Source organism: Pantherophis guttatus, chromosome 8, assembly GCF_059756535.1.
Source record: "Pantherophis guttatus breed Tessera chromosome 8, ASM5975653v1, whole genome shotgun sequence".
In the NCBI taxonomy this organism is placed as follows: Eukaryota; Metazoa; Chordata; class Lepidosauria; order Squamata; family Colubridae; genus Pantherophis; species Pantherophis guttatus.
This window is the reverse complement of record NC_142070.1, coordinates 3,325,001-3,533,198: the sequence shown is the minus strand read 5'-3', so window position 1 is coordinate 3,533,198 and position 208,198 is coordinate 3,325,001. Positions and strand designations below refer to the sequence as shown.

The window sequence follows — 208,198 nt, the reverse complement described above, 5'->3', positions numbered from 1 at the left end:
CACTTGTATTCTCTCATTTCTTGCTTTTGGGAACATCTTCAAACCATCATATGTTAGTTTGAGGCACTGTCAACATCATTTGTGTTCTCCAATTTCTCACATTGGGAAAACCATCAAACCACCATGTTGGTTAGTAGCAGCTCTTAGGAACAGATGTGGCTCCTTAGTTCCCGTTTTGGGAACATCTTCAAACCATGAGATGTTGGTTTGAGGCACCATCAGGATCACTTGTGTTCCCTCATTTCTCGCTTTGGGAACATCACCAAACCACGATGTTGGTTAGCAGCAGTCCCTAAGGACAAGTATGCCCCCCCCCAATTCTCGTTTTAGGGACATCTTCAAACCACGACATGTTGGTTTGGGGCACTGTCAAGATTATTTGCGCTCCCACATTTTTCATTTTAGGAACATCTTCAAATCATGATATGTTGGTTTGAGGCACCGTCAAGATCACTCGTGTTCCCCCATTTCTCGCTTTGGGAACACCACCAAACCGCCATGTTGGTTAGGAGCAGCCTTTAAAAATAGGCACGTTCCTTCATTTCTCGCTTTAGGAACATCTTCAAACCACGATATGTCGGTTTGGGGCAGCTCTTAAGATCATTTACATTTCGCTTTGGGGTTATGGCCCGAAATCAGAGGCCTTTTCAGATGCGTTTCCCTCAGGAATAAAGCAGGGCTGCCAAACAATCACAGACCCCGATTATGTCGGTCACTTAAACCTAAGCAAAAGCGTTTTGGGAAAAAAAACATCAGAAAAAAAAAAAACAACATGAAGGACCATCTCGACGATGCAGGAAATACAGCTTAGTATACCCCTACATCGCTTTTCCATGATTACTCGACAACAAATTTGGAAATATCCCACAAATATTACTGGGACCGTTATCACATTTTAAGGTGCCAGGCTAATGTGAATGCAACTTAAATATTTTTTTTTTTAAACCAGCTTTTGTAAAGCTAGCCAAGATGAAACAAGGATGTTTTCTTGCTGACAAATTAATTTTCAGAATGTAAAGAAGATCCCTGGGATTTTTTTCTGTACCGCAGGTGGATCCCGGCTTAGGTCTTCTGCTCGAAGAGATCGTGGTATTCTTGGTCGTCCAACTCTCTGTTGTACTTTTCAATCTCTCGGTTCGCCTCTTCCAAGTAATCGTTCATGAACTGGTCCATTACTGGGATGAAACCGTTAAGGAGAAGAAGAAGAAGAAGAAGAAGGAAAAAAAACAAAAACAAAAACAAAAACAGGATTTCCGGGAAGAACTTGAGAAACGACTCCTAAACTGAAACTCTCATAAATATGAATCAACTGTCAAGCATCCCGAATGTAAATCACGTGACCGCGGGGAGGCTGCAATGGTCATAAGTGTGAAAAACGGTCGTAAGTCACTATTTTCAGGGCCGTTGTAACTTCAAACGGTCAGTAAATGAACTGTTGTATGTGGAGGACTACCTGTAGTGTTCGGCTTACGACCACAATTGAGCCCCCAGTTTGGGCCAATCACCAGGAGATGGTGTGTTTTAGTTACCCCCTGGGTAACTTTGGGCCAATCACTAGGAGACGGTGAGTTCTAGTCCCGCCTCAGGCATGAAAGCTGGTTGGGTGACTTTGGGCCAATCACCAGGAGACGGTGAGTTCTAGTCCCGCCTCAGGCATGAAAGCTGGTTGGGTGACTTTCGGCCAATCACCAGGAGACGGTGAGTTCTAGTCCCGCCTCAGGCATGAAAGCTGGTTGGGTGACTTTGGGCCAATCACCAGGAGACGGTGTGTTCTAGTCCCGCCTCAGGCATGAAAGCTGGTTGGGTGACTTTCGGCCAATCACCAGGAGACGGTGAGTTTTAGTCTCGCCTTAGGCATGAAAGCCAGTTGAGTGACTTTGGGCCAATCACCAGGAGATGGTGAGTTCTAGTCCCGCCTAAGACATGAAAGCCAGTTGAGTGACTTTGGGCCAATCACCAGGAGACGGTGTGTTCTAGTCCCGCCTCAGGCATGAAAGCTGGTTGGGTGACTTTCGGCCAATCACCAGGAGACGGTGAGTTCTAGTCCCGCCTCAGGCATGAAAGCTGGTTGGGTGACTTTGGGCCAATCACCAGGAGACGGTGTGTTCTAGTCCCGCCTCAGGCATGAAAGCTGGTTGGGTGACTTTCGGCCAATCACCAGGAGACGGTGAGTTTTAGTCTCGCCTTAGGCATGAAAGCCAGTTGAGTGACTTTGGGCCAATCACCAGGAGATGGTGAGTTCTAGTCCCGCCTAAGACATGAAAGCCAGTTGAGTGACTTTGGGCCAATCACCAGGAGACGTTGAGTTCTAGTCCCGCCTTAGACATGAAAGCCAGTTGGGTGACTTTGGGCCAATCACCAGGAGACGGTGAATTCTAGTCCCACCTTAGGCATGAAAGCTGGCTGGGTGACTTTGGGCCAATCACCAGGAGACGGTGAATTCTAGTCCCACCTTAGGCATGAAAGCCAGTTGGGTGACTTTGGGCCAATCACCAGGAGACGGTGAATTCTAGTCCCACCTTAGGCATGAAAGCTGGCTGGGTGACTTTGGGCCAATCACCAGGAGACGGTGAATTCTAGTCCCACCTTAGGCATGAAAGCCAGTTGGGTGACTTTGGGCCAATCACCAGGAGACGGTGAATTCTAGTCCCACCTTAGGCATGAAAGCTGGCTGGGTGACTTTGGGCCAATCACCAGGAGACGGTGAGTTCTAGTCCTGCTTTAGGTGTGAAAGCTGACGGGATAATTTTGTGCCAATCCTTCTCTTTCAGCCCAACCCACCTCTCACAAGTGTTGTGGGGAAAACAGGAGGAGGAAAGAGTATTAGGTATGTTCATCAACTTAAGTTATTGATAAAAAATCAATTAAGGTGAGATATAAATAAAATAAAGGCATAAATGAATGAATGAAGGCTGCAAAACACACTACGTAGAACAAAAGATACGTGGGTGGTAATCCATCTTGTCGCCAAAGAAATTCACAAACTGAGTCCCGTTGTAGAAGTAGCCAGCTGGAAGTGGATCGAGGTGCCTTTTTACCTGGAATTCAGAGAGAGAAATATTGCTAAGGGTGGCACCCATAAAACACACTCCCACTGCAAGTCCCTAAATGTATATTTTAAAATTTTTAAATTTGCATAATTTTAATATCCTGTTTCCCCGAAAATAAGTCCCAACCGGAAAATAAGCTCTAGCATGATTTTTCAGGATGCTTGTAATATAAGCCCTATTCCCAAAAATAAGCCCCAGTTAAGATCATCAGCAGACGGAGGCGTTTAGTACTGTATTTCCCCAAAAAATAAGACCTAACTGGAAAATAAGCCCTAATGCATCTTTTAGAGCAAAAATTAATATAAGACTCGGTCTTATTTTGGGGGAAATATGGTATTTTAATATATTTTAATTATTTTTCTATTTGTTTTATAGCCAGTAAGCCGCCCAGAGTTGCCTTATAGGGAAGATAGCCAGCCATAAAAACTTTAATAAATAAAAATATAAATAAATTAGGATCACGGGTGAAGCAAGCTTGTCTAGAAACGGAATCTTGTGACTCCCAACAACACACACGAAAACAGTCCCTTAGTACTAGCCCCAGCAGAAGAGGCCAAGTAGAGATAGTCCTCGACTTATGGCCAAAATTGAGCCCAACATTTCTGTTGCTAAGTGTAAGCATTTGTTAAAGTGAGTTTTGCCCCATTTTACGACCTTTCCTGCCACAGTTGTTAAGTGAACACTGCAGTTGTTTGGTTAATAACTCCGTTGTTATGTGAATCTGGCTTCCACATTGATTTTGCTTGTCAGAAGGTCACAAAAAAATGGAATTAACGTGATCCCGGGACACTGGAACCGTCTTAAACATGAGAATGTTATTTTTTTTTTTAAGAAAATTGACATTTGAAATTAGAGAACAGGAAGATAAACAATATTATTTGATATGGGATTTGTTTTATCAATGGACAGATAATAAATCATGGAATTGAAGTATGAAATATGGGGTTGAGGTAAAGATAAAATATCTGATGTTTTTTTTTTCTATAAAAGATACACGTTTTTGTTATAAATTGGTATTTTAGAAATGGATTTATGCACAAGAGAATACGAACCGTTCGACTCACTGTCTGTAAATGTTTGGAATGATGATGGTTTTATGTTTTGTTTTTGTTTTAAAATAAACACGAGAATTTTGATCACAGGACCATGGGGGTGCTGCAATGGTCGTTAAGTGTGAGAAACGGTTGTAAGTCGCTTTTTTCAGTGCCGTTGTAACTTCAAACGGTCACTGAGTTGTAAGTCGAAGACTACCTGTACACGACTCTTAGAAACAGATTAACAGAGTTGGGAGGGACCTTGTAGGTCATCTACTCCAACCCCCCTTCCGAGGAGACCCTACTCGGAGGAAAAGCATGTGCAAACTGCAAATGTTCAGCAAAGGGAAGGGAGAGCATTCTGCCTTTTAGTTAAGCAGATTAAATTAAATAATAAACAAAGACGGAAGGGACGAGAGTAGACAAAACAACAGCCCATCCATGGAGTCGTGACTCCAGTCGAGATGCAGATGTGACTGTTTTTCTTATGTCTTTTATCCGCATTTATCTACTTTATTTTCCAAAGCACCAGAAGGCAGGACAAGGAACAACGGATGGAAACTAACCAAGGAGAGAAGCAACCTGGAATTCAGGAGAAACTTCCTAACAGGGAGGATAATTAACCAGTGGAACAGCTTGCCACCAGAAGTTGTGGGTGCTCCATCACTGGAAGTTTTCAAGAAGAGACTGGACGGCCACTTGTCTCAAATGGTCTAGGGCAGTTATGGCTAACCCTTTTGCCCTCGCGTGCCAAAAGTGGGGGGAGCGCAGGGGGCGGGGGGTTACACGTGCGTGTGTCCACACCCTAATTCAATGCCCCCCAGGTATGTGTGCGCGAACCCCCTGCGCTTCCCTGCACATGCGCGCATGAACCCCCGCGCCTCATTTTGGGCAGGAAATGGCCCATTTTCAGACTTCCGGTAGGCCCATTTTTCGTCCTCCCAAGACGCTTTCTTGGACCCTGGGGAGGGTAAAAGCGGCTTCCCCGCCCCCCCTAGAATCCCTCCGGAGGCCAGAAATGGCCTGTTTCCCGACTTCTGGTGGGCCCGGAAGGCCTGTTTTTCACCCTCCCGAAGCTCCAGAATCTTTCCTGGAGCCTGGGGAGGATGAAAACTGCCTCCCCCCCACCCCACAGAGGCCCTCTGGAGGCCGAAAACATCCTCCCAGAGCTTCCGCACGAACCCTGTCGTCACCTGGCATCCAAAACTGGCCACGCGGAGACTCTTAGGCGGGGAGGAGTGGTGTGGGCGGGGCCAGCCGAAAATCAGGGAGCTGAGCTAGGACAACGGCTTGCGTGCCCGGAAGCCATTTTAGTTTAGTTTAGTTTATTGGATTTAGTTTATTGGATTTCTATACCGCCATACTCCCGAAGGACTCAGGGCGGTGAACAGCCACAGAATAAAACACATAAATACAAAAATTTAAAATAGAATAAAAACGAATTAAATAATTTGGCGGAGACAAATTTAAAATAACCAATAATTTAAAAACCAAATTAAAATTTACACTTAAAAGGGGAAAAGATTTTGCTCACTTACGTGAATGTTCTTGATCTCCTGGGATGTCAACATGCCCCGAGTCTTCAGAGCTTTTCGTTGTGGTTTCTGTGTTTGGATGAGACAAAGGAAAAGCCAGTTTAGCTTATTTAAAATCCACATGAAGAACTAAAAAAAACCCACAAAAAAACAGGGTCGGATAAATGTAGGGTATAATCTGAGAACGATTGTTTGGTTTGAACAATTTAAACCATCGTCCACCAAACAAACCATCATCCATCAAACAAACCACCATCCACCAAACCACCATCCACCAAACAAACCATTATCCACCAGATGGATGCTCAGGGGTCCCAGCAGTTTCTGCTCTTAGAATAACGACCCATGATATGTGGATGGAAAGAGGAAGAATTTTTGGAAAGAAAAATTTAGAATGCTTACAAGGCACAAACATGAAATTCAACAAGGACATAGGTAGTCCTCAAGTTATAACCGTTCATTTAGTGATCGTTTCAAGTTACAATGGCATTGAAAGGCGGGACAAGAAGCAACAGATGGAAACCAACCTAGAACTAAGGAGAAATTTCTTGACTGTGAGAACAATTACAGATAGTCCTCGACTTACGGCAGCTCATTTAGTGACCGTTTGAAGTTACAACGGCACTGGAAAAAAGTGACTTATGAACGTTTTTCACTCTGACGATCGTTGGAACCATTTCCATGGTCACGTGATCAAAATTTGGACGCTTGGCAACGGACTCGTATTTATGATGGTCGCAATGTCCTTGTTGGGGGGGGGGGGTCATGTGATCCCCTTTTACGACATTCTGACAAGCAAAGTCATTGGGGAAGCCAGATTCACTTAACAACCAGGTTAGTGACTTAACAACTGCAGTGATTCATTTAATAAGTACACTTTAAAATGTATTTTATTCCAATTCCATTTTAAATCGTATTTTATTCCAATTTCATTTTAAATCGTATTTTATTCCAATTTCATTTTAAATCGTATTTTATTCCAGTTCCATTTTAAATTGTATTTTCTCAGATTTTAGTAATCATTTGTGTCTGGAACTCTGCACTTTGACATGGTCCAAGGGCTAATCAATAAAATAAAACTCAACCAAACTCAACTGCGACAAGAAAAGTTGTAAAATGGGGGCAAAACTCAACCAATGCCTCACTTAGCGACATAAATTTTGGGCACCTTTGTGGTTGTTAAAAGTCGAGAACTTTTCAGCGTTGTATGCTAGCTAAAGTAGCTTTGCAGCTTGAAGTCACCTGGCGTGTTGGCAGCCCACCGGATGTGACCCTGATATTCAAGGTCGACAACATTCCTACCACTATTTTACTGGGGGGGGACGTAACACGAGGACTGTGACCACCAAATATTCAGACTCAAATCTCGAAAGCCGCCGTGGAAACTTGGACGGCAATTATCTCAGAGAAGACTGTGAGACTGGGATAGCCTTGGCGCCAGGAGTGGTGGGCCGCTCCTAATCCAGATATGTTTAATTTAATATCTGACCTAGCACAAGGCTTTCGGCTTTGATCTCTTAAATCTGGAGGCCGCTCAACTGGATTTGACCCAATCACGGCAGGTGCCAATACTGGAAATATAAATGGGGGCCGGTGGATCCTCCTAACTGTAACGTCTTGCAAACCTGACATCGTATTGCGACGGAATGCCACCCCCCCACCACACTCTCAAAAATGTTCTCTGGATCCCTGCCTGAAATTCAGCATCTCGAGGACAGTGCTACCTAATGGTTAAACAGATCTAGATATCCGGCCAGAGGCTTAGCCACTCTAGTAACTGCTCGTATACGATTTAATTTTATTCACAATTTTTATGCCTCGCGAGGGCTGGTTTTTTTAAAAATGGTTCTTACTGCTGTTCGCCGTGTTTTATGCTGTTTTTTTGTGTGTGTGTAAGTTTTTATATTTCGATACACCTTTTCATATGCTCTGGTGTGCAATGGGTGGAAACTCATCAAGGAGAGAAGCAACTTCCACCTCTCTTGTTCTGTTCTGTTCTGTTCTGTTCTGTTCTGTTCTGTTCTGTTCTATTCTATTCTATTCTATTCTATTCTATTCTATTCTATTCCATTCCATATTTTCTATTCTATTCTATTCTATTCTATTCTATTCTATTCTATTCTATTCTATTCTATTCTATTCTATTCTATTCTATTCTATTCTATTCTATTCTATTCTATTCTATTCCATTCCATTCCATTCCATTCCATATTTTCTATTCTATTCTATTCTATTCTATTCTATTCTATTCTATTCTATTCTATTCTATTCTATTCTATTCTATTCTATTCTATTCTATTCTATTCTATTGATACACCTTTCATATGCTCTGGTGTGCAATGGGTGGAAACTAATCAAGGGGAGAAGCAACTTAGAACAAAGGAGAAATTTCCTGACGATCAGAACAATTAACCAGCGGAACAACTTGCCTCCAGAAGTTATGAATGCTCCAACACTGGAAGTTTTTAAGAAGAAATTGGACAACCATTTGTCTGAAATGGTGTAGGGTTTCCTGCCTGAGCAGGGGGTTGGACTAGAAGACCTCCAAGGTCCCTTCCAATTTGTTGTTCTGTTCTGTTCTATTTTATTCCAATGATACACATTTCATATGCTTGTTTTTTGTTAGGTTTTTATGCATTAGCGCTGTATTTTGTTATAGGGGTTTCATTGCCAACGGCGTCTCATCCAGGATTGTGGTTGGCTTAAACCAACTAACGTTTTTTTTCCTCCGTTGAAGAATTCATATTGTGAGAAGAGGAAGGAAAATGTTTTATAAATGACAACCGAGAGGCTGAGGCTTTACATTTGACAGTCTGATACATTTTTAAACGATTTGGCACATATATCAAAGAGCCAGAAATCAAGCGTTACATCTGATGAAATGTCCCGGAGATCGATTTCCATGCGATGTTCAGAACCGATACGCATTAATTAGGTGAATCACGGATGCGGATTGTGAGGCGGTTTATGAATTTTAAGATGCTTTTTAAATGTCAGGCTTCCGAAAAATCTCTTTAATGTGCGAAACATAGCTAGACTGTGTGGGTTTGAATTTTAAGATATGTGTGTGTATGCACGCACAGAAATTGCAGATAATGAACTTTCTGCTTTGCTCCTTTGCTTATAAGAACTATGCCCGTTTTCAATCCTTAATACAATCTAATATATGAAATATTTCTGCACTTCAACGTCTACTCTCCAAAGCAACAGAGGGCAGGAGAAGAAGCAACGGATGGAAACTAATCAAGGAGAGAAGCAACCTGGAATTAAGGAGAAATTTCCTGAAAGTTAGAACAATTAACCTGTGGAACTGCTTGCCTCCAGAAGTTGTGGGTGCTTCATCCCTGGAAGTTTTTAAGAAGAGGCTGGACAGCCATTAATACAGAATGGTAGAGAGTCTCCTGCCCGAGCATGCGGGTTGGACTAGAAGACCTCCGAGGTCCCTTCCAATTCTGTTATTCTATTAACACTAAGAGTTAAGAAGCACATGGTATGTGCTTCAGACACATGCACATACATGTCTGTGTATGTTTATGTCTATACGTATACACACAGAGATACAAATACACATACAGGCAGTCCTTGACTTACAACAGCTTGTTTAGTGACCGTTCAGAGTTACAATGGTACTGAAAAAAAGGAACTTATGACAATTTTTCACACTTATGAGGGCTTAGTGGGGTAGTGGTGGTAATATGACTGAGTGGGCGTGGCCAACTTTTTTTTTTTTTTTTACTTTTAAAACCATTTTTTTTACTACCTCTTCGGTTGTAAAAAAAATGCTTTTAAAAGCCTCTGACGATCCCAGCTGAGCCGCACGATCATCAGAGGCTTTTTTTTTTAACTTTTAAAAGCATTTTTTCGGCCGAAGAGGTTGTAGAAAAAATGCTTTTAAAAATTTTTTTAAAAAGCCTCTGATGATTGCAAGGCTCAGCTGTGCATGGGGAGGGGCAGGGATTTTTGCTACTGGTTCTCTGAACCACCCGCCGCCATAGCTACTGCATTGGATGATCCGGTCCGAACCGGGAGCATTTCACCCCTGCCCAGAACCAATCTCACTAACTAGTAATTATCCAAGCACTTCTACTTGGTTTTATATATATATATATATAAAAGAAAAGTCGGAAGGTCACAGTGAAAGAATTCCAGCTACTGCTGTGTTTGAAAAGAGCCTTGGTAGTACAATGGTCTAAGGCACCCTGTTATTAAGCTGGTTACTAAGAGCAGCTGCCTGCAATTACTGCAGGTTCGAATCTCGCCAAGGCTCAAGGTTGACTCAGCCTTCCATCCTTTCTAAGGTAGGTAAATTGAGGACCCAGTTTGTGGGGGCAATAAGATGACTTTGTATAAATATACAAAAGGATGAAGGCTATTGCTTAACTCATTGTAAGCCACCCTGAGTCTCCGGAGAAGGGCGGCATATAAATCAAATTAAAAAAAAAAAAAAAAAGCAAGCCCTATTTATTGAATTTTGTCTTCAGACCTTTTTCTGCCCCCCTTTTTTTCCCCTCCTCTGGTCCACCCTACGGAACTGGTTGCCCGGCCCTCCTTTCTGCGGAAAGCCTCTCTTGCCATCTGTCCCTTATCTCTGCAAAGGTCGGATCTGCTGTCTAGTTGGTGGTTTTGTGAGTTGGTGAGAACTTAACTCTCCGTGACTTTCGCCTGCCACCGGGCACCCGGTCGTCGGGAGAACCGAGATTAGCTCACCCCGACAGATGTCTCGAAGCCCACGAGAAAAGCAGAAGGGCGCCAGGGTTTGGTGACAGCGGGAAAAGTTGAAGCCGCCGTGGCTCTGTTGTTGCTGTTCTCGAGACGAGGAGCGCATGCAAATTATCTTTATGTAACAGATTTCTCTTGTGCCACATTTGCAAATAAAATTCAAGAATCCTTAATCCGGGTAAGATCGCTTCTCAAAGTCGGTTTGCAATGACAGCAGGGGTATCAAAGCAGATGTTCCAGTCAGGAGCTCCGACGGTGAAAATCAGTCTGCGCTGAAATTTCATAACCTAATGCAGGGATGGCTAACCCTTTTTGCCATCGTGTGCCAGGAGCGGGGTGGGGGGGTTCGCGCGCGTGCGTGCTCACACCCATAATTCTATGTGACCTGTCCCCGCGCACGTGCGTGCCACCCCCCTCCCTCTCCCCGCATGCGATGGCATGGTAGGCCCATTTTTTGCTCTCCCCTGCCTCCAGAGCCTTTCTAGGAGTCTGGGGAGGGCGAAAACGGCCTTCCCCACCCTCTGGAGGCCCTCCGGAGGCCGGAAACAGCCCATTTGCCAACTTCCGGTGGGACCAGAAGGCCTGTTTTTTGCTCTCCAGAGCCTTTCTAGGAGTCTGGGGAGGGCAAAAACGGCCTTCCCCACCCTCTGGAGGCCCTCCGGAGGCCGGAAACAGCCCGTTTGCCAACTTCCGGTGGGACCAAAAGGCCCGTTTTTTGCTCTCCAGAGCCTTTCTAGGAGTCTGGGGAGGGCGAAAACGGCCTTCCCCACCCTCTGGAGGCCCTCCAGAGGCCGGAAACAGCCCGTTTGCCAACTTCCGGTGGGACCAGAAGGCCCGTTTTTGCTCTCCAGAGCCTTTCTAGGAGTCTGGGGAGGGTGAAAACGGCTTTCCCCCCGCCCCCCGGAGGCCAAAAACAGCCCATTTGCCAACTTCCGGTCCCACTGGAAGTTGGCAAACGGGCTGTTTCTGGCCTCCGGAGGGCCTGGGGTGGGGGGAGACCATTTTCATCCTCCCCAGACTCCTAGAAAGGCTCTGGAGGCTGGGGAGAGAAAAAACTGGGTCTTCCCCCCCCCAAGGTCCTCCGGAGACAGGAAACAGCCTGTTTCTTTACTTCTGGTGGGCCCAGTAGGCCCAAAAATCAGCTGGCCAGCAGGCATGTGCGCGCCAGAGCTGAGCTCACATGCCCACTGATATGGCTACACGTGCCACCTGTGGCACCCGTGCCATAGGTTCGCCATCACAGGCCTAATGTATTTCTTCGCAATGTGGGCATCACAGGTGGCAGGTTCTCCAGCTTTCAGAGCCAAAACACCTCACTTAGATGCCCTTCAAGAGATAGACGTGAATCTGCCTTTGGAAGAGAGCTTGGAAACTTCAGCTGATGGCAAATATCTAGCAAGAGCACTGAGTTGGCATGTTCATCGTTGCGTAGTTCATACAGAATTTATGTTCTTTATGTTCCATACATACGTTCATACGTACATGCATGAATAAAGTTCATACATACTTTATGTTTATACACAGTTCATACATACGTCATGTTCATAGATAACTTTATAAAGCCTTAGTAAGGCCGTACTTGGAATAAAGGTAAAGGTAAAGGTTCCCCTCGCACTTATGTGCTAGTCGTTCCTGACTCTAGGGGGCGGTGCTCATCTCTGTTTCAAAGCCGAAGAGACTGTCCGAAGACGTCTCCGTGGTCATGTGGCCAGCATGACTCAACGCCAAAGGCGCACGGGACGCTGTTCCCTTCCCACCAAAGGTGGTCCCTATTTCTCTACTTGCATTTTTTATCTGCTTTCGAACTGCTAGGTTGGCAGAAGCTGGGACAAGACACGGGAGCTCACCCCGTTATGCAGCACTAGGGATTCGAACCGCTGAACTGCCGACCTTTCGATCGACAAACTCAGCGTCTTAGCCACTGAGCCACCACGTCCCTTTGAAATTCATAACAATGCATTTTTTTTGCAATGTGGTTCATCACATGTCAATTGTGGTTTTGAGATGAGGACTACATGTACAGTGAGTCCTCGACTTACAACAGTTCACTTAGGGACCAAAGTTACACCACTGAAAAAAATGACCATATTGATCCCCTTTCGCGACCTTCTGACAAGCAAATTCAAAGGGGGAAACCGGATTCCCTTAACAACCGGGTTACCCGTTTAACAACTTCGGATGATTCACTTCACAAACGTGGCAAGAAAAGTCGTAAAATGGGGCAAAACTCACTTAAACAAATTTCTCACTTAGCAAACAGAAATTTTGGGCTCAATTGTGGTCGTAAGTTGAGGACTACCTGTAGTTTCCCTTCCCTCCCCACAAGGAATCCGGCAGAGAGGCTCACCTGTTTGGCCGTTTGCCTCAGCCAGTCTTTGATGTCGTCTTCTTTGAGGGAGCATCCCACAAACACCAGGAAGCATTCCTGAGATCCAGGGTAGTCCCGGTTCTCGGTTCTGGAATCAGGAGGGGAGGGGAGGGGTCCCTCCTGGACAGGTACCAGGTTTAAGGTGTTGGAAGATGCGTGGTGACATACTTCAACCATCCGGTCAGAATCTATGTCAAAGAAACGGCAAAAGAGGAGAGGGAGGGTTATTAATGGAGTGAGGGATGGGTGGGCTCTGAGGTGCTCTCAGGTGTAAGACTGAGAGCACCTCAGGTTTTGCTCCCCAAAGACCCCAGACCCCAGAGACCCCAGACTCAGTAGCCATAAAGGTCCCTTCGGCCAAGGTTGAGTAGGGCTTCCATCTCTTCTTAATACTAGGAAAAATAAATACCAACCGTGTCCAACAATTATTACGGCTGGACAACTATTTCTCTGAAATGGTATATGGAAACGGTGCCCAACCTTACCATTTTGGTGGCCCAGTACGGAGAGGGGGGGGGGCTTGTGTGTGGCAGGCCTACATGCATGCTCCCAGCTCCATTGGTGTGAGCAGAGTGAGCCCTCCGCTCGAACAAATGGAGCTTTGCACGTGACATGAGGGCACTGGCTCCCGGTGGTCTTCCGGGTGCGCTTCAAGGTTTTGGTTACCACCTTTAGAGCGCTCCATGGCTTAGGACCTGGTTATTTACGGGACCGCCTACTACCACAAGCAGCCTCCCACCGGCCGGTACGCTCTCAGAGAGGGGCTCCTCCGGGTGCCGTTAGCTAAACAATGTCGACTGGCGGCCCCAGGGGGAGGGCCTTCTCTGTGGGGGCACCCACTATGTGGAACGAGCCCCCCCCAGAGATACGGAGGATCCCGGATCTGCGCACTTTCCGCCGTGCTCTTAAGACTCTCCTATTCCAGCAAGCCAGCCTGGCCTAATTTTCTCCCGTTTTAAAATTCTTTTACATCAAAATTTTAATCTGTTTTAAATTATTGGGATTTAAGATCTCCGACCTCTGGGTATTTCGTTGCGCACTAAAGACCCTGTTGTTCCGCCAGGCTGGGCTATCAACATAACAATTTTAAATTGGGTTTTAAATTTCTGGGGTTTTAAAATTTAGCCGAATTTATTTAATAATTTTAAACTATTTTAACTGATGTTGTTTTGTGTTTTTAATAGGCTGTACACCACCCTGAGTCCTTCGGGAGAAGGGCGGTATAGAAATAAAATTATTATTATTATTATTATTATTATTATTATTATTATTATTATTATTATTATTATTATTATTATTATTATTATTATTATTATTTATTGGTTAATCTTTAGTGAGATTCACAGCCTTTGAGGCTGGTTAATGGCTCAGCAGCTCGAGTCCTAACCAAGGACCTAGGAACTGTTAAGGTATCGTCGGAGGATGTAAGCTGTTCCGAGTAAGGTGGTTTTTTGTAGAGTCAAAATGTTCAAGTCCGGCAAATTTAGAATTTCTAAATAGCGGGGTATCCCTTTGGGTATTGCCCCAAGGGCTCCAGTTACAATCGGGACAACACACGATTTCTTTTTCCACAGTCGCTCGACTTCAATTTGCATGTCCCGGTACTTTGTGATTTTTTCTTGCTGCTTATCTTCAATCCGTGCATCACCAGGTATTGCAATGTCAATGAACCATACTTTTTTCTTTTCAACTATTGTTATGTCAGGTGTGTTGTGGACCAAGTGCCTGTCAGTCTGAATCCTAAAGTCCCACAAGATCTTGAGTTTCTCATGAAATTATTATTATTATTATTATTATTATTATTATTATTATTATTATTATTATTATTATTATTATTATTTAATTGTCTCAGGCTAAATTATTTAATCTGGTTTTAATTATGTTCTTAACTTTTGTATTTATGTATTTTATTTTATGCCTGTTCACCGCTCTGAGTCCTTTGGGAGTAGGGCGGTATATAAATCTAATAAAACAAACAAACGAACAAACAAACTTGTATGCTTGCCCATTGAGGTTGAGGCTAAACAGTTACCTGAAAACTTGACTTTCCCAAAAATGTGGTATATGTTTCCAGAGAACGGGCTCGATTTGTTAGATGACTTCAAAGCTGTTTGAAAAGACAATATGGTGGTTAGAGCAGCGTTTCTTAACCTTGGCAACTTTAAGAAGGGTGGACTTCAACTCCCAGAATTCCCAGGCAGCCATGTTGACTGGGGGATGCTGGGAGCTGAAGTCCACCCATTTTCGTGTATTTCTAATTACGGCTTAAACCCAGCTGAGCTGAATTATCAAACTGGATCACAATTAGAAGTTTAACTTCTAATGGCATCTTAAGAAAGGTGCGATTGCCATTTTTTTCCCCTCTCAAAGAAGGGTGTGAGGCAGAGTGTCCACCTGTGAGCAAAAAAAAATCAAGATGGTGTCTACAAGGATTTGATCAAGGAGCTGCCCCTTTGGATCTGCCTGGGTGGCTGAAGAAACATTTAGCATCGTTTTGGGTTTTTGCAAGATCTTATAAGGAGAATTTGATCTCCCTCTAATTCAGTGTTTCTCAACCTTGGTGACTTTAAGAAGGGTGTTGAAGTCCCTTCTTAAACTCACCAAGGTTGAGGAACACTGAATTAAGAGAAATACAGCTGAATATGCACATTTTACCCCCAAGTAAGCCTGGATAGCTCAACAGACAGAGCACTGTAATTTAACACCAGCTGTCTGCAATTAAAGTAAGATCGAATCTCGCCAGGCTCAAGGTTGACTCAGCCTTCCATCCTTTCTAAGGTAGGTAAAATGAGGACCCGGATTGTGGGGGCAATAAGCTGAGTTCGTATAAATATACAAAAAGAATGAAGGCAATTGCTTAGCGCATTGTAAGCCACCCTGAGTCTCCGGAGAAGGGCGGCATATAAATCAAATTAAAAAAAAAAAAGTACCTCTGCATAAGATAAAAAATTATACCCTAATGAAGACTTATGTATATTATATAAGGATTATAAGGATTTATAATGTTGAGGGAAAAATTTGTCGAGGGAAATTTGTCGAGGGAAAAATTTGCTTCAAGAAAAACCATTTTCTGTTTTTTTTAAAAGAAGCGTTCTAGGATCGGATACACCAATGTGAAAACAACGACATTACTTGGGGGTTTTTAAACCAGAAAAATTACAGTAAAATATACTTCATCTGAAGTTTACCGAGGCTGCCTCTTCTGATAAAAGAGTTTCAGCCATATATTCTTGTTAGCCATTCCAGAGGAAAACAAAATGCACACATGTTAAGACTCCACGTCGCTGGGGGGGTGGGGGGGAAGATAATTTACCTTTACATTTGGCTGCAAAGCGCATTTTCTCCAAAGGGCGGTTAAACCACACGCAAATTTGGACCATGGGCGGGAAGACAGAACCGGCTCTAAATTTCCCATCAAACCTGAAAGGGGGGAATAAAATTGAACTATTTAAAAGGAAAATATCCACACTTAATAACGAATTGCTTTTTGAAAATCAGGCAAATTGAATTAAAGGATGATTTTACATTTTTGAGCATGCTTCCCAAGGAGAGACACAGATGAAGAAGAGATAATGACTCTGTAGTCGCAGAAAATATATTTTGTCCGGAGCTGTCTGCTTTGAACTTGGCATGTATGTTAAAAAAAGCATTAAATAATAATCTACAATAGGTGATGATACAAGTAGTCCTCGATTTAGGACCACAACTGAGCCCAAAATTTCCATCGCTAAGCAAAACAGCAAAGTGAGCTTTGCCCCATTTTACAACCTTTCTAACCACGGTTGTTAAACAAACCGCTGAAGTTGTTAAGTGAATCATGCGGTCGTTAAGCAAATCTGGCTCCCCACACTGACACTCTGGGAAGGTTACAAATCTGGGAAGGTGATTACATGACCCCGGGACATTGCAACTGTCACAAGTACATGCCAGTTGCCATGTGCCTGAATTTCGATCACGTGACCGTGGGAATTCTCTGATGGCCGTAAGTGTGAGGATCGACAGGAAGGGACATTTCCAGTGTTGTTGTAATTATGAATGGGTCACTAAATGAATAATTCTAAGTCGAGACTACCTATACTTCTGTCTGGTTTGGTCACAACTTGAGAATAGCCCCTAATTTGGGCTGCCATAGCAAGTTGTTATTTTTCTTGAAATAAAAAATGGTTAAGGAACGTGTTAAACATATGTGCACCTCAAAACAGAACAGGTCCAAAAAATTGCAACTTCATGCGATCATATAAACAGTGTGAGAAAGGTTCCAGATGTGCTGGCCTGCAGCTGGAAGGGCTGGGCCGCGGGAGGGAGATTAAGTTTTGGAAATAGTGGAGAAGAAACCTTCCTAAAAATTCTTATCCAAAAGGGATAAGGCTCCGTTTACCTTAATAAAAGTGCATTCTGGGAAGTGACATACAATAAGATATCAGCACTAATTAAAGGGGGGGGAGAATTAATGGCAATTAAGTAGGGGATAGGAATCCTCTTAAATCAGGGCTTTCCAAAGTTGGCAACTTTTAAGACTTGTGGACTTCAACTCCCAAAATTCTTCGGCCAGGAGGAATTCTGGGAGTTGAAGTTCACAAGTTTTAAAGTTGCCAAGTTTGGAAAACCTTGTCCTAAATTGCCTTGGTTCTTATAAATCAGGGACCGCCAAACAGGGCTACTTTTAAGACTTGTGGACTTCAACTCCCAGAATTCCTCCTGGCTGAAGAATTCTGGGAGTTGAAGTCCACAAGTCTTAAAAGTTGCCAAAAAAAAAAATCTTTCCCAGCTCAAATCTTAAGCATGTATCTTCCTTTACAAGTAGTCCTTGACTTATGAAACGTTGGAAGTTGATATTTATGACCCAGATTTAAAATTCCGACCATCACTCCTCTGGTGATTACCGTATTTTTCAGAGTATAAGACGCACCTTTCCCCACCCCCCCCAAAAGAGGGTGAAAATCTGGGTGCGTCTACTCCGAATGTAGCCCCACCCAGCTTCTCAAACAGAGGTTTCAGAGACTGAAAAAAGCATCAGAAACGAAGCTTCAGAAAAAAAAGCCTCCAAACAGAGCTTCAGAAAAGAAGCCCCCAAACAGAGCTTCAGAAAAAAAGCCCCCAAACAGAGCTTCAGGAAAAAAGCCTCCAAACAGAGCTTCAGAAAAGAAGCCTCCAAACAGAGCTTCAGAAAAAAAAGCCTCCAAACAGAGCTTCAGAGGCTTTTTTTCTGAAGCTCTGTTTTGGAGGCTTTCAGAGGCAGGAAAAAAAGTTTTTTTCTGAAACAGTTTCAAAAGTTTCAGAGGCAGAAAAAAAAGCCCCCCCAAAAAAAGCAAGGCACAGAGCTTACAACCAAGGAACCTGTTGCTAAAATTCACCTCTGAAAACAGCTGATTGGGGGTATTCCGGGAAGCCGATCCACCTGCCAATCAGCTTTTTTCTTATTTTCCTCCCCAAAAACTAAGGTGTGTCTTATACTCCGAAAAATATGGTATATGACTGTACTTCAGGTAATTTGCAGCCACATTGCATTTACGGAGATGTGCAGCGTCCCACAGTCATATGACCTACATTTTATGGCTGTAAAAACCGTGACAAAGCAAAGCGTCAGTTTGCTTAACGACGGGGGCATTTGCTTAATGACTGCAGTGACACTTAACAAATGTGACCAAAATTTCTGTTGTTAAATGAGACATTTGTTAGGTGGGTTTTGCCCCACCCATTTTACGCCCTTTCTTGCCACAGTTGTTAAATGAATCACTGCAATTGTTTAAGTTATTAACCCAGTTGTTAAGTGAATTTGGCTTCCCCATGGACTTTGCTTGTCAGATGGACGCAAAAGGGGATCACGTGACCCTGGGACACTGCAACGGTCATAAATACGAACCAATTGCCAAGCATCTGAATTTTGATCATGTGATCATGAGGATGCTGCAAAGGTCATAACCCTGAGAAACAGTCGTAAGTCGCTTTTTTTCAGTGCTGTTGTAACTTTGAACGGTCATTAAATGAACTGTTCGTAAAAGTAGTGCGGTGGCCTAGAGGTGGAGCTCTCGCCTCACAATCAGGAGGCTGTGAGTTTGATCCTAGGTAGAGGCAGATATTTCTCTCTCTGGGCACGAATATATCTGCTGAACAAAACTCTGCATTGGCGACAAGGTCGTTAAATGATGATGATGATGATTAAATGAACTGTTCTTTAGTCAAGGACTCCCTGTACATGCATATTAAAAGACACTGTCTCAAACGTTTTGCCGAATGGAGATACTTGCCAGCCGGGGTACATTAAATAACGAGTTGCCAGCATCTGAGGGCCAGAGAAGCTGTTTTCTGAGAGAATTAGCTCGATGTCCTCATTCCTAGTGGGAGAGAATCAAAATGTTATTGACTTATTAATATTTAGTGAGGTGTTGTTTTCACAGGGCCTTAAAGAGGTCTTTCTTTTTTTTTTTTATTGTATTTTTATTGTTAAAGAATAACAGAAAAAAAAAACAATACAAAAATCAATAATAAAGAAAAAAAAATTTTTTTCCCAACATGCTATACAGATGGAAAGGAAGTTTTAGGAAATTAAAGTCTTCAATTCTTCCAGAAATCTCTTTGATAAGGTACTGGCGCCGATTCATGCAATCTCCCAAGTGCAAAATCCACAAATGGTTGCCAAGTGTTCCAAAAAACATTCTCTTTATATATACCACTTCTAATTTTAATATCACAAGTCAATTTATCATTTAATGCAAATTTCCATGTTTCATTATACCATTCTGAGGCCTTTCTGAAACTTGATCTCTCTAGATGTGTTCAGGGCTGAGGTTTCTAATTGTCCAATTGGCATCCCAGCTTCAAAGGCTGTATTGTGTTATGTGCCAAAACCCCAGAAGTAGAAGTGGGCTTTACATAATTTGTCAGAGTTTGTTGCAAAAAATCAAATCCAGAAAAGCACACACAGGCAGACTGATTCAGCTGGATTCATTAACTTCTTTATATACATAATAACAGATGAAGTATTTACAATACCAATAGTTGATTCTTCAACATGGTAAAAGTTACAGACAGAACACAAGGCAGGAGGGGACAGTTAGTTTCATTTCAGCAGAGCAGATCAGTAGACACGTTCACTCCCATACACACACACACGCACACACAAACACTGGTTTCAGTTTCAGTTCTCTGCACAGACTCAGAAGCTGCAGACTAAGACACGGCCTGGCTCCAGTCTGCCTCAGCTCCCAATTGGCTGACTTAGTTGCTATGCCTATTCATTGGCTGTCCTTGTAACCATGTCTCTGCCAGTTCATGAATAATCTGACAAATTTAACAACTGCTTCGCCTAGTGCAGAACCGAAAATGTGAGTGCGCATGTGCGCCTTTCACACTTGCGTGCGGCTTCAAACACACGCCAATTTCATGCATATGGCCTCCAGCACATCTTCTCAAGCAGCCGCAGTGAGTAGAGCGGGCAAGGCGTGGGAACTCAGCTGGGCTACGTGGGTGGGGCAAGCGAGAGCGATATATATAAGATGGGATAACACCAGGCGAGTTGGCAGCTGGTGGTCGGAACGACCGATTTGGGCGAACCGGCCTGAACCGGTAGCAGTCCACCTCTGCCCAGAAGTGACATCAGGTAAAGAAAAACCAATCCCAAACTCTAAAGCTTCATGGAAAAGTTCATTCTCTCTTTCTTTGAGTCCAGGCTACGAGACCTGTTTTATCTTGTCCTGGCTTACAATGCTATCTATCTATCTATCTATCTATCTATCTATCTATCTATCTATCTATCTATCTATCTATCTATCTATTTATGACATTTATATGCCGTCCTGCCTCACTGATAAGGTGGTTCTGGCTGGCTTTCACAATTAATAAAAAGATAACTATGAAAGTCATTAGATATGGCAGCATGTTCAAAACAATCGTAACAAGTAAACTACTTTTGACGTTGAGGATAAAAAGAGCCATTGATCAGGTTACGGCATCAGGCTAGAAAGCAGGAGACAAATACTGCCTTAGGCATGAAAGCCGGCTGGGTGACTTTGGGCCAATCACCAGGAGAGGGTGAGTTCTAGTCCTGCCTTAGGCATGAAAGCCGGCTGAGTGACTTTGGGCCAATCACCAGGAGACGGTGAGTTCTAGTCCTGCCTTAGGCATGAAAGCCGGCTGAGTGACTTTGGGCCAATCACCAGGAGACGGTGAGTTCTAGTCCTGCCTTAGGCATGAAAGCCGGCTGGGTGACTTTGGGCCAATCACCAGGAGACGGTGAGTTCTAGTCCTGCCTTAGGCATGAAAGCCGGCTGAGTGACTTTGGGCCAATCACCAGGAGACGGTGAGTTCTAGTCCTGCCTTAGGCATGAAAGCCGGCTGGGTGACTTTGGGCCAATCACCAGGAGACGGTGAGTTCTAGTCCTGCCTTAGGCATGAAAGCCGGCTGAGTGACTTTGGGCCAATCACCAGGAGACGGTGAGTTCTAGTCCTGCCTTAGGCATGAAAGCCGGCTGGGTGACTTTGGGCCAATCACCAGGAGACGGTGAGTTCTAGTCCTGCCTTAGGCATGAAAGCCGGCTGGGTGACTTTGGGCCAATCACCAGGAGACGGTGAGTTCTAGTCCTGCCTTAGGCATGAAAGCCGGCTGAGTGACTTTGGGCCAATCACCAGGAGACGGTGAGTTCTAGCCCTGCCTTAGGCATGAAAGGCAGCTGGGTGACTTTGGGCCAATCACCAGGAGACGGTGAGTTCTAGCCCTGCCTTAGGCATGAAAGCCAGCTGGCTGATCTTGGCCCAGTCCCTCCCTCTCAGCCCAACCAATCTAACAGAGTTGTTGTTGTGGGAAAAAGTAGGATGAGGAAACCGCTGGCTGTGTTTGCCACCTTGAGTTATTTATAAAAATAACGAAGGTGGGATACAAATAAAAATATATAGAGGTATATTTTTAACGGCTGGTCTTTTTCCAAGGAAAATGCAGCCAGGACTAAGCCACATGCTATTTCTCAAGCTTTTATCATTTGGGGACTTTTAAAATGCCTTATGGATTACCGTGTGACGATGCCGTTTTCTGCCAGGATAAAAGAAACGGAAGAGTTGGCAGCTCGGATGAGTTTCTGCAGCTGGACAAGGAGTGGGCTTCTCTGCTCGGTTGTATGGCTTGTGAACACCACGTTACTCACTAAACCTGCCGAGGAAAAAAAGACCCTCAACGCAAGGACAAGAATGCTCCGTTCTTTGGAGTTTCAGAATGCCATTTTGTAAAACAGAGGTGGGGAACGATGGCCCCTTTATGACTAGGGGACTTCAACTCCCAGAATTCATCAGGTAGCCATGCTGGGTGGGGAATTCTGGGAGTTGAAGTCCACAAGTCATAAAAGGGCCATCATTCCCGTGTTGGCTCAGGAATTCTGGGAGTTGAAGTCCACAGTTCATAAAAAGGGCCTCTGTTGCCCCCTCCCTTGCTGGCTCAGGAATTCTGGGAGTTGAAGTCCACAGTTCATAAAAAGGGCCTCTGTTGCCCCCTCCCTTGCTGGCTCAGGAATTCTGGGAGTTGAAGTCCACAGTTCATAAAAAGGGCCTCTGTTGCCCCCCCACTTGCTGACTTAGGAATTCTGGGAGTTGAAGTCCACAGTTCATAAAAAGGGCCTCTGTTGCCCCCTCCCTTGCTGGCTTAGGAATTCTGGGAGTTGAAGTCCAAAGGTCATAAAAAGGGCCACTGTTGCCCCTCCCACTTGCAGGCTCAGGAATTCTGGGAGTTGAAGTCCACAGTTCATAAAAAGAGCCTCTGTTGCCCCCTCCACTTGCTGACTTAGGAATTCTGGGAGTTGAAGTCCAAAGGTCATAGAAAGAGCCACTGTTGCCCCCCCCTTTTGCTGGCTCAGGAATTCTGGGACTTGAAGTCCAAAGGTCATAAAAAGGGCCACTGTTGCCTCTCTCTTGCTGGCTTAGGAATTCTGGGAGTTGAAGTCCAAAGGTCATAAAAAGGGCCTCTCTTGCCCCCTCCCCACTTGCTGGCTCAGGAATTCTGGGAGTTGAAGTCCACAGTTCATAAAAAGGGCCTCTGTTGCCCCCTCCCTTGCTGGCTTAGGAATTCTGGGAGTTGAAGTCCAAAGGTCATAAAAAGGGCCACTGTTGCCCCCCCCTTTGCTGGCTCAGGAATTCTGGGAGTTGAAGTCCACAAGTCTTAAAATTCAAAGGTGCTTTTTTTTCTATGAGGCAACCGGAAATTTCTTGTTTTTCTTTTGAAGACGTTTCGCTTCTCATCCAAGAAGCTTCTTCAGCTCTGACTGGGATGGTGGGGAGTGGAAAGATCCAGTCAGAGCTGAAGAAGCTTCTTGGATGAGAAGTGAAACGTCTTCAAGGAAAAAACAAGAAATTCCGGTTGCCTCTGGGGAAAAAAAAGGGGGAAAACCGTGATTTTGGGACAACTGTGACCTGAATGGCTGAGAATCTCCACAGACCCATAGTCTTAAAGTTGCCAAGTTTGGAAACCCTTGCTCTATCTGTTTGTGGCATGATGGCTAACTCCTTCAGACGGGCCTTCTAGAAGAAACGGCTGTGATCTCCAGACCATGTGGCTTTTGGTAACTGAGGATTATGGGCATCCCGCTGCAGGATCTTTGGGAAGAGGTTCATTTCTGCAAGACAATTTAGGAGAAATACTGACCTTGCGAACACTGGTCCAGAAACTTGGGGAAGAGAAACCTGAAAAAAAGACAAAGGGTGGATGTGGGAATCTTTTTTTTGTTTTTAATTTGATTTATATGCCGCCCTTCTCCGGAGACTCAGGGCGGCTTACAATGCGTTAAGCAAAAGCCTTCATACTTTTGTATATTTATACAAAGTCAGCTTATTGCCCCCACAAACTGGGTCCTCATTTAACCCACCTTAGAAAGGATGGAAGGCTGAGTCAACCTTGAGCCTGGTGAGATTCGAACTTACAGTAATTGCAGACAGCTGGTGTTAATCACAATGCTATCAGTCTGCTGAGCCACCAGGCCCTTTTAGAGAAAATTAATCCTTGACAAGCTGGTTCTTGGGATTCAGATTCGATTCTGCAGATTTTGACATTTTGTTAAGTGAACAGACTTCTCGACCGAAAGCTCAGGGAATATAATTTACGGGGCACGAGAGTTCCTGAATAAGACTTAAGCTTTTAAGTCTGTCTTCCTCAACCTTGGCCATTTGAAGATGTGTGGACTTCAAGTCCCAGAATTCCCCAGCCAGCCATGCATGCATGGCTGGCTGGGGAATTCTGGGACTTGAAGTCCAAACATCTTCAAATGGCCAAGGTTGAGGAACATTGCTTTAAACATTTTCCTCCTGCAGGTAGTTTGCTGTGCTCTTCAAGGGCCCGGAAGCCATCTGAGATCCAATCATTTTATCCGTTCTTGAGTAATCTCAGCCATTTTGACCTAATTTGAGGTCTCCAAATTGGCATCTTTAAAACTTGTGGACTGCAACTTTGCCTGGCTGGGGAATTCTGGGAGTTGAAGTCCACAGGTCTTAAAAAGTTGCCAAGTTTTGGAGACCTCTGGGTTTAAGGCCTCAGGCTAGAAGCCGGAGACAGGAGTTCAAATCCCCACCTTAAGCCATGAATGGGTGACTTTTGGGCCACCTCGTAGGGTTGTTGTGGGAAAAAATAGGAAGAGGAAGGTATGTTGAATATGTCTGCCGCCTGGAGTTATTTGTAAAAAAATAATAAAAGACGGGATACAAATAAATAAATTAAATGAATCAAGAGCCGCCTTCCACAACAGTCTCAGTTTTTTTTATGCGGGGAAAATTAATTGCCCACACCTTGACCTGCTAGAACAGGTACCTGGGCATGGAAATGGGGCGTGTACCTGTGTTCCATGTAAGAGCTGAGGGGCTCGACACACGTTGTGACTGCGCCGATCACAAAGGAGGCCTTCACGTCTGCATCCGGGTGAGTCTGAAGGGCCTGGACGACGTCAATCACGTCGGTGTATCTGTGGAGGAAATCGTGCAAATTTTTGCTTAACGACTGATTTTTGCTTAACAGCTGATTCGCTTAACAGCCATGGGGGGAAAAAAAGCTGTAAAATCAGACGTGACTCATTGTAGTCCTCACGTTACAACCATTCGTTTAGTGACCAAGGTTAAAACGGCTCTGAAAAAAGTGACTTATGACCGTCATTCACACTTACGACTGTTGCAGCATTCCTGTGGTCACGTGATCAAAATTTGGAAACTTGGCAAGTGACTCCTATTTATGACAGTTGCAGAGTCACCGTTTGCGACCGTCTGACCAGCAAAGTCAATGGGGAAGCCAGATTCATATAATATGTGTGTTACTAACAGCTGCAGTGTGTTGTGGCCTGTTGGCCACTGGACCCTCCAGCAGCCGAATCAGAGGAGGAGGAGGAGGAGGGGGAATCAGGGTCAGCATCAAGGCAACCTGAGAGCTCCGAGGGGAGGAGGGAATGGAGCTGGCAGAGAGAGAGAGACAGAGTAGGAGCCTGGACCATCCGTTAACCCTCAGATGGAGAGTTAACAGCCCCCAGGTCTGGAGGTGGCTGATGAGGAAGAGGAGGAACAGCTGGGTCCAGTGCCTGAATGCGCAGAAGACAGAGGAGAGGAGAGCAGTGGAAATCTATGGGCCGGTCCTTGGGATGGAAGAGCCACCGCTGCTAGTGAAGCCCCACCCTAGCTCTGGGGATAAAAGGCAGGGGGCTTTTCTGCCCCAGCTCTGGATTCCCGAGGATATAGACACACACCAATGGTCCTTATCAAATTTATTAAGTAGCAAGAATAAATCAAAGTCCGGCAAAGGTTGGCAACCAGCCCAGAAAACAAGATACGATAAGACTTTTCCAAAAATGCTCTGATGATAATTACAAGTTGTTTCTAGTAAGAAACTTACTAACGGCGTGTGACTTAAATAGGCTAAGGGAGTGGCCAATTATCCTAAAGCCTTACTCTCGAGGAGACCTCCTCCTCCTGAGCAGCCACTCCTGCCTTTTGGCAGCCCTGCGTGCTCGAGCATTGAGGAGAGGCTCCTCCACTTCGCTCTCTCCACTTGAAGGAGCCTCTGGAGGTTCTGAAGGCCCCGGCTGAGTCTCTGCCTCTGCCACCACATCCTCTTCAGCCTCCTCGCTGTCTGACGCGAGCGCCGGCTGCGCAGGCTGCTGGCGCGACACCACACCAGCCTCCTCGTCGTCGGGATCAGCCACGATCTGTGCAGGCCACTGGCGGGCCACAACAGGGGCAGAGATGAATAGACAACTATTCATCTCCCTGCCGGACAGACTTGTTAGCCTGCGATGAGGGAGAAAGTTTTTGCCGGGGCCGCAGGCGCTCCTAATAAAGGAATCATTGTGTTAACTTCAAAGGGTTGGTCGTATTTGGGGAGCTGGGTCAGAACACAGTGATTCGCTTAACGACCGAGGCAAGAAATGTCGTAAAATGGGGCAAAACATAAATATAGCCACATAAATTTTGGGCTCGGTTGTGGTGGTAAATCAAGGACTGTCTGTAGAAGAAAGAACACAAAACCCCGCCCCACAGGTGTAGCGATGGGAATTTGCTTCAATAAATGCATCTTGGGGGGGGGGGGCATCTAGAAAATGGCCGTCGAGCTGTGATTCGACTTCTGGGCAAAAGTCTCCGTCTTCTTCGTTGGATCACAGAGTCGGGATTGTGAAGCTTCTGAGCCCAACCTTCTGCTCAGGGCAAGGCTCCAAATCTCAGCATCCCCGACAGATGGTCGTCCAACCTCCATGTGAACCTGTGCAGGGAAGGTTAGCCCACCACGCTCAGGGTCACGGGCCCCCCTGTCAAATCGTTGTCACTGTAGGCATTTTTAAAACATGTATCCTCAGCCGGGCCGGGCCCCACATTGCTCTTAACCTCCACCCAATGATTCTGTATCATGGCTTGTAACACAACAGAAAGCAGGTCCTAACCTCCTCCTGCGTGGCGCCCTTTGAAAATGCCATCCTCTGCTCTCTTGGCCCTCGTGGCTAAATCTTGCCATCTTCTCCTTCGGTTGTTTTGAGGTAGGAGTTCATTTCTGCGTCGGATAGGAAAGGATGCTGGTGGCTCGGGGCTGAACTGTTGAGGTCCTCAGCGCTCCCTGAGCTTAGTGGCAGACGTTTTATGACCCAACTACGTAACCTCATCGATGTTAGAAGGCAGGTGGGAGGGTTGCAAAGAGGAGGAGGAGCAGGAGGACTGAGGGGTCCTTGGTGCTTTTAGAACTTGGTGGTTTGCTTGTAGATGTTTCATGACCAAACTAGATAACAATATCAGTGCTAGAAAGGAGTGGGATTTTCAGCGGGGAGGAGGAGGAGGACAACTGTGGGGCTCTTGGTGCTCTCAGAACTTGGTGGTTTTCTTGCAGACATCTCATGACCCAACTAGGTAATATCATCAACGCTAGAAGGGGGTTGCAGAGAGGAGGAAGAAGAGGAGGAGGAGGAGGAGGAGGAGGAGGAGGAGGAGGAGGAGGAGGAGGAGGAGGAGAACTGTAGGGCCCTTGGTGCTCCTGAGCTTGGTGGTTTTCTTGCAGACATCTCATGACCCAACTAGGTAATATCATCAATGCTAGAAGGGAGTGGGGGTTTGCAGAGTAGAAGGGAAGAGGAGGAGGGGGACAACGACCGTAGGATCTTTCGGTTCTTTCTGAGCTTGGTTGTTTCCTTGCAGACGTTTGGGGGCTCAACTGAGATTGTAAATCCAGGACGACTTGTTATTACTTTCTTACAGCTGGACAGCTCCGTTTGATGTGATCTGTTCCAGATGTGCTCGGCTGCAACTCAGATGCTGATGGAGGGGGGGAGAAGAGTGGGCACATCTGGAAGGCATCATATTTGGGACGGTCCATGCTCAGAGACCATCCGCATTCAAATGCTAGATGCCCCCCCTGCCTCCCCCAGGGAAAACAACGGCGTTGAGGGACTGTTTGCAAGTTTCCGCGAGGAATGCAAGTTGGCTCAGCCTTCAGATTCTGGATTATGGGCACAGAGACCCCTCCAAACGCAATAGGCAGCCTCTTGCCATTTTTATTTCTTTATTTATTGAGACACTCTTCCCAGTGAATCCAAAACGGGCCTAGGCCAGCAAGAGGAGAAGGATGTGGCCCCTTTTTCTTGGTTTCCCTAATCAAATCCATCTTTTTCGCAGATGGGATACAGCTGCTGGATTTTGGGAAGATCTCCCGAAAAGTCTGTTTGGATCGTCCCGATCGCACACGCATGGCTTTTTTGCGAGCTTTGTCGATCACGTGAAGGCATTTATCTGTGGTTGTTTGGCCACATCTGTCGAAGGCCCCCGTCTAATTCTTAATTTCACACTTTAAATTTCGCCGAAAAGGCTAATGGTTGTGCTGATCCGTTAAGTTCTAAAATTAGAAAGGCGTTTAGCTGAGGTAAAAACAGCCTTTCTGAAGACTTCCCAGGGTCTCTTTCGTGTTTTAACAAAACACAGAATAAACGCATACTCTGGAGTTCACCTCAACATTTTAAATAGAATTTACACAATACTCTGAAGATTTCCACACTTCATGCATAATTCCCTCGACTTAAACAGGACTTCCTTTGGGGGAAAGAGATTTAAGGCACTCCGCCCAAGATACAATGCTGGCCACATCCTTTTTTACTACTTATTTAGGGAATGTGATTTTAATCAAGAATAAGGCCACTTGCCCCTCCCCCGAGGAACTCCTGATCGCTTACTAAAAAAATCACAATATACTCGTTATGTATATTAAAAGCCAGTGGCTTATTATTAAACATCTTGTGTTTCGTAAAATCCGTTTTTTCCCTCCCTTTTCAAAACTGGCTTGGTTAACTTGAAAAAGGTAAAGGTTCCTCTCGCATGTATGTGCTAGTCGTTCCTGACTCTAGGGGGCGGTGCTCATCTCCGTTTCAAAGCCGAAGAGCCAGCGCTGTCCGAAGATGTCTCCGTGGTCATGTGGCCGGCATGACTCAATGCCAAAGGCGCACGGAACGCTGTTCCCTTCCCACCAAAGGTGGTCCCTATTTTTCTACTTGCATTTTCTTTTTTACGTGCTTTCGAACTGCTAGGTTGGCAGAAGCTGGGACAAGTCACGGGAGCTCACCCCGTTACGCGGCACTAGGGACTCGAACTGCTGAACTGCCGACCTTTCGATCGACAAGCTCAGCGTCTTCGCCACCGAGCCACCACGGCCCTGACTTGAAATAGAGGCTGTGTTTTTTTTCGAATGGATATATGTGTGGCAAAAAGTATACAATCACAGATGCGCCCAACATTTCTGCGGCTAAAGCGAGACATTTGTTCAGTGGGTTTTGCCCCATTTTACGACCTTCCTTGCCAAAGTTGTTAAGTGAACCGCTGCAGTTGTTAAGTTAGTCACACGGTTGTTAAGCGAATCTGGCTTCCCCCCGTGGGCTTTGCTCGTCAGAAGGTCGTGAAAGGGGATCACGTGACCCTGGGACACTGCGACCGTCATAAATATGAGACAGCTGCCAAGCGGCTGAATTTTGATCAAGTGACCACGGGGACGCTGCAACGGTCGTAAGTGTGAAAAATGGTCGTAAGTCACTTTTTCCAGTGCCGTTGTAACTTCAAATGGACACTAAAAGAACTGTTGTAAGCCGAGGACTATACAGTATGTACTGAGCCCAAGTAGGTTAAAGCAACAATAAAGTATCTCGTAAGATAAAAGAAATTTTTAAGCACTCCAAGGGGCTTGGTCTTCATTTCTCTTAACAGATTTGATTTTTTCCTCCACTTTAATTAACTTCTGCAGGCAGTTCTCGCCTGAAGACTGTTTCTTTAGCGACTGTTTGAAGTTACAACTGGCTCTCACATTTACAACTGTCACAGCATCTTCACCGTTAACATGACCAGAATTTGGGGGCTTGGAAACTGGCATGTATTTACAATGGTTGCAACGTCTGGGGTCATGGGGTGATCGCACATTTGCTGTAAGACCGCCCAGAGTCACTTTCGAAATGAGATGGTGGCAAATAAATTTGATAGCTAGATAGCTGGATAGATGTGTGTGAGAGAGAGAGAGAGAGAATAGATAGATGATACATGATTGAGAGATGATAGATAGATAGATAGATAGATAGATATAATAGAGAGATGATAGATATAGAGAGATAGAGAGATATAGAGAGAGATGTAAGAGAGAGAGAGATAATAGATAGATGATACATGATTGAGAAATAATATATAGATATAATAGAGAGAAATTATAGATACAGTATAGATGATAGATAGATATAATAGAGAGATGATAGAGATAGAGAGATGTAAAAGAGAGATAATAGATAGATTACATGATTGAGAGATGATATATAGACAGACAGATAGATATAATAGAAATGATATAGATGATAGATAGATATAATAGAGAGATGATAGATAGAGAGATAGAGAGATGTGTGTGTGAGAGAGAGAGAGAGAATAGATAGATGATACATGATTGAGAGATGATAGATAGATAGATAGATAGATATAATAGAGAGAAATGATAGATATAGATGATAGATAGATAGATATAATAGAGAGATGATATAGATAGAGAGATAGAGATATAGATAGATGTAAGAGAGAGAGAGATAATAGATAGATGATACATGATTGAGAAATAATATATAGATAGATATAGTAGAGAGAAATGATAGATACAGTATAGATGATAGATAGATAGATATAATAAAGAGATGATAGAGATATAGAGAGATGTAAGAGAGAGAGAGATAATAGATAGATTACATGATTGAGAGATGATATATAGACAGACAGACAGACAGATAGATATAATAGAAATGATATAGATGATAGATATAATAGAGAGATGATAGATATAGATAGAGAGATAGAGAGATAGATAGATGTAAGAGAGAGAGAGAGATAATAGAGAGATGCTACATGATTGAGAGATGATATAGATCAGAGGTGGGTTTCAGCAGGTGCTGACCAGTTCTGGAGAACCGGTAGCGGAACTTTTGAGTAGTTCGGAGAACCGGTAGTAAAAATTCTGACTGGCCCCGCCCCCATCTATTCTCTGTCTCCCGAGTCCCAGCTGATCGGGAGGAAATGGGGATTTTGCAGTATCCTTCCCCTGGAGTTGGGTGGGAATGGAGATTTTACAGTATCCTTCCCCTGACATGCCCATCAAGCCACGCCCACCAAGCCATGCCATGCCACGCCCACCAAGCCACACCCACAGAATCGGTAGTAAAAATTCTGACTGGCCCCGCCCCCATCTATTCTCTGTCCTTCAAGTCCCATCTGATCGGGAGGAAATGGGGATTTTGCAGTAACCTTCCCCTGGAGTGGGGTGGGAATGGAGATTTTACAATATCCTTCCCCTGCCACGCCTACCAAGCTACACCCAAAGAACCAGTAGTAAAAATTTCTGAAACCCACCACTGATATAGATGAGATAGATAGATAGATATAATAGAGAGATGATACTGTAGATATAGATAGATAGATAGATAGATAGATAGACAGACAGACAGACAGACAGACACACACACACACACAGAGAGAGAGAGAGAGGGGGGCAGGCAACTTTCCCAGCCCAGTTTGTTTATTTATTTATTTATTGGTTCGATTTATATGCCGCCCTTCTCCGGAGACTCAGGGTGGCTTCCAATGCGTTAAGCAATAGCCTTCATACTTTTGTATATACCTGCTTTTGGCCCCCCCTAAACGGTGTTCTTTTTTATACAAAGTCAGCTTATTGCCCCCACAAAACGGGTCCTCATTTTACCGACCTCGAAAGGATGGAAGGCTGAGTCAACCTTGAGCCTGGTGAAATTTGAACTTGCAGTAATTGCAGGCAGCTGGTGTTACTTAACAGTGCTTTAGTCTGCTGCGCCACCAAGGATTCCAAAAATCAAAGGGGAAGCTGGATTTGCTTAGTGACCGCACAATTCATTTAACACCTGCAGTGATCTGCTTAACAACCGTGGGCCAAAACTGCTGTAAAATTGGGCGGTTACTCATTTAACAACCCCTTTTGCTGAGCAATGGAGATCCTGGTTCCAATTGTTCCAAGTCAAGGACCGGCCGCATAAAGTCCAAGAGAGAAACCAAATCATCCTTCAACAAGGAAGTGAAAATGGGTACATTTCTTTAAAAAAAACGAACCCCACCACCCTGGTAAGTGGGTGAAACTTCTTACCCTTGAAGGACCACCAGCAGCCTCATCTTCTTCCGGTGATAAGCAGAGGGCCGGATGCTTCGGCTGTGCTGAGATTCAAGGACCCCTGAGAGGTACTTCTGGAAGTGGGCAGCACTGAAGCATTCAGGACTGTCCATGGTTTGGCGATAAACAAGCCACCTGAAGGAAAGGAAGATGGTTTATTTGCTGCGCTCACCGCAGCCTGCTCCGTTCCTCAACCCAACCTGGTTAAAACAGGAGCACGACAAACTTGGCTTCCATAGACAAGAATTATTTGTAGCTCGGAGTTGTGGGTCTTTGGTGCTCTCTGAGCTTGGGGGTGCAGATGTTTCATGGCCCAGCTGTTCTGTCCCCGTACCACACACTCACCCCCACAGATGGCCCGGAGTTAATAAGCCACACGACAAAACTCTTTGAAGATAAAGCTGGCAGCAACCCAGTGGCTAGCTGCAAATTCAGACTTTACTCACACAAAACAAAGATTAGACTGCAAGCATTCCGATAAACCAGGCAGAGTGTCAATAATACAAGGATTAATCCAAATGCAGTCCAATAAAGCAGGCAAAGTCCAGTAACACAGAGATCATGGAGTATTTCCAGTTTTTGCTTGTCACAAACTTATTCCCTGTGGGGTGTGGTCCAGTGACTCAGCTAATCTCTGGCACGCCTTCCCCTCTGCTGTGCACGCTTCTCCCTGCGCCTCTGTCGAGGGTCCAGCCAGCATTTATCTTCTTCATCGCTGTCCACCTGTGGCTGTGGGGACGTGCTTGGCTCTGAGCCTATCATTTGGCCTTCGGTGTCCTCCGGAGGCATTGCCAGAGAGGAGGGTCCTGGAGAGGGAGGCCTTGCCAACTGAAGCAATTTGCAGGGAACAACTTCGTTCACATATCTTTGTGTCTTGTTTTGCTTATCTTATCAGCTTCCTGCAAATTGCTTCTGGGCGTTCTGCCAACCACAGTAAGCTTTCAGTATTATTCTTTGAATTCTTGGCGGCTGTTAATGCAGTCAATTAACAGCCGTTGTTGTAAAAAACTGGTTTATTTAGTAAACTAAGGTTTGAACGGACTTTGTGTGTGCTGCTGGGTCCGTAGCTGGGGCAGAACAATAACTGGAGAAGTAAACATGCCTACATTTTGCACAATGATAGGGGGCAACTGTCCTTACAGGGAGATCTGTCAGACCACAAGGTGTTAGACTGCCCAGGATTTCACCTGAACGTAACTTTTAATCAACCATCAAGAAAGGACAAAAAAAAATCAGGTTCTACCAACCTTCCATATTCTTTGTTAAACGTAACCAAGAATGAGCATAATTCACTTGATTGACACCCAGGAAGACCTGTCAAGATGGTAATCACCACCTCAAAAAGAGAAAGGAGTGTTAAGATTATGAAACTGTCATGCTTTTTGGAAAAAATAATGATGGACTATCACTATTTAGGCTCAGGACTCAGGATTTTAAATCTGAAGAAGCTGAACCTGTGGAATATCGGTCTCGGGAGACACCAAGTCAAGAGCCACCAAGCCATGAGGCTGATCAAAAATAGTGGCCCTGGGACTGCTGAAAGAGTCAGATGAAGATGAGGTCCTAGTCCTGCACACAGGTAGAGAGGACCGCAGAGCGGAGATGTTCTAGGACGCTCCTTGCCAAGCAAGATAATAAATCTCTTGGTCTGCAGCCTGATTTAAGAGGCAACTCTGACTCATATTCCTTTTGCTGGAAACAACATCTGAACTCCAGCGCCTGTGTAATGTTCCTGTGAATCCCGTTAGCCAAAGAAACCTTGAACTTCTGACCTCTGGATTGGCCGATAATCCTGATCCGGCTCTTGGAACCCTGGACTGATTTTGGACTATTCTTCTGTGCGCTCCTATTTAAAAGCCAATCATTCAGACAAATGTCTGAGACGCTTTTCTGGATTGCATTCTTTTGTTATCTCTCGACCTTGAATAAACTGAATTACCACTGCGACCCTGTATGACTCAGTAGTTGAAACCAGGAAGATATAGAAATATTGTAAATTGTGTAAAGCAGACAACAACTTGGGAGATGAAAAGCAATGCATGATTTACGATGATCACCTTACCTTATCATTCTCTTTCTCATTATTAGGAATGTCCTCAGTCTGCTGCAAAAGCACCGGCAGATGGAACCTCATCACTGGTTCTTGGCTGACACTACTGATAGTAAAGTGCTGTAGAAAACTTTGAAGGAATAAGCGGAGTCAGAATTACTCCATTGTCCTCACATTTAGTCTATTTGCTTTTTTGGAGATGCACTGAAGGGAATCCTCTGAAGACCTTCTTTATGTCCATGTAGAGCAGCCAAGATGGAGCTGAACTATCTGAGAAGGCTTCATGTTCTAATGACTTTGTCCAACCAATGTTTCTCAACCTTGGCGACTTGGGTGGATTTCAACTCCCAGAATTTTCCACTCAGCTGAATTCTGGGAGTTGAGAATCCACCCATTTTCAAGTTGTTAAGGTTGTGAAACAGTGGTTCAACTGAAACATGGAGCACCTACTCAACCCTGACTGATCACAAGAAGCTCGCCTAGCATATCTCGTTAATATTTGAATGAGAGGCGATCTGGGAATCTCAATGTTGAAGATGGATGAAGAAGTTAGAAAGCACGTAGAAAGCAGATCGTTGCAAAACAACTCCAAGTTCTTTGCAAAAAATCTACCTGGGCCTTTGGAGTTAACTCAACTGAAGAAAACGTCACTTGTTACAATCCCAGAAAATTCCCACTCATTCAATGAAAGAGACCTTCACACAGCACAGAGAGACAGGTATCTTGCTCATAAGTACAGCTTCCAAATATTCCCAAAAGTAGGACCAATGACAAGAATGTCCCAAAGGTGCTTTCTTTCCTGGACTTTTAAAGTTTTTTTTTTTTCCTTTGAAAACATTTTACTTGTGATCCAAGAAGCTTCTTTAGTTCTTCAGATGAGAAGCAAAATGTTTTCAAAAGAAAAGCCAAGAAAACTCCAGGTGCCTTTTGGTGAAAGCACCTTTGGGACAAATATGACCTGGATGATTGAGAATCTCCGTAGATCAGTGTTTCTTAACCTTGGCAACTTTAAGAGGTGTGGACTTCAACTCCCAGAATTCCCTAGCCAGTACAGCTGGCTGGGGAATTCTGGGAGTTGAAGTCCACACCTCTTAAAGTTGCCAAGGTTGAGAAACATCATCATAGACGATGGCAAGGATGCTCGGAATTGCAGCTGAGCAATGGTGGGGGGGGGGGGGCGCATGTGACCTACACATCATGCAATTAAAAATGACACAATTGGACTTCTGTGGGATCATGCGGGTTTGGCTCAGAACAAAGGACTTGTGGGAAGCTCTCACCTGGCCAGATCTGGGAGGCTGCTAAGCAGTCTTACTTGGTTCCACCGTTCTCCAGCAGGATAGGATAAGACTTCAAAGAGCTTTTGCATGTTGGAATGTCTAAAAAAGAAGGACACTAATGAATTGTGTAGCCCTTACAACTCATGTCAACACAAAAGTGTAAAGACACAACTACAGTCGTGGCCCAAATTGTGGAAACCTTTTGGGAAAAGTGTATTTTCTAAACGTGGCTAATAACACAACTTTTTTTTTTCTGAGTAGTACCATAAAGTTACATATCAATGGAAAGATAATTTAATCAAGAATGTAATGCAATAACTTTTATGAAGGATTTGCTATTAGAAGAGCAGTTACAGTATAAAGAAGAAAAGTGAAACACGTAGAAAAAACGAGAAATACAAAAATGATCACCATAGAAAAAACGAGATATATAAAGATGATCCCCATGCCAGTTAATATTTAGTTGGGTAACCTTTAGCGACGTCTTCCCATGGAGTGAACCAAGTCTTTTAGTTCTGCAGCTGTTCTAATGTGAAACGAAGATGGAATGATGGCTTCTATTAACTGGGTTTTATTGCTGGGTCGCTTCTGACTAACAAGTTTCTTTAGTCGGCTCCATAGATTTTTCCATTGGGTGAAGGTCTGGGCTCTTCCCAGGCCATTCCAGCAGTGGAATAGGATTCTCTTGAAACTCCCCCCAAAGAGTGGTGTTATTAGCCATCAAGCCTCAAAAATACACTTTTCCCAAAAGGTTTCCACAATTTTGGCCACGACTGTAGGTCTTAATGTCTAGGGGTGTCCAACCTTGGCCATTTTAAAGACTTGTGGACCTCAACTCCCAGAATTCCCAAACCAGCACAGCTGTCTGGGGACTTCTGGGAAGTGAAGTCCATGGGTCTTAAAGTTGTCAGGCTGGGGAATTCTGAGATTGAAGTCTACGGATCTTAAAATTGACTGCCTGGGGATGCCTGGGAGTTGAAGTGCATAGGTCTTAAGTAGTCAAGGTTGGACACCCCGTCGTTAAACATGAATGTTCAACATGGGGTTAGTCTACAAGAACGACAAGTCTTTTATCTCAACTCCTTCCCCACAGATCCCCTCCCTGCCTTCTCTTCAATGCTGCTTGTGCAACACAAGAATTGGAATAAAAACAGCTTACAATCTCTCCTGTTCTGCAGACAGGCCATCGTCCTGGATCGTTTTTAACGTTACTCCCGAATTTCCCGGTTGTTGCCAGGCGGAAAAGACCTACAACGACAAAGCAGGTCTAACTTACAAAATGAGGCATATCACGGTTTAAATGAAGCTTGAAGGTGGGACCTGGTCAGGAGGGTGAGCCCCTCCGGTTGGTTACCGATAAAATGCTGGGTAAAGGTAAAGGTTCCCCTCGCACATATGTGCTAGTCGTTCCTGACTCTAGGGGGCGGTGCTCATCTCCGTTTCAAAGCCGAAGAGCCAGCGCTGTCTGAAGATGTCTCCGTGGTCATGTAGCCGGCATGACTCAACGGCAAAAGTGCACGGAACGCTGTTCCCTTCCCACCAAAGGTGGTCCCTATTTTTCTACTTGCATTTGTTTACCTGCTTTCGAACTGCTAGGTTAGCAGAAGCTGGGACAAGTCACGGGAGCTCACCCCGTTACACGGCACTAGGGATTCGAACCGCTGAACTGCCAACCTTTCGATCGACAAGCTCAGCCACCGAGCCACCGCGTCCCTTATAAAATGCTGGGCACCGAATGTAATTAAAAGTCCTCTCTATCGGTATCCTTTAATAATTATGAATTGAATTGTGCTTCCTGACATTGCCAAGGCTGGTCACTGCTCTGCTAATCAGTGCTACAAGACATCAATCAAACATGTTTGAATTTTTTTAAAAACTGCCTAATAATTAGGGGTTAGCAGTGGGTTAGAATAGAATAGAATAACAAGAGTTGGAAGGGACCTTGGAGGTCTTCTAGTCCAACCCCCCGCTTAGGCAGGAAACCCTACACCACTTCAGACAAATGGTTATCCAACATCTTCTTAAAAATGTCCAGTGTTGGAGCATTCACAACTTCTGGAGGCAAGTTGTTCCACTGATTAATTGTTCTAAGTGTCAGAAAATTTCTCCTTAGTTCTAAGTTGCTTCTCTCCTTGATGAGTTTCCACCCGTTGCTTCTTGTTCTACCCTCAGGTGCTTTGGAGAATAGTTTGACTCCCTCTTCTTTGGGGCAGCCCCTGAGATATCCTCCACCAGGCATGCTGCACCTTCTCTCCATTCTGCCAGAAGAGGAAGCAAGGTTACCTCCTCTCCCCTAAACAAAGGAGAGATGTTTGCACATAAACCGAACCCAGAGCACGGCTGACGTTACCTGGGAATAGAAAGCTTTATAAAGGGCTGACTTTGGGAAAACCGCAATCATCAGGAGGTTGTTTGGGGTGTGCAGCTGGACTGGCAAATGAGGAAGCAGGGAAGCCTTGTATTCTATAAAAAGCGCAGCAACCACACTGGTGGAATCCTGAAACAGAAAGAAGGAAGAAAAAAAAAAAAAAGGAAAAAACTTAACGGGGAGAGATTTTGATATAAATTAAGCAAGGAGGAAGTTTATAATCCCTCTTTTTGATCCTTGATCTTCAGCATCCCAGGGCCGTATCTCCCTTACTCTGAAAACAGTATTTTAATTGCTGATTTTACATGTGGCTCCCCTCCTGCGTGAGCTGCACTGGCTCCCGGTGGTCTTCCGGGTGCGCTTCAAGGTTTTGGTTACCACCTTTAGAGCGCTCCATGGCATTGGACCGGGGTATTTATGAGACCGCCTACTACCACCAATAGCCTCTCACCGACCAGTACGCTCCCATAGAGAGGGGCTTCTCAGGGTGCCGTCGGCCAAACAGTGTCGACTGGCGGCCCCCAGGGGGAGAGCCTTCTCTGTGGGGGCACCTACCATCTGGAACGAGCTCCCCCCGGAGATACGGAGGATCCCGGATCTGCGCACGTTTCGTTGTGCTCTCAAAACATTTTTATTTCAGCAGGCTGGCCTGGCCTAACTCTCCCTTTTAAATTTTTTAAATCGTTTAATCTGTTTTACAAATTGGGTGTTTTAAATTTGTTTTCGGCCAAATTATTTAATAATTTTAATGGACTTTTAATGTTTGTATTACCTGTATTTTATCTTGGCTGTTCACCACCCTGAGTCCCTCGGGAGTAGGGCGGTATAGAAATTTGATAATTAATAAATAAATAAATAAATAAATAAATAAATAAATAAATAAATAAATAAATAAATAAATAAATAAATAAATAAATAAATAAATAAATAAATAAATAAATGTAATTTAGATTGAAAATAGCCAAAACAGCTAGCATTGATCTTTCTGGAGGCACAAAAAGCGTTCGATAACATGAACTGGCAGTTTATGACGTCGCAGTTAAAAAAAACCATGAAATTCGGTGAAAACTTTGTGAAGGTGATCCAAGCAATATATCCTAATCAAACAGCGAAAGTGATAGTAAATAGAGAAATAACAGAAAAATTTGACATAAACAAGGGGACAAGACAAGGATGTCCACTATCTCCTCTTTTATTCATACTAACCCTAGTATGACAGACCAGACAAGACCCCAGAAATAAAAGGTTTGAAGATAAATAAAGAACAATACAAAGTACAAGCTTTTGCAGACGACCTAGTATTTATTTTGGAGGAACCCCTAGAAACAGGACCCAAATTAATAAAGAAAATAGAAGAGTTTGGTGCGGTGGCAGGATTTAAAATAAACAAGGAAAAGACCAAGATATTGACAAAGAACCTTACAAATAAACAGAAAATCGTACTGATGGAAAAGTTGGACATCCAGATAACTAAAAAAGTTAAATACCTGGGAATTTGGCTAACAATAAGATGTACATCTATTACAATTCGATCTCGTAACAAAAACATCCCTTAAGTCACTGTTTCTCAACCTTGGGAGCTTGAAGATGGGTGGACTTCAACTCCCAGAATCCCCCAGCCAGCGGCACTCAGACAACGGCCATCAACGGGCACATAGAGATGGACCACATTTACACACCATTCAAAAGAGACAATCCAAAAGATAAAAGATCACAGCACTTCCTGGCCAGAAATAAAATACCCACAAGAGCAGAGATTAACACAGTGTTTCTCAACCTTGGAAGCTTGAAGATGGGTGGACTTCAACTCCCAGAATCCCCCAGCCAGCGGCACTCAGACAAAACGGCCATCAACGGGCACATAGAGATGGACCACATTTACACACCATTCAAAAGAGACAATCCAAAAGATAAAAGATCACTGCACTTCCTGGCCAGAAATAAAATACCCATAAGAGCAGAGATTGACACAGTGTTTCTCAACCTTGGTAGCTTGAAGATGGGTGGACTTCAACTCCCAGAATCCCCCAGCCAGCCCACAGAAAAGAAAACACCGGGAGCCACAAAACCCTTCCCGTGCCTGACTATTTCTATTCCTGAGCGGCCACAAAACTAACATATATAGTTGATATATATATATAAACTATATATATATAAAATTAAAAATTAATTAATTAAAAATTAAAAATTCTGTTTTCTTCTGAAACTTTTCTTTTCTTGGATTTATCCATTGTTGGCTACCGGAGGTCAAAAAGCTTAATAAATTGTGCGTCGGTGGGGTGTCGCACACTGGCAGTTGTGATGCACATTTTGAGCGACAGGGAGCCGCAGCAGAGGGGTGAAAGAGCCACATGCGGCTCCAGAGCCGCAGGTTGCTGACCCCTGGACTATCTAATTGAAGAGAATACTTGTAGCTCTGTGTTGAACTATGGAGTCCTTGGTTCTCTCTGAGCTTCGTGGTTTTCTGGTAGACCTTCCATGACCCAACTAGGGAACATCATCAGTGCTAGAAGAGAGGTTTGTGGAGAGGAAGGGGAGGAGGAGATGGGGGATGGGGGAGGAGGAGCAGGAGGAGAACTGTGGGGTCCTTGGTTCTCTCTGAGCTTCGTGGTTTTCTGGTAGACCTTTCATGACCCAACTAGGGAACATCATCAGTGCTAGAAGGGAGTGGGGTATGGAGTGGGGAGGAGGGGGAAGAGGACTGTGGGGTCCTTGGTGCTCTCTGAACATGGTTGTTTTCTTGCACAAACACATCTCTTTCACTCACTCACTCACTCACTCACACACACACATACAAACACACACATCTCTCTCTCTCTCTCTCACACACACACACACACATCTCTCTCACACACACACACATAAATACACACATCTCTCTCTCACACACACACTCTCTCTCTTTCTCTCTCTCTCTCTCTCACACACACGCACACACACCTCTCTCTCTTTCTCTCTCTCTCTCTCACACACACACACACATACACACATCTCTCTCTCTCTCACACACACACACAAACACACACATCTCTCTCTCTCTCTCTCTCACACACACACACAAACACACACATCTCTCTCTCACCCACACACACACAAACACACACCTCTCTCTGTCTCTCACACACACACACACACAAACATCTCTCTCTCTCTCACACACACACACACAAACACACAAATCTCTCTCTCTCTCTCACACACACACACACAAACACACAAATCTCTCTCTCTCTCATATACACACACAAACACACACCTCTCTCTCTCTCTCACACACATCTCTCTCTCTCACACACACACACACACAATTGTCTCTCTCTTACACCCACCCACAAACACAGATATTTCATGACCCAACTAGGGAACATCGTCAGTGCTAGAAGGGAGTGGGGTTTGCAAGTGGGGGGGGGGTGGAGGAGGAGGAAGAGGAGGAGCCTTGATGTTGGATCCTTGATGTTCTCCATGCTGGATCATTTTCTTGCAGACATTTCATTACCCAACTAAGTAACGACATCAGCTCTAGAACATCTAACTTATTCCAAGGTGCTAGGAACAGGGGCCTTGAGCCCAGGCAAGAATTCATCTGAAATCTTGACGTATCCCAGAGCCTCGGTCCATAAACTAAGTTGCCTGGAGCCACACATTTTTTCCTGGATGCCTCTCTCGATGTTAAAAAAAAAAAAAAGCAAACAAATAAATAAAGGAGGCCACCGAAGAGAAAAAACACACCCTTGTGTACTCATTTCCATGGAAATCAAGCCCCTTATCTCTTTTTTTTTTTCCCCTTTTCCTTTTTTTTTAATCGAACTGCTGCCCCGTTCTTCGCCTGCTTTGTGTTATTTTTAGCCGCGCAGCCTCACCCCTGCCTTGCCGGCTGGAGAAAACAATACAAATTCCCTTTTGAGGGTTTTTGCTTTGGACCAAAAAATAATGATGATGAAGATAATAATAATAAATACCTGTCTACGTTTCAGGAGTGACAAGAGGGTCCCATAAATAGCCTGAAGGGTGGGGGTGGGGGTGGGGTTTGACAGAAAATGAAGATTTTGAAAGCTGAACAATAGCAAAAAAAACAAACAAACAAAAAACGAGGTCGAGACCCAGCTGGTTTTTTTTTTTTTTTTTTTTTTTGCAAGACTTACAAAGAGGGGAGTGAGAGCAGGAGAGGAACTGAAAGGAAAAAAAAAACCTACGAAAAGCTTTGGCTTCAGGGTTTTTGGGTTTTTTTTTGCAGATTTAATCAGAGCGAACAGGGTGGTGATGGAGAGAGGTGGGGAGAGAGAAGTGGGGAGAAAAAGAGAGGTGGGGAGAGAGGGTGGAGAGAGAAAGAGAGGGGGAGAGGGGGGGAGAGAAAGAGAGGTGGAGAGAGAGAGGGGGAGAGAGAAAGAGAGAGGGAGAGAGGGGGGAGAGAAAGAGAGGAGGAGGGGGAGGGGGGAGAGAGAGAGAGGGGGAGAGAGAGGGGGAGAGAGAAAGAGAGGGAGAGAGAGAGGGAGAGAGAGGGGGGAGAGAGGTGGAGAGAGAGAGGGGGGGAGAGAAAGAGAGGTGGAGAGAGAGAGGGGGAGAGAGAAAGAGAGAGGGAGAGAGGGGGGAGAGAAAGAGAGGAGGAGGGGGAGGGGGGAGAGAGAGAGAGGGGGAGAGAGAAAGAGAGGGAGAGAGAGAGGGAGAGAGAGGGGGGAGAGAGGTGGAGAGAGAGAGGGGGGGAGAGAAAGAGAGGTGGAGAGAGAGAGGGGGAGAGAGAGAGAGAGAGGGAGAGAGGGGGGAGAGAAAGAGAGGAGGAGGGGGAGGGGGGAGAGAGAGAGAGGGGGAGAGAGAGGGGGAGAGAGAAAGAGAGGGAGAGAGAGAGGGAGAGAGAGGGGGGAGAGAGGGGGAGAGAGAAAGAGAGAGGGAGAGAGAAGGGGAAAGAAAGAGAGGGGGAGAGAGGGGGAGAGAGAGGGGGAAAGAGGGGGGAGAGAGAAAGAGAGGGGGAGAGAGGGAGGGAAGAGAGAGGGGGAGAGAGAAAGAGAGAGGGAGAGAGAAGGGGAAAGAAAGAGAGGGGGAGAGGGGGGAGAGAGAAAGAGAGGGGGAGAGAGAGGGGGAGAGAGAAAGAGAGGGAGAGAGAGAGAGGGGGGAGAGAGGGGGAGAGAGAAAGAGAGAGGGAGAGAGAAGGGGAAAGAAAGAGAGGGGGAGAGGGGGGAGAGAGAAAGAGAGGGGGAGAGAGAGGGGGGAGAGAGAAAGAGCAACAGGAGAGAGGGAGGGAGAAAGAGGGATGGAGAGAGAAAGGGAGAGAGAGAGAGAGGGAGGGAGAGAGAGGGGGAGAGAAAGTGAGGGGCAGAGGGGGGAGAAAGGGGGGAGAGAGAAAGAGAGGAGGAGAGAGGGAGGGAGAAAGAGGGATGGAGAGAGAAAGGGAGAGAGAGAGAGAGGGAGGGAGAGAGAGAGACTGGCCCAAAATCACCCAGCTGGGTTTCATCCCTAAGGAGGGACTAGAACTCTGTGTCTCCTGGTTTCTAGCCCGGCGCTCTGACCACTAGACCACACGGTCTTCTCACTCCATATTTCATACAAACAGTCCGGCGTGCCCTTACCCCGTCATAGAACTGGATGGACGCCATGTGTGCCTTGGAGACGGTTATGCTCCCGTAGTGGGGGTGACAAAACAAAAGGCCCTCGGAAAAGAAAGAGAGCTTCCCTGCAGAGAAAAATAAACCACGTTACGAGATCTTGGGTTTAAAGTGATGTATACCACCAATTGCCGAAGAAGCTCCTTGGCGGGAAACCTCCAACGTCAAGCCGATATTAAGACCACAGATATTAAAACTGCAATTAAAAACTCTGAATAACGAAGGGTATTCCAGGCGTAATTGGGTAGGTAGTAGATTTTATCTTCTTCGATTCAAACATTCGCTGTAGCTGTGGAACAGAGAAACTTTAGAACGTAGAATAAGAAGGTGGGAAGGGACTTTGGAGGTCTTCTAGTCCATCCCCACAGGGGTCCCCAAACTTGGCAGCTTTAAGACTTGTGGACTTCAACTCTTAGAATTCTAGGAATTGAAGTCCACAAGTCTTAAAGCTGCCCAGTTTGAAGACCTCTGCGTCAGCACTCCAAACTACATTCGTTCCAGTGCTGACATAAGGAGGAGAAGAGGGGACACCTAGCAAGAGGACGCTTGACTTTTCACCTACTTATTTTCCCTGAAGATAATATCCCCTAGGAGATGAGATGGGAGGGGGAACATTCCTGGGAGCTGAAGTAGTAGATATGGGGAGAGTGATTTGGAAGATGGCCAATGAGACGCAGAGAATTGGGGAACAGAAAGGGAAGGTTTAGGGTCAGGAAGTCAGAGTTGGCTTCGACATAATCGGGGACAGGTTGTCGTGCTTAATAAATGAAAGATTTCATCAAAGATTATTTGTTTGGAAATGCAATTTATTTGAGACGACATCGAAACCTGACACTCTGTCCTATACCACTCCAGACAAATAGAAGAGCCTTGGTAGTACAGTGGTCTAAAGCATCCTGTTATTAAGACCAGCTGCCTGCAATTACTGCCGGTTCGAATCTCGCCAAGGCTCAAGGTTGACTCAGCCTTCCATCCTTTCTAAGGTAGGTAAATTGAGGACCCAGTTTGTGGGGGCAATAAGCTGACTTTGTATAAATATACAAAAATATGAAGGCTATTGCTTAGCGCATTGTAAGCTCCCTGAGTCTCCGGAGAAGGGCGGCATATAAATCAAATTAAAAAAAAAATTAAAAAAAAAAAAGCTGTCCAAACCTTTCTTGATTTACCTTTTTTATTCTATTTATTGTTCGCCCGGAGTTTCTCAATGGTGGGATGGGCAGGATACAAATGTAATAAATAGATAAATAAAAATACAACAACTGGGGTTACTAGGGAGATGATGACAACCAGAATATTAATAATGGGGAGACTTCACACTGAGAGCAAAGGTGTGTCCTGTCAAGGCTATGGCTTTCCAGCTGGCAACATCTGGCTTACAAACCTGGATCTCAGAAAGGTCCAATCCAAAAGGGAAAAAAAAAAAAAAACGTTGCCTTTGAATTGTGGTGCTGTAGAAAATTTTTTGCTTGCTTACCTTCCTCCGGTCTACAGAGGGAATTGCTAGCAACAATATACGCTCCATCGCCTCCGGTCAGGAGGGATCCCAGGAAAGATTCTTCTTTCTAAACAAAAGGGAAAAGGGAGTTTCACTATACAAGTTGTCCTCGACTTACGATGCCCCCAATTGAGCCCAAAATTTTCTGTCGTTAAGTGAGACATGTGTTAAGTCCTCATTTTACAGCCTTTCTTGCCACGGTTGTTAAGTGAATCACAAGTGGGTAACCTGGTAGTTAAGTGAATCTGGCTTCCAAACTGACTTTGCTTGTCAGGAGGTCTCAAAACGGGGATGCCGTGACCTTGGGACACAGCAACGGTCGTAAGTGTGAACCAGTCGCCAAGCGTCTGAATTTTGAATGATCCCGTGATCATGGGGAGGCTGCGAAGGTCGCAACTGTGAAGAAACAGGTCCGTTTTGTTCAGCCGTCGTAACGTTGAACGGTCACTAAATGAACGGTTGTAAGCCGAGGACTCCCTGTACTGCGCTTCGTGCCAAAAGCTGGGAACTGGTTTCCCTTCTTCTGTGCCTGTATGGATCTGTCAATGAAGTTTTACTCTTGGTAATAAAAATGCCCCAGGAGTTTCTTTTGCTGTCCATCCCAACGGGACGGTTGACATTGGCAGTTGATGTTCTCAGGACTTCAGAAATATTGCAGATTCTACATTAAATGGGGAGTTTTAAACTGCCTTCGTGTCTCGTTGTGGGACTTTGGCCAAGGATGCTGCTGTCCATGGTGCTGACCTGTATCTGTATCAAGGGGGCAGAGATGCAGAGAGTAGACTAGAATAGAGTAACAGAGTTGGAAGGGACCTTGGAGGTCTTCTAGTCCAGCCCTCCTCTGCTCAGGCAGGAAACCCTATACCAAGTGGTTGTCCAGCCTCTTTTTAAAAATCTCCAATGTTGGAGAATTCACAACTTCTGGTGGCAAGCTGTTCCACTGGTTAATTGTTCTCACTGTCAGGAAATTTCTCCTTAGTTCCAGGTTGCTTCTCTCCTCGATGAGTTTCCACCCGTTGCTTCTTGTTCTACCCTCGGGGGCTTTGGAGAATAGGTTGACCCCCTCTTCTTTGGGGCAGCTCCTTAGGCATTGGAACACTGCTATCATGTCACCCCTGGTCCTTCTTTTCATCAAACTAGACCTACCCAATTCCAGCAATCATTCTTGGTATGTTTTAGCCTCCAGCCCCCTAATCCTCTTTGTTGCTCTTCTCTAAACTCTTTCTAGAGTCTCCACGTCTTTTTTACATCGTGGCGACCAAAACTGAGGTCGAGGTGGCGCAGTGGTTAGAGTGCAGTACTGCAGCTACTTCAGCTGACTGCTAGTTCAGCAGATCAGCGGATCAAATCTCACCGGCTCAAGGTTGACTCAGCCGTCCATCCTTCCGAGGTGGGTAAAATGAGGACCCCGATTGTTGGGGGCAATATGCTATTTAGTATACTGTCTTTGGTGTAAGCCGCCCAGAGTCCTCGGAGAGTGGGCGGCATAGAAATATATATACATACATACATACATACATACATTACTGTTTTAGCCAGGGTTTTTCCTACGTAAATCAAGATGTTTGTATAGCCATAGTTAAGTGACATCCCAAATCACTATATTCTAGGCTTTATCAAACATTTAAGCAGCATTATGTTGTCTGCTGCAAGATCTATTCTAGTCTTCCTTAAGTCTTGCAGCAGACAACATAATGTTGCTTAAATGTCTGATAAAGCCTAGAAAATAGTGATTTGGGATGTCACTTAACTATGGCTATACAAACATCTTGATTTACGTAGGAAAAACCCTGGCTAAAACAGTAATGTACATATAGACCTAGGGAAAAAAAAGAACAAAATAAATAAATAAATATATATATATGTGTGTGTGTGTGTGTGTGTGTATATATATATATATATATATATATATATATATATATATATATATATATATGTATGTATGTATGTATGTATGCATGTATGTGTATGTGTATATGTATATGTATATGTATATGTATATGTATATATGTATGTATATATATATTTAACTAACTAACTAACTAACTAACTGGATGCAGGATTCCACTTATAAAGTGGTATTAACACTTCTCGTGATCTTGATTCTATCCCTCTGTTGATGCAGCCTAGAACTGTGTTCGCTCTTTTGCACACTGCGGGCTCATATTTAAATATCTACAGTCATAGTCTTCGACTTATGACTGTAATTGAGCCTGGAATTATAGTCGTAAATCATGCCGGTTGTTAAATGGATCATCACACTGACGGGACTCATTTTACAACATTACTTTGCAGAGGTCATTAAGCCAATCCACAATCATGAAGAGAACATGGCGGTTGTTAATTGAATTTGTCGTCAGCAATGGATGATTTTGTCGGAAATTGGAAGTCGATACTGGTTTACAGTGGCAAAACCGCTGTAAATTGTGCTCACGTGAAGGGGCCACAAATGGCCGTAATCAATCAATCATGTTGCAGCAGGGACGGAAAGCTGTCGAAACTTTGAATCTGGGTTATTAGTATGGGGTTTTTTGGGGGAGGGGGATGTCCTTCATAATTTCAAATGGCCACTAAGCAACCAGTTGTAAGTCAAGGACAATCTGTAATACAATTTTTCTCAACCTGGGGCAACTTTAAAATGTGTGGACTTCAATTCGCAGAATCCCCCAGCTGACCATGCTAGCTGGAGAATTCTGGGAGTTGAAGTCCACCCGTCCTAAAGTTGAGAAGCACTAGACCAGAGGTGAAATCCAGCAGGTTCTGACAGGTTCTGGAGAACCGGTAGCGGAAATTTTGAGTAGTTCGGAGAAACGGCAAATACCACCTCTGGCTGGCCCCAGAGTGGGGTGGGAATGGGGAATTTGCAATATCCTTCCCCCAGGAGTGGGGTGGAAATGGAGATTTTGCAATATCCAGGAGTGCGGTGGGAGTGGGGATTTTGCAGTATCCTTCCCCTAGATTGGGGAGGGAATGGAGATTTTGCAGTATCCTTCCCTTGGAATCGGGTGGGAACGGAGATTTTGCACTATTCTTCTCCAAGCCCACCAAGCCATGCCCACAGAACCGGTAGTAAAAAAATTTGGATTTCACCACTGCACTAGACTAATATAGGAGCAAAACTAACCAGCTCGCAACATTGAATGCTGGTTAGTGATCTAGTTAGCAATCCTCAGGGCCAAACTAGAAGAGAAAAAAAAAACACACAAAAATTTTATAAGACCAACCTTCAGGACTTGCTGCGCCCGTTCAGAGAGTTTCACTTCATTCTCTTCAACCTAGAGCCGAAACCAAGAACAGGTTCAATTCTGGCTTAGGGATTGAAAATCCTGCATTTATATTCTGGTCTTCTATTCTCCATACTCCAACTCCCACTCTGCAACCTTACAATTTAATCTCCCCGCAATGCTGCTTAAAAGAAAGTGATAAAGACTGGGAGGGCTTGAAATACTTCAGCAGTAAAGCAGAAATGCAAAAATATTAATAATAGGATTACGTTGTGCTTGAAGCTCTGGAGCCTCGGTGCGGGATGGGGGTCTGTTTCTCGGTTAGGATGAAGGTGGTTTCTGTCGTAATTTTTTTCTGGCGGCTATAGGTTTTACGCTTTACTGTTAGGTGTTTTAAAATTGCTTTTAATACTGTTAGCCGCTCAGAGTCCCGTCTCTGAGATAGGCAGCCATTTAAAACTAGTAAATAAATTATAATCCCAAGTATTAGTGCGTGGACAGGCCTTATTGCCTGGACTGTCAAGCGTTTGATGAGTTTTTTTTTTTTTAATAATAAAAGCCCCCTGGAATACTGATATTTTAATAAACGTGGGACGGATTTCCTCAGCCATGAAAACTGAAAACTTTCTACGTCTCATAGAATGATCTATGGGTAAAACCTACAAAGAGAGCTCGTTTTTTTCTGATATTATGGGAAGGATGTAACGTTTTTGCCAATCAGTATAAATAGAAAGTGCAGCCAGTTTGGGATAGCAGTTAAAGGCACCAGGCTAGAAACCAGGTGACGGTGAGTTCTAGTCCCGTTTTAGGCATGAAAGGCAGGTGGATAATTTTGGGCCAATCACCAGGTGACCGTGAGTTCTAGTCCCACCTTGGGTATGAAAGACATCTGGATAATTTTGGGCCAATCACCAGGAGACGGTGAGTTCTAGTCCCACCTTGGGTATGAAAGGCAGGTGGATAATTTTGGGTCAATCACCAGATGACGGTGAGTTCTAGTCCCACCTTAGGCATGAAAGGCAGGTGGATAATTTTGGGCCAATCACCAGGAGACGGTGAGTTCTAGTCCCACCTTGGGTATGAAAGGCAGGTGGATAATTTTGGGTCAATCATCAGGAGACGGTGAGTTCTAGTCCCACCTTGGGCATGAAAGACATATGGATAATTTTGGGCCAATCACCAGGAGACGGTGAGTTCTAGTCCCACTTTAGGCATGAAAGACATCTGGATAATTTTGGGCCAATCACCAGGAGACGGTGAGTTCTAGTCCCACCTTAGGCATGAAAGGCAGGTGGATAATTTTGGGCCAATCACCAGATGACGGTGAGTTCCAGTCCCACCTTAGGCATGAAAGGCATCTGGATAATTTTGGGCCAATCACCAGGTGACGGTGAGTTCCAGTCCCACCTTAGGCATGAAAGGCAGGTGGATAATTTTGGGCCAATCACCAGGTGACGGTGAGTTCCAGTCCCACCTTAGGCATGAAAGGCAGGTGGATATAATTTTGGGCCAATCACCAGGAGAAGGTGAGTTCTAGTGCCACCCTACGCATGAAAGGCAGATGGATAATTTTGGGCCAGTCCCTTTCCCTCAGCCCTAGGAAGGAGGCAATGGCAAACCATTGCAAAATCTCACCCCGAAAACTGCGGGGACTGCTCAAGGAATCAAGACTGACTCAGAGGCACCGAAATCAATCAATAAAATAAACATAAATTATGTTTATAATTTATTAAACATAAATTATAAATTATGGTTATGTATTTTCTTTGTATAAAGTTCACTTCTAAACCAATAAAGGCCCCTATTTGGGATAATGGCGCAGTGTTTTCTAGCGCCTGAACTCTCCACCTCAGCTGCCCGTAGCCACCTCAGCACTTCCTGTGGCTCCTGACTCTGATCTGACCCGCAGTTCCTGGGAAAAATATCAAAGGAACACACTCCCAAGAGAGAATTCACCCTCTTTTGTTTTCAACGACCTGCGAACCGTCACAAAAGAACAATCTTTCCTCCTTGCTTTCCACCGGCTTAGAATAAAAACAGCTTCGTAATCTGTTTTCTAGATTCGTTTTGCAAAGGAAGGTGGCGGGGAGGAGGGGAAGGAAAACCTCCAAGGTTTTGCAGAATCAAAGTCTACTTACCAGCCAAGACACCGATCTCGGGATCGCTGCAGTGAGGATGAGGTAACTGGTTTCTGTGCTGATGCTGCCATCTGCAGTGAAGTGAAAAGAGAAGGGGGCTGAGTTGCTGGATTCTCTCCGAAAGTGATTCTGAAAGGAGAAGTTACTGTGGGGCCCTTGGTGCTCTCCGAGCTTGGCTGTGTTCTTGCAGACATTCCATTACCCAGCTAGGTAACACTATCAGTACTATGGTAGAAGGGTGTGGGGTTTGCAAAGAGGAGGAGGAGGAGGAGGAGGAGGAGGAGGAGGAGGAGGAGGAGGAGGAGGAGGAGGAGAAAGGACTGTGGGGTCCTTGGAGCTCTCTGAACCTGATTGTGTTCTTGCAGACATTCCATTACCCAGCTAGGTAACACTATCAGTATTATGGTAGAAGGGTGTGGGGTTTGCAAAAAGGAGGAGGAGGAGGAGGAGGAGGAGGAGGAGGAAAAAGGGCTATGAGGTCCTTGCTGTTCTCTGAGCTTGGTAGTTTTCTTGCAGATGTTTCATGACCCAACTAGGTAACATCATCAGTGCTAGAAGGGAGTGTGGGTTGTTCTCTATTTATATACAAATCATTTCTCTGTCAGTATTAGTGGGAGTGATCTCAATGGATCTTTGATCAGTGTACTGTTTACCATTTGATTGCTGGTCCAGTATTAATCCAGCTGTTAATCTCTGCTTACATGGGGGGGGGGTTGGTTGCAGTTGAACTGGGAAACTGTGAGCATCCTAGACCAAGCTAAATCCATAAAGGCTAGAGAATTCCTGGAAGCCTGGCACTCAGACAAATCAGCCATCAACAGGCACACAGAGATAAATAACATCTACACACCATTCAAAAGAGACAGTCAGAAAGCTCAAAGACGACAACACTTTCTGGCTAGCAATCCACACCCACATAAACAGAGATTAACACCAATAGTAACCAACCCAGACAATCAAACAGTATACAACAGTCCAGTCAAAGAACTACAAAGACCACTCCCACCGAAACTGACAGGGCAACCCGCTAGAATGTAAAATGAGAGCAAACCTCGCCCCCTTCTAGCATTGATGTTGTTGCCTAGTTGGGTCATGAGACGTCTGCAAGAAAACCACTAAGCTCAGAGAGCACAGAGGGGCCCACACTCCTCTTCCTCCTCTTCTGTCTCTCCCTTCTAGCACTGAAGATATTACCTAGTTGGGTAATTAGATGTCTGCAAGAAAACCACCAAGCTCAGAGCGTGCCATGGACCCCACAACCGCCCTCTTCTTCCTCCTCCTCTCCACAAACCCCACTCCCTTCTAGCACTGATGACGCTACTTAATTGGGTAATGAGACGTCTGCAAGAAAACCACTAAGCTCAGAGAGTCCCAAGGACCCCACAGTTCAACCCTGAGCTACAAATATTCTCTTCTATTGGTAAACTTACTGTGCTTACATTGCTCTGTAAGTTAGGACTGCTTTTCTTGTTGTTCTAATTTTGTCACTCAGCCTTCCTCAGCACAAAGGCAAAACACAATTGCCCTCTGTGTCGCTCCATAGGAAGCGGTGTGTTTACAGAATTCTTTCATTTCCTTGTCTCTGAGCATTGCAAGAATGGCTTTCTTAGCACGGAAGTGAGAAGGCAGCCAGATATGCATGCAATACATATACAGGACTAGGGGAGACATGATAGCAGGGTTCCAGTATCTCAGGGGCTGCCCCAAAGAAGAGGGAGTCAAGCTATTCTCCAAAGCACCTTCTGAAAGCAGAACAAGAATCAATGGGTGGAAACTCATCAAGGAGAGAAGCAACTTAGAACTAAGGAGAAATTTCCTGACAGTGAGAACAATTCATCAGTGGAACAACTTGCCTCCAGAAGTTGTGAATGCTCCAATTTTTAAGAAGATGCTGGATAACCATTTGTCTGAAGTGATGTAGGGTTTCCTGCCTGAGCAGGGGGTTGGGCTAGAAGACCTCCAAGGTCCCTTCCAACTCTGCTATTCTATTCTGTTCTGTTCTGTTCTGTTCTATTCTAATTTTTTTTTTATTTGATTTAAATGCCGCCCTTCTCCGGAGACTCAGGGAGGCTTACAATGCGTTAAGCAATAGCCTTCATACTTTTGTATATTTATGCAAAGTCAGCTTATTGCCTCCACAAACTGGGTCCTCATTTAACCTACCTTAGAAAGGATGGAAGGCTGAGTCAACCTTGAGCCTGGTGAGATTCGAATTTACAGTAATTGCAGGCAGCTGGTGTTACTTAACAGTGCTTTAGTCTGCTGCACTACCAGGGCTCTTAATTCTATTCTATTCTATTCTATTCTATTCCATTCCATTCCATTCCATTCCATTCCATTCCATTCCATTCCATTCCATTCCATTCCATTCCATTCCATTCCATTCCATTCCATTCTATATTTCTATTTCTATTCTATTCCATTCCAAGGATGCCTCTCACATAGCGGCATGGGGACAGGGGTGCACATCTGCTCACCCCCAAAATTAGGAGCAGATGAGGAGAATCTTAAAAGATATATATACAGTAAATCCAAAGCTATATTCTGCCTTCAGAAATGCATCTCACCAGCTCTTCTTTGCAAGTTGGAGATGACTTTGCAACAGATATTTTTAACTTCCAAAGTGTTCGGAAAAACAGTCCTGCCTTCCTGACTACGGGATTCTTTTGAGCAGGGAGCTTAGTAACCACAAAATAAATGTTAGCAGCTCCGAGTGGGCCGTTTTAGGTTTCTGGCCAAGCTTTTGCAGGCCGTTTCACTTTCTACCAAAGCAACCTTTCGGAGGAGAGATCTGCAACCTGGGCAACTTTTTAAGAACTTTGTGGACTTCAACTCCCAGAATTCCACGGCTGCTCATGCTGGGGAATTCTGGGAGCTGGAAGTCCACAAGTTGCCAAGGTTGGACAGCTCTGATTTAGAAGATGATTTAGAAGAAGGTTGAGGTTGAGGTTGAGTTAAGGTTGAGGTTGAGGTTGAGGTTGAGGTTGAGTTAAGGTTAAGCTTAAGTTAAGGCTAAGGTTAAATTAAGGTTAAAGTTAAGATTGAGCCTCTGAGTTAAGGTAAGTTAAATAAAAGTAAAGTAGTAAGGTAAAGGTAAAAGTAAAGGTTCCCCTCGCACATACATGCTAGTCGTTCCTGACTCTAGGGGGCGGTGCTCATCTCCGTTTCAAAGCCGAAGAGCCAGCGCTGTCCGAAGACGTCTCCGTGGTCATGTGGCTGGCATGACTCAACGCCAAAGGCGCACGGAACACTGTTAGCTTCCCACCAAAGGTGGTCCCTATTTTTCTACTTGCATTTTTTACCTGCTTTCGAACTGCTAGGTTGGCAGAAGCTGGGACAAGTCATGGGAGCTCACCCCGTTACGCGGCACTGGGGATTTGAACCGCTGAACTACCGACCCTTTCAATCGACAAGCTCAGCGTCTTCGCCACTGAGCTACCGCGTCCCATTAAAGTAGTAAGGTAAAGTTAAAAAAAAACAAACAACTATGTAATTGCATATGTGAGTTAAATCGCAGAGGTGTCCTCCCCCCAGAGGGTTCTTTCTCCCCATAGAACCTTTTTCCTTGACAAGAATCTGCGAGGTCAGGAAGGACTCCGAGAAGACCACGGACCCCAGGCAGCCTCTTCCGGCAAGCAGGTCAGGGATGTCGTACACAGCCATGGTCACCTGTAGCAAAGCAGGAGGAAAGCGTTGTAAACCGGACGGGACTCCTAGGCCTACGACCACCACGGAGCCCAAACTTTCTGTGAGACAGTTGCTAAGTGAGTTTTGCCCCCGTTTATGACCTTATTGGCCACAGCTGTTAAGTGAACGACTGCAGTTCTTACAATTAGTCACACTGATTGTTAATTGAATCTGGCTTCCCCACTGACTTCGCTTGTCAGAAGGTCAGAGGTCGGTAAAATAAGGACCCAGATTGTTGGGGGCAAGATTCTGACACTGTACGCTTAGAGAAGGCTGTAAAGCACTGTAAAGTGGCATATAAGTCTAAGTGCTATTGCTATTTTCTTTCCTTCCTTCCTTCCTTCCTTCCTTCCTTCCTTCCTTCCTTCCTTCCTTCCTTCCTTCCTTCCTTCCCTCCCTCCCTCCCTCCCTCCCAGTCTTAGAATGCAGTATTGCAGGCAAACTCTGCCCACTGCCAGCAGTTCGATCCTGACCGGCTCAAGGTTGACTCAGCCTTCCATCCTTCTGAGGTGGGTAAAATGAGGACCCAGATTGTTGGGGGGCAAGAGGCTGACTCTTTAAACCACTTAGAGAGGGCTGTAAAAGCACTGTAAAGCGGTATATAAGTCTAAGTGCTATTGCTATCAAATGCATCTACCTTTCCACAAAATGAAAACACAAGACACACAGGAAAACCTCAGCTGGTTTTATATAGAGGTAATCCTCAACTTAAGGACAACAATTGAACACCAAAATTTTCGTTGCTAAGCTGAGCAAGGAAGTTGTTCAGTGAGTTTTGCCCCATTTTACGACCTTTCTTGTCACCGTTGCTAAGTGAATCACTGCAGCGGTTAACTTAGTAACAAGGCTGTTAAGTGAATTGGGCTTCTGCCATTGTCCAAGGTTCTAATGATGAGGTCTTCAAACTTGGCAGCTTTAAGACTCGTGGACTTCAACTCCCAGAATTCTCCAGCCAACTGGCTGGAGAATTCTGGGAGTTGAAGTCCACGAGTCTTAAAGCTGCCAAGTTTGGGGACCCCTGTTCTAATGCAAAGTGTCCTCTCTCGGCTTACTCCAATGTAAGTAATTCTGCAGCACGGAGAAAAATACTCACCGTTTTAACCAAGTACAGGCTGTCCTTGTTATCCACTGGAATAATTCTGTAGGGAGGAAAAATAAGATTTTAGGAGGCTTTTGTTGCAGCGCGTGGCCCGTCTCAAACATTCAACTCCGATAGCATCAGTTGGGAAGAAATAAAGGGAAAAAAAATCCTTCAGCATTGGAAAAGAGAATATTTTTCTTCAAATTTCCTTACAGAGAATGAATTCTTCATCACCCCAAAAGACTCGCTTTGTCTAAGAAGTGACAGTGAGTAGTTACAATAGCGGCCAAAATTGTGGAAACCTTTTGGGAAAAGTGTATTTTTGAGGTTTGATGGCTAATAACACCACTTTTTTTTTTCTTTTTTGGAGTTTCACGATAATCCTATTCCACTGCTGGAATGGCCTGAGAAGAGCCCAGACCTTCACCCAATGGAAAATCTATGGAGCCGACTAAAGAAATTTGTTAGTCAGAAGCAACCCAGCAATAAAACCCAGTTAACAGAAGCCATCCTTCAATCTTGGTTTCACATTAGAACAGCTGCAGAACTAAAAGACTTGGTTCACTCCATGGGAAGACGTTGTAAAGCTGTAATTCATGCTAAAGGTTACCCAACTAAGTATTCACTGACATGAGGATAATTTTTGTATACTTCATTTTTTCTATGGTGATCATTTTTGTGTATCTCGTTTTTTCTATATGTTTCACTTTTCTTCTTTATACTGTAACTGCTATTCTAATAGCAAATCCTTCATAAAAGTTATTGCATTACATTCTTGATTAAATTATCTTTCCATTGATATATAACTTTATGGTATTGCTCCAAAAAAAAAGTGGTTATTAAGCTAGTTTTAGAAAATACACTTTTCTCAAAAGGTTTCCACAATTTTCCCCACTACTGTATATTTTTGGCAAAAGCTACTTTAATAAAGACTCCTGCCAAATGGCGATCAAATCACCCTGGGATGTTGCAACTGTCGTTAAGTCCATGCCAGTTGCCAAGTGCCCAAATTTTGATAATGTGGATTTGTAGGATGCTGCGATAGTCCTAAGGGCAAGGAGAGGTCGTAAGTCATTTTTTCAGTGCTACTGTCTTTCTTTCTTTTTTAAAAAAAAAGTTTTTTATTTTTTAGACAAACAAACATTTCATAAATCAGTCATTCCTTCCATGCGACATCTCAGTGTTGTCTCCAAAATTTCTTTTTGTTGTTTCTTCGATCTTCATTCTCGCCAAGTCCATTACACAATTCTTCACAATATTCTAATTGTAGCATTTTTATACATAACTATTAATTTACTTATTTGTATCTCTTCTCTAACCAATGGTAAAATTGATTCCATATCTTAAAAAGTATTCTGAATCCTCTCTTTCTTTAAACATCAAAGTTAAATCTATTCATTTCTGCACAATCTAAATTTTTTTTAATTACTTCTCCTTCCAAAGCAGTATTTTCTCTGCTTTCCAGTTTTGTGCATAAACAATCCTTGCAGCTGTTATTACATGTATAATCAAATAGGTATTTTCTTTACTAATTTTCTCTGGGAGACTACGGTAACTTTCAACGGTCACTAAACGAATGGTTGTAAATTGAGAACTGCCTTTAAAATCTAATTTTGGTCTTCTTATGGATTTGCTATCGGTCCTTTGAGTTTGTCCAGGCAAGAAGCACCAAGTGTAAGTATTAACTCCACCTTTATTGTGAGGTTACGGTCACAAAATCTTGTTCAGTCTGAAAACATTGTTCTCCTTTATTTTTATTTATTGATTTGTATCCCATCATCGTCATTATTATTTTTACAAATAACTCAAGGCGGTGAACATATCCAACCCATCTTCCTACACATATTTTCCACACAACAACAACCCTGTGAGGTGTGTTGGGCTGAGAGGAAGAGACCGGTCTCAAATCACTCAATCAACTTTAATGACTAAGGTGGGACTAGAACTCACTGTCTCCTGGTGATTGTCCCAAAGTCACCCAGCTGTCTATGATGCCTAAAGCGGGACTAGAACTCATCGTCTCCTGATCATTGGCCCAAAGTCATCCAACTAGCTATCATGCCTATGGGGGAACTAGAACTCTCCATCTCCTGGTGATTGGTCTGAATTACCTAGTTTTCATGCCAAAGGCGGGACTAGGACTCACCATCCCCTGGTGATTGACCCAAAATCACCCAATTGGCTTTCACGCCTAAGGCGGGACTAGAACTCACCGTCTCCCGTTTTTTGCTTTCCAGAAAACTAGGAAGGGTCCTTTCTGATGCTTCCCCACTTCTCTTTTTCTTTCTGTGGGTTGGGAACCCTAACCCTTTTTCGTGGCATTCGCCTGGGTCTGCAGCTCTCCCTTCTGTCCCCCCCCAAGGTCATTCTCATTCCCACAGACCACAAGCAGGAATGGGATTCAGCTGGTTCAGGTAAACCGGATGTAAGTGCAGGGCCCACACGGAGGTGAAAAACGGGCCTACCGGAAGTCCCGGAAATCCGGAAATGGCGCCGCGTTTCTGGCCTCCGGAGCCCGGGGGAGGCCGTTTTCACCCTCCCGGAGGCTTGAGGAAAGCCTCCAGACTAGGCCACGCCCCCATGGCCACGCCCCCCCCCAGCAACCAGGCAGAGAACTGGTTGCTAAAATTTTTCAATCCCACCCCTGACCACGAGAGGTGCTTTCTGGATCTGCACTACCTTAAAGGGCTGTTGTGGGTTCTCAGCCCACAAGACAAGCTTCCAACTGACACAGCTTCCATCTCTTCATTCTGTGTGTCTTTCCCTCCCAGCTCTTTCTTTCCTGGGCTCTTTTGTCTTCCCTCATGCATTATGGAACGCAACAGGTGTTATTGGCAAGGTGCTCCGTTCAAATGAGAGGCGGCCAGGGTCAAAAATGCTGCCCCCCCTCCCCAAATCGGCACAAGCAGCCGAAAGAGATGGTACAACGTGGCCTCCAGCGATCTGGATCTTCGTGGAGAGAATATTAAATATTATCTTATACTGGAATGGGAGCCCAGCAAAACTCCGCCTGCCTCACTGGCTGTTGGCTTTTTGCCTCTCGAGGATCCGGGTTGGCAAACGGCCAGATTATGCAGGAAAATAAAATGTTATTTGTGATGCCTTCATTTTCGATTAAGCCATCCTTATTTTGAAATTTCTATAACGGTTCAGCATAATTACGCTGGAATTTAAACAGTGTATTATTCTCTTGTTTCTGCGAAAGCCGGTTTGGTCTAGTGGCTGAGATGCGGGCCTAGAAACCGGGAGATTATGAATTCTAGTTCTGCCTTGGGTATGAAAGCCAGTTGGGTGACTTTGGGCCAATTACCAGGAGATGGTGAATTCTAGTCCTGCCTTAGGCATGAAAGCCAGTTGGGTGACTATGAGCCAATCACCAGGAGACGGGGAGTTCTAGTCCTGCCTTGGGCATGAAAGCCAGCTGGGTGACAATGGGCCAATTACCAGGAGATGGTGAATTCTAGTCCTGCCTTAGGCATGAAAGCCAGTTGGGTGACTATGAGCCAATCACCAGGAGACGGGGAGTTCTAGTCCTGCCTTGGGCATGAAAGCCAGCTGGGTGACAATGGGCCAATTACCAGGAGATGGTGAGTTCTAGTCCTGCCTTAGGTACGAAAGCTATGCTGGTTCCTCTTTCTGAGCCCAACCCACCTCAGGGAGTTGTTGCCGTGGGGAAAAAGAGGAGGCAGGTAAGTTTAAGATATATAAAACCGGAGAGATAAAAATCTAATAATCATAACAGCAAGAAACACAGCCAGAGGCCATCACGTCAATCAAACGTCAAAGCAAAAGGATTGTCTTCTCAAGAGAAGGAAATTGCTCACCTCCCATGGTTGTTCACAGCTTGAATCCAGAAATCTATCTTGGTGCTGTACGAAAGAGTTTTTTTTTTTTTTAAAAAAAGAGGAAGATAAATTTATTCATTCATTCATTCATTCATTCATTTTCATTCATTCATTCATTCATTCATTCGATTTATATATGCCACCCTTCTCCGGAGACTCAGGGCGGCTTACAATGCGTTAAGCAAGAGCCTTCATACTTTTGTATATACCTGTTTAGTTGGGCTTTCGGCCCCCCCAAGCGGTGTTCTTTTTTTATACAAAGTCAGCTTATTGCCCCCACAATCCGGGTCCTCATTTTACCTACCTCGGAAGGATGGAAGGCTGAGTCAACCTTGAGCCTGGAGAGATTTGAACTTGCAGTAATTGCAGGCAGCTGGTGCTACTTAACAGCACTTTAGTCTGCTGCGCCACCAAGGCTCTTATTTTATTTACTATTTAAATGAAACGCTGAAGTTAACCAGATTCTCCGGTTACGCTAAACGTCATGTTGTACAGGCCAATCTGAGGAACAATTGAGGCCAAAATTTGTGTCGCTAAGTGGAGCAGCTACTCAGTGAGTTTTGCAACGTTCCTTGCCGCAATTTTTAAAGGAATCCTTGCAGTTAAGTTAGTCACATGGCCGTTAAAAGAATCAGGAATCACCCTATTGATCCTGCCCGTCATAAGGTCGTAAGACGGGATGGCGTGACCTCGAGAAACTGCAACCGTCACAAATACATGCCAGTTGCCAAGCGTTTAAATTTTGATCACATGATCACGGGAGAATGCTGCTAAGGTTGTAAGTGTGAAAAGCAATCCTAAATCACTGTTTTCGCTAACTTTGTAACGTCAAGTGGCCACTAAACAAACGGCCGTAAGCTGAGGACTACCTGGAGTGTAGAGAATGCAAATGGGGGTATATGCATAATTTTGTATTTATTTATTTATTTTGTCATGTTTACGTAGGGTACATTGAGAGCGGGACTTCCAACGAAATTTCATTTTAATGTATGCCGATTAGGGTGCATTCAAAGTGACAATAAAGTTTAATTTTAAATCTTCTAAGCCTCTAAGAACTAAGGGAGAGTCATTCCGTGTTTTCAAAAATCAGCCCCACGTGAAACGATCCGTTATACAATCCCAGTTTGAATAAAAATACGTAGAACAGGGGTGTCAAACTCAAGGACCGCAAGGTGCTTAGATCTGGTCCACGCGGCCACCCTGAGATCTATTTTTTGCTGGTGGAGGGTTGCAGGCAGAGGAGGGTCTCACCAGGTTCTGACCAGTTCTGGAGAACCAGTAGTGGAAATCTTGAGTAGTTCGGAGAACCGGTAGTAAAAATTATGACTGGCCCCGCCCCCATCTATTCTCTGCCTCCCGAGTCCCAGCGGATCGGGAGGAAATGGGGATTTTACAGTATCCTTCCCCTGGAGTGGGGTGGGAATGGAGATTTTGCAATATCCTTCCCCTGGAGTGGGGTGGGAATGGAGATTTTGCAATATCCTTCCCCTGGAGTGGGGTGGGAATGGAGATTTTGCAATATCCTTCCCCTGGAGTAGGGACGGAATGGGGATTTTGCAATATCCTTCCCCTGGAGTGGGGAGGAAATGGGGATTTTACAGTATCCTTCCCCTGGAGTGGGGAGGGAATGGGGATTTTACAGTATCCTTCCCCTGGAGTGGGGAGGGAATGGAGATTTTACAGTATCCTTTCCCTGGAGTGGGGAGGGAATGGAGATTTTGCAGTATCCTTTCCCTGGAGTGGGGTTGGAATGGAGATTTTACAGTATCCTTCTCCAGCCACGCCCACCAAGCCACGCCGACCAAGCCATGCCACACCCACAGAACCAGTCGTAAAAAAAATTTGAAACCCACCACTGGTTTCAGGAGGCCATCGTGGATAAAAACGGAATCCGGGAGGGCCACGCGCGGCCTCCCCGAGTTCTGTTTTTGCTGGCAGAGGGCTGCAAGGGGCCTTCGCGGCTCAAAACAGAGCCTCGATGAGTGACGTCGAGCTGGCCACACCCACCCTGGCCATGCCCCGCCCCCCCAGCCCCCGAGGTCAAACACAACCCTGATGCGGCCCACAATGAAATTGAGTTGGACACCCCTGGCTTAAAACAACGAAAGAGAGAGAGCGAGAGAGAGAGAGAGAGAGAGAGAGAGAGAGAGAGAGAGAGAGAGAGAGAGAGAGAGAGACGTACCGTAGCGGAGTTTTAAAGCATGACAGTTGAAAGGCCTCAAGCATATTGAAAAAGACTTTCTCCGCTACTTCTTTCGCCTGTCAAGAGAAAGGATGGGGTGGGGGAGAAACAATCAAATGCGATCAACCATATTCTTAATTTTTAAAACCAAGGATAAATAATGCTAGTCCTTGACTTATGACCGTTCCTTTATTGACCGTTCGAAGTTACAACGGCACTGAAAAAAAGTGACCATTTTTCACACAGATGATCGAAATTCAGACGTTTGGCCACCGACTCGTATTTATGACGGTTGCGGTGTCCCGGAGGTCACGCGATTCCCTTTGGCGACCTTCTGACACGCAAAGCAAGAAGCCTTGGTGGCGCAGCGGACTAAAAACTGCTGTTAAAGTAGCACTTAGCTGCCAGCTGCCTGCAATGACTGCGAGTTCGAATCTCACCAGGCTCAAGGTTGACTCAGTCTTCCGTCCTTTCGAGGTAGGAAAAATGAGGACCCGGATTGTGGGGGCAATAAGCTGACTTTGTATTAAAAAAAAAAAGAACACCGCTTGTGGGGGGGGCCGAAAGCCCTACTAAGCAGGTATATACAAAAGTATGAAGGCTATTGCTTAACGCATTGTAAGCCGCTCTGAGTCTCCGGAGAAGGGCGGCATATTAATCGAACCAATAAATAAATTATATATATATATAATATATCTCCATCCATCCTATCTATCTATCCATCCATCCATCCATCCATCCATCCATCCATCCATCCATCCATCTATCTCTATCCATCTATCTATCTGTCTGTCCGTCTGTCCATCCATCCATCCATCCTATTTATCTATCTACCTACCTACCTACCTATCTCATCTCTATCTATCTATCTATCCATCCATCCATCCATCCATCCATCCATCCATCCATCCGTCTAGCTATCTTTCATCTATTTATCTATCTCATCTATTTATCTATCTTTATCAATTTATCTATATCTATATCTATCTATCTATCTATTTATAGATAGCTGCCTGCAATTACTGCGAGTTCGAATCTCACCAGGCTCAAGGTTGACTCAGCCTTCCATCCTTTCGAGGTAGGTAAAATGAGGACCCGGATGGTGGGGGCAATAAGCTGACTTTCTATAAAAAAGAACACCGCTTGGAGGAGGGGGCCGAAAGCCCTACTAAGCAGGTATATACAAAAGTATGAAGGCTATTGCTTAACACATTGTAAGCTGCCCTGAGTCTCCGGAGAAGGGCGGCATATAAATCGAACCAATAAATAAATAAATAAATAAATAAATAAATAAATAAATAAATAAATAAATAAATAAATAAATAAATAAATAAATAAATAAATAAATAAATAAATAAATAAATAAATAAATAAATAAATAAATAAATAAATAAAGTGGGGGAGCCTGATCCGCTTAACAACCCTGTGACTGGGTTAAGAACGGCAGGGATTTACTGAACCACTGTGGCGAGAAAAGTCGCGAAACGGGGCAGCGCTTGCTGAGCAACTGTCTTTCCTCAGCAATGGAAATTTGGGGCTCAATTGTGGTCGTAAGTCGAGGACTAACTGTACACGCTGAAGAGAGAATAGGGCAACCTGTGGCCGTGGTTGGCAACACAGTGTAAAGCTGAACGAGGGAGATCCAGAGATCTTGGCTTCAATGAATAAACACTGTATTTTTCAGAATATAAAATGCACCTTAGTTTTTGGGGAGGAAAATAGAGGGGGGTGGGATTCTGCCTGTATTCATCTGGCTAGTCCAGGGGTCAGCAACCTGTGGCTCTTTCACCCCTCTGCTGCAGCTCCGTCACTCAAAATATGCGTCACAACCGCCAATGTGCGACACCCACCGACACGTGATTTGTTGAGTTTTTCAACCCCGGGTAGGCCAACCATGGATAAATCCAAGAAAAGAAAAGTTTCAGAAGAAAACAAGAATGTTTAATTCAACTACATACGCTAGCTCAAGAAATAGTCAGGCACCGGAAGGGTTTTGTGGCTCCCGGTGTTTTTTTTTCTGTAGGAAACGGGTCCAAATGGCTCTTTGAGTGTTTAAGGTTGCAGACCTCTGTGCTAGTCCTTAGCCTGGTCAGCTTCAGCACATTAGTTCGCTCGCTGGTTTTGAGGTTGGGGCTGGTTGAGGCTAAAAAACAGCTTCTAAAGCACAGGTGATCGTCAGAGGGAGCAGCAATTAGAAAAGCAGGCAAAGCACGGAAGATCGCTTCGCTCGTGTTGGGGCTGAAAAACAGCTTCTAAAGCACAGCTAATCGTCGGAGGGAGCAGAAATTAGAAAAACAGGCAAAGCACGGAAGATCGCTTCGCTCGTGTTGGGGCTGAAAAACAGCTTCTAAAGCACAGCTGATCGTCGGAGGGAGCAGAAATTAGAAAAGCAGGCAAAGCACGGAAGATCGCTTCGCTCGTGTTGGGGCTAAAAAACAGCTTCTAAAGCACAGCTGATCATCGGAGGGAGCAGAAATTAGAAAAGCAGGCAAAGCACGGAAGATCGCTTCGCTCGTGTTGGGGCTGAAAAACAGCTTCAAAAGCACAGCTGATCTTCAGAGGGAGCTCCAGTGACTAAAGCAGGCGAAGCGCGGAAGGGGTAAAAGAAGGCAGCAACTGTTCTGGGTAGCCAAACGTTCAGCAATTGGAGGCTGAAAACACAACGCACAAAGCCCAAAAACACAAGCCATTGTCGGTGGCAATCTCTGCAGCCAGGAAAAGGATGGGAGGAGGCCGAAGGGTAGGGGCCGGCGTGTGGGCGGGGCTACATTCGGAGTATAAGACGCACCCAAAGTTCCAGCCTCTTTTTAGAAGGGGAAAAAAGTGTGTCCGAAAAATATGGTAAGTTAGATCCAGAATTATAATTTCTTATACACAAGCACACCAGATAAGGGCATGAAGGAGGTTGTATAATTCAGGTAGTCCTTGACTTATGACCACATTTGGGAGAGGGAATTTCTTTTGTTAAGCTAGATGGTTGTTAAGTGAATCAGGCCTGATTTTACCACCTTTTTTTTGGCCACGATTGTTAAGTAAATCAGTGCCGTCTCTAAGTGAATCATGCCATTGTTAAGTGCAACTATACTTGCCAGAAGGTCGCAAAAGGGGATCACGTGACCCTGAGACACTGCATTGGTCATAAATACAAGCTAATTGCCAAGCATGTGAAATTTTGAATCACACGACCATGAGAACGCTGAAATGGTCGTTAAGAGTGAAAAACGGTCCTAAGTCACTTTTTTCAGGGGCCGTTGTAACTTTGAATGGTCACTAAGTGATTGGTTGTTAAGTTGAGGAAGGAAGTACGTACCTTTGTAACGTGCGACGTTTTGGAGAAAGTGTCTATACCAGCCAGGACAGCCTCCACCACAGCAAAATAGATCTGAGATAAGAGTTTGCTTAAAAAGAAAAAAAGAAATGCAATATGAATGATGAAGATTCATTAAGATTTTTAACTTCACACAATCCAAAATTCCTTTACAGGACAGAGTCACACAATGATAGTTTTTTGTTTTATTTTTTAAAGAAAAGACCTTGAAGGAAGAACAGATAATCGTTGTCATTTATGGATTTCAAGATTAGAAAGGTGAAGTTTGTAGAAAGAAGGAAATTGATGTAACTTTGGAGAGGTAAAGTAGATAAAATATAAATATAATTATAATTGCCATCAGAAAGTTTGGAAGCCTTCCCTTCCCTTTTTCCCCTACCCTTCCCTTCCCTTCCATTTCCTTTCTTCCCTTCCCATCCCTTTCTTCCTTTCCCTTCCCTTCCCTTCCCTTTCTTTTCTTCCTTTCCTTTCCCTTCCCTTTCTTCCCTTCCCATCCCTTTCTTCCTTTCCCATCTTTCTTTCCTTCCCATCCCTTTCTTCCTTTCCCTTCCCTTTCTTTTCTTCCCATCCCTTTCTTCCTTTCTTTTCTTCCCATCCTTTCTTCCTTTCCTTTCCTTTCTTCCCTTCCCATCCCTTTCTTCCTTTCCCATCTTTCTTTCCTTCACATCCCTTTCTTCCTTTCCCTTCCCTTTCTTTTCTTCCCATCCCTTTCTTCCTTTCTTTTCTTCCCATCCTTTCTTCCTTTCCTTTCCTTTCTTCCCTTCCCATCCCTTTCTTCCTTTCCCATCTTTCTTTCCTTCACATCCCTTTCTTCCCTTCCCATCCCTTTCTTCCCTTCCCATCCCGTTCTTCCTTTCCCATCTTTCTTTCCTTCACATCCCTTTCTTCCTTTCCCTTCCCTTTCTTTTCTTCCCATCCTTTTCTTCCTTTCTTTTCTTCCCATCCTTTCTTCCTTTCCTTTCCTTTCCTCCCTTTCTTCCCTTCCCATCCCTTTCTTCCTTTCCCATCTTTCTTTCCTTCACATCCCTTTCTTCCTTTCCCTTCCCTTTCTTTTCTTCCCATCCTTTTCTTCCTTTCTTTTCTTCCCATCCTTTCTTCCTTTCCTTTCCTTTCCTCCCTTTCTTCCCTTCCCTTCCCTTTCTTCCCTTCCCTTCTTTTCCTTTCCTTTCCCCCTTGTTCCTATTTCTATTTTCTTTCTTATTCACTATTCTTTATTCTCTTCATTTCAGTTTCTCATATTTGTAGTCCTTTTTATCTTCAATCAAATTTATATTTAAAAAAAGACCTTGAACACAAGGCAAATCTTGGTAAACTAGCTGCCATTAGTAAAGTAAAAAAAAAAAAAAAGCGAAGAAGCTGATATAAATCAACAAGCTCTATTGGGAAAACTCTGATTTTAGATGTAAATCAAAGCCTCTGGAGTGGGATATTTTTAAAAAAAGCGTTCAAATTGCAATTGTGTACAGTGTACAATCACAACTGGCATGCATTATCGGTTGTTCTGCTCAGGTGCTTAGAAAAGGACCATGGAATTATTATAAAAGGATATTTTGAAAAAACTTACACTTCTTCTGTTTTCTTTTCCAATCCATCGCCACTCCCTTTTTACGCAAATAGAGAAACACAAGTTATTTCGCTCTCTTCCACCCTTAAATTGTTATTTTGCATCTTTTTATATATAATCCTTGAAATGCACTTAAAATTTTTCCGATCCACTTTTAGCATTTTGAACGTGGGATGTAGAGGGTAGTTAGTCCTCGACTTACTTCATTTAGTGACTGTTCCAAAATTATAGCAGCACTGGAAAAAGTGACTTACGACTGTTTTTTCACACTTAACGACCGTGGCAGCATCCCAGGATCATGCGATTTACATTCGGATGCTTCGCAACTGACTCATATTTATGACAGTCGCAGTGTCCTAGGTTCACATGATCCCCTTTTGCGACCTCCTGACAAGCCAAGCCAATGGGAAAACCAGATCCACTTAAGGACCGTGTTACTACCTGAACAGCGGCAGTGATTCCCTTAACGGCTGTGGCAAGGAAGGTCGTAAAATGGGGCAAAGCTCAGGTAACATGTGTCTCACTTAGCGACATCAATGTTGGGCTCAATTGAGGTTGTAAGTCAAGGACTTCCTTTTTAGCATTTTGAAATTGGGATTTTTCACGCTGAGCTTTGAGGAGAGGTTTATTAGCTGCTTCTAGAGGCATCTGGAAGGAAGGGGACCGGGGGGGGGGGGGTCAGAGAAGACAAGAGGGGGTTGCTGTCAGTTCTCCTGGTTTGCATTTTGCCCGACAGTGCTGTGACAGGGTGGGCATTTTTGAAGGACTGCCTAGTATGGCGATCATTCAGGAAACAGGCAGGGGAGAAATCCTGGATCAGCGGCTGGACTTACCGAGGTAAGGAGTGTGAGTGGCGCCGAAGAAATAGGTCCTGGAACAAGCCAGGGGTCCCTTGGGGGAGACACACTGCACCACCTGTTGTTGGTAAACACAAAATGGACTGGTCAATTAGGGCCTCCACGTCCATCCATCCATCCATCCATCAACCCATCTATCGATCGATCGATCGATTATCCATCTAATCTTTATATATCATCTTGTCTATTATCTATCTATCTACTCATCCATCCATCCATCTACTCATCCATCCATCCATCTACTCATCCATCCATCCATCCACCCATCTACCTATGTACCTATCTACCTATCTACCTACCTATCTTCCATCTAATCTATATATCGTCTATCTTATCCATTTATCCACTAATCTGTCCATCTACTCATCCATCCATCCATCTACTCATCCATCCATCCATCCATCCATCCATCCATCTACTCATCCATCCATCCATCCATCCATCTTCCATCTAATTTATATATTGTTTATCTTATCTAACTACTCATCCACCCATCCATCTACTCATCCATCCATCCATCTACTCATCCATCCATCCATCCATCCATCTACTCATCCATCCATCTACTCATCCATCCATTCATCCATCCATCCATCCATTTTCCACATCTATCTATTTTCCACATTATTTTTACAAAGAACACAAGCTGGAAAACAGATATAACCCATCTTCCTGCTCCTAGTTTCCCCACGCAGGAATGACTCCTATTCCTCTGTTGGCGAAGCTTGACAGCTTGAAGATGAGTGAACTTCAACTCCCAGAATTCCCCAGGCAGCAAGGCGCAATGCCTTGACCCCAGCGCATCTGAAACTTCCATGCCAGGGGCTTACCATGTGTTTGGCGATGCTGCCAGCCAGGCCCGTATTGCGAAGCAGGTGCCCTTCCGAGGGGAAGCTGAAATTGCCCGAATTCAGGTTTTCTCTGGACGAGTGGGTGCCAAAAAGTGCAAACGGCTGCCTGGTGGGGCTGATCACAAAGAGCAAATGACACACTTCCCTTCTATTGGAAGTCAAAGCACTAAGAAACAGGCCACGTTTCAAAACGGGTAAAGAAAAAAGAGATTTAAAAGAGCAATACTGCAGCAGGAGAAATTGGGAGGAGTTGGATTACACCTTTTTCCGAGTAGCAATGTTTTAAATTTTTATTTTATTAAAAGTCCCACATTTTCTTGGGTTGCTGCTTATGTCAACAGAAGGGGACAGAGGCGATAAGAGAACTGAACTGCTTCTCCATCGCTCCATCCCCTCTGCCTTTCCGTTGGAATAAGCAGCAACCCAAGAAAATTTGGGACTTTTAATAAAAAATTGCTGTTCGGAAAAGGTGATCTCTGGTGAACATGGGGGAATTATGGGCTATACATCCATGGACAACATCTGCAGGCCTTGAAAAAGATGCAGCGGCTTTAATGATCTTAAGAGATGTGGCTGCTTTAATGATCAGCGAAACCAAACTTTGCTGGCTGCAATACAAGTAGTCCTCGATTTACAACCACAATTGAGTCCAAAATTTCCATTGGTATTAGTTAAGTGAGTTTTGCCCCATTTCACGACATTTCTTACCACCGCTGTTAAGTGAATCACTGCAGTTGATAAGTTAGTAACTCGGTTGTTAAGAGAACCTGGTTTCTCCCATGGGCTTTGGTCACCAGAAGGTAGCAAAAGGGAATCACATGACCCCCCTCGGGACACTGCAACCTGTTGTAGTCCGCCAGCAGCCCACGGAGCTAGTAGCGGAGTCGGAGAGTGAGGAAGCTGGGGAGGAACATAGGCCAGTCCTGGAGACAGGGAAATGCCCGGACGAGGGCTCTGCGTCAGAGGCAGAGATGGGGCCAGGGCCATCTGGGAGCAATGCGCGGACTCCGGAGCCTCCAGAGTCGGACATCAGAAAGGCAGAGGAATAGGAGGAGCCTGTTCCTAGTGCGCGCATGCTCAGAGCTGCCAGAAGACAAGGACAGTTAAAACAAAAGGGACGACTCGGGAGTAAGGCCAGGAGATGATTGGTCCCTCCCATAAGACTTAAAAGAAGAGCAAAGGCTCTTGGGCTCTTGGTAGGAAAGCAACGTTGCTAAATCTGTTTCCAGTCGGCATCTCTCATTTCTGAACTTCATGGGGCTTTGCCAAGAAAGGCCTTTGGCAGGGTGCCAAAGAAGATAAACTTTTGTGATAAGCCCGAAGGACTTTTTCTGAAGGACTTGTTTTGGAATTAATTTGGACTAAGCTGGGAATGAAATAATTCCCAGCTGTTATAATAAAATAGGTTTGTTTAAGACTAATTGTGTCTTGTAATGACTAAGTGAGCCTGGGTCACAACACAACCGTCATAAAGGTGAGTGAGTTGCCAACTGTCTGAATTTTGATCACGTGACCCTGGGGACGCTGCAGTGGGTCGTGAGTGTGCAAAAGGGTCATAAGTCACTTTTTTCACTGATGTGAAAGTTTAGAGGAGCGTTTTTCAACCTTGGTAGCGCTGGCTGGGGGATTCTGGGAGTTGAAGTCCACCCATCTTCAAGCTACCAAGGTTGAGAAACACTGGTTTAGTGACTTCAAACGGTCACTGAGTGAACTGTTGTTAAGTCGAGAACTACCTGTATTATGAGGTCACTATTCGGAGTGAATAAGCAGGAAGCCAACGGAAGCATTTTTAACACACAGCAAGCATATTCAGTGGTTTTTCTCAGGGAACAGAAATTCTGATTTAAGTACAGAAAAACACTCACCCCAGGTTTAATTCCCCAAGCCTTCCCATAAAAAGGATTGGCTAAGAAGTGACGCAAAGACCCCCCCACTTTTGTGCCAAAGACCCCCCCGAAAAGCTGCAATCAGACAAAATAATAACCAATCTCCCCTCCTGCTTATACATCAATTTCCAAGGTAACATCTGGATTGCCAATTCTGAAACGTTGCCGGATAGGAAGGTAGAAGTTTATCCTTGAGGATACATGATGAGATTTCGAAATGATGGCCATAAATCTGACATTTTATAGTATTTTTCCTTCAGCTATTTGATGGAGGAAGAAGAAGAAGGTTTTCAAAGGCTCGAGGTGCAAACATCCCCTCTGAAGTTATAGCTCTCTTTTTTATTATTATTATTATTAGAGGACAAAACAGAAATTTTATTTGTGTGTTGATGTGACCCCTGCACAGCAAGGAAGTTACAGAAAGAAGGAATTACCTGTTATCTGTTATATGGCTTGAAATCAGACCGTGGCTGAAGTAACTTCGGAATGGCTGCAGAGGAAAAAAAAAACATTATCATTAAAATAAATAGGGAAGTGAAATAATCTCTACGCTGCCGTTAAAAAACATCTTGCCGAAGATGGATGAGGATAGTGCTGCTCTATAAACTATTACGGATAATATGTTTAAATATATCAGGATAAAGAACGAATTATTAAATATTACAAGAGAATATATATGATTAAAAATGGAAAAAATAGAGTTTGAAGGCGAAAGAAGATACTGTTTCTAGAAATAAGAATAGAAATATTAAGAAATAAGAATAGAAATATTAAGAAATAAGAATAGAAATATTAAGATTTGATTAAAAAATATGGAAAAAGAACACTGGCAGAAATTGTAACTGAGTAAAATATATTTGGATATGATAAATTGTATATATGATATGATATGGTTTGTTTCATAAAATATGTGGATATGTGTTAGCGGGGGAAAAAACCAATAAAACTTGATTTAAAAAAATATAAACTATTACGGATTACGGACATACAGGTATAGTCCTCGAGTTACAACGGTTCATTTAGTGACCGTTTGAAGTTGCATCACTAAAAAAAGTTGACTTGTGACCGGTTTTCAGATTTAGGACTGCTGCAGCATCCTTATGATCCCGTGAGCAAAATCTGGGCGTTTCGCTACTGGTTCGTATTTATGACGGTCGCAGTGCCCCTTTTTGCGACGTTCTGACAAGCAAAGTCAAGGGGGGGGGAAGTCAGATTCGCTTAACAATTGTGTTAGTAACTTAACGGCTGCAGGGATTCACTTAGCAACGGTAACAAGAAGGGTCGTAAAGTGGGGGTATAACTCATTTCACTACTGTCTTGGTTAGAAACTCAAATTTGGGGCTCGATTGTGGTCGTAAGTCGAGGACTACCTATAGAGGGAGACCAGCTAATTCTGCAAATTGTGAGCCTGTAGCCAAGCCTAACATCTTGTTCTCAAGAGCTGTTTGGGGTCAGGCAGAAAGCTTTCTGGCGTCTTCACGACATTCGTGATGGCGCAGTGGTAAAAGTGAAGTTATTGGAGGCTGACTCACGGCTCAGTCCAGCGGTTCAAGTCTCATCGGCTCAAGGCTAACTCAGCCTTACGTCCTTCTGAGGTCAGTAAAATGAGGACCCAGATTGTTGGGGGCAGGAGGCCGACTCTGTAAACCACTTAAGAGAGGGCTGTGAAGCATTGTGAAGCGGTGTATAACTCTAAGTGCTTATTCTATTCTATTCCATTCCATTCCATTCCATTCCATTCCATTCCATTCCTTCTATTCTATTCTATTCTATTCTATTCTATTCTATTCTATTCTATTCTATTCTATTCTATTCTATTCTATTCTATTCTATTCTATTTATTCTATTCCATTCCATTCCATTCCATATTTTATATTCTATTCTATTCTATTCTATTCTATTCTATTCTATTCTATTCTATTCTATTCTATTCCATTCCATTCCATTCCATTCTATTCCATTCCATATTTTATATTCTATTCTATTCTATTCTATTCTACTCTATTCTATTCAGAATCCTATTCTATTCTATTCTACTATTTCTATTCAATTCCATATTTTCCATTCCATTCCATTCCATTCCATTCCATTCCAGTCTATTCTATTCTTCTATTCTATTCCATTCCATTCCATTCCTTCCATATTTTCTATTCTATTCTATTCTATTCAGAATCCTATTCTATTCTAGTCTACTCCTATTTCTATTCAATTCCATATTTTCTATTCTATTCTATTCCATTCCATTCCATATTCTATTCCATTCCATTCCATTCTACTCCTATTTCTGTTCCATTCCATATTTTCTATTCTATCCTATCCTATCCTATCCTATCCTATCCTATCCTATCCTATCCTATCCTATCCTATTCCATTCCATTCCATTCCTTCCATATTTTCTATTCTATTCTATTCTATTCTATTCTACTCTATTCTATTCAGAATCCTATTCTATTCTATTCTACTCCTTTTATTCCATTCCATTCCATTCCATTCCATTCCATTCCATTCCATATTCTATTCCATTCCATTCCATTCCATTCTACTCCTATTTCTGTTCCATTCCATATTTTCTATTCTATTCTATCCTATCCTATCCTATCCCATCCCATCCCATCCCATCCCATCCCATCCCATCCCATCCCATCCCATCCCATCCCATCCCATCCCATCCCATTCCATTCCATTCCATTCCTTCCATATTTTCTATTCTATTCTATTCTACTCTATTCTATTCTATTCAGAATCCTATTCTATTCTATTCTACTCCTATTTTTATTCCATTCCATTCCATTCCATTCCATTCCATTCCATATTCTATTCCATTCCATTCCATTCCATTCTACTCCTATTTCTGTTCCATTCCATATTTTCTATTCTATCCTATCCTATCCTATCCTATCCCATCCCATCCCATCCCATCCCATCCCATCCCATCCCATCCCATCCCATCCCATCCCATCCCATCCCATCCCATCCCATCCCATCCCATCCCATCCCATTCCATTCCATTCCATTCCTTCCATATTTTCTATTCTATTCTATTCTACTCTATTCTATTCTATTCAGAATCCTATTCTATTCTATTCTACTCCTATTTTTATTCCATTCCATTCCATTCCGGATTCTATTCCGGATTCTGTTCTGTTCTGTATTCTGTTCTATTCTATATTCTGTTCTGTGTCCTATCCTATCCCATCCATTCCTGTTCTGCATTGTGTTCTGTTCTCTTCTATTCTGCGTTCTGTTCTGTTTGGTTCGGTTGCCATGGTGGCACAGTGACTGGAATGCAGCATCGCAGGCTAATTCTGCCGACTGCTAGCAGTTCGATCCTGACTGACTCGAGGTGGGCTCGGCCTTCCATCCTTCTGAGGCTGGTAAACTGAGGACCCAGATTGTTGAGGACACATAGGCTGACTGTAGATGCCCGCTTAGAGAGGGCTGTAAAGCCCTGTGAAATGATATATAAGCCTTACAATAGCTATTGCTATTCATACTGTTGTCAAAACGCTGGAATTCCCCGCGCCTCCAGTCACGTGCCCTGCCTGTTTCCATTGGGTGCCATCCAAATCGCCTTCAGCCAGCAAGATCGATGCTTTTTTTGTTCTTGAAGAGAAAGGATGTTTACTATTTGGCAGGAAATTAGCCTGAAAAAGTCCCATTTCAAGGACTCAAAACGCACAACGGGCTTCACATTGCAAACGGAGGAGCTGTGTGGCAAAAAAAAAAATCACCGACAGTCCTCGACTTACGACTGCTATCGAGCCCCAAATTTCCGTTGTTAAGGGAGGGTTTTTTTCTCATTTTATGACCTTTCTGGCACAGAAAGTGTTAAATGAATGGCTGCAGTTGTTGTTAATAATGGGGTTGTTAAGCAAACCTGGCTTCCCTATAATGATTTAAGTGTTATATTTGCAAGAAGTAAAGAAGAAAAAACATATTGTTAAAAGCAAAGAAGAGAAAGGATTGGAAGATTGTTTGGGTAAAAATTTAAAGGGAAAAAAATGGAAAAATGGAATAAGATGAAATGTATTGTTTATAATTAAAAAGATAAGAGGAATTTTGTGAAATATACTTGATAAATGAAAAAAAAATACTAAGTTGAATATCTTTAATAAATGAGAAAGATCGGGGTTGCCTGGACAACGTAGTGGGAAATATTAAATTGAAAATGAATACAGCAATAGAGAGAGATGAAAGAGGAGTAGAGAGTAGAGAGATGGAAGAGAAGGGGAGAAGAGAGACAGATGGAAGCAGTGGTGGGTTCCTCCCGGTCCGGTCCGGTTCGGCCGAGCCGGTAGCGGTGACGATATGACATCACCGAACCGGTTCTCCCCCCTCCGCCTTCCCACCCCCCCCACGTTATTCTTACCTTTTATTTGGTCCCACCCCCAATCTATTGCTGCCTCCTGAGTCCCAGCTGATGACTAGAAGGAAGAAAACTGTTTAAACTCTTGTCGCGGGGCTTCAAAGGGCCGTCCTACAGCTGATCAGTGTTAAAAGCAAACAAATGAGTCGGGTCGTAAGTGCGAGGACTGGTCGTAAGTGCGAGGACCTTCCAGAAATGACTCTGACCAGCTAGCCACGCCCACCTAGTCACATGACCTCCAAGCCACACCCACAAAATAAGCCACGCCCACAGAACCGGTAGTAAAAAAAATTTAGAACCCACCCCTGGATGGAAGAGAGGAGAGGAAGGAAGAGAGGGGAAATTAGAGTAGAGAGTAGAGAGATGGAAGAGAAGGAGAGAAGAGAGAGGGATGGAAGAGAGGGGAGGAAGGAAGAGAGGGGAAATTAGAGTAGAGAGTAGAGAGATGGAAGAGAAGGAGAGAAGAGAGAGGGATGGAAGAGAGGAAAGGAAGGAAGAGAGGGGAAATTAGAGTAGAGAGTAGAGAGATGGAAGAGAAGGGGAGAAGAGAGAGGGATGGAAGAGAGGGGAGGAAGGAAGAGAGGGGAAATTAGAGTAGAGAGTAGAGAGATGGAAGAGAAGGGGAGAAGAGAGAGGGATGGAAGAGAGGAAAGGAAGGAAGAGAGGGGAAATTAGAGTAGAGAGTAGAGAGATGGAAGAGAAGGAGAGAAGAGAGAGGGATGGAAGAGAGGGGAGGAAGGAAGAGAGGGGAAATTAGAGTAGAGAGTAGAGAGATGGAAGAGAAGGAGAGAAGAGAGAGGGATGGAAGAGAGGAAAGGAAGGAAGAGAGGGGAAATTAGAGTAGAGAGTAGAGAGATGGAAGAGAAGGAGAGAAGAGAGAGGGATGGAAGAGAGGGGAGGAAGGAAGAGAGGGGAAATTAGAGTAGAGAGTAGAGAGATGGAAGAGAAGGAGAGAAGAGAGAGGGATGGAAGAGAGGAAAGGAAGGAAGAGAGGGGAAATTAGAGTAGAGAGTAGAGAGATGGAAGAGAAGGGGAGAAGAGAGAGGGATGGAAGAGAGGGGAGGAAGGAAGAGAGGGGAAATTAGAGTAGAGAGTAGAGAGATGGAAGAGAAGGGGAGAAGAGAGAGGGATGGAAGAGAGGGGAGGAAGGAAGAGAGGGGAAATTAGAGTAGAGAGTAGAGAGATGGAAGAGAAGGGGAGAAGAGAGAGGGATGGAAGAGAGGAAAGGAAGGAAGAGAGGGGAAATTAGAGTAGAGAGTAGAGAGATGGAAGAGAAGGGGAGAAGAGAGAGGGATGGAAGAGAGGGGAGGAAGGAAGAGAGGGGAAATTAGAGGAGGAGAGAGGGTTAGACAGGGAGGAAGAAAGGAGTAGAAGGAGAAAGGAAGGGGAAGTAGAGAGGAGTAGGAGAGGAGGGGAAAAAAAGTAAGAAGGAAAGAAGAGAGGGAAATGGCAGGATTGAGAAGAAAGATTGTTATTACTGGTTCTGTGGGCGTGGCTTGGTGGGGTGGGCGGTAATGTGACTGGATGGGCGTGGCCAACTTTTTTTTTTTTTAAACTTTTAAAAGCATTTTTTCTACAACCTCTTTGCCTGAAGAGGTTGTAGAAAAAATGCTTTTAAAAGTTTAAAAAAAAACAGCCTCTGATGATCGCGCGGCATGGGAGGGGGGGCAGGGATTTTTGCTACCGGTTCCCCGAACCACCTGCCACCATCGCTACCGGATCGGGCGATCCGGTCCAAACCGGGAGCATTTCACCCCTGGATCATATGACCCTGGGACACTGCAACCGTTATAAACTGCCATCTGATCACGTAACCATGAGGATGCTGTAACGGTCATAAGTGTGAAAAACGGTCATAAGTCACTTTTCTTTTAGTGCTGTTGTAATTTCAGACGGCCATTAAAAAAATGGTTGCAAGTCAAGGACTACCTGTAACCAGTTACGTAAAATTTAAGTTTCTCTATCCCCTCTGAAATTCGGTCCATATACCTCTCCTGTCTGAGATTCTGAGAGTTCCAGCATGAAAGGGATTTCAGTGTCAAAATTGGCAAAGAAGTTGGTCCATTGATGTTCAAAAGTCATCAACTCCTGGAAGAGAGAGAAAACAGGCTTGAATTCCGCGAGCCGACGCTACTGAAGCCTCCCGCCCCTCAAAAGATGGTGAGAAAAGAAGTCAAACATTTGCATTTACGGAGCTGGGAAGAGCGAGGATAACAGAGGTGGGTTTCAGCAGGTTCTGACCAGTTCTGGAGAACCGGTAGCGGAAATTTTGAGTAATTTGGAGAACCGGTAGTAAAAATTCTGACTGGTCCCGTCCCCATCTATTCTCTGCCTCCCGAGTCCCAGCTGATCGGGAGGAAATGGGGATTTTGCAGTATCCTTCCCCTGGACTTGGGAGGCAGAGAATAGATGGGGGCAGGGTCAGTCAGAGGTGGTATTTACCGGTTCTCTGAACAACTCAAAATTTCCGCTACCGGTTCTCCAGAACTGGTCAGAACCTGCTGAAACCCACCTCTGCTTCAGAGCAGAAATAACTACACTAAGGTCTACTTTTAAAATTACAAACAGCTGGTTGAAAGAAAAGAGTTGTCTGAATAATTCAAGCAACGGCCACTAGATGTCAGCAGAGGCCCACGTTTCGACTCTTCCCATTTCCTCGAAGAAAACCTTCCACAATATTAAAAGCTAGAATAAAAAAAGCTTAACAGCCTCTTGGAATCCAAACAAAAGCCCAGGTGAGCCCATAGCAAACCCAAAACCAAAAATGAAAGAAGACACAACATGGCACGTCATGGAGATCTGAGCACTGCTCACACACTGAACTTGTGCAGCGTATTTGGGGGGAAACCCCCCCCCCTTAATATGGGTAGTCTTTGACTTGCCAAAATTTGAGCCAAAAGTTCCATCGCAAAGCAAGACAGTTCAGTGAGCTTTGCCCCATTTTATGACCTTTCTTGCCACGGTTGTTAAGTGAGTTAACACAGTGGTTAAATGAATCTAGCTTCCCCCATTGGCTTTGCTAGTCAGAAGGTCCCAAAAGGGGGATCGCCATGACCCCGGGACGCAGCAACGGTCATAAATATGAGCCAGTGGCTCACATTTTGATCATGTGACCATGGAGATGCTGCAACGGTCGTAAGAGTGAAAAACAGTCATAAGTCACTTTTTTTCAGTGCTGTTATAACTTCGAAGGGTCACTAAATGAATGGTTTGTAAGTCAAGGACTATCTTTGTGCTTTTTATGTTATGCTTTTAAATCGGTTTGCATGAGCTAACGGTAAAGCTTAAAATCCCTTTATTTACTAGAGTGTTACTGGATCCAAAAGAACCAACTGCTGGGCACCTGATCACTGCCTCTGCCTCCTTGGCAGAACAACCCACAAACATCATCATCGTCTTCTTTTAACGACCCCATAATCCCTTGCGAGGTGGAGTCTGGGCAACCGAATGGAGCTGAGTGTTTACTGGCCAGATGCCTTTCCTGTCGCCAATGAGGAGTTTTGTTCATCAGATATATATTCTCAGTGTGCCCAGAGAGTGAAATATCTGCTTCTACCAAGGATCGAACTCACAGCCTCCTGATTGTGAGGCTAGAGCTCCACCTCTAGGCCACTGCACCATTCCAACCAGCCCTGAACATGCCCCAAACATTCTGGACACGAACGTGCGAATGACCCGCTCTCTGTGCTTCCCAAACAGGGTCCATCTCGGAAGCCATTTTAGAATGGAGAACCATCTCTCTGCAGCTTTTCCTCCTCCTCAGTCCACGGAACCACTCCGTGGATCTGTGGTTCTTTCTTTTTTTTAAATGACCCACAAGAAAAAGACTGTAGACACATTACCTCGTCAAGTAAGCTCTCCAAAGAAATGGGATCCACTTTACTGTAGGCCTTCCAGAGATCCAGACTGACGTCCATCAGCTGCGAAGAGAAAGAACGGGTCGGAGGTGGCCTCTAGAGCAGGGGTTTCAAACTCAAGGCCCGTGGGCCAGATCCGGCCTGCAGGGTAGCTTTGATCTGTCCGCGGGCCCGGACTGGAAATAGCAAAGGACCAGCCTGCAGTGCCCTCTGCCAGCAAAAATGGAGCTCAGGAGGACCGCGCACGACCACCCCGAGCTCCGTTTTCGCTGGCAGAGGGCTATCAAAACACACAAAAAACAAAAGGAGAAACGTTTCCCCTTCTGCATTTGAGCATGCAAGAAGGGGCAGGGAAGGAGAAAGGGAAAGAGGAAAGAGAAAGAAAAAGAAGGGAAGAGGGGAAGAGAGCAAGGAAGGAAAAAGAAGGGAAGAAGGAAGAAGAAAGGAGAATGGAGACGGAAGGAAAAAGAAGAAAAAGGAAGGAAGGAAGGAAAGAAGGAAGGAAGGAAGGAAGGAAGGAAGGAAGGAAGGAAGGAAGGAAGGAAGGAAAGAAGGAATGGGGAAGGAAGGAAGGCAGAAGGAAGGAAGGAAGGAAGGAAGGAAGGAAAGAAGGAATGGGGAAGGAAGGAAGGCAGAAGGAAGGAAGGAAGGAAAGAAGGAAAGAAGGAAGGAAGGAAAGAAGGAAGGAAGGGAAAGAAGGAAGGAATGGAGGAAGGAAAGAAGGAAAGAAGGAAGGAAGGAAAGAAGAAAGGAATGGAGGAAGGAAGGAATGGAGGGAGGAAGGAAGGAAGGAAGGAAGGAAAGAAGGAAGGAATGGAGGAAGGAAGGAAAGAAGGAAAGAAGGAAAGGAAGGAAGGAAGGAAGGAAAGAAGGAAGGAAGGAAGGAAAGAAGGAAGGAAGGAAAGAAGGAATGGAGGAAGGAAGGAAAGAAGGAAAGAAGGAAAGAAGGAAGGAAGGAAAGAAGGAAGGAAGGAAGGAAAGAAGGAAGGAACGGAGGAAGGAAGGAAAGAAGGAAGAAAGGAAAGAAGGAAGGAAGGAAGGAAGGAAGGTTATAATGAGAGTGAGGGAAAGTCTCAGGGAAGTCCTGCCTTAGCACTTGGCCACCACAGGTGCCCCCGATACGACAGATGTCGAGCTGGCCATGCCCACACCAGACATGCTCACCCACCCCGGCCACTAATTGTCAGGAAATAACAGAATCATGGTCTTGGAAGGGACCTTGGAGGTCTTCTAGTCCAACCCCCTGCTCAGGCAAGGAAGCCCTATAACAGTGATGGGTAGCCTTTCCCAAACCGAGTGCCCAAAGCGCACATGTGTGCCCAAACACCCAAAATGCAATGCGTGCGCAGCCCCCATCCATGCCTTACCCCTCATACATGTGCATGCAGCCCCCACACACGCGTGACCCCCGTACATGCATGTGCCCCCCCACACACACACACCTTGCCTCCCGCAAGAGACCCAAAGACCAGCTGGCTGGCAGGAGGCGAGCGCACATGCGCAGCAGAGCTAAACTCGGGCGAGGGCTCGCGTGCCACCAGAGAGGGCCCTGTGCGCCACCTCTGGCACGCGTCCATCACAGCCCTACACCATGTGAAACAAATGGCTGTCTAATCTCTTCTTCAAAACCTCCGGTGATGGGGCACCCACAACTTCTGGAGGGCAAGCCGTTCCACGGATTAATTGTGCTCAACGTCACAACCAGAAGTACCCTTTGCAGCTGTGGTGGGCTGAGCGAGGGGGCTCCGTCTAGCTTTAATTCCCTCCGCCCCAACGCATTTAAGCCACAGCTACGACTAACAAGCAGGCTATTATAGCTGGAGAACGGTACCGTGGGCACAGGGCCACCATTGTCCTGCCAGAAGGGCCATTCCCCCCCCCCACAGCTGGGCAGGCCAGTGAAAGACCCCACCCCACGGCTGTTCCCAGCTGAAACGATCCTATATAGAAGAATCCCTTGGGGTCATTTAGGGAAAAAAAAAATGAGGTTGCATCGCAATTCTCGTGCCAACCGGCCCTCTCGCCACGAGCACCCCCCCAGTGGCCAGGGGTGGGCGTGGCCAGGGTGGGCGTGGCCAGGGGTGGGCTGCTGACGGTTCGCAGGGGTTCGAGAGAACCTCTAGCTAAGATTCTGTGCGGTTCAGAGAACCCCCCAAATCCCAGTCCTGGCTGGCCCTGCCCCGCCCACACCGCCCCTCCCAGGAGTCCCCACGCGGCCTGTTTTGGATGCAGGTAAGTGCACAGCGCACGCGGAGGCTCAAGGACGGCGAAAAATGGGCCTACTGGAAGTTCAGTACGGCTGGAAAAGGCCAGTTTCCAGCCTCCAGAGGGCCTCTGGAGCCTGGGGAGGCGGTTTTCGCCCTCCCGGAGGCTCAAGAAAAGCCTTCCGAGTCCGGGGAGGGCAAAAAAGCCCCCCCACCACCGTGGTGCAGAATGCCGACTAGGCCACACCCACCATTGCCACGCCCACCGAGCAACTGGGCAGAGAACCCCTTGCTAACATTTTTGAAGCCCACTCTTGGGTGTGACAAGCAGCCCTCGGCCTCCTGCACCCTCTTCTGGGAGCAAAAACGGGCTGTGGAGGGCCCGTTTTCCACCTCCCCGGGCTCCGGAGGCTCTCTGGAGGCAGGAAATAGGCCCATTTTTGCCCTCCACGAGCCTCTGGGAGGCTTGTTTTCCACCTGCCTGGGCTCCACGCGCCCCCTGTACTTACCTGGGACCCAAAATGAGCTGCATGGGGACTCCTGGGAAGGGTGGGGCATGGCCAGCCAGTCATCAGAACTACCGGTTTGCCGAACCAGATGTAAAATTAACATCCGGTTTGCCTGAAGCACTCCGAACCGGCTGAATCCCACCTCTGGCGCCAACAAAGCAACCAGAGTAGCCATTTTGATTCCTCCCCCCCCCCAAAAAACACACAGAGGATGCCCATGAGATGAAAGCTTTCCCAATGCAAAGGGCGTTTGTTGGGGTGCTGAAAAGTGGGGTGCCTAATTCTCACCCCATCCTTTTGACCGGCTTCCTGGAAGCACCCTGGGGCGGGAAAAAGTGGTCTAAGCCCATCCGGCCCATCCCTTCTTACCTCGTATTTCATGGTGAAGAAGCCGTCCCCGCCGATGCCTTCCAGGGCAAAAGCTTGCACGATAGGCCATTTTTCCACCACAAACATGTCGAAGATCTGCAGGTGGCCTGCAAGACATAAAATGCAATTTTTTTGGGGGGGGGGCATTTTTGCAAGTGTTTCCTCCACTTACAACCATTCATTTAGTGACAGATCGAAGTTAAAATGGTTCCGATGAATCTTGACAGACTGGAACACTGGGCCCTTATCTAACAAAATGAAATTCAATGTAGAGAAAAGTAAAGTCTTACACTTAGGTAAGAAAACCCAAAAGCAGACATATAGACTGGGGGAAACCAGGCTTAATAGCAGGAACGGTGAGAGGGTTCTCGGAGTCTTAGTGGACAACCAGCTAAATAGGAGCCAAGAGTGTGCAGCGACAGCCAAAAGAGCCAATGCAATCCTAAATTGCATTAACAGAGGGATACAATCAAGATCAAGGGAGGTACTAATACCACCCTATAAAGCCTTAGTAAGGCCACACCTAGCATGCAGTTTTGGTCACCACACTATAAAAAAGATGTTGAGACTCTAGAAAAAGTGCAGAGAAGAGCAACAAAGATGATTAGGGGACTGGAGGCTAAAACATATGAAGAACGGTTGCAGGAACTGGGCCTGTCTAGTCTAGGGAAGAGAAGGACCAGGGGAGACAGGAGAGCATCTTCCCATATTTGAGGGGCTGCCACAGAGAGGAGGAAGGGGGTCGAGCTGTTTTCCAAAGAGAGAGAAAGAAAGAAAGAAAGAAAGAAAGAAAGAAGGAAGGAAGGAAGGAAGGAAGGAAGGAAAGAAAAAGAAAGAAAGAAAGAAAGAAAAAGAAAGAAAGAAAGAAAGAAAGAAAGAAAGAAAGAAAGAAAGAAAGAAAGAAAGAAAGAAATCTGAGTGAATCATAGTTGGACAGAAGACATGGCTAGTCTAGGGAAGAGAAGGACCAGGGGAGACAGGAGAGCATCTTCCCATATTTGAGGGGCTGCCACAGAGAGGAGGAAGGGGGTCGAGCTGTTTTCCAAAGAGAGAGAAAGAAAGAAAGAAAGAAAGAAAGAAAGAAGGAAGGAAGGAAGGAAGGAAGGAAGGAAAGAAAAAGAAAGAAAGAAAGAAAGAAAAAGAAAGAAAGAAAGAAAGAAAGAAAGAAAGAAAGAAAGAAAGAAAGAAAGAAAGAAAGAAAGAAAGAAAGAAAGAAAGAAATCTGAGTGAATCATAGTTGGACAGAAGACATGGCTAGTCTAGGGAAGAGAAGGACCAGGGGAGACAGGAGAGCATCTTCCCATATTTGAGGGGCTGCCACAGAGAGGAGGAAGGGGGTCGAGCTGTTTTTCAAAGCACCCGAAGGCCAGAGAAGGAACAATGGATGGAAACTGATCAAGGAGAGATTCAACCTAGAAATAAGGAGAATATTTTCTGACCGTGAGAACAATCAACCCATGGAACAGAAGTTGCCTTTGGAAGTTGTGGGAGCTTCATCACTGGAGAGTTTCAAGAAGAGATTGGACTATCACCTGTTAGATATGGTGCAGGTCTTCTGTCAAGACCAGTGAAAGCAGCAGAGAGAGTTGGGGGGGCGGGGGGGGGGTGTTTGACAAGGAAAAAATAAGTCACTTATTAAAAAATATTGTTTTCAATGTCTCTAGGACGTTGAAATAACAGAGTTGGAAGGGACCTTGGAGGTCTTCTAGTCCAACCCCCTGCTTAGGCAGGAAACTCTACACCACTTCAGACAAATGGTTATCTCATCTCTTCTTAAAAACTTCCAGTTTTGGAGCATTCACAACTTCTGGTGGCAAGTTGTTCCACTGATTAATTGTTCTCACTGTCAGGGAATTTCTCTTTATTTCTAAGTTGCTTCTCTTCTTGATTAGTTTCCACCCATTGCTTCTTGTCCTGCCCTCAGGGGCTTTAGAGAATAGGTTGACTCCCTCTTCTTTGGGGCCGCCCGTCAAATATTTGGAAGACTGCGATCATAACACCCCTGGTCCTTCTTGTCATTAAACTAGACATATCCAGTTCCTGCAACCGTTCTTCATATGTTTTAGCCTCCAGTCCCTTAATCATCTTTGTTGCTCTTCTCTGCACTCTTTCTAGAGTCTCCACATCTTTTTTACATTGTCACAACCAAAACTGAATGCAGTTGTGAAGTTTCCGAAAGATGCCCTAATTAATTCATGAGCCATGAGCCGAACCTCAAAAGAAATACAGTCGTTTATTAGGAGCACCATTTCGGCAACACTGGGATGCAGTTAGGACTGATCCCACGTAGATTTACGTTCCCCTATGACCCTGTCTCTCCCCTCCTCTCTGGCCATGTCATAAATCACATTCTCCAATTCACCACTTTGGCTGGCTGTGAAACCTAACACCCTCCTTCTGATTGCGGTCAGGAAGAATGTATGGAATGCACTTCAGTTCTCCCTCCCTCCTGCTCATGGCAACTTGAAAGCTTTGCAAGTTGACAGCAATATTCCAAGTGTGGCCTCACCAAGGCCTTATAAAGTGGTATTAACACTTCACGTGATCTTGATTCCATCCCTCTGTTGATGCAGCCTAGAACTGTGTTGGCTTTTTTGGCAGCTGATGCACACGGCTGGCTCATATCTAAATGGTTGTCTTGTTTTAAATGTTCATTAAAAAAGATAAATAGATGACAACGCAGAGTCTTGCAAGTTTCTTGCATCAGCTTTGGCTATTCTCAGTAACCCGTTTCTTCCCTCCTCTCCTCCCTGTTCACAGTCCCTGCGAAGGCTTTTCTGCTTAAAATCCTGGCATCCCATAATTAACGGAAATCAAGAGCCTTTTCTGTTCTAAAAAAAGAAAGCTACATTATCATCGCCATCATAATAAAAGAATCTGTTATTTCCTCCCATAAAAGAGGATTTAGACGCTTCTCATGTAAAGCACAAGGGACCTATTGTGTGTGTTTCAATTTTACCGGGTATGATTAACACAAATTAGGCAGGCGTTCAAATTACTCATTTTGGAGACAAAGCGGGTGTGATTTTCCTTCAAGGACCAGTAAAATGAACACCAAACTCCAGACGGGGACAAAAGTTAAGACAGGTAGTCCTCGAATTACGACTACAGTCGAGGCCCGTTGTTTTTGCTGCTAAGCGAGACAGTTGATATATATAAATAATAAATAATAAATAAATTTATAATAAATAATATTTATTTATTCATTCATTCATTTATAAGAATTTGGGCAATAATAATAAATAAATTTATATAAATTAATAATAAATAAATAATATTTATTTATTCATTCATTCATTCATTTATAAGAATTTGAGCAATAATAATAAATAAAATTATATAAATAAATAACAAATAATAAATTATTATTATTGTTTAGACTTCTATACCGCTTCATAGTGCTTTACAGCCCTCTCTAAGCGGTTTACAAAGTTAGCATATAGCTTATTGCATATTAGCATATTGCATTAGCATTAGCATATTGCCCCCAATATCTGGGTCCTCATTTTACCCACCTCGGAAGGATGGAAGGCTGAGTCAACCTTGAGCCGGTGAGATTTGATCTGCTGATCTGCTGAACTAGCAGTCAGCTGAAGTAGCTGCAGTACTGCACTCTAACCACTGCCCCACCTCGGCTCTTAATAAATAATAAATAATAAATAATAATATTTATTCATTCATTCATTCATTTATAAGAATTTGGGTTTTTTTCTAACCTACCTTGGGAGCTGAAGGGAATGCCAATCCGGCTGCAATCTCGAACCATATCCACAAAACTGGAAATTTTAAATTCTTCAGCCGACTCTTCATCTTCGTACTAATAAAACGAGAAGGAGGGAGAATCTTTTGAAAATAAAGACAATAAATCCCCAAAGGCACGATGGCTTTTAATTCCATCTCAAATCCAAAGTCCATTTATGCTTCCAGTGGATCTAAAAAAGGCTGCCGTTTAGGATCGCCAGTTCCTGCAAAGCAAAATAGAAATTCTGGTACAGGTAAGTCCTCAACTTAATGACCGCAATGGAGCCCAAAATTTATGTTGCTAAGTGAGACAGTTGTTAAGTGAGTTTTGCCCCATTATAACGGCCCTTCTAGTGAACAGTTTTTAATGATTCACTGCAGGTGTTAAATTAGTATCGCGTTGTTAAGCGAAATATGGCTTCCCCATTGATTTTGCGGGTCAAAAGGTCGCAGAACGGGATCACGTGACCTTGGGACATAGAAACGGTCGTAAGTATGAGCCAGTTGCTAAGGATATGAATTTTGATCACATGAGCAAGGGGGATGCTGCAAAGGTTTTTAAGTGTGAAAAATGGTCGTAAGTCACTTTTTCCAGGGCCGTCGTAACTTTGAACAGTCACTAAATGAACTGTTGTAAATCGAGGACTACCTGTAATCCAAGGAAATGCATGTAACTAATTTCTAGCAACTTGTTTTTTCACTTAGTGAGTCAAATTGGTGCCCATCAACCATTCAAACTAAAAAGCCAAAAATAATTCTGTGTTAAAAAACTTTACACAACGCTAAGCCCAACTTCTCCCACTGGCTGCTGTCTTTATTTTGTGTTTATTTCTTGACTTGTATCCCGCTTTTATTATTTCTACAAACAATTCAAGGCCGCAAACAGATCCTTCCTCCTCCTACTTTCCCAATAATAACCACCCTGTGAGGTAGGCTTGGGCTGAGAAAGTGGGACTGGCCCACAGTCATCCAGTCAGCTTTCGTGCCTAAGATGTGACTAGAACTCACCACCTCCTGGTGATTGAGCCAAAGTCACCTTGCCAGCTTTTATGTCTAAGTCGGAACTAGAATTCACCACCTCCTGGTGATTGGCCAAAACACAACCATTTGGCTTTCATGGCTAAGATGGGACTAGAACTCACCACTTCCTGGTGATTCGCTCAAAGTCACCCAGCTGGCTTTCATACCTATGGCAGAACTAGAACTTCCAGTCTCCTGGTGATTGGCCCAAAGTATGAAGAACATATAAAGAATGGTTGCAGGAACTGGACATGTCTAGTTTAATGAAAGGAAGGACTAGGGGAGATGTGATAGCAGACTTCCAATATCTCAGGGGCTGCCAGAAAGAAGAGGGAGTCAAGCTATTCTCCAAAGCACCAGAAGGCAGGATAAGAAGCAACGGGTGGAAACTAACCAAGGAGAGAAGCAACCTAGAATTAAGGAGAAATTTCCTAATAGTGAGGACAATTAACCAGTGGAACAGCTTGCCACCATAAGTTGTGGGTGCTCTATCACTGGAGGTTTTTAAGAAGAGACTGGACAGCCACTTGTCTCAAATGGCATAGGGTCTGCTGCTTGAGGAGGGGGTTGGACTAGAAGACCTCTAAGGTCCCTTCCAACTCTGTTATTCTATTCTATTCTATTCTATTCTATTCTATTCTATTCTATTCTATTCTATTCTATTCTATTCTAGTCACCCAGCTGGCTTTCATACCTAAGGCAGAACTAGAACTCCCAGTCTCCTATTGATTGGCCCAAAGTCACCCAGCTGGCTTTCATACCTAAGATGGAACTAGAACTCCCAGTCTCCTATTGATTGGCCCAAAGTCACTAAGCTGGCTTTCATACCTAAGGTGGAACTAGAACTCCCAGCCTCCTAGTGATTGGCCCAAAGTCACCCAGCTGGCTTTCATACCTAAGGCGGAACTAGAACTCCCAGTCTCCTATTGATTGGCCCAAAGTCACTAAGCTGGCTTTCATACCTAAGGTGGAACTAGAACTCCCAGCCTCCTAGTGATTGGCCCAAAGTCACCCAGCTGGCTTTCATACCTAAGGCGGAACTAGAACTCCCAGTCTCCTAGTGATTGGCCCAAAGTCACCCAGCTGGCTTTCATACCTAAGGCGGAACTAGAACTCCCAGCCTCCTTGTTTCTAGGCCAACACCTTAACTACTACACCAAACTCTCTCTCTCTCTTTCTTTCTACCTGGTGGAATATGGCAAGCAAGACATTTTCTGCCCCAAAGTAAAAAAATATATATATAGTTTTGCAAGCACTCGAAAGCTGGCCCACGTTGAATCGCGAAAAAGGACGCCTTCGTTTGCTGCCACTCTCCGATCGCGCCAACTCCCTGCTTTCAAACCGGCACGTTTATTTTCTGCCAGCCTTGAATCCTCAAATTCGGAGCAGAGCTCAACCTGAGCCTTTCCTTTTTGAAAAGAAAACCCAACCCATAATAAATAGAAAGGCACCTAAAATCCAGCTTCTGCGTATTTCCCCAAAAGCCCAAACGCTGGACGGCGAACCCTGCCAAACTCGGTTTAAAAAATAAAACAACACACAAAATAAACGGATTTTACAGAATTCGTTGAAAAGGATAACTGGCGATAACTGAACAGAGCCTTGGCACTCTTGAACAGGGTCCCTGCTGAAGAAGCTGCTTGTGATTTTCAAAGCCCCTTTGGAGGGTTTTTTCATAAGCCCTCTCCAATTTAAAAGTCTATTGTGCTCTATTTCATGGATGCCAACCACTCCATCGACAATTTCGTTTTATGGCATTCCTGGCGTTTCATTATCCAAGGCGGCTCCCACTCTGGGCTGGTGGCACGAGGTTGAGAAAGGAACGGAAGACAAAAGAACAGCAGAAACAAAAATTGGGCCAAAAATTGACGTTTTAAAAGCCCGGCGGGGACGCCAGCTCCCCTGCGAATGCGTCCAACCTCTCCAAAATGAAAGACGCAAATGGCAGACAGGAGGCCAGCTGGGAGAGGATTTTGGAAAGCAGCAACTGGGCCGGCCCGAGAGACGAGGCTGGATGGATATACGACACCGTGGAATGATAGAATATTGTAGGTGGTTTACAGGAAAATGGATTTTCGTGCGCGCTGAGGTTGCGCGAGAAACGGGAAAAAGGAAGGAATTGGAAAACTACGAAAGGCTGACTGTCGGATTTAAGGAAGTGCTCAAGTTGTGACCACAATTGAACCCAAGCTTGCCGTTGCTAAGCAGGACAGTTGTTCCGAGTAGCTTTATAGGATTTTATTGACGCCTTTTAAGGTTTTGTATAGTTTTTAAGATGGGGAGCTGCCCAGAGTTACCGCATGGTAAGAGGGGCGGCCGATAAATTTTACCGATAAATAAGGGAGGTTCGCCCCCTTTGGGGTCCTTTTTTGCCACCGCTGTTAAGGGAATCGTTGGGTTGTTAAGTAAAGCGGGCTTCCCTCGTGTGACTTTGCTTGTCGGAATTCGGCTGGGAAGGTCATAAACGGTGATCATGTGACCCCGGGATGCTAAAACTGTCATAAGTACATGCCAGTTGCCAAGCCTTTGAATTTTGATCACGGGGATGCTACAAAGGTCGTAACTGTGAAAAACGGCTGTCCCTTTTTGCAGTGCCGTTGTAACTTTGAACGGTCACTAAATGGATTGTTGTTAAATTGAGGACTATCTGTACTCCTCTTTCCCAAAAAAGTATTTCTTTAAATTTTAAAAATGCTCAAAAATTTCCCAGCAGTTGGGAAGATTTACATCCGGTCTAAAGCCCCCTTTTTGTCCTGGAATGGAAAGCACAGCGCACTCTAACCAATATGAGTGTAATACAGGTAATCCTCGACTTACGACCATTCATTTAGTGACCATTCACAGTTACAATGGCACTGAAAAAAGGGATTTACGGTACATCCATTTTTCCACACTTAACGACTGTTTGCGGCTGTCCTCACAGACACGTGGTCAAAAATTCAGACGCTCGGCAACGGACTCATATTTATGAAGGTCGCCATGTCCTGGGATCATGCGATTTCCCCCTTATGTGACCTTCTGACGAGCGACGGGAAAGCCAGATTCACTTAACAACTGCGGTTACTTAACTTAACAACCGCAGCAATTCACTGAACAAATGTGGCAAGAAATGTCGGTCTTGCTTAGCAAGAGAAACTTTGTTGTCGTAAGTCAAAGACTACGTGTTCAGCTAAAAGATTCTGGGCAACATGGCAGGAAATGTTGTATTTTTTTTGAGAGCTCTGGCTGGTCTCTACGACAGGGGTCCCCAAAGTTGGCAGCTTTAAGACTTGTGGATTTCAACTCCCAGAATTCTCCAGCCAGCTGGCTGGAGAATTCTGGGAGTTGAAGTCCACAAGTCTTAAAGCTGCCAAGTTTTTGAAGTCCACAAGTCTTAAAGCTGCCAAGTTTGGGGACCCCTGCTCTACAACGTTTCTCAACCTTGGCAATGATAAGGTATGTGGACTTCAACTCCCAGAATTCCACCAGAAAAGCTGAAATCCTGCACAGGAAGTCCAAACTTTCACACTCTGCGCCCCCACCCCCAACCCCCACCCCGAGTTCTTCCTCGGTTTGTGGCTCATTCACTCACCTCCGTTTCCGTCAAGCAGTGGAAATGCAGGTTTCTCCAAAACGCCACGTAGGGCAGCAGGTAGTTGTAATTGACAGGGTTGCAGTACAGATGGACGCTGTCCGGCTTCACCAGCAGGATCACATCTGCGAAACAAGGGGTCGTAAAAAGAGGACTCGTGAGAAGCGGGGAAGCGCCGGCATCATCGGCGACCAGGAACGGAGGTTCATACCAGCCCGCCGGGGAGTGAGTGGGGGGCAGCTCCCTCTTACCGTCGAGGACTTCTTCAGGGAATCCTGATCTCTCAAACTCATTGTTGTTCTGGCTATACAAGCCGAAGAGGAGATAGTTAGCCAGTTCCCGGCATCCTTCATTGTACCGACTATCAATTCCTGCACAAAAGAACAAAAACAAAACAAAACAGGACATTTGGAGAATAAGATATTGGGGGATGTTACTTTTTGTTTAGGGACGCAGTGGCTCAGTGGCTAAGATGCTGAGCTTGTCGATTGAAAGGTCGGCAGTTCAGCGGTTCGAGTCCCTAGTGCCGCGTAACGGGGTGAGCTCCCGTGACTTGTCCCAGCTTCTGCCAACCTAGCAGTTCGAAAGTACGTAAAAAAAAATGCAAGTAGAAAAATAGGGACCACTTTTGGTGGGAAGATAACAGTGTTCCGTGCGCCTTTGGCGTTGAGTCATGCCGGCCACGTGACCACGGAGACGTCTTCAGACAGCGCTGGCTCTTCGGCTTTGAAACGGAGATGAGCACTGCCCCCTAGAGTCGGGAACGACTAGCACGTATGTGCGAGGGGAACCTTTACCTTACTTGTTGTTTGGGTTCAGGGCAGTTCCTGACCACTCAGGAAGTATCAAGAAAAGAGAATATTTGCAGCTCGGAGTTGAGCTGTGGGGGTCCTTGATGCTCTCTGAGCTGGGTTTTCTTGCAGACGTTTCATGACCCAACTAGGGAACATCATCAGTGTTAGAAAAGGAGGAAACAGCCTAATCAAAATTGTAAACGGTCTAGCACTGATGATGTTCCCTAGTTGAGTCATGAAACGTCTACAAGAAAACTACCAAGCTCAGAGAGCATCAAGGACCCCACAGCTCAAATCTGAGATACAAGCATTCTCTTCTACTGGTTGCCAACCTTTCAGTAGCAGCTACTCAAATACATGCCAGTTGTCACTTGATCATAGGGATGCTGAAACAGCTGGAAGTGCAAGGATTGATTTTAAGTTTTTTTTTTTTTGTCAAAGCTATTAAAACTTTTTAAGATGTGTGGATTTCAAATCCCGGAATTCCCCAGCCAGGTATTTTAATTTTGGGGGTTTTAAATCGGCCAAATCTATTTAATTATTTTAATTTTTAATTATTGTTGTGTCTTGTGTTTTTAAATTGGCTGTACACCGCCCTGAGTCCTTCAGGAGAAGGGCGGTATAGAAATAAAATTATTATTATTATTATTATTATTATTATTATTATTATTATTATTATTATTATTATTATTATTATTATTATTATTATTAAATGACCCTTCATGTTGCCCATGTTTCCAACAGAAATCTGAAATGCCCTTACATGTTCTAGATAATTTTTCTGGAGCTACAGTATTGAAGAAATTCTCTTTTAAAATTTTTAACACGGCAACTTCATTCGACCGCATGCTTTTCCACTGCTCCAATCAGGAAAGTCCAAATTTCTTAGCAATATACAGGAGTGGCCAAAATTGTGGAAGCCTTTTGGGAAAAGTGTATTTTTGAGGTTTGATGGCTAATAACACCACTTTTTTTTTTTTTTTTGGAGTTTCAAGATAATCCTATTCCACTGCTGGAATGGCCTGGGAATAGCCCAGATCTTCACCCAATTGGAAATCTATGGTGCCGACTGAAACTTGTTCGTCAGAAGCGACCCAGCAATAAAACCCAGTTAATAGAAACAATCCTTCAATCTTGGTTTCACATTATAAACAGCTGCAGAACTAAAAGATTGATTCACTCCATGGGAAGACGTCGTAAGGCCGTAATTCATGCTAAAGGTGACCCAACTAAGGATTAACTGACACGGTGATAATTTTCGTATATCTTGTTTTTTTTTTCTAGGGTGATCATTTTTGTGTATCTCGTTTTTTTCGACGTGTTTCCCTTTTCTTCTTCATACTGTAACTGCTCTCCCAATAGCAAATCCTTCATAAAAGCTATTGCATTACATTCTTGATTAAATTATCTTTCCACTGATATATGATTTTATGGTACTGCTCAAAAAAAAAAAAAAGTGGTGTTATTAAGCTAGTTTTACAAATTACACTTTTCCCCAAAAGGTTCCCACAATTTGGGCCACTCCTGTAGGGTACATTTCTATTAGTCGCTCTGGATACGATGCAATTTAGAAAGTTGAAAGATGGTTCCGGGATATCCCTCGTTTTAGGAAAACCCGCAGCCAACATCGATTGGAGCAACCAGACAGTTTTTCCCATGAAGAGTGAATTAATTGCGGGTGCGGTTTTGCATGAAGTTTACACCTTAGAAAGGTAGCTGGTGCCAGCAGGATGTGTTTCAACCTCACCCATGATGCCAGGGTGTTAATTTGCTTCCGTGAGTTCAGAGTGACTTCCCACCCAAAAGTTGCATCACTGAGACGAGGAATATTTCGAGCCAACATGGTTCCATCGAGCAGCCAAACTAGAGAGGCCGAGCCAAATTTGACACCTGTTGCCGTAAGAGCTGGTGCTTCTGTTGGGACCAGGGGTGGGTTCTAAATTTTTTTACAACCGGTTCTATGGGCGTGGCTTATTTTGTGGGTGTGGCTTGGAGGTCATGTGACTAGGTGGGCGTGACTAGCTGGTCAGAGTCATTTCTGGAAGGTCCTTGCACTTATGACCAGTCCTCGCACTTACGACCCGACTCATTTGTTTGCTTTTAACACTGATCAGCTGTAGGGCGGCCCTTTGGAGCCCCACGGCAAGAGTTTAAACAGTTTTTTTCCGTCTAGTCATCAGCTGGGACTCAGGAGGCAGCAATAGATTGGGGGTGGGACCAAATAAAAGGTAAGAATAACGTGGGGGGGTCGGGGGGTGGGAGGGCAGGGGTGGGAGAACCAGTTCGGTGATGTCATATCTTCACTGCTACCGGCTCGGCCGAACCGGACCGAACCGGGAGGAACCCACCACTGATCTTCATGTAAAATCTCCATTCCCTCTCCAATCCAGGGGACAGATACTGCAAAATCCCCATTTCTTCCTGATCAGCTGGGACTCGGGAGGCAGCAATAGATTGGGGGTGGGACCAAATAAAAGGTAAGAATAACGTAGGGGGAGTGGGGGGGCGGGGTGGGAGAACCGGTTCGGTGACATCATATTGTCACCGCTACCGGCTCGGCCGAACTGGACCGAACCGGGAGGAACCCACCACTGGTTGGGACCATCAAATGTGACAGCTGGGGAAAATGGTGCCATTTGATCTCCGTGGTATTAAAGTGCCTAAATCTGCTGTCCAGAGCAGGGGTCTCCAACCTTGGCAACTTGAAGACTTGTGGACTTCAACTCCCAGAGTTCCCTCAGCCAGCTTTGAAATGGCAGAATAATTAAATCTATTAGACATCTGGAGATTTCGTAACCCGGACGAAACAAAATCTACCTTCTATTCCAACCCCCCTAGATCCTGATCGAGAATCGATATGGTCTGGATATATGGAGATCTAGTTAAAGATGTTGAAACTAATGTAGAGATTATGCCAAACACATGGGCCGATTATAATCCTCTCAAAATAATATGGAAAGGGCATAAAAGAAAGAGAGGTAGATGGCCGTTGAATCCACCAATTTTAAAAGAGAAAGAATATATTCAAGAGATTCTGAAAGAATTGGAATTATTTTTTAGAGACAATAAAAAACCCCACACCTCATTACAAAACCTTTGTGACACTACGAAAGCTTATTTAAGGGGGGATTACAATGCACAAAGAAATAAAGATAAGTGAAGAGAACATAACTTGTTGACAGAGGAAATTAAGAAATTAGAAAATCAACTACAAGCAGATCCGGAGGATGAACAAATTAAAAGGCAATAATTTCTAATCCCGAATCCCAGTGAAACCTAGAACCAAAACTGAACTCGCCTAAGAAATTTCATTTCAGGTCATTTATTTGGATCATGCCTTTCTTATTCTCACAAACAACCCAAGGCAGCAAACGTATTCCATACATCCTCTACTTTTTCCCGTAACAACCACCCTGCGAGGTGGACTGGGCCGAGAGTAGAGGGACTGATCCAAAGTCACCCGGCCGGCATTCTTGCTTAAGGCAGGGCTAGAACTCACCATCTCCTGGTGCTCGGCCCTAAGTCAACAGCTGGGTTTCATGCCTAAACACAGGGCTGGAACTCACCATCTCTTCATGCCAAGGCAGGACTAGAATTCACTGTCTCCTGGTGATTGGTCAAAGTCACCCGGTCGGATTTCATGCCCAAGGCAGGACTAGAACTCACCGTCTCCTGGTGATTGTCCCAAAGTCACCCAGTTGGATTTCATGCCCAAGGCAGGACTAGAACTCACCGTCTCCTGGTGATTGTCCCAAAGTCACCCAGTCGGATTTCATGCCCGAGGCAGGACTAGAATTCCCTGTCTCCTGGTGATTGTCCCAAAGTCACCCAGTTGGATTATATGCCCAAGGCAGGACTAGAACTCACCGTCTCCTGGTGATTGTCCCAAAGTCACCCAGTTGGATTATATGCCCAAGCCAGGACTAGAACTCACTGTCTCCTGGTGATTGGCCCAAAGTCACCCAGTCGGATTATATGCCTGAGGCAGGACTAGAACTCCCTGTCTCCTGGTGATTGGCCCAAAGTCACCCAGTCGGATTATATGCCTGAGGCAGGACTAGAACTCCCTGTCTCCTGGTGATTGGCCCAAAGTTACCCTGTCGGATTGTTTAGATTACTTTGTCGTTATATAAATAGCTAGCTTATATTATTATGGAAAAGTAAGAAAGTTGAGTTTCTTTGTGAATGCTTTACTCTGCTGCAACAGAGGGAGTTGGAAGTCAATGCTTTTTTTCCCTTTCCCCCTCCCTTTTCTTTTCCCTTCCCCTCGCCACCATGTCCTACTAGTTGCTTTTGTATTTTTCTATTTTACTCTATCATTTAATAAAAAGTTTTAAAAATTTTTACCCTCTGTCCTTCCCAAAAGGAAAAATTCCGGCTTGATTTCTATAATTATTTATAAAATTTCTTCAACCCAACTCTTTATTAAATTCCAATATTTTTTTGCCTTTGGGCATTCCCACCACATATGGTAGAAATCCCCCTAAGGCGTCTTACACTTCCAACAAGCCGAATAATTTCCCTTATTGAGGGTAAATATAAGAAAGAAAGAAATTATCTATTATTGTATATACTCACAGCGGCACGGATAGCCTTTGCTCATAAGTGGAAAGAGAAAGATACCCCAACTGAAGAGGAAATATTATTAAAAATTCTTAACTGTGCAGAAATGGACAGATTTACCTTGGAGCTCAAGGATAAATGTGAAACACAGTACTATATAATCTGGAAAATTTTTTACAAATGGCTAGACAAAAGGAGGATAGCCGAGACAAGGGTGTAGTGTTGGAGGAGAAATATATGACAGATAAATACATATGTAAATTGCATAAATAGGCACAGGTATAGATTAACAAGTATGTATAATTGTGTAGAAATATGATATAGATTGTTAGTATGATGTTATGTATAAATAATGTATAAGGTTAAAGAATTCTATTATAATATTAACTTTAACATTATTATTATTTTTTTTTTTAAAATTTGATTTATATGCCGCCCTTCTCCGGAGACTCAGGTTACAATGCGTTAAGCAATAGCCTTCATACTTTTGTATATTTTACAAATTTGTATATTTACAAATTTGTATTAGTTTAAAGTGTTGGAAGATATTTAGAACCAGTGATGTCATATCTATGTCCGATGTTTATGATTAATAAAAAACTTTAAAAAAATTTTTTAAAAAGTTTTTTGAAATATGCAAAATATGCAAAGCTCAACAAAAACGGTACATATCCAGAGCTGAAGGTCCTTTAGCGAAGGATTTTCCAATCTTGGCGACTTGAAGACTTGTGGACTTCAACTCCCAGAGTTCCTCGGCCAGCTTTGCTGGCTGAGGAACTCTGGGAGTTGAAGTCCACAAGTCTTCAAGTCGCCAAGGTTGGAAAATCCTGCTTTAGCGACAGGACAGAAGGAAGGCAGAGCTTAAAATCTTCCCAATGAGTTTCAGAGGGGCCCCCTCTGCAATCCAAGAACCGCAATGCCGTGTCCAATCACACAACCCTCAAGGCAAAGCCTCTTAAGACGGGGTCCAGGCTGGAAGGATTAGGCCTGGGGGGGGGAACATCTGGGAGGGATGGGGCTGGAAGGAAGGACGCAGGCAGGCGAGCATCCTTCTCCGTGGGGTTACGCAGGGATAAAGCCCCGGGGCTGCCAAGATATCCAAGCCAGGATCAGAATCACGTCTGTGGAAACTAGGGCAAGAAAATTAGTCCGTGCCCGGTCAGTTTCAAAGTTAAAGAGTTCGCAGATGGGGTTGGGGTTTTTTTGCACCCGATGCCTGGCTAATTTTTATACAAGGCGGAACAGCGTTAAACGCTGCCAGCGTTTAGTAATAAATCTTCCCACCTTCCATCTGGCAACCGTTCGGCATAGGTTCTGCCTTCATATTATTATTATTATTATTATTATTATTATTATTATTATTATTATTATTATTATTATTATTATTATTATTATTATTATTATTATTATTTCCATCAGCTGGAGAGAGAGTTTGGTCTAGTGGTTAAGGCATCAGGTTAGGAAGGAGGAGACGGTGAGTTCTAGTCCCGCCTTAGCCATGAAAGCCAATTGGGTGACTTTGGGCCAATCACCAGGAGACAGTGAGTTCTAGTCCCGCCTTAGCTATGAAAGCCAATTGGGTGACTTTGGGCCAATCACCAGGAGACAGTGAGTTCTAGTCCTGCCTTAGCTATGAAAGCCAATTGGGTGACTTTGGGCCAATCACCAGGAGACGGTGAGTTCTAGTCCCGCCTTAGCCATGAAAGCCAATTGGGTGACTTTGGGCCAATCACCAGGAGACAGTGAGTTCTAGTCCTGCCTTAGCTATGAAAGCCAATTGGGTGACTTTGGGCCAATCACCAGGAGACAGTGAGTTCTAGTCCTGCCTTAGTCCTCCAGATTTAGAGAGAAAGCTCCCAGGGAGGGCAAAGAAGAAGCAGCTGCACTACAGGTAGTCCTCAAATTACTACAGTTCATTTGTGACCGTTTGAAGTCACCAAAAAGCGACTTATGACCATTTTTCAAACTTACGACCATTGCACCACCCCCATGGCCAAGGGATCAAAATTCAGATGCTTGGCAACTGACTCATATTCATGACGGTTGCATGTGATTCTCATGGGCTCCTGTGATTCCCTTCTGCGCCCTTCTGACAAGTAAAGCCAATGGGGAAGCCAGGTTCTCAGGACCATCATGCTACTAACTTAACAAGAAAGAAAGAAAGAAAGAAAGAAAGAAAGAAAGAAAGAAAGAAAGAAAGAAAGAAAGAAAGAAAGAAAGAGAGAGAGAGAGAGAGAGAGAGAGAAGGGAGGGAGGGAGGAGAGGAAAAAGAAAGAGAGAGAGAGAGAGAAAGAGTGGAAGGAAGGAAGGAAGAAAGGAGGGAGGGAGGGAGGGAAAAAAGAAAGAAGAGAAGAGAAGAGAAGAGAAGAAAGAAAGAAAGAAAGAAAGAAAGAAAGAAAGAAAGAAAGAAAGAAAGAGAAACAAAGAGAGAGGGGAAGAGGAAGGAAGGGAGGGAAGGAGGGAGGGAGGAACAAAGGAAGGAAAGAAAGAAAGAAACAGAGAGAGAAAGAAAGAAAGAGAGGGAGAGGAGGAAGAAAGGAAGGGAAGGAGGGAGGAAGGAACAAAGGAAGGAAAGAAAAAGAAAGAAAGAAACAGAGAGAGAAAGAAAGAAAAGAAAAGAAAGAAACAAAGAGAGAGGAGAGGAGGAAGGAAGGAAGAGAAGGAGGGAGGGAGAAACAAAGGAAAGAAGAAACAAAGGAAGGAATGAAAAAGAAAGAAAGAAACAGAGAGAGAAAAGAAAGAAAGAAAAGAAAGAAAGGAAGGAAGGAAGGATGGAAAGAAAGAAAGACTAAAAGAGCTGCAGATTTCTCACTTAGCAACACTTGGGCTCACTTGTGGTTGCATCTCGGGGACTACCTGTGTTGTTCTGATGCTAAAAGGAAAAAAATTCTTTTTTTCCCCACCAGTGCAAGAAAAAGAAGCAGAAAGTCTCTTAGCAACAGAGAGGAGATGGATTTGGCGTCTGGCAAATGCGCCTGGTTTCGCTGCCAAGACCCAAAGCCTGAACCCCCATGACAAAACATCTGGGCGGGGGGGGGGGAAGGGGGGGAGGGTTCTGGGAAAGAGGCCTTGTGAAGTGACTGGGTTGCAGAAGGCTGGAAGGGGGCAAAGGAGGCGAAAGGAAAGTTTGAGGGGAGTGGGAGTGGGACGGGGGGTGAAAGAACAGGGTCTCTCTTTGCAGGACGGGAAAAAATCCACTTTTTGCAATCGACATCAGAGGTAGAAAAACTTAAAATCGGTCATGAAAACCGAGCAACAGCTCTTTTAGTTGAATTTTATTTATACTCCACTTTTTATTTTTTATTTGAAATAACTCAAAGTGGCAAACACAAACAATAATTCTTACCCCTCTTATTTTCCCCACAACAGCCCTGTGAGGTAAGTTGTGTTAAGAGGGAGGGACTGGTCCAAAGTCACCCAGCTGCCTTTCATGCCTAAAACGGGACTAGAACTCACTGTCTCCTGGTGATTGGCCCAAAGTCACCCAACTGATTTTCATGCCTAAAACGGGACTAGAACTCACCGTCTCCTAGTGATTGGCCCAAAGTCACCCAACTGATTTTCATGCCTAAAACGGGACTAGAACTCACCGTCTCCTAGTGATTGGCCCAAAGTCACCCAGCTGCCTTTCATGCCTAAAACGGGACTATAACTCACCGTCTCCTAGTGATTGGCCCAAAGTCACCCAGCTGCCTTTCATGCCTAAGGCAGAGCTACAACTCACCGTCTCCTGGTGATTGGCCCAAAGTCACCCAGCTGCCTTTCATGCCTAAAACGGGACTATAACTCACCACTCCTGGTGACTGGCCCAAAGTCATCCAACTGATTTTCATGCCTAAAACGGGACTAGAACTCACCGTCTCCTGGTGATTGGCCCAAAATCACCCAGGTTGGATTCGAACTCAGAGTCTCCCAGATTCTAGGCTGGTGTCTTAACCACTTGACCAAATCAGGGTTTGCCTCTTCTTTGCAAAAATGTCACCCTGATTCAAGGAAGACACCGGATCATGTCCATTTAAACATATTCCTGACTCCGTTCCCCGTTTCGGGCCAAAGCAGAGCTGCTTATCCTGCACCGACGGTCTTGTTCAGGAAAAAAAAAAGCTGGGGAGGGAAGCTGAAAGGGTCCAGGAGCTGCCCAGGGCGAGAAAATAAAGGCCTCTTTTCACTTACTTATCCTCCTCTTAGGAGAGGAAATTCTATAAATGGTATAATTCGTAGAATTATAAAGTCTATAAAAAGCAGCCTCCTTCTCTATTAAGAAGCAGCTTGGCACGGATCGAATGCTTCTCACGCAGGCCACGGAGTGCCACTTTCCCCCTTTCACTTACACACAAACACACACACACACAAACACACACACACACAAAAACTCCTGTCAATGCATGTCAAGGATGAAAAGAATTTACCCAAAATGCAGAGGATGCCATCTGGCTGGGATTTGTTGCTCTCCGTCAGAATGTTTTGAATTTGTCGAAGTCGGCTGCAACTGGGAAGAGAAACGGGGAACAAGAATTTAAGAGGCCGTGGTGGGAAAGGAAGAAGCCGAGTTAGTTTATGCCGAATTGGCAAAGCGGAGAGTTCTCTTTTCTTTTTTTTTGCCTTCTGCAAAGTTTGCAAAATGCGGTAGAAATAGAACACAATTAGAAGGAGAAGAGTCGAGTCGAGTAGAATAGAAAAGCATAGAAAGAAAATAGAATAGAATAGAATAGAATAGAATAGAATAGAATAGAATAGAATAGAATAGAATAGAATAGAATAGAATAGAATAGAAAAGCATAGAATAGAATAGAATAGAATAGAATAGAATAGAATAGAAAAGCATAGACTAGACTAGAAAAGCATAGAAAAACAGAAAGAAAATAGAATAGAATAGAATAGAATAGAATAGAATAGAATAGAATAGAATAAAATAGAAAAGCATAGAAAGAAAATAGAAAGAAAATAGAATAGAATAGAATAGAATAGAAAAGCATAGACTAGACTAGAATAGAATAGAATAGAAAAGCATAGAAAAACATAGAAAGAAAATAGAAAGAAAATAGAACAGAATAGAAAAGCATAGACTAGAATAGAATAGAATAGAATAGAAAAGCATAGAAAAACATAGAAAGAAAATAGAATAGAATAGAATAGAAAAGCATAGAAAGAAAATAGAAAGAAAATAGAACAGAATAGAAAAGCATAGACTAGACTAGAATAGAATAGAATAGAAAAGCATAGAAAAACATAGAAAGAAAATAGAATAGAATAGAATAGAAAAGCATAGAAAAACATAGAAAGAAAATAGACTAGAATAGAATAGAAAAGCATAGAAAGAAAATAGAAAGAAAATAGAACAGAATAGAAAAGCATAGACTAGAATAGAATAGAATAGAATAGAATAGAATAGAATAGAAAAGCATAGAAAGAAAATAGAAAGAAAATAGAACAGAATAGAAAAGCATAGACTAGACTAGAATAGAATAGAATAGAATAGAAAAGCATAGAAAAACATAGAAAGAAAATAGAATAGAATAGAATAGAAAAGCATAGAAAAACAAAGAAAGAAAATAGAATAGAATAGAATAGAAAAGCATAGACTAGACTAGAATAGAATAGAATAGAATAGAAAAGCATAGAAAAACATAGAAAGAAAATAGAATAGAATAGAATAGAAAAGCATAGACTAGAATAGAATAGAATAGAATAGAATAGAAAAGCATAGAAAAACATAGAAAGAAAATAGAATAGAATAGAATAGAAAAGCATAGACTAGAATAGAATAGAATAGAATAGAAAAGCATAGAAAAACATAGAAAGAAAATAGAATAGAATAGAATAGAAAAGCATAGACTAGAATAGAATAGAATAGAATAGAATAGAAAAGCATAGAAAAACATAGAAAGAAAATAGAATAGAATAGAATAGAAAAGCATAGACTAGAATAGAATAGAATAGAAAAGCATAGACTAGAATAGAATAGAATAGAATAGAAAAGCATAGAAAAACATAGAAAGAAAATAAAATAGAATAGAATAGAAAAGCATAGAAAGAAAATAGAATAGAATAGAAAAACATAGAAAGAAAATAGAATAGAATAGAATAGAAAAGCATAGAAAGAAAATAGAAAGAAAATAGAACAGAATAGAAAAGCATAGACTAGAATAGAATAGAATAGAAAAGCATAGAAAAACATAGAAAGAAAATAGAATAGAATAGAATAGAAAAGCATAGACTAGAATAGAATAGAATAGAATAGAATAGAAAAGCATAGAAAAACATAGAAAGAAAATAGAATAGAATAGAATAGAAAAGCATAGAAAAACATAGAAAGAAAATAGAATAGAATAGAATAGAAAAGCATAGAAAGAAAATAGAAAGAAAATAGAACAGAATAGAAAAGCATAGACTAGAATAGAATAGAATAGAAAAGCATAGAAAAACATAGAAAGAAAATAGAATAGAATAGAATAGAAAAGCATAGACTAGACTAGAATAGAATAGAATAGAAAAGCATAGACTAGAATAGAATAGAATAGAATAGAAAAGCATAGAAAAACATAGAAAGAAAATAGAATAGAATAGAAAAGCATAGACTAGAATAGAATAGAATAGAATAGAATAGAAAAGCATAGAAAAACATAGAAAGAAAATAGAATAGAATAGAATAGAAAAGCATAGACTAGAATAGAATAGAATAGAATAGAATAGAAAAGCATAGAAAAACATAGAAAGAAAATAGAATAGAATAGAATAGAAAAGCATAGACTAGAATAGAATAGAATAGAATAGAATAGAAAAGCATAGACTAGAATAGAATAGAATAGAATAGAATAGAAAAGCATAGAAAAACATAGAAAGAAAATAGAATAGAATAGAATAGAAAAGCATAGAAAGAAAATAGAAAGAAAATAGAACAGAATAGAAAAGCATAGACTAGACTAGAATAGAATAGAATAGAAAAGCATAGAAAAACATAGAAAGAAAATAGAATAGAATAGAATAGAAAAACATAGAAAGAAAATAGAATAGAATAGAATAGAAAAGCATAGAAAGAAAATAGAAAGAAAATAGAACAGAATAGAAAAGCATAGACTAGACTAGACTAGAATAGAATAGAAAAGCATAGAAAAACATAGAAAGAAAATAGAATAGAATAGAATAGAAAAGCATAGACTAGAATAGAATAGAATAGAATAGAATAGAAAAGCATAGAAAAACATAGAAAGAAAATAGAATAGAATAGAATAGAAAAGCATAGAAAAACATAGAAAGAAAATAGAATAGAATAGAATAGAAAAGCATAGAAAGAAAATAGAAAGAAAATAGAACAGAATAGAAAAGCATAGACTAGAATAGAATAGAATAGAATAGAAAAGCATAGAAAAACATAGAAAGAAAATAGAATAGAATAGAATAGAAAAGCATAGACTAGAATAGAATAGAATAGAATAGAAAAGCATAGACTAGAATAGAATAGAATAGAATAGAAAAGCATAGAAAAACATAGAAAGAAAATAGAATAGAATAGAAAAGCATAGAAAGAAAATAGAATAGACTAGAATAGACTAGAATAGAATAGAAAAGCATAGAAAGAAAATAGAAAGAAAATAGAACAGAATAGAAAAGCATAGACTAGACTAGACTAGAATAGAATAGAATGACAGAGTTCGGAGGGACCCTGGAGGTCTTCTAGTCCAACCCCAAGCTCAAGCAGGAGACCGTATACTAGTGGTGGCGAACCTTTTACTCATCGAGTGCCAAAGAGGTACGCGCTTTGCGTGCTTTGCACGCGTGCGTGCTATCCGTGAGGCTCCTCCCCATGCGCTGTGCACGCAACCGCAACATCTGCACATGAGCTTTCACGCCCCCTCCGGGCACTGCGCACACAACCACACCACCCGCACATATGCACACGGCTTTAACCCTGCTCGAGGCCCTTAATGGGAAGCATTTTATTAATTAAGAATTCCACAGACCCAGCTAGTCCTCGACCTACAAGAGTTCATTTAGTGACCAAAGTTACAATGGCTCTGGGGAAAAAAAAGGGACTTGCGACCATTTTTCACCACCTTCGTAGCATCGTGCGATCAAAATCCAGACGCTTGGCAACTGACTCATATTTATGACGGTCGCAGCGTCCCGGGGGGGGTGTCGCGCGATCCCTTTTTGCGACCGTCTCGACGAGCAAAATCCACAGGCGAGCCAGATTCGCTTCACAACCTCGCCACTAAACTTATCGGCCACTGTGATTCACTTAACAACTGCGCCCAAAAATAGTTGTAAAATGGGGTAAAAGTCAAGTTTAAAAAGCGTCTCGCGGAACCCCAGGCATTTCGGGCGGAATTGTTGGTCGTAAGTCGAGGACTCCCTGCAATCTGCTGTGAACGTTGAAAGTGTTATTTCTGTTCTGACAAGCAGCCAGGGCTTTTTATAGCTTGGGTGCCAAATTCCGGCCGGCAGACAAACAGATCGGGGGGGGGGGGATTTTTTTTCCTCCCTTAAGCCGAGCGACATTCCCAGATTCTGCCATGACCAACTCAGTGCAAACTTCTTGTACCTCCCACGCAGGAGAGAAACAACCGTTAAGAGAGCCAGAAATTATGACGTTTTCTGCAAGGAATAATGATCTGTTTCCTCTCCCCTGGCTCCATTTCAGCCAGTGTTTCTCAACCTTGGTAGCTTGAAGATGGGTGGACTTCAACTCCCAGAATCCCCCAGCCAGCAGCACTCAGACAAAACGGCCATCAACGGGCACATAGAGATGGACCACATTTACACACCATTCAAAAGAGACAATCCAAAAGCTAAAAGATCACTGCACTTCCTGGCCAGAAATAAAATACCCACAAGAGCAGAGATTAACACGGTGTTTCTCAACCTTGGTAGCTTGAAGATGGGGGGACTTCAACTCCCAGAATCCCCCAGCCAGCGGCACTCAGACAAAACGGCCATCAACGGGCACATAGAGATGGACCACATTTACACACCATTCAAAAGAGACGATCCAAAAGCTAAAAGATCACAGCACTTCCTGGCCAGAAATAAAATACCCACAAGAGCAGAGATTAACACAGTGTTTCTCAACCTTGGTAGCTTGAAGATGGGTGGACTTCAACTCCCAGAATCCCCCAGCCAGCAACACTGAGACAAAACAGCCATCAACGGGCACATAGAGATGGACCACATTTACACACCATTCAAAAGAGACAATCCAAAAGCTAAAAGATCACTGCACTTCCTGGCCAGAAATAAAATACCCACAAGAGCAGAGATTAACACAGTGTTTCTCAACCTTGGTAGCTTGAAGATGGGTGGACTTCAACTCCCAGAATCCCCCAGCCAGCAGCGCTGGCTGATTTAAGTTGAAAAGCACCGTCAAATTAAATGAAGAATAAAAGGTAAAAGGTGGGGGGGAAAGTAGAGAAGAGGGGCAGAAAATCTCAAAAGAGACTCTTGCAGATGTGCAGGAAAATGAGATTTCTCAAGACGACTAAAATCTTGGAGAGAGCCTTAGAAAAGGAGAATTCATTTCCTTGGAGTTATTATACGTTCTCAGAAGTCAAACTGAGTTGGCGATAGGAATTTTTAAATTTCAAAATTGAAAAGAACACTAGCGAATATCACGGCCTCAAACAAGGCTGTTTTTTTCCCCCTCCTCCCAGCCCAATTCATTCCCGATGAAAAACGGTTTTTATTGATAGCCCTTGGCTTACAACACTTCATTTAGTGACCGTTCGAAGTTACGACGGCCCTGGAAAAAGTGACCGATCGCCTGTTTTTTTTTTCACAGCAACTGCACGCAGTCGTGGGATCCAAATTCAGAGGCTTGGCAAATGGTTCACGCTTATGACGGTCACGGGTTAGAGGATCCCCTTTGGAGACCTTTTGACAAGCAAAGTCAATGAGGAAGGCAGATTCAATTAACAATTTAACAACCGCAGGGATTCACTTAACAACTGCAGCAAGGAACGTCGTAAAATGGGACAAAACTCACTTAACTGGTCTTACTCAAGAATTTTTGGGCACAACTGAGGTCATAAATTGAGTACCTGTATATATAAAAAGCACCAATTGAGTCTTGTGGCAGTTATCTTCTTTCTTTCCTTCCTTCCTTCCTTCCTCTTTCTTTCTTTCTTATCTTCCTTCCTGTCTTCCTTTATCTTTTTCTTTGTTTCCTGTCTTCCTTCCTTCCTCTCTCTACATTACTTCCTTCCTTCCTTCCTCTTTGTTTCCTTTGTCTTCCTTCCTTTTCTTTTCCTTTTCTTTCTTTTTCTTTCCTGTCTTCCTTCCTTTCTATCTACATTCCTTCCTTCCTTTCTTTCCTGTCTTCTTTCGTTTCTTTCTCTTTCATGTCTTCCTTTCTTTTTCTTTTCTTTGTCTTTGTCTTTTTCTGTTTCCTGTCTTCCTTCCTTTCTCCCTACACTCCCTACACTTCCTTCCTCTTTCTTTCCTGTCTTCCTTCTTTCCTTCCTTTTTTCTTTCTTTTTTCCTTCCTTCCTTTCTCCCTACACTTCCTTCCTTCCTCTTTCTTTCCTGTCTTCCTTCCTTCGTTTCTTTGTCTTCCTTCCTGTCTTCCTTCCTTCCTATCTATATTCCTTCCTTCCTTTCTTTCCTGTCTTCCTTCGTTTCTCTTTCCTGTCTTCCTTTTTTTTTCTTTTTCTTTTTCTTTTTCTGTTTCCTGTCTTCCTTCCTTCCTTTCTCCCTACACTTACTTCCTTTTTCTTTCCTGTCTTCCTTCCTTCCTTCCTTCCTTTTTTCTTTCTTTTCTTCCTTCCTTCCTTTCTCCTATACTTCCTTCCTTCCTTCCTCTTTCTTTCCTGTCTTCCTTCCTTCCTTCCTTCTTCTTTCTTTCTTTTCTTTCTTCCTTCCTTCCTTTCTCCTATACTTCCTTCCTTCCTTCCTCTTTCTTTCCTGTCTTCCTTCCTTCCTTCTTCTTTCTTTCTTTTCTTTCTTTCTTCCTTCCTTCCTTTCTTTCCCTCCACTCTGTTAATTTCCTACCCCACCAGGAAAAGCGGCCTTGCCTGCACATAACCTTCCTCACAAAGGCCCTGCAGACAATCCGCTCTTCTAAGCTGTGGGATTTCACACATTCTTGGGCCTGGGGTCTGAAATCTCCCTTCCCAGCATGCTTGAAATGCTTCCTGGCTCCTGAACCAAGCAGAAGTTTCCCAAATAAAGATAATCCGCCACATACCACCACCATTGGGACTATTTACGTTGCTGAGGAAGGCCTTTGTTAAGTGAGCCGCGCCCTGTTTTATGACCTTCAAGGTGAGGAGAAAAAATTTATAATACAGGTAGTCCTCGACTTACGACACAACTGAGCCCAAAATTTGTTGCCAAGCGCGGCGGTTAAGTGATTTTGCCCCGTTTATGACCTTCCTTGCCACGGCTGTTTGGCAAATCACTCCAGTTAAAATGAATCACGTGGTCGTTAAGCAAATCTGGCTTCCTCCGTTGATTTTCTCTTGTCGGAAGCCGGCTGGGAAATGGCGATCACGGGACCGTGGGACGTTGCCAACCGTCAGAAATACATGCCTGAATTTTCTTCATGGGATTGCAAGGATGCTGAAATGGTTGTAAGTGCGAGGACCGATCGTAAAGTCACTTTTTTTTTACTGGCTGCCGTCGTCACTCTGAACCGTTACTAAACGAACGTCTGGAAACCGAGGACTACCGGTAATGCAAATAAGCTGTGGTGCAGGAGATATGCGTGTGGCCTCACCCCAAGAAATCGGAGCTTATCTGTCCTTGGTACACTTGGCGACAAGGTTACCCAACAACCCAAGATCCTTACGTTGCTTAGTTTCACACATTCCTCAGAGTTATGTTGCATTCCTTCCTTCTCCTTTAAGGACTGGCAGGCGTTAAAACTGGTAGCTGAGAATGTATTAGGTTGTCACCTCGGCAAGGAAAATTTGCCCTACGTTAGTTAGTTAGTTAGTTAGTTTATTATATTTATATACCGCCCTTCTCCCGAGGGACTCAGGGCGGTGAACAGCCATGGTAAAAACAATGTACGACAAAAATCAAAAGCTTATTAAAATAATTCAATCACTCGGCCGAATTCAAAACATCCAACTAAAATCATTTTAAAACCCCTATCAAAACCCAATTTAAAAAAACCTTTATCCTGTCAGACCAAATAGTACGTGCAAATAGGAAGAGCAATACCACCGAAGGCTGCAGTAGATTTCTCTGTAGATCATGGGGATCCAGCCTGGGCCACTTTTAAAAGAGTTGTGGACTTCCAACTCCCAGAATAGCCCTTCTCCAAAATAACCCACAATTAAAGCCTCAAATGCTAATCTTTTCTCAGTCTGGCATTTTCTGCTGCTGTTTTTCCTTAGGCCGTCAACGACAAAAAGACAAAAAAAAAAAAAAAATCAACTCCGTGCCGGTTGCCAAACACCCAAATTTTGATCACTGAGACATTTTTTTTTTCCGTTGCAATTTTGAATGGTTGCTAAACAAATGGTTGGAAGAAAAAAAAACTTCCTGGACTACAAACAAACCTTTAAAATGTAGAATATAGAATAGAGTTGGGAGGGACCTCGGAGGTCTTCTAGTCCATCCCGCTACTCGGGCAGGAAACCCTCTACCATTTCAGACAAATGGTTGTCCAATCTCTTCTTAAAAGCCTCCAGTGATGGAGCACCCACAACTTCTGGTGGCAAGGAGTTCCACTGTTTAATTGTTCTCACCATCAGGAAATCCCACCTTAGTTCCAGGTTGCTTCTCTCCTTGGTTAGTTTCCATCCGTTGCTTCTGGTCCTGTCTTCTGGTGCTTTGGAGAATAGGTGGAAACCCCCCCCCCTCTTCTTTGGGGCAGCACCTCAAATATTGGAAGACTTCTATCATATCACCCGTGTCCTTCTTTCTGTTAGACTAGACCAGGGGTCAGCAACCTGCAGCTCTGGAGCCGCATGTGGCTCTTTCACCCCTCTGCTGAGGCTCCCTGTCACTCAAAATATGCGTCACAACCACCAAAGTACAACACCGACTGGCACATGATTTATTGAGCTTTTCAATCCCCAGTAGGCCAAGCATGGATAAATCCAAGAAAAGAAAAGTTTCAGAAGAAAACAGAACATTTAATTCAACAATGTATGCGTGTTTTGTGGCCGCTCAGGAAATAGTCAGGCACGGGAAGGGTTTTGTGGCTCCCGGTGTTTTCTTTTCTGTGGGTCCAAATGGCTCTTTGAGTGTTTAAGGTTGCAGACCCCTGGAGTAGACATATTCAATTCCACCAACCATTCTTTATATGTTTTATTTAGCCTCTAGTCCCCTAATCAACCCTTTCATCTGAAAAAATCTTGATTTTTTGCTTAGATTCCTGAAATCGCTCCCATCACTCCTGCAGACGAGTGTTTCTCAACTCTGTATCTTTTAAGGTTTGTGGACTTCAATTCCCAGAATTCCCCAACCAGCATGGAAAGGCCCTTTCTTTGTAAAGGCTCTTTTGGCCATTTTTTAGACAGAATCATATTACTATAAAAATATGATGCAGGAAAAAGACTGGATTCTCGCAAGAAGGCCAGATCTATAATCTCTACAGGTAGTCCTCGAGTTACGACAACTGAGCCCAACATTTCTGCTGCAAAGCAAGTAAATTTGGAAAGAGGAAAAAGAGGAGGAGGAGGAGGAAAAGGAGAAGAGGAGGTGAAGGAAGAAGAGGAGGAGGAAGAGGACATTTCTGTTGCTAAGCAAGACAGTGACTGAGTTTCGGGTCATTTTGCGACCTTTCTGAATCACTGCGGTTAAGTTAGTAACGTGGTTGTTAAGTGAATCCGGCTTCCAAACGAAGGTCGCAAAAGGGGATCACGTAACTCCGGGACACTGCAAACATGAGTTGCCAAGCAACTGAGTTTTGAACACGCGGCCACGGGGATGCTGCAACGGTCATAAATGTGAAACACGGTCCTAGGTCATTTTTTTTCAGTGCCATTTGACTTTGAGCGGTCACTAAATGAACTGTTGGAAATCGGGGACCGCCTGTATTTTATTCGCCGCCTCCTCTCCCCTCCAATTCCTTAGGGCGTACTTCCCAATCAACCCGTGGAACAGATCCAGAAGGCGAGCCACTGGCTTCAAGGGATCTGCAGCGACGCTCCCAAGTCACCAATATTTTAAAAGATGCATCCACACAACAACACCCAAACCGGGTTGCTGAGCCAGCCCGCTTCCTGGTTGTGCATCGCACAACCAAAACACAATGATCCAGGACGACAAAACTGCGAATAAGGTGCCAATCCTCCTCTTTCTCCACTCCACCCCACCCCACCCAGGTTTGCAACCTACCCCCAACTCCATCTTAAGTGTGGTTGAGCGCGTTGTGGGAAACACACAACCAAACTTCAGTTAAGAGGGAGGTTGGGAAGTCTGGGGGGGGGAGGCGGGGGGGGGGGGAAAGGGGTGAAAATGTAATTGTAAAACTTTTGCAATAAAAAAAAAAAGAGTAGAGTAGAGTAGAGTAGAAACGAATAGAATAGAATAATATTAAATAGAATAGAATAGAATTAATCGAGAAGAGAAGAGAAGAGAAGAGAAGAGAAGAGAAGAGAAGAGAAGAGAAGAGAAGAGAAGAGAAGAGAAAATATGGAATGGAGTGGAGTGGAGTGGAGTGGAGTGGAGTGGAGTGGAGTGGAGTGGAGTGGAGTAGAGTAGAGTAGAGTAGAGTAGAGTAGAGTAGAAACGAATAGAATAGAATAGAATATGGAGTGGAGTGGAGTGGAGTGGAGTGGAGTGGAGTGGAGTGGAGTGGAGTGGAGTAGAGTAGAGTAGAGTAGAGTAGAAACGAATAGAATAGAATAGAATAGAATATGGAGTGGAGTGGAGTGGAGTGGAGTGGAGTGGAGTGGAGTGGAGTAGAGTAGAGTAGAAACGAATAGAATAGAATAGAATAGAATAGAATAGAATAGAATAGAATAGAATAGAATAACAGAGATGGAAGGGACCTTGGAGGTCATCTAGTCCAACCCCCTGCCCACGCAGGAGACCTGTTACTAGGGATTCAAACCATATCCGCCGACCTTTCTGATCGACAAGCTCAGCGTCTTAGCCACTGAGCCACCTCGTCAAATCGCCGTGTCGAATACAACACCCGGCGTTAAGCAGAGCAAGCCTGATTGGACTATTCCAAGCGCGGATTTTGATTTGATTTTTTTTCTTTTTGGATGGGAGGGGTTTTTTGTGTTTTTTTTAAGAACCCACTGCAGACGGGGGATTTCCTGGTGGTGCCCCATCCACCTCCGACTCCCAAGTTTAGCCAAATTTCAACTTTTTGGGGGGCGGGTGGGTGGGAAGCAAAGGAGAACCCCAAAAGGTGCTCCCCTGCAGGATTATCAGCCTGCCACTTTCTTCCTTGGGATGCCTATCCAGCTAGTTCCCCCTCCATCCCATCTGGATCTCCTGGTGGTCTCCCATCCAAGAACAATCCCCTTGAGCCCTCCTGCAGGCTTTGCAGCACTCTTCCCCAGGGCCCAAATCTGTTCTCTCTCCCCCCACCCAGCAACCCTCCCCACGTGACCCACCCCACCCCCCCATTCACACCTGCCACACCCTCCTAAGCCACGCCTCCTCTGGAAGCCACGCCCCCTGCCCCACCCATGGCTCCCTGGGGAGGGGCTGCCTCCGGAAGCGTCTGAACTCGGGTCAAGGGAGTCGTGCGAATGCGTGTCCCCTCACCTGACGGCGGGTTGGGCGCCCCCTCGGGCCTTGGAGCGCCCCCTGCGGGCCGGGGGCGGCAGCAGCACCAGCGGGCTCCGCGAGGGGAGCAGCGCCATTGTCCCTCCGCCGGGCCTGCCTGGCGCTCTGACGGGAGGGGCGGGCCGTACCAACGGAAAAGCAGCTGGAGGGAAGGACAAAGCGGTGGGAGGAGCGAAAAACGCCGCCCCCGAAGGGCGGATCTATATCTGCATCCCTCCTTTCTCCCCCCTCCCTTGGCCGAAAAACACCCCCGCCCGCCACCAAGATGGTACGGCCCAAGAGCAGCTGTTCGCAGGGGGTGGAAAAAAAGTGAGAAAATGGCAGAGGGAGAAGTCGTTTCCTTGGCAACCGGCCACGCCCCTTAGCGACCGCCCTGTCGGACGCGGAGGAAGCAGGCGGGCCTTAGCAACGCCTCTCTTTCCCCAAGCGGCGCCCTCCGCCCTTGGGGGACTCCCAGGCCCATCCTCCTCTTTCCTGCCTTTCCCAAGACTACAGCCTCCAGGATTCCCAGCCAGGAGGAATTTTCACAGAAGGAAGACATCCAAAGGTTTAGAACAGCCACTCAGGAGAGTTGCAAAGAAGATGCTAAGGAGCCGGGTGCGAAGTCTGCAGAAAGGAAGGAAGGAAGACAGACGGACAGCTGCCTCTCAGGAATAAATATCATCACTCCATTTTTTGTAGGCTGGACTTCAGTTCCCAGAATTCCCCAGCCAGCATGCTAGCCAGGGGATTCTGGGAGTTGAAGTCCAGGCATCTTAAAATTGCCGAGATTGAGAAACATTGTTTTAAACATAATCTGATTTTAATCTCTCCTGCATTTGATCTTTCTTGTTAATTTATATTTAATTATTTGATTGTTTTAATTCTAATTTAATGTGGGGGGGGTTGTGAGTCACCCAGGGTTACATATGCAAGATTGGCAGTTATAATATAAACCTTTTTTCTTTGATTTATTTTCCTTTTTCCCCCCCTTTCAGTTACAACTTTTGACATTTCTGACTGAGACACCGAAGGACAAATTTAATGTACGCAATTTCTATTTCTATTTTCTAAGAGGCGTTTAAAGAAATACCTGGATGTTTTTCACTCATGCAAACACACCCTAAAGCTTAACGTCTGACGGGATGAAGCAGGTTCTATCAAGGTTTGCTCTCAGTCCGTTTTCCCCCCTTTTAAACAAAAGAAACAAACTTTGTAATTTTCTGGGGCTGAAAATCCCAATAAACCACTTAAGGCTTGAAAAATGATCATCACCCGGGATCTATTTCCAAGGGTGACCCAGAGGCCAGCTTGCAATTTCTTGCCAGGGAAAGTGTGGGCGGGAAACCACCTACTGTTTCTGCAGGATAGAAATTGTTTGATAAAATCGGAAAGAGCTGCATAAATCAACTGTCTCCTGCAGCAGAAAACCTTGAAAATAACCTGGCAAATATATGTCCCAGGAAAGGAAGCCCCAAACAGCCATATTCAGATGAGGGAGGGAGGGGAGGGACAGAGAGAGAGAGGGAGAGAGAAAAGCAAGGAAGATAGGAAGGAAGGAAGGAAGGAAGGAAGGAAGGGAGGGAGGGAGGGAGGGAGGGAGGGAGGGAGGAGGGAGGAAGGAAGGAAGGAAAGGAGAGAGAAAGAAAAAGAAAGAAAGAAAGAAAGGGGGAGGAAGGGGACAGAGAGGGAGAGGGGGAGAGAGAGGGAAAGAAGGAAAGAAAGAAAAGGAAAAGAAGGAAAAGAAAGATGGAGAGTTAGGAAGGAGAAAGAGACTGGGAGGGAGTGAGGAAAGGAAGGAAGGAAAGAAAGGAGAGAGAAAGAAAAAAAAGGGAGGGAGGGGACAGAGGGAGAGGGGGAGAGAGAGAAAGAAGGAAAGGAAAAAAGGAAAAAAAAGAAACATGGAGAGAGTTAGGAAGGAGAAAGAGACTGGGAAGGAGGGAGGAAAGGAAAGAAGGAAGGAAAAGAGAAAAAAGAAAGAAAGGGAGAGGGGGAAAAGAAAGATGGTGAGAGGAAGGAAGGTGAAAGAGACAGAAGTGAGGAAAGAAAGGGAGGGAGGAAAAAGAAAGATGGAGAGAGGAAGGAAGGAGAAAGAGACAGGAGGGAAGGAAGATAGGAAGATAGGATGGAAGGAAGGAAGGAAGGAAGATAGGAAGAAAGGAAGAAAGATAGGAAGAAAGATAGGAAGGAAGAAAGGAAGGAAGGAAGATAGGAAGATAGGAAGGAAGATAGGAAGAAAGGAAGATAGGAAGAAAGGAAGGAAGGAAAGAAAGAGAGAACGGATTTCCTCCATTGACTTTGGGCTGCCTTCCAATGTGGAGCAGACCCCATTTTGGGGGGGGAACATTTCAAAATGAGTAGTTTGGGAAGATCTTCTTCCCTGGGTGCCCTTGTGCTTTCTTTCTTTCTTTCTGTTTTCTTTTCCCTGTTGTGGTGTCCTTGTATTGCTGGTGTGCTGATTCCTGTTGCCATTATCCTGTCGATTCCTGTCAATCTCACCTTGGGCCTGAGTAAACTCTTGTTTACTCAGCCTATTCAGTCATGCCAGGGTGACAGGGTGGAAGCTTAATGATTAAACCAGCCATCAATCTCCTCTCCTTCTCTGCAGCTCCAGAAAGTCTCCAGGCGGTCAAGCCACGCGGACCTCCGTAAATCCACCACGCTGTCCGAAACGGGGTCAAAAAAGTCAAGATGGCGACTACCGCAGGGCCCTTGAAGCTCTACCCGTGTATATGTGGGTTGCACATGCGGGTGGAGGTTTGATGGCAGAGTTGGGGGCCGCCATCTTGACTCTTTTGACCTCACCTCACGAGTACCCCAAGAATCAGTTTTGGACAGTCCAAACAAGACCTGACGCTGGAGACGAAGATGGCCACAAAACGGAAGCAGAAGCCAAGTTTGGAAGGAGCTTTGCTCGCAAATGTTTCTTTTCTGCACCTTCAGAGTACTGATACTCCTTGATATGAGGGAGAGGTTGTTTTACAAAAAAAGGACTTTTTTACCCATTTTTATTCGGCTATACTTTGTATAAGTTATGCAGAATTATTTTGTTTGATTGACAAGAATTAAAAACATTAAAAACGTGGGTGTGTGTGGAAAATTTGTGTACGAACAAGGAGAAAAAATGACCCAAATATCAAATAAATCTAACATTAAACATAAAGAAGCCAAGAAGCCACCTTGACTGGAAAAAAAAATTGGAGAAAAAAACTTTTTGGGGCTGTTTTTTAAACTGCCCGGAGGCTTCTTTCTTTAAGCCGCCTGCATCAGAGAGCGACATAAACATTTTTGCTTGGACTCATCTCTCTTTTAAGCCGCAAATTTCGGTCTCGATGATTCAGGCCAGATCATTTCTTCAGCCTCGCCCAAATACAACCCCTCTTTCTCTAGGAAAATGCAAATAAAACCCGGGCCTTGTTCAGCTCTTCTTCTGGATGCTACTTTCCCAAGGCAGGAGATTATCCTTGTAGCTTGAACAACCTACTCAACAGGCATTGTTCTCCGGGAGACAAAGCTTGGGGGGAAATAGAGAAAGGAAGGCAGAGAAATAGATGCTTTCCCCATGCAAAAAAATAAAATAAAAAAAAATACAGGACGCTCCAAACAGAAGGTCAAGCAAAGCGATTATCTTCCCTCCCAGAGAAGCTCGGCCGGGAACTGGGCTGAGATCATGGATAAAAACTGGCCGCCTTGTCTCCCGAAATAAGAAATCGTAGATCATTTGTCATCCGGCTTTTGGGGAGATAATTTGTACAGAAGGGAGACTTGGAAACAGGCCTTCTCGGGGGAGCCGGACGAGGCGGCGAAGGAGGGAAGCATTTTGGAGAATTTGAGGGAAGTGAAAGCAGCTTCCTTGCTTAGTAACGGAAATTCTGGTCCCAACTGATGTCGTAAGTCAAGGACCACCTGTAAATTCCTTGTGTGTCCGATCGGACTTGGCCAATAAATAATTCTATTCTGATTCTATTCTATTCCATTCCATTCCATTCCATATTTTCGATTCGATTCCATTCCATTCTATTTTCTGTTCTGTTCTGTTCTATTCCGTTCCATTCCATTCCCTTCCATTCCATCCCATTCCATTCCATGTTTTCTATTCTATTCTATTCCATTCCATTCCATTCCATATTTTCTATTCTATTCTATTCTATTCTATTCTATTCTATTCTATTCTATTCTATTCTATTCCATTCCATTCCATTCCATTCCATTCCATTCCATTCCGTATTTTCTATTCTATTCTATTCTATTCTATTCTATTCTATTCTATTCCATTCCATTCCATTCCATTCCATTCCATTCTAAAATGTTCTCTGGGAGTCAGCTGAGAGATGAGACTCTGTTCTGTTCCTAAGAGCTAAACTAAGGTTTACGGGTTGCTTTTAACGAAGCAGGGGAGGAAAGAAGTGTGTGTTGGGCATGTGTGTTGGGATGGTTGCACATTTGCACAGATTTGTCTGTGCAAAAAATCCTTTCGGCACAAGAGTTTCCTCAAGGTCGCATTCGGGTGGGTTTGATTTAGCCCACACCGTTCGTGCAGAAGCCAGAGCTTCTGCAAAAGGTGCAGTTTGTTCTCTCAACACAAGGAGGCAGTAGAAGCACAAGAAATTCACAACTGCCGAGGACACAATTGGGGCAGTCCTGGCCAAAAGATACCAGGGATCCGAGCAAGCTGGAGAAAACATCTCAGCTCTGGGTGCCAGAGACAGGGACAGCAGCTTGCCGAGTAAAGTATTCAATTTTACAGTTGTTACGACATACGACCGCAATGGGCAGCCTCCTGTTCTGACCTAGGCTTCCCAAGAGCATGAAGCAGGCTCCTTGTCCCAACAAAAAAACCCTTTTTATTAAGTTACTGTGAATTCCTCTCATTCACATCCAGCAAAGTCTTTCAAGGGAGAATTTACAGTCACGGATCTTATCTGGCTTGGAGAGCTGCCAGGCCGATATCTTCAAAACTTGGCAAGGAATCACGGAGAGTTGCGAACCAATTAAGTGAACTAATTGTCTCCTGCAAACTCCACTCCCCTGTCGCTCCTCTCTTATTCCCTCTGGGAGGGGCCATTCACCATCCACTTGTGGCCTTACTCCCGAGTCGACCCTTGTTCCTGAGCTGTCCCCTTCGTCTGGCCACTCTGCGCATGCGCACACTGGGAACAGGCTCCAGGTGTTCTTTTGCCCCACTGATGTCTGACTCTGAAGGCAGCTGATAACTGTTAGATGGCCCTGGCCCTCTCTCTGCCTCCGACGCAGAGCTCTCATCTGAGCCTTCCCCAGACTCCAGGACTGGCCCATGTTCCTCCCCAACCTCCTCGCTGTCCGAATCTGCTACCAGCTCCGCTGGCGGGCCACAACACCTCCGTAGAGTCATATGTTGAGGACCACCTGTTTTGTCTGAGCATCTTGAAGACACTTAGAAAAGGAGGGACACAGGGGGGGAGTAGCAGCCCCTCCTCTAGCAACCCCTTCAGTAAGTGGAAGAAAAGACCCTAACCCAGTGATAGCTAATCTTCTTGCCGTCGCGTGACAAAAGTGGGGGAAGTGCAGGGGTCGTGCCCATGCCCATAATTCAATGCACCCCGCGCATGCACGCGCAACCACCCTGCACTCCCCCTGCTTTTGGCACACGATGGCACGGTGGGCCCGGTAGGCCCGTTTTTCGCTCACCCCAGGCTCCAGAGCCTTTCTTGGAGCCTGGGGAGGGCAAAAACGGCCTTCCGCAGCTTGGCTGTCTCAGGAATTCTGGGAGTTGAAGTCCACAGGTTGTAAAAGAGCCACATTTGCCCACCCCTGTTCTAGTCCAACCCTCTGTTCAGGCAGGAAACCCTACACTGTTTCAGACAAATGGTTGTCCACTCTCTTCTTGAAAACCTCCAGTGATGGAGCACTCACAACTTCTAGTGGCAAGTTGTTCCACTGATCAATTGTTCTGTCAGGAAATTTCTGCTTAGTTCTAGGTTGCTTCTCTCCTTGATGAGTTTCCACCCATTGCTTCTTGTCCTGTCTTTGGGTGCTTTGGAGAATAGCTTGACTCCCTCTTTTTTAGGGCAGCCCCTGAGATATTGAAAGACTGCTATCATGTCACCCCTGATCCTTCTTTTCATTAAACTAGACATACCCAGTTCCTGCAACCGTTCTTCATATGTTTTAGCCTCCAGCCCCCTAATCCTCTTTGTTGCTCTTCTCTGCACTCTTTCTAGAGTCTCCACATCTTTTTTACATCGTGGTGACCAAAATTGGATGCAATATTCCAAGCGTGGCCTTACCAAGGCCTTATAAAGTGGTATTAACACTTCACGTGATCTTGGTTCTATCCCTCTGTTTATGCAGCCCAGAACTGTGTTGGCTTTTTTGGCAGCTGCTGCACACGGCTGGCTCATCTTTAAGTGATTGTCTACTAGAACTCCCAAGATCCCTATCACAGTTACTACTATTGAGCCAGTTTAACATGCTGGTTAAGCCATATTCCTATGTTTCACATGTCATGCAAACAGAAGCAGAGATTGAAAACGAAGGGCGAGCTTTCAAATCCAGATTTTTCACCTCCCCCCCTCTTCCCCTTTTCTTGGCAGTGAAAAATGAGTTCCTTTATTCCTTGAATCAAAATCCCAATAATGAGCATCGGATCCATATACATATGGGAGAAAATGTCTCCAGCGTAAGTGAGATTCCGAAGGAATAATAAATATGTGTAATCATGGATAACAGAAATGGACTAGTGTTCGCTCAAGGAGGAATAAGTCAAAACGAAGCTTTGGGCTACAGAATTGAGCGTATAATAGAATATGATTTATTACGTTATTACAGATAAAGTGAACTTCGAAAGCCGATGTCTCTTTGGGTTGAAATCTGCAGCTAATTGCTTTTCTGCCTTTATTTATTTGTTTTATTACAGTTATGCTGTTTTTGTTACCGCTGGCTCTGCGGAGTGCCGATTTTTGGCCAAAACGCAGGAATTTTGACTCATTTCCGATGTGCGACCTTGGCACAGGAGAGACCTGGCTTCTCCAGAATGAGATCATGCAGGCTCATCTTGCACCTGGACTCAAAGTTTGCCAAAAAGTAATTTAAAACTTTTTTTAAAAAATCCAGTAGCTGATGTTTGGACCAAAACAAAAAGGGGGGGAAAGGTAGCTGAACCGAACAAACCAACATTGTAGGAAGGAAGTGTGGGTAGTTACTTTGTGACTCAGTGTTAAAGAGCGAAGAGAAAATGGAGTAAAGGAAGTGGGTTTATTGTGGCATTTTGCAACAATTTCAATTAACAATAAATTCTTGATTTATGACCAAAATCGAGCCCTAAATTTCACTGGCTGTTGTTAAATGAACATAACTAGGATAAAATCCAAGAATACACTAAGGCAAAAGTTTGTCCACCCCAAAGATAAAACACCCAGATATAAACTGAGCAACATGGGTATATGCAGTTCAATCCAGTGAGCCAAATGCAGTTCTGTAGATTGGGGAAACAAAACAACCACTTCACAAACGCGTGGCGCAACATAGGAGAACAAACCCATCAGGATGAAATTTAGCAGACCATCTGCATTTGAAAGACAAAGGCCACTCTTTTGAAGACAGCAAAGTCCACATTTTGGACAGAGAGGACCGCTGGTTTGAAAGAGGGAACAAAGAGGCCATCTAGGTCAAAATTAAACAGCCCCTCTCTTAACAGAGGGAGAGAGATATGACACCACAATCTCCTGCTTACAACACAGTCCTTTCAACAGTGGCTGACAATTATACCATCATCATCATCATCATCCAAGTTGTAAGAGACCTTGGAGGTCTTCTTAGTCCAGGGGTCCCCAACCGTGGGCCGTAGACCGACACGGGGCCACAGCATGCCAAAAACCGGGCTGTGCAAATAAGCGAAGCCCCATCCCTGGGATGCAGGCAGCATGTGAAACCATGGCCTCTCTTTCCATGGAACCGGTCCTGGTGCCCAAAAGACTGGGGAGTCACTGTTCTAGTCCAACCCCTTGCTCAAGTAGGAGACCCTCTGCCATTTCAGACAAAAACGTCTGAATTCAGAAACACGCTACATTTACAGATTATAGATGACAGATTAACAGAGTTGGAAGGGACCTTGTAGGTCATCTAGTCCAACCTTCCACCCAAGCAGGAGACCCTACCCCATTTCTGACAAATGGCAGTCCAGTCTCTTCTTGAAAGTCTCAAGTGATGAAGCTCCCACAACTTTCGAAGGCAACTTCTCTTCCACTGGTGGATTGTTCTCACTGTCAGAAAGTTTCTCCTTATTTCCAGGTTGAATCTTTCCTTGTTCAGTTTCCATCCATTCTTCCTTGTCTGGCCTTCAGGTGCTTTGGGAAACAGCTCGACCCCCTTCCTCCTCTCTGTGGCAGCCCATCAAATATTGGAAGATGCTATCCTGTCTGCCCTGGTCCTTCTCTTCCCTAGACCAGCCATGCCCAGTTCCTGCAACCGTTCTTCATATGTTTTAGCCTCCAGTCCCCTAATCATCTTGGTTGCTCTTCTCTGCACTTTTTCTAGAGTCTCAACATCTTTTTTATAGTGTGGTGACCAAAACTGGATGCAGTACTCTAGGTGTGGTCTTACTAGGGATTTATAGGGTGGTATTAGTACCCCCCTTGATCTTGATTGCATCCCTCTGTTAATGCAGTTTAGGATTGCATTGGCTTTTTTGGCTGCCGCTGAACACGTCTGGCTCATATTTAGCTGATTGTCCACTAAGACTCCAAGCTCCCTCTCACAGTTCCTGCTATTAAGAAGCCTGGTTTCCCCCAGTCTATATGTGTCCTTTTGGTTTTTCTTGCCTAAGTGTAGGACTTTACTTTTCTATACATTGAATTTCATTTTGTTAGATAAGGGCCCAGTGTTCCAGTCTGTCAAGATCCATCTGGATCTTGAGCCTATCATCTAGGGTGTTACCATGTTTCCCCGAAAATAAGACCCTGTCTTATATTTTTTTTGAACCCTGAAATAAGCGCTTGGTCTTATTGCCATGTGCTCAAAAGCCTGATAGGGCTTATTATCAGGGGGTGTCTTATTTTGGGAGAAACAGGGTATCTATCTATCTATCTATCTATCTATCTATCTATCTATCTATCTATCTATCTATCTATAATCTATACATACATATATATCATCCATCTCTCTCTCTCTCTTTGTATCTATCTATCATCTATCTATCTATCATCTATCTATCTACCTACCTACCTACCTACCTACCATATTTTCCCCAAAATAAGACCCTGTCTTATATTTTTTTGAACCCTGAAATAAGCGTTTGGCCTTATTGCCATGCGCTCAAAAGCCTGATGGGGCTTATTATCAGGGGATGTCTTATTTTGGGGAAAACAGGGTAGCTATTCCTGCCAGCTTAGTATCAACTGCAGATTTGGTACGTTCCCCTTCTATTCCCGCATCTGAGTCATTTATGAAGATATTTAAAGTCCTATAAACATTCCAAAACCATAAAAAAAAAAAAATCCGTTTTTAAAAACAGTGAGTGGCGGCTGGCTCCGGCCCAAAAAAGCAGCAATAATTCCCGTGAGTCGGAAGCTCTTTGGCAAGGAACCGGCATGTTCTTGCACTGACAACTGACATTCTGGAATCTTGGAATGAGCGAGAGATTTGGCAGCCTGCAGGGAACACACCTTTGGCAGGTACATCTCCCCAGCTGGTGGCAAACAGGTGCAGCGAACAGGAGGATGGGATCACCGTATCTCCAGAGATACGCAGAGTAGCACTACTCCAGAGCACTACTCTGCGCTCCAGAGTAGCGCACGAGCTGGGATGGTTTGCTCATGTTATTTTCCTCTGGGGTGGGGGGATGTTACAAAAAATACTTGAATGACTTGTAAGGCTTGTCAGAAATTTCCCCTCCATAATGTGACTTAATTTCTGGCCCAGAAGCAGCAGAAATCGGTGTTGTTGTACTGTAGAATCAGTTGTCGAATCACGCAGCAGCTCCGCTAAATGTTTACTCTGGTGCAAGGTGTGATTGAATTCGGCAGGGTTTCCATCGAAGGTTTGGACTTCATCCTGAAATCCAAGGTAGTCCTTGACTTGCAACCAAAATAGAGCCCAGAATTTCCGTTGCCAAGTGAAACAACCGTTAAGTGAGTTTTAACCCATTTTTTAAACACCTTCCTTGCCAGTGAATCACTGCAATTGTTAAGTTAGTCACAGGGTTGTTAAGTGAATCTGGCTTCCCCGTTGACTTCAAGGAACAGCTATAGGTCAAGCTATTCTCCAAAGCACCGGAAGGCAGGACAAGAAGCAAAGGATGGAAACTCATCAAGGAGAGAAGCAACCTGGAACCAAGGAGCAATTTCCTGACAGTTAGAACAATTAATCAGTGGAACAACTTGCCACCAGAAGTTGTGGGTGCTCCATCACTGGAGGCTTTCAAGAAGAGATTGGACAGCCACTTGTCTGAAATGTAGAGGGTCTCCTCCTTGGGGTCTAGGGGTTGGACTAGAAGACCTCCAAGGTCCCTCCCAACTCTAATTTGAGACAACGATGAATCCGCGTAAAGACGGGAGGTTGAACAACTAGCCTCGTGGCGCGACCGGAACAATCTGGAACTGAACACACTCAAAACTGTAGAAATGGTGGTGGACTTTAGGAGAAACTCTTCCGTACTTCCACCTCTCACAATACTAGACAACACAGTATCCACAGTAGAGACCTTCAAATTTCTAGGGTCTACCATATTGCAAGATCTAAAATGGACACCCAACATCAAAAACGTCATAAAAAAAGCACAACAAAGAATGTTCTTTCTGCGCCAACTCAGGAAGCTCAAACTCCCCAAGGAGCTGCTGATCCAGTTCTACGGAGGAATTATTGAGTCTGTCATCTGCACCTTCATCACTGTCTGGTTTGGCTCTGCAACCCAACAAGACAGACACGGACTTCGGAGGATCATTAGAACGGCAGAAAAAACAAGGGCTACCAACCTGTCTTCCATTGAGGACCCGTAATCTGCAGGAGTCAAAAAGAGGGCTGGGAAAATATTTACAGACCCCTCACATCCTAGACATAAAGTGTTTTCAACTCCTAGAATTCTATTCTATTCTATTCTATTCTATTCTATTCTATTCTATTCTATTCTATTTATTGGTTCGATTTATATGCCGCCCTTTTCCAGAGACTCAGGGCGGCTTACAATGCGTTAAATAATAGCCTTCATACTTTTTATATACCTGCTTAGTAGGGCTTTCGGCCCCCCCAAGCGGTGTTCTTTTTTATACAAAGTCAGCTTATTGCCCCCACAATCCGGGTCCTCATTTTACCTACCTCGAAAGGATGGAAGGCTGAGTCAACCTTGAGCCTGGCGAGATTTGAACTCGCAGTAATTGCAGGCAGCTGGTGTTACTTAACAGTGCTTTAGTCTGCTGCGCCACCAAGGCTCTTTATTCTATTCTATTCTATTCTATTCTATTCTACATTCCAATATTCTCTTCTCTTCTCTTCTCTTCTCTTCTCTTCTCTTCTCTTCTCTTCTCTTCTCTTCTCTTCTCTTCTCTTCTCTTCTCTTCTCTTCTCTTCTCTTCTCCTCTTCTCTTCTCTTCTCTTCTCTTCTCTCCTCTCCTCTCCTCTCCTCTCCTCTTCTCTTTTACATTCCAATATTCTATTCTATTCTATTCTATTCTATTCTATCATTCTGTATTCTGCAAAAGCTCAGAGGGGAAGGACTAGGGGTGACATCACAGCAGCATCCTGATACTTGGGTTCTATCACAAAGAAGAGGAAGACCATTTATTCTCCAAAGCATCTGAAGGCAGGACAAGAAGCAACGGATGGAAATTTATCAAGGAGAGAAGCAACCTGGAACTGAGGAGCAATTTGATAATAAGAATTAATCAGTGGAGCACCTTGCCTTGTGCTCCTCCATCACTGGAGGATTTTAAGGACAACCATTTGTCTGAAATAGTATAACGTCTCCTGCTTGAGGAGGCGGTTGGAATACAAGACCTCCGAGGTCCCTTCCAACTCTGTTATTCTGTAGCTGGTAGCAACTGTAAAATGAGTCCGTCCCATGACCAATCGGATTTTATGCACCTTTTTTTGTGGCGGTCGTTAAACAAACCAAAGATTCACTACAATCACAGTTTGGCTGAACAGCAGAAGTCAGATATGATCGTGTGACTGCAGGATGCTGCAAAAAGCCATACATGAGGCTTTATTGGCAAGTACCCCAAGTCTGATCCTGTGACCACGGAGAGGCTTAACCATCGAAGGTTCGAATCCAAGTCCCCTTGTTTGGGTTGTGCATAACTTCAAAGAGCTGCTAAACCACCAGTCGTAACTCGAGGACGACATACATACATTGAGCATGTTTCCTTCCTTGTCAGAATCGCTGTTCCTGTCTTTTGCACCCTGAGCCAAGACCTTCTCTCGGGCTTGCTCCGATCCCTGGTACCTTTTGGCCAGGACCAGTGGTGAAATCCAATTTTTTTTACTACTGGTTCTGTGGGTGTGGCTTGGTGGGCGTGGCAAGGGAAGGATACTGCAAAATTTCCATTCCCACCCAACTCCAGGGGAAAGGATATTGCAAAATCTCCATTCCCATCCCGCTCTGGGGCCAGCCGGATATGATATTTGCCGGTTTTCCGAATTGCTCAAAATTTCCACTACCAGTTCTCCAAACTACTCAAAATTTCCGCTACCGGTTCTCCAGAATCTATCAGAACTTGCTGGATTTCACCCCTGGCCAGGACTGTCCCAATTGTGTCTTAGGTAGTGGTGAGTTTCTTGTGCTTCTACTGCCTCCTTGTGTTGAGAGAACAAACTGCACCTTTTGCAGAAGCCCTGGGCTAAATCAAACCAAGCCAATTGCAACTTGGATGGAATTTTTGTGCTTCGAGGATTTTTTGCACGGAAAAATCTGTGCAAATGTACAACCATGCAAACACACACACACACACACACACACACACACACACATACTTCTTTCTGTTAAGCACTTATCAATAAAATGAAGCTAACTCCCACGGAACATTTTACTGGTGGTCCCTGACTTACGACATCAGTTGGGACCAGAATTTCCATTACTAAGCAAGGAGGCTGGTTTTATTTCCCTCAAATTCTCCAAAACGCTTCCCCCCTTCACTGCCTCGTCCGGCTCCCCCGAGAAGGCCTGTTTCCAAGTCTCCCTTCTGTACAAATTATCTCCCCAAAAGCCGGATGACAAATGATCTACGATTTCTTATTTCGGGAGACAAGGCGGCCAGTTTTTATCCATGATCTCAGCCCAGTTCCCGGCCGAGCTTCTCTGGGAGGGAAGATAATCGCTTTGCTTGACCTTCTGTTTGGAGCGTCCTGTATTTTTTTTTATTTTTTTATTTTTGCAAGGGGAAAGCATCTATTTCTCTGCCTTCCTTTCTCTATTTCCCCCCAAGCTTTGTCTCCCGGAGAACAATGCCTGTTGAGTAGGTTGTTCAAGCTACAAGGATAATCTCCTGCCTTGGGAAAGTAGCATCCAGAAGAAGAGCTGCTGGGCTGAGCTGAACAAGGCCAGGGTTTTATTTGCATTTTCCTAGAGAAAGAGGGGATATATTTGGGCGAGGCTAAAGAAATGATCTGGCCTGAATCATCGAGACCGAAATTTGCGGCTTAAAAGAGAGATGAGTCCAAGCAAAAATGTTTATGTCGCTCTCTGATGCAGGCGGCTTAAAGAAAAAAGCCTCCAGGGAGCTTCTTTTGAAAGTTTTTTGATCATTTTTTTTCCCAGCATCCAGTCAAGGTGGATTCTCTATGTTTAATGTTAATTGGGTAAAAAATGGGTAAATGGGTAAAAAACAGTAAAGTAAAAATATTGTTTAAATTCCACCCCCCCTCAAATGATCCACAGTCCATGCAAAGGTTCTCCATAGAGAAGAGAAAAGAATTTTCCAATTTCATTTAAAATCTTCTTAAGTCACAAATTCATCTACAGCGTGCTGCCTCAATGGAGATCGCAGCGTGAAGCCTCTGCAATGGAATTTTTTCTTTTTCCCTATTCAGAATTGTCACTGGATTCCCATATAGGCAGTCCTTGACTTATGACAATTCATTTAGTGACTGTTCAAAGTTACAATGGCACTGAAAAAAAGTGACTTAGGATCATTTTTTACATTTAGGACCGTTGGCCGCGCCCCCATCTATTCTCTGCCTCCCAAGTCCCAGTTGATTGGGAGGAAATGGGGATTTTGCAGTAACCTTCCCCTGCCACACCCACCAAGCCACACCCACAGAACCGGTAGTAAAAAATTTTGAAACCCACCACTGGTGGGAAGGGAGATTTTGCAGTATCCTTCCCCCAGGAGTGGGGAGGGAATGGGGATTTTGCAGTATCCTTCCCCTGCCACGCCCACCAAGCCACGCCCACCAAGCCACACCCATAGAACCAGTAGTAAAAAAATTGGGATTTCACCACTGGGCAAAACTCATTTAGGACATGTCTCGCTTAGCAACAGAAATTTGGGGCTCAACGGTGGTCCTTAATGGAGGACTGCCTGCATTGCTGAACCAAATTTGGTAGAACAAGCCACAGTTTGTTGGGTTCCAATACGGTGCTAATTCGTGGATGTTGACCTCTGGGAATCCTTGATGACGCCATGATGATGTCACATCCATTATGACATCATCTCGTAAGTGTAAATTATATGATATGCTTAAATGATGGCAATGGCAGCATTCAATCCTTTTGCGTATACTAGTTACAACCGTCAGATAAATCCCAGATAAAGAGGCTTTTTAAAATGTTGTAATCTTAAACTTTCATGAAATTGGTTCTCTCTTCACAACGTATCAGTCATGGCTAATGAACATTTGATAAAGAGGTGGGTTTCATTTACCTTTAGCACTGGCTCGCCATGCATGTGCTGGGGCAGGTGGGCAGGCCCAACCCACGATCGCCGCAGCCCCCAAACCGGTGCGAACCGGCCAAATACCACCTCTGCTTTGATACACTCATTCACTACACCTTTTCTTTTAAGGGAAAACACCCTAAGGCTCCCTAGTTAATGAATAATAAAGCCCAGTTTTCTAAGTTTGCAAAACTGTCTGAAGCATCTAGCCAGGATCTGCATAACAATCGAGCCTCAAAAAAAAAAAAAAGCATTCTAGTTTATGTCCCAATAAGACATCCGAATATGGCTTTTTCTTTTCTTTCCCTCCCTCCGTTTCTTTCCTCCATCCTGTCTCTTTCACCTTCCTTCCTAACTCTCGCCATCTTACTTTTTTCTTTTTCCTCCCTTTCCCCATCTCTCCCTTCCTCCCTTTCTTTTTCTTTCTTTCTTTTTCTTTCTCTCCTTTCTTTCCTCCCTCCCTCCCAGTCTCTTACTCCTTCCTAAGTCTCTCCATCTCTTTCTTTTCCTTCCTTTCTTTTTCTTTCTCTCCTTTTCCTTCCTTTCTTCCTTCCTTTCCTCCCTCCCTCCCAATCTTTCTCCTTCCTAACTCTCGCCACCTTTCTTTCTTTTCCTTCTTTCTCTTTCTTTCTTTCTTTCTTTCTCTCTCTCTTTCTTTCTCTCCCTCTCTCTCTCCCTCTCCCTCTCTGTCCCCTTCTTCCCTCCCTCCCTCATCTGAATATGGCTGTTTGGGGCTTCCTTTCCTGGGACAGATATTTGCCAGGTGATTTTCAGGGTTTTCTGCTGCAGGAGACAGTTGATTTATGCGGCTCTTTCCGATTTTATCAAACAATTTCTATCCTGCAGAAACAGTAGGTGGTTTCCCGCCCACACTTTCCCTGGCAAGAAATTGCAAGCTGGCCTCTGGGTCACCCTTGGAAATAGATCCCGGGTGATGATCATTTCTCAAGCCTTAAGTGGTTTATTGGGATTTTCAGCCCCAGAAAATTACAAAGTTTGTTTCTTTTGTTTAAAAGGGGGGAAAACAGACTGAGAGCAAATCTTGATAGAACCTGCTTCATCCCGTCAGACGTTAAGCTTTAGGGTGTGTTTGCATGGGTGAAAACATCCAGGTATTTCTTTAAACGCCTCTTAGAAAACAGAAATAGAAATTGTGCACATTAAATTTGTCCTTCGGTGTCTCAGTCAGAAATGTCAAAAGTTGTAACTGAAAGGGGAGGAAAAAAGGAAAATAAATCAAAGAAAAAAGGTTTATATTATAGCTGTCCATCTTGCATACGTGACCCTGGGTGACTCACAACCCCCCCCCATTAAATTAGAATTAAAACAATCAAATAATTAAAATATAAATTAACAAGAAAGATCAAATGCAGGAGAGATTAAAATCAGATTATGTTTACAACAATGTTTCTCAATCTCGGGCAATTTTAAGATGCCTGGACTTCAACTCCCAGAATCCCCCGGCTAGAATTCTGGCTGGGGAATTCTGGGAACTGAAGTCCAGCCACCTTTCAGGTTGCAAAAAACGGAGTGATGATATTTATTCCTGAGAGGCAGCTGTCCATCTTCCTTCCTTCCTTCCTTTCTGCAGACTTCGCACCCGGCTCCTTCGCATCTTCTTTGCAACTCTCCTCAGTGGCTGTTCTAAACCTTTGGATATCTTCCTTCTGCGAAAATTCCTCCTGGCTGGGAATTCTGGAGGCTGTAGTCTTGAGAAAGGCAGGAAAGGGGAGGATGGGCCTGGGAGTCCCATAGGGTGGAGGGCGCCGCTTGGGGAAAGAGAGCCGTTGCTAAGGCCCGCCTACTTTCTCCGCGTCCGACATGGCGGTCGCTAAGGGGCGTGGCCTGTTTCCAAGGAAACGATTTCTCCCTCTGCCATTTTCTCACTTTTTCCCCCCCCTGCTAACGGCTGCTCCTGGGCCGTACCAACTTGGCGGCGGGCGGGGGTGTCCTTCGGCCAAAGGAGGGGGGAGAAAGGAGGGATGCAGATAGATCCGCCCTCCGGGGGCGGCGTTTTTCGCTCCTCCCTCCCCTTTGTCCTTCCCTCCAGCTGCTGTTCCGTTGGTACGGCCCGCCCCTCCCGTCAGAGCGCTCGGCAGGCCCGGCGGAGGGACAATGGCGCTGCTGCCTCTCACGGCCTGCAGGGGGCGCTCCAAGGCCCTAAATGTGAGGGAACGCGCGACGGCCAGCTGCCTTCGCACGATCCGCCTGACCCGAGTCAGACCCTCCCAAACACGCTTAAAGGGGGCGAGGCTTTTAAAAGGAATTATGTGAGGTCTGAGGAGATTCCTCACGGTTTTTTTTGGCCATTTTTCTCTCTTCACGTTAACTTTCTTCATTTTTTTTTCTTTCAGGACTTTGAAGAGAATAAAATTATCCATTTTTTATTTATTTATTGTTTGCTTCTCAGGGCTAAACATGGCCACAAACAGCAAACTGTCTCAGTGGAGGCCAATGGAGACATTTCAGTGATGTATGGATAGTCCTCGATTTACAACGGCTCATTTAGTGGCCGAAATGACCACGGCACTGAGAAAACTGACTTAGGACTGTGGGAAGCCGCCGCCGCCCCCATCCTCCAGAGAGTGAAATATTTTGGGGGAATATTGAAAGAGGCAGAATATTGTATTTCCTCAGAAGGACAAATGGAGAAACGTGTTCTTCAAGGCAGAAAGCAGCCCCAACGGCCACCAGCAGATGCCCGAAATCCTCAGAGATGGAGATTTTTGTGCCCGTGAAGAAATCCAGTTTGGTCTATTCACAAACAAAATTTTGCCTTCAGCCCGCCTTCCCCAGAAGGGAATTAAAAGTAGAAAAACAAAAACTCCTAAAATCTCCATCCCCCGCCCAAATTCTAAGGACAGGACATGCATGACTTCTCGGACATCATAGGATTAACCCGCTACCATGGAAATAGCAAAAAACATAAGGCTCAACTATCGTATTTTTCGGAGTATAAGACGCATCGGAGTATAAGACGCATTTAAGATTTTGAAGAGGAAAAGAAGAAAAAAAAATGTTTTTGGCCTCAGTGCATCCAGTTTTTGGCCTCCCCGGCCCCAGGAGCACTCTGCAGGTCACCCAAACCATCTGCGCGTCCCATTTTTGCAAAAAATGGGCCTGTTTTTGGTGAAAACAGGACTCATGGGATGGGATTTCAGGAGTCAAAAAATGGCTGTATTTGATGTATAAGATGCACCAATATTTCCACCCTCTTTTAGGGGGCGAAAGTGTGTCTTATACTGTGAAAAGTATGGTACATTGCACAATCCCCTGCAGCATCTCAGAACCCTATAAAAATCCATGTGCTCTTCAAACCAATTTGGTCAGTTGTCCCAAAACTGCATTTTTTGGTTGGTTCTTCTCATCAGTAAAACACCTTTCTTAAACAGCCTCCATTTTATTCCCATCTTGAAACTGGAATCTGGATTTTTTCTTTCAAAAGAAGTGAATGGAGCCATTTCAGTGATGTACGGGGAGTCCTTACAATGGTTCATATAGTGACCTTTTTGAGTTTACATCGGCACTGAGAAAAGTGAAAAGTGACTTGGGACCATTTTTCACACTTAACGACAGTTGCAGCATCCCTGTGGTCACAAAATCAAAATTCAGGCACTTGGCAACTGGCTCAGTGCCGGTGGCAGTGTCCCGGGGGTCATGGGATCCCCTTTCGCGACCTTCTGGCAATTATAGTCAGTGGGGAAGCCAGATTCACTTCACAACCGTGTCACTAACTTATCAACTGCAGTGATTCACTTAACAACTGTGGAAAGAAAGGCATCAAATGAGGCAAACATTCACTTAACAAATCTCTCACTTAGCAATGGAAATTTGGGGCTCAATTGTGGTCGTAAGTTGAGGAGTACCTATAATGTGTTCTCTGACTAACTTTACTTTCTTCCAAGTTAACATAAAGGCCGGTGTTAATCTTCTAATCCAATTTTTTAATCCCGAAAGATTAAGGGAGGGATCTGACACTGTTTATATGCAAACCAGGTGCAGAATTGGCGAGTTATAGCTTGCAAACCAGGTGCACAATTGGCGAGTTGTGGCTTGCAAACCACATGCACAACTGGTGATTTATGGCTTGCAAACCAGGTGCATAATTGGTGAGTATTAGCTTGCTTCCTTTCTGCAAACCGCCGACATTAAGTGCTTTGTTCAAAGTCATTCGACATTTTTGACCTTTATTTGATCTGACAAAGCATGGATTGTTGCAAGGTATGACCTACAAGCCCGGCGATAATCTATAATACAACATTCATAATAGCTAAGCACGGCAAGTGACTTGCAAATAAACACGTTCTCAGTTATGGAAAAGCAATATCTGCTAATTAACATCCTTTGTTTGAGTTAGCCTTGTTAGACTTATCGGGTTTGCTTGCTTTTCTTCAAGGGTGTTTTGGAAGTCTGCAATATAAACCACCAGAAGATGACAAAATGCTCGGGTTAATGCCTTGTTCAGGAGTGGGAAAACGTCACTTCCAATATTTCAAAAAAGAAGCTCAGCTCACTTCAGATGGATCTAAATCAGGGATGTCCAACCTTGGTGACTTGAAGACGTGTGGACTTCAACTCATAGCATAGCTGGCTGGGGAATTCTGGGAATTGAAGTCCACAAGGCCAAGTTTGGCTAAAGGTAAAGGTAAAGCTTCCCCTTGCACATATGTGCTAGTTGTTCCTGACTCTAGGGGGCAGTGCTCACCTCTGTTTCAAAGCCGAAGAGCCAGCGCTCTCCGAAGACATCTCTGTGGTCATGTGGGTGGCGTGACTAAATGCCGAAGGCGCACGGAACACTGTTCCCTTCCCACCAAAGGTGGTCCCTATTTTTCTACTTGCATTTTTGATGTGCTTTCGAGTTGCTACGTTGGCAGAAGCTGGGACAAGTAACGGGAGCTCACCCCGTTAGGCGGCACTAGGGATTCGAACCGCTGAACTGCCGACCTTTCAATCGACAAGTGTCTTAGCCACTGAGCCACTGCTACCCCTAATCTAAATTAAAATTAAATTTAGATTAGGCTACCCCTAATCTAAATGAAGCAGAAAGGGCTCAAAGGAGTAAAAGAAAGGCAGTGAATTTCACCCCTCAAGTCTTGGGGTTGCAAAACCACCTTTAATCCAGTTTATTTTAATCATTAATCTGATTCTCAACATCTGTGGAGGAATGTCTCCTCGATTCCCTGGAGGGAGGGGCTGCATTCCCGAGTAGCAAAAGAGTTGGTGTGGGAGAAAGAGGATGAAGACTGCTCCTCCTTAATAGTTCCCAGAGTATACGCTTCATAGGAATGTTAGCACGCTTGAATCTGGCAAGATTCTGTCTGTACATGAGGAACAATAAAATCACAACATGTCTTTCTTGGGGTTTGTTTTGAGCCTCCTATTATCCCTTTTATCTGCTCCATGTTTCTGGTTCAGGTCATTAGAAAGCTGGGACGTTAGTACAAGTAGTCCTCAACTTACAACAGTTCATTTAGTGACTGTTCAAAATTAGAACAGCACTGGAAAAAGTGACATGACAATTTTTCACACTTACGACCATTGCAGCGTCCCCGTGGTCACGTGACCAGAATTCACACACTCGTCAACTGACTCATATTTATGATGGTCGCAGCGTCCTGGGGTCACATGAGCCCCTTTTACGACCTTCCGACAAGCAAACTCAATGGGGAAGCCTGATTCATTTAACAACTGTGTTCCTACCTTAACAACTGCAGTGACTCACTTAAAAACTGCGGCAAGAAAGGTCATAAAATGCAGCAAAATTCACTTGTCTTGCTTAGCTGTGTAAATTTTGGGCTCCATTGTGATAATAAGTCAAGGACTTCTTGTAATTTGAGATCCAGTAGAGTTGGAATAGAAGATGGCAATCATTATTTAAAGGACCATCTTTTCCACGTCATATCTACCCTACCCACCAGAGTGGGGAGCCGTGGGATGTTACGGTGTAACCCTCTTAAGAAGGTCCATCTGCTCGGACCCAGAAGAAGGGCCTTCTCCGCGGTGGCTCCCTCCCTGTGGAACATCATCCCTGTGGAGATAAGATTGGCCTCCACCGTGACGTTCTTTCAAAAGATCTGAAGATATGGTTGTACCAACAGGGCTGGGCATCTCGGCGTGACACAGAGCTCATCAAGTGGTTGTCACCAGACAGATGGGAGGTTACTAGTTTTTGTACTGGGGTTTTTTGTCTTTGTAAGCTGCCCAAAGTCACCAAAAGTGAGGTTGGCAGCCATATAAATTTAAAAATCAATCAATCCTCTTTTTCTAGAATTTCCATAGTTGGTTTCATAGAGTATTGTACACCAGGTGTGGTCAGCCTACGCGTAGCCTGTGATCTCTCTCCCCTCCCCTCTTTTGAAGCCCTGGCAGCTCCCGAATTTGAATAGCAAATCGCCAGTGTTTTTCATTGTGACGTTTTGCCTTTATTTTTATCTCCAGAAATAAGGACAAAACAGGAGATTAAAATTTTTAAAAAGGGAATCATGTTGTCATTACACCCTCAAAGCAGGGGTGAAATCCAGCAGGTTTTGACAGGTTCTGGAGTGGAAATTTTGAGAAGTTTGGAGAACCAGCAAATGCCACCTCTGGCTGGCCCCAGAGTGAGGTAGGAATGGAGATTTTTGCAATATCCTTCCCCCAGGAGTGAGGTGGGAATGGGAATTTTGCAGTATCCTTCCCCTGCCACACCCACCAAGCCACGCCCACAGAACCAGTAGTAAAAAAATTTGGATTTCACCACTGCCTCAAAGTACTGACCTCCCCAAAGGGTCAAAACCCTTTGCCCTCCTCCCCGCTTTTTATGGATACGATTACAACGAAATACCCTGCAGTTTCTGGAGTCGTCAAACTACCACCAAAAAAAAAAAAGGGATCGCCCACTTGTGCTGAGCCATGCCTTCCTTATCCATGGTCATCTCTCCAGTCGGTCATAACCACATAATTGTGGTTCACACCACAAGCTAAGGCAGCGTGAAGCAGCACTCTCTCTAAAGCCTGCCGACGACACCTGAGCCTTGCTTCTACTTCGGAAATGGCTGCTGCTCTCAAGGACGACATCTGGCAAAGCAAACTGAACACGTTAACAACCTTCTGTCTCAGGCACCATTTGGAAAGCGGCCTCTGGGTGAGCTGGCCAACCTGGCTTAACAACAGAATGACAAGAGTTGGAAGGGACCTTGGAGGTCTTCTAGTCCAACTCCCTGCTCAAGCAGATGACCGTGTACCATTCCAGACAAATGGGGGTCCAATCTCTTCTAAAAAAAAACTCCAGTGATGGAGCACCCACAACTTCTGGTGGCAAGCTGTTCCACTGGTTCATTGTCCTCTCTTTAGGAAATTCCTCCTTACTTCTAGGTTGGTGCTCTTGATGAGTTTCCATCCGTTGCTTTTTGTCCTGCCTTCTGGTGCTTTGGAGAATAGCTTGACTCCCTCTTCTTTGGAGCAGCCCCTGAGATATTGGAAGACTGTTATCCTGTCTCCCCTAGTCTTTCTCGTCATTAAACTAGCCATGTCCAGTTCCTGCAACCGTTCATTGGTATGTTTTAGCCTCCAGTCCCCTCATCATCTTTGTTGCTCTTCTCTGCACTCTTTCTAGAGTCTCAACATCCTTTTTACATCATGGCAACCAAAACTGGGTGCAGGATTCCAAATGTGGCCTTACCAAGGCCTTATAAAGTGGTATCAACACTTCTTGTGATCTTGATTCCATCCCTCTGTTAATGCAGCCTAGGATTGTGTTGGCCTTTTGGGCAGCTGCAGCACACGACTGGCTTCTGCCCAACTTGGTTAAATACAGCAGCCTCTTATTTATTATTTATTTATTGGTTCGATTTTATATGCCGCCCTTCTCTGGAGACTCAGGGCGGCTTACAATGCGTTAAGTAATAGCCTTCATACTTTTGTATATACCTGCTTAGTAGGGCTTTCGCCCCCCCCCCAGCGGTGTTCTTTTTTATACAAAGTCAGCCCCCACAATCCGGGTCCTCATTTTACCTACCTCGAAAGGATGGACGGCTCTTGCTGCAGAGATCAACTTGGGGGAGAGGCCTTGTCTTATCACCCTTTTCATCTGTGACCACAACTGAGAAGAGATTGTGCAGCTTAAACGTGCAGCTTTCTACAAAGCTGAGTGATTCATTCAGCCGTGCACCCTTAGTTTGACAATTTGCCCATTGTCTTGCTGTGCAGACAATAACTGAACTGTGAAGTCTGCGGATGGGGAATCCCCAGGCTGAGCATTGCGTGTAAATGCAGAAACTGAGACTCAATCGGATTTAATCAAGGAACCTTGCAAACACAGAGCTCGTGAGGATGCTGTTGGGGCTGCGCCAGCCTCAGAGTGCCAGGAATGAACGACTGGTAGAAGAAGATGCACAAACTTCTTTTCAGAATGACAACATGAGTTTTCTTGGGAAAAAGAAAGGCCTGATTAATTGGTTTTTATAAGGATGGGTAGATCTTCATAGGTTTCATCCCATCTGCTTCTTAGAAACAAGGGAAGGACTGGTAATACCTGAACTCGAGTCACCTTGTGGAGCAATCAAGCTTGCCCTCGAACCATGCGAAGGTTGGACAAAGTACATTTCATGCCGCCTGCAGATGTCCAGAAAGATTAACTCAGTTTAAGGAAGGCAGGGCTTGGTGGCACAGAGGACCTGAAGCTCCCGCGGTGGTGGAGATTTGCACGTTCCTATTGGCAGAATTCGAAGGCGGCAGCATGGACGACCGCAATGTGCTCAGCGTGGGGCTGCCTTTGAAAAAACATCCGGAGATTTCAATCAGTTCAAAATAAAGTGGCGGTAGCCCACATAGCAACCGAAATCCAAATTTCCATTGCTAAGCGTGACAGTGGTTAAGTGGGCTTTGCCCCGTTTTATGACCTCTCTTGCCACAGTGGTGGCAACCGTGTGACTAATTTAACCACCGCAGGGATTCACTTAACAACGGTGGCAAGACAAGCCATAAAATGGGACAAAAACACGCTTAACAAATATCTCACTTTGCAGCATAAATTCTGGGCTCAGCTGTGGTCGTAAGCCGAGGACTACCCATATCTCTTTAAGCGCCAGTGGAACCAAAACCTGAAGCAGCCACTATTTCTGATTAATAGAAACTGGAATTTGAACCCAATTTTTTTTTAAAAAAAGGTCTTTATAGTCTTTGGGATGTTGAAAAGCCTTTTCTTGTGATTGAAATTGGAGGAAGGTAGATATTGATTTTGTATCTTGGGAGTGGAAAGAAAGGATGTGGGAATAATACTTCCCCGAGTCCAAAGTGGGCAAAACAGGAGAAGGGATATCAGTTTACTCTAAATTTAGAGTTTACAATCTCCAGAGCCAGATAAATGGTCTCTTAGATTCCTGAAGGAAGTTGATGGTTTAGATCAGAGGTCTTCAAACTTGGCAGCTTTAAGACTTGTGGACTTCAACTCCCAAGCAGAGGTTCGCCATCACTGTTCTAGAGCATCAAATAAGTTTGACTCCGTGTGGGGGACCTTAGCAAAGGAAACTCAGCACTGGTTTTCCCAAACAGCCTCTCCTGCGTAAACTCACCTGTGCAACGGGTGAAAATTAAATTGCACCTCCATTCTGCCATCAAGATCTGTTAGGAAACTGGCACCTTTAGCCATTTAGACACTTGCTGGCTTGACCTAAGGACTGAGTGACAGTGCAGCAATTGTTAAACAAAGCAACGGTCAGATGTTCTGAGATGCTGGTTTTCCATTACTACAGGCATTCTATAACGGTGCTTCTCCATTGGAGCAATTTTAAAATGGGTAGGCTTCAACCCACCGAATTCCCCAGCCAGCCGGGCTCCAATTCTGGAAATCAGCATATTAGCTTAAAGTTGCCTAGTGTGGTGGCTCCGTTGCCTGAGCTTGGGCTATCGACAGATGCAGACTCTGAGAGTGAGGGAGAGGAGTTGGCAAGGCCTCCCTCTCCAGGACCCTCCTCTCTGGCAATGCCTCCGGAGGACACCGAAGGCCAAACGATAGGCCCAGAGCCAAGCACGTCCCCGCAGCCACAGGTGGACAGCGACGAAGGAGATAAGTGCTGGCTGGATCCTTGACCGCGGCGCAGGGAGAAGCATGCGCAGCAGAGGGGAAGGCGTGCCAGAGATTAGCTGAGTCACTGGACCACACCCCACAGGGTATAAATGTGGGTGTGGTGACCGGTTCAGTTTGTGACAAGCAAAAACTAGAAATAATCCATGATCTCTGCGTTACTGGACTTCTGCCTGCCTTGTCGGACTGCATTTGGACTAATCCTTGTATTACTGAAACTTTGCCTGCTTTATCGGAATGCTTGCAGTCTAATCTTTGTTTTGTGTGAGTAAAATCTGAATTGTCAGCTAGCCACTGGGTTGCTGCCAGCTTTATCTTCAAAGAGTTTTGTCGTGTGGCTTATTAACTCTGGGCCGTCTGTGGGGGTGCGTGTGTGGGACGGGGACAGAACACCTAGGTAGAAGCTGTGTTTCCTTTGATTGCTTCTAGTCAGAGACTCTACTCAAGGTGGATTCAGAACTTCCAGCCTTCTGAGATTGGTAAAGTGAGAACCCAGATTGTTAGGGGCAAGATGCTGACTGGAAACCGCTTAGAGAGGGCTGTGAAGCAGTCTACCCCTTCCTTTCCTTCCTCTCTTCCCTTCATTCTCCTTCCTGGGGTGCAGTGGTTAGAATGCAATATTGCAGGCTAATTCTGCCAACTGCCAACAGTTCGATCCTGACTGGCTCAAGGTGGACTCAGCCTTCCAAGGTTGGTAAAACGAGGACCCAGATTTTTGGGGGCCATAGACTGACTGGAAACCACTTAAGAGAGGGCTATGAAGCAGTATATAAGTGCTTTTGCTCTTCCTTCCTTCCTTCCTTCCTTCCCTTCCCTTTCTTTTCCTTTCCTTCCTTCCTTCCTCTCTTAATTCCCTTTCTTGTTCTCCTACCTGGTGGCTCAGTGGTTAGAATGCAATATTGCAGGCTAATTCTGCCGACTGCCAGCAGTTCGATCCTGACCGGCGCAAGGTTTCTATTTATTTATTTATTTATTAGTTCGATTTATATGCCACCCTTCTCCGGAGATTCAGGGCGGCTTACAATGCATTAAGCAATAGGCTTCAACCTTGAGCCTGGTGAGAATTGAACTCGCAGTAATTGCAGGCAGCTGGCAGCTAAGTGCTACTTTAACAGCAGTCCGCTGCGCCACCAAGGCTCCATCCTTCCAAGGTCGGTAAAACGCGAACTATATTGTTGGGGGCAAGAGGCTGACTCTATAAACTGCGTAGAAAGAGCTGTAAAAGTACTATGAAGCGGTATATAAGTCTATGGGCTCTTAGTATGGCTACTAAGTTTTGTACCTGAATGTCACTGAATGTTTTGCAGAAACTTTGCATAATTATCTTCCACTGCAGACACTTTTGAGCTACTTCACACATTTGTATCCCACGTCCCTCTTGGCGTTTTATAGAAGATTGATGCCTCAATCATCTGCGATTTGATACGGCTCAATGCTATGGAGCAGGAAGGAATTTGCCTTGAAAAAAGAATTATAATTAAAATTGTGTAAACACCTATGTAGGCCATCTGGCTACAGGACATCTTGTCCTCTTATTATTATACTTTATAATCATGAGAGTTCTGGCACAATAGTTCATGTGATACAGGGAATCCTCGATATACGGCCATAATGGAGCCTATCCATTATGGCCATGTCTTGTAACTGTTCTCTGTTTTGCAATCTTTTTTTTGGTGACAGTCGTTAAGTGAATGCACGGTTCTCAATGGGGGCGCTTTTGCCGAAAACCAGAAGTAAGTGATAGGCCACGGGGTGCTCCAAACCATCTGTAGAGTTGGAACTGAATCATTAGTACAGGTAGTCCTCGACTTACAACAGTCCGTTTAGTGGCCGTTCAGGTGAGTTATGTTATGTTTTCCACACCGTTGCAGCCTCCCCCGTGGTCACATGATCCAAATTCAGACGCTCGGCAACCGGCTCGTATTTATGACCGTCGCACTGTCCCTGTGTGTGTGTGTGTGTATGTGTGTGTGTGTGTGTGTGACGTGATCCCCTTTTGTGACCTTCTGACAAGCAAAGTCAAAAGGGAAGCCGGATTCAGTTAACGACCATGTGACTTGCTTAAGAACTGCAACTTAACAACTGTCGTAAAACGGGAGCAAAACCCCCCTTAGTAAACGTTTTGACTTTGCAACATAAATCTCGGCCTCAATTGTGGTCCTAAATCGAGGAATAACTGTCATCCTGCATCCACCAGTTGGATTTCCACCTGCTGGTGGGCGAAGCCAGAGGGCAGAGAGGCCCCGCCCCTTCTCCCCCGCCCCGCCCCCCGTTTTAGCCCGTTGCCGGGAGACCGACACTCCTCCTTCCTCTCCATGGCCTTTCTGTCGCGGTCAGAGCGGCCGGCGCCGCTCTAGCCCTCTCCGTGCCGACGCAAACCAACGGACGCTCGTTCGCCGCCCTTTGGGGCGCTCGTCCAGGGACGCGTGACGTCATTGGGAGGGGACGCGCGTGCGTGATGGCGGCGCGGCGGCTCCGGGTCGCTTTTTCCTCAGGAGGGTCCGGTGACTGAAGGCGGCGGGTGAGCCGTGAGGGGGGAAAAAAAAAAAAAAGCGGCCGGTCCTCCTCCTCCTCCTCCTCCTCGCCGTCGTCTTTATCCGAAGAGCGACCTTCGGCCGCCCGGCGGGCTCCGGCCATGGAGCGGTGGGACCGGCGGGGGCGTCGTCGGGGGGCGTCGTCGGGCCTGCCGGCTTTGCCGTGGCGGCTGCTGCTGCTGCTGGTGCCCCTGCTGGCGGCGTGGGGCGCGGAGTCGGCCTCGGCGGACGGCAAGGCGTGCGAGAAGCCCTGCGCCAACGGAGGACGCTGCCAACCCAGCACCGGCCAGTGCGAGTGCCAGCCCGGCTGGGTGGGCGACCAGTGCCAGCACTGCGGGGGGCGCTTCCGGTGGGTGAGGAGGCCGCCTTGTGGGGGGTGGGGTGGGTGGGGGAGGGGTGGGGTTAGGGCGAGAGAGTGGGACTTGGGGGTTGCCAGCCCTTCCCCCCCCCATTCCTCCCTCCTGGGAGAGAGGCTGCTTCCCCTCCCCCCTCCAGACTCCATTGCCCCCCCCACTCCTTCTTTTTGGGGTACGGGGTCCCCAAGCCGCCATTGGCCCCCCATCTTTTGGAACTGGCTGGTTTTGCCTCCTTCAGATGTTCAGGAGGAGAAGCACCAAAACACCCACTCAGCTCAGCCGGGGTAGGAGGGAGGGAATGCCATTATTATTATTATTATTATTATTATTATTATTATTATTATTATTATTATTATTATTATTATTATTATTATTATTATTATTATTATTATTATTATTATTATATACTTTATCCATTAAACATGAAACTCAAGACAACTGAATAATAATATTCATTATTTTATATACTTTATTCATTAAGCATGAAACTCAGACAACTGAATAAAGTAAATAATAATAATAATAATAATCGATCTTTAAAAACATTCTCCCTCTCCATGCTGAAAATGTCACTCTTTGCTTTGTGTATATTATTATTATTGGTTAATCTTTGGTGAGATTCACAGCCTTTGAGGCTGGTTAATAGCTCAGCAGCTCGAGGAGTATTATTATTATTATTGCAATTATTAATTACTATTATTACTATTATTATATATTATATTCATTAAACATGAAACTCAAGTCAACTGAACATTCAAAAACGCATCACAAATACCATTGATTGGCGCTAATGGTTGATACAAGTTGCTGCCAGTGTCCTAGGTATCAATCAAGTATCTTCTTAAACTATACGATTTATTGTTATTATTATTATTATTATTTACTTTATTCATTAAACATGAAACTCAGTCAACTGAAGGTTTAAAAACATGTCACAAATACTATTGACTGGTGCTAATGGTTGATCGGGTTGTTGCCAGCGTCCTAGGTATCGGCCTTCTTAAAATGTACAATGATGATGATATTATTATTATTATTATTATTATTATTATTATTATTATTATTATTATTATTATTATTATTATTATTATTATTATTATTATTTCAGGCTGGGCTTGGCATTTTTCGAGTCCTTTGGAAGGACCTGGTATTATTGTTATTATTTAATCTTGAATTTGATTCACAGTCTGGGACTGGTACAAACTTAACAGTTCAAGTCCTAAACTAGGACCAAAAAGCTGTTGAGGTAACGTCTGTATATGATGATGATGATTATCATTATCATTATTAATCATTGCACAGGCAGCAAGATGTTCAGATTAGGTTTGACATTTTTGTCTAAATACGGAGTTGTTATTATTTAATGTCATTGATGTTGTTGTTATTATTTAATCTATTTGATTCACAGTCTGGGACTGGTAAAAACTTAACAGTTCAAGTCCTAAACAAGGACCTAGGAGCTGTTAAGGTAATGTCTGTATATTATTACTGTTGTTATTGTTATTGATCATCTCACAGTCAGCCAGAAATTCAGGCTGGATTTGGCATTTTTGTCTTACCTAGTGAGTCTTTACCAAGGACCTGGGGTAGGTAGATCTGGATGTTTGATGGTGCTAGAGGTTTTATAATTATGGTTCTGCGCATCGTCAGCCAGATGTTCAGACTGGATTTGGCATTTCCGTCTATCTCTCGAGTTCTTATATTTATTTGCCATCTATCTCTCACCATCGACCTATTCTAAGCAGTTCACAAACATAAAAAAACAAAGAAAAAGGAAATTGGAACAAAGCGAAAGTAAAATAATAGAATAGAGTCTGCTGTCTATCTAGCAGCCAGCTCCAGAGTCAAACCTCGCATTGGGGTCTCCAGGCCAGTTTGCAGAACCGAGTCTTTAGGCCAGGGATCCTCAAACTTGGCAGCTTTAAGACTTGTGGACTTCAAGTCCCAGAATTCTCCAGCCAGCATACCTATGCTGGCTGGAGAATTCTGGGACTTGAAATCCACAAGTCTTAAAGCTGCCAAGTTTGAAGACCTCTGCTTTAGGCTCTTACAGAATGATAGGTTGGGGGTAGCTCTTACCCAATGTATATGCTGCAGAAAGGCAACGCTTGACTTTCCAATAATGACAAAAGACCAGGATTGGGCAAAGGATGACCGGATCTTGTCCCTCCTAATTCTCTTTCCCGTCTTGGATATCTGGATAATTTCAATCTTCCCTTTAAAGGGGTCAATTCTGTACAGAGAGTCCACGACTTAACGACCACATTTGAGCCCAACATTTCTGTTGCTAAGTGAAAGATTTTAAGTGAAAATTTCCCCATTTTACGACTTTTCTCGCCACAGTGGCTGAATCGCTGCAGTTATTAAGTTGGTAACACGGTTGTTAAGTGAATCTGGCTTCCCCATTGACTTCTCTTGTAAGACGGTTGCAAAAGGGATCATTTGACCCCGGGATCCTGCAACAGTCATAAATACATGCCAAGTGCCAAACATCTGGATTTTGATTATGATCACAGGGATGCTGCAATGGTTGTAAGCATGAAAAACTGTACTAAGTCATTTTTTTTCAGTGCTGTTGGAACTTTGAATGGTCACTAAATGAACTGCTTGGTGCTTTCTGAGCTTTTTTTCATGCAGATGTTTCATTACCCAAACTAGGTAACATCATCATGCTAATGAGTGCAGTTTGCTGTCACTAACTCTGCACTCTGCACCAGACTCTTTACTAGCACTGATGATGTTACCTAGTTTGGTAATGAAACGTCTGCAAGAAAACAAGCAAGCTCAGAGGACATCAAGGACCCCTGATTTCAACCCCGAGCTACAAATATTCTCCTTTATTGATTACCTGCATTGCAAAAACCTCTGGATAAGGCCATTGACGGAGGGCAGTGGGCCAAACGCATCATGCCACTCGCCTTGCCTAAGTAATTCTTACAACTTCAACCTCAGCCAGACCAACTGAGATGCCCAGGACAGGGTGGCTCGTACCGTATAATTCATTCCCCCGACTACATGAGGCTTGGAAGAAGAACCTCAGAGAGGTTGGCACCCCTATTCATTAGGCTACATTACTGTGTGGCTGGTCTCCCAGAAGATCTGGGATTACATGTTGAGAGGCTGCCAAAAAGCACTTCTTGCCCAGACTGCAGTCTTTAAAAATAATAATAATAATAAAAAAAAGGCACCTCAGTCTGGGCCAGTGTTCAAGAGGTGAAATTGGGATTGACTTACAACAGTTCCTTTAGTTAAAGTTACAACGGCATTGAAAAAACCCGATTTAGGTCCATTTTTCACACTTATGACCGTTGCAGCATCCTCAGGATCACGTCATCAAAATTCGGACCGTTTGGCCACTGACTCATATTTATGACGGTCCCAGTGCCATGCGATCTCCTTTTGCGACCTTCTGATCAGCAGTGCCAATGGGGGATGCCAGATTCACTTAACCGTGTTACTGACTTTACAACTGCAGTGATTTACTTAACCCCTGTGGCAAGAAAGGTCATAAAAGGAGACAAAATTCACGTAAATGTTTTGCTTAACAACAGAAATGGTGGGCTCAATTATGGTCGTAAATTGAGGACCCACCTGTAGCTGCTGGATGATGGAAGGCTGGGCAGCACCTCCTCCATGAGTTTTAGGCCTTCAGCTTCGCAGAACGTTTGAGTGGCTCAGTGAGGTGAGGGAGACTAGAAGGGGCAATTGATGGGAAGGGGCGTACAGGTGAGCTCTTTGTGAAGGATGTGCAAGGTGACAAATGAAAATCAGGCGAATGGCTTTTGATTCTGTGTTACGTGAAAGTTTTCTGGAAGTCTCTTTGCTGGTAGCTTTTCTGGGTTCTCTAAACTTGGCAACTTTATGACTTGTGGACTTCAGTTCCCAGAATTCCCCAGCCAGCAAGGTGAGTTCTAGTCCTGCCTTAGCTCTGCAAGAAAGCTGGGTGACTGGGCCAATCACCAGGAGACTGTGAATTCTAGTCCCACCTTAGGCATGAAAGATGGGTGGGTGACTTTGGGCCAGTCACCAGGAGACTGGGAGTTCTAGTCCCGCTTTAGCCACGAGAGCCAGCTGAGTGACTGGGCCAATCACCAGGAGACTGGGAGTTCTAGTGCCCGTCTTAGGCACGAAAACCGGCTGGGTGACATTGGGCCAGTCCTCCTCCCTCAAACCAACCCATTCACAGGGTTGTTGTGGAGGAAATAGGAGGAGAGAGATGTGTCATTCCACGCCTTGGTTTATTCGTAAAAATAATAAAAGGCCTACAAATAAATAAATGAAAAAAATAATAGTCTAAGCTGGTGATGACAGGGGGAAGATCTCACACCCTTGCCTCTGTCGGAGTGGTGGCAGATGAGTTGAGGCGAAGGATGGGGATGAATAATCCAGCGGGCATCATTTTCTTGGCTTGGTTAAAACTCAGGGTGAGTCAACAAGCGCGTGGCATTTACTTTGGAGATAAACACTAGGAGGGCGAAGGAAAATGATAGGGTTCTCATCGCAGCCTGAAAAAGGAACATTCCAGGCCTTGCAGGCCGAAAGTCGGTTTTGCAAGGATGGATGCTGAGAGGGAGGTGATTCCAGGGATCAGCCGTGGCTTCATCAGAATGGTTGGATTACAGGTAGGTAGTCCTCGCGTTACGACCACAATTGAGTCCCAAATTTATGTTGCTAAGTGAGACATTGGTAAAGGGAGTTTCCCCCATTCTACGACCTTTTTTTTTTTTTTTTTGCCACAGTTAAGTGAATCATTGCAACTGTCATAAATATATGTGAGTTGCCAAGTGCTGGGATGTTAATCATGGGACCATGGGGATGCTGCGACGGTCGTAAGTGTGAGTACCGGAAGCAAGTCACTTTTTTCAGGGCTGCTGTAACTTCGAACAGTCACTGAACAAATAATTCTTAGTTGAGGACTCCATTTATCTATCTAACTCTACCTACCTACCTACCTATCTCTTATCATCCATCCATCCATCCATCCATCCATCCATCCATCCATCCATCCATCCATCCATCTCTCTCTCTCTCTCTCTCTCTCTCTCTCTCTCTCTCTCATCCATCCAGCTCTCTCTATATCTGTCTATCTCTCTCTCTCTCTCTCTCTCTCTCTCTCTCTCTCTCTCTCTCTCTCTCCCTCTCCCTACCATCCATCCATCCATCCAGTTTGATATCTCTGTATCTCAATCTCTATCCACCCACCCCATCTAATTTATATGGCTGCCCATCTCACAAGATTTGACCCTGGGCAGTGTTTAACGGGGAAAAAAAAGATAAAACCATAAACATGTCAAACCCAATCATATTTTAAAAGTGAAAAGATACGAGTGAACAATTGTTCCCAAATTCACAAGAGCGCTCACTTTGGCAAGTTTTAATTTTCCAGCTGTTTTTGAGAGGCATCTGTTTATGGAGCCATCCCATCCAAACAGACTTTGCTCCTGCGGTGAAGGGATTCCTGAAACATTAACCCACATTTTAGTTTGTAGAAAGTTGCCGTGAACAACTCCCCCATCGAGAAAGATTTCCAGGCCACCCAGATCTGTTTTATTGTCTTGTTAATATCCGATTAATGCAGTTATATTGCTCTTTGATTTCTTTTGTTTTGCCACTTGTAAGAGAGGCCCAGCTTTGACAACATTTACTTTTATAATTATAAAAGTACTTTTATAACTTTTATAACTTTTAAAACTTTTATAATTATAGTTATACTGTTTTTTTTTTGTTTTTTTGTTTTAGTTCGTGTTTCAACATTTGTTTCTGCTTTTCAAATGGGTAGGGAAGTTTGGAAAGTTTGTTGTTGTATTGTTTACATTTGTTACAGCTGTCCAGTCCACTTGATTGCGGCGTTTACTTCCTTATTGTTTAAAAATGCCTTCCGAAATTGAGTAAATATTGTAAACCCCAGGCGCCCGATGGATGTGCATGCATGCTTAACTTTTCCCATACATTTTATTTTCTGCTTTTTGATTGTGTATGTGAGTGAGAAGAAGTGGCAGATAGCCTCAGTCCCAAGCCTAAAGACACAGCGAGATGCAGCTGAGTCCAGTCCTTTCTTTGCTTACAACACCTAGTAGACAGAATCTTGCCATACTAAAGCTTTAACCTACTAACCTAATAAATATTTTCTGGGAGATTCTAGAGTGTGGCTTCAATAAAGGTGAATTTCAGGGTTGAAATGGAAGGTCCTTGGTGCTCTCTGAACTTACTTGTTTTCTTGCAGACGTTTCATTAACCAAACTAGGTAATATCACCAGTGCTAGAAGAGAGGGGGGTTTGCATGTATATGAACAGGGAGCAACCCTTGCACTTTAGTTTATTTGTCTGATCTGGCAGTTCCTTGACTGGGCTACTGATCAAGTGTTAATCTTGGTGTTAAACTCTGCAGGTCCTCCCTCCCACCTAGCACTGATGATGTTACCTAGTTGGGTCATGAAACATCTGCAAGAAAACAGCCAAGCTCAGAGAGCATCGCTGACTCCATACCACCACCACCTCCTTCTCCCCCCCCCTCTGCAAACCCCATTCCCTTCTAGCACTGATTATGTTCCCTAGTTGGGTCATGAAACATCTGCAAAGAAGTCAAGCTCAGAGAGCATCATGGACTCCATAGTCCTCGTCCTCCTCCCTGCCCTCCTAGCACTGAAGATGATACCTGTTTTGGGCTTGGCCTAATCTCTTCCCTTTTTAAATATGTAAATTTTAATCTGTTTTTAAATTATTGGGGTATTTTAATTTGTCTGGGCCAAATAATTTAATTTGATTTTATCGGGTTTTTAAATTTTGTGTATTTATGTATTTTATTGTTGGCTGTTCACCGCCCTGAGTCCTTTGGGAGTAGGGCGGTATACAAATCAAATAAACTAAACTAAATAAACTAAACTGTTTTGGTTATGAAAGGTCTGCAAGAAAAGGGAAGGGCAATTTCCTAAATTATATTATCCTACATATCTTTTTGAAAAAGGTATTATATATATCTGCCCAGTAATAAAAATAATTATGACTGTTCTGATTAATGCAAAATACTCCCCACGGAGTGGTGCAAATGAAATGGTTCAGTTTTGCAAGCATCTCCTTTTTGCAGTCTCCCCCCCCCACCTCTAAATTTAATGATGTTACATTTCCAAAGGGCGCATGGTTTTCTTCCCTTTTTTTTTTGCTCTCCAGAAACCTTTCCCTCTCTCTGTACAGGAACCTCTTCAGTGTCACGGCCCTTGACTGAAAGTCTCTGTGTGATGTCTGTGGAGATTCTCCGTCATCCAGATCACAGTGGTCCCAAAAGTTGCTTTTTCGAAAGGCAACCAGACTTCCTTGGGTTTTTTCCTTGAAGACGTTTCACTTCTCATCCAGGAATCTTCATCGGTTCTGGCCGATGAACCAATGAAGCTTCCTGGGCGAGAAGCGAAACGTCTTCAAGGGAAAACCCAAGGACGTCCGGTTGCCTTTCGAAAAAGCCATCTCTGTGTGTATGATGCTTGAGACACTTTGAGCTTGAAAACCCGTCTGGCTGGATCTTAAATTTAATCCTCTCTGAGTTAGTTAAGCAGGTTGTTTTTGCAAAGGGGAAAAACGTTGGCAGGACAAGCTGCTTCCTTATGGCCTACTTAAACCTTCATTCCGAAGTTGGCTGCAGAATCGTGGAGTTAAAAGCCAGCATCATTTTGGGGCTGTGGAGTCCAATTGGCAGATTGGCACAATTCTTATTTATTCTTTCGTCTCAAAGTCTCATTGTTCTGCCACGAAAGAAAAACCACTATTGTCTTCCCTTTGTCTGGACTTTTATGGGTGCATTCCAGGTGAAGCTGCAGAGGTCTATGGACTGTCTGGCCAGACTATTTTGTTTTTTTAAAAAAAATTTTTCTCTCCAGCATGAAGGAATAGACTCTGGGTTTAAAACGAAGGGTTATTTCCCCTCCTTTATATATAACACTTGAAGAGACATGGTGGCTCAGTGGCTAAGACGCTGAGCTTGTCGATTGAAAGTTTGGCAGTTTGGCAGTTCGAGTCCCTAGTGCCGCGGAACGGGGTGAGCTCCCGTGACATGTCCCAGCTTCTGCCAACCTAGCAGTTCAAAAGCAGGTAAAAAATGCAAGTAGAAAAATAGGGACCACCTTTGGTGGGACGGGAACAGCGTTCCGTGCGCCTTTGGTGTTGAGTCATGCCAGCCACATGACCACGGAGACGTCTTCGGACAGCGCTGGCTCTTTGGCTTTGAAACGGAGATGAGCACCGCCCCCGAGAGTCGGGAACGACTGACACATACGTGCGAGAGGAACCTTTACCTTACCTATATATTACTTGAGTACTTTTAAATATCAAAACTTTTAAAAAGTTTTTTCTCCCCTTTGGTCAAAAAAGTATGAAATAAAATGGAGGATTTTCTTAATATCAATTATGATAAAGATTAATGAGTTAACAGAAGCATATATTACTACTCACAGCAGAGGTGGTCAAATGGATTCTTATATCCAGAGAAGATAATATATCTAACTTTGTTTCTCCTCTGAAATTGCTTCCGGAATTTGTGCTTGCAACGGGAAAAAAACCACAAAACTTTGATTTTGTTTTTATTATAGAAATGGCTTGTACATACTGTTGGGTAAAAACAAAAAGCTGTGGTTCTAAGGTCATCTTCTACGGTGCTAAAGAGAGTCAGAAGTTGGTGCCTTTGTCTTTCCTTTTTCAAAGGAAGAAGGGGATTAAAAAAAATCTTTAGGGTTCAGGATCATTGGCATTTGTAGGACTGCTTATTTGGACGTGCATTATATACATGCAGGTAAACATTAGATTCCCAAACTGTCATTCACTGTGTAGGCATAGAAGAGACAAGTGATTTTGCAATAGTTAATTGCTAGGCTTAGTGGCAGCTGACTCAGAGTGATTTCCAAAAGAGGTTGAGATTCTAGAAAGAATAAAAAGAAAAACAACAAAGATGATTAGTGGACTGGAGGCTAAAAGATCTACCGAACGTTTCTTGGAATTAGGTATGTCTAGTTTAATGAAAAGAAGAACTAGGAATGAGATGATAGTCGTACTCCAATATTTGAGGGGCTGCCCCAAAGAAGAGGGGGTCAACTTATTTTCTAAAGCACCAAAAGGCAGGACAAGAAACAACAGATGGAAACCAGTCAAGGAGAGAAGCAACTTGAAACTAAGGAGAAACTTCCTGACATTAGGACAATTAATCAGTGGAACAGCTTGCCACCAGAAGCTGTGGGTGGTCCGTTCATTGGAGGTTTTCAAGAAGAGATTGGACATCTATTTGTCTGAAATGATATAGGGCTGTGATGGTGAACCTATGGCACGCGTGTCATAGGTTGCACACAGAGCCATATTGGTGGGCACGCGAGTGTTGCCACTAATATGGCAACTCAGCTCCAGCACTCATGCGCAGGCTGGCCAGCTGATTTTTGGACCTTCTGGGCCCAATGGAAGTTGGCAAACGGGCTGTTTCCGGCCTCCGGAGGACCTCCGGGGAGGTGGGGAAGGCTGTTTTTGCCCTCCCCAGGCTCCTAGAAAGCCTCTGGAGTCTGGGGAGGGCAAAAAAACAGGCCTACCAGGCCCACCGTGCCATCACATGCCAAAAGCGGAGGGAGCATGGGATGCATGCGTGGGGGGGGGGAGCAGGGCGCGTAGAATTATGGGTGTGGGCATGCATGCGTGCGACCACTCCGCACTCCCCCAGCTTTTGGCAAGTGATGGCAAAAAGGTTAGCCATCAGTGGTACAGGGTTTCCTGCCTGAACAGGGGTTGAACCAGTGGTGGTATTCAGCCGGTTCTACCATGTTTGTGCGAACCGGTAGCGGTGGCGGGAGGCTCCGCCCACCCGCCCAGATGTAATCACATCCCGTTTTTGACGCTCTACGCATGCACAGAAGGCCCTGAGCACGCTCACATTTGCGAAGCGATAGCGAAGGTAAGTGAATGCCACTGTTGGATTGGACTAGAAGACCTCTAAGGACCTTCCAACTCTGTTATTCTATTCTGTTATTCTGTTTTGGCTCTTGGTGAGTTGACTTTGGTTTTGGAAGTAATTTTAGTTTGATGGCAACCTTACAAGAATGAAGGTTAACGTTGGTAGAACGGGAGGGAGATTTCTAACTTCATGACCAATACCAATAGTTCTTGACTTACGGTCCAACATTTCTGTTGCTAAGCGAGACACTGGTTAAGTGAGTTTTGCCCCATTTGATGACCTTTCTTGCCACGGTTGTTAAGCGAATCACTGCAGTTCTTAAGTTAGTAACATGCTTGTTAAGTGAATCTGGCTTCCCCCATTGATTTTGCTTGTCAGAGGGTCACAAATAGTGATCACTTGACTCCGGGACATTGCAACCGTCATAAATGTGAGTCAGTTGCCAAGCGCCCAAATTTTGATCACGTGACTGTGGGAATGCTGCAACTGTCTTAAGTTCATAAGTCACTTTTTCCCAGTGCCGTCATAACTTTGAATGATCACCAAGTGAACTGTTGTAAGTTGAGGACTATCTGTACTAATGATTAATAAATAACCGTGTTTCCCCCAAAATAAGACTGGGTCTTATATTAATTTTTGCCCCAAAAAACGCATTAGGGCTTATTTTCCGGTTAGGTCTTATTTTGGGGGGGAAATACAGTACTAAACGCCTCCGTCTGCTGACGATCTTAACTGGGGCTTATTTTTAGGGTAGGGCTTGTATTACTAGCATCCTGAAAAATCATGCTAGGGCTTATTTTCCAGTTGGGTCCTATTTTCGGGGAAACAGAGTAGGTGTTTTGATGGTAGTATTCTATATTTGATTACAGGTGTTTCCTTGGAGTCCTGATAAGCTTCACCTGGATTGTTTTGGTTTTATTATGTAAGATAACAGTGTTCCGGAAGATTATTATGTTCCTGAAAGTTTTAGGAGATACGTTAAGTGCCTTATCTGTACTCTCAGAGAGATAACATCATTTTATTGTGTCTTGGCATGACATGGAAAGTCCTGCTGAACCTTTTAAACTTGAATTTGTTGGGAGTCCTGTGGTCTGCTAGGATCCAAGTATGAAAAGGATACAAATTAGGGCAATATTTCTGAATCTTAGCAATTTTAAAGATATGTGGACTTCAATTCCCAGAAGTCCCAGGCCACTCTTTATGGATTTCAACTCCCATAATTCCCTATCCAGCATGTGTATTGAGTTTAACTCCCAGCATCCCCCAACTGGCATAATTTCCCAGCCAACAAGATTGGGAAACGCTGCCTTTAATAGGAGTGGTGGCCAATGACATTGATGAAGGTGTTGTGTCTCTTCGTACTTAAATCCAGGTAGTCCTCAACTTACAGCTGTTCCATTTAGTGACCGTTCAGAATTGCAACAGCACTGAAAAAAGTGACACAGCCATTTTTTTCACATGACTGTCGCAGAATCCCTGTGGTCACATGATCAAAATACAGAATCTGCTTGGCAACCCGTTCATATTTATGACGGTCGCGGTGCCCTGAGGTCAGGCGATCACTTTTTGCGACCTTCTGACAAGCAAAGTCAAGGGTTTTCACTTAAGAACCGTATGACTAACCGTATGCAGTGATTCGGTTAACAACTGTGGCAAGGAAGGTTTAAAAATGGGGCATAACTCAACAACTGTCTCACTTAGCAACACATTTGGGGCTCATTGGTGATGGTGAACAAATGGTTGTAAGTCGAGGATTACCTGTATTGTTCTCTCAATGGCAGAAGGATTTTGCCTGCTGCTGAAGTCTGACTCACACCTAAGCAGAAAAAATGGGTAGAATTTAAAATCCTCCTAATTTTTTTTTTTTTTTTTAAAACTTGGCAAGATGATCTAAATTCACACTTTGCCCTGAAATATTTCTAAATCAGAATTTGTTTATTGGTTTGTAATGTAGCGTACAAAGAAAATACAAAATCAAATAGAAAAAATAGGGAAAGGAAAAAGGGAAGGGAGAAGTGTGGAAAAGAAGGGGGAAAAAAGAAAGAAAAGGCATTGACTTCCGACTCCCTTTGGTGCAGTAGAATAAGGCCTTGACATCACACCTCAACTTTTTACCTTTTCCATAATAGTTTAAAACTAGCCATTTCTATAACAACAAATCTATCTAAATCGGTAAAACCCAAAGTCAAAGTTTCATTTTTTTCCCCACCTCGAGCACAAATGTCCAGAAGCAGTTTTCAAGTAGAAATAAAAATATTTGCATTTTTTCCTTTGGTCAAGGCAGACCGTTTAGCCGTCTCTGCTAACTCCCATCAATTTTTTCAGCCGTTCGTCCATGCTGGGGATCGAAATTGTCCTTCCATTTCTGTGCCTAGTCAACATACTTAACATCCCATTTTTTTGCCCCCCCCCAGTCTTTTTCCATTATTAACCCCCCTCTCCCCCCAAAGAAAAGTCTCCGGTTTTCTCTTTCTAATCATTCGAGAATTTTCTGTGTTAAGATGTGAATCCTGCTCCGATATTTCCTTGCTTTTATCGCACGTCCAGCTGAAATAAATATTTCTGAACCGGCCGAGACATCAATTGGTTCTTGTGGTTGTATTTTGTTTGCCGTTCAATCCACTTAGGAAGGTAATTAAAGAAAAAAGGTTTCAGCTATTTTGAGGAGACTGGCTGCGGTTGTAGGGATAAAACTCAGCAAAAAACTTCACAGGGGATGGTTTAAAAAAGGCAAGAGGCTGGCTGTGACAGTGCAATTTCTTCGTGTGTGCGTTGCACACCCAGGGTTGCTGAAAACAGGCCCAGCTTCACTCCCTAAAATGCAGGAAGTCTTTTTGACCTCGGACCAAAACCGAGCCCAAACTTTAAGCCGCTAAGCGATGCGGTTGTTAAGTGAGCTTTATCCTGCTTTACGACTTTTTCTTGCCACCGCGGCTAAGCGGAGTGCCGCGGTCGTTAAGTTAATAATGCGGTTGTAAAGGTGAACCTGGCTTTCCCCATTTGACTCCGCTTGTCGGACGGTCGCAAAAAGGGATTTTGGAACCCCGGGGATGCTGCGACCCGTCACGAATAGGAATCGGTTGCCCAGCGTCTGAATTTTGATCGTAAATGTGAGAAACGGTCATCTTTTGTCGCTTTTTGTGATGCAGTTGTAGCTTTGAACAGTCTATATGCCCAGAAGGCATATAAGGAACAACATTAGGATTATCTTGGATACGATAGAATATTATGAAGTCCACAATGAAAAACAGATGGCGTTGATATTTATCGACGCACAAAAAGCATTCGACAACGTTAAATGGGACTTCACATTAGAACAATTAAAATATATGGATTTGGGGGGAAAATTTATAAAGATGTTTAAAACAATCTACTGCAGACAAGAAGCCAGAGTGGTGATAAATGGGGAAACGACAAAGAATTTTTTAATCCAAAAAGGCACCAGGCCAGGTTGTCCGCTATCACCACGGCTCTTTATTTTATCACTAGAGGCTTTAATTAGAACAATTCGAGAAGTCCACACTTCTTCACGTTGCCAACTTTGAAAACAACAACAACACTGATTTATCTACATGGATAAACGTATTAAGAAAGGAACTGAGCCTCTCGTGCTTCTATATACGTCATTTCGTGTGACAAAAAAAAGTCTCTTGAATGAAGAGAATCCTCCTTTTCTTTCCCCTGTCGTTTTTCCAAGCTTTAATTTAGCCCGTCCGTCATATCTCAGGACAACTTGAGACTGGAGAGAAGTGGAGTCACATGTTGGATGACTGGGCTTGTTACTTCTGTGTCAGGGATGCTTACAAAACACACATTGTAAATCTGGGCCCAATGCCTTCGGGCTGCAATCCAGCAACACTTAAGCGATTAAAACCCCTCCGGTTTTGGACAAGGGTTTATTTCCCAGTAAATAAAGAAGAGCTCCTGCTATGTCGCTCGAGCTGCGTGTCTTTTCTCTCTGCAGAGGAAGAGAACCTGCGAGCCAGAGGCCAATAATTTGATTTAGCAACGTGCCCTTTTAATGTGGTTTTTAAAAGGGAAGGGGGAAAAAAAACACCCTTTCATTAAATTAATGGAAACAGTCGCAGACGATCATTACCCACCCCTTGCAAAGGTTGAGTGTTATACGTAAAATTTATTTATTTTTTTTTTAAAAAATAAAGCTAGGCTCAGTAGTGCAGAGTAATTGTAGCATCTGCTACTAATAATTGAGACATGATTCAAACATGCAAAACTTTGTAGATGTCTGTGTGAGTTGTGCAAGGCCCATTAAAGTTTGTCATGCAGCCATTTTATTATTATTTTTTTTAATGAGGAAGCTCGAAAACTACTGCTGCGTCTTTTAGATGGGGAGGAGGAGGAGGAGGAGGAGGGGGGGGAAATGACCCAAAACTGACTCCTGGCCTTCTTTTCCTTCCAGCTATTAGGAGATCAGGGCAAAAGAGGATAAAAGTTACTGCAATCTATTAAATCCTTTGCCAGCATGTGAGAAACAATTGTATAGCATTGCTTTTTGGGAAAAAGGAAGGGAAGGAAGGGAAAGAAAGAAAGAAAAGAAAAAGGGGAGAAAGAAAGACGAGGAAGGAGGGATGAATGGAAGGAAGGAAGGAAAGAAAGAAAAAGGAAAAAGGGGAAAGGAAGGAAGGGCATGAACGTATGCAGTTACACTGGGGGAGTGAGGGGAAGGAAGGAAAGAAAGAAGGAAGGAAAAAGGGAGAAAGAAAGGAAGGAAAAGAAAGAAAGGAAGAGAAAGGAGGGAGGAAGGGAAGGAAGGGAAAGAAAGAAAGGAAGGAAGGAAAAGAAAGAAAGGAAGGGAAAGGAGATGAATGGAAGGAAGGAAGGAAAGAAAGAAAAAAGGAAAAGGGAAGGAAGGAAGGGCATGAATGCATGCAGTTACAGTGGGGGAGTGAGAGGAAGGAAGGAAAGAAGGAAAGGAAAGAAAAAGAAAAAGAAAGGGAAAGGAGGGAGGAAGGGAAGGATAGAGGAAGGAAGGAAGGAAAAAAGAAAAAGAAGGGGAGGAAGGAAGGAAAAGAAAGGGAAAGGAGGGAAGGGAGAAAAAGGAAGAAGAAAAGGAGGTAGGATGGAAGGGAAGGAACAAGGGAAGGAAAAAGGAGAGAAATATAAGGGAAAGAAAGAAGGAAGGAGGAGAGGAAGGAAGGGAGACTAAGAAGAAGGAGAAAGGGAAGAAAGAAGAAAAAGAGAAAGAAAGAAGCCAACCTTCTCCCCCAAATCTTATGCGCCATCTGATATTTAAAGCGCATTTGATCATGTAGCTAAGAAACCATTAAAAACATGGCTTCCCTTTGCTCCTTTTTTTAAAAACAGAGAGTGGGAAATTGCCGCGGCTCTTTTCCAAATCGTGAAAGCGAGCGGCCTTTTGACGTTCCATAATTTTTTTCCTCCAACATGTGACCTTTTTGGAGGGCTCGAGTCCTTTTGGGCAGAAAATCTTTTTTTTTTTTTGGCGTAACATCTGTAATTGGTGCTAGTGCTGGCAGATGCCTCGTGCCAGCCGTGGTGGATGAGGCTCAGGCGATACCCAACCGCAGAACTTCCTGAGTGCCGGTCTCGATTCCGCTCTCTCACCCAGGGCCCGTTTTGTGCCCGCGGTTGGGATCCCCCGAGGTTCCCAAGACGCTGAGCGCCTTGGAGGTTGCCAAACAACAAGGAGAGAGTTTTCCTTGAAGGAGGAGGAGGAGGCAAAGGCCGATGGGTGCGGACCTCGATGCTCTCTGCCCTGGGGGGGGGAGGGAGGTTTCCTGGATCCACATACCATTCAAAAGCTGGAAGAGGAAACACAAAGACCAAAATGCCACCAACACCCAGCTAAGCGGAGATTAGCACCAAGATAGAGCACCACAAGATTAGCACCACAATCGGGAAGTAAACAACAGCCAAATCAAGGAGCCCGCGAGAACATTCCCAGCAACACTTGACAGGGCAAGCACTTGTAGGTCGAAAGAGAGCAAACCCCACTCCCTTCTGGCACTGCTGGTGTTACCTAGTTGGGTAATGAGAGGTCTGCAAGAAATCAAACTCGGCACCAAGGATCCCACAATCCTCCTCCTCCTCTGCAAACCTCACTCCCTTTTAGCACTGATGATGTTGCCTAGTTGGGCAATGAGTCGTCTGCAAGAAATCAACCAAACTCCAAGAGCACTAAGGACCCCACAGTCTACCTCCTTCTCCTCCTCCTCGTCCTCCTCGTCCTCCTCCTCCTCCTCCCACAAAGCCCACTACCTTCTAGCACTGATGATATTATCTAGTTGGGTCATGAAACGTCTGCAGGAAAACCATAGTTAAAATAGCACCAAGGACCCCACATTATTCCTCCTCCTCTTCCTCCTCCTCCTCCTCCTCCTCTCTGCAAAGCCCACTCCCTTCTAGCACTGATGAGGTTACCTAGTTGGGTCGTGAAATGCCTGCAGAACCCTCCCCCAAGTTCAGAGAGCACCAAAGACCCCACAGTTCAACCCCGAGCTGCACATATTCTCTTTCCTCTATTGAAATACAGATGTGTTATTATTATTCCCCCCGCCCTTTGGCAAACGTTGAGTCCTGTCACTGCCGAACGATTGCATTCTTTTCTGGACTAGCAGTGAGGTCGGCCCAGGCCATCTCTGCTGCAATCCTTCAGCCGGACTTGGAGAGCAAAAGCTTTTGTGCTCACCAAAGACGCAGCTGGCCTGTTCAGAGTTGTCGTCATTTGGATCCCGGAGAGGCCTTTGCGGGGTTGCGAGGGGGGCCATTGAGTGGCTTTGCCAAGTTGTAGATGTCAGCCCTGGAGCCAGGGGTGAAATCCAGCAGGTTCTGACAGGTTCTGGAGAACCGGCAGCGGAAATTTTGAGTAGTTCGGAGAACCGGCAAATGCCACCTCTGACTGGCCCCACCCCCATCTATTCTCTGCCTTTGCCGGTCTTGTTTATTCTTGTTACTTAATAAATTTGATAAGGACCGTTGGTGTGTGTCAATATGAAGAGCCTGGTGGTGCAGTGGACTAAACTACTATTAAAGTAGTATTTAGCTGCCTGCAATTACTGCGAGTTCAAATCTCACCAGGCTCAAGGTTGACTCAGCCTTCCATCCTTCCGAGGTAGGTAAAATGAGGACCCGGATTGTGGGGGCAATAAGCTGACTTTGTATAAAAAAAGAACACCGCTTGGGGGGGGGGCCCGAAAGCCCTACTAAGCAGGTATTTACAAAAGTATGAAGGCTATTGCTTAACGCATTGTAAGCCGCCCTGAGTCTCCGGAGAAGGGCGGCATATAAATCAAACCAATAAATAAATAAATATCTGTGATGGCGAAACCTGTGGCATGTGGAACCTATGGAACCTATGGCACATGGAACCTATGGCACCCGAATCAGGTGGCACGTGGAACCACATCGGTGGGCATGCGAGCGTTGCCCTAGCTCAGCTCCAGTTTGTGCCACCTGATTTTCGGGCTTCTGGGCCCACCGGAAATAGGCAAACGGGCTGTTTCCGGCCTCTGGAGGGCCTCCGGGAGGGTGTGGAAGGCCATTTTTGCCCTCCCCAGACTCCAAGAAAGGCTCTGAAGCCTGGGCTGATTGAAAAACGGGCCTACCGGGCCCACTGGGCCATCGTGTGCCAAAAGGGGAGGGAGCCCGGGGGGGGGACACGTGCGCATGCACGGGATGGTGGTGGTGCGCATTGAATTATGGGGGTGGGCACGAGCACGCGCATCCCCCTCGCTTTTGGCACGCGACGGCAAAAAGGTTAGCCATCACTGAACTATATATTCAAAATGGACATTGATTAATATTTGTGTGTGTGTGTGTAGGTAGGTAGGTATCTCTGTCTGTCTCACTCTCTCCATCCATGTCTGTCTGTCTGTCTATCTCTATCTATCTCTGTCATCTGTCTATCTATCATCTATCGGCATGTATCTCTTATCTGTCTGTCTGTAGGTATATAGCATGTTTATATGTGCGTTATGTATCTATATGGGTAGATATATATTTTTGAGAGAAGGCAACAGAATTTCATTTTTAATGTGTGCCAGTATGCTCACAGTAAAAAAAGGACAATAAAGGTTATCTTATCTTATAATAATTCTGTGTAATCCAAATAGGGACATTACCTTAGCCAGTAACCTCCAAATGAAACTTGGAAGGCAATTTAAGGTCTCATTTGCACTCTGTGTGCAAACAACAGCTCGCTAATTTAAAACACCTATAATTGTTGGAAAGAGCATCTGATCCCCAAGGAACATGCGAATCTGCATTAGCAGAGAGTAACACAAGATCACAAGCTTTTAAGGAACAATTCCTAATAATTCTTGCCATCAAATGTGGCCTCTTTTGCTGCATTAAGACCGAGTTGGTGACACGGCCTTCGCTTCCCTTCTGTCGGGTGTGAAATACAGGTAGTCCTCAACTTAGGACCACAATTTCTGCTGTTAAGTGAGTTTTGCCCCGTTTTACGAACTTTTGCCCCATTGTATGTACTCTCTTGCCACAGTGGCTAACTGAATCACTGCAGTTGATAAGTTAGTAGCCTGGTGGTTAAGTGAATCTGGCTTCCCCCCATTGGCTTTGCTTGCCAGAAGGTCGCAAAAGGGGGTCACGTGACCTTGGGACACAGCAGCGGTCATAAATATGAGTCGGAGTTTTGATCACGTGATCACGGGGATGCTGCAAATGTCGTAACTGTGAAAACCGGTCACAAGTCACTTTTTTCAGTGCTGTTGTAACTTTGAACAGTCACTAAACGAACGGTCGTAAGTCGAGGACTACCTGCATAGCTCCAGATGCTTTTGCCAATGCGTTAACATTACGGAAAAGGGCAAGGACGAAATACACAGAGAGTAATTATACCAACTGTGTTTTAATTTATCTCTATATTTCATTTTTCTCTTATGTGGTTGTTAAGAGCCCGATGTCTCTTTAGTCGATGTTTTAATTATATTTAAGTGCAATTTTAAAATAAGCAAATTAGGTTTGGTCCAGGCTCAACCCAGGGTTTTTTTGGCCTGTAGCCCTTGGCATGGACACATTTCTTCTTGCTGAGGCAACAGAATGTTTCCTAATACTATAAAGGACTTCTGCATGTTTTTACAGTATATAAATAATGAGACAATGGAAGAGTAGGAAGCAATAAAAAATTGCAGTAAGTCATGATTGGCGAGTCCACAAACTAGCTTCCTTCTCCCTGATTTACGACATCTGAGGAGAAATCTCATGGTCTTCAGCCTTTATTACAATACAGGTAGTCCTCGGACTTACGACCACAATTGAGCCCAACATTTCTGTTGCTAAGCGACAGTTGCCCCCATTTGACGGCCAGATTCACTTCACAGCCAGGTTACTGACTTAGGAACTTCAAACATTCATTTAACAACTCTGAGAACAAAATCACAAATTGGGGCGAAACTCGCTTAACAATCGTCTCACGTAGCAACAGGAATTGATTGGACACACAAGGAATTTGTCTTGGTGCATACGCCTCTCGGAGTACATGAAAGAAAAGATGCATTCATCAAGAATCATAAGGTACAACACTTAATGATAGTCATAGTGAAACAGTCAATATAAATCTTAAGGATACCAGCAACAAGGTTACAGTCATACAGTCCTAAGTGGGAAGAGATGGGCGATAGGAACGATGAGAAGATGAATAGTAGTGCAGACTTAGTGAATAGTTTGACAGTGTTGAGGGAATTATTTGTTTAGCAGAGTGATGGCATTTGAGAAAAAACTGTCCTTGTGTCTAGTTGTTCTGGTGTGCAGTGCTCTATAGTGTCGTTTTGAGGGTAGGAGTTGAAACAGTTTATGCCCAGGATGCGAGGGCTCTGTAAATATTATCACAGCCCTCAGTAATCCTGCAGTAATCCGCTTAACCATTTAGCAAGAAAAGTCGTAGAATGGGACAAACCTCCCTTAATAACTGTCTTGCCTAGCGATGGAGATTTGGGGCTCAGTTGTGGTTGTAAATTGAGGACTACCTGTAAATATTGTTTAAACCAAATATAAGTGGAGGGACAGACTGTTTGGCGGCACTCCATATCTGAAGGAGAAAAAGGCACTTATAATTTGTAAACTGACTGGAGAGTTCATTTCCCCCCCCCCTTTTTTTCCCCACATTAACAATTTATACATTTTCATATTTCTGAAATACCCACTAAACACCTTTCATAAATGGTTTCGCCTTGCCCGGGATCATGATAATGTGATAAAATTGGAAATAACAAAAATGTACTGAAACGAAAAATCAGTACCCCCCCCCCTTTTTTTTTTTTTACTGTATTATAACTTCTCATTGCATTCGTCAGGATCCTTGTCCCATTTTTTCCCCCCTTAACCTGTATTGACTTCTTTCTAAATGGCGCTACCTGTCAACATAGAGAAATGCATCAGTGTTTATTTTTGGTAATTGGTTTTTATCTCTCTCTCTCGATCTCCTTTTGCACAGACGAACTCAAGAATTGTGTAAGTGTAGATCACACCGATATCATCATCATGAACAAACAGGTTGCAAAAGGACAGTTAAAAGAATTGGTGGCCTTCCCATTTGCCAATAATATATTCAAAGAAGATGTACACACTGAGTAATAACGGTCGCATTTAATTAAATATTGGGAGAATCCCTTCTATTGATGAATTTAATTTCCAGGGGGCATTGATGGTTTGAGCCTTGCTCGTTCCCCTTCCTTAACCTGACGTGATCATCATTAGGGGTAGTGCAAGGTATTTGAGAAAGATGTTTCTTATTAAAGCAGCCATGTCCTTTTGGATGCTGAAATAGCTGCTTTAATAGAATAACAGAGTTGGAAGAGATCTGGGAGGTCTTCTAGTCCAGCCCCCTGCTTAGGTAGAATACCCTATACCAGTGATGGCCAACCTTTTTGCCGTTGCGTGCCAAAAGCGGGGTGGGTGGGTCGGGGGGTCGTGTGCGTTCATGCCAATACCTATAATTCAATGCACCCTGCCCCCCATGTGTGACCTCCCCACGCTCCCACGCTTTTGGCACCCAATGGCATGGTGGGCCTGGTAGACCCGTTTTTCGCCCTCCCCAGGCTCCAGAGGCTTTTTTGGAGCTTGGGGAGGGCGAAAACGGCCTTCTCCACCTCCCAGAGGCCCTCCAGAGGCCAGATACAGCCTGTTTCCCGACTTCCGGTGGGCCTGGAAGGGCCGAAAATCAGGTGGTCGGCATGCACATTTTTAAATATTTTTAAAAATATTTTTAAATATTTTTAACATTCAAAGTTTAATTTGTTTTAAATTGATTGTGGTTTTTTAATCTGTCTGGGCCAAACTATTTAATTCGATTTTATTTCTGCTTTTTAAATTTTGCATGTATGTATTTTATTGTTGGCTGTTCACTGCCCTGAGTCCTTCGGGAGTAGGGCGGTATATAAATCAAATAAAAGTAAAGTAAAGTAAAGCTAGGGCAATGCTCGTGTGCCCACAGATATGGCTCCACATGCCACAGGTTCACCATCACGGCCCTATACCGTCCCAGACAAATGGCTGTCCTATCTTTTCTTTTAAAACTTGCAGTGTTGGAGCATTCACAACTTCTGGAGGCAAGTTGTTCCACTGGTTAATTGTCCTCACTGTCAGGGAATTTCCTCTTTAATTCCAGGTTGCTTCTCTCCTTGATCAGTTTCCATCCGTTGCTTCTGGTCCTGCCCTTCAGGTGCTTTGGAGAATAGCTTGACCCCCTCCTCTTTCTGGCAGCCCCTCAAATATTGGAAGACTGCTATCGTGTCTCCCCTCATCCTTTTCATTAAACTAGACAGACCCAATTCCTGCAACCGTTCTTCATATGTTTTATCTTCCAGTCCCTTAATCATCTTTGTTGCACTTCTCTGCACTCTTTCTAGAGTCTCGATGTCTTTTTTTATATGGTGGCGATCAAAATTGGATGCGGTGTTCCAAATCTGGCCTTACCAAGGCGTTATAAAGTGGCATTAACCCTTCACGTGATCTTGATTCTATCCCTCTGTTAGTGCAGCCTAGGATTGTGTTGGGAAGCGTTGTCTGTATGGAGACGCATGTACAGAAAGATGGGGCAGTCTCCAGATGACACGGCTGCTTTAATGGTTTGAGACTGAGGTGCTTCAGAAGGGCTAATGCACTTTGTGAGTCGCCTTTCGTGTAGGCTTTGCGTCGTCTTATTAATCCGGAACTCTGAACTTGTGAAATACAGGTTGTCCTCAATTTACAGCAGTTCACAGTCACGATGGGATTGAAAAAAGTGACTTAAGGCCGTTTTTCACACTTACGACCTTTGTAGCATGCCCAGGACCATGTGATCAAAATTCGGACGCTTGGCAGCTGGTCCGTATTTAGGACGTTCACAGTGTCCCGGGGTCACATGTTCCCCTTTTGCGGCCTTCTGACAAGCAAAGTCAACGGGGAAACCAGATTCACTTAACAACCGGGTTACTGACTTAACAACTGCGGCGATTCACTTAACAATGGTGGCCATAAAGGTCATAAAATGGGGCAAAATTCACTTACCTGTCTCAGCCACAGAAATTTTGGGCTCAATTGCGGTCGTAAACCGAGGACCATCTCTAGTCCGCTTGAATAGGTGCCATGCCAAACACCTACCAAGAATACTTCAAAGGAGCGCTTTTCATCCTAGCAGCATAGAGGTAGTCCTCGACTTACAACCATTCGTTTAATGACCGTTCAAAGTTACGACGGCACTGATAAAAGTGACCTATGATGAGTTCCCACACTTACGAATGTGGCAGCACCCCATCTGTCACATGATCACAACTCAGGTGTTTGGCAACCAGCAAATATTGCAGCGTCTCAGGGTTCTGGATTGTCATTTGCAACTTTCCCTAAGGAGCTTCTAAAAAGCAAAGTCAATAGAAGAAGGCAGATTCGCTTAACGACCGCCGCTGTCAGGGTTCCCGCGGATGCCCTAATTAAATCATGAGCCTCGAGCCAAGCTTCAAAAGAAATCCAGTTATTTATTAGGGGCTTCATGTCTGCAGGTTCCCATGTGAAGCCAGCTCTGACCTTATGTAATTTCCACCCCAATTATGATCCGGTTTCCCCCCTCCCCCCAGGGTATGTCATCAATCACATTCCCAATGGTCACTCCCCTCCGGCTGCTGTGGGTAATCCTGGGATACAGCCTTGAGAGAGAGAAGCATGGAATGTCCATCTGTCTTTGGCTGCTGTGCTGGTTTCCCATCCCCCCTGGCCTATGGCAACTCGAGAGCAGGCCAGGGATGCTTTGCGAGTTGACATTCTTGATTCACTTAAGAACTGTAGTGATTCTCTTAAGAATCATGGCCAAAAGGTCATAAAATTGGGCACGGTTCACTTAGCAACTGCCTTGCTTAGCAACAGAAATCTGAGGCTCAATTGCGGTCGTAAGTCGAGGGCTACCTAGCTGAATTAATATCTTTTGCTGTGTGATTGTGGCCGTTTCTTTTTATCCTGCTGCACCTCGCAAGTAGCTCGCATTCTCCTGCAAGAAGTGATATCCTGGGTTTAAATGATTTTTAAACGGTGATAGGTTTGCGTGCAAATTCCCCTGACTAAATATCGTCTGAGATATTTAGATTTTCCATCTCTAGCAAACGGGATGCAATTCAGATAGAGCTGTGTATGTTGCATAAGGACATCGAAAGACTGGTGAGTCACTTTCCTGTCTCTTATCTTCCCTCACATGTTGGCTTTAGAAAACTTTCATCATCATCATCATCATCATCATCATCATCATCATCATCATCATCATCATCATCATTATTATTATTATTATTATTATTATTATTATTATTAAAAAAGCCACCATGACCATGATTCAGAAATGCTTTCACAAATAGAATAGAGCTGGAAGGGACCTTGGAGGTCTTCTAGTCCAGCCCCCTGCTCAAGCAGGAAAATCTATACTATTTCAAATAAATGGCTGTCCAGTCTCTTCTTAAAAATAACCTCTGGTGGCAAGCTGTTCCGCCGGTTAATTGTCCTCACTGTTAGAAAATTTATCCTTAATTCCAGATTGCTTCTCTCTTTGATCAGTTTCCAACCATTATTTCTTGTCCTGCCTTCAGTGCTTTAGAGCCTGTAGTACAATGGACTAAAGCACTGTTATTAACACAGCTGCCTGCAATTACTGCAAGTTCAAATCTCACCAGGCTCAAGGTTGACTCAGCCTTCCATCCTTTCTAAGGTAGGTGAAATGAGGACCCAGTTTGTGGGGGCAATAAACTGACTTTGTATAAAAATATACAAAAGTATGAAGGCTATTGCTTAACGCATTGTAAGCCGCCCTGAGTCTCCGGAGAAGGACGGCATATAAATCAAATTAAAAAAAAAAAAAAAAGAGAAGAGGTTAGCAGAATAACAGAGCTGAAAGCAACCTTGGAGGCCTTCTGATCCAGCCCCCTATTCAAGCACGAGACCCTAGACCCATTTCAGACAAGTGGCTGTCCTAGTCTCTTCTTAATAACCTCCAATGATGAAGCACCCACAACTTCTGGTGGCAGGCTGTTCCACTGGTTAATTGTCCTCACTGTCAGGAAATTTCTCCTTATTTCTACGTTGTTTCTCTCCTTGATTAGTTTCCATCCGCTGCTTCTTGTCCTGCCTTCGGGTCCTTTGGAGAATAATTTGACCCCCCTCTTCTTTGTGGCAGCCCCTCAAACACTGAACTCGAAGTGAGCTTTCTTGAACTCGAATCTGGCTATCAATTCAGTCTCGTTTATTGGACAGGAAGATAAAAAACCCCGAATTAAGGCAGCGAAGCAAACCGGTTGAAGATGCATTTTAATGTATTAAATATTAATATTTTTATGTCGCGCCTTTTAAAGCGAATGGCTTGGGGACGGCGAAACCAGACATTTGTTAAAGCTTTGCAGTATGTAAATTTAATTCCACGAATGGGGGACAACATCAGTTGATTTAAACAACGCGGCTGCTTGGGAATCAATTTTATTCGTAGGAGACAGCCTATTCATCCTCCTTTTCTAGGCCGCTAATTAGAATTCCTCCCCACGCCGCCTCTAGTTGGCCGCTAAACGCAGGACCAAGTGTTTCGTGGCGCCTTTTAATTCTGCTTTTGTTAAAAAATCTTTTAATTTGCACGATCGGTTTTCACGACTCGGGGGTGGTCTCGATTTGTTAGCGTCCGGAGAGGGTTTTGCACATTGCGGCTGGGAAGACCCAACCCCCCCTCGATCTGGGAGAAGACAGAAACACTAAAATCGCTCCTGTGACCTCCAAGCGTCGGCTTCGCAACGACGGAATTGTCGTTGTCTGTTGTTGCGATGACCTTACGGGTCCCTGCTTTTCCTGCAGATGTCCCTGCCGGGCGAATGGAATAGCGAACACTGAAACGCGAGACCTCAAAGTCATTTATTTTCGGGACTTCTGCCCTCCCTCTCAAGACGGAGACACGGGCAGAATGCGAAATACCGATTTAGAAAGAGACAAGGGAAAAAAGCGTGAAAAGAGAAGAAGCCTTAGGAGGCTGGGTCACCTCGAAGCTGCTCTAAGCGTCCTTCAGAAATACTAATTGAAGGGATTTCTTTTATGAATGAACACTTATTGGTTTCCTTTTTTTAAATAAAACATCTACGGAGGTTCTCAGCCATCCTGGTCCTGGTTGTTCCAACCATTTTATTTCAAGAGGCAACTTTCTGGACTTTCTGTGTTTTTTTTTCTTTTGAAGATGTTTCCCTTCTCATCCCAGAAGCTTCTTCAGCTCTGCCGGGATGGTGGGGAATGGAAGGATTGATACTCCTTGCAGACAGCGGGTCATTTGCATCAGTGGTGGGATTCAAATTTTTTTACGACCGGTTCTGTGGGCGTGGCTTGGTGGGCGTGGCCAGGGGGTGTGACAAACAACACTTGGCCTCCTCCACCCCCCTAGAGTAAAAACGGACTGCAGGGGGGCGGGAGGCGCTGCCCCCCATGCCCCGTTTTGGGCCTAGTAGGCCTCTCTGAAGCCGCCTGGGAGTGAAAATGGGCCGTGGAGGGGGGCACTCTGCTGCTCCACCCCCTGTTTTGGGCCTAGGAGGCCTCCCTGCCCTTACCTGGGAGCCAAAATGGGGCGTGTGGGGACTCCTGGAAGAGGTGGGGCCAGCCAGCCATTTAACTACCGGTTCGCCCGAACTGGCCCGAACCGGCTGAATCCCACCACTGATTTGCATCCTTTTAGAGAGTCGTTGAGGCCACCTGGAGGCTTTATCTGTGTCCTCCGCTGTGCCAGAGGTGCTTTTTCAAGAGGCAACTGGATTTTCTTGGTTTTTCTCGGAAGACGCTCTCCATAGACTGAGTGTCAATCAAGTGTCAACGCTTGATTGACACTCTCCATAGACTCCATAGACTTTTTAACTATCCACTTTGGGATGAAGACCTTTCGAACGGGGCGGGAGTATGGACGTATTCCCAGAAAAAATTGCAGACTACAGGAATCCTTTGTGCTTCAAGTTTAAAATGGAGGCAGCAAAGATTCTTCCCCAACAGCCTATGCCTGGGTTCAACAGGGCATAAAGGCCAGCTCCACAATTCATTAAATAGAATGAAGTGCAATTAATCCTCGACTTACAACCATTTGTTTTAGTGACCGAAGTTACAAAGGCCCTGAGAAAAAGTGACTTATGACCGTTTTTCACACTTACGACCGTTGCAGTATTCCCCCCCATGGCCACGTGATCACAATTCAGACGCTCATATTTATGGCAGTTGCTGCATCCTGGGATCGCGGGATCCCCTTCTGCGACCTTCTGACAAAGCAAAGTCAATGGAGAAGCCAGACTCATTTAACAGCGGTGTTACTAATTTAACTGCAGGGATTCCCCTAACGACGGTGGAAAGAATGGTCGTAAAGTGGGGAACACTCAACAACGGTCTCGCTTAGCAACAGAAATGTTGGGCTCCATTGCTATAAAGTCCAGGATTACCTGTAACCTTTAGAGATCGCCAAACTTTAAAGCTAGTTTATTTAGTTTGCAAAATTCCTCGTTCTGCTTTTCCAACTCTTTCCTTGATGACTGATGCACATTTAATTGCTCCTTTGGCGGTTAATGAAGTCGAGAGAAATTTAATTCCCCTGTAACTATAGGTGCAACAGGTGATTAATCTTCAAGGTGTTGGAAGATTCTCGGGGGAGTTGGGGAAGGTGCAACTCGGAATTAGTCATCCTTGCTAATGTACTACACTGTAAATCACGTACTAATGTACTGAAAAATCTCCGAAATATCTATTATTAGATCCGGATTTATGTACATGCTGTTTGCAGGTTTTCTTTTGTGTTTATATTTGTGGCTTGCTGAGAAAAAAAAATAAGCTTGCCGTTTCATTTTGGCTTTATGGGAACATAAAGATCTGTTTAGCAGAGGTGAATTAGCAGAGGCTGGCTCTTTTTCCAGATGGTCCTCTACTTACGACCAGAATCGAACCCAAAATATCCATTGCTAAGTAAAACGTGTGTTAAGTGAATGTTGCTCCATTTTACAACCTTCCTTGCCACAGCTGCTCAACGAACCACTGTAGTTGTTAAGTTAGTCCCATGGTCGTTAACTGAATCTGACCTCCCCATGGACTTTGCTTGTCAGAAGGTCGCAAAACGTGACCCCCCCACTCCCCCCACCCCAGGATGCTGCAACCGTCATAAATATGAGTCGGTTGCCAAGCGGCTGAATTTTGATAACGTGACCACGGGAGATGCTGCCACGGTCATACGTGGGAAAACCAAGTCCTAAGTCATTTTTTTCCAGTGCCGTCGTAACTTCGAACGGTCGCTAAATGAATTGTTGTAAGTGGAGGACTGTCCTGTATTTGCAGGGCAAAATTGGATCGATGGAGCCTTCTACGTTTTTTTTCTAGCCTTCTGTGAATAAATGACCTCCACATTTGTCCTTCTCATGCCAAGGCCTGGCGCCCTTTATTAGATTAATACGGCACTTCTGATATTTGAAAAACTAGATAATTGGAGGGGCGATGAAGCATTGAAAATCTCATTACAAGCTTAAAAGTGGCATCAGTCCCGGGCAAAGGTACTTAACGCCCAACGCCAGTGCCGGAAGGAGGGGTTGTGAGGTGTGCGTTGCGGCGTTTCACATTTGTTACAGCCTGAGGCACAAGTGTCACAACGTCTCTTCTCTCTAGTTGCCTTGGTAGGTCAGACCAGGAGAAGACCTTCCTCCTCTGACCTGAATTGTCTCCAGAAACCTCTAGAAGGGTGGTTCCCCCCCCTCCTCCTCCTCTTCTTCCTTCTCCTTTTCCTCCCCCTCCTCCTCCTCCTCCTCCTCCTCCTCCTCCCTCTTCCGCTTCTTCTGCTTCTGCTTCTGCTTCTCCTCCATCTCCTCCATCTCCTCCTCTTCCTCTTCCTCTTCCTCTTCTCCTCCTCCCTTTTCCTCTTTCTTCTCTGTCTCCTCCTCCTCCTCCTCCTCCTTCTGCTTCTTCTGCTGCTTCCCCTTCCTCTCTTCCTTCTCCTGCTTCCTTCTCCTGCTTCCTTCTCCTGCTTCCTTCTCCTGCTTCCTCCTCCTGCTTCCTCCTCCTCCTCCTCCTCCTCCTCCTCCTCCTCCTCCTCCTCCTCCTCCTCCTCCTCCTCCTCCTCCTCCTCCTCCTTCTTCTTCTTCTTCTTCTTCTTCTTCTTCTTCTTCTTCTTCTTCTTCTTCTTCTTCTTCTTCTTCTTCTTCTTCTTCTCCTCCTCCTCCTCCTCCTCCTCCTCCTCCTCCTCCTCCTTCTCTTTCTCCTCCTCCTTTTCCTCCTCCTTCTGCTGCTTCCCCTTCCTCTTCTCCTTCTCCTTCTCCTCCTTCTCCTTCCCGTCCTCCCCTTCCCCTCCTCCTCTCCTTTTCCCTGTCCTCCTTCTCTTCCCCCCCCCTCGCCCTTCCCCTTCTTTTCCTCCTTCCTCCTCCTGTAAAGTTAGCAACACGGTTGTTAAGTGAATCTGGCTTCCCCGTTGACTTTCCTTGTCAGAAGGTTGCAAAAGGGGATCACGTGACCCCGGAACGCTGCGACTGTCATAAATGTGAGTCAGTCGCCAAGCGTCCAGATTTTGATCACGTGACCACAGGGGATGCTGCAGTGGTCATCAGACTGAAAAACAGGCCTAAGTCGCTTTTTTTCAGTGCCGTCACTAAACAAACTGTTGTAAGTAGAGGACTGTCTGTAGCTGTAAGTGTGAGGACCAGTCGTAAGTTGCTTCCCCCCCCCCAGTGCTGTCGTAACCTGGAACGGATGTTAAATGAACGGCTTGCAAGTCGAGGACCAGCCATGCAAACAATGCACAGGATTAAATACAGGTAGTCCTCGATTTACGACCGTTCATTTAGTGACCATCCAAAGTTACAACAGCACTAAAAAAAAGTGATGCTGCAACGGTCATCAGCGTAAAAAACGGTCGTAAATCCCTTTCTTCAATGCCCTTGTAAATTTGAATTTCAATGCCCTTGAATTTCAATGCCCTTGTAAACCGTCACTAAACGGTTATAAGTCAAGGACTATTTGTACTCTGCCAGAGTAACACCGCCTTTTCCCTCAAGTGATCATTTCCCGGCAGGGATTCCTTACAGACCTTGAAGCCAAAGCAGAAAACGATTTTGTCCTCTGTTAGCAACCTTAATAAAGATTTCTAATGAAAACCGACAGCAAATCTGAAAGGAGAATTCCTTCCCAATTAGATTAGATTAAAGATAATGGTTTGTTACAGGGCCGTAACTTCAGCATGATGGCTTCCTGCCCTCATTTCCAGTGGTTTTTAAAAGTGTCTGGGAAAATTGAAGAAAATCAGGGAAGGAAGGAATTAGTCTGGAGATCGTTTGGCATTTGACGGGTCTTTTTTGCAGGACCAAGAGGTAAAAACTCTCTTTCATCTGAATTAAACCGTCTTTCACTTGAATTAAACCGTCTTTCATCTGAATTCCTCCTCTGTTGTGCTTTTGATGGGGAATTTGAGCAAACAGCCTGAAGGTTGGTGCAGAATTTTAAAAGTTAGGAGACTGAATACTTGAATATAGGTAGTCCTTGACTTACCACAGTTCATTTAGTGACCGTTCAAAGTTACAACGGCACTGGAAAAGGCGATTGAACGACCATTTTTCACACACATGATTATTGCAGCCTTCCCCATGGTCACGTGATTTACATTCGAATGCTTAACAACTGGCTCATACGTATGACGGTCGCAGTGTCCCGGGTGTGTGCGTCACATGATCCCCTTTTGCGACCTCCTGACCAGCAAAGTCAACGGGGAAAGGCAGACTCACTTAACGACCTAACTTAACAACTTGCCGTGATTCACTTAACAGCCGTGGCAACAAAAGTCGTAAAATGGGACAAAACTCACTTAACAAATGTCTCACTTAGCAACAGAGATTCTGGGCGCGATTGTGTTCGTAAGTCGAGGACTACCTTGGCCAAGTGTGAAGGAATTTGTCTCCAGTACAGAACTACTCCATGTAGGCTGTTCTAAATTTTTGTGTTTTTTAGATTTTGAGAGGTTTGGATGATTTTCCAGCCTGAGTTTGGCAATAAACACAGTTAAAGAAAGGGACGGGAAAAGCTGGACTTGTCATTGAGAGAAAATCATCGTCTTGGTAGTACAGTGGTTTAATGCACCCTGTTATTAACACAGCTGCCTGCAATTACTGTAAGTTCGAATCTCGCCAGGCTCAAGGTCGACTCAGCCTTCCATCCTTTCTAAGGTAGGTAAAATGAGGAGCCAGTTTGTGGGGGCAATAAGCTGACTTTGTATAAATATACAAAAGTATGAAGGCTATTGCTTAACGCATTGTAGGCCGCCCTGAGTCTCCGGGGGGCATATAAATCAAATTTAAAAAAATTAAAATTAAAATTAAAAAAAAAAATTGTCTTGAAGTGCCCTTGGTGCTCTCTGAGCTTGGTTCTTCCTTTGCAGAGACGTTTCATCACCCAACTAGGTAACATCATCAGTGCTAGAGGGGATTAGCGTTTGGTCTCAGGTTTGTAAGGGTGTGGGGAGGAAGAGGAAGGCGAGGGGGAGAAGGATGATGATGACGACTGTGGGGTCCTCTGAGCTTGGTGGTTTCCTTGCAGACGTTTTATTACCCAACTAGGGAACAACATCAGTGCTAGAAGGGAGTAGGGCTTGGTCTCTTCTCATTTACAAGAGGCTTTCCCCGTCCGTGTTGGTGGGAATGGTCTTGGGGATTCTTTGGTTGGGCTGTTTAATGTCAGCTTGTCTGGCAGCTCCTTGATTGGGATATTATTTACGTCTAGATTGTTGGTCTGATGTTAATCTTGGAGTTAATCTATGCTCATTTGGATGCTGATTGGGCGTTTTGCCTTTTTTGTTCCCTTTTTGGCTTGTTAATTGTCTCTTTTGCACAGTCTGTAGACCTTGTTTACATCTATTGTGTCTGCTGATGGCTGATTTCTGGATATTATAATTATAATCATCTTAAAAAGCCCCGATTTTCTAGAATGCAGCTTTTCCATCCATTCTTTCCTCCCCCAGCTGCTTTTTAAAGACTTTTAAGTCTGCCTTTTGTTCTTTTTCTGGGCACACAGGGGCAGATTTTCGCAAGCGGCCCTGGGCTGCAGCTCTTTCTCATTTTTATTTGGCTAAGAAAGCTTCAGAAACCGAGAGGCCTATTTGGGAATCAGGACGAGGTTTAAGTGCCCTTTTTGGCAGAAACTGCTCGGAGGGCTGAACCTTTCTTGCTTTTAAGACTGAAATCTCCTAGCAAAAGTAGTGTGTTTGATAATTTTTTTTCATTCCGGTTCTGATCTGAATTCAGTTCTGGTTTCTACTAAATTAATTTTGCACACCTGGACTGGAAAACGGAAGATGGCACTAAATAAATGTAGTAGACCTTTCACTGGAGGGAGCTTTCCAGCTGTGCTGGATCACAGTTCCCACACACCAGATATTAGGAATGATGGGACTTGTGTTCCAGATGTTAGGAACAATGGGAGCTGTGTTCCAGATGTTGGGGCCAGTGGAAGTTGCAGTCCAGACAACAGGGATGGTGAGAGTTGGATTCCAGATGCCAGGAACGATGGGAGCCACATTCCAGATGTCACGGCTGTTGAAAGTTGTGTTCCAGATGTCAGGAACAATGCGAGCAGCATTCCAGATGTGTCAGGGCTGCTGAAGGTTGTGGTCCAGATGTCAGGAATGATGAAAGTTGTTCCAGATGTCAGGAACAATGCAAGCCACTTTTTAGAAATAGGGGCCGATGAAAGCTGTGTTCCGGATGTTGGGAACGATGGGAGCCACAATCCAGATGGCAGGACAGATGAAAGCTGGGGTCCAGATATTGGGAACAACAGGAGCCACATTCCAGATGTTAAGGCCATTGGGGAGTTGTGCTCCAGTTGTTAGGAATGATGGGAGCAGCATTCCAGATCTCTGGGCCAAGAAAAGTAGAGTACCAGAGGTTAGAAACGACGGGAGCCACATTCCAGATGTCAGGGCTGATGAAAGTTGTGTTCCAGATATCAGGAACGATGAGAGCCGCATTCCAGATGTCAAGGCCATTGGAAGTTGTGCTTCAGTTGTTATGAATGATGGGAGCCACATTCTAGATGCCAGGGCCGATGAAAGTTGCGGTCCAGATGTCAGGAACAAGGGGGGGGTCACATTCCAGATGTCAGGGATGCTGCAAAAAACAGAATCATGTTCCGATAAGTTTCGGGAGAAGAGGAATTGCCCGTGTGGTTCTTACCCTTGAGTTTTTTTCATCACTTTTCAGGGCGAATGTAGTTCTACAGCAGTTAGATTTGCAATAAAGCTGAGATCTATGAAGCACTACCTTTGAATGTAGAAGTAGTCCTTCACTTATGACCAGTCGCTTAGCAAGCGTTTGAACTTACGACAAACCTCCCCAGAACTACTTAGGGCTCAATTTTGGTTCCATCGGCTGCCCCCTACTCTTCCCCCCCCAGTCATGTGATCCCATTCTGGCCACTTGGTCACCGGTTTGTATTTTGCAAGTTCAGATTTGTGGAACGTTTTTCATGACTAGTTGAAATCATCATATTTATAATTGAAAAGCCATGTTTCTAGTCCTCTGGAAGTACTGAACAATTCTGGCTCTTCAGAGACTTAAAAACAGCAATTTCCCGGCTCCCTTCTCTCCCGCGAGCCAAACATCCTGAGCGGCCCTAACCCCTCAAATGTTTTTCAGCGAAGTTCCATCTTTCATACGCTTCTAAATTTAACCTCCCTTCTTGGAATTACAAAGCCGCTTCTTCCCCCTTTTCGACTCAATTGCTTATTGAATGAAAATTGAATTTACTCTTGGTTGCATGTCATAATATTTTGCATGCTGTTTCCACTAAAGGTTTATTATTTCTACAGAATTTATGCCCCGCGAAGTAACATAATGAAATCATCTGTTTTGACATAAATAAGTTCAAATTGCTGTTTTATATATGTATCTGTCAAAAGCCTTTCTCCACGGCCGTGGTGATCGGGAACTGATTTATTCCTGGGGGTTTCGGTGTGCGTGAGGCCTGCAAGTGGAATCTTCTGCTTGGCGAAACTCATTCTGCCGTGCGTCACAGTTACTGATGTCTTATCATAGAATCGTAGGGCTGGAAGGGCCCTTGGAGGTCTTCTAGTCCAACCCTTGCCCTAGGCACGGGTCCTTATTCCATTCCAGACAAATGCTTGTCCAATCTCTTCTTGAAAACCTCCAGTGTTGGAGCATCCATAACTTCTGGTGGCAAGCTGTTCCACTGGTTAATTGTTCTCCCTGTCAGGAAATCCCTCCTCAGTTCTAAGTTGCTTCTCTCCTTCATTAGTTTCCATCCATTGCTTCTTGTCCTGCCTTCAGGTGCTTTGGAGAACAGGTTGACCCTCTCTTCTTTGAGGCAGTCCCTCAAATATTGGAACACAGCTACCATGTCACAGAGACGATAGCTGTATTAAGAATAACAGAGTTGGAAGGGACCTTAGAGGTCTTCTAGTCCAACCCCCTGCTCAGGCACACCATTTCAGGCCAATGGTTGCCCAGTCTCTTCTTAAAAGCCTCCATTGTTGGAGCACCTACAACTTTTGCAGGCAAAATGTTCCACTGGTTAATTGTTCTCACTGTCTCCTTAGTTCTAGGTTGCTTCTCTCCTTGATTAGTTTCCATCCGTTGCTTCTTGTCCTGCAACGTAGAAGAGAAACTCAGGAGAAATTTCCTGACGGTGAGAACAATTAACCAGTGGAACAGCATGCCACCAGAAGTTGTGGGTGCTTCATCATTGGAGGTTTTAAAGAAGAGACTGGGCAGCCACTTGTCTGGAATGGTATAGACTCTAATACCATTATTAATTGAATCCTAGCTTTCTCTTGCCTTCCACGATCTCCAAGGTTCCTCCCCCATTGAATCCTAGCTGCCTCCTGCCTTCCACATTGAGTGCCTCCTGCCTTCCGTGCCTCCTCAGACCTTTGAAATTTCTCCCCCCATCGTGTGCTAGCTTTCTCCTGCTTTCCTGCCACGGAGAGGCATCTGCAGAGGGTAGAACCTGCAAAGATCGGGGAAGGCCCTGCCTCCGTGCATGTGCGGCAGAGACTGGAAGACCAGCTGGCCAATGGGAGGTGCGCGCATGTGCGGTGGACCTGGGCTGGGGCGACAGCTGGCGTGCCGGCAGAAAGGGCTCTGTGTGCCACCTGTGGCACGTGTGCCACAGGTTCGCCATCACGGGTATAGAGTCTCCTGCTTGAGCTAGGGGTTGGACTAGAAGACCTCAAAAGTCCCTTCCAACTCTGTCATTCTGTATTCTGTAAAAGCTCAGAGGAGAAGGACCAGGGGGGTACATAATAGCAGTCTTTCAATATTTGAGGGGGTCAAGTAGAGGGGGTCAACCTATTCTCCAAAGCCCCAGAAGGCAGGAGGAGAAGCAACGGATGGAAACGAACGAATAGCTTGTAAGTAGAGGACTACCTCTTGTTACGTGGCATCACACATTACTCTCGCATCGCTTAATGACAGCAATCCCGACCCCAATTGTGTTTATAACCCAAGAACCACCTGCATTAAATAAACTGAACAGAATCCGTGACTGATCTTGGAGACATACTTTAATCGTGCTTACATTGCGTATTTCCATTAAGTATATTGAAACAAGCTTAGAGAGTAGTGTAAGATGACACCGTGTGATGCCAAGTGCATTCATTTTTGGCACCTTGCAAATGCCTTCATTCCTTAATGCGGCTGTTGCGTTAGGAGGCACTTCATGCTTTCTTGCTTATAACGTACAATAATAATTGCAATAAACTCTGGGAATGGAACGACGCTTGCATGGAGAGGTAGAAAGGCTGACAGCCTGCAGTCTGTCAAGTCCCATCTGCGTGGCCCCGCAACCAGTGGTGAAATCTAAAATTTGTTACTACCGGTTCTGTGGGCATGGACACTGCCCATTTTTTCTACAACCTCTTTGGCGAAAGCATTTTTGTAAAAAAAAAAAAAGCTTTCAAAAGGCTCTGACGATCCCAGCTGAGTTGCCTGATCATCAGAGGCTTTTTTCCTTTTAAATGCCTCTGACGATCCCAGCTGAGTTGCCTGATCGGCAGAGGCTTTTTTTCTTTTAAATGCCTCTGACGATCCCAGCTGAGTTGCCTGATCGTCAGAGGCTTTTTTTCTTTTAAATGCCTCTGAGGATCCCACCTGAGTTGCCTGATCGGCAGAGGCTTTTTTTCTTTTAAATGCCTCTGCCGATCAGGCAACTCAGCTTGGATCATCAGGCATCGTCTTGGATCGTCAGCTTGGATCGTCAAACTCAGCTTGTGATTGCGCAGCTCAGCTGGGCATGGGGGGGGGGGGCAGGGATTTTTGCTACCGGTTCTCTGAACCACCCGCCTCCATCGCTACTGGTTCGGACAATCCGGTCTGAACCAGGAGCATTTCACCCCTGCCCGCAACCCAGAACTTCCTCGTCTCCCAGTTCTCTCTCATCCTGATGGGAAATTTTGATTATTTCTTCAAATAAGCTTCTTGTAACTTAGCACGGATAGTGCTCGACTTACAACCGTTTGTTTCGTGATGGTTCAAAGTTACGACGGCACTGAAAAATGTGACTTAGGATCCGTTTTGACATTTACGACCGTTCGGCATCCCCACTTTTCACGTTTCACATATTGTTGCCACTGGTTCGCCGGCCTTCCACACGCTCGCTAGACACGTGTCTTCCGGGCATGTGCTTTGCTCGCGTGTGCGCCTTCTGCGTATGCAACAGGCCTCGGAAACGTGGCTAAATAGGATGGCATTACGTCTGGGCGAATGGGCAGGCCCACCCTACCGGTTTTCCCGAACCGGTCCCAACCAACTCAATACCACCTCTGGTCCCCACGATCACGTGATCAAAATTCACTCCTTCTAGGCAACTGACTTGTATTTATGACGGTCACAGTGTCCCGGGGTCACGTGATACCCCTTTTGCGACCCCTTCTGACAAGCAAAGTCCACGGGGAAGACCGATTCGCTTAACAGCCGTGTTGCTAACTTAACGACGGCAGTGGTTTACTTAACAACCCTGGCACGCAAGGTCGTAAAACGTGCAAAACTCTCTTTAACAACTGTCTCGCTTAGCAACAGAAACGTGGGGCTCCATTGTGGTCGTAAGACGAGGACTGGCTTTACGTCCGTATGCTTTAATGGCGCAAATTAAATATGCCGAATAGCCACGTTGAAGTTGAATGTTTATTTTACCCTGTGTTTGCGTTTCCCGAGACTGAATTAAGTGAAAAGCTTAAGATGGGGAGATATTTTATGTCGGAAAGTCCTGGGTTTTACGAACCGTTTGTAATAATGTCAACACAACTTGGAGCTGCAGGAGTTGTGAGGTTTTTAGTGGCCATCGGACGCCCTTCGTTTCTTCCAATTGCCGAGTGAAATTCCTTGAATGAAAATTAACAATTGGGAGTTTTCTCTGCTGCCTCTGAAGGAAAAACAGCAGGGGTTATATAGAGAGAAAGGTCTTTGCATCTTTTTTTTAGAGGCAACAGTCAACATCACGTACAGGTAGTCCTCGACTTGCAACAGTTCGTTTAGCGACAGTTCAGAGTTACGACGGCACTGCAAAGAGGGATCTATGATTGTTTTTCACACTTGTGAGTGTTGCAGCATCTCCATGGTCACATGATCAATCCACAGTTGTCCTCCTACCTGCCTCGTCTCTTCTCCTCCTCCTCCTCCCTCTCGTCGTCGTCCTCTTTTCTTCAAACCCCCATTCCCTTGTAGCATTGATGATGTTACCTAGTTCGGTAATGAAATGTCTGCAAGAAAACAGCCAAGCACCAGGGAACACACCCTCCTCCTCCTCCTCCTCCTCCTCCTCCTCCTCCTCCTCCTCCTCCTCCTCCTCCTCGCAAATTCCACTCCTTTCTAGCACTGATGATGTCCCCTAGTTGGGTCATGAAACGTCTCTCAAGAAACCAACCAAGCTCAGAGAGCACTAAGGAACCCACAGTCATCGTCCTCCTCCTCCTCCTCCTCCTCCTCCTCCTCCTCCTCCTCCTCCTCACAAATTCCACTCCTTTCTAGCACTGATGATGTCCCCTAGTTGGGTCATGAAACGTCTCTCAAGAAACCAACCAAGCTCAGAGAGCACTAAGGACCCACAGTCCTCCTCCTCCTCCTCCTCCTCCTCCTCCTCCTCCTCCTCCTCCTCCTCCTCCTCCTCCTCCTCCTCCTCCTCCTCCTCCTCCTCCTCCTCACAAATTCCACTCCTTTTTAGCACTGATGATGTCCCCTAGTTGGGTCATGAAACGTCTCTCAAGAAACCAACCAAGCTCAGAGAGCACTAAGGACCCCACAGTTCCCCCCTCTTCCTCCTCCTCCTCCTCCTTTCCGCAAGCCCCACTGCCTTGTAGCACTGATGCTGTTACTTAGTTTGGTAATGAAACATCTGCAAGAAAACTACCAAGCTCAGAGAGCACAAACGACTCCTCGGGCTGCTCTGTATTTTGCAATAAATGCGAGCATCAGCCTGGAACGAGATTTCCCCCCGATTCAGAAAAAGATAAAAGGTTGACCTGAAGGAGTTCATTAATTTAGCTTAGGCTGATTTCTCTTCCTCCCTTCCCTCCTTCTCCCTACACAAAACACTAGACAAGGAGCTCCCTTGTAGTCGCTTGAAACGTTTTGGAAGAGGGCAGCCCAGTCTCGGAAAAGTTGCAGCAATCTCCCGTGCCAAATTAACTCTCAGTCAATTGGCTTTTTCTGGGTTTTTTTTGTGCCAGACAGAAATGAGTTGTTCATGCCGGCCAGTCTTGTTGAGGAGCAACCCCTTAAAACGATGTTTGAAAGTTGTTTTATCTTTGCCCCTGTTGAGTTGCTTCAAGGACATGCCATAGCTCTCCTCTCCTGGTTTTGTGATATGCACAAAATCTCTTGCTCATTTGCAGTCTTGCATAGCACAGTCTGTCTCCCTTCTGGCACTGATGACGTTACCTAGTCTGGTAATGAAATGTTTGCAAGAAAACCATCAAGCTCAGAGAGTACCAAGGACCACACTACCCTCTCCTCCTCCTCCTCCTCCCCTCCCCCCAATTTACACACCCTTCTAGCACTGATGACGTTACCTAGTCTGGTACCAAGGACTCCACAGTTCTCCTCCTCCTCCTCCTCCTCCTCCCCCCCCAATCTCCACATCCTTCTAGCACTGACGATGTTACCTTGTTGGGTCATGAAATGTCTGCAAGAAAAACACCAAGCTCAGAGAGCACCAAGGACCCCACAGTTCTCCTCCTGCTCCTGCTCCTTCTCCCCCCTCCCCCCTCCCCCTCTCCACATACTCCACTCCCTTCTAGTACTGATGATGCTACCTAGTTGGGTCATGAAACGTCTCAGGAAAACCACATTTACAATAGAGAGCACCAAGGACCCCACATAATTCCTCCTCCTCCTCCTCCTCCTCCTCCTCCTCCTCCTCCTCCAGGCCTTCTAGCAATGATGATACTATCTAGTTGGGTCATAAAACATCTGTAGGAAAACCACATTTACAATAGAGAGCACCAAGGACCCCACATAATAATTCCTCCCCCTCCTCCTCCTCCTCCTCCTCCTCCTCCTCCTCCTCCTCCTCCTCCTCCTCCTCCTCAAAGCCCACTACCTTCTAGGAATGATGATATTATCTAGTTGGCTCATGAAACATCTGCAGAAAAACTACAGTTTACACTAGAGAGCACCAAGAACACCAGCATTATTCCTCCTCCTCCTCCTCCTCCTCCTCCAATCCCCACTCCCTTCTAGCACTGATCATGTTACCTAGCTGGGTGATGAAAGGTCTGCAAGGAAAGCACCAAGCTCAGCACCAAGGACCCCCTGATGAGTTAATTCATCCAAGAGAAGACTGCTGGCCCCTTCCTCCTGGCTGAGAAGCAGCTCGGGATGTGAGCTCCATTCAAGGATTGATTCCCACCAGCCATTTATTTTTTTTAAAAAAAAGAAATGTGATGCACATCTCGCACTAGCCACTGAACACCACTCTCTCAGTGCCCTTGGGAGGAGATTCATCGCTGAAAAGACCCTGCCCCAACTTGGCTGCCGTGTGTGTGTGTGTGTGTGTGTGTGTTTGTGTCTTTGTGTAAGAATCAAATTGAGGGCAGCCATTGTTAAAGCAACACAAAGGTGTGACAAGATTTACTCGCGCTGGATGGCTTACAAGAGTCTTATTTGTCCTTTATTGTCTGAACGGGTGAAATATGCTCAGGAGCTGAATGTGTCTCTGCACCAGCCGGTTGTCTCCTTCGGGGCCGAAGCTCTTCTGTTGTGTTATTTCTCTTGCGTGAACAACAGCAATCGCTCTGGCTCCAAAGCAGCTCTTAACGATTCCTGGGTAACGTGGCTTGAGAGCCAAGCCAGTACCTTTTCTTGTACAGACAAGGTTTGTTTGAGCTTTCAAAGTCTGTTTGTTTGCCGTCCATCACCGGCAGGGCACCGGCTGAATAGATGATCCTGGAGCGCCCTTATACGCATTTTAATTCGAAGAGGGGCACTGTCTCTCCAGAAAAAGTCAGGCCTTCAGATGACATGAGATGAAATGAAGCCTCGGGATCAGGGGTGAAATCCAAAATTTTCCCCTACCGGTTCTGTGGCTTGATGGGCGTGGCAGGGGAAGGATATTGCAAAATCTCCATTCCCATCCCACTCCAGGGGAAGGATATTGCGAAATCCCCATTCCCTCCCCACTCTGGGGCCAGCCAGAGGTGGTATTTGCCAGTTCTCTGAACTGCACAAAATTTCCGCTACCGGTTCTCCAGAACCTGCTGGATTTCACCCCTGCTCGGGATCTGTACAGGTGGTCCTTGACTTACGACCACAATGGAGCCCAACCTGTCTGTTGGTGAGACCTTTGTGACGTGAGTTTTGCCCCCACGCGACGGCCTTCCTTGCCTCGGTTGTTAAGTGAATCAATGCATTTGATGAGTTTAGTCACCCGGTGTTGTTAAGTGAATCCATTGGCTTTGCTTGCCAGAAGGTCACAAAAAGGGATCAATGTGGCCCTGGGACACTGCGACCGTCATTAATACGAGTCAGTTGCCGGGTGTCTGAATTTGGATCACGTGACCGCAGGGGATGCTGCAACAGTTGCAGGTGTGAAAAACGGTCCTAAGTCACTTTTTTGCAGCACTGTTGTAACTTTGAATGGTCACTAAGTGAACGGTCGTAAGTCGAGGACTACCTGTATTTAGCCCTGTGCATTGTTTGCATGGCTGGTCCTCGACTTGCAGCCGTCTGTTTAACGACCGTTCCAGGTTACGACAGCACTGGGGGAAAAAAGTGACTTTTTCAACTGGTCCTCACACTTACCAGCTACAGGCAGTCCTCTACTTACAACAGTTCGTTTAGTGACCGATCAAAGTTAAAACGGCACCGTAAAAAAGCGTTTTTCACACTCTGATGACCGTGGCAGCATCCCCGCGGTCACAGGATCAGTGGTGGGTTCCTCCCGGTTCGGTCCCGTTCGGCCGAGCTGGTAGCGGTGACGATATGATGTCACCGAACCGGTTCTCCCCCCCTGCCCTCCCACCCCCCACCCCCCACGTTATTCTTACCTTTTATTTGGTCCCACCCCCAATCTATTGCTGCCTCCTGAGTCCCAGCTGATGACTAGAGGGAAAAAAACTGTTTAAACTCTTGCCGTGGGGCTTCAAAGGGCCGCCCTACAGCTGATCAGTGTTAAAAGCAAACAAATGAGTTGGGTCGTAAGTGCGAGGACTGGTTGTAAGTGCGAGGACCTTCCAGGAATGACTCTGACCAGCTAGCCACGCCCACCTAGTCACATGACCTCCAAGCCACACCCATAAAATAAGCCACGCCCACAGAACCGGTAGTAAAAAAAATTAGAACCCACCCCTGCACAGGATCAAAATTCGGACACTTGGCGACTGACAGTCGCCGTGTCCCGGGATCACGTGATTTTTACTTTTACGACCTTCCGAGAAGCAAAATCAATTCATTTAACAACCAGGTTACTAACTGCAGTGATTAGCTCAGGGGTGTCAAACTCAAAGCCCAAGGGCCACCCTGGAAATAGCGAAGGACTGGACCGCGGTGCTTCTGCCGGCGAAAACGGGCTCCCGAGCTCCATTTTTGGCTGCCACAGCCTCCTGCAACCCTCTGCCAATAAAAACAGAACTCGCATGCGGCCCTCCCAAGCTCCGTTTTCACTGGCAGAGGGTTGCAGGAGGCCGTGGTAGCTGAAAATTTTTTCGCCCGAGCCCTTGAATTTTTTCGAGGGTTCGGGCCACCACAGGTGCCAATGATGTCGAGTTTGCCACACCCACCCTGGCCACACCCACTCTGTCCCCCTTCCCCCCCAGGTCAAACACAACCCTGATGCGGCCTTCAACGAAATCGAGATTGACACCCCTGGATTCGCTTAACAACTACGGCGAGGAAGTTCATAAAACGAGGCAAAACTCCCTGAACAGCTGTCTCGTTGAGCCACAGAAATGTTGGGCTCAATTTTGGTCGTAAGTCCCTTAAGGATCTCCCATCATTTTCTCCCCTCTCCACATTATCCAGGTGTAAATTTTCCTTACCAACTACTACTAGACTCTGTCCGTGGCTGTTTGGTGTTTCTCGTCTTCAGCTTTCTTTCTTTTTTTTTTTTTTACTCTTCAGATGTTTTCAGTGCCATTAAGTGCTCAATGACGCTTAATGACGTTTAAGTGCTGTTTATTAAGTGCACATTCCACTGTTGACTCGCCTCGTCTTCCTTTTCCCCGATTTGAGGACGGCACAAGGCTGTGAAGTCTAATGACCCCATATCAAGACTTCCACAAGCTTTCCCACGGCCAGAATCAAAGTGTTACCTGGTCTGTGATCTCCTAGAGGTGTGAAGTCCACACATCCTAAAGTTGCTAAGGTTGAGAAGTATTGCTCGTATGATAAAAACTTTTTCAAGCTGAAAATACCCGTATTTTTCGGATTATAAAACGCACCGGAGTATAAGATGCATCAAGATTTCAAAGAGGAAAACAAAACAAAAAAATACAGTAGTTTTTGCCCTCCTCTTTAGTTCTCACTGAACTAGGGCTGCATAAAAATCTTGGTTTACGTAGGAAGAACCTGGTAAAGAGAAATACACATAAAACCTACAAAAAGAAAAGAAAACAAATACTGTACCTTTACAGGGAGGATACATGGGATGAGGGTGTGGCTAACTGATGAGGACTAATAATTCCGAAATAGATCTATCTTAGTCTCCTTAGTCTCCCAATGGGCAGCAGAGTGTTTGCTGGCTGCCAGAAAAAAGCCTAGAAACTAGTGGATTGTGATTTCACTGAACTAGGGCTCCATAAAAATCTTGGTTTACGTAGGAAGAACCTGGCTAAAGAGAAATACACATAAAGGCCTACGAAAAGAAAAGAAAACATTATATATACATATACATACATACATACATACATGTAGGTCTTTAGTTATTCGGGTTTTCTCCTGCGTAAAATTAGAAGTGTCTTGACGACGTTTCGACGAAGTCTCATTCGTCATCTTTAGGTTGGTGTTTTCGGCTTCATGCTTCTAGGAGCAATGTGTGATTGCAGCTGTTTCTTCCTTTTAACTGCTAGTGGGGGTGTGAACTGATTGGGTGGGAGCCTGGCTGTGTTCTGATTGGCTGGGGGTGTGTTCTGTTTGGGTGGGGGCTTGGTTGTGCTCGGGTTAGTCTGAGTTGCAGGGGGATTTGAGCTGGTGAGCTGCGTTGCTGTTGTTTGGCTTCGTGTTTGTGGTCGTGCCACATCTTCATGGTGGGTGTCAGTCTGCTTCATGTATGCATTGGAGGGGTTTAAAGTGACTAATGATGCAGCTGCGGTGTGGCTTCTGGTCCGTGGTCCTATCTCATCATCAGTGTGGGTTTGAGTCTGCTTTCAGCGTGGATGTGTGGTGGTGACATCCTGTGTGGCTCTCGTGAGTGTGGGTCTGGTGTCATTCCTCGTGTTAGGGACTCGTTTGTCAATAAGGGCGGGTTTCCAAATGGCTGGTAGGTGGGAGGTATCATCTCGTTTGTTCATGCTGTGTGGGCGTTTTTCTATCTTGATGGCTTCTCTGATTATTCTGTTGTTAAAGTGTTCAGTTTTGGTGATCGTTGTGGTCTTTTTAAAGTCAATTTCATGTCCTGTGGCTTTGAGGTGTTGGACCAGGGAAGAAGTTGGTTCCTCTTTTCTGACTGAGTTCCACAAACGCGAAGCCAAACAACAGCACTTCCAATTTTACGTGGGAGAAAACCCGAATAACCAAAGACCTACATACAAACACCCGCAAAAACCTCAGAAAACATATATGTTTTTCTTTTAGCCAGGTTTCTCCTACGTAACCAAGATTTTTCTTTCTACAGCCCTAGCTCAGTGGAGTCACATCCACTCGATTCTGGGCTTTTTTCTTCTGGCAGGCAGCAGGCCCTATGCTGCCTAGTGATCTATCTATCTATCTATCTATCTATCTATCTATCTATCTATCTATCTATCTATCTATCTATCTATCTATCTATCTATCATCTATCTATCTATCTATCTATCTATCTATCTATCTATCTATCTATCTATCTATCTATCTATCTATCTTATAAGTGACATACCTAAGGAGTTTCCTTGGCAGCAGAAATGTTACTGCTACAATAATTGCTGTAATAATTGATAATTGCTATTATATGCAATTACAATATAATAGTACAAAACCATACAATACTGCATCCAATTCTAGTCACAGCAATAGAAAAAAATAGATGTTGAGAGTTTGGAAAGAGTGCAGAGAAGAGCAACAAGGATGATTAGGGAACTGGAGGTGAAAACACATGAAGAACGGTTGCAGGAACCGGGTGTGTCTAGTCTGATGAAAAGGAGGACTAGGGGAGACATGATAGCAGTCTTCCGATATCTCGGGGGCTGCCACAGAAGTTATGGGTGCTCCATCACTGGAGGTTTTCAGGAAGATACTCAGCAGCCACTTGACTGGAATGCCTCCTGCTGGAGCTAGAGGTTGGACTAGAAGACCTCTAAGGTCCCTAGGAGTCCTTGGTGATATCTGATGTCAGTTGATTTCTTGCAGACGTTTCATTACCCAACTAGGTCACAACATCAGTGCTAGAGGTTTGCGGAAAGGAGGAATAGGAGGAGGACTGTGGGGTCCTTGGTGCTCTCTGAGCTTGGTTGTGGTTTTTTCAGACGTTTCATTACCCAACTAGGTAGCATCATCAGTGCTGCATTCTTTCTGTTAGCACAGACAGTGGAAGTAACAGATGGTATCTCTGTTGTCCTGGTGAAAGAGCTCCTGCTAGCCTATACGAGATTTGGGTATTTGGTAGATATGCTTTTTAGGTGATGCTTTTAACTCCGTTCGCACGAGCTAATCATAAACCTTAAAATCCTTTACAGGTAGTCCTTGACTTACAGCAGTTCGCTTAGTGACCATTCAAAGTTACAACGGCGCTGAAAAAAAAAGTGACTTATGACCGAGTTTCGGACTTATGACCGTTGCAGCATCCCCATGGTCATGTAGTCAACATTCAAGCGCTTGGCAACTGACTCATATTTATGACGGTCACACAGGGTGTGTGTGTCACACGATCTCGTTTTGCGACCAGCTGACAAGCCAAGTCAATGGGGGGAGCCAGCTTCGCTTAGCAACCCCATCCCTCATTTAACAACCGCAGCGATTCACTTCAACAAACATGGCAAGGAAGGTTGTAAAATGGGGGGCAAAACTCCATTAACACATTTCTCACTTAGCAACAGAAATGTTGCGTTGTCATAAATCAAGGACTACCCCTTATTTCAGGGTGAAATGAAGTCAAAGCAGCTCATTCTGCTTTTAAAGCCCTCGCTGTGTCTTCTGGCAGTAGCAAATTCTACAACTGAAATAAGCACAAAAAGTCTTTATCTCCGGTCTTCTTTCTGAATTGCACAGGCCAGGCCTGTATTCCAAGCATAATTGTGCCATTCGTTTGTAAGGTTTAATAATCCTGACCCTTTATTTTAGGGCATTTTGGGTGGAATAAATTATAAGTCATTAATGGAGTGTTACATGTTTAGTTTTCTTTTCACAGGCTTACTGGACCTTCAGGATACGTAACGGACGGGCCGGGAAATTATAAATACAAAACAAAATGCACATGGCTCATAGAAGGAAAGTGAGTACCACATATTGTTCTCTTCATGGAATTGGATTGTCCAGAATTTCACTGTGCGTATAATGACATCCCTGCTCAATTAATTTACATTTTTCCCCCTCCTCTTTATGCAGTGTTTCTCAAGCTCGGCCACTTTAAGACGAGTGGACTTCCAGTCCCAGAATTCCTTAGTCAGAATGGCTGGCTGGCTGGGGAATTCTGGGAGTTGAAGTCCAGAAGTCTTAAAGTTCCCAAGTTTGGAAACCCCTGCGATAAAAGAACATTTCTACCTACAAGTAGAATATATTGTGAAGAAGGAAGATCTGGTTACCAAGTTGAAAAACTAACCCTTTTATGTTTAAAGGATTTGAAAGCGTATAATTATTTTGATTAAAATAGATGATGATGTCTAGAAAAATTAATGAGTATAAGTGGAAATACATACAAATAGTCCTTGACTTAGAATCGAATAGAATGACAGAGTTGGAAGGGACCTTGGAGGTCTTCTTGTCTAGCTCCCTCCTCGGGCAGGAAACCCTCTAGCCTTTCAGACAAGTGACTGTCCAGTCTCTTCTTAAAAATCCCCAAGTTACCTTCGAGACCGTCTTCTGCCACCAATAGCCTCCCACCGACCAGTCCGCTCCCACAGAGAGGGTCTCCTCAGGGTGCCATCAGCCAGGTTATGTCGGCTGGCGACACCCAGGGGGAGGGCCTTCTCTGTGGGAGCCCCTGCCCTGTGGAATGAACTGCCCCCGGAAATACGTAAGATCTCCGACCTCCGGGTGTTTCGTTGCGCATTGAAGACCCTTTTGTTCCGCCAGGCCGGGCTATCAACATAATAATTTTAATTGGGGTATTTTAAATTTTTGGGGTTTTAATCCGGCCAAATTTATTTAATTATTTTAATTTTTAATCATTGTTGTGTCTTGTGTTTTTAAATTGGCTGTACACCACCCTGAGTCCTTCGGGAGAAGGGCGGTATAGAAATAAAATCATTTATTTATTTATTTTATTTATGAAATACCCACAACTTCTGGTGGCAAGCTGTTCCACTGGTTAAGTGTCCTCTTGGTCAAGAAATTTCTTCTGAGTTCTAAGTTGCTTCACTTTTTTTTCCAATCCCATTGTAACTTTGAACGGACACTAAATGAACTGTTGTAAGTAGAGGACCACCCAAGTCAGGGAGTAGCCGGAGATACACTTCAAATAGCCTTGAAGAAATCTCCTTCGGTCAACTCCAATTCGCTGGTGAATTTGGCCTGACCTCTTTAGCCCTAACTCCAGATTAAGGATCACACACCAGAACAACCGGAGCGACGGACTCCATTTCCAACCGTAAATAAAAATTGCAAACATTTTAATCTCTTTGCAAGTCCTTGCATGCGACGTGCTGTGCAAATTGAAAAGTGTGCAGGTGCTTTTCCTTTTCTTTGTTTGTTTTGGAAAGGCTGTTGAACGCATTTCTTTCTTTTTAGGCCCAACACGGTCTTGAGGCTTCGCTTTAATCACTTTGCAACCGAATGCAGCTGGGATCACCTCTACGTCTACGACGGAGACTCCATCTATGCTCCGTTACTGGCCGCTTTTAGGTAAGAACCGGTGGAAAAACGGGAATTCGTATTGTGCACTTGGAAGGTCAGCGTTGTTGTGACTTAGGCCCAAGTAGTTATTACCAGACATAATTAGTCCTAAACAAACATATTTTATTAGAACGGCTGAGAATTACGTTCATTCCCAGCTGAGTCCCAATTAGTTGCAAAACAAGTCCTTCGGAAGAAGTCCTTCGGGATAATCACCAACTTTTATCTTCTTTGACACCCTGCCAAAGGCCTTACTTGGCAAAGCCCCACGAAGTTCAGAAACAAACGAGATGCCGACTGGAAACAGAGTTAGCAATGTTGCTTTCCTGCAAAAGGCCCAAGTGCCTCTGTTTCTCTTTTAAGCCTTATGGGAGGGGCCAATCATCTCTTAGCCTTACTCCCGAGTCGCCCCTTTTGCTTCAGCTGCTCTTGCCTTCTGGCAGCTCTGCGCATGCGTGCACTAGGAACAGGCTCCTCCTGTTCCTTTGCCTCTCTGCTATCCGCCTCTGGAGGCTCCAGAGTCCGTGCATCACTCCCAGATGGCCCTGGCTCCATCTCTGCCTCTGACGCAGAGCCCTCGTCCGGGCCTTCCCCAGACTCCAGGACTGGCCCATTGTCCACCCCAGCCTCCTCCCTGTCCGACTCCGCTGCCAGCTCCGCAGGCTGCTGGCGAACCACAACAAGCGTTTCCTTTATGATATTTAAGGAAACGGATATTTACCGATTCATTGTTAAGACGCTGTCCGCTTTGTGTCCACCGGAGTGAGCTGTCAGAGGGGCCTTTTCATCTTCGAAGGCTCTGAGGGTTTATCCTAGTTGGAGACCAGGCATTGCCATGGGAACCACGAGAAAGACGGACTGGGGTTATTTTATTGTTATCCGCTGTTGTGTTGTTGTTTTTTTTTTTAATTTGGTTTGTATTTCTGTGCTTTTCATCCTCTCCGAGGAACCCCGAGTGATCTGCGGGAAAACAGACACGGAGAGAAAAAGGGCCTTAAAATGAAAGCATCACGACAACAGCCACAGTGGGGCCCAAAAGCAAAACAAAACCAAAAAATAAAACTGAGATGCAAAAGGCAGCATGAAAAAAAAAAAAAAAAAAGGATCTGATTCTGGAATTTTTATTGTCCTGCCCATGTACAGTAAACGGAATTTGCACTTTAGTTAGAATAGCTCTAATAAACCACAAGTAGGTTCGTGAGGTGTGTTTAATCTTAACTGGGCATGAAGAAAGGACAACTGAAAGAAATGAGAAAAGGAAAGGAAAGGAAAAAGAAAAGAGGGAGGGAGGAAGAGAGAGAGGAAGGGAGGAAGGAAGGAAGAAAAGGAAGGAAGGAAGGAAGGAAGGAAAAAGGGAAGTGAAGAAAGGAAGAAAAAGGAAGGGAGAGAGGAAGGAAGGAAAGAAAAGTGGGAGGGAGGAAGGAAGGAATCATCTATCTGAAATGATATAGGATCTCCTGCCCAAGCGGGGGGTTGGACTAGATGACCTCCAAGGTCCCTTCCAACTCTAATAATTCTACGTTCTGTGTTATTTTTGTGTTTTAAGGGGCACATTAAGTGCCTGATTGGTTCAGTAATATAGATAGTCCTCAAGTTATGAACATAGTGGAACCCAACGTTGCTGTTTCTAAGCGAGACAGTTGTTAAGGGAGTTTTGCCCCACTTTCTTTCTTGCCACACTTGTTAAATGAATCACTGCGGTTGTTAAACTAGTAACACTGTTGTTAAGTGAATCTTTGCCTGTCGCAAAGAAGGTCGCAAAAGGGGATCACATGACCCCCGGGACACAGCAACCGTCATAAATATGAGTCAGTTGCCAAGAAGTTCTGAATTTTGATCACATAACTGTGGGGAGGCTGCAAAGGTCCTAAAGTGGGAACATCGGTCATAATAAGCCCGTTTTTTTCAGTTGCAACTTCGAACGGTCCCTAAATGAATGCTTGCAAGCCAAGGACAGCCTGTCCGCCTGCTAAGAGTGAAATGGACATTCCTTTTCCGATGCTAGCCAAAGTTCCAAAATTTCCAACCCTGGAAGTTTTTAAGAACAGGTTGGATAAGCATTTGTCTGAAGTGGTGTAGGGTTTCCTGCCTGGGCAGGGGGTTGGACTAGAAGACCTCCAAGATCCCTTCCGACTGTTATCCTATCCTATCCTATCCTATCCTATCCTATCCTATCCTCTCCCTCTCCCTCTCCCTCTCCCTTTGCCCTATTCCTTTCTCTTCTCTTCTCTTCTCTTCTCTTCTCTTCTCTTCTCTTCTCTTCTCTCGTCTCGTCTCGTCTCGTCTCGTCTCGTCTCGTCTCGTCTCGTCTCGTCTCGTCTCCTCTCCTCTCCTCTCCTCTCCTCTCCTCTCCTCTCCTCTCCTCTCCTCTCCTCTCCTCTCCTCTCCTCTCCTCTCCTCTCCTCTTCCCTCCCTCTCCCTCTCCCTCTCCCTCTCCCTCTCCCTCTCCCTTTTCCTTTCTCTTCTCTCCTCTCCTCTCCCTCTCCCTTTCCCTTTCCCTTTCCCTATTCCTCTTCTCTTCTCTTCTCTTCTCTTCTCTTCTCTTCTCTTCTCTTCTCTTCTCTTCTCTTCTCTTCTCTTCTCTTCTCCCCTATCCCTATCCCTATCCCTATCCCTATCCCTATCCCTATCCCTATTCTATTCCTATTCTCTTGTTTAAAGTGGCCTTTTCATCAGCAGAGGTGTAAGGAAGCCGCTGCAGCTTGGCTGTTTTTATTTACTCCACTGATTAATGAGGATTTAATTGGCCCCCCGAGTAATTCAAGCACCTATGAAACAGGCCTCGTAACCTTTGCACAAAGACGGAAGGGAGCTGTAGCCTCAGGATAAGCACATGTTGCTTTCCTCCTTGCTGCTTGAGAGATTGGCCGCCTGAGCTCATTCGCCGTGACATTCCCCCAAATTGAAATAAAGACACCTAAAGGACGTTAATTTAGGAGCTGAACAAAGCCATGGTGGCAGCCTGCGGGGTTTCCAGCTCCGGCTGTTGCTGAACGTATTCGTAAGCCAGGGATGTCAAACTCGGTTTCATTGAGGGCAACATCAGGGCTGTGGTTGACCTCCGGGGGGGGGGGCATGTAGCCGACTGGGTGGGCGTGGCCGGCTGGGTGGGTGTGGCCAGCTTGATGCCACTCCCCAAATTGCTGGCATGTTTCCTCTTCACACTGGGTAGATGGGGCCGAAACCACCCTGGCCTGATATTTCCTCTTCGCATTGGGTAGACCGGGCCAAAGCCATGTGGCCGGCCCCTTACATTACCTAGGCTGGCCCCGTGGGCCGGATCCGGCCTGTGGGCCTTGTGTTTGACACCCCTGTCATAAGCGACCCATTTTACAGGTGGGTGAGCTTTCGAGAGCCAAGGGCCCCTGGGTGTGCGGCCCTCAAGTGCCTTCTGAAAGTATTGGTTTATTAACCAATAATTAACCAATAATTAACGGGCCTGGTGGCTCAGCAGACTGATAGCATTGTGATTAACACCAGCTGTCTGCAATTACTGTAAGTTCGAATCTTCCCCAGGCTCAAGGTTGACTCAGCCTTCCATCCTTTCTAAGGGAGGTAATTGAGGACCCAGTTTGTGCGGGCAATAAGCTGACTTTGTATAAATATACAAAAGGATGAAGGCTATTGCTTAACGGCTTGTAAGCCGCCCTGAGTCTCCGGAGAAGGGCGGCATATAAATCAAATTAAAAAAAAAATTAACCAAAGTTAAATGCCTTTTGAAAGTATTGGTCTCAATAGTTTTCCTTCACCTGAGATCTGCAGAGGTGCACCTGGCTAGAAAGCGGGAATCCATGAATTCTTCTAGTCTCACTTTAGGCATGAAAGCTGGCTGGGTGACTTTAAGCCAATCACCAGGAGACAGTGAGTTCTAGTATCACCTTAGGTGTGAAAGCCAGCTAAGTGACTCTAATCCACTCCCCAAGAGACAGTGAGTTGTAATGTCACCTTAGGCACAAAAGCTGGCTGGGTGACTTTGGGCCAATCACTAGGCGACGGTGAGTTCTAGTCCTATCTGTAAGCCAGTTGGGTGGCTCTGGGCCAGTCACTCTCTCTCAGCTCAACCTACCTCACAGGGTTGTTGTGGGGAAAATAGGAGGAGGAAGGCGTATTATATATCTTTGCTGCCTCAAGTTATTTGTAAAAATAATAAAGGTGGGATACAAAACTAAACTAAAATTAAAATAAAAACAAAATAAAATATAAAGTGAGGGAGGGAGGGAAGGAAAAGAGGGAAGGAGACAGAAACTTTCTAGAAATTATTAACGTGAGACGTTTGTAAAGTGTGTTTTGCCCCATTTTACGACCTTTCTCGCTGCAGTGGTTAAGTGAACCACGGCAATTGATCCGTTAGTCCCCCGGTTGTTAAGGGAATCGGGCTTACCAAGTCACTTTTTTTCAGCGCCGTCGTGACGTTAAACGGTCACTGAATGAACTGTTGTAAGTCACGGAACTCCGTGTATTTGGGAATCCCACGACATTTGAACCTGCTCTGTGTTTTCAACTCGGCGTTCGGTTATTTAATCCTCACCTTGTTCCTTTTAGCGGCCTGATCGTTCCCGAGCGGGAGAGTAACGAGACGGTCCCTGAAGTTACGGCCACCTCCGGCTACGCTCTTCTGCACTTCTTCAGTGACGCCGCTTACAACCTGACAGGCTTCAACATCACCTACCAGTAAGCTACCCCTCCTTCCCTCCTCCCCCCCGGACTTTGTACAGGTAGTCCTCGACCTCCGTCCCTGAATGGAACCCTGAAATTTCAAAATTTGCTAAACCAGACACTTGTTTTGTTCCATGTTGCTAATCGCTGCCCTTTTTAAGTTAGGAACAAACATGGTTGTTAAGTGAATCCGGCTTCCCCATTGACCGTCGGAAGGTCATAAAAAAGGATCCTGTGATCCTCGGACTGCGACTGTCGTAAATATGAGTCAGTTGCCAAGGGGACGAATTTTGATCACATGACTGGGGACGGGGGGGGGATGCTGCAAAGGCCATAAGTGTGAAAAACAAGTCATTGGTCCCTTTTTCCGGTGCCGTTGCAAGTTCGAACGGTCACTAAACGAAATTTATAAGTCAAGGACTACCTGTATAAAAACGTAATTTTGGGCTAAAAGGAACGTTCTCTTAAAATGGCATCAGGGATGTTCATCAAAGCGACGCTCTTGTAAGACTTATGGAAAAACGCTCACCTGAATCAGAAGAGCTGAGGTCTAAATATTGTGGCCAGACAGGTAGAGAGCAGAGAGTCCTAAATGAGTCGTACATCCGCCTGCTTCATTTGTTAGTGGCAGCCTCTTAGATCATTTTAAGTTTGCGCTGATCGCTTCGGAAGGGGCTTCCTTTGGATTTGAGGGGGGGATTTGATTATCCGGTGGTACCAAAATAATGACCACGTCACAGGTATTTTGACATTTGGCCGCAAGATCTTGTCGCTGTGTATATTGTGGGAGTCTGCTAAATGCAGCATGTGAAGGCTTTCCCTAGAGAATGACCTATGGACGCTGCTTAGAAGCGGTTGATAAATTTTTCAACATGATTCATACAATCTGAAGAGACAGGAGAATGTAGTAGCAACTTAGCAACTTTACATCAGCTCCCAGAATTCCCCAGCCAGCATGCGACTTGCATTTTAGAAGAGAATATTTGTAGCTCCGGGTTGAACTGAGGGAGGAGGAGAGGGAGTGGGGGGGTGTCCTTGGTGGTCTCTGAGCTTGGTTGTTTTTTTGCAGACATTTTATTACCCAGCTAGGTAATATTATCAGTGCTGGAAGGGAGTGGGGTTTGCAGAGAGGAGGAGGAGGAGGAGGAGGGGGAGTGGGTGGGGTCCTTGGTGGTCTCTGAGCTTGGTTGTTTTCTTGCAGACATTTTATTACCCAACTAGGTAACATCATCAGTGCTGGAAGGGAGCGGGGTTTGCAGAGAAGAAGAGGAAGAGGAGGAGGAGGACTGTGACATCCTTGGTGCTCTCTGATGTTGGTGGTTTTATTGCAGGCTGATGAGGCCAGCACTGATGATGTTATCTAGTTTGGTAATGAAACATCTGCAAGAAAACTACCATGCTGGCTATAACCCAGCTGGGGAATTCTGGGAGTTGAAGTCCTCTCATCGTATAAAGTTGCTAAGGTTGAGAAACACGATTCTACATTCTCCTGTCTTTTTTCCTCTTGTGTCTTTTTCCATCGCTCTTTGTTTTAAACCTTTCAACAAATGTAAGCCACCGACTTTTGCTGGGAGCCAGGCAGCCTATAAATGTAATAAACTATGACGATGGGTTGTGCTTCCCAGCCTGATGTGCTGACTGGATTTGGCAGTTTTATCCACCTCTCGAGTCCTTCCCAAGGACACGTGGGATCGGCAGACGTTGACGTTGGATGTAGAGTTAGAGGTAAATCGCAGGATGTCAGCTGTCCCGAGTAAAGCTGCCTTTTGCAATTGACCGATGGGGACTTTGTCGTCGATGCCGATGGTGTTGAAGTGGTCCTCCAGAGGTTTTGGGATTGCACCACCCAAGGCGCCTATCTATGACCGTTGGGATTCCCTTTGCTTCCTTTCGCCACGCTCGCTCATTCGATTTCTGCCTGGACTGCCAAGCGCCCTCGGTTGTCTGGATGTGCAGCTGGGGACAAAGAGACAGAATCTGGAATTGGAGGAACAGCAGCGCCACCTTGTGATGGCTCTCAGAATGTCACTGTAGAAGTCATTGAGGAAGAGCCAAGATTGAGGGACATCGATGTAGAGCAGTGTTTCCCAAACTTGGGAACTTCAAGATGTATGGACTTCAACTCCCAAAATCCCACAGCCAGCCATGCTGGACGGGGAATTCTGGGAGTTGAAGTCCACACTTCTTAAAGTTCCCAAGTTTGGGAAACACTGATGTAGAGGGCCACCCTGCCCAGAGGGGATGATGGACAATTTCTCCATCTGGGCCAGAATCGTCTCCCTTAGCTGGGCAGGATCTTGTTTTTACAACTGGAGTTGTCTTAATTAAAAGCAAGGTTCTACATTTAGGCAAGAAAAACAAAATGCACAGGTACCGTATATGTGGTACCTTGCTCAATAGTAGTAAGTACGAGAGGGATCTTGGAGTCCTAGTGAACAACCATTTAGATAGGAGCCAGCCGTGTGCAGCAGCTGCCAAAAAAGCCCACACAGTTCTGGGCTGCATAAACAGAGGGATGGAATCAAGATCACGTGAAGTGTTAATACTACTTTGTAAGGCCACACTTGGAATTCTGCATTCAGTTTTGGTCTCCATGATGTAAAAAAGATGTGGAGACTCTGGAAAGAGTGCAGAAAAGAGCAACCAAGAGGATTAGGGGACTGGAGGCTAAAACATATGAAGAACAGTTGCAGGAACTGGGTATGTCTAGTTTAGTGAAGAGAAAGACCAGGGGAGACATGACAGCAGTCTTCCAATATCTCAGGGGCTGCCACAAAGAAGAGGGAGTCAAGCTATCCTCCAAAGCCCCTGAAGGCAGGACAAGAAGCAACGGGTGGAAACTCATCAAGGAGAGAAGCAACTTAGAAATAAAGAGAAATTCCCTGACAGTGAGAACAATTAATCAGTGGAACAGCTTGCCTCCAGAAGTTGCGAATGCACCAACACTGGAAGTTTTTAAGAAGATGTTGGATAACCATTTGTCTGAAGTCGTGTAGGGTTTCCTGCCTAAGCAGGGGGTTGGACTAGAAGACCTCTAAGGTCCCTTCCAACTCTGTTATTCTATTCTATTCTATTCTATTCTATTCTATTCTATTCTATTCTATTCTATTCTATTCTATTCTATTCTATTCTATTCTATTCTATTCCATTCCATTTTTCTATTCTATTCTATTCTATTCTATTCTATTCTATTCTATTCTATTCTATTCTATTCTATTCTATTCTATTCGAAATTGTTGGGAATTGCAGGCAAAGGCTTTTGCTGCAAGGCACACGTTAGACTGTTTTTGCTTTGGTTGAACTAAACCCACAAGTAGTTGCTGCCTTAATTCTTCTGACTCAGAGCAAGCTGGACCTGGTAGACCTTGAGAACAGTGTCCCTCAACTGTGACAGTTTTAAGATGGTTGGATTTCAATGCCCAGAATTCCTCAACCAGCAAAATCAGAAATGGTTCCAGATATAGTAGGTTGTCTATCTCGTGGATCACTTCCTTCTTGGTGGCTTTGCACACAGGGTTTTTTTTTCCCCTTTCCTTGTTTATTTCAGATCTTAGTGGTGCTCCTGCGAAGTTTGTGTGGCTTTGGTCTGAAATATTTCAAGGGGTTGTTTCGTTGCCTTCTGAAGTAGGATAGGTAAATGCATAGGAGTGAATTTATTCATGGTTTCTTCTGAAGTTTCTTTCATTAGAAAAGGATATTTGTAGCTCAGGGTTGTTGAACTGTGGGGAGTTTGGTACTCTCTGAGTGAGCTTGGTGGTTTTCTTGCAGACGTCTCATGGCCCAACTAGGTAACATCATCAGTGCTAGTCTGCAAGAAAACCACCAACCTCAGTACCAAGGATGCTACAGTCCACCTCCTCCTCCTCCTCCACCTCCTCCTCCCTCCACAAAGCCCACTCCCAGTCTTCTTCCTCCTCCCTCCTTCCCCTCTCCCTGTCTCGCTCACTCCCGTCTAGCACTGATGATGCTACCTAGTTGGGTCATGAAATGTCTGCAAGAAAAACACCAAGCTCAGAGAGCACCAAGAACCCCACAGTCGTCCTCCCCCTCCCCCTCCCCCTCCTCCTCCTCCTCTCTACAAACCCCACTCCCTTTAGCACTGATGATGTTACCTAGTTGGGTCATGAGATGTCTGCAAGAAAAACACCAAGCTCAGAGAGCACCAAGAACCCCACAGTTCTCCCTCTGCTCCTGCTCCTCCTCCACCTCCTGCTCTTCCTCCCCCATCTCTCCCTCCTCTCCACATACTCCACTCCATTCTAGAACTGATGATGTTACCTAGTTGGGTCATGAAAGATCTGCAAGAAAACCACCAAGCTTAGAGAGCACCAAGGACCCCACAGTTTTCCCCCTCTCCCTCTCCCTCTCCCTCCCCCTGCCCCTCCCCCTCCTCTCCTCCTCCCCCTCCTCCTCCTCTCTGCAAACCCCACTCCCTTCTAGAACTGATGATGTTCCCTAGTTGGGCGATGAAACATCTGCAAGAAAACCACCAAGCTCAGAGAGCACCAAGGACCCTACAGTTCAACCCCTGAGCTACAAATATTCTCTTATAAAATCTCGGTAGCTGCAACTTAACATTTTTCTTTGCGTAGCATTGGGGAACCCTGCTGAAAAGAGGATTATTATGATTATTTTTTTACCTTTAACCATCTGTGCACGACGGCATGATTCACTGGAGTTGAGGGACGACTCTTAAGCTCCGGGGTCCAGTTATCCTGCCAGAGGCTTGTAAAATAAAGCACTGATTTAAATCTTGGGATTCTGTTTGCAGCTTTAACGTCTGCCCCCAGAACTGCTCTGGCCGAGGGGAATGTCGGCCTGGGAACGGCAGCCAAACGGTTGAATGCGAGTGTTGGGAACATTGGAAAGGAGAGGCCTGTGATATTCCCAATTGCCCAGAAGACTGTGGCTTTCCGGAAAGGGGTCACTGCAGCGTGAACGGAACTCAGGGCTGTGTCTGTTACCCTGGTTGGCAAGGTAGGTAAAAACTTTCCCATGGGGATCAATTGCACAGATGGGCATTTATTTGATGCCGTGAGATGGCTCTTCACTTTCATTTGCATCGCTTTCCTAACCAAGTATTTATACTTCATCACAGATGTCGTAGGAGGAGATCCGTGTTAGCCTATGGCAGGGGTCTCCAACCCGTGGCCCACTTCTAGGCTGTGAGCCATTTGGAATTGGCCCACAGAAACGGCAGGCGAGGGCGTAGCCCTCCATTTGCGTGACTATTCAGATTCAAGTCCAAAGTTTCAGCTCCTTATAGGCAGTCCTCATTTAGCAACCACAGTTGGCACTGGCAACTCAGTCATTAAGTGTTGCGGTCACTGTACGTGACTGCAACTAGGCTGATGATTTTACTTCGGCTCCCCTTCTGCTCCTCCATGGTTCGGAATGTTCACCACTCTGCCGGGATAATTAGCAAGAAGGAAATGAATGCGTCTTTTTACATTCCTTGGAGAGAAAGGGATTACAAGAGAATAAACAGGCACACTATAGGGCGCACACATTAAAAAGCATGTGCTGGTGCTGGAGAGATAGCTGAAACAAAGTACCTCTTTAGGCAGTTTCTTCTGTACCTGAACCTTTTAGTTCTCCCTCCCCCATTGCAGAGTGGAGAGTTTGGAGAGAAGGGGATTACAAGAAAACAAGCAGGCACACAAAGAGGAATACACTGGCTGTTTGCCAAGCATATTTTCATTGGCCAGTGCTAACATATTCCTTTCAGTGACTATTCCCCATTGTGAGCCTGCTTACTCTTCTATATGTTGTGACTTCAGCTTCCTGAGTCATTAAAACACATGAGTAGTCCCAAAAACCTCTTTTATTGCAACAGCTGTGAATTACGTTCATTCACAGCTGAGTCCCAATTAGTTGCAAAAAAAGTCCTTCTGAAGAAGTCCTTTGAGATAATCACCAACCTTTATCTCCCTTGACACTGCCAAAGACCTACTTGGCAAAGCCCCACGGAGTCCAGAATCAAACAGAGATGCCGACTGGGAACAGAATTAACAACATTGCTTTCCTGCAAAGGGCCCACGTGCCTTTGCTCCTCTTTTAAGCCTTATGGGAGGGGCTAATCATCTCCAGGCCTTACTCCCGAGTCGTCCCTTTTGTTTTAACTGTTTGTGCCTTCTGGCAGCTCTGCGCATGTGCGCAGAAATGGGGGACTCAGAAATGGGGGACTCAGTTGTAGTCGTAAATTGAGGACTACCTGTACAGTGGTGTATTAAGGTACCCGAGAGTGTAACGTATGGCGTGTTTTGCCCCTCGTAGGTATCGACTGCTCGGTTCCTATTCCAGCAAATCGCTCCTTTTGGACCCGGGACGAATTCTATATCCCCAAACTGCCACGCGCGTCTCACAAAGCTGTGGTCCAAGACGAGCTCATGTGGGTGATCGGCGGCTACATGTTCAATCACACGGACTCTCAGATGGTCTTGGCGTGAGTAACAGGCCTTTCTTCCGGATGGATTTTAAGCGGGCAACGGAATGTAAATTTCTGCAGATTTTAAATCCAGTAAGGTCTTTACACTAGAAATAGGCTTTTCGTATAACTATTGATCGTCGTGTGAATTTCTAACACCTTTGAGAAGACTTAGGCTCGTAAAAGCTAGACAGGTAAAGGTTTAGAGACATGTGAGCTGGGGCGGCGCAGTGGTTAAAGTGCAGTATTGCAGGCTAACTCTGCCCACTGCCAGGAGTTCGATCCTGACCGACTTAAATTTGATTCAGCCTTCTGTCCTTCCGAGGTCAATAAAATGAGGACGCCAGATCGTTGGGGGCAAGAGGCTGACTCTGTAAACCGCTTAGCGAGGGCTGTAGAGCACAGGGAAGCGGTATACAAGTCTAAGTATTATTGCTATGTGGTTTATTACAATCGTGGCTTTCTCAGCAATTGTATGAATTTGACTTCTTTGACTTCTTCAAAGATTGACTGATTACTTGGGAGTTATAAAGTAAAGATAAATAGCAATAGCACTTAGACTTATATACCACTTTACAGTGCTTTCCAGCCCTCTCTAAGCGGTTAAACAGAGGCAGGCCTCTTGCCTCCAACGATCTGGGTCCTCATTTTACTGACCTTGGAAGGACAGAAGGCTGAGTCAACCTGGAGCCTGGTGAGATTTGAACTGCCAAATTGCAGGCAGCCAGCAGTCAGCAGAGGTAGCCTGCAGTACTGCACTCTAACCCAGGGGTCTCTAACCTCGGCAACTTTAAGACTTGTGGAAAGCTGGCTGAGGAATTCTGGGAGTTGAAGTCCACAAGTCTTAAAATTGTCAAAGTTGGAGACCCCCTGCTCTAACCACTGTGCACCGTGGCTCTATAAAGGTTTTTCCACTCTAGTCGTGCCCAACTCTAGAGGATGCTGCTCATCTCCATTTCTTAGCTGAGAGAGCCAACATTGTCCAAAGACATTTCCGTGCTCATATGACCAGCATGGCTAAATGACAAAGGCAGACGGAACGCTGTTCCCACTGAAGTGGTACCCATTTATACACTTGCATTTGCATGCTTTCGAACTGCGAGGAGGGCAGGAGCTGGAGCAAGGAGCAGGAACTCATCCCGTTGTCACGCGGCGCTCGGGTCTGTCGGCTTTCCAGCTGACAAACTCAGCGTCTTTAACCGCTGAGCCACCATGTCCCCACATTTGGACTTACACGTCCCTTGAATGATCATATTTTTATAAAGTCTTTACTAAGCATTTATAGGACAGGCGATTTCAACCACCCACATGGAAGTCTGATGTTAAATATTATAAACCAAATTTATTGGGCTCCAGTGGCCGTGTTACTCTCCTATAGGTGGGCATGCCTCTACACACCTTCACAGCCCTTTTGGTTCGCCCCTCCACAACAGTCCCAGTTCCTCACGTGCCCCCTTGGGAAAATGAATTGCCCACCCCCACTTAAGAGACTAGGGTGGCTTCTCCACCGTTTCTGCCAGCAGGTGAACATTTTTCTCATTTAACGTGTGTGATTTTTTAAAAAAAGCCTCTTGTGCCGTATCTCACAGGTGCAGAATATGGTAATATAAAGATGGATCATTGCTTATTTTGTCCCTGGTGGGTTTTTTCCTCTTTTGTGATTTTGTGTGGGTGAACTGCATTCATTTGTTTTCTTCAGAGGAGAAAAACGGGGTAGATAGCTTTGTTTTCTGCAATAAATTATGTCAATGTTTGACTAATTCACTTTCCTGACGGAGAGATCTCTGGCTCTGTCTGACCTTGGGTGTTGGCTTGTAGACGTTTCATTACCCAAACTAGGTAAGATCATCAGGGCTAGTAAGGAACAGGGTTTGCTCTCAGTTTACATACTAGTGGCTTGCCAAACTCAGAGAGCATCAAGGACCCCATAGTCGTCGTCCTCTTCCTCCCCCTCCTCCCCCTTCCTCCTCCTCCTCCTCTTCTTCTTCCTCTTCTTCAACTTCGTCTTCCTCTTCTTCCTTCTCACCTCTTTTCCTTCCCGTCTTCCTTCATTCCTCCTCTTCTTTTTCTTCCCCTCGTCCACCTCTTCTTGCTGTTCTCCCTGCTTCTCCTCCTCCTCCCCTCTTTTCCTCCCCCTCTTCCTCTTCTTCCTCCTCTTCCTCCTCCTCCTCTTCCCGTTCTTCTTTTTCTTCCCTTCCTCCACCTCCTCTTCCCCCCTTCCTTCTCCTCCTCCCCTCTTTTCCTTCCCCTCTTCCTCCTCCTCCTCCTCCTCCTCCTCTTCTCCTTTTTCTTTTTCTTCCCCTGCTCCACCTCCTCTTGCTCTTACCCCCTGTTCTCCTCCTCCTCCCCTCCCCTCTTCCTCTTCTTCCTCCTCTTCCTCCTCCGCCTTCCTCCTCCTCTTCAATTGTCTTCCTCCTCCTCCTCACCTCTTTTCCTTCCCCTTTTCCTTCCTTCCTCTTCTTCTTTTTCTTCCCCTCCTCCACCTCCTCTTGCTCTTCTCCCTGCTTCTCCTCCTCCTCCCCTCCTTTCCTCCCCCTCTTCCTCTTCTTCCTCCTTCCTTCTTCCTCTTCCTCCTCTTCAATTTCATCCTCCTCCCCCTTCTTCTTCTTCTCCTCTTCCTCTTCCTTTTCCTCTCCCTCCTCTTCTTCCCTCCTCTTCAATTTCATCTTCCTCCCTCTTCCTCTTCCTCTTCCTATTCTTCTTCTTCCCCTCCTCCTCCTTCCCCTCTTCCTCCTCTACCTCCTCTTGCTCTTCCCCCCTGCCTCCTCCTCCCCTCTTTTCCTCCCCTCTTCCTCTTCTTCCTCCTTCCTTCTTTCTCTTCTTCTTCCTCCTCCTTCTCTTCTTCCTCTTCCTCCTCTTCCTCCCCTCTTTTCCTCCCCTCTTCCTCTTCTTCCTCCTTCCTTCTTTCTCTTCTTCTTCCTCCTCCTTCTCTTCTTCCTCTTCCTCCTCTTCAATTTTGTCCTCTCCCTTCTTCCTCCCCTCTTCCTCTTCTTCTTCCCCTCCTCCTCCTCCTCCTCCTCCTCCTCCTTCTCCTCCTCCATTCCACAAACGCCCCTCCCTTCTGGCCCTGACGATGTTACCTAGTTGGGTCATAAAAAGCCACAAAGCTCAGAGAACCCCGAGGCCCCCACCGTTCAACCCCCGAGCTACAAATATTCCCCTTTATTACTTTTCTTGAGCCTTTAGGATTTTCTGAAAAAGACACAGTGGTAAAGAAAACCTGGTCGTTTACATCTTCATGTGTGTAGATCCTTAATTCTTCTAGAAGAGACGCTGCTGGTTCTCCGGCTCCCTCGAACAATTCCAAGAGGGGCGTGTGAGGTCGCCGCTAAAGAAATGGGAGAAGAGCTGCCCTCCTGTTTCCATTGTTCTCTCCATGAATAGTTTTCAGCATTAGCGCCAACGGTTTCTTTGCTATATATATATATATATATATTTAAAAAAAGCAGAATAGCCAGATACCTAAATCCGCTTTGCTTTTATTGACATACCAGGTTCGTCCATAAAGTATCTCCCTTCGGCTTTCCTTTATTTTTCTCCTTCGGTGTGGCGGCTTTGTTCTCCCGTGCGAAAGGAGACACAGGCGTTGTGTTTTGTGCTTTTTAATCACACAGGTATAATCTGGAGTCCAGAGAATGGATGACCTTGGGCAGTTCTGTGAACACCGTGGGAATCAGATATGGGCATTCAATAGCCTTACACGAAGTAAGTGGCTTTTTATTCCTTTTTTTTTTTGGGGGGGGGGGGGGGTTTCTTGAGACTTTTCCAATTTGGCTCAGATCCGAAACCTGGCTTAGATGACAGTGGCGCAGATAGTCCTTGAGTTACGACAGTGGCTTTAGTGACCGTTCGGAGTTACAACAGCCCTGAAAAAAAGTGACTTATGGCTCTTTCTCCCACTTAACAACTGTGGTGTGCAGCATCCCCTGAGGTCCCCTGATCAAAATTCAGATGCCTGGCAACGGAGTCGTATTTATGACCATCGCGGGGTCCCACGATCCCCTTTTGCGACCTTCTGAGGAGCAAAGTCCATAGGGAAGCCAGATTCACTTAACAAGAGTGTCACTAAGTTCACAAGTGAGGTGATTTTACTTAACAACCCTGTCAAGAAAAGTCATACAATGGGGAATATCCATATTTAACAAGTGTCTCCCTTAGCCACAGAAATTTTGGGGGTCAATTGTGGTTGTAAATTGAGGACTACCTGTAAAATCAAGGGTGAACGTAGTAATCTAGAAAAAAATCACCCCGGTCCCTTTTTTTTCTTGCATTTTTAAAATACAGGTAGTCCTCAATTTACAACCACAATTGACTTCAAAATTTCTGTCGCTAAGTGAGACTTACAACAGTTCATTTAGTGACCATTCAAAGTTACAACAGCACTGAAAAAAAAGGACTTAACGACGGTTTTTCACACTTACGACACTTAAGAAAGGTTAACAACTGTCTCACTTAGCAACTGAAATGTTGGGCTCAGTTGCAGTCCTAAGTGGAGGACTGCCTGTTATAATGGGTGGCTGCCACGATGGGTGGATTGTCGCGATAGAATCCTACCACGTCCGTCAATACTGTCAGGGTAATGATTTAAGAGCTGACCAGCTGCTACGATGATGTAATGCTGGGAATGAGTCAGCAAGGTTTTTGGGCTGATATCACTTTAAGAGCCTGTAATAAGAAGAGGCCTTGTTGACCTCTCCGTGTGTGTGTGTGTGTGTGTGTGTGTGTTCCGTGCTGTAATTGCTGATTGCTGTTTGTTTGAGGTCTGACTAAAGTATGTGTATGTATATATTCTTTGTAGATAAAAATCACTATTTAAATACAAATCTCTGTTTACTGTATTTGCTCCTGGATTGTCTCACTAGTCACACTGTGCGCACTCTGATGAGTATCCTCTCTCTGCAACCTGTTTCTTCTAGAACAAAATCTACATGTACGGAGGCAAGATAGACGAAAGCGGCAACGTAACCACTGAGCTCTGGGTCTTCCACATCTCCAACCATTCCTGGGTTTCCCTGGCGCCAAAGGCCAAGGAGCAGTACGCCGTGGTGGGCCACTCCGCCCACATGGTCACCCTGCAGGACGGCTCGGCGGTAATGCTGGTCCTCTTCGGGCACTGCCCTCTTTACGGCTATATCAGCAGCGTGCAGGAGTACAATCTAGGTGAGTGTTGGCTTGGCGTGACTTTCACTCTTGGATAGAATAACAGAGTCAGAAGGGACCTTGGAGGTCTTCTAGTCCAACCCCCTGCTCAGGCAGGAAACCCTACGCAATTCAACACACATGGTTGTCCGATCTCTTCTTAAAAACCTCCAGTGATGGAGGACCCACAACTTCTGGAGGCAAGGTGTTCCACTGGTTAATTGTTCTCATCTACGGGAAATTTCTCTTTAGTTCTAGGGCAAAAACAGCCTTCCCCACCCTCCTGGAGGGCGGAAACAGACTTCTGGTGGGCCGGAAAGGCCCGAAGATCAGGTCACTGGCACACGCATGCGTGCTGGAGCTGAGCTAGGGCAACGCTCGTGTGCAGACAGATATTGCTGTGGCACGCGTGCTATAGGTTTGCCATCACGGGCCTAGGGAACAAAGCTGTTACAGAATCTGGATTTCCATCCGTTGCTTCTTGTCCTGCCTTCAGGTGCTTTGGGTATAGGTCAGTGTTGGCTAACCTTTTCGGCACCGAGTGCCAAAATGGGGGCGCGCGTACATGTGTGTGCTGGAAACCAAAAGACCAGCTGGCAGGTGCACGTGCCCGTGCCGGAAATCGGAAGATCATCTTCCTGGCACGCGCATGTGCACCGGGCAACTATTCTTCCAGTTTCCGGCACTCCCGCGCATGTGAAGACCAGCTGGCCGGCACGCCAGAACCCGGAAGAAGCAACGGGCGACGGCTGACGTGGCCGGAGAGATGGCTCTGCGTGCCACTTCTGGCACGCATGCCATAGGTTCGCCATCATGGGTATAGGTGGACCCCCCCTCTTTGGGGCATCCCCTCAAATATTGGAAGACTGCTATCATGTCACCCCTAAAAGTCCTTCTCTTCGTTAGACTAAACATACCCAATTCCTGCAACCGTTCTTCATCTGTTTTAGCCTCCAGTCCCCTAATCCTCTTTGTTGCTCTTCTCTGCACTCTTTCCAGAGTCTCCACGTCTTTTTTCTATCATGGCGACCAAGAACTGTGCTATTCACCGGTGCTGCCTTTCCTTTCGCCTACACAGTCTCCTTCCTTTGCCAGTTGTCCTGTTGCTGCCTCAGAAATCTTCCTTTAAGAAGGAAGAAAGGAAGCTCACTTTATCTAGACTCCCCTTATTTTCCCATTGTGATATTTATGGCTCCCTTGGTTTGTGGCCCTCTCTCACCTACAAGGCTAAATCCCTTAAATTTGTTTTTTTTTTTTTTTTTGTATGATTCCTTTCGATGCCCTCAGAGGAAATTCTGTTATGAGGGGTCCTTGGTCCTCTCGGAGCTTGGTGGTTTTCCTGAAGACGTTTCTTGACCCAACTAGGTATCGTCATCAGTGCTCTGATGTTACTTAGCACTGATGGTGTTACCCAGTTTGTGTAATGAAAACTGCAGGAAAACCACTAAGTTTATTTATTTTGTTTGTTTGTTTGTCATATTTCTATGCCGCCCACTCTCCGAGGACTCTGGGCAGCTTACACCAAAGACAGTATACTAAATAGCATATTGCCCCCAACAATCTGGGTCCTCATTTTACCCACCTTGGAAGGCTGGAAGGCTGAGTCAACCTTGAGCCGGTGAGATTTGATCCACTGATCTGCTGAACTAGCAGTCAGCTGAAGTAGCTGCAGTACTGCACTCTAACCACTGCGCCACCTCGGCTCTATCTATCTCAGCTCTTGGCTTAGAGAACACCATGGAGCCTGCAGTCCTCCTCCTCTTCCTCCTCCCTCCTTTCCCTCTCCCCTCCCTTCTAGCACTGATGATGTTCCCTAGTTGGGTCATGAAAAGTCTGCAAGAGACCAACCAAGCTCAGAGAGCAGTAAGGACCCTACAGTCCACCTCCTCCTCCTCCTCCTTGCAAACCCCACTCCCTTCTAGCATTGATGAAATCTGTGTGTGTGTGTGTGTGTGTGTGTGCAGAGACGTGTGTTTGCATGTGTGTCAGAGAGATGTGTGCAAGCAAACCAGCAAGCTCAGAAAACACCAAGGACCCCACAGTCCTCCCCTCCTCCTTTCCATAACCACCCCTCCCTTCCAGCACTGATGATACTCCCTAGTTGAGTCATGAAACATCTGCAAGAAAAGCTGCAAGCTCAGAGAGCACCAAGGACCCTTCATTTCCACCCTGAGCTGCAAATATTCTCCTTTATTAATTTCCGTTAAGGCTTCTTCTCCCTTGGCCTCCTAGCCTCCCTTGTCACAGATTCCCATCTCAGAGCGTTGGCACTCTTTTGGCTTTTCCATCTCCTTCTCCTTGATCCTGCGCGAACCGTAAATCCTCTTGAGCAGAGTTGGTGTCTCTTCTGTGTACTTCTGTCTAGTGTTGCGTTTTGTGCCCAGATCTCTTGTAGACAAACACTCAGTTAGAAGTGTATAGCAGAAATGGTATATTAACTCTTTAACATCCTGCTTGCTTAGCCCTGTGTGTTTGTGTGTGGAGGAGCAGAACCTCTGTCCCATAGGTGCTTTTTTCAGGAGGCAAGTGGATTTTCTGGTTTTTCTTTGAAGACGTTTCGCTTCTCATCCCAAGAAGCTTCTTCAGCTCTGACTGGATAGTGGGAAATGGAAGGATTGATATTCCTTGCAGACAGCTGGTCATTTGCAACCTTTTAGAACAGTGTTTCTCAACCTTGGTAGCTTGAAGATGGGGGGACTTCAACTCCCAGAATCCCCAAGCCAGCGGCACTCAGACAAAACGGCCATCAACGGGCACATAGAGATGGACCACATTTACACACCATTCAAAAGAGACAATCCAAAAGCTAAAAGATCACTGCACTTTAAGGCCAGAAATAAAATACCCACAAGAGCAGAGATTAACACAGTGTTTCTCAACCTTGGTAGCTTGAAGATGGGTGGACTTCAGCTCCCAGAATCCCTCAGCCAGCGGCACTCAGGCAAAACGGCCATCAACGGGCACATAGAGATGGACTACATTTACACACCATTCAAAAGAGACAATCCAAAAGCTAAAAGATCATAGCACTTCCTGGCCAGAAATAAAATACCCACAAGAGCAAAGATTAACACAGTGTTTCTCAACCTTAGTAGCTTGAAGATGGGTGGACTTCAACTCCCAGAATCCCCCAGCCAGCGGCACTCAGACAAAACGGCCATCAACAGGCACATAGAGATGGACCACATTTACACACCATTCAAAAGAGACAATCCAAAAGCTAAAAGATCACTGCACTTCCTGGCCAGAAATAAAATACCCACAAGAGCAGAGATTAACACGGTGTTTCTCAACCTTGGAAGCTTTGAAGATGGGTGGACTTCAACTCCCAGAATCCTGGCTGGGAGATTCTGGGAGTTGAAGTCCACCCATCTTCAAGCTACCAAGGTTGAGAAACACTGTTTTAGAGGGTTTTTGAGGCCACTTGGAGGTTTATCTGTGTCCTCGGGGTCACCTGAGTGGTGCAAATGGTTCCTGTAGCCTGCAGATTTTTCCCCCTCTGGAAATCCATTCCGACTCCCACGCCGTTCAAAGGTGGTTCATCCCAAATTGCATTGCTAAAAATCTGTAGAGATTCTCTGTCATCCAAGGTCATGGTTGTTCCAAAGGTGCTTTTTTTCAGAAGGCAACTGGACTTCCTTTGCCTTTTCTTTTGAAGACGTTTCGCTTCTGATCCAAGAAGCTTCTTCAGCTCTGACTGGATGGTGGGGAATGGAAGGATGGTTATTCCTTGCAGACTTCTAGTCATTTGCATCCTTTTAGAGGGTCCCTGAAGCACTAGGAGGCAGGGGTGGGATTCAAAAATTTTAGCAATCAGTTCTCTGCCCGGTTGCTGGGTGGGCGTGGCCACGGTGGGCGTGGCCTACTCAGCCTCCTGCACCATGACAGGGGGGCATTTTTGCCCTCCCCAGGCTCCGGAGGCTGGAAATGGGCCTGTTTCCAGACTTCTGAAACTTCCGAGAGGCCTGTTTTTCACCCTCCCCAGGCTCCAGAGGTTTTCCTTGAGCCTCCAGGAGGCCGAAAACGGGCACCGCAGGCCCTCCGGAGGCTGGAAACACGCCAGTTTCTAGACTTCCAGAACTTCCGAGAGGCCCGTTTTCACCTTCCCAGAGCCTCCGCACGGGTCCTGCACTTACCTGGCATCCAAAACGGGCTGCGTGGAGACTCCTGGGTGGGGAGGGGAGGGGAGGGGTGGGAGGGCCAGCCAGTCGCTGCAACTACCGGTTCGGCGAACCAGATATAAAATTACCATCCGGTTCGCCCGAATTGGTCTGAACCGGCTGAATCCCACCCCTGCTTGGTGGTTTATCTGTCTCCTCAGGATCACCTTGAGTGGTGCAAATGGTTCCTGTAGCCTGCAATTTTTTCCCCCTCTGGAAATCCATTCCTACTCCCACACCATTCCAAGGGTCTTCACCCCAAATTGTAGAGCTAAAAGTCTGTAGAGATTCTCAGTCCTCCAGGTCATCGTTGTCCCAAAGGAGCTTTTTCCAGGAGGCAACTATCCTGTCAGAGCCGAAGAAGCTTCTTGGATGAGAAGCGAAACGTCTTCCAAAGAAAAACCAGAAAGTCCAGTTGCCTCCTGAAAAAAAAAAAGCACCTTTGGGACAACGGTGACCTTGGATGACGGAGAATCTCTACAGACTTTGAACAGAACTTCTGTCTGTCATCCAGATTTAGGCATTGACATGATCCCTAGCTAAAAAGCAACTGTTGAGAAAGCACTTACTTGAAAACTAGGAGAGATACCACTATGGATAGTCCTCGACTTAAAACAGTTCATTTAATGACCGTTCAAAGCAGTGGTGAAATCTGAACCGGTTTACTACCGGTTCGCTGGTGGCGCAGGCGCAGTTCGCACCAGGCACCAAATGCGAGGTGTGCGCGTACGCAGTGCACGCCAAAAGGAGGCATGCGGTGAGTAGAACAGCGCGCGAGGGGGGTGTGTGATCAGCTGTGGCGCGCAATCTTTTTTTTCCACTTTTAAAAGCATTGCTTTTAAAAGTTAAAAAAAAAAAGCCTCTGACGATCGGGCGGCTCAGCTGGGATCGTCAGAGCCTTTTAAAAGCATTTTTTCTACAACCTCTTCGGCCGAAGAGGTAGAAAAAATGCTTTTAAAAATAAAATTAAAAAAAAGCCTCTGATGATTGCGTGGCTCAGCTGGGCATGGGGGGGGAGGGATTTTGCTACCAGTTCTCCGAACCACCCGCCTCCATCGCTACCGGATCAGGCGATCCGGTCCGAACTGGGAGCATTTCACCCCTGGTTCGAAGTTTCAATGGTACTGAAAATGTGACTTAGGACCATTTTTCATACTTAATTGTTTCGTGATCTCGTGTTCGAAATTCAGACGCTTTATTTATTTATTTATTTTTTTTAAATTTATATACCGCCCTTCTCCCGAAGGACTCAGGGTGGTGAACAGCCAAAGGTAAAAACACAAAATACAAAAATTTAAAAGCAATTAAAAAATAAATTAAATAATTTGGCCCAACAGTTTAAATACCCCATTAAAACTCAGATTAAAATTAAACCATTTAAAAATTTTAAAAAATTAGGCCAGCCCGGCTTAGCAACTGACTCACATTTATGACGATCTCAGTGTCCCGGGGGTCACGTGATCCCCTTTTGTGACCACCTGACAAGCAAAGTCAATGGGGAAGCCAGATTCGCTTCACGACCGTGTTCCTAACTTAACGACTGTAGTGATTCGCTTAACAACCGTGACTCAAAAAGTCGTAAAATGGGGCAACATTCGCTTAACAACTGTCCTGCTTAGCAGCGGAAATGTTGGGCTCAGTTGTGGTCATAAATTGAACGTTGCCGGTATTAAAGCCAGTAGCACGGTTGCTAAGTGAATCCGGCTTCCCCCCCTTGACTTTGCTCGTCAGACGGTCGCAAAAAGGGATCGCGTGACGGTCATAATTATGAGTCGGTGGCCAAGCGTCTGAATTTTGATCCTCTGACTGATGGGATGGGTGCAACGGTCATAAATATGAAAAATGGACATCAGTCGCTTTTTCCCCCCCGTAACGTTGTAAACTTTGAACGGTCACTAAACGAACTGTTATAACCCGAGGACTACCTGTTCCACGATCCTCAGTCAACTAGCTAAAATAATTGTCATGACCGAGGATTGTGGGATTCCCAGCATCTTCGGAGAACAAGTTCCAGTTGGTCCAGTCGGTAGTATCTGAAAATTCAGCGGAGCTCGCTCAAACATCCGCCTCTCCTTCTCTCCTATAGCCACAAACACATGGAGCATTTTACAAACCCGAGGAGCCCTGGTGCAAGGAGGATACGGCCACAGCAGTGTGTACGACGAAAACTCCAACTCCATCTATACCCACGGGGGTTACAAGGCGTTCAGCGCTAACAAATACAGGCTGACGGACGACCTGTACAAATACGAAGTTCGTAAGTACAAGTGGTAAGTATATATGTATTGAGTTGCGAAGCCTGGTGTACGTGTGTGTGTGGGGGGGGGGCAGGGAGTACAGCTTAGCCTTTCATGGGGTTGTGATTCTCCCTCGGTGAGTAACTTGCAACTTGAGTTTCCCCTAGATTTTCAGCTACTTTTGCAGGAATAGAGAGGGCTGGGAAGCACTTGTGAAGCGGTATATAAGACTAAGGGCTACTGCTATTCTCCCTCTTTCCCTCCTTCCCTCCCTCTCTCCTTCTTTTGCATCCTTTTCTTTCTACGTTTCTTTTCTTTCCTTCCCTCTACTGTCTCCTTCCTTCCTTTCTTTTTCCCCTGTTTTTTCTTTCTCCTGCTCCCTCCATCTCTTATTTCCCTTTCTCTTTTTCTCTCCCTCTTCTTTCCTCTCCTTCCTTCCTCCTTCCTTCCCTCCTTTTTTCTTTCTCCTTTTCTTTCTTTCTCTTCCTTCCTTTCTCTCTCTTGTAAGAGCCGTGGTGGCGCGGTAGTTAGAATGCAGTGTTGTAGGCAAAACTCTTCCCACTCTCAGGAGTTCGATCCTGACTGACTCAAGGTTGACTCAGCCTTCCATCCTTCCTAGGTGGGTAAAATGAGGACCCAGAGGCTGGGCAAGAGGCTGACTCAGTAAACCGCTTAGAGAGGTCTGTAAAGCCCTGTGAAGCGGTATATAAGTCTATTGCTATTTTCCTTCCTCTCCTCTCTCCTCTCCTCCTCTCCTCCTCTCCCCTCCTCTCCTCTCCTCTCCTCTCCCCTCCTCTCCTCTCCTCTCCTCTCCTCCCCTCCCC

General features: G+C 44.9%; 2 protein-coding genes across 3 annotated transcripts in view; one reads left to right on the top strand and one right to left on the bottom strand.

Moving 5' to 3' along the window:
- Positions 1-914: 914 nt before the first annotated feature.
- On the bottom strand, positions 915-110,631 carry DNAAF9 (dynein axonemal assembly factor 9). The gene is made up of 37 exons (XM_087874808.1): positions 109,941-110,631; positions 98,678-98,757; positions 89,163-89,282; positions 88,912-89,036; positions 84,300-84,396; positions 80,580-80,686; positions 77,483-77,560; positions 75,630-75,728; positions 69,709-69,764; positions 67,368-67,503; positions 66,514-66,595; positions 65,681-65,717; positions 64,099-64,186; positions 60,789-60,865; positions 58,586-58,630; positions 54,774-54,819; positions 53,551-53,662; positions 49,994-50,064; positions 47,856-47,906; positions 44,611-44,698; positions 43,101-43,204; positions 37,522-37,668; positions 36,331-36,419; positions 35,172-35,270; positions 33,904-34,021; positions 33,089-33,177; positions 31,818-31,976; positions 24,511-24,636; positions 23,331-23,368; positions 21,713-21,848; positions 18,955-19,041; positions 16,020-16,126; positions 14,739-14,813; positions 12,686-12,894; positions 5,623-5,688; positions 2,945-3,038; positions 915-1,175 (listed from the first exon to the last, which is right to left on the bottom strand). The coding sequence occupies exons 1-37, from the start codon at positions 110,036-110,038 to the stop codon at positions 1,063-1,065; spliced, it is 3,549 nt and encodes a 1,182-aa protein (XP_087730934.1). The 5' UTR covers positions 110,039-110,631; the 3' UTR covers positions 915-1,062.
- Positions 110,632-137,105: 26,474 nt separating this feature from the next.
- The window catches only part of ATRN (attractin), a 211,724-nt gene continuing 140,631 nt past the window's right edge, over positions 137,106-208,198 (top strand). Inside the window, exons 1-9 of one of the 2 annotated variants that reach the window (XM_060687203.2) lie at positions 137,106-137,729; positions 183,113-183,196; positions 184,651-184,764; positions 189,298-189,426; positions 194,183-194,388; positions 195,688-195,856; positions 199,453-199,543; positions 200,755-200,998; positions 207,224-207,407. In XM_060687203.2, coding sequence (XP_060543186.2) covers positions 137,482-137,729; positions 183,113-183,196; positions 184,651-184,764; positions 189,298-189,426; positions 194,183-194,388; positions 195,688-195,856; positions 199,453-199,543; positions 200,755-200,998; positions 207,224-207,407 — 1,469 coding nt within the window. In that variant the 5' untranslated portion in view covers positions 137,106-137,481. The remainder of the gene's footprint in view (positions 137,730-183,112; positions 183,197-184,650; positions 184,765-189,297; positions 189,427-194,182; positions 194,389-195,687; positions 195,857-199,452; positions 199,544-200,754; positions 200,999-207,223; positions 207,408-208,198) is intronic. The other variant, XM_087874805.1, reaches the window with a different exon arrangement.

Bases quoted from the DNA above. Each gene is read 5' to 3' on its own strand.
- DNAAF9 (XM_087874808.1), bottom strand. From the start codon at position 110,038: ATGGCGCTGCTCCCCTCGCGGAGCCCGCTGGTGCTGCTGCCGCCCCCG. The intron at 67,504-69,708 runs GTAATTCCTTCT...CTTTGTGATCAG, and splicing joins AGCCATATAACAGATAACAG to CCCCACCAGGCAGCCGTTTG. The intron at 1,176-2,944 runs GTATCTTTTGTT...GTTTCATCCCAG, and splicing joins CAAGATGGATTACCACCCAC to TAATGGACCAGTTCATGAAC.